This window comes from Telopea speciosissima, chromosome 4 (genome assembly GCF_018873765.1).
Source record: "Telopea speciosissima isolate NSW1024214 ecotype Mountain lineage chromosome 4, Tspe_v1, whole genome shotgun sequence".
Lineage (NCBI taxonomy): Eukaryota > Viridiplantae > Streptophyta > Magnoliopsida > Proteales > Proteaceae > Telopea > Telopea speciosissima.
This window is the reverse complement of record NC_057919.1, coordinates 63032364-63283918: the sequence shown is the minus strand read 5'-3', so window position 1 is coordinate 63283918 and position 251555 is coordinate 63032364. Positions and strand designations below refer to the sequence as shown.

Below are 251555 nucleotides of genomic sequence, written 5' to 3'. Positions count from 1 at the left end.
TTTATTTGAGGAAGAGAGGAAAGATTCTAAGGATTTTTATCAACGATCATGTATACAAGAGAATATGCTTGAAGATAAGACAATGTGATAATTTTCTATGAGATTTTATGACATGTAAAAGGATTAGATTTGAACTTGAAGAGTTTCTTCAAAATATTGTGAATTGAGGACTTTACCACAACCAAAACCTGGGCATAATCCAAGTAAAATTCAACTAGACATGACAGCATAGTGATAATCTCTAAAATGCTTGCAAAGACTTGAAAGTTTATAAAAGAGGCAATAATCAAACAAGGATCCAACAACTTAGTGCCATCGATCAAATAGGACTTGATTTACACCCAAAAACCCTAGTTCCAATCGGTTTGGCATGGATTTGGTGTACATGGTCATGGTATTACAAGCAAAGTCAAGACATGATCACAACTTGAAATGATTCATCCCAAATCCAAGAAAAGAGAAAGTAGGAATGGGAAGAAAGCCATATCTTGAACAAGTGAGAGTTAAACCTTGAGGCTTAAGATTACAAGAAAACCACCCAGGAAAGCTTGAACGGAAGTCCTGTAGAGCTTTTTCTCCTGCGGTTATGTTCCTTTCTTTGGAGCCAAAAGTGAGTTTTAAAACTCGCGACTGTTATGTTAAATTTCTGCAAATGAACGAGCGGCGAATCCACTTATCGTGAATCCACTCCGCATAAAACTTGAAATTTTCATTATAAATCATGCGGATCAACGAACGGATCCACACTCATGCATCCGTCCCAGTAAATCCGTTTGACTTAAACCCTCTTGGCCATTGAGACTTTTGAGTTTGGACAAGCGAACGGATTCGCATTCCACATCCGCCCGTTAGTCCACTCTCCCTATTTTCGCGGAGGGGCCATGAATGCACCGGAGTGCGGACGTCGCTCGTGAGTCCACCCGATTTCTTTTAGGATTTTTAGCTTGTTTTGGAGACCTTTGACCACACTTATATGTGATGATTATGTGCCTATACCTAGATCGGACACCCGGTTGTGTGACCCATTTGTGGGAACCACCTAAGTCTAGTCAATACCTTGAATTGAAAGAGGTTAGGACTTGTACCCGATTGGGCCAGCTAATAAAAAGTAGCGAGGCATTGGTAACCGCGTGACTCCTCTCTTACATAAAGGAAGAAGAGTTACCTTTGAGGATAAAGACCTTCGATCCTATGAATTTAAAGACCCGAACCTTATGGATAGAGAAACCTAAACCTATACGGGTAGAGACCCTCAATGGGGTGCATAGGAAAGGAAAGTAATAGACTGGTTTATTTGAGTAAGCCATGAAGGTCACGTGTATTTGGAAGTCATTCATAACACCTCAAGCTAGTGACGACTCTATTTGAACTTCACTTGGTCCACCCAAACCTTGTTTAGACTCATAGAGAAAGTCCTACACCGTGATTTGACTTTCCAAAGAAAAAAAAAGACTTAGTGAACCAGTACTGAGAACTTCTTGTTCTTGTGGATTGACCTAGATGACAGGATATGTTCATAGGGATTTGAATGTAATTATTGAATCTATGCCTACATATTAGTGTGATAAATATATATAGATATACCTTAGAACCTTGGACTTGTGTGACTAGAGTGATTCTCTGGTACTACAAGTATGACTTACCTCGACCTTCTTTGTGAAACTAGTTGGAGCCACGACCTTGGTTGACCAAACCTTAGGGTAATGAAGAATGAATTTAATGACCGGATAGGTTAAATTATGGAGACTGCAAAGAGTTGACTTGGACAAAAGCTAGTAATGGTTATTGGTTCTCGAAAGAGGGTGATGTGGACTCTTCCTGTGGGATAAGCGTGTAGTAGGTTAAAGGTTGTGAAAGTTGAAATCGAAGGATGTAACAAGACCTTCTCCAACGACGAGATATGAATGGGGTAATGGATCACCAAATGCGTCCCCTCCGTGCGGGAGTGAACAATAGGAGATTCCATCAATATTCCAAATCATTCTAAAGTTGGGTTAGGTAATGAGACAACCGATGTGAAAGCCTTTAGAATGTGAACCCTATGTTGGGACATGGATAGGTTAAATCCTGTAGCCCAAGACCCACTGAGTAGTGAAGGCTAGAATGGTATCACCTGATCTGGAAGATTTAGGGAACTCGTTCCTTGAGACTTAACTTAGTAGTTGGAACCCGTTTTTCTAGGGTTATTGTGAACCACACCCCGTGGTAATGTGACCTGTAAGGAAAAGAGAATTGTGGAACTGACTTGCTGTGCCACGTAGCACGCCTCATCTTGACCCGACCTTTGACTTAGTTCAAGATGTGGGTGACTTGGGATGTTGTTATCCAACAGCCCTTCTCACTTAAGACCCTAGTTGCCTCAAATTTGGGGACGAAATTTCTTGTAAGGTGGGGAGGATGTTACACCCGCACCCGGATCATAATTAATTATTATTTCTTCCCGTGATGTGTGGTTATCACCGCCACGTATCTTGGTGAGCTGTTCTCACCGGTGGTCAAACCCACTACAAAATTATTGACCACGCGATGCGGGTTTACCGTGGAGGAAACTATTCGGGTCACGGGGACAAACCATGACAAGGAAATAGTAAGTTCTAGCCCTTAAGGTTATTTATTTACCCTTTCTCTTGATGCCCTCAAGTACGGGTCAAGATTTGGACAGCCCGGGCTATTTTAGTTGAGTTGGAAATATTCCATTTGTGGGTCCCACTTATTTAAGGGAGCGTGTGATGGGCTTATAATCCCATGGTGGATGGACCCATCCCCAAGTGGGTTCTTTTCTATTTGAAACCTGGGCAGGCCCATTTAGTTAAGAGGCCCATTTGACTCTATTTGACCCATCTAACTTAGAGTACCCATTTAACTTGGGTGACCCATTTAACTTAAACTACCCATTTAGCCTAATGACCCATTTATCTTGGATCCATCCATTTAGCTATTTGACCCATTTAACTTAGAGGATCCAAGGTCCATTTTCTTTAAATAAGACAAAGGGGGGGGAGAAGCATTCATTTCAATTCTTCTCCCATCTAACCTAAATCGTGGAGGAGAGAAAGAGGAGAGAAAGGAGAAAGAAGAAAGAAGAAAGAAGGAAGAAGGAAGGAGAGAAGGAGGAAGAAGGGTGGAGAAACTTGGTTGGAGGTTGGAAGAGCACTTCTTGGAGCCTCAACATGGAGCCTTCTATATTGGGGGTAGGTAAGTCATTCAAACCCACATCTCTTCATCTATTTTGATTTTTGAGGTTTGGGAAATGGGAGAAATTCAACCTAGGGTTCTCTTGGAACCCAAGGAATCGATGGAACCTCTAAACCTAGACTATGGTGGAGTTATTTCACTCCATTACAAGCCCTAAGCCTAAGTAATCTCTTTCCATTTAAGAAATTTAAGGTTTCTACCATATTATGTCCTAATTTAGGTTCTCTTTGTTTTCTCTTAAATCCATGGGATTACATGGACCTAATGAGGTCTTAGAACCCTAATGGACCTAGGAGGAAGTTTTTGAAGCCTCCCTACCTTTAAACCCCTTGAAAAATGAATCCCTAGGGAGAAACCCTTCAATTTTCGGTTCTGCGGTATGTGGTTTTACACTCGGATTCAGTTTTCAAAACCACATCTCGCATCCGACCTTGACTAAAACTATCCTAAGCCCCTGGTTAGCTAGGATTTACATGTGGTTTCGACTGCAAGAAACCACCCGAAATTACCTTCCCGAGAAGGATTCGTGAAGGTCGGATTTACACTCGGTTTCGCTTTTACGAAACCACATCCGCATCCGACCTTGACCAAAATTGTCCTGAGCCCTGTGAAGGTCGGATTTACACTCGGTTTCGTTTTACGAAACCACATCTGCATCCGACCTTGACTAAAAGCCCGAACCCCGGTTTCCTAGGATTTACATGTGGTTGCAGATTTGGGCATGAAACCACTCCTGCAACCACTTCGTCTCGAAACCTTATACTTAAGTGTTTATGGGAGACCTTTTGGGGATCCGTTCCTTTCGCTCGTGTAACCTTATTCCACTCTTTGTATAGGTTAATATATTCACTTTTGTGGCTTATTGCTTGATCGAGGCGACAACGATAATCGTGGTGCTTGACGTATCGTTGTGAGTGGGTTTGGTTGTTTGGGCTTGTTATTATTATTGCATTATATATTATGTAATCATTATAATTAATAAGCATGTTTGTGCATATTGCATACTCTTATATACAATTGTTATAATGTTGATTGGTAATGTGATACCTTGATGGGTCTCTAAGGTTGGTGGGTCGTGTCGAACCCGAACACTATATACATTTATGAAGAAATTTTGTTGAATGTCATGTTGAATCGTATGCGCGTGTCGTCGGTAACCGGGCACTAAACCGGATGAAAAGTTGATGCGCCCGGATTACCTCTCGGGACGATAGGACCTGCATGTAGTATATTGTGGCTAGGATTTCACACCCTTATGCTACGACCCTTACCAACAGGGTTTAGGTGTTGGGTAATCAGCACACCGGATTCTCGTGGAGGTGGGAGAGGCCAGGTCATGGTAGTATTGGTTATCGTGGTCCGCACTTCGAGTGGTCTTGGAGGCTTCGATCGGCGTAGGTCCCACGTGACAATTGAGGTTTCATTGTGGCGATAAGTTAAGTGACCCACAGTGTCTCCCGAGTTGTCACAAGAGCATATGCCATTGACTTAGTTGTTTGTTAGGTGGAAAAATGGACTTAACATGTGCATGCATCATTGGACTATGTGAATTGCGTGTTTGTGCATCCCCATCCCCTCACCGGCTCGGTGGAGCTAACCCCTCGTGTACACAATTTTTAGATCATGATGCGGTACGGAGGAGCCGGAAGCTATGTTGGAGGAACATGGCAACGGTGTCCTTGTGACGATTGTGCCTATGGGCCGTGAGAATTCTAGGGACTTGTTCCCCCTTTTGTTTATTTTAGGCGTAGGCCCATGTATAAACATTTCTTGTTATATCCTTGTTGATCATTATTAGATGGTAATGAAAAATGGATTAACTACGTATTTATCATCTAGACTTTGATCATTTTGTAACTATTGATTTTATACGCTTCCGCAAAACTATTGATCATTTGGAATGTAATATTTTCCTTTCCGCACTCTGATATTATATTGTTTTAATATTAGTTATGACTGTGCGTTGGGACACTGTGTCAGTGATCCTGGCAGCTTAGTAGGATGACAAGCGTCGTCCTAGTCACCCCTTATAATGTATTGTATCCCTTGTTGGGATGGGGGCGTGACAGTAGGCCTCTTCCCTGTAGAGCTCGTCGAGATCTTCGAATCGATATGTATTTCGAAATATATTGGGTTCTGGTCCCAATCAAATCAGGTGGGTCTTTTGGGTCTATAGGGGTAGTTCTATAATTCTCTGGGTTATAATTCTCTTATAAAGTGTCCTTATCTCTTTGAGAGGATGTGAGATCTGAGAGTTTGTAATTTTGCTTCAGAGAAGTAGTGAAACAGTTTTATTGCTTGCTATGGATGTAGCCTACCTACTTGGGGTTGAACCATGTAAAATTCTTGTCTTGTGTGATTGTGTGATTGTTCTTCTCTTTATCTTCGTTTTCTTTTGCAAAATCATCATTTTTGGGCATTGTTTTCCTAACACTTTGATGGGTGATAGGATCTAATAAAAGGCATTTCAAATTTTCTACATGGGAGAAGGAAAACTTTTTTCCTTTAATTAGTTTCTATTTGGGAGGGGTTTAATTTCATATGCTCTTTATACCCCTATCTTGGGAGCATCTGGTGAGGTGGAAGATAGTAATAGAGGGGTTGGGTTTATCCAATGGGTAAGAATAATAAGATTCGAATTCAATTGAAGAAAGGGAAAGCCAAAGGAAGAAAAAGAAGTGAGAAGTGGCAGCTTGGAGAGATAGAACAGCTTATGAAAAACATTATGTCATGTTTTGGTACCACATTTTCGAGAGAGATTGCTTAATCATCACGTGGTCTAATGACGGTGAACCCTCTCAAAGGCGCCATCTGTCCTCGATTGGACCAATCCAAACCTATCATCAGTTTCATTTTTGGATAAGCATGCATGTATAAAGTTTGGGCAGGGGATCTATTCTACACACAGGTTGCCGGTGAGAGAGGGAATCTCTCATGTCACATCAATAAGAGTACGGGAAGGGGTGACACACGGTTTGTATACCTCGAAACTCACATGATAAGGAAAATATTTTTCCATTCACAATCGATGTGAGATTAACACAAAATAATGAGTACTGGTACATAGGTATAGATATACATGAAATGCATGTCAATAATAGAGGAGAAGGGATATTTGATCAAATTAATTAGACTATATATGAAATTTGACACATGGTTAATCTAGACCAGATACTCTGTATCCAACGGTCAGAATAGATACATATTTATGTAAATAACAAAAAATAGATGTTTTATAACATTTGGAAACTAAGAGACCCTTGTGATAATAATATTGTGAAGAGATCGAAAACTGGAAAACACAGTCCAATTAGGTCGAATCTGCAATATATGGCTCAAACCATTTCCTACGGCCCTATGCCACTTTGCGGACCTTTATCCCTTCAAGTATAGTACACCCTCAAGTGCACCAAAAAGGTACATCTGACGGTGCACATGCACTTGGGGAAGTGTTTTAAACAAAATCACTTTAAGGTGCACCCTCAGATGTACCTTTTTGGTGCTCTTGAGGTGATAAAAATTCTCACTTTCTAATCTGTGGATCCAAAATATTCTATGTTTGAGACACGTGTTGAAATTTGGCACAGGGACCCTTTCGCTTCTAAAACAGTTCTTTAGTTAAGATCCGACAAGAAATTTCTGATTTCTATTCTCTTAGAGAGATCTCATGAGTTTGTATGTGAACCCCCCCCCTCTCTCTCTCTCTCTCTCTTTCTTTTTTGGGGCATTTTGTCACTGTTGGAATCTATTGGTAATGCATGGTTGCATCTCCTTTTTCATTCCTGAGAAAAGGAAGAAAGAAAAAGCTGATAACATTCTCCCCCCCCACCCCCAAGAAATATATGGCATCTCATGTAATGTTATGGAGCACTGGAAAATGACGGATTAGAATCGTTTTCAGGGAGGCGTGCGCTCAGGGTGCTGCCAGGGGGCATCCAGCGGCTGAGCTATGCCGCACACATCTCGGTGCATGCCTAGGGATGTGTGCTGCACAGCTCAATGGCTAGCAGCACCCTGGGAGTGCTGGGCTCCCTAGAGACGAGCCAAATTCGAAAATGACACATAGCTGGGAAAGACTCATTCAAAAGGAGGCTTACAAGTTGCACCAGTTTGTTCACTTGATCTACACCCGGCCCAAAATGAGGCCAAAGGCCAGTTTTTCATGAAGAGTCCATTTGACAGTTAAAACACATTTTTTTTCTCTACCTCCAATTATATATTTGAGTGCTAGGGTTTCTATTAAGGGTGCAAGTTTGGCCCTATCAGCCCGAGCCAGCCTTGAGTCCGAACAGGGCTTAGGTTGAGATACCCTGGCCTACAGGTCGGGTCGAGCCAAGGTTGAGACCTTGGGTTGAGTCCGGCCCAACCCTATCTTCTTCTTCTTCTTCCTGTTCTTTATTCTTCGTCTTCTCCCCGACCTAGCCTAGCCCTTGCATTTCCTTTCTCTCCCACCCTATGGTCAGGGCCAATCAGGGTTTGCCCAGCTAACCTAACCCAACCTTGTTACAGTCTTGATTCCTGCACATACTTTTTTACTAAAAGGTCGAATATATTAAAAAAAAAAAAGGATGTGCAAATTGGAAAAAACTAGGAAACTCAGAATATATCCCTCATGGAAACAATCACCCACCTACGACAAAGCCATCAGTGAGAGATAGACCAAGGGACAAAGAAGAACACCAAAAAAAAAAAAAAAAACCCTTAAAATAAACGAAATCTTGGTCTCCTTTTCACATAGGTTTTTGCCTGTATCATTTACTTTTTTATCTGATAATTAAGCTTTTGGGTTAGACACTTCAATAATAGAAACCATACATTATTTTTGTTGCTATTGCATCATAATGTTTATATGACTTGATCATCGTATAAGAATCCGAAGTAGACATGCACTTATAGTGGAAGATGATGAGAACGCAGTGTGTGTGGTTTGCAAGTGGTGGTGGAAGAATCCCCATTAATATTTATGGTACATAGATATTAAGACATTTGGTGGGCATGAGAGAGAGAGAGAGAGAGAGAGAGAGAGAGAGAGAGAGAGAGAGAAAGGGGAAATGCGTGGTCGGATCGTGGCATCACATAGATATTAAGACATTTGGCAATTAAAGTACATGATCTATATAGTACAAATTATTAACTCTCTTTCTTATTCTTTCCTCCCACAGTTTCACAATCTCTGTCACTTTCACCAGCACACACAGAGACAGAGATGGGAGGAAAAAAAGAGGGGGGGGGGGGGAGAGAGAGAGATTTTTATATTCTACTTTGTAGCTTTAATAGATTCGGAGATAGAAAATGATAATATATGCAAAAGGACATGCAACAAAGAAGAAAGGGAAAGAGAATTTCTTTGACATTGGTTGGTTGCTTCACAAATTAAACATAAAAGACCGATAGGTCCGTGTTAATGGCCATGCCGAAGGTGGGGGTTTCTCGCCTGTTAGTATGTTTCTTGAGTGTGGTTGTTCTATAATTTCTTCTTTTTATTTCTTTAATTCAAGGATCTTTAGCAAAAGAAGAAAAAAAAAAAGGGTCTCTAATGCAATTAGAAGTATCAAATCAAACAAAATAACTAGCTAGAGCTAACTTAATTAAAATGGTTGGCTGTTGGCTAATTAGTTTGTCATCAAGATTGCCAAATTTCTACCACCATGTGGTACATATCGGATGGGGTCTAAATTTTGTGGATACATAGATCTTAAAGTCTCCAATTTACGTGTCTAGTTTTAGCATAACCAAAGTTCACTATGGTCCAGTTCTCTGTGTTCCTATCAGCTTCGGTTGTGTTTGAAATACATTCTTGGAAGGCATTCGAGGTCGATTTCACATTCTCAGACGATAAAAACAACTATTTTTATCATCGGAGAATGCAAAATCGACCTAGAATGCATTCCAAGAATGCATACCAAACATAGACTTAGTCATCTATCAGTTTTGAGGTGCAACAAAAAGCTCTTTCAATTATCACTCTGTGTCCATGCAAAGATTGTGGGAGAAACAGGAACAGTTCGGCCTGGGATATTTCTCTTCAGTTCATACTCCTGGTTCTTAGGCAGTTGCAGTCTTCGGCCCCCTCCATGTATCTTAAAATTTTTTGTTAGGGTCGATTTGTTTAGAATCGCCTTCTTTTTTTTTTTTTTTTTTGGTAACAGTTTAGAGTCGCCTTCTTGTTTTGCGCTTTAAGTGCTTGTTTGATTTTGTTGGCGTTTTCTCAGCTTGGTCATAATTCTTTCCCCCAAATTGGGTTTAATACATTTTTGGGAAAAAGAACATTGATTGGTCATGTGGTTCCTGCGCCCACAGCAAAAGCCAGGGTGGTCTTGGCATGGTTATTTGTTATCATCGACGTTGATTACATTTTGTTAAATCGGAGCCAGCTTCTTTCAACTCCTTACTTCTAGGCGAAGCACCGGCTATTCAAAGTGGATAATTGGAGGTGATTTCAGATTTGCATTGATCATCTTCTAGTGGAAACAGATTCCAAGGAGCTTTTTACTTACCTCTCAGTAGGGGTTTCAACTGGTCGGGCCTAATTGGACTTAACCAAGATTGAAGCATGCACTGTGAACACTCGATTAGCTAATCAGGCCGGACCTGGATAGGCTCGGTTGGACTATAATTGGGTACTAGAATCGGGCCTTAACCGTGCTATGGGCTTGTTTAGCTCTAAATGGGATCTAAATAGTGCAACCCTAAAATTGTTCATATATCACCCCGAGCCACCTATCCCCATATAGGATTATATACCTATGTCATTTTGTTTAAAAATTAAAATAAAGGGACTAAAATTGATCATATACCATCCCCACCCACACTTACCTAGAAGCAAGTTTAAAAATTAGTTTGGATTCTCTAAGGAAATAGCTAAAGAGACTATGTATGCATGAAATAAAACCCTCTTGAAGATCACTTCTGAAATCTTGAAAGGAGAAGAAAAAGAGTAATCTGACACATTTAATTGAAAAACCATTGAGTACTAATTCATTGAGTTAAACAGGCTCGTAGCCATTTACCCAAAAAAAAAAAAGGCACATAACTCTAAAAATGGAAATTTCAAGGGATACTAAAGGGTCGGGTTATAACAGGGCGGGCTAGCCGGGCTTATAAACGATCCATTTGTCGGGTACCCGACGGGCTAGGACCTCACACCGGGACCGCCCGATTGTTAAATGTGTCAGACCGATCCGAGCCAAGCTTTAACATGCTTAGGAACTTACATTCTGCTACCAATTTTCCTTAGAAATGATTTACTATCCATAACATGCTTGGGAACTTACATTCTGCTACCATGTTCAATTCGAACACCAAAGCTCTCAAACCTCAACATTAGATATACTTGTTTTTTTAACCCGAATATTATCTGGGACCCGGGCTGGCCCCTAGGATTTTATTAGATAAAACCAAAACGTAGTACACAGGGGGGATGTAGCTCGCCTTACCCCAAACCCAAAGGTACAAAATCACAACACTCACTAGACCTCTCCAGCATGAATAGCCTCACCCTTACAACAGAAACGGGAAACAAACTCAAGCACCCTAAAAGCGAAACACGGGAAGTTCTGCCTTGTCCTCTCTAACAATGCGAGAGAGGTTAGGCGGGAGCTCCCCCTGCGACATAAAAACACTATTTCCTTGAGTGCCATAGGCCCAATTCGCCAAGAAATCCGCCGCACGATTACTTTCCCTAAAAGAGAAAACCACATTAGCATCTAAGGCCTCTACTAGATGTAAGACCTCCTCAAACCAGTACCAACACTTCCATACCTCACACCTTTTCGCACATATGTACTGCACAATAGTCTTCGAATCCGAGCTCACATGGCAGCCCACAAGACCCAGTCTTTCACAAAGGCGCAACTGTAGGTGCAGCGGACGGAGGGTTGCTGAGCGTGCACCTGGGGGAAAGAAGGAAAATGGAAAAATGGGAGTCGCCACCTAGATTTAGGGTCTAGGACCCATGAATGGTGCCCCTTCTTCGCAGAAGGGGCGCTAAATTAACTCCAATGACTCAATGGATGGTCTGCCCCAGATCTCTGGGTAAGTGTCAAGTTACGGGCTGGGAAGGTGTTAGGCACCCAGCAACCGCCCGGTCGACGGCCGGTCTTCCTAGACCAAACTCTGTTGTGTACTGTTGTTTTATACATATTATGTACCTAATTAAACTAATTTTTTTTTGAAGATTTTTTATTATCTTAATTGAAATTTATGAACCTAGTTAGGCTAATTAAGATTAATGTTTTAATCCTGATTACTATCACTAGGCTAGATGGTTTTGTACATTATGCATCCTAGTTAAGCTAATTAATGGATTTTACCTAAATTAGAAAGCCTAACTCTATGATCTAAAACATGGTTGACTGTAAAAAAGAAAATCAAGTCTAATTATATCATGGAGAAGGACAATTATATTGATAAGCAAAATAGCTTATAGGCCAAAATAGCCAAAATTACGAAAATGCCACTAAAGGGCCAAAATATGTACAAAGGCATGAAATCATATTTAAATGCTGTAAATAAGCAAAACATGATTAAATAACATTAACATCATGCATTTGGATCATCAAGAGCACATGAAATGGCAAGGAAATGTGGGGTGGTAAAAATTACCAAAATGCCCCTATTATGGCAAATATGTAGAAAATGCATGATAATTCATGAAAATGCTGACTTATGCTTAAAACATGTTTATTAAATGTTAAAACATGCAGCAAAAGTAACAAGAGCCTTTCCGGGGTCCTCAGCAAGGTTTGGTCACAAAATGACCAAAATGCCCCTAAGGGCAAAATGGCAAAAGTGTCAAAAGACACTTAGAATCATTGTAGGCATCGAAAGTGATGTTAAACATCCTAAAATGACTGAACACACCAAATGATATTTCCAGAATGATAGCCTAGGCCCATGTTTGGTAAATTACCAAAATGCCCCTAGAGGGCACAAATGACTTTGTATGCATATCTATCAAGCATGATGGTCACGTATGCATATGAAAACATCCTAAACCATTCTAAAACAGCATGTCATGCATAAAAACATTTTTTCCTATTTTTTCAGAATTTTTCATTATAATTAGAAAAATGACATTTATACCCCTAAATGAGGTGGGAAATGTATAAAAACTATCAAACATGCATGTCAGTGGATAATGATTCCATAAAATCAAGCATGATGAAATATACATTCTATAATTTTTTGTGAATTTTTATACATTTATATTATTTTTAATATTTTCTGAAATGCTAAAAAAGAAAGGAAAACAAAGAAAAATACAAAATCCCCATCAAAAATCCGAATTGGATCAAACCAGAGCCCATTCCCACTAATCAAAACATGATCTTTAACATGGTCATAACACTTTTGTCCAAATACCCACCCACATGTTCAGATTTTATATAATCCGAAATTCTTTACAGGGGCAAAAATGTCACAAAAAAAATGATTTGGAGCTTTAGAAAATTAATGGATGTCAAACATAGTGACAAGCATCATCCCTGAAAATTTCATATTTTTATCACTCTTGAATTATTTTTAACTGAAAAACAACCTTTGTTGTAAAGAAAATCAAAACAAATACTTAGAAATAAGTAAAAAATATGGAAAAATACCCCTGAAGCGTGGAAGTGTCTGGGCTCAGCTTGAGTAACCTTTTTTTGACCGTAAGTATCGCCGGAAACCTCCAAAAGCCGCTCCAAGTGTGGTTGCTTCGAATGGCAAGAGTGGTGAAGAAGGGGTATTTAGGGAATTTTATATTAGTAATGGAGCATAACCTATGGATAAGAAAACCATGGATGGAAAGAGGGGATCAAGGACTACGTGAAGGTAATGTTTCACTAATTTTCCTCCGTCCCCAACCTCTCTAAAACACCTCCTATTTATAGGAAAAAAGTGTTCGAGGAAAGGTCTCAAAGACCCCTAGTGCATTAATGGCTAGGATAAGGAGTGATGGGCTGGCTTGCGTGTGGCCAGGCTTGCTGCGCAGCCTGGGCTTGCGTGTGCCTAGGCTTGCTGTGCAGCCTGGGCTTGCGTGTGCCTAGGCCTGCTGGGCAGGTGGGCATGGGTGATGGGCCTTGTGTGGCTCAGCCTAAATGGTGGGGCTTTGTCCCCTACCGACAGTTCAGGTGGGTCGGGTCAGGCCGGGTTGATCCGGTCGGGTCAATCCGGTCTGACTCGGGTCGGTCAACTTTTTATTTTATTTTTCTCTCTTTCTTAAAGATTCTATTTTAAAAGCCCACATTCAAAAATTGATATCTTCCAATCCGTGTGGTCGATTTTGACGCGCCACATATTGCCGCGAAGGTCTCAACCCGTACTTTTCATCCGTGTGACAGATATGGTCAGATTTTGCCTAAAAATGGCACAGATATCGAGGAAAGCACATAAATGGTGTTTCACATCGATCAAGGTCCAAATGATACCAAAATTACATGAAATTTTACGTGTAAGCACAATATGACCAAATAAAGTTATCCAAATGATTTTAGGTCACATCGGGTGGCTCGGGTACCAAGAACCATGCCAGGGGCAAAACGGTCATTTTCACAAAAGTTATCCGATTTGGCCGAAACTTTACGTGAAAACTTAATATGACCAAATGAGGTCATCCAAAGTATTTCGGACTAAATCGGGTGATCCAGATACCGAGAACCGTGCTAGGGGCAAAACGATCATTTTCATGAAAGGTGTTGGATTTGGGTGAAACTTCAAATGTGAACTTAAAATGGTTAAATACGGCTATGTTAAGGGTTTAGGCTCTATTTGGGACAGTTTGGTTACAAAAAGTGGGGTAGGGGTAATTTGGTAATTCTTGCCATTCAGTCACCACACGAGTTACGTCCTTAACCATCAATGCCAAGACATACTTCCAAGGTGTCAAAATGTGGTGTCTACAGCAACCCATCTAACATCGCCCTCAATTCAGCTTCGGTGTTGGAGCAATGGCCTTAATAATTGGAAAAAGCCATGATCAGGTTACCCTCTTGGTTGCGTATAATCCCACCCCCACCGCTTAGGCCTGGATTGCCTTTACTGGCACCATCCACATTCACTTTCACGCCATTGAAGGGGGGGCACCTGTAGACTGGGCGTGGCAGCCTAGGCCTGGGAGTGGGGGGATTAATCTTCATTACTTGGATCGCTAACACCTCCCTCAAGCTCGTGACAGCTGTGGGAAATGCAAGTAAGGGAACCTCCTGCACCCACTTAAGTATCCTCGCAATAATCATGTTCGCAAACCGCCCCCCATTTCCATGCCTCCTACTATTCCTTTCCTTCCACAGTTCCCAAATAATAAAAGAAGGGATCACACCAATCACATACCTGAAAACATTACTGAGAGAGCTGTTGGACTGCCAAAAGCGCACTCTAGCCCTAGCATCATGGGTGTGAATGACCTGGACATCGAGTAGCTTTGCAAAAAACAACCACACCTTGGCTGCCACCATCCCACACACGAGAACGTGGGTCACCGTTTCCAGCTTAGGGCGCTGGCAACAAAAGCATTTCGATGCCAATGGAACCCCTACAGGCATCACTGCGTCATCCGTGGCGATACTGCCACAAAGAACCTGCCACGAGAAATACCCGATCTTGATAGGGACAGTCCCATTCCAGATCCAACGAGCGACAGGCACCAACGTGTGCGTCCTCCGAATTGTTTGCCATGCCGACTTAAGAGAGAACTGCCATCATTTGCCGGGGACCACACCAACCGATCTTCCTTTGAAGAGAGGCGGACATTGCTATTGGACACTCTATCTTGGACCACAGCGCTATCAATTCTTTCTATCACCTCAACATCCCATCTTCCCATCTCTTGCATGGTGTCCTTAATGCGCAGGTCAGTGTCGATATGAATCGCGCCATCCACATAATCGATTAAAGGGCCCTCCCCACTCCAATTGTCTAACCAGAACAGCACATTCCCTTGCCCCACTAGCCAAATAGAGTTTTCCATCAAAAGGTCCCTTAAAGCCAAAGCTGCCTTCCAAGTTTTAGTGCCCATTGTTGGTCGGTGAACTAAGGAGATGTGTTCCCCCTTCATGAACTTTGCCTTGAAAAATCTGCTCCACAGAGAAGGTGCTGACATAGCTCGCCAAAGGCCTTTAAGCCTCATGGACACATTCACCTCACTAAGAGGCCTAATTCCCAAACCCCCCCTCCTGTAATGGTCTACACACTTTTTGCCAGCTTACCCAATGCCTCTTGTTCCCAAACTCCGATTCAACCCACAGAAAATTGGCACACAATGAATTAAACCACTGCATAATGGTTTGAGGGATATCCAAACAAGGAAGGATATGGATTGGAATCGATGACAGTACATACTTTAGAAAAGTCACACGCCCACCTGCCGAGAGCACAGTTTACCCTTCCACCCTACAATTTTCTTTTTAACCCTAGCCAAAAAATCTTCAAAATAAGACACCCTGAGCCTCCCTGTATATAGGGGCACCCCCAAATAGGTAAGCGGCAAAGACTTTCTTTCAAAACCAGTAATTTCATTCACCCTCTTGCAGAGCCTAGGGGGAGCCTTGCGGCCAACCACAAAACAGCTCTTGTGGCGGTTCACTAGCTGCCCCGAACACGCTTCATATTTTGAGATACAACTCATGATCTGCTGGATAGATGACCTGTTCCCCTTAGAAAAAATTATAGTGTCATCAGAAAAAAGGCTATGAGTAATACCTGGGCACCCACGAGGGAGGTGGAAGAAACCAACCCTGCCATCTGCAAAAAGATTTGTAAGTCCTCTACTGAGAACCTCTTCAGCCAGAACGAACAAGAGAGGAGAGAGGGGGTCCCCTTGCCTGAGCCCCCTTGGGGACTTGAAATACCTAGTAGGCCCTGTGTCTAGTAGAATAGAGAACCAGCAATTCTGCAAGGTCTTTTCAATAAGGCGAATCCACTCGGTACAAAAGCCGAACCTGCGTAACACCTCCACCAAAAAACCCCACTCCAATCGGTCATAGGCCTTAGCCATATCAAGCTTCAAGATTACATTTCCCCCCCGAGTGTTTCTATTAATCTCCTGGGTCACCTCCTGTACTAAAGCAATGTTTTCATGTATACAACGACCTTTAACAAAAGCTCCTTGCTCCTCAGAGATGACATGCGGGAGCAGAACAGCCAGCCTGGACGCCAAGACCTTGGCAATAATCTTATAGGAGAAGTTGCATAAACTTATCGGTCTAAAATCCGACATAGTTTCGGGTACCCCCTTCTTAGGGATGAGCGTGAGATGAGAAGACGTGAAGCTGCGAGGGACAAAACCTCCCTCAAAGAAATCTCTAACCGCTGCCCAGACATCCGCTCCTACAATATCCCAACATGTTATAAAAAAATGCCCTGTGAACCCATCTGGACCTAGAGCACTATCCTTAGAAAGAGCGAACACAGCCTCCTTAACCTCTTCGAAAAGCGGCGTTGCCGTAAGCAGCACATTCTCCTCCGCCAAGATAATAGCTGGGATGGCACTCATCATTTCCTCATTGTTCATGGTCTGGCCCGAAGAGAAACTATCCCTGAAAAATCTTACTGCTTCCGCCTTCACCCCCTCCTTGTTGTTCCCCACAAACCCTAGCAAATAAAAATGGAACAATTTTGGAGTGAGAACACCTGCATTCATTGATTTACAAGGATGTTTGAATCTTATGGTACTTTTACTTAACTTAATAATTTGATTTGAATGAGAAAGTTTTTCTTCACCCATGATGAAGGAATGAAACAACGACAAACTATGCCATTATTACTCCCCTATTTGTTAACGATCCGAAACGCACTTTAGTATTCCCTGCTAGCACCCATCCAAGTGCATGGATGACCATCATGAAGGAATTCCTAGTTCACCATGACTTGAGAAAAACCCAATCCTTTGAAGAATTTCATGTCCAGTGACCTTCAACCAGTGTGATCACCATTCCATTTTTGTCTAGGTGCGCAGGTACACGCCACAACACACGACTGGATGGCGTTCCTTTTCCCTAACCTTTAATAAAGAAGAGCGACAAGGAGCTTGGTATATAATAACCCTTGATTTGACTTGATAAGGTCAATGTTATTCTTGTCCTTGAGAAGAATCCTTTGAGGCTAAAAGGTGAAATGAAAGACATAACAGAACTAATTAAAATGGATTCCATTCCAAACATAAACAACTTTACTAGTTTCAATCATCACAGTTCAAATATTTAATAAAAATTATGAAAAACTCATCTTTATTATAAGTTACATAAAAAGAGGTTACATGCAAAAGTAGGACTGCTAATTAAAAAAAAGGCTCTATAAGGTATTCTCTCTCTCTCTCTCTCTCCATATATATATATATATATATATTTACTTGAGAAAAAAATCAGTGTATCTAAAAAAATTATTTTTTAACATGATATTAGAGCCACGTAATAGAAGATTAAACCCATATTGCATTAACTTGGATGAGCGTTTCTCTAAGAGTACCATTCATCTGAAGCTTCATCATCTCATTCACTCCACCAATCAATTTTCCACCTATGAATACAACCGGAACGATTGGATTACACCCTAGCCTCGTGAGTGCTCTCTCCAATTCCCGTCCGTTTGGATCCTCGTCAAGCTCATGAACCAAATGGCTGGCTCCAAAGTTGCAGATGAGAGTCTTGACAGTGTGGCACATGCCGCAGGAGCTCCTGCTGAAGATCACAACTGGCTTTTGTTTGGACAACATCGACACTCTCTCCATTGTTACAACAGATCAAGAAAGAACAAAGAAAAGTAAGGAGTTTTGAAAACTAGCTTTGGTTTTTGCTGTGAGGAACCTTAGCTCCAATGAGACCTATTTATACAAGGTGGTGAACTGCTTTTCTTAAACAAGAAACCTCTTTTACTTTATTTTTTAGTGGATTCTCGTATGAGAGAGCCTTATGATCAATTATCATTACTTTGTGAAAGAAGGAATCACAAGTTGCAAATTTAGCAAATCAAGATCCAAATATGGATATGCATGGGATAATCATGGTTTTAGTGCATGGTATCCGAACAGGTATCGGTAACATGTAAGACCGATATGATATCGATACGGTATTGGCCTGGATTGGCTGTATTGGACAAAATTATCTCTGAATTTCTTTAAAAAAATTGATTTTTTTTAATCATTTTATCCCTTGTTCGTACAATGCTACCGATACGATATCGGTACAATATTGATATCGATGATTAGCAAAACCATACGTATCGCCCGATACAAGCGAGATGCGATACCGATACTTAGAACCATAGGGGTAATGTGATTAATATGGCTTAATTATGAGACAACCGTACATATCATGTAAATGACCAAATCATCCTCATCCATTTTATTTTACATTAATTACAAATTGCCCTTCTTTTTTTTTTTTTAATTAGTTTCTGTTTGGGAAGGGTTTTCAGTTGCTCAGCTTATACCTATCTTGGAAGCATCTGATGAGGTGGAGTGGATTGGGTTTATCCAAGATTCGCATCCAATTGAAGAAAGAGAAACCCAAAAGGAAGAAAAAGAAAGGGGAGGCCAGAAATTATATAAAAGGAACAGCTTATGAAAAATATGTTGTGTATTTGTTCATAGGACCCCTGATGGTATTTAGTAAAATTTGTGGATAGGAAAACTCAATGTGGGTATACTTGTAATTATTTAAAACTTAAGACAATGGATTCAGATTCAGAGCCCCTGTCGTATGAAAGGCCAGAAAGAAAACTATCATATATGTGACAAATCAGATGGAACGTAAATTTTGTAGACAAGTAGACCTCTAGGTGTACATTCTGCTTACATGCCAAATTTAATGTGATAAGTTAGAATTCGTTAGATAGAAAAATTAGAAACTTGAAATTTTAGGGGGTATAGAAGAGTGCACAATTGTGGTTTTGGTGTTTCAGTCATGCATAGACCTATATGATCGAGGATGCATGGACCTACATGGGAAGGTATTCGATATAAAATAAACATTAAATTTGGGATCCAGATCCTTTACTGCCAAGCTGTCGGGTAGGACCGTGCTGCCAAGACATGGCAAGGCATGCAATGACCAACTTACCCCTGCCCGAGCCCCTTGCTTGAGTGGAGGTAAGGCAGTCATTGCGCATCTCACTATGTCTTGGCAGCACGGTCCTACCGGGCAGCTTGACAGTAGAGGATCCAAATTGTTGTGGCTAATCCAAATCATGACATCTCTACCCCAACAATCAGAATAGCCTATCCACGTGGCAAAAGAATAGTGGGCATGTGGGAGTGCATTCTTGTAATAGATGTGTAGCTAGGAAGCAAAACCACTTTTACTAAAGTGTATTTTAAATACAAACATATATAATATCAAACAAATAAAAATGATAAATACATGGCCTGGTGAGTACATGATCAGTATCGCGGCTATCGCCATTATGGCACACAATACCATGAACTTTCCCATCTCTTAATTTGAGAATATATGTCATGTCTTCCAAAAATAATACCCTACATATGCAAAGTGTTCAAATATAAATTACAAAAATTAAATTTATGTAAATAAGGGTAGGTGAATAATGAGATTATGCATCTATATATATATATATATATATATATATATATATATTAATATGCTTAATGTAAGGTACAAGTTTCTCCTTAAGATAGCCCATAGCCGTCCAAAAAGTGCAAAATGAAATTATTTGGAAGGTTTTGAGAAACCAAGGAGCCCATTGATTTGATTTATTCTCTTCTTTATTTATTCTCTCTTTCAGTTTTTTTTTTTTTTTTTTTTTTGTTTTTTCTCCATTTGTAAGAAAAGGTGTAAAGATCTTGTGATGATGCCCTTAAGAGTTTCCACCATAACACACACATGGTTTTAATTAAGTAGAGATAGAACCTTATATCATGGAATTATGAGAATCAATGCCTCTCCTCGGATTAGAATTAGATGATTAGTCAAGAAATTATAAATAAATTAATCAAATGAAAACAGCATCGATCAAAAGTGGGGCCCAATCACTAGAAACTTAGCAAAATTGATTTAAAGACAAGTCGGTCTACCTTTTTTTTTTTGTTTTTTTCTGATAAAGAAGACGAGTCGGTCTACCAAGAGTAGGCTTGTCAACCGGTACGGTTTCGGTAAAACGGTACGGTTTCGGTACGGTACCAAAAATAGGTATCCAATACCGATACCGTACCGTACCGTTTAGAAGGTCTATTTTTAATACCGCAACCGTACCGTCACGGTACGGTTTTGATACGGTATGAATACGGTATACAAAACGGTATACTCACGGTACGGTTTCGGTATAATATAGAAACGGTACAAAAACGGTATGGATTCTATTTTTATCAAAAATGATATAAAAACACTATAAATTCTAATGAAATGGTTTTAAAATCGTTTGTTTTTTAACTGCAGGGGTTCTCAATTGTCAAATAGGATATATTTGCTAAAGTTCCCATCACCATCAGGCATCAGGAGAGATATCTTTCCAGTTTCAACTCTTGAGTGCATCTACAGGAGCTCTCAATGCCCAGATAGGCTACATCAGCGCTTCCTTCCAACAGTTCTTCTTTGTTGTTTATAACAAAAACAAATAGTCTCCTCTAATTAATTGGTTCTAATTGAAGGAGTTAATATTGCTATAAATAGCTACACGCAAGAAGGTGTCTCTGAGGGTAGTTCTCAGATTGAATAGTTGTGTGTACAAGTTAAATGTAGGTGTCACAGTGCTCTTCAGTCCCTGTCCTCCTATTTAATGTATGAACTGTAAACACTAATATCCAGTATATAAAGGTAAGCCAAGCTAAGGCAATAAAGCCTAAATTGATGATGCACTCTTCCTTGTGGTTTTCCACAGAAATACAAATCATTTAGAATGAAGCATGCCATCCTTACTTTAGACCAAAGATTTCAAGAAGGCCACCATCTGCATGGGCCTCAACAAAACCTCTCAGTGGCCTAGTATGTCCATCAGTGCTTCCCTTTTCCAAATACTTTGGGAATATGGGATCAATAACACAAACACCTGCCACTATATTCAATCATCAACTCAAACAACTAAACAAATTGACATAAGAAAAATATTCTCTCTTTCTCTAAAGTCTAAACCACATCAACAACGAAGTTGGAAGTAAAAACAAGTTCTTGCTCTAATGTCTCCATAGTACATAGTCCACTTCCACCCATTTTTACAGGTCTTGCACACTCAAACCTAGAGAAGTAAACAAAGAGATCAACAACTAAATTAGAAGAGGGAAACAAAATCAGAAGGCTGAAATTGAACAAAAGCAATTGAAATCGGCAAATAGCTACTCAAAGATCCATTTATTGATAACTAAAGAAAGAGACAATCAATCAAATGAAGAAAAGTTCCAAAATAGCAACTCACATTGCACTTGATAATTAGTTAATAATAGTGGGGTTAGAAGTTGTAGGCACTGTAGTAGAAGCATTATACATTGTAAAAACATCTCCCAATGCATCAGATAATTCTTCAGTATCTTGATCTAGATCCGGTTCAGCTATAACAAAAAAAAAATTAAAGTAAATACTCTGAAGTTATAAAATAAGGATATGCACTAATGCACATAATGATTAAAAGGAAAAAATATTACCTCCATAATTCACATCGAACATCCAATCACGGAGGCATACCAAAGCCTCAACATTCTTAGGGAGCAATTTACTTCGGTATTTATCAATAACCCTACCACCAGCACTGAATGCCGACTCAGATGCAACTGTGGACACAGGAATTGCCAATATATCACGGGCCAGCTGAGCCAAATCAGGGTATTGGCTCTGATTTGACTTCCAATAAGCAAGAACATCATAACCAGCCGCCCAAGTTTTGGTTGGCTCTTCCAAGTATTGCTCCAACTCAGACTTTCCATTAGTGACCGCATCATTATCCTCAACAAGGAAAGAGAGATAATCCTATAAAAATAGATAAAGAAGGCACCATTAAACACAAAAGCTAGTGAAATGTCAATCATACGTTAAAATATTAGACAGTCAAAAAGTAATATACCTGTGCATAACGAGCTGAAACACCATCAACCTGAGCAGTAGAAGAAGACCCTTGATCTTTTGGCATGCTCTTATATTCCCCATAAAGTCTTTCTAAAGCACTTTTCACCCGATCAATCTCCTCATTCATTAAGTTGGTCTTTCCATGATAGATCTTATTAAATGCCCACTTAAGAACCGATAACTTGTAACGGGGATCCAAAACGACAGCAATTGATAAAACCAATGAGTATTTTTCCCAATACTTATTGAACTTGGTTGTCATTGCATGTATCATATCTGTCATGAACTCATCTAAGAATGATCTATCATTTAAAGTCAAATAAATGAGCACCACGTTATGGAAATAGAGGTTTGAAGTTGGATATTTTGAACCCGAGAGAACCTTGGTGACCTCATCAAATGGCTCCAACAACTTTAAAATTTTTTCTATCTTTTCCCATTCATCCTCAGTAGGGCTTAATGTGTAGGACTGTTCTGAAAATTCCAAAGTGTCAAATGCTGGCCGATAATACAAAGCATCACTAAGCATTTGGAATGTTGAATTCCATCTTGTGGTTACATCTCCATGCAAGCCCCTGCTGGTATTCAAAGTCAAGCGCTCACAACATTCTTGAAACTTTAACTTCCTAGCTTGTGAGCTCTTAACAAATTTAATACTATCTCGAACCTTTTGGACAGATGCATCAATTAATTTGATGCCATCTTGAACTATAAGGTTCAAAATATGAGCACAGCATCGAACATGAAAAAATTCCCCCTTACAAACTAGTGCATTCTTTGCATTCAAAGTTGTTTTCAAATAACTAATTCCCAAATCATTGGCACTCGCATTATCAACTGTCACCGAAAATATTCTCTCTTCAATGCCCCACTCAATCAATATCTTGCGAATACCCTCACAAATATTAGCACCTGAATGTGGAGGTGCCAATATAGAAAACTTGATCAACTTCTTGTGCAACACCCATGATTGATCAATATAGTGGGCAGTGAGTGTCATATACCCATCATTAGCTATTGAGGTCCACAAATCAGTAGTGACTGACACTCTCCCAGCAGAATTTTTCACTGCCTCTCTTATAAAATGTTTCTCCCTCTTAAACACCTTATGAATATCATTTAAAAGAGTATTTCTACTTATAGGAGAGTAATCAAGATAGACATATAACATTAATTTCCTAAAGTCTTCATACTCTACAAATCTTAGAGGGAGTTCATTTCTTACCACTAAAGTCAAAATCATGTCTCGCACAATATTGGGGTCAATCTTCAAATTCCTCAAGTTCACATTCCCATCAGATGGTTGCAAAATCATCTGGCCTATGTCCTTGTTATCACGTTTAGGACACCTTTTCATGTGATTATTTAAACCAGTGGTCCCATTTTTTTGGGGGTGAGCCATAAACACCTGCCCACACTTAGTGCATTCTGCTCTAGGCTTTCCATCTAGAAATTTCCGGGGGTCAACCATTTTGAACCAATTACTTGTCCAACAAATTGATGACCTAGCCTTGCCCCTTTTACTTACTTGGGAAATATTGTCAACATTATCATTATTATCATGATTCTCTACTTGTTGACTAATAGAAGGTTCAGAAGATCCCTGTGTCTGTGGTACTGAAGTACTATCAGAGGGATTTGGTACAAAAGTACCCTGATTTGACTCACTCATCTGAGTTGCAACCCGTTTCATTTTAGTGGAGTAAGAAAGAAGTAATATCTAAACGCCTACAAATCCAAATTAATGAATCATGTTAATAGGACTCAATGAAAAACCTCACATCAACAAAATTTGTGGAAAGTGAAATAAATTTACATGCTAAGTATAACAAGAATTGCCAAGTAAATAAAAATAACAACTCAAGAAAGCGTATGTTAATTTCTATCTTTATCAATAAAATAAAGTTTGAAGGGCTAGAAAAACCATAACTCACTATTTCCAATACCTGGCAACTGGCCAAAGAAGGATTTCAATTCACTCGCGGCAAGGCAGCAAATTTAGGAATTGATGCCCAATCCAATGACATGAACTCATGAAGCATTTCTCAAACAGAGTAGTCCCAAGTATATCTTCACGATGACCCACTCACTTTGCTTCGGCCATGTTATGCATCACCTGCAAAAGCCTTCTGTTAGACACTCATTCTAAAAGACAAGTGTTTATGTGGTTTTAAAAGAACATCAACCTCATGTCGTCGAAAATATGAAAAGTAAAACCCAACAAAAATTCAGTCTTTATAATAGTAAAATTTAAATCTTACATGTTATTCTACAAGGACCGTAACAGACAAGCTGCAAAGGATCCATCAAGAGAATGTTTCACAGGGTTCGAGAAATAGAAGCCATTATCTGTTACAAACTCGGGTGGAACATATCCATCAACAGGATCTATGTGAAATTCCTGCAAAAGAATAAAGTAGAGAAATCATTAAGTGGTGCCTCACCAAAACCAAAACACTGCCCCATTTAGCCCAAAATATTTATCGTAAGCCATTAGCCATGACCAAATAATCCTGACCACTCAAGCAACTGCATTCTGTTGGTATTTCAGAAACATTATGAACAGATTTCTGCTGCTTTGGTCATCACATATTGCAATATTCAAGGTTTTATCAATCTAAAAAGTATAGAAAATAGAGAGAGATATAAAGAGAGCAGCAGCAGCTTTGAGAAAATATATTAGAAAATAGAAGAAACCACATCACAGAGAACGAAATCGAACTGAGATTTTTCACAGATTTTCCAGTGATTCACTTATAAAAAAACACAACTACACTCAAAGGTAACCAAGAACGAGAGAGATTCATTGTGTACCTGATAAATCTCCGCCTCCGCTATTAGGGTTTTCGGTGAACTAAAGAAGACGACCCTTGTGAGTTGTGTTTGAACTTTGAAGAGGTTAAGGTTACTCCATTACTCCATTGTGAGACTGAAGTCTGAAACTTTGAGAATCGAAAGCCTGAAATGCTCCATTGTTGTGAGACTCAAGGTCTCAAACTCTGAAAGTCGCAAGCGGGACTGCGGGAGAGGAGTCGAGGACGAGAGGACGGAGAGGCCAAGTCGTTAAGAAATTAGGGATTTAGGTTTAGGGTCTTAGGAGTTAGAAGTTGGTTTTACAAAAATACCCCCAAAAAATGGTACGGTTTCGATATGAATTCGGTATAACGGTATGGTAACGGTACATACCGACGGTATTGTACCCAATACCGATACCGTACCATACCGTGATCAAAACCGTTTTCCTATACCGTACCGTACCATTTTTGAAACGGTGCGGTTTGGTACGATTTTACACGGGCGGTTTCGATTTCGGTACACGGTTTCGGTTCCAAATTGACACCCTTAACCAAGAGGCACCAAATATACAACCAGGATCACACATCCCATCATCTTTACATGTTGATTGGTTATGCGGTACATATGGACATATGGTTGCTTTTCTTAGTCAGATTCTACACAATTCTAAGGGAAAACTTTCCCCCTAGCCTTTAATTAGCTCATGCAACATAGGGTGTAAAGGTTCCATTTGATTGTAAGAGAAATTAAAGGAAAGAGAAGTGAAATTTTCTAACCTAAAAAATATGTAGAAGGAACAGTTTATGAAAAATATGTTGTGCTTTGGTCCATAGGACCTAATGGGAATTAGCAAATTTGTGGACGGGAAAACTCAATGCGGGATATTCGTGGGTATTCTTGTAATTATATAAAAATTAAGACATAAAAAAAAAAACTCTATCTGGGAGTGTGGCCTATGCAGTACTCCCATGAGTCTATGTCTCTCCTCTCTATATGAAAAGTCACCTCTGCCCCCTTGTTTTAACAAGGAGAGAGATAAACACATGGGAGTGCTGACATAGGCCACACTCCCGAATAGAAAACTACTTCCTATATGCCAATAACTACCATGTGATAGATTACACTTGAAAAAAAAAAAAAAAAACCCTATCATATAATAGATCAGATGGAACGTAAATTTTATGAACAGATAGACCTCTAGGTCTGCTGCTTACATTCCAAGTTTCAGTATTATCATAGTTAGTCAGATATTTATTGAGTCTAGAAAATCTAGGGCTATGATAGAGTGCACAATACTGGTTTTCATGTTGTGCATGCATGGACATATATGAATATGCATAGGCATACAAGGGAAGGTATTTAATATGATCAATTTGAATATAAAATTTGACACGTGGCTAATCCAAACCATGACATCCCTACCCAACAGTCAAAATAGCTTGTCCACATGGAAAAAGAATAGTGGGCGTGTGGGAAGCTTATCTACATGGCCAACAGATGGGAGGGCATCCATTCCCATAATGGATGTGTAGGAAGTAGGAACAACTTTTCTTAATGTATTTTAAATACAAACACATCAATATCAAACAAAAAAAATGACAAAACACATGAGTAGTACCATTGTGGCACCCAATACATACATGAAATTTCCCAATCTCTTTGAGAATATATGTAATGTCTTCCAAAAATACTCTACATATGCAAATTGGTTCATAGAAAAATATGAGAAAACTTTGTGTCAATGCCTAGATAATCAAATTGGTAGCTTATATATATATATCATCGCGGATAATAGGTTACTCAAATATATCAGTGAATTGTGTGGGTAGATCAAACTAAAATTTAATTATATCGTGCAAGATCATAGTTTTCGTATTCTTGAGTGTAGGGGTTGAATAAAAGAAGTTGGGAGATGGTGTCCTGCGAAATTATTATTATTATTATTTTTTAGTTTAAGGGAAAAATGTTGATGGAGAAAAATAAAGCAAGAGTTGGAACATGTATAACGCTATGGACAAGAGATCATTGATTGTCAATGATCATGGTAATATGCTAACTTTTTTGTGCATTTTTTACCCAAGATCACAAGTTTGAAGGATGTTTGTAAATAGGGGGATTGATGATTATCGCGAGTTTGAGGGGTAATTTTGGATATTCGTAAATTGGGTATATGATGATTTGTAAGTCACTATCGTGCAAAAAGATTCCATTTTGACCATTGACAAACAAACTTTTCTCTTAAATTTATAAAGGGGAACGTTCTCATTGGGGAAGTGCAAGGGCTACGTGCACGTAGCAGCCAATGAAAGCACACACTGGCTTCTCGAGGGATGGGATTACACCTTTCATCGAAACGGGGCGATCATTTCAACCCCCTCCCATCACCACTGTGTCTGGGCGTGGCCTGCGTCCCCCCTCCCCGCACTGAGAACATTTTCCCATTTATAAAATAAACAAAATATATAGAGCATATAAAATAATACAAAAATATATATAAAAGTAAGGTGAATAATGAAACTATACATCTACTTTTAATATATTCATGTACTGTACCTACAAGGTGGTGGTTGATAGCACCAAACTTTTGAAATCCTAAGTCTGGAAGATTCTCCTTGGAAGCCTTTGCATAATTTCTATTAATAGTAAATTCCCTTCGACCAAAAAATTATAGTGTACCTGAATATTTTCCTTTTTTGGTAAAAGTTTTTAGACTTCTTTATAAAATGCTTTCCTTTCTTTGGTAACACGACAGGCTTCTTAATGCCTAATGTAAGGAACAAATCTCTCCATAAGATAACCCAAAGCCGTCCAAACTAGGCAAGAGAAAGTCATTTGGAGATAGGTTTTAAGAAAACATGGAGCACATCACTTTATCCTCTGCTTTATTTTTTATTCTTTTTGTTTTCTTATTGGTATTTTTTTTTTAAAAAAAGTAAAGATCTTTCATAACACACTCATGGTTTTAATTAAGGTCATCTTTGGTATAGTTTTTATTTTTGATTTTTTTCTTGAAAAACATTTTTAGTTGCGTTTGGTATCGTTTATGGAACTTATTTCTATTTAAAAAAGATTAAAAAAAATCAAAAACCAAAAATAGGTCAAGACCCATTTAATGTGTTTTGGCCAAAAATCACTTTTGATCATTTTTTCGGACACTTTAAAGAGCACGTGTTCCTAAGTCTAAAATTCAAAGGGTAGAAGTGTCATTTCGTGTTTAATTAGAAGATCGACCTTTTTTTTTTTTTTTTTTTTTTTCCTTCTTCTTCTTCCTCTTCTTCCTCCTGTTCCTCCTGTTGCAACACCATCCTCTTCTTCCTCCCTCATCTCCTTCTTCATGCAATCCCACCCGCACTTCTTCGACAAATGTATGCCCTCAAATTTCCCCTAATCTCTCTGTTTCACAGATGGAAACCGCCATCGCCATCTGCAATCCGACCAAAACCCATTTCCCTCATTTCTGATCTTCGTCGCCCAGATTCCATAGCTCTTCCTCTCTATTTCTTCTTCCCATCTCCATCTCCATTGGCCAAAAATTTTATCAGCACTTTGACCTTCCCACTTTCCAAAACCCACTGACCGAACCCTCTCATCTTCTCCATTTTTTTTAATACTCTAAACCTAAGTAGCCGCAACCTATCATCTCCATTTCCTTTTTTCATTTTCATCTTTCTAATCGACTGACCGTATACTCTCTTTAATTCCCACTTTCTTCCCAAAATCAAACCCATCTGTTACACAAAACCCATTTCTCTTTCTGATTTTTAAATCCCTTCCTGCAAGACCGAGCACAACCGACTGAAATCTTTTCTATTTTCCTATTTCCACGCATTATTGAATCATTCATCAGCGATTGCTGCAATTTGAATTTGAATTGGAATTTCGATATTTATTTTTCTTTTCCTTTCCTGGATACTCTGTAAATGTAATTCTACCCACTTCCATGGTTGCACAGCAAGACCTGGGAAGGAAACGGAAAAGTATCGAGTTATAAGGAAGGTGGGTGAAGGGAGCATCTCTTAACCCATTTTTTCAAAAAAACCATTTTGCACATAGGGATACCAAACCATTTCTTCAAAATAACCATTTTATGTCTATTGATTACCAAACCATTTTTATGTTTTGATCAAAAATGATTTTCGTTATTGATTTATGTTAAATAGGCAAAAATCAAAAAGAAAAATGATACCAAAAATAGCCTAAGTAGAAATGAATCTCAAGGTGCCCATTTGTTTATATCATCATTTTGATTCATGAGAATCAATGCCTTACATGGGAAAATAATCCTCTCTAATTCCTTAAGTGTGGCAGTGCGGCAGTGTTAGGTGGAGTTGTCGACACCTAGCAACTGCGGCATCCAATGGATCATATCAATGAGCTCCGACTGTTGGATGCGGCAGCTACCAAGTATCAACATCTCCATCTAGCACTGCCCCATTGTCACACTTTAGAAATTGGATAGGATTTAAATCCCCTTACATGTCGGTTATGAGATTTTGGCTCATGCAACAATATTAGGGTCTGCTAGTAATCTAATTGAATAAAATTTGGGAAGAATCTTATGATTGACTCATAATGGGAAATAAATAAGGGAGATGGTTCTCAGAGTAAGCGGTTTAGAGGAACACACCAATAAAGTGCGACAAAACGGTATAATACATCGGAGAACAATAAGGTCATTTCATGTGAGGAGTAGAAAAATATATAGAGCTTGTTTTCATGTGCTCTGCCAACCGATATCCCTTCCCAGGAACGAAACAAATATGATTGCGTAAAACTACCACTATAGCTCATTTTCGTTGCAAGTAAAAAGGATGGGAAGGGCATGATATTTGAGAAGTCTTGATTGTGTAATATACTTTACCATATTCGGTAAGGAGAAAAGTTCCCTGTATGGGACGCAAGGGCCACACCTAGACACATTGGGGAGTAGAAAGGATTGCCCCCACCCCAATGTGCCAGTGCACGCTCTCATTGGCTGTTGTACGCACGTGGCCTCTGTGCTCCCATACAAAGAACAATTCCCGTATTCGATAATTATATATTTCAAATGTAAAAGGTTTGAAAAGAATCCTATATTTTTCTTATTTTTATTAATTTATATATATTTATTATATTAAAAAATAAGAAAAAAAATTGATCGCCTGACTAAATTTGAATGTGCCGAATCACCAAATATTTCTGAAAGATAAGTCTAGTCATAAAACCTAGTTTTCCAACTATGAAAATAACTAGAAAACCCAACCCAATTTGAGGGGGAGAGGGGGGGGGGGGGGAATCATTAAAGCAGATATGTGGATCAAACAAACCTCTTAAATAGGGCCCATCCCAATTTCCCATCATGGAACCAATATATTCTATTCTTGGACACGTGCTAATATTTGGGACAGTGAAGAAATATCTGATTTCTATTCTATAGAGAGATAGATTTTGATGGGTTTGGAAGTGAACCTCTCTTTCTCTTTTTGGGGCATTTCCTCACTGTAATTGGAATCTTTAAGAATGCAGGCATGGTTGCATCACCTTTTTAAGTTCTGTGGATAACCTCAGAAGAGAAGAAGAAAAAAAGTTGACAACCTTCCAAAATAAATAACTTTATGTTATCTCATGAGGTAATTTTATGGAAAATAATAGATCACATAGTTGCAAGGGAGTCGACCAAAAAAGGGTTGATTCAAATGTTATGGTAAAGTTTGATCTCAGTCCAGAAAGTGCCGTGGTGATTCTTAGACGGACTGTTTCGTCTTTGAAATCCTTCAGAATGGTCAAAAAGTATTTCGTCCTATGTTGGTTCAGGTCCGAATCAGATTGGATGGGTCTCTATGGGCAGTCTTGGACTTTCTGGATTAGTGTTTTCCTATGTATTGTTGTTATCTCTTTGAGAGAGGTGTTAGTGAGGATTTATATTTGCTTCACAGAAATAGTGTATTCGTTCAATCGCTCAGCCGTGGATGTAGCCTTCCTTCTTGAGGGTGAACCATGATTTATTGCCATTTTGTTGTATTGTTTTTCTAACATCAAATTGTAACACTGACACTGAACTATACTGAAGCCGGTATCAGACCATTAATAACCCCAATATAAAGAAATCAAATAAAAACTAAATCGGACTGAAATTAATATCGAACCGATAAAAACCCAATAAGAAGAAATCGATAAAGACTCAAACCGAACTAAATCAAAACCAAACTTCAGCTTAACGATTTGGTTTGTCTTAGTACTAGATCAAAATGGACCGAACTAACTGATTGACACCCTTATTCTGGCGTAGGCCAATACCACCCAATCTACCCTCAAATATTCGTCGATGTCAAGCTAGATTAGCAATGTCCAATCCCAAAAGAGAAATCCAGGTTTAAAAACTTGAAAGTAAGTACTGGATCGATATCCATTGATTTCGATTCAAATCAGTTCAGAGTCGATTGGAGCCGTCCCAATATTGGCCCAATTTGACCAGAACTGGCTGGACTAGATCAAACTCAATGTGCTACAAATTGAGGTTAATCAGAATCAGTGTCGGCCAGTTCTAGTCAGAATAAGCTGATCCGACCGATTCTGATTTTTACAACCATGACAGAAATCTTCCTTGACTGTATCGGTAGGTATTAATTCTCACCAAAAAAAAAAAAACAATGGGTAGGCATTAGTCACAAGTCTTCTTCTATCACATTGTGAATGCTTTCATCAACATATAATCATATGGTAAGTTGAATCGTTATCCCCTCCAATTCGCTGCCTGCTCCAATTCCTCAGATAGGAACGAAAATGACCACCCTATCCCCTGCCCGAACACACTGCCCAAGATGGGGTAGGGTGATCATTTGCACTCCTATATGAGGAATTAGAGGAAATTGGAGCAGGCAGCAAATTGGAGCGGATAATTATTCATTGCAAGTTTTCCCATACAAAGAGATTTTAAAAAAAAAAACAGTTTGAAGAAAGTTTTCCTTCACCACTTGGTTAAGGTTCTCCAGCCCATTATAGGATTCTCAAACCCCAATAAGGTTCTAGTATAATTTCTGAAGTAACCTCTCGCGCTCATCCTTTAGCTCACGGCGAATGGATCCCCTATTCACCGTAGCTAAAGGAAAACACAGTTTGAAAAGTTTCTTTCTGTGTTTTTTTTTTTTTTTTTCTTTGGGAAGAAAGTAGTTGGTTCAGTTGATAACTTAAGCCAAATAATAGCCTTACCTGCAACCCTAGTTTTTCGCATTTCTTCCATTTAGAACCCAACCTTTCATTGATATTTACACCATTCAAAAGAAAAACATGAGGTCCAATAATTTTTACAAATTTAGTTGAAAGAACTAAGCTCTACTATAGCAATGCACCCACTATTGTTAGATTTATTGAAATCCAAGCTCCTTAGTATCTGATGCAACAATACATTGTCACCCCTATATGTTGTAAAGCATAAACTAAGTAGAAGGTTCACTTTACCCCAAGCTTGCATGTTCTAAGATTCATTGCAACTCTGAAGATAAACAAGCATGCTTTTTCTACTCCTGCAGCAACAACAACAACCATCGCAACTAGAAACAAGATAACTACAGACACATGGTCCTTGTGCTTGGCTTGAAGTTCTAAATGATCAAAAAATAATTTAGAAAATTCTAGAATATCAAACCAAAAAGCAATGTCCTTTATAATAGTTTTCTTTGTTTCAATTGTCAGTAAGAGGTTTTCAACATGTCAAAACTTAGAAGAAATATTGCATTGGCTTGGAAAATGGAAGTCTAACCCACCCTGGAATCTGATACAGGTTACTGGCTACTAAGTATATTATGTTCGCTTCCGTTTGAACAACCATAGTTGTCAAGCGCTTATCCCTTTCAAACCTTTATTTTCCTCTCCTACACTTACAAGTATAGTTGTCAAGGCAGCAAGGCGACCCAAGGCAGTAGAAAGGTGCCTAAGCGCTTAGGCAACAAGGCACCCAAGTGTTATTTTTTATTTCCCCTCTTTTCTAACATTATTTAGTATGTTACAATATATACCTTATATCATCAAAAATCAACATTATGCCACATCAAAAATCAACAATAAGCCACACCAAGTCATCAAAAATCAATATTAAGCCACTTCAAGTCATCAAAAATCAACATAGAACTAGAAGATAGCAAAATTGAAGAAGCAAACTATTGGAATTTTGAAACAATCAAAACATACATTAGGTTTATACTGTTCTTGGAATTGGTCATTGTTATGATATACCTAGTCTCACATTTGGTTTATATTGTTCTTAAAAATGTTCTTATTCTCTAAGAAATTTGACTGGTCAAATGATTTTATTTTTACATGAGACTTTTTTTATTAGGTAGACCACAAAACCAGCTTTCCAACAAATCCAAGATTGTTTAAATCTGATTTATATTGAAAGAGTTATGTTCCGGTCAAACCTGATTCGATACCATGTCCAAGAACAATATACATTATCAAACTTGGGTCAAAACCACAAGTATTATTTTTAGTGTTCTCTATGTGAAACTAATGCATGGATTGGGTTCAAAATGACAAAAATAGGCAACACAACAAGAATCAGGGCAAAAGAACAACTTCTAGGCCTCGAAACCAAGGTTTGGAGTTGGCCTGGAGAAAGTACCAAGTTTCAACCGAGAACCTTGTTTCTCGATATCATCAAATTAAGAACGGAGGCTGCAAAAGAGAGTGACAACTAGAAATAAGGAATTTGTGGATAAAATCTAGTTTTACCATGTGGAGGAGTGATGTGTCTAATCCAACTGTACAATTTCTAGGGAATGGCCTAGATTGTCACCAGTCAACTTGCAGGCAAAACTTCAATCATATACCCTCCAATGTATTGGCAAATTCCCTTGTATTTTTCAATCATCCATGTGGCATGCTCCATCCTGTAATCCTGAATTTTACAAGTTTTATTTTACTGCTTGGACAACTCCCTTTGGGCTAGAACTTGACATAAGGTTATACATGACCCAAGATTTACTATTTCCACTAAATCTTTGGTCACTGTCCATAGTAATTATGGGGTTTACTATTCATAGTGTAGCATACGAATCTCAATTTTACTATTTTTAGTATAATATTTATTCTTGTATTCAGTTAGGTTCATTAACCTATTTCAGTGGTTTAGGTTTTAAGTTATTTATATGGATGGTTTGGATGTATTTTAGTAGAATTCCCAAGGCAGTCGGTGTAAGTTTGTAACAGAGAAAGCAAAGAATAGAATTGATGAATGGAATTGATTTTATTTTTCTGATTGACAGTTGACACAACCTTAGTTGTAGCCAACTTGTTTGAGAACATCCTTTGGAGCCATGGAATTAGTTTGCTCCAATTCCTTGATTCTTTTTATACAATGTGCTTGTGTAATTGCTATATCTATATCTAAAAAGATCAATAAAGCTTGAAACCTAGCTTTATCACTTGATTTTAGCACTCAGTTACCTATATGTGAAAATATCTAGGCACCTTTTTCCTAAAACATAATCAGTAACTCACCTCAAAAAACGCCTACTTGTGGCTCCGCTACCTTGACTGTACTGGCTTGAACCCTTGGAAATGGTTATGCTTACAACTTCAAACTCCATATATAAACTTAGAGGGGAAAAGAGGAAAAAAGTCATAATTGTAGTTACTCTATTGATTCTGAATGGACTTTTTCAAGGAGATAAGCAGTCATAAACAAAAGCAAGAACAACATGGAAAAGAATGAAGACCTGGTTAGTAAGTACATATAACAGATGCCGTAACCACAGTAAGGACAAATGCTGATCCTCCAATACCCTCCTGAAAACCTAAAGCTACCGCAAGTGCTGTCACAGTTGCTGAATTAGAAGATGGCATTCCACCTGACCCAAGAATCCTTCTAGTATCCCATCACTTCTCCTTGAACCTGCACATGTAGGAGAAATGTATTGAAAGTTTTAGTCTGGAATTTAAAATGTATGAACATTTTTTTCAAGCATGTTTGTCTTCAAAATTTTAAAGGACAATCTATATGGTCAAGAAAATCATGCAAAACCAAAACAGAACAGGATTGTTCTCTACAGTTGCAATTTTTGTGACTCTAATAACGTACTTAAATGAAGAAAACAAGATAATGTAGTCCTAGAATAGGAGATAATCCTACTAGGAGCCAGGTGAAATCAGATTCTGATCAAGTCTGTTGTTTGGGGCAGATTTGGGGCTGTTTGGGCAAATCTAGGGTCTAGGCTAGGGTTATGGATGAAAGTAATATAGGGTAATGATCAGCAGGCCTAGGGGACTATTATGATATAAAAAAAATAGGATTTGGTTCAGTTTAAAATTCCTGCAGAATTAGGGTTAGGGTTTCAGGTTTTTAGAAATTAGGGAAATCACTAAAGCTAGGGTTTAGATGGATGGATAGGGCTGGGCTTGGGATCGAGTTTAGGGGACTGTGAGAGGGAGGTTCGATCCAAATATGGGAGGGTTTTGATGGTTAGAAGTGTGGAATCTGTAATTTTTAGGGTATAATGGTTAATGGAACTTTTACAGAAATTAGGGTTTTAACTAAGGATGGGGGCGGCAGTCAGGATCGAGTATAGACAATGGTGAGGGGAGGCTGTGGTCAAAGTTTGGATGATTTCTGATGGGTAAACAGATCTGGACAGAACTGAGATCCTCCTAGGGTTTATGAAAATAAAACAGAAAAAGAAAAGGGGATCGAATGGAGAAGGGATGGAAAGATAAAAACAGAAAATCGAAGATCTGGTCTAAACCATCTATATTTGAGATTTGAAGTCCAATGGTGCAACAATCGTGCCAATCAGTGGTCTAAAGGAAAATATTCCATTTTGAGGGCTGCTATCGGCCGAAACAAAATCGTTTGGGTGGTGACACTTGCCTAGGTCTTGCGGTGGTTGCAAGTAAGGCATCTTTGATTGCTATGGCTTCACCTTGAAGGATGGACTGGAAGTGATGAGTGGTAGAGCAAACTTTTATCTGAGCTCCTCGATGGTCTCGCATAATGAAACCAATCCCGCCAATATGCTGACCTGAAGTGAGAGATGCATCATAGTTGATCTTTATCATTCCAGGAGGGGGAGCTGACCAGATATGGGGAAAGTTCGTGGATTGAGGAGTGTGATGAGGCTGGGGCTTGAAAGTTGCTTGTTGAAATTCATAAAAGGCAGCTTTAGCAACTTATGACCTTTGTTGGAAGATTACCTTTGATTATCAAGAAGGTGATAAGCAGATTGCCTTTGGTTATTAAGAAGGTGATAAGCAGTCTTTACTGAAAATTTTCCTTTACGAGAAGGACTCCAAATTAATCGATCTTCAGTAGGGATTAAGCTCAGGCTGATCTTCAGAATAGCATCAATATCTGATTGCTGAAATAGGAGCTGCAGGGTTGGACTGTGCCACGATCTTCAGTAGGGATTAAGACCAGATCAAAATGGACCGAACTAACCGATTGACACTCTTATCCTGGCGTAGGCCAATACCACCCGATCTACCTTCAAATATTCATCGATGTCAGGCTAGATTAGCAATGTCCAATCCAAAAAGAGAAATCAAGGTTAAAAAACTTGAAAGTAGGTATTGGATCGATATCCATTGATTTCGATTCAAATCAGTTCAGAGTCAATCAGAACCGTCCCAATATTGGCCCAATTTGACCAGAACTGGCTGGACTTGATCAAACTCAGTGTGCTACAAATTGAGGTTAATCAGAATCAGTGTCGGCCGGTTCCAGTCAGAATAAGCTGATCCAATCGATTCTGATTTTTAAAACCATGACCAAAAAAAAAAAAAAAAAAAAAAAAACACCAAAGGGTAGTCATTAGTCACAGGTCTTCTATCACATTGTGAATGCTTTCATCAACATATAATCATATGGTAAGTTTTCCCATGCAAAGAGATTTCAAAAAAGAAAGTTTGAAGAAAGTTTTCCTTCAACTCTTGGTTAAGGTTCACTAGCCCATTCTAGGGTTCTCAAACCCCAACAAGGTTCTAGTATAATTTCTGAAGTAACCTCTCGCACCCATCCTTTAGCTCATGGCGAATGGGGATATCCTTTAGCTCACGGCGAATGGATCCCCATTCACCGTAGCTAAAGCAAAACTCAGTTCAAAAAGTTTCTTTCTTTGTGTGTTTTTTTTTTCTTTGGGAGGAAAGTAGTTGGTTCAGTTGATAACTTAAGCCTAATAGCCTTACCTGCAACCCTAGTTTTTCACATTTCTTCCATTTAAAGCCCAACCTTTCATTGATATTTACATCATTCAAAAAGAAAAACATGAGGTCCAATAATTTTTACAAATTTAGTTGAAAGAACTAAGCTCTACTATAGCAATGCACCCACTATTGTCAGATTTACTGAAATCCAAGCCCCTTCTTACTATCTGATGCAACAATACATTGTCTCCTCTAAATGTTGTAAAGCATAAACTAAGTAGAAGGTTCACTTTACCCCAAGCTTGCATGTCTAAGACTCATTGCAACTCTGAAGATAAACAAGTATGTTTTTTCTACTCCTGCAGCAACAACAACCATCACAACTAGAAACAGGATAACTACAGACCCATGGTCCCTGCAGCAACAAAGTTTTCCTATTGCATTGGCTTGGAAAATGGAAGTCTAACCCACCCTGGAATCTGATACAGGTTACTGGCTACTAAGTATATTATGTTCGCTTCTGTTTGAACAACCATAGTTGTCAAGCGCTTATCCCTTTCAAACCTTAATTTTCCTTCCCTACACTTACAAGTATAGTTGTCAAGGCAGCAAGACGACCCAAGGCAGTGGAGGGGTGCCTAAGCGCTTAGGCGACAAGGCACCCAAGTGTTATTTTTTATTTCCCCTATTTTCTAACATTATTTAGTATGTTACAATATATACCTTATGTCATCAAAAATCAACATTATGCCACATAAAAAATCACAATAAGCCACATCAAGTCATCAAAAATCAATATTAAGCCACATCAAGTCATCAAAAATCAACATAGAACTAGAAGATAGCAAAATTGAAGAAGCAAGCTATTGGAAGTTTGAAACAATCAAAACATACATTTGGTTTATAGTGTTCTTGGAATTGCTCATTGTTATGATATACCTAGTCTCACATTTGGTTTATATTGTTCTTAAAAATGCTCTTATTCTCTAAGAAGTTTGATTGGTCAAATGATTTTATTTTTACATGACACTTTTTTTATTAGGTAGACCACAAAACCAGCTTTCCAACAAATCCAAGATTGTTTAAATCTGATTTATATTGAAAGAGTTATGTTCCGGTCAAACCTGATTCAATACCATGTCCAAGAACAATATATATTATCAAACTTGGGTCAAAACCACAAGTATTATTTTTAGTGTTCTCTATGTGAAACTAATGTATGGATTGGGTTCAAAATGACAAAAATAGGCAACACAACAAGATCAGGGCAAAAGAACAACTTCTAGGCCTCGAAACCAAGGTTTGGAGTTGGCCTGGAGAAAGTACCAGGTTTTGACTGAGAACCTTGTTTCTCGCTATCATCAAAGTTAAGAACGGAGGCTGCAAAAGAGAGTGACAACTAGAAATAAGGAATTTGTGGATAAAATCTAGTTTTACCATGTGGAGGAGTGATGTGTCTAATCCAACTGTACAATTTCTAGGGAATGGCCTAGATTGTCACCAGTCAACTTGCAGGCACAAGTTCAATCATATACCCTCCAATGTATTGGCAAATTCCCTTGTATTTTTCAATCATCCATGTGGCATGCACCATCCTGTAATCCTGAATTTTACAAGTTTTATTTTACTGCTTGGACAAATCCCTTTGGGCTAGAACTTGACATAAGGTTATACATGTCCCAAGATTTACTATTCCACTAAATCTTTGGTCACTGTCCATAGTAATTATGGGGTTTACTATTCATAGTGAAGCATACGAATCACAATTTTACTATTTTTAGTATAATCTTTATTCTTGTATTCAGTTAGGTTCATTAACCTATTTCAGTGGTTAAGGTTTTAAGTTATTTATATAGATGGTTTGGATGTATTTTAGTAGAATTCCCAAGGCAGTCGGTGTAAGTTTGTAACAGAGAAAGCAAAGAATAGAATTGAGGAATGGAATTGATTTTATTTTTCTGATTGACAGTTGACACAACCTTAGTTGTAGCCAACTTGTTTGAAAACATCCTTTGGAGCCATGGAATTAGTTTGCTCCAATTCCTTGATTCTTTTTATACAATGTGCTTGTGCAATTGCTATATCTATATCTAAAAAGATCAATAAAGCTTGAAACCTAGCTTTATCACTTGATTTTAGCACTCAGTTACCTATATGTGAAAATGTCTAGGCACCTTTTTCCTGAAACATAATTGGTAACTCACCTCAAAAAATGCCTACTTGTGGCTCCGCTACCTTGACTGTACTGGCTTGAACCCTTGGAAATGGTTATGCTTACAACTTCAAACTCCATACATAAACTTAGAGGGGAAAAGGGAAAAAAAGTCATAATTGTAGTTACTCTATTGATTCTGAATGGACTTTTTCGAGGAGATAAGCAGTCATAAACAAAAGCAAGAACACACATGGAAAAGAATGAAGACCTGGTTAGTAAGTACATATAAGATGCCATAACCATAGTAAGGACAAATGCTGATCCTCCAATACCCTCCTGAAAACCTAAAGCTACCGCAAGTGCTGTCACAGTTGCTGAATTAGATGATGGCATTCCACCTGACCCAAGAATCCTTCTAGTATCCCATCACTTCCCCTTGAACCTGCACATGTAGGAGAAATGTATTGAAAGTTTTAGTCTGGAATTTAAAACGTATGAACATTTTTTCAAGCATGTTTGTCTTCAAAATTTTAAAGGACAGTCTATATGGTCATGAAATCATGCAAAACCAAAAAAGAACAGGATTGTTCTCTACAGTTGCAATTTTTGTGAATCTAATAATGTACTTAAATGAAGAAAACAAGAATTAAAGATCAAAGTAGCATAATATTAAGCCAACAAACCGTGTATAATGATCACCGAACATTATATGCCCAACTGTTCATGAAATTACCAGTTCATGATATTCATGCTCCGATTTCCTCCCTCAATATACTCTTACAAGTTCCATTCCCATGTCTAGAAAGAGTGGTTGCTAATAGAAATGTGACGAAAGCATGAGCATTAATTCCCGCATTACCCTTAACAAAATTCCAAAGCATATGTAGGACATCGTTGGTATCCATGAGCATAAAATTGTAACCTCAAACTAGTACATCATCAAATTGGCCCGGGGAAAAATGAAAGTAGAATGTTCACATCCAATACTTAAATTCCCCTAAAATCCAGATTGTGAAAATTCATCCACCAGACACAAATTATTTAACATTATAAGATGCATTAGGTAAAACAGAGGAATTCCTCTATCACAAGCACATGAGGAAAACAGCCAAGCGAGACAAAACAGTAATGAAATCTAGATAATTTCATTTTTAGAAAAGAAAGGAAGCAATTAGGAAAAGAAGAAGAGGAACATTGGGCTAAGAGTTGTGGGAGAAAGCATGGAACTGGTGGTGAAAAGCTTGAGAAATTGAGCGAGGACGAGGAATGCAGAGAGGAGAGGGAGGTTAGAGGGGAGAAAATTAGGTGACGACGTGTTGTATTATCAACAGATAATAGAAGAGAATAGAGGGGCAGAAACAGATTCTTGTAAAATCAATAAATTAGATATGACAAGTATAAATACCTCTTGACAGTAGATGTAGTAATTCTGATTTGGCTGACGATCCTTGAAGAAGCAGATAACAGCGGGTGAAATCGTATTGGATACTTTCCTTAAAGTTTTTAAGCGCCCCTATTTGTGCATCAGGGTTGACCTACGCTTATACCTCCAAGATAAAATCACCCCAAATCACAGAGGATGCATTTCCTAAGTGTGATTACAATAGGGAACCTGATAGGCTATACTCTGTACTCAAACTGGAAGAGAAACAGAAGCATAACAGACTGAAACAGGAACAGAAGCAGAATACTCCCTCCTGGAACAGAAACAGAACCGGACATAACACTCCTTTCTGGAACAGTCTCACACCCACAGAGCACACAAAAATTGTAATGATTTTCCTCTTGAGGTGTTGGGTATTTATACACCAATATGTATCCGTATAGGTGTGTTTGTATGTCTACAGACACCTACACATATAAGGATACATCCTTTGGTAGAAGGTGAATATTGGTTCAACGTATTAGAACAAAAACTTTTCTATTCAAAAATAAACATTAGCTCACACCCACACCCAAACCCGAACCTGACCTGACCCGACCCGACCCGACCTCGACAACGGCCACGACCCTGGCCCGGGTCGGCTCGGCATGCGCGCAATTCAAAAGCACCACAAGGACCCCCCCCCAACACACACACACACATGAGAGAAGGGTGACTCCCTCTCCAAGGGACTCACACCCTTATGAAACACATCTATACATATACCCCTTGAAACTTTCTCAAGTTTCCAATGTGAGACTAAACCAAAAATCAAAGGTAAGGAGCTCAAGTGAGCTAAAGGAAAAATTCAAAAAGTAACTTGGAGGGAAACGATGTGGAGGGAAAATCTGATTTTTGAAGATTTCAATATCAATAATCTTAAGGTTTTTAATTGTTGTGTTAGATATGGCTGATCCAAATGAGCCTATTGATGTCAAAAATGGTGATGTGACAAATGTCACTCCCACATCTAATGTGGTTGCATCAAGTGTTATCCCTGCTGCAACTAATGTTGTGAATTCCATTCAACTAAGAATGGGAAAACTAAGGATATATAATGAGTTTGATAAGATTGCTATGTTTGATTTAAGAGATGGAAGCAAATGACCTTTTTTTCTTTATCTCAGTTGGGTGTTGTTTTCGCTTTAACAGATCCCAAACCGGCTCAAAGTGCTGATCCCTTAGTTGACATGAAAAGAGTTGCTTGGATTGAGGCCGATTTTCAGTGTAACAATCGGATTCTAAATGCACTTTCTCCATCAATCTATATAGTGTGTGTAGTTCCTATGAACATGCATATATGATATGGAATGCATTATGCAACAAATACATACTTGATGATGCCGGAAAAAAAAAGTATGTAGTTGGCAACTTTCTAAACTTTCAAATGCAAGATGGGATTACGATCAGAATCAGAAAGTATATAGAAAGAACCAAGGGATTAGGATCAGAATTAGTTTGTGGATCTCTCCCAGCCAGTACCAACTTGATCAACTGACAGGATCTGGGATCTGCTGTAGATCGATCCACTCCTAACAGGAGGCGGATTATCCCTCATGTAATGCTTGTTGGATCAGTTCCAAGGAAGTCCAATCCAGTTGTTGAGCTCCAGTGGGACCAGCTTGCCATTTTCAATACCCAACACAACATGTATAATTGCCAGCTCAACATGAAGCAAAGCTAGGTGAGCAATTGCAATTTGCAATGGGGTCTCTATGCTTTATCTTTGCTTATGTAACTGTTCTTTCTGACACTTCTATTCATGTCTTGAGGTTGTTGGTTAGGACAACCATCACAATTTCAACAGAGAACATCCACTGACCCACTTTTCAAAAGAGGAGCCTGCTTAGTGAGATAGACAGAGTGGGCCATGGATGCCAAAGGTGTTGGGCCTTGTCTAAAGGCTCTTCTCCTAGTGAACCCCTTCAGCTACACTATAACTCCCACATTAAGTCTAGAATCAATAGAGGCACCCAATGCTAGTGAGCCCATCTACTCAATCTTTTCCTCAAACTTCAACAAAGCTTGACAGAAATGAAAGTCTGATCCTTCATCCAAAACCTCCTCTAGACTATGACTGAGGATGAACATTTCAAAAGGAAGGATTGAATAGTCTATAAAGAACTTAGAGACTAGGGTTTAAAAATAATTTGGAATAGGGTTCAATTATGCTTAGGGTTTAACTTGAGGGATTGGGAATTTCAATATAAAAATATAAGAATTAAGAAAATATAACTTTAGGATTTTACGGGGCATGGAATAGACGGAATAGGACATACCTAATTAAGAAATATGCTAGAAAAGATAATTTGAGGACTGTTTACTTGATAAAGGAATAAAGGGTATACTAGAAGGTATCAGCATCAAACCAACGAGCAGGTAGCAATAATTTTCATTCATCATCATCGAGAAATTTATTCCAATAGGGTCCATAAAGACTCCACCGAACCATGCTACATTAGACTCTTTGCCTCAAACATCAAAATAGAGAAATTCTATTGGAAATTGATACCCTGCTAGTGTTTTGGAAATGACTTCTGCAATCACCTAGGAGCGGCAGGATCTTAGATAACTAGAATAGATAACTGAAAAGAACTTCTTTCTTCTCAATGGGGCTTTTTTTTTATAAAAAAAAAAAACCACACAACGGTCCCAGTATACATCACCCTTTTCAATTGGAAGAAAAATCTTCGCTTTGGGCTGTCATTCTCCGCAATATAAGAATACCTCGGTTTGACCGTAACCTATGTTCAGCACATTTAAGCTTTGAATTGCAATTCTTCTAGATAGTAGTTGTTTATTTGATGTAAAGAATCGCATAGAGGAGAGTACAAGTTGAACTCAAACAACAGATACACCCATTAAAGAGACAAGTAAATGACTACAATTTTTATGCAATAAATGGTTGAGAAACATCAAATGAAAGTGGCATAGAGGAAATTTGCGCCGAAGGGAATGAATACTTACTAACTAAAGAGCACAAAGGAGGATTGTGGGAGGTGAGTTGAGAGATTTGGGAGCGGTCTTTCGACCTGTGAAGACATCTTTGATGATTTTGTCCAACAAAGAACGAATCGAGAGCTGATGTAATGTGGAGAAGATGTAACGCGTCTGCAATGCAAAGAGAAGACGATCGTGATGAAACCCAGATAAGAACATGTTTCAACTTCTGTTAAAAATTAGTGAGAAAGCATCGATGAGACATTACGTCGTTAATCTACACTGATTCAGAGGGAACGACGGAGCATATTCCTTCGATTTTGGGTTTAATTAGGACTTCAGAGATTCGAATGACATTCGATTTTGGGCTTTTCTTAACTTCCAAGTTCCACGCCAGTCTCACATCCGGCCTAAAATCGTCACTCCCAAATACGGTTTCTATGTGCTACATCGTCGTAATTTCTAGTCACGGTTTTGCCCACGTGGTAATTTATTATTTTATTAATATTAATTGATATCGAAGCTTCATCTAATTGATTGCGAGCATAGGGAAGTGAAATCAAATTTAAAAAGAGAAAGAAAGTTGAGGGAGAGTTCTTGACTGCATGTTGAAGTATCAATAGAGGTGGGATTTTTGTTTTTTATAAGGGGTAAGGTAGTCATTTCATAGGAAACGAGTATAGGTGCCCAAACCACAATTCTAACAGAAGACTCTGTTTTTCCAAGAATTTTTTATAATCTTGATTGTATAATCCATAAACTTTTACTATTTCTAGAAATCTTTTTAGGGTTTTCTTTTCCATCACTATGCCTAATGAACTATAACGAATTTTACTATTTGCCACATGGCCGTACATAGGTTATTTTATATGATAGAGAATCCCACATACATCTCAATGGCCAAATTTAGTCCAAAGTAAACAACCAAAGTTACTCAAACTCTGATTCAAAGTTTTAATAAAATTGTACCCCCAAAAAAAAAATTTCTAATTAAATTACCAAAATACCATTAGGTTGACATGAATATAAAACACATGGATTAAAAGATTGAAATTGTACCAATGAGATGCTTGCCAGGATGCCCATTTGTTTGGTCTTCTATCACATGAATTAATCCATGTACTAACATGTGGCAAATAGTGAAGCGCTATACTTTACTAGACATAGTGAAACCTAAAGGGACTTTACTTGGATGTAAACTTTTTTAATTTTTCAAATCAAAGAGATTTGAATACTAAATAAAGTAAGATTTAACAATTGATTTAAAATTTAGTTATTAGAGATGTAAATGGACATTCAAAAATTCGTATTCGATCCGCGTTCGTATCCGTTTAAGAGAATCCGAATCTGTCCGAAACTAATCGGATGCAAATATGATAATCCCCCTATCCGACCGATTATTATCCGATTCGTTTAACAATCCAACGGTAATAAAATATCTGAAATATATCTCTGTGTTCGTCTATCCTTTTAAGTTACCTTATTGGATTTTGTTATCTTAATTTTATAAATTTATAAGTTAAGATAATGTGAATCTTTTTCTAGATTTGCTATTGGTTTATATATATTGTTTTATGCAATGTGATACATGGAATCACATATCTATTCAAATAAATACAAGATAAAATCAAAAGTAAAAAAATGTAAGAAAATCAAAGACTAAAAAAAGTAGAAGAAAGGGTACTTGTTGAACTCTCAAGTCTCAACCCTAACCCTCATCATAAAAACGATAAAGATGTAAACAGATAGTCGAAAATTCGTATTTGATCCGTGTTCATATCCATTTAGGAGAATCTGTATTAAAAAATCACTATCCAGAAATTATCTGAATCCGTCCGAAAATCGGTAGGATATTTTCAAATCCGTCCGATTATACTCGGATACAAATATGATAATGCCACTATCTGGCCGAATTCATCCCGTTACATCCCTACACCGGAGGAAGAGTGATTGAGAATAATGTGACAAATGGGCAATGGAATTTTTATTTTTAAAAGGTACATTAATTGTGAGGTAGGTTCTAGGCACTCAAAGTATCTTCAGCAAAAAGAATTTTAGCTTTCCATAGCAAAGCAAGAGAAACATATATCCCCCAATATCCTCAAAATCCACAAAAAGAATTTTAGCTTTCACAAAAAGAGAGACATATACACGACTTGCTACTGTTGCTGCTGCGGCTGATGATGAGAAGGAATAACTCCTGCCCTAATTTACCAAGGTCTGAAATAATTTTCCCGTGTATCATAGAGGTTAGCAAAGAGAAAGTTAATCCTCCTAAATATATATCATTATGGAGAAAGTTTCTCAGATCGAGGGTCATAATTAGGGGAATCAATCGGTCAGTTCGGTCAGATTCAGTCTAATATTAGGCCAAATCGCAAAAACGTACCAGTTCGATTTGGGCTTTTGTCGGGTTGATTTAAAATGGTTCTTATTGGTCCATTATAGGTTACCGCCTTACTGGTTTAGTTTCGGTTTTTTATAAATATACATTAAAAATAGGAAAATCTATACAACACCATGCCTAGTGAAGTATAATGCTTCACTATTTACCACATGGTAGCCATGGGTACACCTATGTGTGTAAGGACCAAGCAAGCATCTCACTGGTACAATTTCAGCTTAAAATGATTAGAGGAAATAGCTAAATTTACAAAAGATGCAATTTTACATTTTATATTCATCTTCATCTAATGAAATTTTGGTAATTTTACTAAAACTTCGAATTAGAGTTTGAACAATTTTCCGTGCTTAATTTGGGCTAAAATTTGACTATTGAAGTGTACACGGAGTACTCTATCAAATGGACTAACCTATGTATTTCAAGTGGCAAATAGTAAAGGTTTATAAAGGATCCAAAACGAAGACATGCTTTCTTTATAAATGTTTTGGGAAAAAGTTCTGGACAACACCAACTCAAAAATAATATTGCACATTCCCCCCTCCCCCCACATATCACTGTTCATGTGAGGGGGTGATATGTCTATTGTCAGATTTCAAAGGGGTTTCCCTTATTCACCCAAAACTGCACTCGGGCAATGTAGGGAACCCTCTCCCCAAAAGATAACAATAGCCCAAACTATTAGATATTTCTTTCTTCTTACACCTCTCCCCCCTCCCCCTCCCCACCACCACCACCACCACCACCACCACCACCACCACCACAAAAAAAAAAAACTAGTAGATATTTTTACGAAATCTTCTTAATATTCTCATCTTTTTTTGGTAAAATTCTCTAATGTTCTAATCAGTAGAGAACAAAGGTGGAGCCTATATAGCTATGAAGATGCATTTATCTTGCTTAGGATTCCATTCCTAAGGCATAACTAAGAAACATAAACACATTCTTAATAACTAAATAATTAAACAATAATACTCTAAGCATCAGGGAAGAACTAACCGACCTTCATAGAAATGAAGATTTTATCTAGAATTTCCCAAAATTGATTTGATGTGAACAGCATGATCAACTACCTATCTAATGGTTCATTGGAAAATACTTTGCCGGCCCTAATCTAAACCAGGCTGAGAGGAAAAGTTGAGTTAACCTGGGTTTAATGTGCTGGTTCAGTTTTGCAAATGGTCAGCCCAAAACTATTCCAAATTAAACCACCATCACCCTTTGGCACACTTCTCCTCAAGACCAACCTAATCCATTAGGACTACACAATTTTTGGGCCAAAAATTAAACCAACCGGTCCGGTTCACTTGTTGACCTTGTATGTTCTTGTTTGTTGACTTCCTTTTTATTATATTCTTTACTTTTTCTTCTTCTTGGCTTTTGTTTTCAGTGAATTTAACAGGAATATTTAGATATAGAAGAGAAAAAGTTGATCCCTCCTCTACTGGATAACCCCAATCCACTTTCTCCACATCAGCAAAGATGCTACCATGATCACCAATCACATTCAACCAAGAGACAAGTGAAATATCATGGCTGATCCAACAGAACCTTCTCAATCTATTGCCGTATAATATGTAATTAAGAGAAGGGCATTCAAGAGATATCGTTCCTATTTCCGTATAACTCTTTATGGATTTAGTAGCTACTTGTCATTCCATTTATAGTAAAGATCAGTAAGGACCCAAGTGAGATAGGTCACAGTGGCAGTATCAGAGTCACCAAATGACAAGGGCCTAAGCAGTGATATAACTACGAGGGAATCCACCCATGACCTACCCAATCTTTGTATCTTTATAGGACTTGATCCTTTTTAATTTTTCTTATCAAACAATCCAATCCACCACCACCCCTTCACTGACTTGTATAAATAAGGCCTCTTGACAGATCTTTACTCACAAGCCCAAACTCAAAGCCTCAGTGTATCTTCTTCCAAACAAAACCCCCCTTAATCACTTATATTGCTTTGCCTCTTTAGATCAGCCCAAGTGTTCAGTGTCTTCTTCACAACAAAACCCTTGTCACTCATATTGCTGTGTCTTTAGATTCCAATATTTTCTTTACTCCTGCATTTTCAGAAAAGGATGGATAGGGTGACAAAACTGGCACCACAGAAGGCAGTGGTGATCTTCAGCAAGAGCTCATGCTTCATGTGTCATACCATCAAGAGATTGTTTTATGAACTTGGGGTGAGCCCAGCAATTCATGAGCTTGATGAAGACTCCAGGGGGAGAGAGATGGAGTGGGCACTCATGAGGCTTGGGTTTAGCCCTTCAGTACCTGCTGTCTTCATAGGAGGTAAACTAGTGGGTTCAACCAATGAAGTCATGACTCTCCATCTCAATGGCTCATTGATACCAATGCTCAAAGATGCAGGTGCTATTTGGCTTTAGTAACGCTCCTCTCAGTACAACTCAGTTCTTATAAGGAATCAACTCATGAGCTCTTTTTATTAACAGCTCATCTCCAGTCTCCAGTCTTCACTCCACTTTTTGTTTTTTGTTTTTTTGTTTTTTTTCCTGTCCTAGGTAACTGTACTCTTATGAGGAAAAAAAAACACCATATGAAAACAAACTGATACAGCTTATAATGGCTTACATCTTTTGCTTAATATAGTTGCAGTTTTCCTTTCTTGTACCATTGGCCTCTCTCTCTCTCTCTCCTTCTATTACTTACAGAGAGGGATCAACACTGTACTTACAGAGAGGGATCAACACTGTAAGGTTGAAAACAACCTCTCTGCGAAAACGGGGGTAAGACTGTGTACATATGACCTTCCCCAGACCCCACAGTGGTGGGACGTCATGCACTGGGCACGCCTTTTTTTTCTTCTTTTATTTTACAGAGAGGGATCAACACGCAAGCAGAGTATACTGACATCTAACACGTCAAGCCAGTGGGGAGGAGAGAGAGAGAGAGAGTGAGTGAGTGCATTTCAGTAGGTGCATCAAACAGGTATGGGGCCCACATGGTTATTGATCAGGAGAGATAGCGAAGAGTATGTCTGTGTGTGTCCAAGATAAAAAGATGCCACAGCCACACTTCAGAATATCAGATCTATAAGTAGGAAACAAGCATTACAGAAAAATGACTTAACACTTGCAATTTAAACATAATACCGTAGCATGTCTTCTGATTATCTAATACCACCTGAAATGTATCTATGGTTCAAACAAAGAATGTGGGAGTTTCACAAGTAGTTTTGTCGAGCACTAAGCATGCATCTCCAGGTCCAAGAAAGAGTTGTGATGCCTAATACATTCATATACTTTTATTTTATCATGATCTGAGGCAGAAAAGAAAGATCACAAACAACAACAACAACAATAGTAATAATAATAATAAAATCACAAAAGATTAATGGCTGAATTAACCAGATGATACAGAGGAAAATTTAAGGGCCAAGTTGATCTTTTCGTTAACTAACTCCTCATCAAATTGTTCACATACACATCAAGGGAAAATCTAGTCTTAAGTCAGCTAGATGAGAATTAATGCCTTCAAAAAGAATATCCAGAGAAGAGGCTAGGGGCTGGCTTCTGACCCATCATAAGATGAGTCCCATGAATAAAACCCCAATCAAGATTCTTTATAATTGACAATTCCATCTACCTGCCACATTATTCGATAATGGAAGAAAGCAGTTGGTCCAAAAGAGAGATTTGATTCACAATGATCAAACACATCAATTTTACAAGGGAAAAGGAAGGTACCCTAGTTTCCTAGGCATTGGAGTCATTCCTGCAACTGACCACATACTATAATGTGCCTTTAAAGATGGTACATTCAGCAATTCATTTTGGCAGTAAGCAATCAAGACAAAATGGAAGGTGGTGTGTTACCTCAGCCAATGTCCTTGGCATTGATTTACCTTCCTCCTTAAGCTTTTCATCTCTCTCTGCGCTTCTTTAGCCCACATAAATTTGCCTGGTCATTCTCAACATCAGCAATTCTGCAATTACAATGCTTTGCCGCATCTTGTTTCTGACTTTGGAGATTCTGCAAAATAATGAATCAAGAAACAAAACCATCATCATAGTTGTCACAGCGTCTAGGCGACCCAAGGTGTTGGAGGGGGCCCGGATGAAGGGCGACCAAGGTGTCCAAGGCGCCTGGATGCCTAGGCGTCACCTTGACAACTATGACCATCAACACTGTATAACTGAAACGATGAAAGTTTTTGTATAGTTACATACATCCTTAACCTGATTTGTCATTGTAAATGCTCTTGAGTTCCCTACAAACTGTCCATGTTGAGATATCTAGTCAAGTTGCCAATATTATTAAAGAGGGGAACAAGATCTGTGAGAGAGAGAGCAAGTACAGTGTGATCTGACACTGTTATACCTTGTAGCCCTACCAACTCCACCATCAGCTAGAAATTTCACGACATGCTTAGCTGATCTTTGTACCAGAGAGAATGAAAATATTTAGGGGCATGTGTGCTCATATGTCTCTACATAGAAGAATCTCCTAGTGTCATTCTCCCTAGAAGCCGAACTAATACTATAAGAAGCTGGCCAGAGTACTGTAATTTGGATGATTTGAGGGTTTAACATGAAGAAGTGACTTTATTAGAAGTTCAGAGCTTTCTCTTTTTCTTTTGTAGTCAATTAAGCCTATTTAAGTAAATCTTTCTCACTTGGAATGAGCAAGGTCGCAATAAACCAAAATGAGAAGTAGATGGACAGGCCTGTTCTACCCTATTTCTCAAAATGAATTCCATAAAAATGTCTTAAAATTCCATGGAAATACGCAGCATCAAGAGTTGTACTCTTTTTATGACTTCACTCGGTGACAGGAATACGAAGCATCAAAAGCAGTCTTCTAGAGAAACCTAACCAAGCTTACTAATTAAAAAAAAAATGAAAAACCTCAGAAAATATCAAGAATAATATAGGGAGTGATTCAATATTCCTTAACATCTTGAAATGGAGGAATAAATGGTTGATCAACTCTACATCTCAATTACAAAACATACATTTGTAACCAGAGCAGGGGACATGGTTGCCTACCTCCTCCTCCTCCACTAAGCAGATTGCAAGTATTACTATTTTTGAGTGGCAGCATTCAAACAAAAGGCTTTTCCATGTTAGGAAGTACAAGAACATAACGACAAGAGGTGAACCATGCAAGTAGTAACTGGAGTTGTAAATTACTAAATTCCTTTCCAACCATAATGTTAAACAAACAAGAACAATCAGAAAAAATATTTGAATCTATTAAAAGAACCAAGGGATTAGAATCAGAGTCAGTTTGTGGATCTGTCCCAGCCAGTTCAATCAACCGACAGGATCTGGGATCTGGTGTGGATCAATCCCAATTCTAATTGGGGTGGATCTTCCCTTATGTAATGCTGGTTGGACCAGTTCCAGCTGACAAGTCCAATCCAGCTGTTGAGCTTCAGTTCGATCAGTTTGTCATTATCAATACCCAATACGACGTGCATAATTGCCAGTTCTTCATGAAGTGAAGCCAGATAAACAATTGCAATGGGTCTCTGTGCTTTATCTTTGCTTATGTAACTGTTCTTTCTTACACTTCTATTCATGTCTTGAGCTTCTTGTTGGGACAACCATCATAATTTCAACAAAGAATACCTACTTATCAAAAGAGGCACCAGCTTAGTGAGATAGATAGAGTGGCCATGGATCCCAAAGGTGTTGGGTCATGTCTAAAGGCTCTTCTCCTAGTTAACCCCATAAGCTACCCTATGACCACCACATTACGTCAAGAATCAATTGAGGCACCCAATGCTAGTGAGCCCATCTCCTCAAACTTCAACAAGGCTTCATGGAAATGAAAGCCTGATCCTTCATCCAAAACCTCCTCCAGACTATGACTGAGGATGAACAATTCAAGGGAAGGATCTTATAGGCTTTAAAGAACTTAGGGACTAGAATTCAAGAATATTTGGAATAGGTTCAATTAGGCCATGGGTTTAACTTGAGGATTTAGGAATATCGAAATAACTTAAGAATTAAGAAAATATAACTTAAGGATTTTATGGGACCTGGAATGCACGGATTAGGACAGACCCAAATAAGCAATATACTAAAAAGGATAATTTGAGGACAGTTTGCTTGAAATAGGAACAAAGGGTATACAAGAAGGTATTAGCACCAAACCAACAAGCAAGTAGCAATAATTTTCATTCATCATCATTGAGAAATTTACTCCAATAGGTTCATAAAGACTTCCACCTAATCATGCTATATTAGAGTACTCTTTGCCTCAAACTTCAAAAATAGATAAATCCTAATGGAAATTGATACTCTGCTAGTGTTTTGGAAATGACTTCTGCATTCACCTAGGAGTAGAATGCAAGTTCAACTGAACCAACATATATACCCATTAAAGAGGAAAGAAAATAACTAAAATTTTAAGGTAACAAATGGCTGAGAAACATTAAATGAATGTGCTTAAGGGATGAATGCTTACTAAAGAACGTAAAGGATTGGGATGTGACTTGAGATTTGAGAGTGGTCTTTTGGCCTGTGAAGACCAAGAAATCTTTGGTTTTTGTCCAACTAAGAACCGCCGAAAACTGATGGAGAAGATGAAACGCTTCTGCAATGCAAAGAGAAGACGATTGTGATGAAACCCAGACGAGAACATGTTTCAGTAGTAAGAAAGAAAGCGTCGATGAAACATTTCGTCGTTACTCCACACAGATTCCGAGGGAAAGACAGAGCGGGTTCTTTAATTTAGGGTTTGATTAGACCTTGAGCTTTAATTAGACCTTGAGCGATCTGAATGCTGCCCTCAATTTACTGAACGATGACAATGGGATCTTAACGTCTAACTTCCTCGCCCCTCGTTTAGCACAGTGCGACGGTTTCACTTCCTGCATTAAATCGTTACTCGCACATACGGTTTTCTTGTGCTACTGATACATCATCGTAATTTCTGGTTGCGGTTTTGTGAAATGGTTGTATACAGATAAGGGCATGAAAAACTGCTCCAAGTGTGCTACTTTTTTGTGTTTTTTAGGTACAAAAGCCCCCAAAACCCCCCTCAGAGAGAGGGAAGGGGGGAATATATAAAAGCCGCAAAGGGCAGAAACTACTGAACAATTTTCAAAAGGTCATTCGAAAAGAAGGAAAACCAAAAACCCTGTCTAGGAAAGCTACTAGCCTATTTAGAAATAGAATGGACAATCACATTTTCAGACTTAATTAAATGATGGAAATTGGAATAAGCAAAATCATTATTCAACAAGAGAATATCTTTAACCACGGAAGATATTTCATGGGGAGGCACCATAGAAGCAGACGATAGACATCTAACCAGCACTTGGCTACACGGTCGCATGCAAAATGGGACCCCTACACCCAAACACAAGGTCGCACATCGCATGCAACCAGGTAGCTTTCTTTCTATAATTCGATCATGCTATATATCATTATGGAGAAAAAATCTCTTCACCCATGGAAGAGAATTGAATTGAGGGTCATAATTAGGGGTATCAATCGGTCAATTAGGTTGGTCTAAAGCGATTTTGGTCTCAATCTAGCATTAAGCCAAAACTGAAATCACACCGTTAAGACAAAGATTGGTTTTGGTAAATTATGGTCCGATTTGATTTGATCTTTTATTGGGTTGACTTAAAAGGGTTTCTATCAGTCCATTATTGGGTTGTTAGTGATATGGTTTCAATTTTTCATAAATATAAATTAGAAATAGAGAAAATCTATATATCACTATGCCTAGTGAAGTAAAATGCTTCACTATTGATCAAATGGCATTACATGTGTACACCTTCGTGAGTGAGGACTAGGCACATCTAACCATTATAATTTCAAATTAAAATGAATAAAGGAAAAAACTAAAATTATAGAGGATGCCATTTTGTATTTTATATTCGTCTGATGGTATTTCTGTAATTTTACTAAAACCTTGAATCAAAGTTTGACCAACTTTCCTTGCTTAATTTAGGTTAAAATTTGATCATTGAAATGTATATGGGGTAGGGATGTAAATGAATAGTCAAAATTCGTTTCCGTATCCGTTTAACACTATTCGAATCCGTCTGAAAGCTAAATGGATACGGATACGGATAGGCAATAGCTATCCGAAAAGCTATATTTACATGTAAACGGATAAATTATCTGATCCGTATTCTTGTTCGTAACCGTTTAGCACTATCTGAATCCGTCTAAAAGCTAATTGGATGCAGATGCCGATATAGCACTATCCGAGCCAAATTCGATCCGTTTACATCCCTAATATGGGGTCTTCTATAAAATAGATTAATCCATGTACTGCCAAGTGACAAATAATGATTGATATCAAACCAAAACCAAACCGATAAAAATTTGGTTCGACTTTTCCTATCAATTTCGGTCGGTCCAACCGGTTTAGGCTGAAAATTGACACCCTAGTCATAATCCTCCCCCAATATTCATGAGACATGCCCTCTACATGGAAGATTGTGTATAAGATTTATTTCTGATCATGTCTAACATTAACATGGACATGGACAAACCAACCCTTTTCGGTTTTTTCTTTTTTTTTTTTTTTTTTTTGGCGTTTATACCATATGACTGGTTAGTTATTCGAATCGGCCGACCACTTGACCTTTGTGGCTGAGTATGGGCCAGACAAGTTAACAATAGCCCACATGTGAATTATTAGATATTCCTACAAAATCTTCCCTAAAAGGTTCTCATCGGCAGAAAACAAAGGTACGTGGAGCCTATCTAAAATATCTTTTGGTTCATTAAAACATATCATACCGACCCTAATCTAAACCAGGCTAGAGGAAAAGAGTTAACCTGGAATATAAGTTAAGTTTTGGAAATGGTCAGCCCTCAACTAATCCAAACTAAACCTTCACCTAAGGGTGTCAAACCCTAAATTGAGCCAGTCGAATAACCCTGAACCGATGTTTGGGGTATTATCACACCATTCACAAACCGGATCACATCCGACCGATCGAATCAAATCCAAAAATCACAAAATCCTATATTTTTGTTTTTCATATGTTTTAAATATATACATGGTAAACCAAAATTGAATCGGACTGAACCCAATATTAAACGATAACAATCCAACAAGAGAAAACCGAACATACCCTTATCGGACTGGTTATGGTTTCACCCATTATCAGCCTGAAATCGGACTGAACACCCTTTGGCACACTTCTCCTTGAGGACCTTGACCCTCTTCTGTAAAGTTACAACCCACTTGAGCTAATCAGAATTGATCTGATCAAAGTATATCCAATGTATATATATATAAACCAACACAATCCATCAGGGCTATACAAATTGTGGCCGAAAATTAAACCACCCGGTCCGGTTCACTTGTTGACCTTGTATGTTCTTAGTTGTTGACTTCTTTTTTGTTTTTGTTTTTTTTTTTTTTTATCATACTCTTTACCTCATCTTCTTCTTGGCTTTTATTCTCAGTGAATTTCACAGGAATATATAGCTATGGAAGATAAAAAGTTGGTTCCTACTCTTCTTCTGGATAAACCCCAATCCACTTTCTCCACATCAGCACAGATGCTACCATGATCAGAAATCACATTCAAGTAAGAGAAAAAGGCATCTTTGTCATTCCAGTAAATATAAGTGTACGGACACCCCCCAAGAGATAAGAGTTCCTATTTCCCTATAACCTTTTTTTTATGTATATAGTTGCAACTTGTCATTCCATTTGTAGTACTAAAGATCAATAAGGACCCAAGTGAGATTTGTCACAGTATTGTCACAGTCACCAAATGATAAGAGCCTAAGGGGTACTGTTACTATATGGGAATCCAACCATGACCTACCCAACCACCTTTTGTATCTTTATAGGACATTATCCTTTTTAATTTTTCTGATTAAACAATCCAATCCACCATCCTTCACTGGCTTGTATAAATATGGCTCAAACTCGAAGCCTCAATGTATCTTCTTCCCAACAAAACCCTTAATCGCTTACTTATATTGCTTTGCCTCTTTAGATCAGCCCAAGTGTTCAGTGTCTTCTTTACAACAAAACCCTTTTCACTCATATTGCGCGCTTTGGCTCTCTAGATCTCAATATTTTCTTCACTACCATTATTGACCCCTGCAACTGCATTTTCAAAAAAGGATGGATAGGGTGACAAAATTGGCACCACAGAGGGCAGTGGTGATCTTCAGCAAGAGCTCGTGCAGCATGTGTCATGCTGTCAAGAGATTGTTTTATGAACTTGGGGTGAGTCCAGCAATTCATGAGCTTGATGAAGACTCTAGGGGGAGAGAAATGGAGTGGGCACTCATGAGGCTTGGGTTTAACCCTTCAGTACCTGCTGTGTTCATAGGAGGTAAACTAGTGGGTTCAACCAATGATGTCATGACTCTCCATCTTAATGGTTCATTGATACCAATGCTCAAAGATGCAGGTGCTATTTGGCTTTAGTAATACTCCTCTCATCAGAACAACTCAATTCTTATAAAGGATGAACTCATGAGCTCTTTTTATTAACAGCTCATCTGCGGTCTCCACTCTACATTTCACTTTTTGTTTTTGTTTTTGTTTTGTTTTTGTTTTATTTTTGTTTTGTTTTTTGTTTGCTAAGGTAATTGTACTCTTATGAGATTAAAAAAACATATATGAAAACAAATTGATACAGCCTATAATGGCTTACATCTTTTGCTTAATATAATTGAAGTTTTCCTTTCTTGTACCATTGGTTTCCCTTTTTTTTTTTTTTTTCCTCTTCTTCTTCTATTACTTATAGAGAGGGATTAATATGCCGACAAAATATATTAATATCTTACACATCAAGCCAAGAGGGAGAGAGAGAGAGAGAGAGAGAGTATTTCGATGGTGTCGGCTCATCATATAAGTAGGAGATCCACATGATTATTGATGAAATTTTTTTGGCTCCTACTGCCCCCCAATTGTAGGCACAAACTTGGAATAATCCCTTTTCCCTTTGGGGTTCTCAAATACCCTCTTAGGTTTTAGTTTTTTCCATAATACCCTTTTGGATTTTAAATCGGTGCCTACAATTGGGGCAGTAGGAACATAGCTGCAACGCGGACAGCAGTCAATTTTTGTCCATTATTGATAAAGAGAGATAAAGACTATGTCATTTAATTGTGAGAGAACGTGTGCTGTAGTAATGTGTCCATATCTTCTGTTATGAATTAGATCATTAAAAAAACAAAGAGAAAAACCTCATACATGATTAGCGATACAGTAGATATAGTAGATGTGCAATACATAAAAAATATGATATGTGGCCTATCTAGGTAACTCCACTTCTATCAAATGATCAAAATGATTAAATTATATGATCCCCGAGATGGTCAGAAATAGGAGCCGAAGTAGATACTATTCCTGCACCATGGGTGGTAGAAACAATTTTCCTATTTTTTAACACAAGGCAAGCAATAAGAAAATGAGATCGAATGATTCCAATACTATTTTTGGAATCTTAATGTTCTCTCTACTATGCCTTTTTAAAGCCTTTTGGGATTCTTTTGGATAGTCACGAATTAGTTTGAGACAAAGAAAAGCTTTAACCTTAAAGAAATTTCTTTTCCAAAAGGAAAATAGCAAAGGTGCTCTAGAAGTGTTTATGTTAATTTATTGTACTTCATTTCATAAAACAATAAACTATTAAATGAGAGAGAGAGAGAGAGAGAGAGGCTGGTTTAAAGTTAGTGTTATCTTACGTTAACCAAAGATTCATTTACACTGCACCCTACATAAGCGCATAACCCATTGTTACAAAGAGTGGATTTGAAATGCTTTAGTGAAAGAATTATACTTCATAAGGAATTTACTTTTTGTACATGGAAGGAAAGAAGGGTACAGATTTATAATTATCTTCCCAAAGGCACAATATATAAAGATTGGGAATATAGTTTTTTATTCGGGACGCCACGCTCTCGTTTGTCTCTCTCTTCTTCTCAAACAAGGGACAGAGGTAGGGGTGTCAATCGGTCGATTTGATCTGGGTTTAGGTCCATTTTTTTTATTTCAATGTAGCTTTTAGAGAAATTGAAACCGAACCAATAAAGACTTAGCTTGTTGGTTTTGGCTCGATTTTAGTCTCGATGCAGTTTGGTTTCATGTCAGTTTCGATTTATGATAACGGTTTGGATTCAATTCGTTATCGGGTTTTTTAAAACGGATTGGGTTCGTTTGTGCCTATTTTCTTCTCTTTCTCTTTTCAACTACATTAAATATTTCCTTAGCCCCACACTTAAAAAAGGAGATCAATGAAAGAAGCATTGTTACAAATCAATTTCCATATTTTCATAAGCTTATATTCATTGATTTGTAACAATCCCCCTTACAATCATAAATTTGCTCACTAATATTGAAATCAATTCAAATATTCATAACCTTATACTTAATGATTTTTTTATCAGTTTCATTCGGTTCGGTTTTTGATTTGTTATCAATCGATCCGGTGTGGTTCGATTTTCAACCAGTCCCATCATACCCCAACCCAAAACTAATCCAATAAGGATCGATTCAGGTTTTTTCGGTTGGTTTCGATCAATCTTAACAGTTTGGGCTAGGTTTTGACACCCTTAAGCAGAGAAATCTTTTAATAAAGAAAAGAGAGAGAGAATCATGGGAGTGCTGGTGTAAGCCACACTTCTAGACAAAAAAAAAAATTTCCATAAAGATTTAACTCTTTTCTTACATGCCTAAGAAAGAATTTATGCATGGGTCCATGTGTGCTATAGGGCATGCATGGCAACTGGAGTGGGAGACAAAACGCAGGTCCGTGACTCCCTTGATGCCAATGGTTTCTAATTGAGTCTAAATAAATTAGTAACAGCGAATAACACCAAACCATTTACAGATTTTCATGATTGATTAATTTGTCCTTGCCATCTTGATCTTGTGGAGTTAAATATTGAGAAGGGGTTTCACATGAAAACAATTTACATCGGATGTGAATAGTCCGATCTGAAGGTTTATAAGAACTTATATCTTATCATCTCTTTATAGATTTACTTGAGTCCTAACAAGTGGTAGTAGAGACGCGGTATGTATTGTATCGATCAATATGTATCGGTATTGATCGGTATTGATACGATACATATTGATACAGCTTTTTAAAAACAATGGACGGTCTCAGTTAGTATATTGAAATGTATCGATCGGTACGGACCGATATGATTAAGATACTATCGATATATCCAGTGAAGGGTTCTGTACGTGGATGCTTTAATATGTATTGGTGTGTATCGATATGTATCGTTTACCAAAAAAAAAAAAAAAGTGTATCGATATGTATCGATCAATACGGCTCGATACATATTGATACCATCGATACTGTCAATACAAACCATAAAAAAGTCATTTTAAGTCACCGACTCGATACAACACACATTCTGGAGGAAAAAAGTAGGGAAACTCTCAACCGAGAGTCTGAAATCTTCCATGTAACCAAGTGTTTTCAGACTTTTGGAGTTGAGGCTTATAACCTACTCATAAAGGAATCAAGAAGTGCTACAACGTACATTATCCTTTGCTTCATCCAACAAGTTGAGATCAGAGATTGAAGGAGATTTCACAGAAAAATGTAGGTTTTATTATGAAAAAATTTTAATTTTTGTCTTTAAATCATGGTTTTTAATCCAATTTTTTTTTTTTGATAGATTTAGATAAACTAAGTTAGTTAATTTATGCATCAAACTCTTCATGGCAATAGACTATTACTACATGTAAGAAATCTCATCCTCTATAACAATTTCAATTTAATGCACTTGTTTAGTAATACGTTGTTCTACATTTTAATGTTTATGCATAATACTTATTATATATTACTTATTTATATTGTTTTTAGATCTAAAAGTGTATTTTCATATATATGTTGATCATTTCTGTATATATCTATCGTGTACGATACATATCTCTAATACAATATGATACATGTCCTAAATTCAATACCCGATACTAATACTTTAAACTTTGAGTATTATAAGAACTTCAATGTGCCTTCAAGGATGAAGAAAACCACTAGAAGAAATCTCAGTTGCCTTACAAAAATATGAAATTACTTTTCAGGTGTAGTACAAAGGGTGAGAGTCATAGAATAAAACCACTAGAAGAAATCTCAGTTGCCTTAACAAAATATGAAATTACTTTTCAGGTGTAGTACAAAGGGTGAGAGTCATAGAATATACTGTTCCCCATAAGTCTGATGGAGTGTTGAGTGTTGTTCCCTGTTCTTTTTTTTTGGGTTTGGTGATAAGTTCCCTGTTCTTTTATTCTTCTCTAATTAATACTTTTCTTTAGGTGCAGGGTGGCTTGCAATTATGCCCAAGAATTTTCTTTTCTTTATTAAGAAAAAAGGCTCTTAGTGTTGTAGAACTCGATGAATCTCAAATGGTTGAGCCACGTACAATGGGGTAGATCCAATGTAGAGGGTGAGAAGGGGAAGGTAGAGGGTGGGAGAGAGACAGACTCCGATAGAAAAGGATAACCCTACCCGTCTCATCCCACCTGCCCATTGGTCAAGGTGTTACGTGCCTTTATTTTAGTAATTAGGATATTTTTAATAATTAAGATTTTAGTTATTATTAGTTATTTATGTATAATTAATAGGAGGGAGTTAAAAGATAATGGGGGTTGTGTTGTGCGTGGGTGATTTTGTGGAGGAATTGTAGGATTTATAACTACTTGTTTTTAAGCCTATTTAATAGGTAGCATATGAAGTGAATGGATATGAATTGAATCCCTAAAAGTTCTTTATTGAGATAGAGGAATGACTTCCTCCGTAAAGTCAAGAGAATCGGCTTCCTCCTAATTAAGCCAAACTCATTCTCTATTTTCTCTCTCTCCTTCTTTCTCTTTCTATTTTTTCTCTTCTCTTTCCTTATTTTATTTTAGATTATCCATGCACTTATCATTTGGTCTCAGAGCCTATTGATCCTGCGGCCATGGGTATGAAGATTGAGATCATTGAGATCATGCGTTTATCCATTCTGGACATGATGGCGATCTCCAACGAGATGGTTAATATTTATCAACATGTTTAACAAAGTTTGGTGGAGTTGAGGAAGGAGAAAGTGAAGAAGAAGACGAGGATGATGAAGAAGGAGAAAGTGAAGAAGAAGATGATGATGATCAAGAAGGAGACAGTGAAGAAGCAGAAGAATCTCAAGCAATGCAATTCATACTCCGCTTCCTTCAAGGTGATAACATTCCCTTCAATGAGATCGACGTGTCATGAGATAACCAATCATTAATCATTCATTGGGATTTTTTCTATTACAATATGGGATCCTGGCGGACGCTTCCTCAATTTCATTGTCCTTGAGGACAAGGATGATTCAAAGAGGGATGGAATGTTACGTGACTTTATTTTAGCAATTAGGATATTTTTAATAATTAAGATTTTAGTTATTATTAGTTATTTATGTATAATTAATGGGAGGGAGTTAAAAGATAATGGGGGTTGTGTTGTGTGTGGGTGGTTTTGTGGAGGAATTGTAGGATTTATAACTACTTGTTTTTAAGCCTATTTAATAGGTAGCATATGAAGTGAATGGATATGAATTGAATCCCTAAAAGTTCTCTATTGAGAAAGAGGCATGACTTCCTCCGTAAGTCAAGAGGATCGGCTTCCTCCTAATTAAGCCAAACTCATTCCCTATTTTCTCTCTCTCCTTCTTTCTCTTCTTATTTTTTCTCTTCTCTTTCCTTATTTTATTTTAGATTATCCGTGCACTTATCACAAGGCCACCCGCATATTTGGAACGTGTGGGTGGAAAAAAAAAATTAATCACAAGAAAATTGGACGAACTTGGACTTGGATTGACTTTGGTCATTTATTATACTTAGGCAAGTCTTCACGACTGTTGACCAGATTTCACTATTTTTCAATCAATTTGGACGACTCACCCAAGTCAAAACTTAATTTCCAATTATGCTATTAAGTGGTAAAATTATTGAAAATCATCAATCTACCCTCGCATTGGCAAACATAGGCCACTGAACTTGTAAGGGGAAATCGAGATTCAAGTTTTTGTAAACCAAAGCCCAACCAAAGGTCATTGTTTCTAGTCCTAGTCTGAATCAATCCAACCTTGGGCTGAAAAATCCTAATACAAGCCCAACCCATCTATGCTCAGCTCAGCTTGGCGCCCTAGCCATTACTATATATGGAAAAAGGCTGGGCATACCGCCGGTATATGGCAACCTAGCACCCGTTGTGTCTATTTCTATCTTCTCCGTTTGAAATTACTACCCTACCTCTTCTGTGTGATGTCTTGTCCCGCAACCCCCATTGGTGTCGCCCGTTAGCTTAAAACACACGAGTGGTGCACCTATCCCTCTCCCATTCTATATTTAGGAATTTAGTTCTTCGTTCGGGAGCATAGCGTATGCTAGTGCCCCTTAAATCTATCTCTCTCCTCCCACAATAGGTGCAAATATGTCATTCACAGGAGAGGAAAAAGATAGACACAAGGAGACACTAGCATACGCTACGATCCAACAAAGAACATTATCCCATATATTTATTATAGAGAGATGGATGGGAGGTTTGAGCTCGAACGTGCCAATGGCGGCCCATAGGCTTTTCAGTGAAAACATCCTAAAATCTTTATGCATGGGCATATAGTGTCATTGGGCTGGGCCAAACACCATGCTTCAACCTAGCCCAGCCTTGGGCCAACAATTTTCAACCCTATCGACCCAAGGGTTGAAAATGCCCTGCCCAGTCCCAAGAAAAGTCGGGTAGGCGTAGTTTGGGCTCTGGTTTTAAAAAAAAGCCTAAGGCGTAGTTTGGTTGCAAGGGGAATTAAAGGGAAGTGAAGTGAAATTTTCATACTTAAAAAAGGAACTTTTTAAATCATTACCCCATGTGACAATATATCTAAACTCCAAATCATTCCATATTTGGTTATTGAATTTTACTTTACTTTGCATACATTTTCCTTTGGTTTAAAATATAAAATAAATATTACATGTAAAATGTATCTTTACTAGAGATAGTAAGAAATTTAAGTAGTTTATACAATCACATGGGGTAATGATTACAAAAGTTTCTTTTTTAGGTTTGAAAATTTTTCCTTCCCTTCCCTTTAATTCCCCTTGCAACCAAACGGAGCCTAAGTTCAGCCCAAGGTCATTAGTTCCCCTTCTTTTCATTGTTTGATTATTTGGTTCACTCAAGTATTAGGTTATCTAAAGAGGGGAGTAATTTAGGACTTTTGAAATTAAATGGGAGAAAAAGATATGAAAGTGTATTTTTGCTGAAGCAAGGAAATTTGAGTAAAATATAGCATGAGTAAATTTGTGTAAATATAATGGGAGAAAAAGATGTGAACGTGTGTTTTTCCTGAAACAAGGAAATTTGAGTAAATATAGCATAACGGTCGGTTTGGGTTTTGGTTTCGGTTTCTTATTTGCTTTTCTTAACGGGCTCTTATCAATCGCGCTATTAGTTCGATCTCGGTTTTTTAAATATAAAAAAGGCAGTGGGAGAAGGTTTCTTGCACTGTCGATGTGAGAAGGAATTTGCACGCGACACCAATAGTTGTCTTGAAAAAAGTATCATTCACATGGGCCCATATAGTAGGAGAGAAAAAACAACAAAAATCTATTAAGAGAAGAAACACATATATATAATATAACGAGTAGTAAGAATGAGACTTATCTGATTAGTATGGCACTGAAATATTTTTGTAGTAAGAAGTACACCAATACACATTCTCTTGTGATATCTGAACAGTAAAGCTAGAGTTGAGTCGCATCAAACAATGCTCTCTTTAAGGTTTTTAGATGCGCCAATTCTGCAATCCGGGTTGATCATGCACCTATACCTTCAAGATAAAACAACTCTCAAATCACATCGGTTGCAGTTTCAAATGTGATTATGTAGAGAGTAGTTCATAAGACTATGCTCACTAACTCATTTGCACTGACAGACTACGGTGGAAAAGAAAACAAAAAGTGAAATTGCTTCAAAAGATGATGTTAAGAAAGGCAACACCTCCTCACCTTATATAGTAGAGGAAGAGATACAATTAAGTAGTGTCTCTAAAGAATATGCTCACAAATCATATCTTTTCCTACAAGACTTGTTTGTTGTTCATTCAAACAAGTCTTCCAATACGCACACCCCATTGGTCATTTAGGTGATTATTAGAAAACAATAAATCCTCTAATAAACCTTTTATAAAAATTAATAAATATTTTGAATCAAATTATTTTAAAATCATTTAGAATTCCAACAGTGTATGAATGGACTGTTCTGTTCCAATATCAGACTGACTGTTAGAACGTATAATCAAGTCGATTCATAATGATGTTTATGTCTCTAATTATATGTAGGTTTAGGAATTCATAAACTGATTAGTTTGGCCCTGCCACATCTTGGTCTGTCATAACCTTGGCTCTAATACCACTTATTAGAGACTTGGGTAGAACTCATCCTTAAAAGCTAACCATTATGGAGAGGGTGCCCAAGTACCTATTAACCCATCCACATCCCTATTCGTATTCTTATTGTAATAAAAAGCTATAAAATTGTATATTGTCAGTATATATTCAGATTCATGCTTCTCAACTAATAAATATAGAAAGAGTATATAATATTCTACCTAAAAATTAAAGGGTATTCGTTCTATGTTTCAATTATTTAATACGTAACAAAAAGGCTACCATAAGCTTTAAAATCCCATTTCTTTCCCTTCATTTTGCATGTTTTCCCCTTATTCTATATAATTTGATAAAGGTCAAGGGTTCCACATTGCCAGCGTAGGAGGAAGAATGTCCCACGGGGTCACGATACATCAATCAGTCTCAAAGAATTGATTTCATTAATGGGGGACCACAATGTCAAGGAAGAGAGAAAATGTTAGTAGAAAAAAGAGCGTTAGTTATGTGAGAGGGCATGGGAAAGAATTCCCACACTCTAATCGTGGAGATCTTTTTTCCTTTGATTAAAGAAGTTGAAAAATAAAAATGAAAAGTACATCGCTCTCAATAGTCAAGAAAAGAAAGCATCAAATCGACAAAATCTCTTACAAAAAATGATTTCTTAGGAAAACTTCGTATTTTACATTTGGTTGTAGCCAAAGATGAATTTAGAATTGTAACCTTCTTTTGATTCATTTTATCTATTTTTTAAAAGTTCTTTAAGTCATTGTTAAAAAAGGAGATCAATGGAAGAAGCATTGGTACAAATCAATTTCCATATTTTCATAACCTCATATTCATTGATTTGTAACAATTCCCCTTAAAATCATAAATTTGCTCACTAATATTGAAATCAATTCAATTATTCATAACCTTTACTCAATGATTTTTTATCGGTTTCATTCGATTCGGTTTTCGATTTGTTATTGATCAGTCCGGTGTGTTTTGATTTTCAACTGATCCCGTCATACGTACCCCAACCCAAAACTAATCCAATAAGGATCGGTTTAGTTCGGTCCAGATTTTTTTTTGATCGGTTTCGATCAATCTTAACAGTTCAGGCTAGGTTTTGACACCCTTAGGCAAATGTATCTTTTAATAAAGGAAGGAGAGAGATAGAATCATGGGAATGCTGGTGTATGCCACACTCTCCGACAAAGTTTTTTTTTCTATAAACATTTTACTCTTTTCTAACATGCCTGCGAAAGAATGTATGCATGGGTCCATGTGTGTTATAGGGCATGCATGACAGTTGGAGTGGGAGACAAAAAGCAGGTCCGTGACTCCCTTGATGCCAATGGTTTCTAATTTGAGTCTAAATAAATTAGTGAAAGCGAATAACTCCAAACCATTTACAGATTTTCATGATTGATTAATTTGTCCGTGCCATCTTGATCTTGTGGAGTTAAATATTGAGAAGGGGTTCCACATGAAAACAATTTACATCGAATGTGAATAGCCCGATCTGAAGGTTTACAAGAACGTATATCTTATCATCTCCTTATGGCTAGAGAGTGAATTCTACTTGAGTCCCAATAAGTGGTATTAGAGACAAGATCTGCATCGTATTGGTCGACATCGATACATCTCTTTAAAAAAAATGGATGGTCTCGGATAGTATATTAAAATGTATCGATCGGTACAGACCGATATGATAAGATACTATCGATATGTCTAATAAAAGGTTCTGTACGTGGGTGCTTTAATACGTATTGGTGTGTATCGATATGTATCGGTCAATATGGCTCGATACATACTGATACCATCAATATTGTCGAAACAAATCATAAAAAAAGTTATTTTAAGTCATAGACTTGATACAACACACATTCTGGAGGAAAAAAGTAGGGAAACTCTCAACCGAGAGTCTGAAATCTTTCATGTAACCAAGTTTTTTCACACTTTTGGAGTTGAGGCGTATACTCTAATCATAAACGAATCAAGGAGTGCTACAACATTATCCTTTGTTTCATCCAATAAGTTGAGATCAGAGATTGAAGGAAATTTCACATAAAATGTAGGTCTTATTATGAAAAAAAACTTGATTTTTGTCTTTAAATCATGGTTTGTAATCCATTTTTTTGCCATAAATCCATAGATTGAGATAAACTAAGTTAATTAATTTATGCACCAAACTCTTCATGGCAAGAGACTATTATCACATGTAAGAAACCTCAACCTTTATAGCAATTTCAATTTAATGCACTTGTTTGGTCATATATTGTTCTCCATTTTAGTGTTTACGCATAATACTTATTGGGGGAAGTTTTCATACACAACCGTGTAACCAGGCACGATCGTGTCCCCTCTCACAAAGAGTTGGAAAAGTCATAAACCCCCACCCATTAATTAATGCCTTAAAACTCCCACCCTCTCACATATACGACTTACATAGCCGTGTATGAAAACTTTCCCCTTCTTATTATATATTACTTTTATTTATATTGTTTTCAGATCTAACAGTGTATTTTCATATGTATCTTGAATCATTTCTATGTATATTTGTAATATATGATAGGTATCTCCAATACGATATGATACGTCTTCTAAAATCACCCTTTTAATACGATACCTGATACTAATACTTTAAATTTTGGATATTATAAGAACTTTAGTGTGCTTAAAAGGATGAAGAAAACTACTAGAAAAAAAAAATCTCAGTTGCCTTGCAAAAATATGAAATTACTTTTCAGGTGTAGTACAAAGGGTGAGAGTCATAGAATATACTGTTCCCCATAAGTCTGATGGAGTGATGAATGTTGTTCCCTGTTCTTTTATTCTCTCTAATTAATACTTTTCTTAAGGTGCAGGGTGGCTTGCAATTATGCCCAAAAATTATTTTCTTTTCTTTATTAAGAGAAAAGGCAACATCATAGCAGAGGATCTTAGTGTTGTAGAACTCGGTGAATCTCAAATGGTTGAGCCGCTTAAAATGGGGTGGATCCAATGTAGAGGGTGAGAAGGGGAGGGTAGAGGGTGGGAGAGAGAACAGACTCAGACTGGAAAGGACAACCCTATCCCTCTCATCCCACCCTGTCCATTGGTCAAGGCCAACCGCATACCTAAAGCGTGCGGGCGGCGTGCTCAACCTCTGCCCAAATGTTAATAGGTTTTGGGCCATTGGGGAGTTCTCTTCAGTATTGGCTTGGTAATATAGACCATAAATACAATCCATGAATAAAAAATGTGCAGCCAAAAACGAACGAATTTGGCAAGTTTCACTTGAATTGGAGAAAGAAAAAAAACAAATAATCACAAGAAAATTGGAAGGACTTGGATCGAGTCTGATCATTTATTAAGCTTAAGCAAGTCTTCAAGATTCTTGACCTGGTTTCACTATTTTTTCAATCAATTTGGACGACCCACCCAAGTCAAAATTTAATTTTCCAATTATGCTATTAAGTGGTAAAACTATTGAAAATCATCAGTCTACCCTCTAAATAGCAAACATAGGCCACTGACCTTGTAAGGGGAAATCGAGATTTATAGTTTCCAGCCCTAGTGTGAATCAATGCAACCTTGGGCTGAAAATCCCAATACAAGCCCAACCCATCTATGCTCAGCTCAGCCTGGCGCCCTGGCCATTACTTTATATGTGAAAAGATGGGCACACCACCGGTATATGGCAAGCTAACGTCCGTTGTGTCTATCTTCTCTTCTCCCTTTGAATTTACTAATCTACCCCTCCTATATGATGTCTTGTCCCGCAACCCCCATTGGTGTCGCCCGCTAGCTTACAACACACAAGTGGTGCAACTATCCCTCTTCCATTCTATATTTAAAAATTGAGTTCTTTGTCCGGGAGCATAGCGTACGCTAAAGCTTCTTAAATCTATCTCTCTTCTCCCACAACAGGGGCAAATTTGTCATTCACAGGGGAGGACAAAGATAGACACAGGGAGGCATTAGCATACACTATGATCGAGACAAAGAACATTATCCCATACATTTATTGTAGAGAGATGGATGGGAGGTTTGAGCCCTAACGTGCCAATGGGGGTCCATAGTCTTCTCAATGAAAGTATCCTAACATCTTTATGCATGGGCATAGTGTCATTGGGCTGGGCCTAACCCCATGCCTCAACCTACCTCAGCCTTGGGCCAAAAATTTTCATCCCTATCGACCCAAGGGTTGAAAATTCCCTGCCCAGTCCCAAGAAAAGTCGGGTAGGCTTAGCTTGGGCTCAGATTTTTGAAATCCTAAATTCACCCCAAGGTCATTATTTCCCCTTAACAGATTTTACCAAAAAAAAAAAAAAACTTATCTGCTTTTCTTAACAGGCTCTTACATGGCAAGCTAGCACATGTTGTATCTATCTCTCTCTTCTCCCTTTGAAATTACTACCCTAACCCTTATGTATGATGTCTCGTTCTGCGCCCCCCCCCCCCCCCATTGGTGTCACCTGTTAGCTTACAGCACGTGAGTAGTGCACCTATCCCTCTCCCATAGATTTAGGAATTGAGTTCTTTGTCCGGGAGCATAGCATACGCTAGTGCTCCTTAAGTCTATCTCTTTTCTCCCACGACAAGGGACAAATATGTCATTTCACAGGGGAGAAGAAAGATAGATACAGGGAGGCAATATCATACGCTATGATCCACACAGAGATCTATCCCATATATTTATTATAGAGAGATGGAGGGGGGGTTTGAGCCCTAACATTCCAATGGCGGCCCATAGTCTTCTCAATGAAAGCATCTTAACATCTTTATGCATGGGCATAGTGTCATTGGGCTGGGCCAAACACCATGACTCAACCTAGCCCAGCCTCGGGCCAAAAATTTTCAACCCTATCGACCCAAGGGTTGAAAATTCCCTGCCCAGTCCCAAGAAAAGTCGTGTAGGCGTAGTTTGGGCTCAGGTTTTTGAAAACCTAAGTTCAGCCCAAGGTCATTATTTCCCCTTCTTTTCATTGTTTGATTATTTGGTTCACTCAAGTATTAGGTTATCTAAATAGGGGAGTAATTTAGGCCTTTTGAAATTTAATGGGAGAAAAAGATATGAAAGTGTATTTTTGATGAAGCAAGGAAATTTTAGTAAAATATAGCATGAGTTAATTTGTGTAAATATAATGGGAGAAAAAGATGTGAACGTGTGTTTTTCTTGAAGTAAGGAAATTTAATTTGAGTAAATATAGCATAATGGTCGGTTTGGGTTTTGGTTTCGGTTTCTTATTTGCTTTTCTTAACGGGCTCTTATCAATCGCTATTAGTTCGATCTCGGTTTTTTAAATATAAAAAAGGCAGTGGGAGAAGGTTTCTTACACTGTCAATGTGAGAAGGAATTTGCACGCGACACCAATAGTTGTCTTGAAAAAAGTATCATTCACATGGGCCCATATAGTAGGAGAGAAAAAACAACAAAAATCTATTAAGAGAATGAGACTTATCTGATTAGTATGGCACTGAAATGTTTTTGTAGAAAGAAGTACACCAATACACATTCTCTTGTGATATCTGAACAGTAAAGCTAAAGTTGAGTCACATCAAACAATGCTTTCTTTAAGCTTTTTAGATGCGCCAATTCTGCAATCCGGGTTGACCATGCACCTATACCTTCAAGATAAAACAACTCTCAAATCACATCGGTTGTAGTTTCAAATGTGATTACGTAGAGAGTAGTTCATAAGACTATGCTCACTAACTCATTTGCACTGACAAACTACGGTGGAAAAGAAAACAAAAAGTGAAATTGCTTTAAAAGATGATGTTAAAAAGGCAAGCTAGACCTCCTCACCTTATATAGTAGAGGAAGAGATACAATTAAGTAGTGCCTCCAAAGAGTATGCTCACAAATCATGTCTTTTCTCACAAGACTTGTTTGTTGTCCATTCAAACAAGTCTTCCAATACGCACACCCCATTGGTCATTTAGGTGTCTATTAGAAAACAACAAATTCTCTAATAAACCTTTTATAAAAATTAATAAATATTTTGAATCAAATATTTTAATATCATTTAGAATTCCAATAGTGTATGAATGGAATGTTCTGTTCCAATATCAGACTGACTGTTAGAATATATAATCAAGTCGATTCATAATGATGTTTATGTCTCTAATTATATGTAGGTTTAGGAATTCATAAACTGATTAGTTTGGCCCTGCCGCTTCCTGGTCTGTCACAACCTTAGCTCTAATACCACTTGTTAGAGACTTGGGTAGAATTCATCCTTAAAAGCTAACCGTTATGGAAAAGGTGCCCAAGTACCTATTAACCCATCCACATCCATATTCGTATTCTTATTGTAGTAAAAAGCTATAAAACTGTATATTGTCAGTATATATTCAGATTCGTCCCACGCCGTCACAACACATCAATCAATCTCAAAGAATTGATTTCATTAATGGGGGACCACAATGTCAAGGAAGAGAGAAAATGTTAGTAGAAAAAAGAGTGTTAGTTATGTGAGAGGGCATGGGAAAGAATCCCCACACTCTAAACGTGGGAATCTTTTTCCTTTTGATTAAAGAAGTTGAAAAATAAAGATGAAAAGTACATCGCTCTCAATAGTAAAGGAAAGAAAGCATCAAATCGACAAAATCTCTTACGAAAAATGATCTCTTAGGAAAACTTTGCATTTTACATTTGGTTGTAGCCAAAGATGAATTTAGAATTGTAACTTTCTTTTGATTCATTTTATCTATTTTCCTAAAGTTCTTTAAGTCATACGTGAAATAAGTCTTCAAAATAATTTGATAGTGATTTATCATTCCGTTGTTCTCAAGAGGTGTCATTGTCTTGCACGTTTTTCAAATATGTATGAAATGGAGAGATTGTACCATAGTAGAAAGAAGAATTGTAACGATACAAAAAAGTAAAATTACAACTTCTTAATTTATTGCCAATTTTGATTACAGCTAATCTTTGATACGATTGATATAATGCCTGCTTCTATAATGAAATTTGAACATTCATGATCCTCTTTTATAGAGTAAATATACATGCGAATAACTACAATTACCAAACAATTTTTTGTTCAAATTTCGTTAAACTTAAGAGGCGTAGTTATTCATTTCATAAGGAGAAAGAGAAGAATACATGCATACTAACAGCTAATAAATAGCTAAAGAGGACAACTATTTGGTAGAATAAAGGGTTTCATATGGTATTAGAGTAACAACCATTTAAGACATAAATTGATATGGTCTGATCAATTGAGCAAGAGAACCATTGAGATGGAGGGACATAACTTCATTCGTCGATCCCACCATCTTACCACCAATGAAGACCGCTGGCACAGGCTTGCTGCAACCCATCCTCATGAGTGCCCTCTCCATATCCCTTCCTTCGGGGTCATGGTCAAGCTCGTGAACCATGATGTTCACTCGAAGTTCGTGGAAAAGAATCTTCACCGCGTAACACATACAACATGAGCTCCTACTAAACATCACCACTCCCTTCTCAGAAGCCAATCTCATCACCTTCTCCATCTTAGCTTGAACTTAAGAGTAATATGATTTCTCAAACTCAAGCTTGGAATGTGACTAAGCTTTTAAGATGTCGGAAGCTAAAGAGAGCTCTTGAGAGTAGAAAAATGTTTGGAATTTGTGTTTTGTCTAAGTGTGGAGCTTGAGCTGGGAGATGGTTGGAGAGCTCAATTTATAGGGACAGATAAGGAGTGGGGTTTTTTTTGGTAAAAAGGAGTGGGGTTACTTGGCTACTTTTTTCATTCGAAGACCATTCAAATGGAGAATGAGAATGTACTTTAAATGGGAAATGGAACCGCAACAGCCAAGTTGCAAAATATACCTTTTATGGTTCTTGCAAGGCTGGCAGGCACACGCAGGCCAATAAGCCCTTTACAAGAACCGTTGAATTGGAATAATAGAGGTAGAGAACATTCCTATTTCCTACCTTATGGATGTAACATAATTGGGTCTTATGGGGATTGATGAGAAGGATGATAAGAGTCTTGAGACTCTTAAGGGTATAAACTGGTTAAGTTTTGAGTAATCGGTCCAGTTTTTAATCGGTTCTGATCTTAAGGGGTCAAGATCAAAACCAGCCTGGTTATCTAATGGGCTCCAAATCTAAGATTCAAAACCGTTTATTTATTTTTAAGTTTTTTTGTTTTTATTAATTGATCATGAATACACTTAGATCTTCATTTTCGGATATTTGTTAATCGGTTGATTTTATCTTGTTTCGGTAAAAGCAACTTGTGAGCCACTCACTAAGAATGGATAAATAGATTAGCAAGTTACTAGGTGAAAAGGACAGGCAATTTGGATATTTAAAAACATGAGGGGAGAAGGAGATGTAAAAGCTTAAAGGCAGAGGAGTATCAGAAAAGAAGTTTAGGATAGGGGAGTTTTAGTATATATAGGTTAAGTGTAGGAGAGTGATAGTAATTGTCCCCATATGATTGACGTTGATTCAAACTGTGCTGTGTAATCATCTTCAAATCTTTGATTGCTGAGAGCATGGAAGGGCGGGGAAGACGAGAGAGGGTGGTGGTGGGGTTGCAAGGGAGCGAGAGAAGTAGGGTTGGAGGTGGTGGTGGTGGTGCTGGCAGCGGCGGGGGTGGTGGCGGTGAGGCTATGTGTTGCGTCGGAAAAAAATAGCAGAAGGAGAATGAGAAGAAGGAAAGAAAAATGGAATAAAAAAATAAAAACAAGGACAAAAATGTCTTTACAAAAATACTAACATGATGACATCACTAATTAACCGTTAAAAGGTTTTTTCCGTTAACTTTTGGGTCAAAATTGATATTTCGGTGCTTAGTGGGGTGGCATTAATTTAGCGGGCTATCGGAGGGGGTGTCGCTGATAATTTTCCAAAAAACAAATGAGAAGATGGTATCATTCTCCGCCGATATCGATTCAATACTGATCTGGATCGGTCCGGATTGGCCTAGTAGTATCATTGTTCTAAGAATCGGTATTGTCATGAATTGATTCAGATTGGCCCGTATTGGTCTGGATTGGCCTACAAAGTATTTTTTGATAATTTCTGAATCGGGTCAGATTAGCGTATCCGGATTTGTATCCAATCTAAGGGCCAAAACCGATCCCTGGCCCAGGAATCGGTATCGACCTCTACCATCCATTGGTCGGAAATCAATCAAGCTCCCATGTAAGTATGTAACTCAAACATAATAGATCCGTTTTGTAAGATCTAAATTTAAATTCTTTTGGCCAATGGGTTTTGATTTGAGTTGAAATTAAACAAGATATGGGTTATGTTAGGTCTTGATGCTGGTTCAAACCTAGCAACATTGGTAAAGCTGAAGAAAAGAGAAAGTTCTTTCTTATAAACAAGGAAGGTATTTGGATGATTAATCATGGAAACTAAGAGAAGAAAATGTTCTTGTTTGAGTATGCATGAACTAATACACAAGTAATTGGGTATTAGTCCACTAAACAAGAAACTGAAAAGATTCTTGTAAAACTAATGTTGTGTTTGGTACGTATTCCAAAAAATCAAATCAAACATAGTTTTAATTTCAAAAGCTCTATTGAATGATTAATCCAAACACTGACAAATATAGGTATATTAATTTTCATTCTCTTTAACCACGGTTTAGAATTGAGATTTTCAAGGGGTGGCGCACGTAAAACCCACAAAATGTTGAGGTTGAGAAGATAAGATGATAAATACATATTAAATAAATAGTAGGTCTAGATGTTAATATCATGGGAGGAGGATTAAGGTTGTGTTTGGTATGCATTCTTGAAATGTATTCTAAGTTAATTTCGCATTCTAGTGTGATAAAAACAACTATTTTTTATCATCCGAGAATGCAAAATCTACCCAGAATGCGTACCAAACATTGACCTATATATACCAAGTAATACAACCTTAAAGTTTGAAATTTTAAGAAATTTCACTTAATTGGAATCAAATAGTCAATAGTTCTTTGGAATGTTTGAGAGACCTAAACAGGCAATGTGCAACTACAAAACTTCCAAGTTTCTCGCTGTTTGGATGATAAAGATTTCAAACTAAGTATTTTTATTGGACGAAAGTTTTCCTTTACCCGTGGATAAGGAAGAATTCCTTCACCGTTGGTGTTTGGACTCCTATGTGCCGTCCTAAATTCCTATCACCTATCGTATAAAATAAAAAATCTCACATCGGTTAGGTCAATAATTCTTTTCCCATGATGAAGGAAAACTAGGTCCGATTGCATCCACCTTTAGGTCATGAAAATCTGGTTTCTAGAAGTGTTAGAAACCTATAAACTTACTTAAATGTACTTCCCGCTCCTCCTCCCTCTTAGATCAAAGGATCTGAATCTTCTACTTCTGAGCTGTCCTTATTTTCGTGTGCCCCACACACAGCAAGGTGGAAAAGACTGCCTTACCCTTGCTCGGGCAAGGTGCATGGCAGGGGTAAGACGGTCTTTTCTCCACCTTGCTGTGTCTGGGGCACAGTGTGCAACGGGCAACTCGGCAGTAGAGGGATCCGACCCTAGATCAAAAGCAAACATTTATTTATTCAAGAAAAGAGTCCCATGGAAATTCCAATGAAAAGGGCATAAAATCATAAAAGTCAGGAATAAAAGATGGGGCGTAACCCACCAAATATGAGAAAGAGAAAAGAAAGAAACTTTAGAATTTAGGGTTCTAAAAGCATACCATAAAGAAACAGAAACAAAATGATAACCTAACAAGAGAATATCGGCAATCAACAGTTGGAGAAAATTTGAAAAATAATAATAATTTCAAAGACCACATGTGGGAGGATGTATTGCAGAGGGATTCAGGTCTTCTACGGTGTAGCTGCTTGTCCTGCCTGTGCTGTGCAGATATAGGGTCGCGCGTAAAGATCATTTTACCTTCACTCGGGCAGGGATAAGGCGGTCTTTGCACGTGGTCCTGTGTCTGCGCAGCACAGGCAAGATGGGCAGCTGCGCCATAGAGGATCCAAATCCGTTGCAGAGTTGGTAATTCACCCATATATGGTGCTAGGCTGCTAGCTAGTATTCTTTTTTTATGATTTACTTGTATGAGAAAATAATGTGCACACAATCGATAATGGACCGATAAGAGCCAGCTAAGCCAACCCTATAAAAGACACAACCTGAATTGAATCGAAACCGAAACTAAACTTTGTCTAAACGATTTGTCCTAATGCTAGATCAAAACCGATTCAACCCAATCGATTGACACTCCTAAATTTTCCTATAAATTTTGAGAGGAAAAAAGAAGACTGTCTGGTTGAGTGGCTGTGTGGTGTCCGTGCTGAAACACAGGAAGAGTGGAACGCCCCTGTAAATGAAATTTCCCACCCCTGTTGGATGCCCCTGTAATTGCTCTCATTGGCCCTACACTGGTGCAGGGGCCACACAGCCCGACTACCATCCCCCTCTCATTTTGAAATTAAAGAAACTTCTAAATTTAGATTCAATTGATGAGTGTTGCATTTTACCATATATAATATTGGGCGTTGTTTTCTGGGTGGGACGCAGGGGTCACGTCGCGCAAGCCAACCAATGAGAATGCACGCGGTGGCACAAAAGGGGACAGAATTTCCACCATACTTATATGAGGGCGTAGCGATCATTCTTCCCTATTATGCGTGGGCGTAACCCTTACGTCCCACGTAGAAAACATTCTCCCATATAATATATAAAAATGAAAATGTATGTATACCAACCCACCAACCCTTATCATATGAATGCATATATTATATGCTCTTATTCTTAAACTCACGTGATTTACCCAAAAAAAGAAAATTTCTTAAACTTACGTGCAAAAGAAGCAAGGAAGCCGGCGGCCTCCCGGCGCCGCCCACGGCCCACAGAGGTGTTAGGGGGGCACGAGATAGAGAATCGCAGACCTCTAAATACTATTCCTCCCTTTGTAGATATTGCAATCTTTGTTGACAAAGAAGAGTTGAAAGACTGAGAGAAGCAGAAAGAATTGAGGCAACCGTTGTTAGAGAATCTTGTAGCTTTCCTCCCTTCTTATATTCTTCTTCTTCTTCGTACTTGGTTCTTTTACATATTGGGGAGTTGAGTACTGGGGAGAGAGATACCATACCATATTCGGTCTTCGTCTTCGTCTTTGTCTTTGTCTTTGTCTTCTGCGGTATCTATCTTTCTATCCTTCAAAAGTATTAACAATGAAGATAGGCAAACAAATGGTTACAATACTAAACACGTCTTACCTTTTACCTTTCCAGTATTATTCTCTGCCGAATCTCATAGATTGTTCATTAGACGGTCAAGGAGAACCCTCAAGATCTGAGACCATAGAATCAGGAATCTTCTCATCCTCCTCTATTATCATTCTACTAGGACAACACAGATTCCATAAAAGTTATATTTTGCAAGTTGGGCTCCTCTTGGGACGAAATTTGCTGTTACAAGGTTAGCAGCCAAGAAAATTGGATCTTAAAGGGTATTTTATAAAATACTAAAACCTGGGAGGGTATTTAAGAATCCAAAAAGGAAGTAAATTATTCCATTTCGGTTTTGCTAGTCACCGATAGCGATACCGTGCTGATACCATATCGGGAGCACGATATAGACAAGGGGTAAAATGATCAAAAAACTCATTTTTAAAGAAATTTCAGAAGTAATTTTGTCCAATACAACCGATTTAGGCCGCTACCATATCGATATCGTATCGGTTTTGCGTGTTGTCGATACCTATTCCGATACCATGCACTAAAACAATGTGTAGTAACAAAAAAAATTTCCCATTTCCATGGGACAACTGAAAAAAAAAAAAAAAAAAAAAAAACTTTTTCTTAGGTAAGAACCATTCTTTTGGGTATATATCTTTAAAATACATTCTCATTCTCCTTTTTGAACGATCTTCCAATGAAATAAGTAATAGTGAAGTAGTAATCCACCCTTCTCTAGCCCTATAAATAGAGCTCTCTAGCCTATTCCCAACTCAAGCTCCAAATTAACTTAGGTCAAATACAAATCTAAGCAATTTCTCTACTCTTAAGAGCTCTCTAGCTTCCAACATTTTCTAAAGCTTAGTCACATTCCAAGCTTGAGTTTGAGAAATCAAAACTACTTCTAAAGTTCAAAGGAAGATGGAGAAGGTGATGAGATTGGCCTCAGAGAAGGGAGTGGTGATGTTTAGTAAGAGCTCATGTTGCATGTGTTACTCGGTCAACATTCTTTTCCATGAACTTTGTGTGAACCTCATGGTTCATGAGCTCGACCATGACCCTGAAGGAAGGGAAATGGAGAGGGCACTTATGAGGATGGGTTGCAGCACAAGTGTGCCAACGGTCTTCATTGGTGGTAAGTTGATGGGATCGACGAATGAAGTTATGTCCCTCCACCTTAGTGGCACACTTGTTCCATTAATCAGACCATATCAAGTTATGTCCTAAATGGTCTCGCTGCTCTGATACCACATTAAAAGTATATGTTCTCTCCTTAGGCACTATTTTACCTATGAAATCCTCTATTGTACCAAGTAGTTGTTCTCCTCAGCTATTTATTAGCTTGCTATATCAATTTATCCTTCTCTTTCTCCTTATGAAATGGATTATTACGTTTCATGAGTTTAACATAATTTGATCGACTAATTAATAGCCTAATATAAATGTGGTTCTTTATATGGATGGTCAAATTCCATTATATAAACAGGCGGATCTTTATCCCCGGCCTGCAGTTCCCTGCCTGGTACAGTTCCTGCAATTCCTCTCATAGGGAGTGGAAATGACCACCCTACCCCCTGCCTGAAGACACTACACGGGTGAGGTCCACCCCCCCCTCTTATTAGAGACACTAGGGAACTGTTCCGGGTAGGGAACCGCAGGAGATATTTATCCATAAACAGGTATTATATCAATCACACGGAACATAGCCAAATATTGCTAAAAATGACAAAATAGATTTCAAAACCATTCTCTTTGTTGTTATGTAATGTGAGATGAAGTCTTGGGATCGTTCTCCTCTCAGGTTCCCTGCCCGGTCAGGTTCGCAGTCCTCTAATAGGGGGGCGAAAATGACAACCTCACCCCCTGCCCGAACACACTGCCCGGGTGGGGTGAGGTTGTCCTTTCCACCCCCCTATGAGAGGAACCTACGAACCTGACCGGTCAGGAACCTGAGAGGAGAAAAATTCCAAGTCTTGACCCACCCATTACCCAAATATGATGCTTTGTAAGAAAGTAAAAAAGGTAAAGGAAAGGAACACTTTTAGTCCCACATTGCCCACGTACAATATAAACTTTTAAAGAGAGGTATCTCTCATGTCCGGATTGGGTTGGGGTGTTTTTCACACACGCATGCCAAGCCGGGCCAGGTCATGGTCGAGGGTCGAGGCTGTGGGTCCACTTATCTTTTTGGAAATGGGCTTAGGCTTATTATTTTGTGATGGGCTTAAATGAAGCCCATGATTTTTTTGGCTTAAGAATTCAAACTGGGGCTGCAACAGAGTCGGGTTAGGCCGGGCTTTTTAAAACCCTAGCTCAACCCTGAGTACCCTTAGTTGGGCCCAGGTCCGCCCTAACCCTGACGGGCCAATCCCGCCCTAATTGGCCCTGATCGGGTGGGGCTTGGCCTATTGGTTCTGACCCTATTGCAATAAGCAAATCAAAATAGCTGAATGTTTATATAGCAACACAATAAAGGGACAGATCCACATTATTCTGGTTATTTTATTATGTTTCTTTTACCTTGGTAAACTGGTTAGGCCCCATTTTAAATAATTATATTCCTTCATCACATGTATCATAACTTCTATTTTTTGATAAATAAAGAATTTTCATCACGGAGTACAACCCAAAAATGATGCTTCAGTGAACCATAGAGCACATACTAGAATATTAACACAATAAACAAATAAAGTACAAAATCAAGGGCAAAATCAAGGTCAGGCTGAGCCCGAGATCTCAAGCCTAACCCGGCCCCAGCCTGACTCAAGACCAGGAATTTCTAGCCCTAACCCACCCTCAGGGCCAGAAATCTTTAGCCCAGGCCCTGTTAGGGCTCAGGGCAGGCTAAGGCGGGTTTGGGCCAAACTTGCAGCCCTAATTCAAACAGTAACGTGTATATCTGTACGTATGGTTGTGTCTCTTGACATACCCTTCCATATAGGTACAATTATATATGTATGCTAAACACATACATGTACAAGTAGACCTACGTTAGATACCCACACACCCATATGTAAATAGTACAGGTAACCTATACATAGAGAGACTGTGGAAGGTTATGGTTTCAGAATTGAGGCCGTTTAGTTAAACGGTTTGAACCGAACCGAACTATTTAACACTGTGAAATGTACATAAATGTGCCAAAATCAATCAGAAACCATTTAAAACCGAAACCGTAAAACCGTTTAATAAATGGTTTGATTATGATTTCACAATCGAGACCATTTAATTAAATGGTTTGAATCAAACCAAACCATTTAACCGAAAATGGACTGTTTAACCCCCTTAGGTGTACTATTACAGGGCTGTTTACAATTTTAAGGACAATGTCTCTCTGAAATAACTCAACCCGCATTGCACTTCAATTCGATCTACTATATCATTTCACTTGCACTTCAGTTCTACTGCAACATTTCATTGATACAACTCAACTCAGATCAGTTCTACTTCAAAAAGATTTAAAGGAACACACAAATCTTCATTTGGTTACTGAGATAAGTCTTATAAAAAATAAGAACAGTGTAAAATAGAGGGAAAAGAAAGAATGGCATCTAGAAACTTTATGATAACCTTTTTGTGTTGTATATTGAAACATATATGCATGGAACGATTCGATCTAACATTCTACCCACCACACTAATCTCCACGCATGTGCATACGCTTTGCCATGTGAAACGAAATATGGATTTGGGACTTGGGACCGCAGGCGCTGCTCTTCTACTTTTCTTGCGCGCAGCTGTTACCCCACTCTATCTAACTGTTTTGACTTTCCAGGCCAAGGGCTGGGGCACTTGGTCAAGTGTCTCGTGAGAATTATAAAACTATCAAAACTCACTGTTAGGTGGTGTTAGAAACACAACGTAGCAGAATGACAATTTTGCAGAAGAAAACGAAAAAGGAAGAGAAATCACTCACACACACATACAAGATAAGATTTATGTGATTTATATACCCCTAAGAAGGAAGGCTACATCCATGACCGAACGATAGAACGAATCTACTATTTTTGTGAAGCAAATGCAAACCCTCACTCATATCTCTCAAAGAGATAACAACATTAATTTATAAGAAAACCCTAATCCAAAAAATATAAAACTGCCCCTAGAGACCCACCTGGTCAGGTTCGGATCTAACCCACTTTTTGGCCATTCTGGTATGTTTCGAAGGCAAAATGGCCCGCCGAAGAATCACCACAACACTTTCTGGATTGATCAGGCTTCACCAATAACAGGTGGATCCCATCTAACAGATTGATTATTTCTGGTTTTTTTCTTTAACATTAAGAATGTGTTTGGTATATTTTCGAAATAGATTCTGGGTATAGACTTCATGAAGAAAGCTAGAAAATAGAGAAGAATTGGGTTTCAAAATGCATACTAGACCCAAAATTTATTCTGAGAATGCATACCAAACACCCTAACAAATCATCTTTTTTCTTTTTTTTATGAAAATGAAAATTCAATTAACAAAGAAGAAAGGAAACATTGTTCAAATAACCAGAAAAAAGAAAAACCCTTCCCCATGCTACTTACTTTTTTGTTTTGCAAGCCTATTAAACAAATTACAGATCCCATCATCCCCATCATTACAATAAATAAAAAAATTCTTTCAAAATATACATTCAATGAGAGAATATATGAATAGAATGTCATGGTTGAGAAGGTCCAAACGACTGTTTGATCAAGGCCTGTAGATCTTGTGACACATTCCACACCTGGATGTTAGTTTTTCCTATATTATCAAAAAATTGAAAACCTTTAAGAAATCCATGAGCTTTAGCTTTAACAACTTTGTTTGTCAAAATATTGTTAAGTTCAAATGGAAGGACAGGGGGATGGGGTTTCCATCAAACTTTGCACTTAGAATCTTCATGTGCAAGTCTATTATTTTTTAATCATATGGACTAATGATTAGGCAAGTTGTTGATTGTGTATTGAATCCCCTTTATATGACAATTATCAAATTTAATAGTTTATTTCAATTGCATATAGACAATCATATACGGGTCTTCCCCCTTGATTAATCAACAATTCTTGTTGAGTGCAATTGATAGACTTGTCCAATCTTCATTGATATTAAAATTTTGTTTAGATAAAATACCATTGGTTTAAGAAGTCCCAGCCCAATTCAGTTCTCCCACACAACAAAGATATGAAGCTTGCACATAAGTTGAATATTCAACTTTGGGTAACTTTGGTTCCAATTGAAAATATAAGGTAGGGGTATCAATTCTAGGCCCGGCCCAGCAGGCCCTACTGAACCCGCCCAATTATGGCCCGACCGATTATGAACTTTTAAGAATGTTTGGTTTTTCCACTGCATCTGCATCCTTAGTCTGATTTTCAAAGTTGGATTGTTCAATGTTACAGATGAACTTTTAGTCAGAAGATGACTAAGTTGGTAAAAAAATGAGGGTGCAGTTGGTTCTTTAGGTACGTGTTAAGGGTGTTAGCAGTCAACTTTTGTTAGAAATTCCTTGGGTTTTGTGAAACTCTAATCCATCTCCATACAGTGAACTAGAACACGATTGAGTAAAAAAAAGGGGAAAACAATGTGTACATTGCACCCACGTATGTTGGAGAAGAACAATATAAAATAATCCATAATCCTTTGTGTTGCCATTCTTCGTGAATGAAGCCTTGATCAGGATCTTCTCCAGTCTTCTTGTCTCACATACACCTCTCACATTCTTGGTGGGAAGAATAGAAAATGAGATCAAGTGACTGCTGGGACTCTAAGCATGTATTTATAATAAAGACAAACTCTAATTGAATCCACCCTCACAATGCATGAAAAAGACTAGTATACCTCCATTAACCTTAAAATAGTCCCAAGCCAGGTTTTATGCCTATGACCCCACACCAATAGATTAGGGTATAATTAGTTAAGGCCGAATATAATATTAAAAATATCTTACAACTTTGGGTTGGAAAAATGATAAATTATGGATCAAATTGAGCCTAAATGGCTTCTTTGATTGATGTGGACATTATGGGAATTTACAACTCACATGCCTATGTTGTGTGTGTGAGATTAATAAATGAAGATTTTTTTTGATAGTTAGAATAGCAGACAATAATTTGAGGACCATAAGCTTAAACATTTTATAATCCTAATTCCTAAACCCCATGAGTGCTACGAATTGCGAAATGGGAATTTATGGGCAACCATTTTTTATTTTTCCCTCCAGCCCATTTTAAAGACCAATATTAGGGTTGCACCGTTTAGAGCCCGTTTAAAGATTAAATAGACCCATAACCTGGTTAAAGCCCAATTTCAGTATTCGATTATACCCTGAGACCGACCAAGCCCGTCCAGGCCCGGCCCAAATACTTAAACGGTCAAATACGGTGCAGCCTTCAAAATTGGTGAGGCCCGACTAGGCTAGACCAATCCCGACCGGTTGATACCCCTAATACAAGGGTAAAAGTCTCAACACAGTTAGTTGAGCAGATGGAACCTAACACTTAACACGTGTCTGGTCGAGGGAGGCTTTCCATCAAACTATGAACTTAATTAAAAGTGTCATCCACATGCCTTGAAAACGTAGAAAATTATCCTCTCAGGGTCCTTGCCTGGTACAGTTCCCTAGTGCCTCTAATAAGAGGGGGGTGGAACCCACCCGGGCGGTGTGTTCGAGTAGGGGATAAGATAGTCATTTCCGCCCCCTATGAGTGGAACCGTACGAACTGTACCAGATAGGGAACCTGAGAGGATAAAGATCTTGAAAAACGTTAGATACTACAACTAAATCTGATTTTTTTTGCAATGGAAATTCTGTCGCAAAAGCCTCAAAATTGTTCTAAAAGCTCTGGTCCATGTAATTTTTTACCGTACCAAACTATGGGGATGAAGTCCATGGCAAAGCTTTTGTTGCAATTTGGGCCAATCATGGGTGAAAATTACAGTAGCTACACATCATAACCTATGGTAAATTTTTACCCAAAAAGACAGTAATTTTTGTCTCTAATGGAAGTATACATTTCATCTTCAATGGCTTTTGCGGGAATATCCATCGCTATTGACATTTTTAGGTTTGAGAAATGTCCCAAAAATAGGTATCATTCTTCTACGATAACCCTCCCAAAATACCTTTTTTTCCCACCATAATTTATTCTGTAGCAAAGATTTTCCATCAGATCCTCTTAAAAACCATTTGTACGGGTCTCCCCACATGTGTGTTGATTCGATAAGCTTGTATTGGACGGGGTGAGAGTGACTCTCTTCTTTCATACCCGAAATGAAATAAGTGAGAGTTTAGTATTGAAATTTTTTTCTTTTCTCCGAATCTTTCCTTTGGCTCATGTAATTTCCATTTTAGCTTTTTCTTTTTCTAATAGTACTTTCCATGGCCTATGATACCTTTGATAAGATAACTGAAGCAAAAACATTCATGGAGATCAATGAGCATACAGACATAGTAATGGAGGTGTGATTGACGTATCTGATTCTATGGTTGTGGAAGCTAAATCCTTTCTTAATGATATCCGCAACACACGAACTTTGTCGGTTTGATTTACCCTCTTCCACATCAGGTTAGGTTTTCTCAGATTGTTCACTTAATGGGCCAGTGACAACTATTTATAGTGCTGATGGTAAGAACCAACCCTGTAAAGAAATTAAGATTTTTTTCCCATTAAGGAAACAATACTTTAGGTTCACACATAGAAACTGGACTCATATCATCTAATCTGATTTTATTAAAACAAAATTGAGGCTATGTAAACCCACCTTATGAAAATCTTACAACCTTTAGATACAGTTTTTAATTTTTCAAATGCTTCTTTACCCCAAAATAAGGTTTTCTATAGCTAAAGACTTGATAGATACACTACCTTTAGTAGTTATGGTAAATTTCCCCAATTTTAACTTAGTGATTCTATATAGTAGTAGTTTGAGTATCGCATTCTAGCCTTGCCACATGTCAATTTGGCATAAGTTGGTTGATTTTTGGTATATCAAGTTGTTCATCAGATGGTCAAGTAGGGGACCCTGAAGATCTGAGACCATAGGACCCTTAATTATTATATGGTATGGTCAAGTAGGGGACCCTGAAGATCGGAGACCATTGGACCCTTATTATATGGTTACATGCATAGGGTAGGAATCTTCTCATCCGTCTATTATCATTCTACTAGGACAACACAGATTCCAAATCAGTGGTTCCTGTGGAGACGTGTGCCTGTCTTGCAAGAACCATAAAAAGGTATGTTTTGCAACTTGGGTTGTTGGAGTTCCACTTCCATGGGAACTGAGAAAACTTTCTTTGATATTCTTCTGGGAATATATCCTTACGTCCCATTCTCATTCTCCTTTGAACGGTCTTCGAATGGAATTAGTCAAGTAGTAGTCCACCCCTTCCTTAATTAACCCTATAAATAGAGCTCTCCAGCCTTCTTCCAAACTCAAAAGCTCCAAACTTTACTCTCAAATACAAATCCATAAGCATTTCTCTACTCTCAACAGGTCTCTAGCTTCCAACATTTTCAAAGCTTAATTAGCCACATTCCAAGCTTGAGTTTGAGAAATCAAACTACTCCTAAAGTTCAAAGGAAGATGGAGAAGGTAATTAGATTGGCCTCAGAGAAGGGAGTTGTGATGTTTAGTAAGAGCTCATGTTGCATGTGTTATACGGTCGAGACTCTTTTCCATGAACTTTGTGTGAACCCCATGATTCACGAGCTCGACCATGACCCTGAAGGAAGGGAAATGGAGAGGGCACTCATGAGGATGGGTTGCAGCGCACCTGTGCCCACGGTCTTCATCGGTGGTAAGTTGATGGGGTCGACGAACGAAATTATGTCCCTTCACCTTAATGGCACTCTTGCTCGGTTGATCGGACCATATCAAGTTATGTCCTAAATGGTTGTTGCGGCTCTAATACCATATTATTAAAAGCATATGTTCTCTTCTTAGGCACTAGTTTACCTTTGAAACCCTCTATTGTATCAAGTAGTTGTTCTTCTTTGACATTTATTAGCTTGCTATATACATGTAACATTCTCTTTCTCCTAATGAAATGGATTATTATTACGTCTCTTCTTGAGTTTAAGAGAATCTGAACGACTAAATATATAGTCTGGTACATGTGGTTCTTTGCATGGATGTTTACTCAAATTATTAGTTGGATTAGTGGAAGAATCTCTCCATCCACAGACTAATTAGTGAAGAAGCAGTATTTAAAAGGGAAGTAAAATAATTAAAAATTTAATCTTTAATGGGCCATTAATAAATATTTGCATAAAGTCCATTTAAGATTAAATTAATTAATTATTAATTAGTAAATCCCAGAAATACCCCTGCATAACAATTATGCACCAACCCTCCACTAATCAACATCATCATTATGGAATCTAGGACATGTACATAAGTACTGCCAAACCCCATTCCATAGTACATGTCCATATCATAGCGTACGTGTACGTGATCGGAATCCGCAAAACATGATTACAAACTTTACCAAAAACATACTATAATATATCATTTTAAGTGAAAAAAATGTATTGCAAAACCATTTACAAAACGATACGTACATGATCTTGATTCTGATCCGACCATCCACAAACTAACTCCCTGTGATATTCCTCAATTGAATAGTGAAAACCATGTTGAGTGACTCTTTCACTCACATAATATTTACGCATTCTCAGAACACCGGCTTTAATTCTCTTAAACCTCAGTCATTGGTGAATTAGAGAATACATTCACATTATGCAGTGACAAGGCCCTTTGATACTGGGTCTCGATGACACGTGTATCTCAAACCTATATCTGATAGTAATACATGAGGAAATCGACAAAATAAGATTCTTCGTCATGTGTGCACTTGCATTCGTACCCTGACATCAACATGTCTAGGCATATCCAATGCGACGACCATGTAATAAGGGTGTCTAGCCCAAACCCTAGTCCTGATTACCAATTTAAAGTGTAACTTATGGACATACATTGCTCAAAAAATTTATATCGTATATGATTATATTAAACCAAAATATATGAAATGTTTAATACATAGTAAACCGGGTTGAACCGGGTTTGATGGACACATATATCCAACACAACTCAACTCAGATCAATTCTACTTCAAAAAGACTTAAAGGAACACTCTCTTCAATTCTGAAAATCTTCATTTGGTTACTAAGATAAGTCTTATATGCTCCACTTCTCAGTGTTATTTATTCTGTTGTTACAACATCTCATCCAAGTATCAGAACCCATGAGTAATTGGGTGAAGAAAAACTCGGTCCTCACATAACATGAAAAGTTTTCAAGAAGAATCCTATTGGTTTGATGCTTTTCCTCCTTAATATCAAGGGTGATATGATTTTCTTCTTCATTTTTTTATCTACTTTTTAGAGAGAGAGAGAGAGACGTGTAACATGGAAGGGAAGGAATGGCGTCTAGAAACTTTATGATAACCTTTTTGTGTTGTATATTGAAATATGCATGGAACGATGCGATCTAACATTCTACCCACCACACTAAGCCCCACGCATATGCATACGCTTTGCCATGTGAAACCAAAGTTGGATTTGGGACTTGGGAGTTGGGACAGCAGGTGCTGCCTTCTACCTATCTTGCGCGCGGCTGTTACCCTAATTCAGATCCTCTATGGCGCGTTGCCCGTAGTGGCCTAAGGGGTGCAGACACATGAGTATGCACAATGATCGCCTTACCTCCACTCGGGTAAGGAGCTCAGGCAGGGGTAAGGCGGTCAATGGGCACGTTCATGTGTCTGTGCCGCTCAGACCGCTATAGGCAGTGTGCCGTAGAAAATCTGAATCCCTGTTACCCCATTCCACTAAACTATTTTGTCTTGGGAGATTGACTATTTATTTTTTTATTTTTTTGGTAACATTAAGTTTGTGTTTGATATGTATTTTCATAATAGATTCTGGGTCTAGAATTTTTGTCTCTAATGGAAGTATACATTTCATCTTCAATGACTTTTGGGATGGGAATATCCATCGCTAATGACATTTTTTAGGTATGAGAAATGTCCCAAAAAAGCATCATTTTGCTACGATAAATTACCATCTCAAAATACCTCTTTTTTCCCATCATAATTTATTCTGTAGCATAAGATTTTTTTACCAGATCGTCTTGATTAAAACCATTCGTACAGGTCGTCCCATGTGTGTTGATTCGATAAACTTGTATCGGGTGGGTGAGAGTGACTCTCTTCTTTAATTCAATACCCAATTTGGAATAAGTGAGAGTATTGTATTGAATTTTTTTTCTCTTTTCTCCGAGGCTTTCCTTTGGCTCATATAGGTTTCCATTCCAGTCTCCTCTTTTTCTGACAGCAATTTCTTTTTTGTTTTTTTTGGTTAAATCTGACTGTAATTTCCATGGCCTATGATGAGTTGAGCTCAGCTCCTCCAACGAGGTCGTTCCTTGGGAGCCGAACTCCACTCAGATGGAATCCACTGCCATCAAATGGGTCCAGTGGATTCCATTTGAGTGGAGGCCAGCTCCCTAGAAGCAACCTCGTACGAGGAGATGAGCCAGACTCGCCCATAATACCTTTAGATATAGTTTTTAATGTCCCAAATGCTTCTTTTTCCCCCAAAATAAGGTTTTCAATCTATAGCAAAAGCCTAGATATAATACATTTAGTTTTGGTAAATTTCCCCAGTTTTAAATTAGTGAATTTATATAGTAGTAGTTCGAGTATCGCGTTCTAGCCTTGCCATAAGTAGGTCGACTTTAGGTATATATCAAAATTTTCATCAGATGGTCAAGTAGAACCCTCAAGATCTGTGACCATAGGACTTCTATTATAAGGTTAAATACAAAGGATAGTATTGAGGTAATAATCCCACATCGATTGTGAATGCTCCAACTATCAAGTATAAGAGCCATAAAAAACCACCTCACTTTCAACCAATTGATTTTAAGATGGAAGCATAATAGATAGGAATCTTCTCATCCCTCTAGTATCATTCTACTAGGACAACACAGATTCCAATACATGAATGGTTCCTGTAAAAGGTCTTTATGGCCTGTGTGTGCCTGTCTTGCAATAACCATGTAAAGTATATTTTGCAACTTGGGCAGTTGGGTTCCATATCACTGGGAGAACTGAGAAAAGTTTTTCTTTGATATTCTTCTGGGCATATATCCTTTAAAATACGTCCCATTCTCATTCTCCTTTGAACGGTCTTCCAATGCAATTAGTGAAGTAGTAGTCCACCCCTTCCTTAACAAACCCTATAAATAGAGCTCTCCAGCCTTCTTCCAAACTCAAAAGCTCCAAACTTTACTCTCAAATACAAATCCATAAGCATTTCTCTACTCTCAACAGGTCTCTAGCTTCCAACATTTTCAAAGCTTAATTAGCCACATTCCAAGCTTGAGTTTGAGAAATCAAACTACTCCTAAAGTTCAAAGGAAGATGGAGAAGGTAATTAGATTGGCCTCAGAGAAGGGAGTTGTGATGTTTAGTAAGAGCTCATGTTGCATGTGTTATACGGTCGAGACTCTTTTCCATGAACTTTGTGTGAACCCCATGATTCACGAGCTCGACCATGACCCTGAAGGAAGGGAAATGGAGAGGGCACTCATGAGGATGGGTTGCAGTGCACCTGTGCCCGTGGTCTTCATCGATGGTAAGTTGATGGGATCGACGAATGAAATTATGTCCCTTCACCTTAATGGCACTCTTGCTCGGTTGATCAAACCATATCAAGTTATGTCCTAATTGGTTGTTGCGGCTCTAATACCATATTAAAAGGTCGTACTCAGTGCACAAGGCTACCGCATTTAACAGGGTCTGGGGAGAGTCAAATGTACACAGCCTTATCCCTATTTCCAGAGAAGCTGTTTCCAGCTCTAATACCATATTATTAAAAGCATATGTTCTCTCCTTAGGCACTAGTTTACCTAAGATCCCTCTATTGTATCAGGTAGTTGTTCTCCTTGGCTTTTTATTACCTTGCTATATACATGTAACATTCTCTTTCTCCTTATGAAATGGATTATTATATGTTTACTCATATAAAGTGGAACATGAATGTTTAAGTTCCATTATATAAGTGGGAATTATATGAATCACACCAAACATAGTCAAATTCTACTAAAAATGACTATTTAACATTGAGGAAAGCTTGATCTCATCACTATTCACTTTATTTATAAAAGTCTGAAATGTCTTTTTCATTATTCCAGAAGTCTTATCCAAGTGTCAGAACCCATGGCCCTTTTGCTTGACGGAGATTTAGGTAGGGTGGGAAAATGCTGACGTGGCACTTCAAGATTCTACCCTAATCTTGTTTGTTTGTTTCATCACAAAAAAAAAACAAAAAAAAAAAAAACTTACAAAAATATATGAAATAGCATTAAATACTTTGTCTTGACGTGGCACTTGAAAATCTCACACCTATGCTATCCAAAACCTCACAAAAAACAAAGGACTTTGATTATTGTTCATGGGAAAATTAAATCTCACCTCTATTCTTCCAACCCATTACACTGTGGAACTGGTCCAGTCCCACATCATTCCCCCAGACCCTCACGAATGCCTAAATTACACTTTTTGTTTCTAAAAATTACTAATGGTAGGAACACGGGGGAAAGTATAATTTAGATATTCATCAAGGCAGGTCTATGTAATTTACCTTAATCTTTTTGTGTTATATATTGAAACAAATATGGAACGATATTATCTACCCACCCACCACACATACCAAGTTCCACGTATACATATACGTTTTGCCATTGAAACGAAAACTGGATTTGGGACTTGGGACCGCAGGTGCTATTCTACCTATCTTGGCCCAGCTGTAATCCCCTCTACCCAACTGTTTTGACTTTCTAGAATTTAGCTCATCTCCAGGGAGGCGCGTGCCCAGGGTGCTGCCAGGGGGCATCCAACGGTTAAGTTGTGCCGCACACATCTCGGCGCACGCCTAGGAATGTGTGCGGCACAGCCCAACGGCTGGCAGCGCCCTGGGCATTCCCTACTCCCTGGAGAAGATCTTGATCCGACTTTCCAGGCCATGGGCTGGTGCACCTTTTTACTACATGCAAGAAGAAATATATTGCATTAATATTTAAGACAAATTACATCATTCTTTTTTAACCAAAAAAAAAAGGATTTCCCGATCAAAGTACAAAAGGCTAACAAATTATTATTATTATTTTTATACATTAAGATTGTATTTGGTATCTCTTTTCAGAATAAATTATAGGTTTATTCTGAAGAAAGATAATAGAGAAGAATCAAGTTCCAAATACGTTCTAACCCATAATCTATTTTGAGAATGGATACTAAACACAGCCTAACAAATCATCTTTTAGAACAATAATAAACTTACTCATATGATTCAACCACGTTTTTTAAATCTATTTAATACCCAAGAAGTATCAACCATTCAATAGAGCTCTAGGAAATAATGCATGAATCATATAAAGATATATAAGTGGATGAATGTTAAAGAAATAATCTAGACTAAAAGTTTAGTCATGCCCCATGGAAGGCTCTTGTGGCAATTCCAACTGTTGCATATCTAGAAAATAGGGGATTAGGCACATGTCAAATTTTATACTTTAATTTAATCATATACTGTTCTATGCGTTGGCATCTATTTATTCTTTTAAATCATTCTTTAGGAGTTTTATTTTCTCAATAAAATTTCAAAGCTCTAGTTCGACTCTCCCCTTACCCACCCAATCGGATGTTAGACATCTTTATTTCCTCATTCCACCACCTCCCCACTCCTGCCGCCCTCTCCTTTTGGAGTTTGGATGCCAACCTAGCCACCCTTTTGGGCTGATGGGTCCTCAGTAGGATTTTTTATTTATTTTTTTTTAAATGAAGAAAGGCAAACAAATGGTTACAATACTTCACACGTATTTCCATTTGACTTTCATGTATTATTCACTGACGAATTTCTCTTCCAATCAATTATATTCTTTCGGATGATTGAAACCCATCCCACAATCCCACTTTCCCTCCAAAAGAAGATGATGGATTGTTCTTCACATGGTCAAGTGGGACCAACAAGATCTTAGACCCTTGGACCCCTACCATTATGGGTAGGGTAGGAATCTTTGTCATCATTCTTGTAGGACTACACATATTACAATTTAGTGGTTCCTGTGGAGGTGTGCTCTGTCTTGTAAGAACCATAAAAGGTATATTTTCTCTAGCTTCCAACATTTTCAAAAGCTTAGTCACATTTCAAGCTTGAATTTGAGAAATCAAACTACTCATCCTAAAGTACAAAGGAAGATGGAGAAGGTGATGAGATTGGCCTCAGAAAAAGGAGTTGTGATGTTTAGTAAGAGCTCATGTTGCATGTGCTATTCGGTCAAGATTCTTTTCCATGAACTTTGTGTGAATCTCATGGTTCATGAGCTCGACCAGGACCCTGAAGGAAAGGAAATGGAGGGGGCACTTATGAGGATGGGTTGCAGCACAGGTGTGCCAGCAGTCTTCATCGGTGCTACATTGGTGGGATCAACAAATGAAGTTATGTCGCTCCACCTTGGTGGCACACTTGTTCCATTGATCAGACCATATCAAGTCATGTCCTAAATGGTTGTTGCTCTGATACCATATTAAAAGCATGTGTCCTCTCCTTAGGCACTATTTTACCTAGCTATGAAGCCCTTTATTGTACCAAGTAGTTGTTCTCCTTGGCTATTTATTAACTTGTTACATCCTTCTCTTTCTCTTTATGAAATGGATTATTGTGTCTCTTCTTGAATATTTACTCATATAAAGAGGAACATGAATGTTCAATTATTTTTTTGGTAAAGCTCAACAAAAGTATATTTGTAAAAGATAAACACCGTTGATCTACTATTCCAACTTCGGCATGACCATCAACAAAGAAGCGAATCAAGCAAAGGAGAAGTAAAACTCAACAAAATCTGTATATGGGTCTCATTTGAACATCCCAGTTAACATCATGATTGAAGAATACAAAGCATAGCCAAATTTTGATAAAAATGACTATTTAACATAGGCTAAAGTTTTATTCACCCACCATTGTGATTTCATCATTACTTACTTCCCCCCCTATTGATGAAGGTTTGAAATGTCTTTTTCATTATTTTAAAATTAAAAGTCTTAACTAAGTGTCAAAACCCATGAATGATTGGGTGAAGAAACAGTCGGTCCTTACATTACATGTAAACTTTTGTAGGAGATCGATCCCTCTTGGTTTGATACCATACCTAAGGATTTAAACGGATCGAATTTGGTCGGATAGTGACATTATCATATTCATATCCGATTATATTCAGACAGTTTCGAATAGTTTTCGGATTGTAATTTTTTTTTTTAATATGGGTTCTCCTAAATGGATATAAACGCGCATCGAATACGAATTTTTGACTATCCGTTGACATCTTACTGTTTTGTTGATGAGGGCTAGGGTTGAGAGTTGAGAGTTCAACAACTTACCCTTTCTTCTACTCTTCTTAGTCTTTGATTTTCTTACGTTTTTTTACTTTTGATTTTATCTTGTATTTATTTTAAGGGTAAAATACACATACCCCCTTATAATGCACCCAATATTCCTCGTACCCCCTAAGGTTCTGACAAGTCCATGTACTACCCCTGCAAATTCCACGTACCACCCCTACTTTACCCCCCTAATTCCAGACAAGTCCAAACCGTTAAGTTTAAGTGTTAAGTGCTAAAAACTCGACCATTTTATCCTTTCTTCTATGTTTATATATTTGAAAAGACCTAATTGCCCTAACCTATTTGTTCATAATATGAAAAGACCTTTTTATCCTAACCTAATTTGATAAGAACCTTTTACCCCCACTATTTGTTCTTAAGAACCTAACCCAACCTAATAACAAAAATGCCCTTATTAGGGCATAATTACCAAAATACCCTCATCTTCCCCAAAATCCATCTTCCATTTCTAAAACTTCTCTCAAAATCCAACACAGACTGGTTTTTGTTCTCTAATTTCGTCTTTCTCTTCTTTATTCACTCTTTTTTTTTTGGCTACTGGCGAAACACGAGGGCGAGGGTGGGGGTTGAAGAAATTGCGGAGAAAAAAAAAAAAGGAAAAAGGAGGTGGGTTTGAGGTTGCAGTCGAAGGTGTGGAATGAGGTAGCAATAATAGAATGAAGGATATAGATTTCAAGAGAGAGAGAAATTAATTCTGAGAAAAATGCGGCAGAATCCATTGAGGATTACAAGCCAGCCGAAAGAGGAACCAACACATCTGCTGTGACGAATCTCTTTTGGGAGCTTGATCTGGTAAATCTTCTTGTTTAGGGTTTGAAAAAACCTGCAAGCCATGATTACTTGTTCGTTACTTGTGCCGGAAAGCCGCGGGCCATGATTTCTCTTTGCAACTTGTAGGCGAAGGAGTAACAATAACAAAAGGAAAAGACAATAGAAAAAGAGTGGAAGAATAGATTGTCTTCTACCTCTGGATTTCGAACTAGGATGGAAAAACAAAACTCTATGACGGTTGAATCTCTCTCAACAATATTTCAATGGAACCGAGATTTTGGGATAACGTCTTCGAACCCCAGTCCAATGAAGCTCAAGTAATAGTACAGAGAAACAGCGTGTGAACCATCAAATAAAACCACCTAAAGTTGTTGTTGGCGGTAGGATAGAGATCAGTATTTGTCTTAGTTTGATATTCCACGATATAGAAGGATTTAGAGTCTGAGATTCAAAGGCTAAGGTTGCCAAGGGCAGGTAGTCCTTCGCCTAGAAGATGGGGGAAGAAGAAGAAGGGGTGAGGGAGATATAGTTCAGAATCAAAGGTACTGTAGTGTGCATAGAAATGGAAAATTAATGTTGAATCTTTTGAGAGAAGTTTCAGAAATGGAAGATGGATTTTGGGGAAGATGAGGGTATTTTGGTAATTATGCCCTAGTAAGGGCATTTTGGTAATTAGGTTGGGTTGGCTTCTTAAGAACAAATAATGGGGGTAAAAGGTTCTTATCGAATTAGGTTAGGACAAAAAGGTCTTTTCATATTATAAACAAATAGGTCAGGACAATTAGATCTTTTCAAATTTATAAACATAGAAGAAAGGGTAAAATGGTCAAGTTTTTAGCACTTAACACCTAAACTTAACGGTTTGGACTTGTCTGGAATTAGGGGGGCAAAGTAGGGGTGGTACGTGGATTTGTCAGAACCTTAGGGGATACGAGGAATATTGGGTGCATTATAGGGGGTACTTGTATTTTACCCTTATTTGAATAGATATGTGATTCCATGTATCACAGTGCATAAAATAATATATATAAATCAATAGAAAATATGAAAAAAAATCACATTATCTTAATTTATAAAATTATAAAAAATAAAAAAAATAAAAAAACAAAATCCAATAATGTTAACTTAATCGGATAGATGAACACAAAGATATATTTCAGACATTTTATTACTGTTAGATTGCTAAATAAATTGGATAAAGAGATTATCATATTTGTATCCGATTAGTTTCGAATGGATTTGATTTCAACTAAACAGTTACAAATATAGATCGAATACATATTTTCAAATATCCGTTGACTTCAATCCATATCTTCCTGACAAGTTCTACAATATTTCAAGCGAGGGTTTGTTATGGAATTTTTTTCGTGTATGGTTCCCTGATCGGTGCGGTTCCCTAGTTCCTCTCACAATAAGAGGGTGGACCCCACCTGGGCAGACTGTTTGGGTAGGTGCTCCGGGTGGGTCCCACCCCCCTCTTGTGAGAGGAACTAGGGAATCGCACCGGATGGGGAACTGTAGAGGATAACGATTCGTTCGTTATGACGCCCACATGCAAACAAGGAAGAAGCGAGAGGTAACTAATCCGTTAAAAAAACAGGTTTTTACCAAAAGAGAATTATGTGGGACCCACCATTTCGTGTCTCTGTGTGCGAATTCGTTCGCCGTCATCATGCAAATCTTTTGCCCTAATATTCTTCTTTATTTTTCTTTTTAATCCAAAAAAAATTTTGAGAGAGAGAGAGAGAGAAAAGAACGTGTAAAATGGAGGGAAAGAAAAGGAAAAGAATGGGATCTTGAAACTTTAAGATAACGTTGTGTTGTATTGAAACATGCATGGAATCCCCCAAAATAGTTTTTTTATGGATCGGGTCATGTATCGACTAGAGTTGATAGGTGTTGTGATCTCCGGATCGGATCGGTCAAAATTGATTGGTATCAATCAATATCGGTCAGTATCGGTCAAGATAATATAAGAAACTAAAAAAAAAAACTTTAAAACTTTAAAAAATAAAAAAAAAAAATATTTAATTGGATCGGTCAAGGATCAGATCTGATTGACCGATCCAACTGAGTTGGGCGATCTAATCAAACCTTATTGTATCGGTCAAATCTCAGGATCGGCCTCGACTGATACCAATCCAATCCGGTGAATCGATCAATCTGATCCGATACCTCAAACCATGGCTCCGACTATCAAGTATAAGAGCCACAAGATACCACCCCACTATCAACCAATTGATTTTAAGATGGAAGCATAATAGATAGGAATCTTGTCATCCCTCTATTATCATTCTACTAGGACAACACAGATTCCAATTCATGAGTGGTTCCTGTAAAAGGTCTTTATGGCCGGATCTTTATCACCTCCAGTTTGCTGACCGGCCCAGTTCCCCAGTTCCTCTAACAAAGGGGGGCTGAAATGACCTCTCTACCCATGCCCAAACACCCTGCCCAAATGGGGTCCACCATCCCCCTATTAGAGGAACTGGGGAACTGGACCGATCAACAAACTGGAGGTGATAATTTTCCCTTTATGGCCTGCGTGTGCCTGTCTTGCAATAACCATGTAAAGTATATTTTGCAACTTGGGTAGTTGGGTTCCATATCACTGGGAGAACTGAGAAAAGTTTTTCTTTGATACTCTACTGGGCCATATATCCTTTAAAGTACATTGTCATTCTCCTTTGAACAGTCTTCCAATGCAATTAGTCAAGTAGTGGTCCATCGCTTCCTTAACAAACCCTATAAATAGAGCTCTCCAGCCTTCTTCCAAACTCAAAAGCTCCAAACTTTACTCTCAAATACAAATCCATAAGCATTTCTCTACTCTCAACAGTTCTCTAGCTTCCAACATTTTCAAAGCTTAATTAGCCACATTCCAAGCTTGAGTTTGAGAAATCAAACTACTCCTAAAGTTCAAACGAAGATGGAGAAGGTAATGAGATTGGCCTCAGAAAAGGGAGTTGTGATGTTTAGTAAGAGCTCATCTTGCATGTGCTATACGGTCGAGACTCTTTTCCATGAACTTTGTGTGAATCCCATTGTTCACGAGCTCGACCATGACCCTGAAGGAAGGGAAATGGAGAGGGCACTCATGAGGATGGGTTGCAGTGCACCTGTGCCCGCGGTCTTCATCGATGGTAAGTTGATGGGATCGACGAATGAAATTATGTCCCTTCACCTTAATGGCACTCTTGCTCGGTTGATCAGACCATATCAAGTTATGTCCTAAATGGTTGTTGCGGCTCTAATACCATATTAAAAGGCTGTACTCAATGCACAAGGCTACCGCATTTAGCAGGGTCTGGGAAGAGTCAAATGTATGCAGCTTTATCCCTGTTTCTAGAGAAGCTGTTTCCAGCTCTAATACCATATTATTAAAAGCATATGTTCTCTCCTTAGGCACTAGTTTACCTAAGAAACCCTCTATTGTATCAGGTAGTTGTTCTCCTTGGCTATTTATTAGCTTGCTATATACATGTAACATTCTCTTTCTCCTTATGAAATGGATTATTATATGTTTACTCATATAAAGTGGAACATGAATGTTTAAATTCCATTATATAAGTGGGTATTATATGAATCACACCAAACATAGTCAAATTCTACTAAAAATGACTATATAACATTGAGGAAAGCTTGATCTCATCACTATTCACTTTATTTATAAAAGTCTGAAATGTCTTTTTCATTATTCCAGAAGTCTTACCCAAGTGTCAGAACCCATGGCCCTTTTGTTTGACGGAGATTTAGGTAGGATGGGGAAATGCTGATGTGGCACTTCAAGATCCTACCCTAATCTTGTTTGTTTGTTTCATCACAAAAAAAAAAAAAAAAAAAAAAAACCTTATAAAAACTCATGAAATAGCATTAAATGTTTTATCTGCTGACGTGGCACTTGAAAATCTCACATCTATGCTATCCAAAGCCTCACAAAAAACAAAGGACTTTGATTATTGTTTATGAGAAAATTAAATCTCACCTCTATTCCTCCAACCCATTACACTGTGGAACTGGCTCAGTCCCACATCATTCCCCCAGACCCTCACGAATGCCTAAATTACACTTTCTGTTTCTAAAAATTACTAATGGTAGGAACACGGGGAAAGTGTAATTTAGATATTCATCAAGGTAGGTCTATGTAATTTATCCTAATCTTTTTGTGTTATATATTGAAACAAATATGGAACGATACTATCTACCCACGGAAAATTATCACATCAATTTGCTTGCTCGTCAATTTCCTCAATTCCCTCTAATAGAGGGAGGTGGATCCCATCCGGGTAGTGTGTTCGGGCAGGGGGTAGGGTGGTCATCTCCGCGGGAATTGAGGAAATTGAGGGCCAGGCAAATTGAGGGGATAAAGATCCATCTACCCACCCACCACACGTACTAAGCTCCATGTATACATATACGTTTTGCCATTTAAACGAAAGATGGATTTGGGACTTGGGACCGCAGGTGCTACTCTACCTATCTTGGCCCCATCTATAATCCCCTCTACCCAACTGTTTTGACTTTCCAGAATTTAGCTCGTCTCTAGGGAGGCATGCGCCCAAGGTGCTTCCAAGGGGCATTCAACGGTTAAGTTGTGCCGCACACATCTCGATGCACGTCTAGGGATGTGTGCGGCACAGCCCAACAGCTGGCAGCGCCCTGGGCGTTCCCTGCTCCCTGGAGAAGATCCTGGCCGACTTTCCAGGCCATGGGCTGGTGCACCTTTTTATTGGGTGCAAGAAGAAATATATTGCATTAATTAAGACAAATTACATCATTGGTTTTTTTATCAAAAAAGAGGATTTCCATATCAAAGGACAAAAAGCTAACAAATTATGATTATTTTTAATACATTAAGATTGTATTTGGTATCTTTTTTCAGAATAAATTATAGGTCGAGACCTATATTCTGAAAAAAGATAATAGAGAAGAATCAGGTTCCAAAATACGTTCTAACCCAGAATCTATTTTGAGAATGGATACCAAACACAACCTAACAAATCATCTTTTTGAACAATAATAAACTTACTCATATGATTCAACCACGTTTTTTAAATCTATTTAATACCCAAGAAGTATCAACCATTCAATAGAGCTCTGGGAAATAATGCATGAATCATATAAAGATATATAATCGGATGGATGTTAAAGAAATAATCTAGACTAAAAGTTTAGTCATGCCACATGGAAGGCACTTGTGGCAATTCCAACTGTTAGATATCTAGAAAATAGGGGATTAATCACATGTCAAATTTTATACTTTAATTTAATCATATATTGTTCTATGCATTGGAATCTATTTATTCTTTTAAATCATTCTTTAGGAGTTTTATTTTTTCATTAAAATTTCAAAGCTCTAGTTCGACTCTCCCCTTACCCAATTGGATGTTAGACATCTTTATTTCCTCATTCCACCACCTTCTCATTCCTGCCGCCCTCTTCTTTTGGAGCTTGGATGCCAACCGAGCAACCCTTTCGGGCTGATGGGTCCTCAGTAGGATATTTTTTTTGTTATTTAAAAAAAAAAAAGAAGAAAGGCAAACAAATGGTTACAATACTTCACACGTATTACCATTTGACTTTCATGTATTATTCACTGACAAATTCTCTTCCAATCAATTATATTCTTTCGGATGATTGAAACCCATCCCACAATCCCACTTTCCCTCTAAAAGAAGATGACGGATTGTTCTTGAGATGGTCAAGTGGGACCCACAAGATCTTAGACCCTTGGACCCTACCATTATGGGTAGGGTAGGAATCTTTGTCATCATTCTTGTAGGACTACACAGATTACAATTTAGTGGTTCCTGTGGAGGTGTGCTCTGTCTTGTAGGAACCATAAAAGGTATATTTCGTAAGTTGGGCTGGTGCAGTTCCATTTCCGAAGGAGAATTGAGAAAGAATTTTTCTTTGGTAATGTTATGGGAATATCCTTATAAAGTACTTTCTCATTCTCCTTAATCCTTTTGAATGATCTTCCAATGAAATAAGTACTAGTCAAGTAGTAATCCACCCTTTCCCCATCCCAATATCTATAAATAGAGCTCTCTAGCCTCTTCCAAACTCAAGTTCCAAACTCAGCCTTTTAAAGCTCTCTAGCTTCCAACATTTTCAAAAGCTTAGTCACAATTCAAGCTTGAGTTTGAAAAATCAAACTACTCATCCTAAAGTTCAAAGGAAGATGGAGAAGGTGATGAGATTGGCCTCAGAGAAAGGAGTTGTGATGTTTAGTAAGAGCTCATGTTGCATGTGCTACTCGGTCAAGATTCTTTTCCATGAACTTTGTGTGAATCTCATGGTTCATGAGCTCGACCAGGACCCCGAAGGAATGGAAATGGAGAGGGCACTTATGAGGATGGGTTGCAGCACAGGTGTGCCAGCAGTCTTCATCGGTGGTACATTGGTGGGATCAACAAATGAAGTTATGTCCCTACACCTTGGTGGCACACTTGTTCCATTGATCAGACCATATCAAGTCATATCCTAAATGGTTGTTGCTCTGATACCATATTAAAAGCATGTGTCCTCTCCTTAGGCACTATTTTACCTATGAAGCCCTTTATTGTACCAAGTAGTTGTTCTCCTTGGCTATTTATTAGCTTGTTACATCCATGTATTCTTCTCTTTCTCTTTATGAAATGGATTATTACGTCTCTTCTTGGATATTTACTCATATAAAGAGGAACAAGAATGTTCAATTTTTTTTTTGGTAAAGCTCAACAAAAGTATATTTGTAAAAGATAAACACCGTTGATCTACTATTCCACCTTCGGCATGACCCTAAACAAATAAGCGAATCAAGTAAAGGAGAAATAAAACTCAACAAAATCTGTATATGGGTCTCATTTGAACATCCCAGTTAACATCATGATTGAAGAATACAAAGCATAGCTAAATTTTGATAAAAATGACTATTTAACATAGGCGAAAGTTTTATTCACCCACCATTGTGATTTCATCATTACGTACTCCCCCTATTGATGAAGGTCCGAAATGTCTTTTTGATTATTTTAAAATTAAAAGTCTTATCTAAGTGTCAAAACCCATGAATGATTGGGTGAAAAACTCAGTCCTTACATAACATGTAAACTTTTGTCAGAGATCGATACCATACCTAAGGATTTAAATGGATCGAATTCGATCAAATAGTGGAATTATCATATTCGTATCCGATTATATTCGGACGGATTCGGATAATTTTCAGATAGTATTATTTTTTTAAATATGGGTTCTCCTAAATGGATATAAACGCGCGGATTGGATACAAATTTTTGACTATCCGTTGACATCTTTACCATTTTGTTGGTGAGAGCTAGGGTTGAGACTTGAGAATTCAACAACTTACCCTTTCTTCTACTCTTTTTAGTCTTTGATTTTCTTATGTTTTTATACTTTCGATTTTATCTTGTATTCATTTTGTTAGATATGTGATTCCATGTATCATAGTGCATAAAACAATATATAAAAACCAATAGAAAAATCTAGAAAAAGAATCACATTATCTTAACTGATAAAATTATAAAAATAAGAAAACAAAATCCAATAATGTAACTTAATCAGGTAGGCGAACGCAAAGATATATTTCAGACATTTTATTACTGTCAGATTGCTAAATGAATCGGATAAGGGAATTATCATATTCGTATCCGATTAATTTTGAACAGATTCGACTTCACTTAAATGGATACAAATACAGATCGAATATGAATTTTTGAATATCCATTGACATCAGACCATACTAGTCCATACTTTCTGATAAGTTCTATAATATTTCAAGCAAGGGATCCTTATGACGCCCGCACATGCAAACATGGAAGAAGCGAAAGGTAACTAATCCGTAAAAAAATAGGTTTTTAGAAAAGAGAATTATGTGGGACCCACCGTTTATGTTTCTTGGTGTCCAAATTCGTTCGCCGTCATCAACTCATCATGCAAATCTTTTGCCCTAATATTCTTCTTCATTTTTTTTAATTCAAAAAATTATTTTTTTTTGAGAGAGACAGAGAAGAAGAAGGTGTAAAATGGAGGGAAAGGAATGGGATCTTGAAACTTTAAGATAACGTTTGTGTGTTGTATTGACACATGCATGGAACCCTTTCTGTGTTTATATTAATTAGTTGAAGTTAGCTAGCATGGAACGATTCCATCTATCTATACCACACTAAGCTCCACGCATACGTGACATGGATTTGGGGAGTTTGGGATATGGGCAACTTCAAAGTATTAATTAGTGGAAGCCAAATCAGGTTTTCAAGGTTAGAGAAGATTCTCTCTCATCCTTTATGGGAGTTTCTTGGCCCTCACGGATCAGGATCGTCTCTAGGGAGCAGGGAACGCCCAGGGTGCTGCTAGCTATTGGGTTGTATCGCACATATCCCTAGATGTATATCGAGAAGTGTGTGACACAATTTAACCGGTGGATGCCCTTTGGTAGCACCCTGGGCGCACGCCTCCCTGGAGACAAGCTAAATTCCTGTAACACCCCCTACTTAAAAGTTAAAACTGTTTAACTCTCCAAGCCAGGGGCTGGGGCCATGGTTCGTGATTTCGGTATCGGCTCGATTGGATTGGATCGCCCAAACTCGAACAAATATGACATTTTTGTTCCTATTTTCTTATTAAAAAAACAGCTTTTTTTTATATATTTTTACCCCTATCTGTACAGCTGGATCGGATCGGTATCGAGATCGGTCTCAGCTGATACCAATCCAATCCGGCCAAAATCGGCCGATCCGATCCGATCCGATACCTCAAACCATGACTGGGGCACAAATGCACAATTGGTCATGTGTCTTGTGAGAATTATAGAATTATATATCATAAGTTACTGTTAGGTGGATTCCATCTAACAGATTGATTAGAACACAAAGGCTATGTTTGGTATGTATTCTTGGGATTGATTCTGGCCGGATCTAGAATTTATCATCAAGAGAGAAAATTAATATAAAAGAATCGGGTTTCAAAGTGTGTTCTAGATACTGAATCTATTCCAAAAATGCATTCCAAACATTGCCTAACAAATCATCTTTTTGAATGATAATAAATGTACTCAAGGCTATGTTTGGTAGCCAAGAAAAGAAAAAACAAAAAAGACAAAAAAAAAATCATGATGATAAAATGATTGATTTATGTGTCTATCTCTCTCTCCTCAAATTCAAATTTAAATTTTTTTGAATTTTTTCTTTTCTTTTCTCGGCTTCCAAACATAGCCCAAATGATTCAACTACAGTTTTTTTTTCTATGTATAATAATACCTAAGAACTTACAACCATTCAATAGAGCTCTAGAGTATAAAGCATGAATCATATGGTTACTATATCTAAAGATATATAATCGAATGGTGGATTAGTAACCTATGAAATTTCAGACTAAAATTCAATCATAGATTGTTCCAAGTGGTGGCATTTTATTATCGTAATTTCATCTATCTGTGCTTTTAAATCATTCTTTAAGATTTTTATTTTCCTGTTGAAATTTCGAACCTTTGCAAATTTAATAGGAGTGACAATAATTTTTTTCAGAGTTCGATGTTTTTTTCACAGGAATCCAACATGCAATATCTCTGAATGTGAGAAAGCTCTGGGTTGAATGTGATTCTCAATCAGTGATGATTTGCATTAAAATTCAGCATATCCCGTGGATTTATCAACGGAGATGGTGGCATTATAAATCGTACCTGGATAGCATCTCTTGGTTTGTTACTCACTGTTTCTGGGAGGTTAACTGCGTCGTGGACAGGCTTGTGAAACATGCAGCAGTTACTTCGACTTCTAGAGATTGGGATAATCCCCCTTCTGTCATAATTGATGATATTAACTAGAATGCTCTTCTAAGACTCGGATATAGGTTCTCGTAACTTTGGTTTTTTTTATTGGACTACACTTCTCTGTTGATGGCTAAGCCAAAGGTAGATTAGTAGTTCAATGGTGTATTTCTTTTTTTGATTTTATTATAGTAATAAAATTCATTTTCTGATCTTTAGCAAAAAATAAAATTTAAAATTTTATTTTGTCACATGGCCAATTACTATCTAACCTAACTAAACATACAAACAAAGGACGTTGGGCCCACTAATCCACAAAATTTCAGCCATCGCCAACTTACCATGTGACAGATATTTTGGGTTACAAGATTGCCTCCTTCAGGGTGATTGTCTAGGAAAACCTCCCTCTCCTTCTCCCCCATGAATTTATGTTTTTGTTAATACTTATAGAATTTTTATATTCTAATAAAGGGTAATTATCCATGTAACAATGAAAGGTGGTGTTTTCAAAAAGAGAGAATTTTCTCTGTGCTGTAGCGCAGGTTGCGCCTAGGCACATGGGCAACCTGTGCAGGGGGCAGGGTGGTCATTGTGCCCACCCCCATGTGCCTGGGCGCAGGCTGGGCTGTGGCACAGAGAATAGCACCCCTTTCAAAAATCACAAGATAAATTTGATCCATCTATTTTTATGATTCGAAAGAATCATTTCGGTCTTCGTCTTTGTCTTCCACGGTATCTATCTATCTATCTATCCGTTAAAAGTATTAACAATGACGAAAGGCAAACAAATGGTTACAATACTAAACACGTACGTATTACCTTTTGGCTTTCTAGTATTATTCTCTGTCGAATTTCTGACCTTCCCTCAAAAGAAGATTAAAATTGTTCATTAGACTTTTGGCTTTCTAGTATTATTCTCTGTCGAATTTCTGACCTTCCCTCAAAAGAAGATTAAAATTGTTCATTAGAGGGTCAAGTAGGGAACCCTGAAGATCTGAGACCATAGGACCCCTAGTATATGGTTCCATGCATAGGGTAGGAATCTTCTCATGCCTCTATTATAATTCTACTAGGACAACACAGATTCCAAATCAGTAGTTCCTGTGGAGGGCTTATTGGCCTGTGTGTGCCTGTCTAAGCAAGAACCATAAAAAGGTATGTTTTGCAACTTGGGTTGTTGGGGTTCCACTTCCAACATTCTATGGGAGAATTGAGAAAACTTTATTTGAGATTCTTTTAGGCAAATATCCTTTAAAGTACATTCTCATTCTCCTTTGAGTGAAATAAGTAGTCTAAGTAGTCTAAGTAGTAGTAGTAGTCCAACCCTTCCCTATCCCTATAAATAGAGCTCTCTAGCCACCTCCCAACTCAAGCTAGAGCTCAAATACAAATCCAAGAAATTTCTCTAGCTACCCTCAAGAGCTCTCTCTATCTTCCACCATTTTCAAAAGCTTAGTTACATTCCAAAATTGAGTTTGAGATATCAAACTACTCCAAAAGTTCAAAAGAAGATGGAGAAGGTAATGAGGTTGGCCTCAGAGAAGGGAGTTGTGATATTCAGTAAGAGTTCATGTTGCATGTGCTACACCGTCAAGACTCTTTTCCATGAACTTTGTGTGAACCCCATGGTTCACGAGCTCGACCATGACCCTGAAGGAAAAGAAATGGAGAGGGCACTCGTGAGGATGGGTTGCAGCACACCTGTGCCCGCGATCTTCATCGGTGGCAAGTTGATGGGATCGACGAACGAAATTATGTCCCTCCACCTTAACGGTACTCTTGCTCGGTTGATCAGACCTTATCAAGTTATGTCTTAAATGGTTGCTGCGGTTCTGATACCATATTAAAAGCATATGCTCTCTTTTAAGGCACTTAGTTTACGTATGAAGCTTTGTGGTATTGTATCAAGTTGTTGTCCTCCTTAACTATTTATTAGCTTGCTATATCCATGTATCCTTCTCTTTTACCTTATGAAATGGATTATTATGCTTCTTCTAAATAGTCTAGTAAAAATGAATGTTCAAATTTCATCATACAAGCAAGCATTATATCAATCACATCAAAGCATAGTCAAATTTTGATAAAAAAAATGACTATTTAACATAGAGGAAAGTTTTATTCACTCATAGAATTTCTTCACCACCATTGTGATTTCATCATTACTCCCCCTATTGAAAATTAAGTCCCATGTTTGGGTGAAGGAAAACTCGATCTTTAAATAACATGCAAGTTTTTGTAAGAGATTCCTACTGGTTTGATGCTTTCTCTTCATGGCGTTTGAGAGTGATAAGAAAAAGAATCACTAGACAAGTAGGTTTACAAGACAAAATAGTGTAAAACAAAATCAAACGTACTTATTTTATAATATAATGGGTTAATTACACGTCATCCCCTAGTTTTCAAATGAAACTCAGATCATCCCTTGGTTTTTGAAAAAACTCAAATCATCCCCTCTACAGTAACAGTGTTAGTCTGCTGTTCCTTATTGGTGTGAAAGGACTATTTTACCCTTGCACTAAAACATTAGAATTAAATTTACAATTCTACCCTTCCTTCATCTTCAACATTGGTCAATGGTAGTTTAGGAATTTAAATTTATTTAACTGGCTGACATCATCACTTAACAACATAAAACTATCGGTAGGGACTAATTTGTCATATTAGGGTTTAAACCAAAAGGTGATTTAAGTTTTTTCAAAAATCACGGGGTGATCTGAATTTCGTTTGAAAACCAGGGGTGACGTGTAATTTACTTATTTTATGGATCTAAGAAATTATCCCTATAATTTTCTTCGAATTAATAAAAAACAGAACAACCGTGTAAAATAAAGGGAAAGGAATGGGATCTAGAAAGTTTATGATAACTTTTATGTGTTGTATATTGAAACATGCATGCATATATGCATGCAAGGATTCCATCTACCCAACTCACCACCATAAGCTCCACGCATAAGTATTCTCTTTGCCATGTGAAACGAAAGATGGATTTGGGACTTGGGACCACAATTGCTGCTCCTCGATCTACCTGTCATGAATGGCTTAGGCTCAAGCAACTTAAAAGTATTGGTGGCAGCCATTTCAATTTCCTAGTGGATGATTCTCTTTTCAACTTTATAGTATCTTTCTTTATAGTATCTTTATAGTATCTTACCAACAAAAAAAAACCCATTATAGTATCTTTGCATGTTATGCTGTAACCCTCTCTACCTAACTGTTTTAACTTTCCAGGCCACTCACCCCCGGATCTTTATCGCCCCCAGTACCAGGGGCGGTCAAGTGCCATCGTGCGGTTGGGCACCACCCATGTGTGCATGGTGGGGCCCACTGTGCACACATGGGCGGTGCCCCAACAGCATGATGAGCACTTGACCTCCCCCAGTACTGGGGGCGATAATTTTCCGCTCACCACCCCCCCCCCCCAACCCACCCACCCACCCCAAACTTTCTTTTCTTGAACAGTGAGGTTAAGGTTTAGGTATGTATTCTTGGAATAGATTCTAGGTTTAAAATGCATTCTAAAAAAGAGAAGAATCGGGTTTCAAAATGCATTATTAAGAATGGTGGTAGGATTCTAGATCAGTTTTGGCAATTCTTGTCTCAATTGTTATTTCAGAGTCTACTTTTAGCATTGACAGTAGGATTCTATATCAGTTTTGTAGCTCTTTGACACCTAAGATAGTAGATACATTGGTATGTACACAAGATTGGCTATGACAGACACCTGTTTCTGTTGATGTTGAATTAATTGACCTTGAGAAGATCGAATCAAGTAACAACCTTTCAAAATATCCTTAGCCATCTTACTTAGAATCACAAATCTTAAATTATGATCTTCCACCAATTCAAGATGTCAAAAATAAGGGTGTCATCCTTCTGAATACCTTCCAACAAATATTTGTCCAACTCAAATCCAACATGGGAACACTCCTCTTCTACTGCATGAAAAAAATTCCACATCTGAAAATTCATTATCATCTATTGATGCATCATCAGAAGTGGTTGTTGAATCAACTCTTGTTGTACTATGTGTCACACCCTGATTCCTGTACCACCAGAATCCATGATCGGAGCGTACAAATACAGTCCACACACCCACCAGGATCACTAATGCAGTATTTAAGCTAACTCATCCACACCACAAGTGATAAATCAAAAGACAAGAGGAAATATATATAATCATATTCAGAGTAGCGGAAACTATGTGATAACATAAATACATTAATTGTGGCAGTTTATTCAAGGTTATCATTCCATCACAACAAGACATAACAATTATCGATCCTTTCCCATCTGGACTTATGTATTACATATTATTTAGATAATACATCTCTCATGACGGGAATTAAAATAATAAGTAGTAAGATATCATTGTAGCAAAATATAAAACATCAAAATGCGGCCATCGACCCAGTATCCAACAATGCTACTCTCCTTAGTAGCACATCTCGCAGTAGTAGTCTGGTCCATGCCCCCTTCCTTAGGGGTCCACCAGTCCTCACCATTGTCGCCCTTAGGGGCCACATACTCTGAGCCACCTGGCTCCACTACATCTGCATCAACATCTAAAAAGAGGTTTCCACGAGGACTGAGCTCCACTGAGCCCAATGAGTAAATCGAATCATGCAAATGGTTACAATATGCATGGATGGCAGATATCATGACGCATGAATGCATTAAATAATGTTCATCTAACATCTAATTCTAGGTCAGGTATAGTGCTATTGCAACACCTTAGGTAGCATCCCCGGCCCTCCATCACTCACACCTGGATGGCCTATCCGGCGATGTTAAACCCGAGTTGCGCAGGAAACTTACCGGTACCGGTTCTCGATCGGACTCACTGATCCCAATACCTCAACCGGAATCGCTGGTTTACCCAGTAAACCCCTCAAAGTTAATCCCACTGCCACGGTTCTGGTCCTACATCGGAACCCAGTCCTCAACCGGAATCGCTGGTTTTCCCATGGGGGATTATCCAATACGTAAACCCCTGTTGGCAAGGGTTGTAGCACTGGGTAGGGTATCAACCTAACCAACAACATCTAATGCCTAAGAGGGTATGAACACGTGTAGGCCAGAGGTCGAGTCCATAGTCCCTCCACCCTGGCTTACTATCCTTTCGCCCCCTCTAGCTTACACGTACACATTCAATCACAATTTAGTTATCGATCGCAAGTCCGGCGCACACTACGGCACTTAGATCCCATCATTCTCACACATTTCATAACCATTAACCATTCCCGTTCAACATAAAACCACATCCATTCTCACATACATAGTCATATTCATTCTCAACACATATAACCATGTTTATTCTTATCACACATGCCAATCTCACCATTCAATCACATTCGCATTCTCATTCTCATTACACAACCATTTTCTCATTCAATCTCATCAACATGCAAGCATTTCTATCAAACTATCTCAACCATTAAACAAAGAAGCACTTATACGACAATCACACAACAAGGCATAACAATCCAAGATAGGTCGGGGTATCCAATATCCTCACCTTGAGTTTCGGTTTGATTTTACGATAAGTAATTTGGCGTTCTAAAATGTGGTACGACCCCCGTGCTTGGGGTGCCCTAGATACACACCAAAACAAGTAAATAATTGATACATAGGTCCCCAGAAAGGGAGGAAACCATCAATCGTACATAAGTACAAAACAGGACACAGGCACATGTCACAATTACAAACCGGTAGATGCACATCTGACTGTGTACATGTGCCTGTGTCATTATGGGATACATTGATGCCATTAATGTAAGGTTAAGTGAACCCATGAAACCTTCATCCCCCTTTTGAATCACAAGCAAACTCATTTATGGTGAAACCCTAGGTTTAGAACAAGAGATTAAAGGTCTTCTTTGAAGATTCACAAATGGTTCTCTTTTGGTGAGGTACTAAGCCTCATTTGTGGACTTGAATGAGTCCTTATGCCTCTATGTTCATCTCCACATACTCATCTTCCCTTGATGTGTTAAAGAATCCATCAAAACCCTAGAGTTCATAGAATCAAGTGATTAAGACCCATTAAACCCTAAATAGAGGTGTTCCTCATGACTAGGAGACCATATGAAGCCATTAGGTATGATTCCTTTGAGCTAAGAACTAAGGGATTCAAAACCAAAATGGGATTTGGAACTCAGCATCAGACAGGCTGACAGGCTGATACAACCCAGAAGTGCATCTGCCTGTCTAGCAGGCTTCCATGTGCCTATGTCCTCGGGAAGACACAGGTACATATACACAGGCAGGTGTGCATCCTCCAGTCAGGGTGGAATGCATGTGCCTGTGTCCTCGGGAAGGCACTGGCACATCTGCACAGGTACATGTACACAAGCACATCTGCACATGCACATAAGTTAGTAAGCTCCATTAAAGGTCAAGCATTCTAAGTCCAAAACATAAATAAGCAAGGAGGGAGAAAGAGAGGCAAGAGAATGGAAGTGCTCACCAAGGTAGGATGAGTTGGGATAAGTGCTTTCTCCTCCTTCCCCTTCTCTTCTTCTTCTTCTTCTTCTCCTTCTTCTTTCCTCTTCTCAAATCGATTTAGGGTTTTTGGAATGAGAAGTGAATAGTGATTTGCTTTATTCCCTATTTACCTCACCTTGGAGCTAGGGCATGTTTGGTTGTGTTTAGGTCTTTAGGTCTAAATGGCTAGGGGTTGTTTGGTTAGACACTAACCTAAGGTCCTAGTTTAAGTCATTGGGCTTTTTAACTCATTCAGGCCCATAGTCCAATTCTATTTCTAAATTGAAGGTTTCTATAGTCCCAAGCCCAATTTGATGATTATAGATTACTAATCATGCCCAAGCATGAAATATATGAATAGTGACTTACCCCCAGTCATTGTAGAGTAGCGGAGGGAACCGATACGGGCCTTGTAGGTCCACTTGCGGAGGGTGTTAGGAATACTCCTTTGTCGACAAACTTCCCCCTATCTCTGTCGATGAATCTATCCTCGACGACTTCCCCTGACCTACAGTCGATGACCTTGTGAGATGGCTTGAGTATCATTGCCCACAAGTCTCTGGCGTATTCCGTCGTCGATTCTACACAAGTTCAAATCAGACCAGTCAGGACCGAGCTTTAAACCAGGTTTTGGGCATGAGTTTAACACTATGAGTCGACCCATGCATCTAGTAATATTTCAAGAGAAAATCTATGACATTTCTGACCCTCTCAATTTTCACTTCTACATCCGATTGAGGATATCTTTTCGAATAAAAATATTTCACATATTTAATCTCAAAACGTGGGTGGAAGGAAACTCCGTAAAAAAAAAAAAAAACGAATGAGAAAAACAATAAAAAATAACTAAAAAAAAAAAAAACAGGTAAAGAAAATTGTGCGCCCCTTCCTTCTATTTTCTCATTGTTGTTTAAAACATATTTTTGGGGTAATTTTAGAAATTTTTTTTTATTTTATTCTTCTGTGGCATGAGTACTAACCAAGTTTGGGGATCGAGTAAATATTTTCAAAATGGATAAGTAGTGGTTGTAAAACAAATTTGAAACCTACTTATCTTGTAATTTCCGTTTTTATCTTATAGATCTAAGAAATTGTCCAAAAAAACAAAAAAGAGAAAGGGATTGATCTACAAAATAGATGAAGGTATTAGATGGAGGAAGATGTTCGCTCTTAAAATCATGATCTTTGGTAGATTATTACCTATGAATAAAAAAGAAAACATGTGAGATCCACAAAAAAAAAATTTGCATTACCCAATCCATGCATCAATAGATGATAATGAAACCGAGTTCGTCTCGGTTTCGACCATATCTTGGTTGAAACCTGGGACTTTCCCCAAGCTAATTCGAACCTTGGTTTTGGGGCCCACAAGTTATTTTTTGAATTGATTCTTTTTGTGCTGCCTATTTTTGACATTTTAAACCCAATCCATGCATTAGTTTCACATAGAGAACACTAAAAATAATACTTGTGATTTTGATCCAAGTTTGATATTGTATATTGTTCTTGGACATGGTATCAAATAAGGTTTGAGTGGAACATAACTCCTTCAATAAAAATCAGATTTTGGTCAAACTTAATTTGGTATGCACGAATGCTGTTTAAAATCGCTCTGAATGAAAATATTTTTTTAGACATCAAAACAAATGAATATTTTACCACACTTTTGATTTTTAACTTTATTATATTAAAATTTATGAAGTTTTTAGATTTGAGAAAAACCACAACATTAAAAAGTTGAAAATTTCACCTACCGCCGAAAATCCAGTTTTTGTTCTTGAACTGGGGGGTTGCCTTTTTATCCTTTTGGAATTTGATTTTTTAACTATTTTTATTAGATTCAAATAGGGAGTAATTGCTTGTTTATGAATAATATATTAAATAAATAAAATATTAAACGATATTAGGCATAAATAAGTGTCTGGGCTAGTTTCTAGAATATATAAATGTTTGTCCTAGTTTCCAGTTAGGTTTTTACAAGTTCGGGGGATAAGTGATACTTATATACGTATTCAGGTCGAAACTACCAAAATTTGGTCGAAACATGTCGAAACCATTGCATTTTGATCGAAACCCTGGATTTTTTAAAATCATCCTTCAAATCATCTCGAAAAATTGCAAAAGCAAGTTAACTCGGTGGTTTCGACAGGTTTCGATCGAGTTCTTATTCCATTATCCATTGTGCATAAGCAATTGTAACACTCTTTTTAAATGGAAAATAATCTGACAACCATGTTGGCTATTCTAATAATCCATAGAGAATGACATTGTCAAAGGAGTTTATGTCATCCCCTAATTCACTCAGATGTTAAGAATCCTATCTGCAAGCCATGGAAATAGGCTCTCCGGATCTAGATCCTCTACTTTCGAGCTGCCCCTACTTCCGTCCAACCCATCCACACACAACAAGGTGGAAAAGACCGTCTTAACCCACTCGGGAAAGGCACTCGGGCAGGGGTAAGGCAGTCTTTTCACCACCTTGTTGTATCTAGGGCACACAAAGCAGTTCAGGCAGCTCGGCAATAGAGGACCACGACGCGGTTCTCTCCCCTTGGTTTTTTGCCAAGGGTGGTAACTCAATTGCACCAAACTTAAGGAGATTGATCAATCTGCTTTGAAAAAGTTGTGAAGTCATTAATTTTGAAAACAGTAGGACCATTAACAATACGAGGGACAACCTTCAAAGGCCACATGGTTGGGATAGAACACAAAATTAAAACCTGGCAAACCAAACAATAGCCCACCTACCCACTAGTAAAAAACAGAAAATTCAGAAATCCATGAGACAAAAGATAACCATGGCCCATGGAGAAAGGCTATTGTTAACAGGGAGGAAAACCATTCTTTTCTTTCAGATAAAATAACCCGCTTTAAATATGGACCTTCTTTTTACGTTCATACCAATGTTTAGTTGAAGGAGTAATGGTGAAAACTCTCCTGAAGATTAGACAAATATAATCACATAATTTGATGACAGATACAGACAAACCAAGAGGTCTCAACCTATTTTAACTTCCCCCAACCCCCACCCCCCCTCCCAAAGAAAAGAAAAAATATATTTATATCTTTGATATCAGAACAAAAAATGAAAATTAAAGCCGATTAAGTTTTGCAAAAGTTGAAATGTAGATTAAATTTCATCACATTACCCAGGAATCTTAGGACCACCAATGTTTAGTTCAAGTAATGCACATCAAGGGAGCAAACATCAAGCACAGGCTACTGTCCAATTAAACAGGAGCAAAACAAGAATTATGTCTCACTAGCTGGATTTAAATATAAATTCATTGAATTAATAAATGAAGGTTACATAAGAAATGAAAACAGATAATACAGTACTGATCTGAGCCAAAGGACTCACAACAGATGCTAAAAGCATTGGGTTATAATTATTTGACTTGTTCACTTTCTTATAGCAGATGATAGATAGCATTCACAATTTCTATGAACTCTTTTTCTTCAGATGACATTTGTAAGGACAAAGGCTCAGTAACAGGAGCTGACCACCAAGTCCAACTTTAACTGGCTCCTACAGACTGGAAGATGGTTTGTATTTTGCTGCCACCAAATTTTGACAGAAAGTTTGGTAGGACTGAGCCAATGTCCCACAGCTCCACCACTGGGTCATATGATAGGTGAGATACACATGGACTTTCTAAAGCCAATGCGGGAACATACTTAAAATGATGAAAAATATTATGTTGGCATATATATAAACCATATGCATTAACCCAACCCTGAAATTATCAGCTTTTGCCATTTAATTTCTCTGAAAGGGTCTTGTTTAGAAGCTGTGGGTTGGCTTTACCTTTTGATTCCTTCATCACCTGAAAGTAATTTGTTTGAACCAAAACTGTTCAAAACAAATATGAAATAATTACGAGAATAACTGAACCAAAAGTCATACTCTGGATTTCTCCATATTTAATATCTGACTCTACAGCCAGGGAGGGGGGATTTGTACCTGACCAGCAAAATATCCTTGTAACTTAGTTTTGCCTCCACGATATTGTTGAAGCTGCTTTGGATTTTCTGCAAGCACTTTATCCACCATTTTCTCAATCTCAGCAGGATCCACTATCTGTTATTTCCATATCCCCATAGAAACATCGAATCATTCAATGGAAGAAAATACTCTTTACATACTTCTTTGACCATCACAATCTCACATTCGAAGGGTTGTCATAATTTGTTTCATGAGCATGATCTATACAACAGAATATTATTTTAAAAAATACAGAAACCACAATCCGAGCAGTAACTAATGAAACCCAACTATGCAAAAAAAGGTGAATAAGATCACATAGAAGTAAATCCTACAGAACAACCAAATGCATGGCCCAGCGAACCATTTACCTAATAATCAAACATGGAAGCACAACTGCAAACACAGATGGCACCATGATCCATTCTAACATACCATGGAAAAGCTCAATTGACACCATGGAGCACTGAAAGGTTTGCTGATAACCAAAAAAAAAAAAAAAAGTGGAAAATGAAATTTTGAATGGCTTGTAACTTCTAAGGAACTTCAGGTCTGGAAAGAAAAAACTTAGACGTCTAAGGTATCATCCAAACAGTTCATAGCAGTCATAAAGAAGTGTTGAGATTTGGGGAAAACTGACTTGTGTCACTTTGACATTAGCCACCTTTATTTATAGGGTAATCTTCCATAGCACTATGAAGAGTGAAATAGATTGGTTCACTTTTGACTCTTTTTTGGCCTATATTTTTTGTTCATATTGTTCAATATTTTGAGGTTAGTTATAGAAATTTCACTAAAAAAGAAAAAACCGTACCAAATCCCTACATGAGCTCCCCTTCTCCCTCCAGCCTCCCCTTGCCTTGCCCTCTGCATGTCTCCCCCCTTCCACCGCCCTCTCTCTCCCTCAACTCCCTGCTATGAATCCTGTAGCCCCACCCTCACTCTGTCTCCTCCCATCCCCCCCCCCCAACCTGTTGTGCAGTGAGAAGTATCCACATCTGCAGCATTTATGGGTCTATTGAAGAAGGTGGTGCCGTAGGGTAGGTTCAATACATGTTGGATTCTTCCCCTGCAATGCTAATTTATGGCATTCAGAGCTAAAAAGCATTCTGGACTGGAAGCCTTTTCCATTGCAAATAATTGTAGGAGGTTTGGTGTAGATAATACTAAAAACCAGTAAAAGAAAATTAGAATCCATAAATAGTCTAATATCTATTTCTCGTTAAAATAATCACTCCAGATCAAGGTTTAAAATCTCGTTTCGTTTCGGTGTTTCGGTCTGACCGAAAATTTCGACAAAATTTGTTGAAATATGGTATTTTTTCTATGAGTTTTGCTTGGCCATTTGTGGGTGTAAATGACGAAATAACAGAAATTTTCAAAAAGAGATGACCGAAATTACCGAGATTTCCGAAACGAGTTACTGAAATTTATGAAATAGTGCATTTTTTCAATTTGAACTTGCGTTTCATTTCGACTCAACCGAAATACTCGAAATATTCGAGACTTCGACAGAGACGAAACGGGTTTTTGAACTATGCTCCAGATTGAACGAAACCCACTGCAGCCCATCCCCTATATTGCAATGAACGAAACCTTTTGCAGCCTACCCCCGCTCTGCATTGAACGAAACCCGCTGCATTCCAAAGTTTGTTCAAACGATTCCTATATTTTAGTGACCCCAGCCCCCACCACTGAAACCCCCTTCTACCCCACCCCTGCCACTTACTCGACCCCTTTGGTCAATGGGTGTTCAGCAAGTGAAATCCACTTTCTCCATGCCGGAATCTGATGGGTTTATGTTAAATGTACTAGAAAAAGGAACTCAATTCCTCCAATTTGAGTGTCTCTTATATTACATGGATTCGTCAATGTTTCTCGTGAACCCTAACTCAGCAGCAACACGTGTCGTATCTGAATGTCTTGTATCCCGAGAAACCACAACAGGACAGTAGATCCCAAGGCAACGTCTCACCATGATTCTAGAGTGGATAGTCACTCGCGGGTGCAACGACAGGTACCTTTTATAACTCATTAATGCCTGGAACGTATTGTTTCTCTTGTGTTGCAAATATGGCATTAGTACAAATCTTACTGTGTTAGGTATCATACGCACCGACCTTTGACCTGCGCTTGCATTGTCAATCTTGGGGTTTAGCACTCAATTTAGTAGTAATTTCTTGTACTTAGCTTGACTGTCGATAAGGGACTCATTGAAGGGCTTGTTACTTAGTCTAGTAGTTGGGGAGGAGGTTTTACTTTCTCTTCCATGCTACGTAGTCACATTGTTGAGTTTCGGTAAGGTTTTACAACCATAAACTGATAGATAGAACAATTCAGATCCGGAAGCGTAAACTGGTGTGAAGTATTACATCGGTCTTAGTTTGTTGTTTTGCGTGGTAAGAGTTATGAAAATTGGCACTGAAGGATTTGACAAAACTTTACTCAATAATAGGTATGAGTGGAGTAATGGGTCACCGAATGTCCCCTCCATTATTGGGAGCGAACATCAGGGATTCCATCAATATTCCAATTCATTCTAAAGTTAAGTTAAAGTTAAGTTAAGTATTGGAGAATCAAAAGTGAAAGTCCTCATAGCAAAGGCCTTGTAAGCAAAAATAGTACAGACCTATACCTTGCAACTCAAGTTATGGAAGTATAATACTGGGCGTGATACGCAAAGATAGTTAGACCTGTTGATTCTTGAGGAATATGCTCGAAGTTTGACCCTCCCAAAGCCCTTAGATACGTTGAACTTTAAATCAATCAAACTCGGAGTTGTCTCAGGCCACTTATGTAGGGATAGATATTGCTAAAGAGTGGAGTTTGAACGACTGATAGAATGTATCACTAGGTCACCTGCAACCTTAGGGGTACAACCGTCACCGGTGGAGAGGATCTGAGAAGCCTAATTCTACTGATGCAGCGTTACTGAAGTCGATAGATGGTATTCGAGAGAAGAAAAGGCAAGAGTGGAGCTGTAGTGTACGGGTTGGTACTGCCACCATCATTGGCAGGTATTTATGGAGTATTCCGTGTATCGGCGTGGAGAGAGTATACTCCCGCCCCGATACTTGTCTTAACTCACGAGCCACATTAGCTTGTTGTTGACTTGACAATGAAGAGGAATCTGGAGAGGTTTTGGGGTGCAAAGGGCGCGATCTTCGCAACTATACTATCACAATTAGGGAGGCAAGGCAGATTAATCACTCTGATAAAGGGACGCCTAGTAACGAGAGGGAGAAATGTAGTCGAGATATCCCCAATTGCTCGAATCCCCAGACACGTCAAATTTCGAGAACAAAATTTCTTATAAGGTTAAGGGAATGTTATACCTGCGTACAAACTACACCCTAATTTTACGGACTAAATTGAATTTTCATTGGTAGGTGTGGCGACGCTGCCAACGGTCAACACCTGTGACCTTGGGTCATAGCAGTCAAGGGGAAAGCTTGATCAAAGGATGGAATTTCGCCTTGATGGTCAATGACACCACCCAAGGGTGAGCTTTTAACCCTAGATGTAATGTATACATACCCCCCTTAAAGTCCTTGAAATGCGGGCCAAAGCCCAGAGCCAAGCATGAAGTGCAAAGCCATTTCTCTAGGGACAAATGGAAGTATGAATGCAAGACTGCTTTTGCATCTGCCAGTGCTGTTAAACCTCTTTTTGAGAAGGGAATCTTATGGGACCCACTTGTCCTGTGTCCCGGGCATCATTGGTGTATCCTCGAACATGGTAGACCCCACCCCCATCTGTCCCCCACCATGTTGGGTCATATAGGTGGGCCCCACATGGCTTAACTAAGCTTTAATGAGTTTTGGAACCTAGAGTTGCCACCCAAATAGACCCTAAGGCCCATTTCATGTTATAAAAAGGGGACTTGAGTTTAAAACTCATTTCATTTCTCATCCAAGCAAAATCGTGGAAGGAGGGAAAGAAGAGAAATAAGAAGATGAGGTGAGCTCTTTAGCTCTTCCTCATTTCTCCAGGGACCAAATCATGGAGAAGGGAAAGAAGAGGAAAGAAGAAAAGAAAAGGAAGGAGAAGGAGAAGGAAGGAGGTCAAGGGGGCTCACCTAACCTTCGTTCTTGCTCCCTCCATTGGTGGTGAGTGATCTTCCCAACTCTCCCTCTCCATTTCTCTAATTGTTAATTTAAGGTTTTGGATTTTGGGGTTGGGAATAGCCTTGGGTTCCACTTAGGACCCAATGCTCTTGTTTGGGGACATTATTGTAGTCCCTTAGGATGCCTTTGCACCTCCCATTGTAGTGCCTCCTGACCAAGCCATGAAAACCTAGGGTTTTACACCCAAAACCCAAGTTTGGGTTGGGTAATCGGGTATGGACCATAGATGCCTTGATTCACTGTGCCATTAGGGTTAATAGGATCTAATGAACCTTAGAAACCATCCCTACAAGGCCTTGGAGCCATTAAGGGCCTTAGGGATCGACTTGGTTAAGTTTTGGGGAAGAAAATTGTGTTCTGGGTGCGATCGGATGCAAGGCCAAATGCAAATCCTGCATGAAACCGCCCTTGCATCCGCACCTACCCGGAATTGTTAAGCACTTGACCCCTGCTCACCATTTTGGCCATAACTTTGTCTATACATATCGTATTGACGCGATTCAAGTTGTGTTGTAAACTAGACTTAAAGGGCTACATTTCTTATGAATGAACCTTGGACCTAATCAGAGAAGAAGACCCTCGAAAGTGGGCCCAAACCCTGAGAATGTGTTTTGACAGCAATGTTAGAAACCAGTTTACTCCGGTGACCTCGCTACTTCAAGGAGGTTTAGGTAGGCCCTTGAAGGGTTATAATGGAAGGTTACCTACGACTTTTAATGACTTCTAAACTTGTTAACTAGGTTAATAATGCCCTAGGATGCTTCCTCCTCTTGGCTAGGGAAGTACATGAAAACTCCCTCCCCCATTTATTTAAGGTGTTGGGAACTTATGGTTTTGGGATTAACTTAGGGTTCAACTTGGAACTCAAAGTGTGATCTTGGTTTAATGTTGGACCTCATTAGTAAGACTTTACCATCTAAATACAAACCTAAGACCTTTCCTTGCAACCCTTGTTGCTGACCTAGGGTTTCATTACCCAAAACCCTAGAATTTGACCTTTGGGGATTCAATCTCTTGAGTCCCCTAAAACCAATGAATTGAATATGGTAATCAGGCCCTAGTGGACCCTAGACACCCTTCCCTAGTCCTTGGGGCTTGAAAACCCAAGTGGTATGAATTGGGGAGGACAAACCCTTTAATACTCGATCTTACCTCGATCGGATGCAAGGTTCTGGTTAAAACCGCCCTTGAATCCGATGTTACCCGGGCAGGCCTAATGGAACAAATGTAAGGGCGGATGCAAGTCTTGCTTGAAACCGTACTTGCATCTGGTCTTGCTCTTAAGGCCTACAGCCTTATGTAACCTAAGGGGCTTCCCTTGGGACCTTCTCTACTACTTCTAACACTCTTGCACAGCTCCCTAGGCATCAGTACGCGTACGGAAAGGCGACCTAAACGGGAATCGAACCGTGAATACAAATCTCAATACACAAACATTCGGTGAGTGGGTAAGGGTTTGTTTGTTGTTTGGGATTGCCTTGCATTTAGCATAGATGTATATCTTCAATCATACATGTTGCATCCTTGCAGTATATAACTATATTAGTGATTATGCGGATGTTGGTTGATGCTTATGCATTGCGAATGTGGCTTATTAATGCTTTCATTATGTTTATAATTGGCAATGTCGTGCTGGTACCAGGGTACTAGATGGTATGGGACATTGACGTACTCGGAATACCTCTCGACACGATAGTTTCATATAGTATTTCGGTTAAGATTATGTTCCCCTTGCTACGACCCTTACCAACAGGGGTTTAGGTGTTGGGTAACCAAGGCCCCTTGTGTGCTTGAGGAGCGAACGAGGCCAGGTCAGGGATGTTCATTGATTATCGGGGTCTGCCACTGGGTAGTATCGTGCATGTCCGGCGAGGGCTCCAAGGCAGCAATTGAGGATACATCACAATGATGACCGTAAGTGACCCGACGATGTATCCCGAGTTGCTGTAGTAGCAAGTACCTAGTGACCTAGATTGTGTGATAAATGGAAATATATTAATAACATTCATGCATCATGGACTATGTGTATTTGTTGTGTGTGCATCCCCATCCCCTTACTGGGCTCAGTGGAGCTTACCCCTCGTTGCGCAAACTTTTTAGATGTATACAGGTGATGTTTTGATGGTACTCCTTGATGTGAACCGTTCGGAGCTGGCGGCCTAGAACTTTGATGTTGGTGTACACTCAAGGACTATGCCATTGGGCCACAAATTTCATCTTTTGTTCTTTTGGTTTATCTTTTGCATTATATACCTCTGTAATATTACTGCTATTTCTATTTTGTAGTTAAGGTAAAATGTCATATACAATATTATCTATCACTTAAGACTTTTGAACCCTTTTTTCGTTGGTAAACGCTTCCGCACTCTTGATTTTACATTTGCTTATACTGTAAATGTGTCTTCTTCTGCACTCTGATGTACATAAGAGTTGTATTTTAGTTGATTGTGATACAGGTCACTGCATCGAGATTCTGGTGGTAGTTTGGGATGCTAGGAAGCATCCTAATCATACCAAAACCCTGGGGTGCGGGTTGGGGTGTGACAGTAAATAACCACTTGCAATCCACAGGTTCTTATGTGGTGGAAGAGAAACCAAATCCCACGTGTCATTCTTTCCAAGTACCCTCATTTCTTCATTCATGACATCTTTCCATCGAGGACTTGTATAGGTAATGTAGTTCTAGATTGGTAGGAGACCAACTAGAAGCCAATAACCAGGATCTGCCATGAACAAGGTGGTTCGAATAGATCAAAATAGGTGTTTTTAGTTAAATTAGGGTTAGGATTTAATGGGATCTAGGGTTTGATGGTAGGGTTAGGTCAAGTTGATGTAGGGGTGTCTATCAGTGAAGGGTACGTTAAGTTTTGATGGATAGAAGTAGGTTATAATGAATCGGCAGCAAGCTACTGGTTAGGGTTTTGGGTTTTTGAAACGAGGAAAAGAGAGGTATTTAGGGTTTAGGATGGTCAGCTTGGGATGGGACTTGGGTCGAGTGTTCCTTAGTATGAGAGGAGAACTCGATCAGGTTGTGGTGTGATTTGGATGGCTGATTTGGTCTGGGCAGAATTTAGGTCCTAAGAAAATTGGAAAAAAAAAGGGGGGGGGGGGGGGAATTTAGGGTTTGGGTGTCTGAAAGGTTAGAAGAAGAATGGTAAGGCTTGGGGATGATTCAAACTTACTTCATTTGCAGATTTTCCTTAGCAGCAGCTTGCTTGATTGTAAAACTAGAATAAAACTTGAATCTTGAACTAGAACTTGAAGGAGAGCTTCAAAAGAACTACCTGGGTTTCACATAGCAAGTTGTCGATTGGATCAAACACCAATCCCACCAACGAACCACCCACATGGTTTGAGAACTCGGTTTTTGTACTGGTTTCGCCTAGCCAAAAAACCGAGGCGAGTTGGTGAACTTTTTTTTTTTTTTTTTTGGAACTCGTTTGATGGTTTCGGTGGGTTTTTTACTTAGTTTGATCATGAAATTTGGTGTACAGCCTATTTTGGGTCATTTAAACACAATGGCACTATCAAGTTTTCCAAAATCAAAATCCAAATAGGAGTTTGACTTCGGACCCTAGGTTGGTAGGCTACGACGTACTAAACTACTAATAGGCCATATTCTACACATAAGTTAGTAATACAAAGCAATCAAAGCATACAATTAATGTACAACAACTTTATTACTTAAATAACCATTAGAAATGTAGAAGTGTAAAATACATCAATCTTCACATATACCTCTATGATTCCAAGCCATAATTTCGAAGCAAGTTAGCCTTTGTATGTGACACATAGGCTTCCCATGTCATAGTGTTGTTGATGCATTACACGTACACATAGGCTTCCCATATCATAGTTTCAAAGCAAGTTAGCCTCTGTCGTAGAGCATCCAATAGTGTCCAACATACATAAAAATTACTTCCAAACAATCACTATTGATCCTATTTTTTTCAAATTTTTTTACAAGAAATTCATTTTTTTTCTAGAAAATTTAAAAAAATATATCAACAAAAAAATAATTCGGACTCCATCAAGTCATAGATTGGCCAAAGTTGTGTAACATATATTAAATTGACACCCAACCACCAAGATTTGAACATATTTTTTTGGAAAAAAAAAAAACAAGAAATTTAAGGAAAAATGGTTTACCTTGGAATGTTCAAATCTTCTTCAAACTTCTTTGGATTTGTTGTAGATATTGCAAATTCGATGAATGTTGACGTATGAACGTATCTCCATGCAATCTGGCAAAATGGGATCAAAACCAATTTTTTCAAGTTTCTTAGAGCTTCACTGTCAAGACAACCAAGAGCACTGAGACCAGTCGAGATCTTGACTGGTCTCAGTCGAGTTAAAGCATAATTTATAGGGGGGTTTGGTTCAGTCTCGGTCGAACCGAGATGTCGATCTCGACCGAAACATTGTAGCTTTCCATTTTGCCGTCCATCTCGTCTCACCTTTGGCAAGTTCTCATTCCATGACCACCAGGCTTCGCACCGCAAGGTGTCAATCAGATCAAACACCAATCCCACCAGCCTTGACCAAACACAAGACAAAAATCTTCAATGGAGAAGAAGAGCAGCAAAAGCTTTTCATTAATATCAAAATTCGTGTACAATGCTTGCTCGCCTTAAAACCTTACATAAAAGACTCAAAAATAGACTCCTACACTAAAAAGGAAAGGCCTAACCCAACCCTTAACCTATTAGGTAACCTAAACTGAATAGGAAACTAAAATACTGAAGGAAATAGACTCAAAATATGGCAATGATCACATGACCACTAATTACATAAAAATAAAACTAAGGAATTAAAACAGTTAATCTCGTATGCAACTCTATTACCCCGTACTTTAAGTCCATAAAAGTAACCTATTACATTGGAAACCCATGGGATCAAAGGCCCAACATGTATATAACCCAACCCTAGATTTATTCCCATTAAAATAAGTCTCTTTTGGTGATGCATCTGGATCAAAAGGCCTCCTACCAATTCTAAGGAATGAAAAAAGAGCACAAGGAAGACACAAAAGCTCTATAGGAAGGGGGATAAGGAATTATATGACACGACATGGGAAATAGGATGTTGTGTACAAGTTCTAGTTCACTTACGAATAGCAATAGGTAAATCAAGAGAAGGATCACTATTACTAGGAGGTGAGGAATTACCTAACAGAGTGTGGGATCCTGGATCAGGGGTAGACGATTGGACAGATATATTGGTGGTAGTCGTGTCAACTTGCCTAGGTGCAGTGGTAGTAATAGGACCAACTTCAGCTTGCTAGCGTCGAGAATAAATTCTGGTTAATTCCGGCTCCCCCTGAACTGTAGCATCAGTGCTAATAGGTACCACATTGTCTGTCATCCCCTTCTCAACCAAACTTTCCTCCCTTTGAATTATCGGACTGCCGTTAAGAGGAACCACCAAAGGCACATCTTCCTCATTTCCTCTTAGTGCAGGAGACTCCCTGCCAACACAGGATAATAGGCTTGGGTCTCATGAATAACAACATCCATTGTGACCAACACATGACAAGAAGGTGGATGGTAACACTAGTAGCCATTCTGTGTAGCAGAATACCCAAGAAAAACACATCGAAGGCCAAGGGGATCAAGTTTCCCATGAAGCTGATGATTACGAACAAAACACACACAGCCAAGAAAGCAAGGACCTCAATGGGGCTACGAGACTGCAAAATTCTAGATGGCATCCGGTTGATGTGATATACGGCGGTTAGTATAGGTTCACTCCAATAAAAAGAAAGGACATTCATCTGAAACATAAGAGACTGGGCCACTTCTAGCAAGTGTCGATTCTTTCGTTCAACTACCCCATTTTATGCCGAAGTATCAACACAGCTGGTTTGGTGAATGATGCCATGATCATCAAGGTAAGATTAAAAAACACTATCCACATACTCCCTTCCATTATCAGTGCGAAATACCTTGACCTTTGCATCATACTGAGTCTGAACCAAACATTGAAAAACTTCATTCTAATGGCGCATCATATAGACCCAAGTTAGCCAAGTATGACAATCAATAAATGTGACAAACTAGTGATATCTATCTAGTCACAGAAACACAACGGGCAGGGCCTCACACATCAGAATGAATTAATGAAAAAGGACTAAACTTCTATTATCTGAACTGGAATAGACACTTCTTGTTTGCTTGGCAAAGACACAAAAATCACACAAAAAAAGTTGTTGGGATTATCTTTTGTAAACAAAGCAAGAAAAACTCTAGCTAAACTGCCTAGTAGAGTATGACCTAAACATCGATGCTACTTGGATAATTTGGACAATGCAGAAGAAGAATCAGTGTAATGAGCCTAAGTAGAAACAGCGGAAACTGAATCACTGTCAAGCAAATAGAGACCATCACGCACTTACCACTGCTAATCGTTGCCCCGGTCATCAAGTCCTGGAAGACACAATGTGGCGGGAAGAAAGTTACTTTGCAATTCAAGTCCCTAGGAATACTACTAATGGTAACAAGGAAGAACATTGAATAGTACCATTTCATGAAATAGAGGAGGGAACCATCAGCGACACAAATTTTATCTTTACCTGAAGACAAAGAATACTGGAAAAAAAGACTTGAAGAACCAGTCATATGGTAAGTTGCACTTGAGTCAATTATCCAGGGATGGACACAACTGAGGCACAACAACCACCGAAAAAGGCACCTGAAGTGGTAGAATGAGAATCAGATGCAACCGGCATGGAGACAGTAGTGGCAGCCAGGGTTTTAGTAATTGGTATCGGTCTATATCGGTGTGGATCGGTCATGTTTTCTTCAAAAAACTTGATTTTTTACATTTTTACCCTTGTCTGTACCGATCCACCGATACGAGATCAGTCAAGAATCAGTATCGGATATGAATCGGCCAATCTGATACCAATCCCTCAAACCACGGCGACAACAGACAATAAGGGCTCTAACTTGGTCATCAGACGACACAGAAGTAATACTTCATCATGGGATAAAGAGGCACCAATGGGAGCAGTATCATCAAAAGTCTCACTATGATGTGCATGGAACTGATTTTATCGATCACGACCATGTCCACAAGTACTATTAGGTCGCCCATGAAGTTTCCAGCAAAATTCTTTGGTATGATGCTCCTTTCCACAATACTCACACTTCACAGGTTCCTTCTCTGAAATAGAACGATCACCTAACCGTGTAGAACCACCACGAGATGGAGTACCAGTATATAAGGCTGAACGTTCATTCGTTCCTGTGTTACAAGCTGAAGCATGGCAGTTCAACAACTATCTTCAAATTGAACCATGGAGTAGGTCTATTCTTGTAACTCAGAATAATACTGAGAAAGGGTCATCTCCTTCTGCTTCATCTCATGAATCTTCTTCCTCAGTTCATAAACTTGTGCTTCATTCCCTACCTAGGAGTAGGTGTCCTTGGCTGCCTTCTAAATCTTGGTAGCAATGTCCATCAAAAGATAACCTCTTGCAATGTTAGGGTTCATCGAATTCAGCAGGAAAGATATCACAAGGGAGTTATCAGAACTCCATTTCTTCAGAGAGGGACCAGCAGTTGTAGGCTTCTCAGAATCTCCCGTGAGATACCCGGAAAAACCACGGGAATCTATTGATAGAAAGCAGGATCTGGACCATATCAAATAGTTGCTCCCATCCAATTTGATGGACCTAACAGGGAATGAAGGGAAGTCACCATGAGTTCCACGACTTCCTCCATCTGAAACAGTTGATCCAGTAGAAACTTCTGTATTTGCCATGACTGATGATCTCAAGGATTTCACGAGCTAATCTTCAGAAAGAATCACAAACACATGCTACCTTAACTGTAGCAAACAGCAACTAACACACGAACATCAATCACCTGATCTGGTTTAGATCATGGAAAAACAACCAGGGACAAACCCTTGGCGGGAGAAAGCACCACCAAGGGTGGAAAAAAGAATCGCATACCTAAAAGGGCCGCGAGAAAGAGAGAGAGTGGCAATAGAGGGAATGAGCGAGGATATCGAGAGAAAGGGAGGCGAGAGTTGAGAGAGAGAGAGAGAAAGACAGAGAGGGGCGAAGGATGGAGGCGCTAGGGCATTAGGGCTTTGATCCCATGATGGATCTCAGCTCTGATACCATGTTGAGATTTGGGGAAAACTGACTTGAGTCACTTTGACACTAGCCACCTTTATTTATAAAAAAGTGATAGAGTACAAGTACAGTAATGCCTCTAGGGCAACAATAAAGAAACCTTAATGACAAATCTACCCTTATACCCCATATTACAACAAGAAGAGATCAGATCATCAAAACCTTTTCATAGCCTCAATAGACTAGAAAAAATGCCATGCACCACAAATCCACATCCCCAAATCTCATAATGAACCTCATGCCAGGAAAGAAAGACTCAAAATATCTGAGGCATGGGTCCAAACAGTTCATAGTCATAAAGCAGATATCTCACATTGCATCAGAAAATGTGTCATGTTCACTTCTTTTTTTGCAGAAGAGGAATTTATATTTATGGAGAAGGGGTTAGGCTAGGCATTAACATAGGGACAAAATTTAAGATAAGGGGCAGGGTATTTTGGGAAAGAGGGGGTTATGGTGACAAATAACATAATTTCACCAAGTCTTCTTCAACATTTGATCGAAGAAACAACCAGCGAAGAGTTCCTTGGCTTCCGGCTGAGAGAACTCATTCAATATAAACCCAATCAACTTCAAATTTCAGGCATAGGTTACTAACCCACAGCCCTGCTAACCTCAATAAACATTCGTTGGATTCAACATCTTAAGAACCCATAGGAACCAGCCGAAACAGAATAGCAGACGGGTTCAGGACCAACCTGGTTGCAGGTTTGGTTTTCGCGATTGGGGTGGTTTTTGGAAGCAAAACCCTAGGAGTAGGGCTGCATATGAGAGACAAGATTATGTCCAAAATTTCAGAGCAAACCAATTGGGAATCAAGGAGATCAACATCAAAGCATAGGGCTGTAAGGATCACCCAAAACAGAGGTGAGTACGGAAACCCAAGTAACGAGAAAAGTAAGAAGAAAGCGAAGCAAGGAAGGAAGAGAAAAGGAGCCAGAAGACTTACTGAATGGGAAAGGAGCAAAACCAGGGCGATTGGGAGAGAAGAGAGAGCAGGTCACTTGACCAATAACCACACCACAGCAGAATCAAATTTCAATATTTATATTCTGTATCCTCTCTATTGTATTACAAGCACACATAAAGAAAAATAGGGACTCCTCTAAAACTGAAATAGGACTCTTAACTAAGAAATTATTATATCAAATCCTCCTACGAATCATCCCAAACAAAATATAATAAAATAAAATGAAATAAAGTAGAAATTACAAGATTAACCTCAAAACACACAAATAAACCCCTACCAACCCTTATTGCACCAAAAGCATAATCTAAGCTGGTTTCGCCTCAATCTGGGTTTCTAGATCGGGTTATGCCGGTCCAACCATGATAACACTACTGCATCACTTCCCTTATATAATTAAAAAGGAGGAGGTTCTGTTGACTGCTTCAAGAGCTAAACATAGCTTACACAGATTCCATCGTAAGAAATATCTACATCATGGAAATAAGACTACCACTAGCATAGCCTACAGTCCAGTTCAGCATTATAGGACCAAGCATATGGAATTGACGGCTACTTCATCAAGGAGAAGTTGAGTCCAGGTTTGCTATGACGATATCTATTCCACATATGCAGGTAGATGATCAACAGAAGTCATGCTCATTCCACTGTATGTATAGAAAGTTGGGCGTGTCACATAATAATTGAATCCATGCCACAGCTCAAACAGGAACAGTGTGATGCATAGCTACATGTGAGAGCTCTGTAATCTTTTGGAAGATCATACAAGGATAGTAGTATACATTCATGAGAGATTCTGGTCCTTCTATCATAATTATATATAAATGAAATCAAATGGTGAGCATAAATATGCTCTCTAGACCAAATCTAAATATAATAATCCTTAAATGACATTCTTACCATTCAATGTACTGAAAATCTGAAATGCACAATTTATCACTCATTAGCTACAAGAATATGCAATTTGGCCATTATTTTCATAAGTAATGTGGTCGCTCATTCTATCTTGTGATTGTAAATCCTTTGGACACCAACAGATAAGATATTAGCACATTTCATGCATCATTAATCAGAGCATTGGTCTTTATACACCCATCTATCTGAAATAATTAGCATATCATAGGACCTTATCACCATTCAACAAAGTGGAGAGACTTACCTGAACTAGATCTTTTTCTTCTATCAGTGCCTTGACAGTGCCTCCTTTGGATATTAACTCAAAAAGTATCTGCATGTATAAAGAATAAAGCATTTAACATAAGTACAAAATTCAATTTTACATATGATATAGCCAAGCTATCTAGAGTAGTAGTAATAGCAGTAGAGTGGCTGTGAAACCAAAACAAGAACTTTGATATTAATAAACCAAAGTCGAATCATGGCACCAGTGAACTTTGTATTTAGTGCCATGTTTTGTTGAGACAACCGGTATGCTAGCCATCAGATTCATGATATGAGACTGCAATTTGTGAATTAGAAGTCTTGCATACCCCCTTCTCTAATCTACTCCCCCCCCCCCCCCTTATTAGCTATTTAATTCTATTATTTATTTATTTATGGGTAAATTACATGACACCCCCTGTAAGTTTCCCCATACTCAACTCACCCCCTCTTATTTGAAAATTCACTTCTGTCTCCCCTAATTAGAGGACTATATTACAAGTTAGTCCACACCATTAGTTTTATGAGGTTAAGTGATGAAGTAAGCAAGTTAACTTTTTTTAAATCCCTAAACTACCCTCAGACAAGGGTAAACTTGCTGTTTTACCCTCGTATCAAAAAGCTCCAAAATTGACCTAACTCTCAATCTACGCATGACCTGCAACTCAAGAATCCGATCGACCTGCTGCTTTAGTCATTGGCAAAGATCGAGATCAGATCAACTACTAGGAGATTAAAATCTCACCAGATGCCAATCGAGAAACATTGGAATTCACTAGGAGATTAAAATATCACCGGAAGACCTCGTCGAGTATGGCACTGATCTGCTCGTCGGTGAACTTAACGCTAGAGGTGGGTTTATAATTTTGTAGAGGATGGGTAGGTTGCAGGGGTGGAGGTGGGGCGGTGGATTGGGATGAAGAACAGAGGAATGTCGCTAATCCCAAAAATCCAGCACTATTTCGGTTTGAGCTTTATGTGTTTTGGACTTTTAGGGTTTGAGAATTTTGAAGGTCCCAATTCCGTGGACCAGCCGGCGTCGGAGTAGACATCGAAGTTATCCCCCTTCATCTTCCCATCCTTGGCCTACTTCGCTTTGAGCCTCTTCACCAGAATCTCCAAATCATGGATGATCTTCCACGGCACCGTCATCGTAGGTACGGAGAAGGCCCTCGTAGCTGAGACCCTTTTCAAATCAATGTCTTCCCAGTAAAACCTCTGCTTTTGCTAGATCACACAATAGTTGTGGTTTTCCTAACATTTGAATCTCTTGGGTTTTATGTCCTTTGAATTAAAAAGTTGGGTTCTTGATCTGGTTTCGATGATCCAGTTGAGGCATTGTGTTCTTGGGCAATTTCTTTGATCTGCTTGTGCAATAGAAAGTTAGGATTTTTGTCAACTAGGGGAAATTGTAATCATCTAGCTCTGTTTCTTAAGATTTTCTTTTGAGGAAAATGGGTACCGTGTGTTCTCCTGTCTTGATCTTTTCTTCTCCACATCAGCCACTTCAAAGAAAATCTGAGAGAACCCTCTATTTTCTTCCACTGAGATTCATGTTTTGCACCGAGCAAGTCTCAATGAAACCCACTTCGATCAGTGCAAACCGTAGGGGATTCGCTTCCTGGGACCAGGGAGGTGGAAGAATAGGAGAAGATGAGGGTTACCTATGGCTATGGTTAGGTAAGATCGATGGAGGCCGTGGGTGAGATCAAGGTTGGGGTAAAATGGAGTGTGGTTAGAGAGATTAGGAGCCTTGGATAGGATATTGCTCGCTTCAGTCTCGAGCACCAACAGAGACCGGCAGAGAGGACTGTATGGGATTGTTGCTGGAGGACTCTCATCGAACCCCTCTAGTAACCACTGGTCATCCACTATAGCCACGGTTGATTTGTTTTGTAAAGCTGCGGAGGCATGCTAGGCAACCGATGGCTGGCCATTTCCTTCAAAGTAGGAATGGAAGATGAATTCTCATCACAACTTTGTATGCTCATTTGGTTCGAATTAAACAAAAACTGCAGTTGATCCTCCATGTTCTGACCAAAGAGAACTAAAAGAGGAGACTTAGAAGGACATCACAGCTTTCTTCTCAAAAGCTCATTCAATCTTTCTTCCATGAGCTTCATATGCTTTTTCATAACTCAGATACCATGAGCTTCATAAGCAGAATTTGCAAAGACAAATTTATTACAGCAGTAGATGCAGAAGCTGCTTCACTACCTTATTCATCGACTCCAATGAAGGACTTATGGAAGATGCCAGAGTCACAGAGGGTGGGCTAGGAGCATAGTTATCAAGGCGGCAAAGTAACCAAGGCGTTTGAGGGCCTTCCGAAGCGCCTTGGCGATATGGCGGCCGCAAGGCGTCGCCACGGCGAACAAAGCGTTCTAGTGTTCTTTTTTTATATAACCATTTTATTTAGCACAAATAGCATAATAAAAATAATATAATTCTACTTATATGCTAAATAAATATTAAAGAAGCATTAAAAGCAGTCATTAGACTCATTACAATGAAGTCAAGAATCCACCCATAAAATAGTAAAATCAACAATCAAGGAATTACATAATCATATAATCACAACATTACATGTGAAACCCACTATAAATTTGAACTTTTGGAACCTGTGTGATTTCAGGTTTTGGTTCAATGCCCATGCTAGCCTCTATGTTGTGGGTTGTCTCGGTTGAAAATTCAGACCAATCTGGTGACTCGCCTATAAAAGGCATTCCGAACAGCCAACTAACTTAGTCTCTAATGAGTCTAAGGTGTCTAGTGGAAGACAACACATAAGCTTGTCAGCTGGATTGATAGCCTGCGAACCTCATTCTATTCTAGGCTGAATTATGGGTGAGAATCCCTTCTTGTATGCATATTTATAGTATTTTTACTTAAATAGTATAATAGGGGCAGAATGATAATTTCTTCTTGTGGGACCCACATCCCCAGTGTGGAATCCAACTTCCCGTAGATAACCCCAACTGGATTCCCGCTTGTGTCACATGACATCACCCCTAATCCCTTATGACTTGAATATAGTTAATTAGGTAGTTATTATTATATAAAATTAGTTTAAAGAAATAAATTTCATAAACTGTTTTTAGTCCAAGCTATACCAAACAAGCCTTAGTTGGCCTTAGCTATATAAGAAAACACTTAGCTTTAGACTTCATTTCCTACCAAACAAAACCAAGGAAAACCGATTCTGCTCTAGAGAAGAGGAAGAAGAAGAGAAAGAAAAGAAGAAGGGAGCAGGAGACCTAGAGTTTTGGAATTGCTTGAACTTGGAGCTGAAGCTTTGGGAAAGCTTGGATTGGGACTGCTAGCCTCTTCTCCATCTCAAACCTTGGTAGGCCTTCCAACCAGATTCTGATTCTGCCCAAAATCTCTTCCTCTTTGATGTTCTTGCTGAGTTCTTAGTTCATCTCAGCCCATGCTTAAAAATTTAAGCAAATTGTTGTAATGATCTTGAACCAACCATGCAAATGGGTTGGAATAACCCAATTAGTGTGCCCTTCCTTTCCCCTTAACCAATTTTGAATTTTATGGCCATGCATGTCAAGATCCTTGAAGAACAGCCAAAACCCCCAATGCTGTTTTGGGCAGCCGGATGGAGTTGCAAGAACCAGGCGGACATCTAGCCCCTGTGCCAGACTCCATCCGGCTCCTCCCTGCTGTGTTTGATTGGTTTGGTTGTTTAGGGGTTTGACCTAGAGTTTGACTCTTACTTATCTATGTTGTTGTATGTCTAATTAGGGCTATTAGTAAGCTGTTGGTGAGGTTGTTTGTGTCATTTGGGGATCTACTTTGGGCTACTATATTCTACAAGATAAGGTAAGGGAATTTTGATTTTAATTTCGGCATGTTTGTGATATTTAATTTCTGTTTGTTATGATTGCCGTGTCATTCATCATACTGATAACACTGATCATGTACTTTTATAGCTTTAACTTCTTTGCATTAGTTGTGCATGATTTTAGGTTGCATATCCATGTTGCATTTGCATTGATTACTTGTTCTTGGAATTTATGATTTATGTTGATGTTGTTGGCATAGTTCAAAATCTCGCGATATTTCGACCTCCTCGAAACGAAATGCCACCTCGAATCAAAAAAATACAAAAATTCAATCGAAATTTCGAGATATCTTGAGATTTTTTCAAAATTTCGCGTGATTTCGAGTTTCTCGAGAAATTGCTTTATATAAATGAACATGTTTCGTCAGTCTCGGTCGAAATTAAGACTGAGAAACAGCTCTGGTTTTGCACTTTTGCTTGGTTTTTTAAGGTGATTGACATATTGTGATTTGGAATGTTTGATATCATCTTCTTAAATCTTAACTCTTAAGTTGCTATTTGTTAACTTGTTATTGACTTGATGTCTTATATACTTAATATTATGATTTATGACTTAACTTATGAGTCATTATGTTTCCAACTTAGTTCCAAGTCAATTTACTTGTTTAATGTACAATGTGTATGTGTAAATGTGTAATTAACTAAGTTATACATTAGGGTTCGACCGTACATTGCCAATCAATGGTGCACATCCAAAACACCATTTTGGGTGACTATTTTTGCAATTTGAACATTTAAATGTGTTTATATAGCCTAAAATAGGATTTCCATGAAGTTTCAGGCCTTAACTTGGCCTAAAACCCACCGAAATGACCTATCGAAACTTACCAGAAAAATACAATATTTCGACCGAAATATCCAAAATTTCGAATATTTCGGATATTTCGGTCAGCCCAAAATACCGAAACGAAACGAGTTCTCGAACTATGGTTGTTGGACACAATTGCTTAATTATCTATTATGATTCATTTGCCATCATGTTAGTTGCATTTGATTAGGATTGGCATGAACCCAGTGCTATGACCCTTACCAACAGGGGTTGAGGGGTTGGATAACCCATGGTAGGTCCGATGTGTTCATCCCAGAATGTCATTCACTGTCCCAGGTCCGATGTGTTCATACCGGAATGGGAACAAACAATAGGGTTATCATTGGGGGTTCGCTGGGGTCCGATGTGTTCATTCCGGAACTGGCGGGTCCCCACCGTAGTAGAGTGGTATTCTTGGGAAGACTGATGAGTTCATTCTGTGACTGAGAATATCATACCTACTACAGTAGCACTTATACCCCCATGAGACTTAGTATCTGATGCTAGAAGCATACTTAGATTTAAGTCATTCATCATGGACTATATGCATCTCCTTGTGTGTTTCCCTTGCTGGGCTCAGTGGAGCTCACTCCTGTGGTTAACCTTATTTTTTAGATGACTTGGTTGCTTCCGCTGACGTTCCTCTTGGTGCTGCTCCCGCCTTGGATCTCCCTTCTGAGGGTGGTTTTGTGGCTCAGGAGTATGTGGTGCACAATGCTGCGTGCACATGTGATGACTGTGCTTTCTCCTGATCTGGGCCTGGCAGTCTAGGCTTCTCCCCCACTCTTTTGTATTTATAAATTGTTTTTATATAGATATAGTATAGTTTCTTGTTTAGTTATACCTTGTGGTACTTTTGTAAACTGTATAGCTGTAACAAGTTTTATCATTAATACAAAGGCTTTATTTAGACTTCCCTTATTATCGATGTTATCTCTATTATTTAATTGTTTCCGCTGCGTTTGATTCTGTTTTTGAGATATTTGACTGTGTATGGAGTACTGCACTTGCGATCCTTGGGATTGGTTGGATGTCAAAGACATCCAGTCACACTTGGCCCTTATTAACCGGGCCAGGGTGTGACATTACAAAATAAATGAAACACAGAATCAAATATTCTTAGATTACATAATCATATAATCAGAAAATGATAAAATTACATGACTCATACTAAGAGTTGCACAATTTGATTTGAATAACAAAATCACATACCACAAAATTACAGCCACCAGCCACACCACCAGCAGCCACCACTACTGCCACCAACATAGAAGAAGAAGGAAGATGAGAAGAAAAAGGAGGAGGAAAAAACGCAACAGATCAAGAACATTGAAGGTTTCAGAAATTTTAAAAGGGCATATGCCTTTGTTTCTGAAAAATCTAGAGATCATGATTGTCTTCAGAGAAGTGTAGCAGGGAAAGCGGAACCAACACAATCAATTTTGCAACAGACAGTTGACAATTGAAAGAGGAACAAAGAATACTTCAGAAAAGTGTCGCAGGGAAAGGGGAAGAAGAGGACGATCCAGTTCCTTCGATTATTCATTTGATTCTGTTACCTGATTCCTTCCTTCTTCAGAGAAGTGTCGCAAGGAAGGGAAAAAAGAAGAAGAATATTTCTTCATCACCGTCTGTCACCGGAGTAGGGTTCGAGGTCACGATTCATCATCATCGAAGGAAATGGCGCTGGAGTCGCTGAGCAAGAGCTGGCATCACTGGAGCCGGAGGACAAGGGTTTTATTTCCTCCTTTAAAGAAGAAGAAGAAGAAGAAAATGGAACATAGAAGAAAAGAAACTTATCGGGAGAAGATTCGAGGTCACAATCTCTCACCGGAGCAGAGTTCGTGGTCGTGATTCCTCATCATCGAAGACACTGGAGTAGCTGAGCAGGAGCAGGAGTCTCTGGAGCAGGAAGTCAAGGGTTTCATTCGATTTTGTTTGCTTTAGATGATTCTATGTAACACAATGTACAAAACTAATGTATACAATCCAATGAAAATCTAAGAAATGAAATAAAACTTTACATATTTATATTTTGTTTTGTTATTTAATAATTCAATGTATGAAAATCATATACACAAAACCAATAAAAATATAAGAAATAGAATAAAATGAAAAAAAATAATAATAAAATAATAAATAACGCCTTAGCAGTAAAGCAACTAATCGCCTTGACCCTTGAAAACCGCCAGGACACCAAGGCGTCGCCAAGATTCAGTGTATCACAGTGTATGAAAATCATATACACAAAACCAATAAAAATATAAGAAATAGAATAAAATGGAAAAAAAATAATAAAATAATAAATAACGCCTTAGCAGTAAAGCGACTAATTGCCTTGACCCTTGAAAACCGCCAGGACGCCAAGGCGTCGCCAAGGCGTCATTGATAACTATGGTTAGGAGGGTTGCAGAGGGTGGGTTCTTCATCTCAACTCAGGTCGAATGGAGATAAGATGGAGAGAATAGAGAGAAGAGGTTAAAATTATCTTTTCATTTTTTTGATTTGTGTAAAGTGATTGGTTTATACAAAGGAATGGGTTGAGGTTAAACTTGTCATATCACTTTTTGGTTTGTTTTAAGTTAACACTGTTACTGTAGAGGAAGGCGGAAGTGAATTTTCAAATAAGAGGAGGTGAGTTGAGTATAGGGAAACTTACAGGGGGTGACATGTAATTTACCCTTTATTTATTTATTATTTTTACTATTATTTTTGCATATGCCATTCTTTTGTTCCTCAGGTCAACCACTAAACCAACTCATTTATGGACTTCTCAGAGTCCGTAGGCTATAACATAGTTATCAAGGTAGGAAGGCGACCATGGCGTTTTAGAGGGTAAAAAAACAAGGCGACACCGCCATGGCGCCCAAGGCGTCCAAGGCGACCAAGGAGTCTGGACGCCATGGCGACGCCTAGATAACTATGGCCTATAATGATGCCTGTTGATGATACTTGATGATGCATCCCTTCCAACTTAATTAAAAAGGGAAAAGAAAAAGACTGCCCATCATAGTAGAAGGGTAAAGAGACACACATGCATGCATACATGCACAAAATACCTGAACATAGTTTATAGGTTGGTTTTTAGCTTATACATGCAAAATAAAAACCAAAGGCAGAGATTCACCTCTTTCCCAATCTTTCCACTTATAGTCCCGCCTTTAATAGAAGATATTAGTTCAGCCAGCTCCTGGGGTGTAAGTTTTATCTCATTTATAGACAACTTTTCATTGTTCAGATAGGCAGCAATATCACCCATTATCCAATTGGCAGCCAGCTTCACATCAGCACTCTTTCCAACAGCTGCATCAAAAAAATCAGCCACCTGAACCATTTCCTAATAGAAGTTAGAGTTGAGCCCACATGATCATTAGGTAATTTACAAACTTGGTATTAAATAGAAACAGATAAAGCTGACTGATAGTATCATAGTTTTCTTTTCTTCTTTTTTTTTTTTTTTTTTTTTTTTGTGGGATGGGGTGCAGTGTGATAAATACTTATGACAAAAGAAGTTTACGTACTGATAAACATCTAACAGGAAAATACATCAGAAATGAACATCATGTCATCCATTTGCAATACATGTTCTGAGTCTGATACTTGACTCCATATTTATAAACAGGGCTTACATTTTTGTCATTAGCAAGAAAAAGTACATCCTGCATGCTGAGACCCATTTTTTCATATCGTCTGCGCTTCATTTCTGGAAGTTCAGGTAAAGAAGCAGAAATAGTGTCGATGTATTCTTCACTGACAATAACTTCTGGAAGATCTGGTTCGGGAAAATATCGATAATCAGAAAGCCCTTCCTTTTTCCTCATTGAAACTGTTCTCTAAATAAAACAGAGGTTAATGAAGAAAATTAGTCATGAAGTTGGAAAGATTTATTTGTCCTTGAATGAACAAATAAGTAATCAAACCTGAGTCCCCTCTTCCCAAAGTCGAGTTTCCTGTATAATCTGATCACCCTGTCCTTGACTATGGAGATCTACCTGCCTGGAGATCTCAAAATCAATTGCCCGATTTATTGCTGAAAATGAGTTCATGTTCTTTATCTCAACCTGCCAGAACCAAACAAATACAGAACAGATCAACTAACTAATGAGAATGCTACAAATTCACATGAAGGTGAGAGGCTATGCAGAAACTATATTGATATTCTCAATTATAATAAGACATTCATAGACAATCACAAGAACTTATCCTGCTTTTATCTTGCCCATTCACCAACCAAGTTTTAATTCTTGTCAATGATAAATTAAGGCTTACCAGCAGTAAAAAGCAAGGTGGCTAAACTGACTGGTGTGCCCATTGATTTGGATCTGCTCCACTGAGATTATAATATTCTATATACAGTTTTTATAAGAGTGGACATGTCATAGAATTTTATTGACAAGGTTATGGGGCATGATTGCTTTAGTTGTGTTACTTATTATCTTTGTAATTAATATGCAAGTTTCCACTCCATTCTGGTTTCTCAGAGGCAGGATAAAACAAAAGAGGTAAGAAGCAGTGAGAATCAATAAGTCAAATGGTCCCTTACTTTGATCTAGCTCTCTCAAAACTTTTATGGTCCCACTAAAGCCATCAAAGAATTTCGGTCATACATATATCATCTTGCCTAATCAAATGATACAAAAAGCACTCAAGAAAAACAATAATCAGTTCTACTTTGAAATCCTAAAACAAAAATCAACACAACCCACAGCACAGAATTTGTTCCCTATTCAATAAATTGACCATGAGAAAAGGAAGAAGCTAGGAATGAATTCGGAACCCAATTCCACAAGAATATAATTCCAGCTTCACCAATCTTTGAATTTATCTGTATTCCTTGAGTTTATATGTTTGCTTAGAAAAGCAAAATTAAAAAATTTTATTAAAACAAGAAAGATGCGTTACCTTAGTTCCAAACTCTGACTGTCCAATTGGCCGGACAGAGACATTTACATCACAGCGCAGTGAACCTTCCTGCATATTGCCATTGCTCACTCCCAAATACCGAACCAACCTCTGTATCTCTGCTGCATACTCTGCAGCCTCAAGACCGCTTCTAATATCAGGCTCAGATACAATCTCAAGCAAAGGCACCCCTGCTCTATTCAGGTCAACCTATAGAAACGATCAACAAGACCACAAGTCAAACACTATCCAACTGAACAGAAACAGTACTGATTAATCAGGTTTTTCATCTTTCTAATATGTAAAAGACCAAGTTATAAGTTAAAATCTATTCATTTCTGAAATAAGCAACGTTAAAAAATCAATTGCCTATTCTGGGGATATAAGTAAATCAAACAAACCATAAATCTCATTAATAAAACATAAGAGGGGGAAAAGATATACAAAACAATAAAAACAAAAAAAGCAAATCACCTCATACTCTCACAGTAAATAATATTGATGAACACCAAGGAAGGGGGTAAAACAGCATTACCTGGGAGTAGCTTTCAGTTCCTGAATGAAGCAACTTCCCTGCATCTTCTTCCATATGAACCCTGGTAATCCCAAACCTCCTATGCCCTCCACCATACTCGGTGGGAAGATCCAACTCAATGAAACCACCCGTAGCAATTGGGACATCAAACTGAGATATCTGGTAGCCCTTTGGAAGATCAGGGTAGAAGTACTGTTTCCTATCAAATTTTGAGTTCATAGAAAGTTTACAGTTGAGGGCGAGACCCACTTTCACACCAAACTCAATGACTTTTGAGTTCAAAACTGGCAAAGCACCAGGCAGGCCCATGCAAATAGGGCACACATGGTTGTTTGGTTGGGACCCATAGAAATAAGGACACCTACAAAAGGCCTTAGTAAGAGTGGAGAGCTGTACATGGGTCTCTATACCAATGATTGTTTCGTAGTCCTTTGAGATTTTCTCAACAGTTCTAGTTTGGGTATGGCGAGAAGATGTCATCTCAAGTTGCTGGTTTTTATGTGTAGTTGTTGGGGCTTGCACACTTTCCATGGTGCAAAAGAAGGCACCATTTTTTCTAACAAAAAGTGCAGAAGGGTAAAGGAAGAAAGGGTGTGTTCTGATCCCTCTAAAACATGTGGAAGCCATCTAATTCGTTAGTGAATATAAAACCAGCTAATAGATGCGACCACGAAGCTGCATATATTAATGAAAAATAAAAGAATATATCAAAATTTAAACATAGGTACTGATACAACCACAAGAACAAAATAAAACGCAGGGGGGGGGGGAACCACAATAAATTATTTAGAACCAAGCTTAATCATTAAAAACTCACATTTTTAAAGATTAAGATTATGTGAGGATGCAATTTCACTTGTTTTTTTCTTTTTGCCATACAACAGCCAAAATTTTGGGTGCTATTTTATTGAAGCAGGGAAACACAGTGTGTAATATGGATCATTTTTATTTTTCCACAACTGAAAAGACAAGCAATATCTGGTAACCTGGTATTAGAAATAATGTATTCTTTTCTTTTTTTTGTGGGGTACAAAAAATGTGACTTAAGGTCTGTATTCTTAAGTACAATTATAAGCATAACTAGATGTCCTACACAACCAAATAAAGGTGCTATTTAGGTTCATATTCCCCACTAGTAAGCATGGTGCATGTCAATATATCTGCCCTCCATCAGATCAATTGGTAGATCTCCTTGTTGAATTTAATTTCTTTAATTCACTATTCATTGTATTGGTTCAAAAGATACAGGGTTATGCAATTCACGAGGATTTCTCCTTTCAATCCCTAACTTTTTCTCATTTTGTAGACATTAGCTTAAGAAATGTCTGTTTAGATTCATTCGAAGAGCATGAATGGGATGAGTTCAGTTATTTTTGTCTGTTTTGTCTTATATGAGATGAAACTAAGGGTTCTGTGCTTAATCTCTATTACAATACTTATAATTCCACAGAAATCAAGATGGGCTCCCAATCTTCCTTAGCTTCTGCTTTGGTGGTGGTTACTTTGTTTCTAGATTGCTTCTTAGTAATTAGTGACAGTACCTATCATGTCAATCTAATACTCTTAATGCCGTTCCCCCCACCCCCCACCTTCTAAATGAGTCAAGCTCTGAAAATGCATCCAAGTTAAAGAAGAAGAAATGTTGATGGTCTATCACCTTAATTGTAAGATGTCTGTTTTCTGTAACATATGGAAAACTTAATGGTTGTTATTCATTCTTGTTTTTGGCTTCTAATAATCAAGATGCTTTCCACTCTTCTTTAGCTGCCTTAAGTTCTGGGATCATCTAAGAGTGAATCCTAGCTTGGGTTAACATTGAGTTCAATAGGGTCACTTGGACAGTTATTGCTCTACGCAATGGAACAAGTCATGGTGTTGAAATTGTTCCATCATACGCTTTTTGTTGAAGTACTGTTCACGCAACACTGTTCACGTAAACAGTGACGTGAACAGTGATTTGGTTTTTGTGTTTTATAATTAGGATTATAAACTCCTAGTTCTAATTTGAGTTATGAGTCCTAGTTGTTAGTCCTAGTTTTATTTCATTGCTCTCTCCTATTTTAACTTGGAATCCTATCATGATTAGGAATTCCTAATCAGATTAGGAGTTCCCCCATTCTATTGTAATTTCAGGTTATAAATACAAGTGTTGTGAGGGAGACTGTCATATTAGACAGTTCTCCTCTTCTCTAGGGGTGTAAATGAATAGCGGAAATCCATTTCCGTATCCATGTGCGTATTTGTTTAGCACTATCCGAATCCGTCTGAAAGTTAAACGGATGCGGATACGGATAGGCTATAGCTATCCGAAAAGCTATATTTACATGTAAACGGATAAAATATCCGATCCGTATCCATATCCGTGTCCGTATCTGTTTAGCACGATCCGAATCCGTCCGATAGCTAATCGGATGCGGATGTGGAAATAGCACTATCCAAGCCGAATCCGATCCGTTTACAGCCCCACTTCTCCCTATTAAATTCTTCTTTTCATCTTCTTCTCTCCCATCTCTCGGTTCTGATTTCCTAGCGCTAATCTCGCTACAGCGTGAACAGTGTTACGTGAACAGTACTTCAACACTTCTTATACAGCAAACTTCAGAACGCCAGGTTTCTTTATTCAATGAAGAAGAAAATTTGTGTTTCGTATACTAGATGAGCTTCTTTAAGATACTGGAAGTGATGAACAGTCTACAAAGAAATTGATTATATAGTAAGATAGAAATGCACTGACTAATCACTAATTTGACAAAATAAAATGCAACTTTTTAGCTACAATTGACACGCCATAACAAGTCACTAATCCAAAATAGGGGGGATTTCCTGCAACCATTCGTGACACCGAATCCGGGAGACAATGCAGCTCGTCGCAAGCAGGGGATGCCCGAGAATAAGGTTGATAAGCCATAAACAAAAGTACAAAGAAATAAAGAAAAAAAATCCATGCAAAAGAGGATTGGCTGAAAATAAATAATATGATGGTGTGGGCTGCCTACCTGATGCACCAGGGGAATAGTTACAAAAATAGAGTGGTAAATAAAAATAGGGGAAAGGACACTTAAAGCATTAAGTAGATAAACTCAAAAAGACTAGTCAGGTATTCAGAACGAGATAAAATACAGCTCATGTTAACAAATAGAGACAAGTAGTACCTCCTACACGGACCAGCATATGCATTTGAGATCAATGTTACAACTTGTTCAAACCGACAAAACAAGTAGTGGTTAAAATAGCCAAGCATCTACTAGTAAATCCATAAGCACTAATAAACCAGGCACTAACCAGATAAAATACAACTCAAGGCTAACAAATAGTTCCTCCTGCTCGGTCTAGCTTGTGCACTTGAGATCAATGAAACAACTAGCTCAAACTAACACAACTAGTAGAGGTAAAGCACAAACAAAGCACCTACCAGTACATCAATAAGCAGTAATAGAGCAGGCAATGATAAAGCAATAGAAAGTGTGCAACAGTGAATTAAAACAATGTACAGCTAAACACAAAATTGGCAGAGTAATTAAAGGGAACAGTGTAAACTAGTAACCACAAGCCAGGGTGGTGGTTTACCGGAGAGGCAAGTTGAAGCCGACCAGATTGCCTGTATAGTCTTACCTTTAAGATGTACCAGGCCGACGGAACTCACCGTGGTATACTGATAGGTCTTGAGGTTGCTGATTGAGGTGGTTGCTGACTTTGAGGGAGTGATAGCTTGGGGCTGGGGGTGGAAGGTAGGGGGTAGATTATAGTGCACTGGAGGGGAGTGCTGGAAAGTCGGTGGGGGAGAGTTTGGGGCTGGGGCAAGAGGATTTGAGGGTAGTGAGAATTTCGTGGGATGGGCTGCACGGCACTAGGCAGGGGGAATAAGAGTTAAGGGTAAGGTTAGGAGAGACAGGGCTTGAGAAGGGAATGTCTGGGGGCTTGGGAGTATGGGGCATAGCTAGAGACGAGGGTATGAAGATAGGGCCTGAGAGGAGGAGGTCGGGAGTTTGAGTGAGCGTATGAGAAGCTTTAAGTACTTGATTATTATGAAACTCACTCACTGCCAAACAAACTCAAAGCCCAATCTCTGTGTCACCATCAAGATGGTGATATATGGCTTTTAATAATGAGGCTACAAAGCAAATATGTTGTAATCAATTCCCCATACTTCCAGTCAATCTCTAGATGGTTGACAAGATGATATAGATATACCAAAAAAACTCAAACCTAGAAGATGAAATTATAACCTGTAAGTCAAAATGGAAGAGGAGATGGCATACTATACTTAGTGGATTTGTCTCACCAATCCCAAACCCGGAAAATGAGAGAGAGAGGAAAGAACAATATCAGAGCAGAAAAAGATTAGCAGAGAGGACGAAATCCTGAAGAAAACTGGGTACGAGGGAGTTTGATTGTAGATGATGAATCAGGGAGAGACAAAACTGTAGATTGAGAGTGTGAGTAGAGCGTCGCACGCTTGCAGCCAACCCAATTGAGCACCTCCCATTTGGATTTTGGAAGGAATAGACGCAGAAGCTCAAAACGGCTCTTCAGCACTTAATCTGAAAAAGATATGCCAATTCTCTCTCCCAAAAAAAAAAAGTCGCATTCAAGTTGTAAGTCGCAACCCATATTTGCAACTTCAGTTCAAAGCGAAACGGTACAAAACTGCTAAAGTGGCGCCCTTACATGAAAAAGTGTGCTGCTATCTTTTCCTTTGACCATGGGAAATATTTGAGTCTGCCAACCAGGTTTGGTCTGGGCATATTTTTAAGACCCTCGACCAAATAATCAGACATTTTTTGTGGAAAGATCATCTAGGAAAAGGGGTATATTGGGTGAAGTGGGAGCAGCTTTGTAAGAATAAAGGGAAGGCGGTCTGGGTTTGCATGAGTTAGAAAGTTTCAATTCTGCTTTATTTGCTAGGCAGGGATGGGCCTTCTTAATAATGAAAATGCCCTTTGGGTGCAAATGTTTAAAGGGAAATATTTTCACAGGTCTTCCTTTTTAGATACTCCTTTTCCGGAAAACTGCTCTTGGGTTTGGAGGAGTCTACAAAAAGATAGAGAGGTCCTTCTGCATGAACTTCAGAGTCTAATAATTTACTCTATTTTTAATGGTATTAAGTCTAATAATTTACTCTATTTTTTATGGTATTAAGTGTTAGTAAAGCATGCATGTTTAAGGTTCCTATTTTTAAGTATAAGGGATTGATATGATGAGGATATGGCATGCTTGCATGCATGATCCAATCATCTTGAACCTAATTTTCCTAAGCTTGTTATCCCACAAAAGCTCTAATTACTATGTTGAATTATGATTGGTTAGGGAAATTCCCAGGATTGTGTTGTACTATTTTCATTCACTTTCATGATTATTAAACATTTAACATCTATTTTCTTCAAATTAATGCTTCAAATATCTTACACATGTCTTGATTTTTTTGAATTTGTACAGTTCTCAATGGAGGAAAATCCAAATCAGCCAAACTCAAATCCAACTTAGCAAAACTCAAATCCTACTCAATCAAGCTCTAAGAAAGCACAACAAAGCTCTATTGCTTCTGAGGTATCTTCTAATACCCTCAATATAGGGTCATCGAGTGTTTGGAATCATTTCACTAAAATTACACCTCCCGATGGTTCAAGAGCTATTAAATGTACATGCAATTATTGTCATAAGGAATTTAGGTGTGCAAATAAACATGGTACTAGTTCACTGAAAAGACATTTGGATAGATGTTGACAGTATTCCTATAGTGAAAAAGATAAGAAACAAAAGATTTTGAATTTTACGGTTGAGAAGAGTGATGGTAAGGCCATCACTAGTATCTTAGCTTGGAAGTTTGACCATGAATTTTGTCGAAAAGAGTTTTCTCGTATGATTATTAAGGATGAATTACCTTTCAAATTTATAGAGTGGGATGGGTTTAGAGGTTTCTATAAGGCTTTATAGCCTAAATTTACTACTTTAACTAGTAACACTGTGGCAAAAAATTGCCTTCAATTGTATTTGGAGGAGAAAAAAGTTGAAAGATGTGTTCAAGAGAACTGCTCAGCGAGTATCCCTCACCACAGATATGTGGACTTCTATCCAAAACCTTGGTTATTTGTGCCTCACGCCACATTACATTAACCAAGATTGAAAATTGCAAAAGACGATCATTAACTTTTGCGTAGCCCCATCACTATATACTGGTAAAGCTATTGGTAATGCTCTTTAATTATGTTTGATTGATTGGGGTTTGGATAATTTGTGTACTAAACTGTGGAAAATGCATGCAATAACAATGTTGTAATTTCAAAATTTAAAGAAGAGATTTAATAAGAAAAATGGTTTGTTGTTAGGTGGTGAGTTCTTTCATATGAGATGTGCTATCCATGTTTTTAATTTGATTTTCAAGAAAAGTATTGTGGAGATACTATAACTAGAGTTCATTCTGTAGTGATATATGTAAGGAGCTCAGCATCAAGTTCACAACAGTTTAGGTTGTGTTATGAGCAAAAAAAGATTAAGTGTAAGAAAGTTTTGTGTTTAGATGTTTCTACTCATTGGAACTCTACGTATCTCATGTTGCAAACTGCTCTAAAGTTTTAAAAGGCTTTTGAGTGTCTAGAAGATAGAGACCCAAACTTTAGAATGGATTGCAAGGATGGGGTCCCAACTACTCAAGAATGGGAGAAAGCTAAAATTTTCAGCAAGATATAGGAGTATTTTTACAATGCAACTACAAGATTATCTAGGTCTGTTTTTACTACTGCAAATCTTTACTTTACAACGGTTAATGTGATTGAATTACAGTTAAACAAATGGTCAAGAAATGAAGATGACATGGTTCAAAGTATATCTTGGCAATTAAGGAAAAATTTGACAAATATTGGGGTTACACAGATAAAATGAATATTAGGTTGGCTATTGTTCGTGTTTTTTATCCACATTTTAAGTTGAGATATGTAAGATATTGTTATTCAAAAATATATCCTCAATATGAGGTTAAAATGAAATTTGAGAGTGTTACAAATGTGATGGATCGTCTCCTCAGATATGACCGGATGCATGGATCGACTTATAGTATAACAAAAATTGATTCAACAACAACATGCATCAATAGATGATGACAATGAATTTTCAAAAAGGGGATTTCATAATGCATTAGAAGAGGAGAAGTATTTCCATGTTACATCTGATTCGGACAAATATTTATTAGAAGGTATTGAGAAAGATGACACCCTTACTTTTGACAATTTGAATTGATGGAAGATCAATAATTCAAGATTTGTGATTCTAAATAAGATGACTCGGGGTGTTTTGGCAATTCTTATCTCAATTGTTTCTTCAGAGTCTGCTTTTAGAACTGGTGGTAGGATTCTAGATCAGTTTCGTAGCTCTTTGACACCTAAGATGGTAGAGACAATGGTATGGGCACAAAATTGGCTACGATAGGCACCGGTTTCTGTTGATGTTGAAGAGAACTTAATTGACCTACAGAAGATCGAATCAGGTAACAACCTTTCAAAACATCCCTACCCATTTTACTTAGAATCACAAATCTTGAATTATTGATCTTCCACCAATTCAAGATGTCAAAAGTAAGGGTGTCATCCTTCTGAATACCTTCCAACAATATTTGTCCAACTCAAATCCAACATGGGAACACTCTTCTACAGTATGAAAAAATTCCCCATCTGAAAATTCATTATCATCTATTGATGCCTCATCAGAAGTGTTTGTTGAATCAACTCTTGTTGTAATATAAGTGGACCCATGCATCTAGTAATATTTCAAGAGACGATCTATGACATTTCTAACCCTCTCAATTTTCACTTCAACCTCTGACTGAGGATATCTTTTTGAATAAAAATATTTCACATATTTCATCTCAAAACGTGTATCAAGAACACGAGCAATAGCCAATATAATATTCACTTTATGTGTACTACCCCAATATTTGTCAAACTTTTCCTTCAGTGCCAATGATATACCATCAACCATATCATCAGCACTTTTTTACCAATTGTTCAAGAGTGATTCATCCATATAAACCTCTTTACAATAAAGATTTGCAGTAGCAAAAAGAGACCCAAACAATCTTGTAGTTGCATTGTGAAAATACTTCAAGATCTTATCTAAAACTTCAGCTTTCTCCTAATCATAGTTGTCTTGGCGTCTAGGCAATCCAAAGCGTTGGAGAGGGTCCAAAATCAAGGCGTCACCAAAAAGGCGTCTGGACAACTAGGCGACACCTTGACAATTATGCTCCCAATCTTGAATAGTTGGGACCCCATCTTTGCAAGTTATACTAAAGTTTAAGTCTCAATCTTCTAGACACCCAAAAACTTTTTAAAACGCTAAAGCATTTTGCAACATAAGCGTAAAGTTCTAACGAGTAGAAACATTTTAACACAAAGCTTTCTGACACTCAATCTTTCTTGCTCACAACACAACCTAAACTGTTGTGAACTTGATGGTGAACTCCTTACATATTTCACTACAGAACAAACTCTAGTTATAACATCTCCACAATACTTTTCTTGACAATCAAATTAAAAACATGGGTAACACATCTCATATGAAAGAACGCACTACCTAACAACAAACCATTTTTCTTATTAAATCTCCTTTTTAAAGTTTGAAATTGCAATATTATTATTGCATGCATTATCCACAATAATAATACACAAATTATCCAAACCCCAATCAATCAAACACAACTCAAGAGCATTACCAATAACTTCACCAGTATGTGGTGATGATACTATGCAAAAGTTAATAATCCTCTTTTGCAATTTCCAATCTTGGTCAATGTAATATGTTGTGAGGCACAAATAACTAAGGTTTTGGATAGAAGTCCACATATTTGTGGTGAGGGATACTCATTGAGCAGTTCTCTTGAACATCTCTTTAAATTTTTTTCTCCTCCAGATATAATTGAAGGCGATCTTTTGTCACAGTGTTACTTGTCAAAGTATTAAATTTAGGTTGTAAAGCCTTATAAAAACCTCTAAACCCATCCCGCTTTACAAATTTGAAAGGTAATTCATCCTTAATAATCATGCGAGAAAGCTCTTTTCAATAAAATTCAGGGTCAAACTTCAAAACTAAGTTACTAATAATGGCCATCACTCTCCTCAACTGCAAAATTCAAAAGCTTTTATTTCTTATATTTTTTACTATAGGGATACTACCAACATCTATCCAAAAGCTTTTCAATGAACTAGCACCATGTTTATTTGCACACCCAAATTCCTTATGGCAATAATTGCATGTACACCTAACAGCTATTGAATCATCGAGGGTGTAATTTTAGTAAAATGATTCTAAATACTCGATGACCCAATATTGAGGGGATTAGAAGATACCTCATAAGCAATAGAGCTTTGGTGTGCTTTCCTAGAGCTTGGCTCAAGATTCTTAGAGCTTGACTGAGCTAGATTTTAGTTTAGCTGATTTGAATTTTGTGCAATTGAGATCTATACAAATTTAAAAATCCAGACATGTGTAAGATCTTTGAAGCATTAATTTGAAGAAATAGATGTTAATTGTTCAAATAATCATGAACATAACTAGATTTACATGGGTAAAACTACAAGGAATGATAAATGCAAATGAAGGAAAAACAGTACAGTACAAACCTGGGAATAATTCGGCATATTAATTAGCATGAGGGATAAGTTGCCAATTTTGAAATCTAAGTGAAAGGTAAGATGTTGTTAGACAACATAGCACACATCAAAGAAATCCAGGAAAGTGAATGGCTTTTCTTTTTTGTTTTGTTTTTTTCCTCTGTTCTCTAAAACAAAGGAACAATTCCATTTGTTATGTAGAAGAAAGGAGATTTCTCCTTAGAGGTTATCTTCACACTTACAACCTTGCTTCACAAAGCAAGCTCCCTGTTTGCTTCCATTAGGATAAACTTGTCTTGGTGGGTCCAAATATCTGCCAAATGGCAAATTAATTTTTTCCCAAAATTTGTGAGCACATAATGTACACATCATTGCTGACAGATCTGATAAGTTTCCCATTTTCCATGTATAGTTATGCGGATTTGGAGCTTTTGTGGGAAAATAAGCTTAGGAAAATTGTTAAAATGTCAACTTTTGTGGGCTTTATAATTAACATCACCCAAAATTTGTCACATGATCAATCTAAAGGAATGTCCTACTTATCCATTAGTTGCATTGGAGAGATCAACCTTCCCAGTGCCCAATAGCCTAAAGCTCTCTTTGGTATAGTTTAAATTTATGTTTATCGGACACAAACATAAATAGATGTCTTTGGTATGATTTATGATCCCTATTTCTCATTAAAATAAATCAATATAAGCATAAATTCATAAACAGCTCGAGAGTTGTTTATGATTTATCACCATAAATTGTTATGTTTGTTATGCGGGGGTACCATTAATGAACATGTGCAGAATTGCTATTATGATCTCTCTCTCTAACCCCCACAGATCGGGTATCAATCACCTACAAAAGCGATACGATACCGATACAGTATCCACATGGATCAGCCGTATCGGATAAATTTGCCCTTGATTTCCCCTAAAAATATATTATTTTAACCCTTGTGCGTACTGTGTCACCGATACGATATCAGGATCGGAAACTAGTAAAACCGTTACGTATCACCCAATACAGGTGATACGATACCAATACCTCAAACCATGCCGCCTACCCCCATGGGTTTAGTGCACGGTATCGGATCATGTATCAGTTACCTACAAAACAGTATGATACCGATACGGTATCAACATAGATCGGCCGTCTTGGACAAATTTGTCCTTGATTTCCCTTAAAAATAGGATTTTTTACTGTTTTACCCCTTCTCCGTACCGTGTCACCGATACAGTATCGGGATCGAAAACTAGTAAAATTGTTATGTATCACCCAATACGGGTGATACGATACCGATACCTCAAACACTGCCACACCACCCCCACCCTCTCTCTTAACATATATCATATTATATCTTCACTTAAGCATACCAAATATATTTTTCATTATATAATCTATTATGTCTAGTAGTAGCCAAACAATTATTGTTTATAGGTCATAACCTATTATCATGATTGCTTATTCATAAATAAGTCATAAATATAAATATAAACTATGCCAAAGAGAGCCTAAATTATTGATTGTTGCACTTGCAGGGCCATGTACATAAGTCTTTCCTATTTAAAGGGCGTACCCAATGCACGAGGCTCCCGCCACTGCGGAATCTGGGGAGGGTCATAATGTCTGCAGCCTTACCCATGCTTTCACATAGAGGATGTTTCCAGACTCGAACCTATGACCGCTTGGTCACAATGGAACAACCTTATCATTGCACCAAGGCCCATCCTAAATAACTCTTTCCAATTTAACAAGTACAATCACAAGGTAAATATGTCACAATGTTTTGTCATCATCAAATCAGTATCACAAACTGTTTTACATACATACATACATAACCCCCTCCCCCCCCCCCCCCAAAAAAAAAAGAGAGAATTAAATGTGAATACTAGTAAATTCAAATTATAAGAGCAAAACAAATTCTTAGTTGAATTAGAGCAGGCTAATAGTTTTACAAACCTGAGCAGTAAACTCAGTTGAGGACTTTTGTTGGTAAGCAACTATTTTAAGTAAAATTAAATCATTATATTTGATTTTGACTTTGATTTCTTGGAGTTATTCGTCCTATAAAATAAAAGAGACCTAGTAGAATTATGCAGTCTCCAAATAAAAGCAATTATAGTTTCTTTTAAAGGATTATACTATGGAATTGGGGTGGCCAGCTTAGGGATAGTCCATATGATTGCTTTGAACTATTTTCTCCTAGGCATTTTTTTCTTCTTCTTCCTTCTATTTTTCTGCAACTTTGCAGTTGTTTAATCAAGGATCCATTGGTCATCCAACATCAAGGATATTGACCAGTCTTTGCAAAGAAAGAAGTGAGCAAATACAGGCTACACCTTCAGCAAAATATTCAAGGGTTGAATCTCCAGACTTCCACTGATATCTCTCATTTGCTAATATTAAATTAAGCAACTCCTTCTAGGAAGAGCTTCAACCTTCAAAAGACCCTTCAAATTCAGCACAAACACAAATTTCAAAGGAAAGAAACAAATTTTAATTTTTAACAACTCTAACACCTGAAATGAATCAAAAGATACCAAGGTACATCACGAGTTGCCCATTGCCAACCTCCCCCACCACTTGTAGTAGCCATGACAAGGGGACAAGGGGTGTCAACCAGTTCGTCTTGGTTGGTTTCGGTCGGGCCTAAACGGTCCCCACCAATTTAATACTCCGCACTGTAACCAACATGTTTAACTAATCGGTCCTCACGGGCAAGGCATGGACATGTTTATATTCAGTCGGTCGGTTACCGGTCCATACTCGGGGTGATGCTAATCGGGCTTTAAACAGCCTCTAGACAGGCTCACACCAAAGTGCTCATAAATGGGCTCATTCCGAAGAGGAATTTGTGCAACCCATTCCACCAGTTTAGACTACCAAAAAGAAGTTCAGACTCTTTTAGTTTTTTTTTTCATAAAACTCTATATTCCTCCAAAACTGACATTGGCATGTAGGCGAGGGCCAAATGTTACCCAAATTGGCAGTCAGTATTCACAGTTCACACATCTAGAGGGAAGCTACTAGTTATCTTTTGATTAGCAAGTACATTTGATTATAACAACTAATAAATTTAACAATCAAACTACTAGTTACCATTTGATTATCAAACATAAAGGACAGCACAGCAAAAGAGCACTTGGGAATCAAGAAAGAGCCATTAACAGAAATTGTTTAGCGAAACATAAATTTTCAGACCTCAAAAACTGGGAATCGGGTTTCATATATTTCACGAATTCAGCCATTAATACAATTCCTTTAGCTAAACATAAATTTCAGACCTCTAGATGCTATGCATATCTGTTAAGCAATGTTAAATGTAGTCGTAACTAGTATATTGAAATATATACAATTCAAACAATGAAAATGAATAGATAAGAACCTGAAAGAGAAGAGATCTTTGTTTTGTCTCAGGATCAAATTACTTTGTCACCCTATATCCAGACCTTCCAATCTTGACTACTCATCCATGAAGAAAAAAAATGACATACATTCATGCAATGCATCAATATATGGCTGATCTCTCACCTGTCCAGATGGAAATTAATGTAAATATTGTATCTACTGTCAATTAGACTACACTACTACTCCACCTTTAAGCTCTTGGATTTCAAACATCTCAACTTTAAATAAGGATGTAAACAGATCGAATTCAGTCGGATAGTGGCATTATCATATTTGTATCCGATTATATTCGGATGGATTGAGATAATATCTTATTAGTTTTCGGACGGATTCGGATAATATCCTATTCGTTGACATCTTTACTGTTTTGTTGATGAGGGTTCGGGTTGAGACTTGAGAATTCAACAACTACCCTTTCTTCTGCTCTTCTTAGTCTTTGATTTTCTTACGTTTTTTACTTTTGATTCTATCTTGTATTTATTTTAATAGATATGTGATTGCATGTATCACAATGCATAAAACAATATATATAAACCAATAGAAAATCTAGAAAAAGAATCATATTATCTTAATTTATAAAATTATAAAAATTTAAAAAAAAAAAAAAAACTTAATCGAATAGATGGACACAAAGATATAGTTTAGACATTTTATTAGAGACAGATTGCTTAACGAATCGGATAATAATCAGTCGGATAGGGGGATTATCATATTCGTATCCGATTAGTTTTCGGACAGATTAGAGTTCTCCTAAATGGATACGAACACGGATTGAATACGGATTTTCGAATATCCATTGACATCCTTAGCTCTAAATAAAATATGTATCCCTAACAAACCATGTGAAGACACATAACTAACTTTTCCCACTTGGGAAACATGCCTGGAACTTTCTCTTTACACTCTCAAAGGCAATATTGTGTTCACGTAATGGTCATTGATAACGTTGAAGTTTTTCATACTATTTGATGTGTAGGGATGGCAACTGGCTGGGTTGCTTCTATATAAGTTGGTGCTACTCTGACCACTTACCTAAAACAATAAAACCTAACCTCTAAACCCACAAAAGGGGGTGGGATAACAGAAAGGCCAATACTATATTAGGGAAAAGGGAGGGGGGAGAAAACCCTGCACGAGGCTCATAAAAACGAAGAGTCTCGAAGATAATGTAAAGTTCTACAGATGAAATAAAGGAAGCAGATGAAGAAGTAGAACTACATACTCTAGCAAAGAGGGAGATAGGAAAGTACCTGAATCGGCAGAGCTCGACGGCATTGTAGAAATGTGTAGCGTGTCCAAGCCGAACAGCGGATTCTCCTCCGTGTTAGAGAAAGAGTGAACTAGGTTTCTAGTCTACACTTCACAGGCTAAGGAAGAAGCAGTGAGGCGTGAAGAATCAGCAGCCAACGAAAGGAGGGAAACGATATGAAGGTGGGGAGAGGGGAAGAGGTCGATTTAAAGTCAGGTATTTTGACAATGTTTGGATACCGTGAAAAACAATGAAAGAGAGAGAGATTTTTTTTCCTTTCCTTTCTTTGCTTTGCATCCAAACATAGCCATTGGAAACGTTGGTAAGGGTGGGTCGGGTGGGTCGGGTTCGAGAGGACTGGTTTTGGGCACAATTTAAGGTCAGTCCTGGTCGGGCATGCACCGAGAACAAACGATTACAATAGCTGACGCGCACGCGCTGGGTCACTTTCAGTGCTGGATTAAAATCTTCTGCAGTGCGGACATCTGATGGTGGATTGCAGTGCGGCCTTGAGAGATCGATTTGTGGAATAAGCTTCATCCACCGGTGCGAGATCGATGTAAGACAGTTTTTTTTTTTATTTTCGACCTCAACATCGTTGGATATCGCATCTTCCACGTGTCTAGCATTCATGCTTACACGCAATGTACCGTCAGACTAGGACACTGATTTTTTTAACAGAGAACTAGGGCTGATCTCTCTCTTCTTGTGGAGACGACGGCATTCTCTCCCTCTCCCTCTCCCTCTCCCTCTCCTTGTGAAGACGACGGCAAGTGCCTGATGATGGGATATCGGAGTCCTAGAGATTCATCTTCTAGTTTTAGGGTTAAGTCAACTGCAAACCGTGAAAAACTGATTTTGAAGCGACTTGTATCTGCAATCCAAAAGAAATCGTGTCCAATTTGTCTCAGTAGCATCAGATATCGGGAAGCAGCAGTTCTTAAAGTATGTATGCACGCTTATTGCATTAAATGCATTCGGAAGTGGAGTGAGTTTAAGCGAAATTGTCCTCTCTGCAACAAAGAGTTCGATTCATGGTTTTTCAACGTTAGGTTTTCCACTGGAAGCTTTGAAGTAGAACGATTGTCAAATTGCAGCGGTGAAAAGAAAATTGACGAACGAGCTGGATTCGGACTTGACAGAAGGGAAAGATTTCGTTCAGTAATTCAAAGGTGAGAGTTTTTTTTTTTTTAATATGATTCTTTGTAATGGTGATCCGTGCTTCAATTTATAGTTCTGATGTTGAATTTTTCTCCCAAAGGTCAAGGAATGAACTTCTAAGTGCAAACCAGAGATCTAGACCGGTTCCCTGGCGTCGGTCATTTGGACAGTTTAGGTCTGTTCCTTCTGATATTGTCGCAGAAAGAGTTGTTCAGTGGCGTGCCAGGTATTGTGTGACTTTTCTTTAATTTCCCTGATTATATCAGACTCCGAGCATAGTTATTTACTCCAAAGAGTGGATTGCCAATTGCTGATAATTGAGTTGTTCATTGGCTTATGATTCATCTCTTGATTGCAGCATATACAGCCGACGTTTGCAAGCTGTCCCTTTTCCTACAAAGAATAGCCTAGTGCAGGTATGCCGATTTGACCCCTTGATGGTATTCAAATCCACATGACTCTCGTCTCATGGCCTTGTCTCTCATGGGTTTGTTCAGCTTTCTTGAGAATGAAGTTAATGAGAATAACATCTAAGAACTATGAATTTATTATTTCTACAGCCCATTGGCCTTTGTATGCAGCAAAACTGGAAAAAAGGTCGTTACATTCACCAAACTACCATAGCATATCAGTTCTTCCTAACTTTTTGTTTATACTTCAACTTCCGTCAGCTGGTGAAACCATTATTGTACATATGGTTCTGTACATTGAGGTGTAATGTTTCTCACTTTTGATATGCATATGTTTTTCCTACATTCTCAAAATTCAGGGGATTGTAAAAATAAATTTGTGAACATGTACAGTGAGTCAAAAAATATTCCACCTAAATTTACTAATCTCCTCACTCAAAAATGATGCCATGCATTCTAGTGGACTAATGGTATATAGAGGATACTCCCTTGTGTTGTCATTATTATTAATTTACTAAATGTAACCTCAGTGTTATCACTATTGTTTCTTGAAAGCACTAGGGAAAATTATGATTGTAACAGCTTGAAATAAGGAAACCAGAGAACCGAGAGATATGGGAGAGGGAGAGAAGATGAAGAAGGGAAAAAAGGACTGTCTAGTTATGTTGGATCGAACTAGCAGTCCTCCCCCATAATGTCTTCATTTATAACAATTCAGATTACATAGAATAGAAAGAATTCCTAATCCTACTGGGAATCATAAATCTACTAGGAGTCATAAAGAAAAACCTAGTTACAATAGGAAATTAAACTCGGACTCAACTATCATAGACTAACAATAATTACAATATAAATAGGACTGCAATGTATCTTCATTAGAATAAGGAATATTCTAATCGAGATGATTAACCCTAGACTGCTGCCGAGATGCATTCTTCTTAACACTCCCCCTCAAGCTAGAGCGTACAAATCACCTAGACCCAGCTTGGAACATCTTCGAAAAGCAGGCCCAAACAAAGGTTTGGTAAACATAACACCAAGTTGGTTAGTAGTCAAAACAAATGGGAGTAGATACCAAATTTTTCATAATAGCATCTCTCACAAAGTGACAATCAACTTCAATGTACTTGGTCCTCTCATGAAACACGTGATTGCTTGCAATATAAATAGCAGCTTGATTATCACAAACATCTTCATAGGTTGAGTGATAGGAAATCCCAACTCCTGATGCAACGACTTTACCCATATTAATTAGGCTGTAGTATGTGCCATCGCCCAATACTCAGCCTCAACGCTAGATCTAGCAACAATAGTTTGTTTCTTGCTCTTCTAGGTGACTAAATTACCATCCACAAAGGTACAATAACCAGTAGTAGAACGTCTTATCACCGTCAGCACCAGCCCAATCAACATTAGAAAACCCTATCAGATTAACACCCTGATTAGGTCAATAAATAAGTACCTTACCAGGTGCACCTCTTATATAACGTAACATACGGCAAGCAGCATCCCAGTGAATTTTCTTTGGTGTCTGCATAAATTGACTAATAACCCCAACAGCAAAGGATATATCTAGTCGAGTGACCGTAAGATAAATAAGTTTCCCAACTAATCTTCTATACTGATATACATCATTAAAATCTTCACTCTCATTGGAACCAAACCTTTGATGAGGATCCATGGGAGTATTTGCTGGTCTAGAAGCAAACATTCCAGTTTTAGACAGTAGATCGAGTACATATTTCCTTTGGGATAAACTAATTCCTTTCTTGCTTCGTAAAACATCAATACCAAGAAAATATTTGAGGGGACCCAATTCTTTCATTTGAAAATGCTGGTGAAGATAGGATTTAACTTGAGTAATACTAGAAGCATCGTTGTCAAATATAATAATATCATCCACATAAACAACCATCAAAACAAGTTTCGAATTATGGCGGCGAACAACGACTAAATGATCAAAATAACACTGTGAGAATCCAAACCGAGTTACAATGGAGCTAAACTTATTAAACCATGCACTTGGAGATTGTTTCAACCCATAGATTGCCTTATAAAGCTTACATACTATGGTGGAATTCTCCCCTTGAGCAACATACCTTGGAGGTTGCTCCATATAAACCTCCTCTTAAAGGTCACCGTAGAGAAATGCATTTTTAATATCCATCTAATACAATGGCAAATCTAAGTTGACAGCCAGAGAGATAAGAACACGAACAGAATTTAAGCAAGAAGTGATGTAGTCCTAGGTAGGAATAGTCCCACTAGGAGCCAGGGTAATAGGATCGATTAACAAGGCTACTGGTTTGGGACAGCTTAGGCTAAATAGGGCAAAATTAGGGTTAGGGTTAACTAATGGTAATAGGGTTTATAGGGTTTTAATATGCAGGTTTTAAGGGTCTTAATAAACTAGGTTTGATTAGGTTTGAATAAGTTTTTGAAATTCCAGAAATTTAGGTTTAGGGTTTCGGGTTTTAGGTTTTAGTTTCTAGGCTGAAACTAGGGTTTTAAGATGGAAGTTTGGGCTCAGGTTCTGGTCGAATTCTCCAATGAGGGGGAAGAACATTCGATCAGAATATGGAGGGGAATTGATGGACAGAAGTGGCTGATCTGGGAATCCTAGGGTTTTGGTGTTTTAGGGGGATGAGGGGATTGGGGTTTAGAGTTGTAAGTTGGGGCTGAGATGGCAGTCGAGTGGAGGGTCTGCTGTGATGGATCTGTGGTTAGATTTTGAGTGTAAATGGATGAGGGAATAGGGCTGTAATGATTATAGATGAAGCTAGGGTTTATGGGATCGATTAGGGTTAGGTTGGAAGGTTAGGAGGAGGGGAAATAATAAAACAGTAAATTAACTTACTGAATTGCAGGTTCTTCAATGGCAACTTGGAGAAACTTGATTGAAGAAGAAGAAGGACCTCCCAATCTACAAGATGCAAGGAGTTGCCGGAGTCCACCAGTCCTCATCTTGATATTACTCACAAGGCAGCCTTGATATTACACACAAGGCAGTTCTCTGAGAAGAACAGCAGCAGCAGCAAAAGCTAACAGAAGGAAACGAAATTTTTTTAAACATAAACTTGGTGGAGGAGCCTCTCCCACAATTCTTATTAAATAAGGGGCCAAAAGGCCTATTCCTAAATCTATTACAACTTAAATCTCCCACTTAAATCGTGGAGAGGTGGACTAATTTTAAAACAAATTAAAAACTTAAAAGAAAAGACTCATCTACCCCTAATGACTTAAAAACAACTTAAACTACTTAAAATAAAGAAAATTCCCTACTAGCCAATAGGATATAAGAACCTCTTAGCCAATAGGATCACTTCACTTAAATTAGACGAATTGAATCAATTGGATGCAACCAATTTCACCCGGTTAAATTAAAAACACAAAATAAAAACTAAGTATGGAAATAAACTAAACTAAACTAAACTAAGGCCTCTACTAAAACCCTAGGTTTAGGGTGGCTTCTCCAATTCGAGGAGGCTAGGATCTGCATCAAGAAGGTTTCAAAATAATCAACACCATAAGTTTGAGTATAGCCTTTAGCAACCAATATTGCCTTAAGTCGCTCAACAGAACCATCTGGATTGTATTTGATAGTATAAATCCTTCAGCATTTGACAAGATCTTTCCCAGTAGGTAATGTGACCAAAGTCCATGTCTTTTGAGATAATAAAGCATCCATTTCGTTGTCTATTGTTGCCTTCCACCCAGGGTGAGAAAAAGCCTCATGGTGGGTTTTGGGAACAAAGTTAGTAGATAAAACGGAAGCAAGTGTGTGAAGTGCGGAAGGAAAATGAGAAATAGATACATACTGCTCAATAGGATAAACAGTCAAGGATTTGTGGGATTTCTGAGTACAAGAGCAAGTACCTTTACGGATAGCGACTGGTAAGTTGGTGGAGACTTCAGGATCAGAATCAGATTGAGTGGGTGGAGGAGCAGTACCTGTAGTAGTGGATGCATCTCCGGAACACTGGGAGCAGTCGACAATGCATCAAAAACATGTGGGTCTGGGATAGTAGTAGTGGAGAAAGGTAGGTAAGCGGTTTGTCGACGCAAGCGATAGGCCTGAACTGGTTGAGGAGGTGGTAACAGTATAGTAACTGGCAAGGGTAGACCTAGAAGGTCTTCATTGTTCACAAAAGGACAGAAAAGGACTAGTAGAAAAAATAAGTTGTACTTTTAAAAAATGTGACATCAGCACTAATAAACTGTTTATTAGAAACTGGATCAAAACATTTATACTCTTTCTGTGTCTTAGAGTAACCAAGAAAAATACACTTAATAGAACGAGGAGATATTTTATCGTGGGTAGGGTGATGAATATGAACAAATCAAACACAGCCAAAGACGCGTGGTAATGAACCATACAAGGAAATATTAGGATATAAAATAGAAAAAGAATTTGTTATTTAAAAAAGATGATGACATACAATTAATAAGGTAACAAGTAGTGAGGACTACATTACACCAAAAACGTTTGGGGACATTCATGTGAAGCATAATAGATCGGGCTACCTCTAGTAAGTGCCTATTCTTGCATTCAGCAACCCTATTTTGTTATGGAGTGTACGAACAACTAGTTTGATGAATTCTTCCGTAAGTGAGGGGAAAAAATTAGATATCTCAGTTTGAGTATATTCAAGTGCATTATCAGAATGAAATATTTTAATGGACACATCAAACTGAGTTTTTATTTCTTGATATAAAAAAAAAAAACTTGAACACATTAAGGAATTGAGATCTATCTTTCAACACATAAACCCAAGTGGAACGGGAGTAATCATCCACAAAACTAACAAGACAAGTAAAGCCTAATCTATTACGAACTCGACAAGGACCCCAATTGTCAAAATGTACTAAAGAAAACAATGAAGAACTTCTAAGTGTACTACGGACAAGGAAGGAGGCACGATGACGTTTTCTCAATTCGCAAGGTTCGCATTCAAGACGAGAAACTGATCTGCAATGACCAAGATGTAAATGTCATTGCATTGGAGAAGGTACAGTAGTAGATGTAGCAGAAATAGAAGGTCTGGTGCCATCCAGGTAATACAATCCATCTCGCACAAGCCCTCCACCAATCATCTTCCTTGTCTGAAGGTCCTAAAAGACGCAGTAAGAAGGATAGAAGGTAACAGAACAATTAAGAGATTTAGTAAGTTGGCTGATAGATAAAAGGCTTAAGGGTAATTTAGGAGAAGAACATGAGAAAAAGTCATGGAGGATGTTGGAGAAACAATTCCATGACCAGTTACTTAAGCAGAGGATCCATCAACAAGTATAACGTTGGAAGAGGTTTGAACTTGATTCATTGAAGAAAACAAACTTGACTTACCAGTCATATGACATGAAGCACCAAAATCAATAAGCCACCAGGTAAAGGAAGTATGAAAAGTAGAGCTACCTGTGTAAGCTAGGGTAGTTGTAGAGGTGGAAGCAGAGGCACTTCATGTTGTTGAAGATGTTTGAGTAGCTGGTTATAATCATCTCAAGAGACAGTCGATGAAGTACCAGATGTAAAACTGTGATTCACATCACCAGTAGGTTTCTCAGTAGAAGTGTTAGTCATGAATCATGACTGTATAGGCCAGCTCATTTGCCCACTCAGGCTTTCCATGTTTAACCCAACACGTATCCACAGTATAATTTGGTTTACCATAATACCAGTTCCATGGCCATGGCCTTTGAATTGGCCACAGCCACGTCCTCGATCTCAATTGACAACAAAGGCTGAATTGTCCTTCGGAGTAGTATCAGTTTTGGATGGATTAGTTAGACGATTGATATGAGAGAATACTTCATTGAGAGAAGGAACCTTCTCCCCAATGAGCAGTTGACTCTTCACAGATTGATAGTCAGGATGTAGTCCAGCTAGAAATTTTGCAACATGGAATTCAGCTCTTTGTTGTTTCAACTGATCCAGATTGATAGTTAGGGGCTGATGTATCTGGAGTTCAACTATGCCTTTATAACTGGCAAATATTCACTCAATGATTTATCTCCCTGCTTGAAATTGAAGAGTTTCTCATAGAGATCATACATTCAGGCGATATTCTTTTCTTGAGAAAAACTTTCACACAGATTGTTCCAAACATCCTTTGCAAGGTTGTGAAACATCACATTGGAAGGAATAGCAGGTTCAACACTGTTCCATAACCATATTTTGATAATAGAGTTCTCACGCATCCACTCATCGTAGACTGTGATGGTGGAAGGGTCTTTAGGATCAATAGTAGGAGGATCATCAGTGATATATTTTAACTTTCCTTTGGCATGAATGTATGCCTGTACAGCCTGAGCCCATAAAAGATAACTGGAAACTCCGGAGAGTTTAATAGTATAAATCTGAACTTGGACACTGTCCATAGGTGGTTTAGGATCAGCTATTGAGACAACTGATCAACAAAAAACCAATAAAATCAAAGCCAGCGGATGTAGAATAGTAAAGAATAAACCCTAGTTGTAGGGTAACTCCAGTCTTCAAAGTAAAACAGGTCTAATAGACCTAATCAGGTAGATAAGGCAGCAACAATCAGCAGCAAAAGAAGGGATAAAACCCTAAAATTGATCGAACAAGATACTGGTATAAAGCAGCAACAATCAACCACAGAAGAAGGGATAAAACCCTAAGGTATAAAACCCTAAAACCTTGTACCGATCGAGTAGGTAATCCAGAAGCAGTAATCAGCCACAAATAGGCTTAAACAAAATATCCACCAACAATAGAAGAAGAGAATAACCAAGCGGTAAAAAGATCCAAGCTACGGATCGAGAGTACCTTTCACATGGAGCAATTGATCTTCAAATAAGCAACCATATTGAATGGCTAAGCAGAGAGTAGGTATTATCTTCAGAAATTTCCAGAAACTTGAACCACAGGAGTTGTAGTATCAAACTAGAATGATTTGCTCCATATAGATGCAATACAATTACCAATATGCCCTAGTTTATTGTTATTAGATCATCAACTAGGGCAGAATCAATCAAACATTGGCAGCATGAAGGCTGTGATCAGAAAAGCTTGAAACCCTTGGAAGACTCAAACCAGCGGTGAAGACTTCAGCTAATTTTAGATATCAGTGCTCTGATACCATGTAACAGCATGAAATAAAGAAACCAGAGAACCGAGAGAGATGGGAGAAAGAGAGAAGATGAAGAAGGGAAAAGAGGACTGTCTAGTTATGTTGGACCGAACTAGAAGTCCTCCTCCATAATTTCTTTATTTATAACAACTCAGATTACATAGAATAGAAAGGATTCCTAATCCTACTAGGAATCATAAATAGAAACCTAGTTACAATAGGAAATTAAACTAGGACTCAACTATCATAGACTAAGTCTAATTGACTAACACTAATTACAATATAAATAGGCAGTGTATCTCGATTAGAATAAGGAATGTTCTAATCGAGATACTTAACCCTACACTGCTGCCGAGATACATCTTAACAACGATGATACTATTTTAATGAGCCAATTGGCTGTTATGAATTTGAGAGATTGCATCAAGATCTTACAGTGGGGATGTGTTCTTTTCATCTCTCTATTTCCAAATCACATAACACGTGGGTTCATAATTTCTTCTTGTAAAAGAGCGATATCATGGAGTTCTCCCCCATTCCTTCATGATTTTTTTTTTTGTTTTTGATAAATTCATGAGATTATTATTAGATGCCTTTCTGCCCATTTCTTTTGGGTTTTTACGTAGTTTTTATCCATAATGATAGACGTATTTCTTTTTCTTTTTTTTCTCAATTTTCCAGAATATATTGGGAAACGATAGTGTTAAAGAAGGATTGACGCACCGTGTAGAACCATGGATTCAGAGGGAGCTGCAGGCTATCCTTGGGGACCCATATCCATCGATTATCGTTCAGCTGGCCTCATCTCTTTTGATCTCAAGCCTTGAGGAAAAACTTGAGGCATTATCAAAGGGACTTGTATTTTGTGATACATTTGTTGAAGCATTGCGGCCTTTTCTATGCGACCAAACTAATATGTTTTGGCATGAACTCAGGTATAGTACACTTTTTCACTCATTCTGTGAAATATTTTGTGAAGGTAGCTCTATTTATAGCCCTTATGTTTGATTTTTCTTGTGCATCTGAAACATACAACTGTATAATCACTTCCTGTCATCCTGCACTTCAGCAGTCTGCCCTAGTTTCTCTAGGTGCTGCTCACTCCAACTTTTATTCTTTGGAATTCAACTTTATCTCACCTGAAATGTGAGCATTTGTAGATATCATACAATTTTTGTAAATAAACTCTTAACTCTTTAGTTTAGGATGTGAAGTGACCTTTATTTTGGGAAATTGTGTTTTCCTTGTGGAGACTTGAACTTGTTCCATTTTTTTTACTTGTTAGTACCAGCCTTTGAGTGAGAAAAATTATGTTTGTTTTCAGATGCTTTGCTAACAGTGAGTTCACCATGAAAACGTATGACTCTGTGGTTGAATATAGAAGATTAAATTAAGGGCAGAAGGAAGGACCTCATCCGAAAGTTTTGGACTTTGTTCTTTCGTGTGTGCCATTGTCTTTTTGGTGGTCAGCTTTGCTCCATTGAACTGCTTGATCCTTAAGGCCTTAAGGGATATAATGCTTGTAAAAGAGGAGATTGTTTCATGGGAAACAATTTTGTATAAGGGAAATACTGGGAGTACGCTTGCTAGCTGACCTCAGCATTTGGTTGGTCCACATGCATTTGAAGAAGCCTGCAACTGGAAATGATAGTTCCCTGATAAAAAGAAGGATTAGAGACAGATGAAGAGGATGGAAAGAAATGAGCTCAAGTTAGAATTTGGCTGCAGCTTAACCTGACAACCGTATGGAGATATCCATTTCTAAGATCCAGGTTTTTGCAACTAGACTAGAGATTTTTAGTTAAATCCATTTACTGTCTTTGGATGCAGCACAGAATCTTAATTGGTTTTGAGATCTACAATTGGGTATGGATTCATGTCCAGCAGCTTATATCATCAGTTTGAGTAGAGGAATATCTCGAGCAGGCCTGTTCTCACAGAGAGTATTAGTTATTAGCATCAGTTGCAGGTACAGAAGGAAACAGAAAGCACAGGTTTAACGCTTTGGCAGCCAAATGGTTTTAACTATAGTGGCAGTGAGTAGTAGGCGCTGATGGGCATCACCAGAGAACTAATGCATTGTGCAGGATTTCCCTCCCCCCCCCCCCCCTTTTTTTTTTGGAGGGAGGGGGGAGGGGGGGGAAACCATTTAATTTATAAAGATATGATATTATTCTTTTTTGTTATTTCATTTTTCCCCTTGGTTTTGTATTTATAAGAAAGAGAAGGAAGCTTTGGCATTGTCATTGACCAATGATTGATTTGGGCATATTAAGCAGAAAACCTGGGGCAGTTTGGTAAAACTGTAGACAACTAAAAAAAATATGAGCATTGCTAAGAAGATCCTCCTATCTGCCCCTCCCCCTCCCCAACAAAAAAATAAATGGTTTGTTTATTTTGTGTTAAATTCCTTATTAGTCTGTACCAAGGAATATTTCCCATCCGGAGGTTTAATGTCCCGATTCAATCCATCGAAAGTAGAGAAAAGCAGTTCGAGCTGAGGTGATCGAATGGAGTGAGAGTAAGAGTTGAGGATGTTGAGCCTCTTTAAACTCAATAAGCGTGCTCATATCCGGAATATAGGAAATGCACAAGAAGCAGAAGAGGCCTCCTTTCAGGTATGAATTGTATCAAAGGCTTAACAAATAAGAACCTGGCGATATGGACAGATTGCGAAGACTGGGTTCGTTGGCTTACAGTAGATATTTTGAAATGGCCATGGGAGATCTTCACTTTATTATGGGATATACATTCAGCTCTCAAACCTTTTGGTTCTATGTATATTCCTAAAAACAAATAAATCCTTTATCTCTTTAGCTCAAAACCTAGCTTTAAGTGCCACACATAGTCAGCAGCGCATCCTTGTATCAGACAATGTTTGCTCTTTTCTTTTTAATTAAAGTCTTTTATTTAGCCAGCAAAAAAAGTAGAGAAAATCCTTAAATTCTTCCCCTTGTATTTGCAACAGTTCAGAATTGACCAATGTAATTCATAGTTTCAACAAAATCTTCAACTTTATGTTGATGGATAAGGAACCTCATCTGGTATTAAATTTCACATCTCAGTACAGGAGAGTGGAACCTACTTGTGGGTAAAATTTAAGCGTGGAATCTCTGAATCCTCTTTTTATTTTAATTTTAAAGATCCTCCAGAAATCCAACCAATCTTTAGCAGCATTCAGCATTTACAACTTTACAACTCTACATGTTCTACATAACACAGACCGTTCTCTTTGAAATTGCAACAAATTGAACGTCAAGTTAATAAAAATTACAAGTTCATACATTGCCAAGAGGAGCAGCAGCTCGTTTAGAAACAACAGGTTCATCTTTCTTCAGGCCCTTCTTCTTCTTGGAGAAGATTCTCTCTGTTGTCATGGGCCCAGAATCCACGAACATCTATAAGCATGCTGGCAACAGTCCCACCCTGTTTGCAAGCAAGGAGATCAGCCAGTGTAACCCTAAGTGGGTCAGCTGGTTTCACCATATCCCAGATCTCATCCCTTACATCCTCGATACAGAGCTCGTAGTTTCCTCCCTCGATCCATTTTTGGTGTACATCTCTATTACAAAGCAAGAGAAGTATATTGTTTCAGCTAACTAAAAACAGCTTTTCTGAAGGAAAAGGCAGGCAGCAGGGGTTGGGGGAAGAAAGACAAAGCCTGTGCTCAACAAACAGCCAGTGATAAGCCCTCAGTGTCCTAATTTTGCATTTCTTATATCCAGTAATTTGAGACCTGTAGATCTTGCTCCAGAACTACAGGCAGGAAATTACAAGGATTTACTTTAGGAAGACTGTATCAGGTAGCATCTCTGCTTTTGGATGTGCCCCTTCTTTTCTTCCAAAGCACTTCAAAAGTGCTGTAAAACTTAAAAATGAAATGAATAAAACGAAAACCTCCAAAACACTTCAAAAGTCAAATTGAGATCCAATAAACAGCAAATTATGAAAACATAACCATTGTCGAACTATATTGAGGGGTTGTTAATTCTTAAGTATCCACTCATTCATTGGACAGGCTTACCTAAAAAGCGTGTGGATATCAACTGTTGTAAGGTATCCTCTTCCGTGAAGATCAAGACACCGAAACAAGTATGTCAATCCTTCGGGTGTATCTTTGTTTTCCAGGGCCAGAACGAAGTCGAGAAAACTCCCAAAATCCATTTCCCTGGAATTACCCCCTACACTTCTCCCACGTCGGACATGTACATCAAATGCTGTAAAGAGGAAATGAAACACAAACAATACAGTGAGACTATAACCATAGAACCAAATGAGAAAACATTGTAAAACAGGTCCCAACCAGCACAGAAATGTCGGTGGAATTCATGACTCGAATCATAAGAAAAACAACACAACTGAAAAATAGAGAGCGACAATCTAGTTAGCTAAGGAGGAACTCTGAAAGACGCCCTGAATATCTGTAGCAGGAAATTACATCCTGAAAGTGGAATAAAAATTCTTATTTCGTACCCCGCTCAACAAAAATATATGTCAGTGTCCCATCCGCATATTCTCGAAGCTCCTGCTTGCTCAAAGTGCCATTCATATCCTTATCTAGAGCAAGAAACATATCTGCAGGAAGATCAAGAAAAAAATTGAGATGGCTTTCTGTCTCCCGCCCTCTCTCTCTCAGACACATACACAGAAAGTTCTACAGCAATATCAAATAAACATGTTATTCCATCAAAAAGTAGAAACCCCAAACTACATATACCACATATCCGTTGTGCAGATGTCAAAGAAAACCAATTTTCAGCTTGTTCAGTATCAATGACTTCTTCCTCACTTTCCTAAAAGATACAGAAGATACACCATATAGGATCAGCTCCAATAAGAAAGGCAAGATGGCAGAAAAAAATTGGATAGTGCGCACAGCGCACCTCATCTAACATTAAATAGACATAAGCAGTTCATTCATTGGTTTAATCCGAATCTTCCTTTCCTCTATTTCTTTCTATTAATGAGATTGACAATAATGCCAAACAATCAAACAAAAACTTATGCAATCTATCCATCTTAACAGAATATAAAATCAGTTGGTAGTTACCTTCTCTTTGAAGGTCATCAGTGATATTTGACCAGCATGTTTTAGATAAATGCTAATCCTATTTGTGTCAGTAAGAAGCTCAAACTGCATGCCCTTCATGCCTTGACACTTCAAGGTAAGGGTCCAAAATTTTTAAATACGTGTATAATCAGCAGAACACCCCAGGCTGTCTCCATGTAGATTACCGCTACAGCCAAAATCTCCCTATTTATACAAATGTAGTTAGAACTCTGATAGCCGACCCCATTTAATTGCATAAGGTTTAGTTGAGTTGAGGTGAGTTCAGTTAGAATTCCTATAAAAAGTAATTAAGAGAAGGCACAGATCATACAGGCATTTGATAAATTGCAAAAAAGGCTAAACTGGACAGACTTGGCTTAATAGCTGAGGCACACAATGAACAGAGACTGAATATGTAAAACACAGAATATTTTCTGAGAAACTAAGACAGAAACAAAGAAATTTAATTGGGACTAGAATTAGGGCAGGTCCAAGGTAGAAATGGAAATTTCTGATATCTCAGAAACCACTGATTAGAATGGCCATAAATTTGGACCCTCGTAACCTGTTCTAAAGGTGGCTTAAATATGGCTGATTACTCCTGGTTTAGCTGCTGACAGAACAGGGGGGGGGGTGCAAAAGGGTGATAACAGAAGGTATTCAAAACAGGATTTGAAGGCTGCAAACAAGAGGTAATAATCCATGTAGCAGACCCTATTTTGAGATTTTGGAGGGCAAGGATCCATGTAGCAGACCCTATCTTGAGATTCTCCTGTCTTGCTGGGCCGTGCCTCTTTCCTCTTACTTTATCTGTCACTTCTATCTTTCACTTTTCTTTTCTTTTCCATCGTTCATCTGTCATTTTCCATTTTTCACTTCTCATCTCATTTTCCAACCCTCTTTTTCCATCTCTTTATTCCTTTTTTTTTTTTTCCCTAGTCCTCAGTTTTACCTACTTTCTTTGTTTGGATCCATGTACTCAACCCAATTGAGTTGGGATAAGGCTGAGTTTGTTGCTGCTGTTGTTGTAAACAAGAGGTAATAATGGAAGGGTACGAGATATAGAAGACAGCATATAGAATGTTATTTTTGAGAGATACGAATTAAACAAGGTGACTGAAACAGGAGCTCAGGACAGGGTATCCACCAGTAACTTAAAAGATGAATAAACTGACCTGTTTGCAAGCTGAATTGAGATAGCAGAAGAGGGACAAGAAGTTGCAGAAATAAACAACAGAAATTCAGTGAATCCATCCACTAAACTGAGTCCAACCCAAACACTAGAGGAATTCACCACTAATCAGTCAGTGTGACTACACAAAGTCAGAGAACACTTTCATCACTCAAAATTGTGTATGTACAAGCAAGGGCCGACCCCCATATATAGGGTAACATCAGTCTTAGCTTCCATCACAAGTAACAGAACTTCTAAACTCAGAAAATTATAAACTTCCTAATTCCTACTAAATTGAATAGAAAATATAAACTTTCTAATTCAGCCGGTCGGACAGAAGCAAATGTTATATCAGCCGGTAGGATAGAAAATGAAGACTTAAGGAAACAGAAAATGAAAACTCTTAAAACAGCGTAGAGCTTCTAGAACCAGTCACAAAATAGAAACAATTGAATAGTAGAAACTGGAACTCAAAATAGAAACTATGAAGTTAATAGCTGCTGCTGCTGAAAACTGGAAGAAAAAAAAGGCTTTAGAATGCCCACGGTTTAGGCTGCTGCTAAGGCCTTCTTCCCTTTCTTCCTAGAGGTTGTGGCACCAAGTAGACATGTTTATTAACTTGTCATAGAAACTAAGCCACAATCATAATCATGAAGATTCTTCAATTTAAAGTTGCGCACCAACTCAAGGAAAACTCACAAATAGACAAAGGCAGGGGTACTGTGACTACAGTCAACTTATTACAAGAGATAATAGAGTACTGGAATATCAGTGAGTTTAACTTCATTTCCCAATCAACAGGATTAAGAAATCTAAATTGAGAACAGAAGCCCAATTGCATAAATACACAGAAATACGCTAGTAAATGATGCTAACAGGACAAATCCTACAAAAAAAACTGTGATAGACTTCAAGAATGTACAATGTCAAAACATCTCGAATGTAGATGCAACTAGTTAACTAACCCACAAACAACCTGATGCAATTCCATGAGTTCCTGAAGGCAGTTACTAAGCAGCACCTTCTTTATGCATGCTTTACCTGCCAGATAGGAAAGAAGTTTTTCTAGTTTTTAAATATTTTAACAATCAGAAAGCACAGAAGTAATGAATATTTTTTATACAAGGATCTCCTTAAGGCTTTGTTTGGTTGCAAAGGGAACTAAAGGAAAGGGAAGTGAAATTTTCATACTTAAAAAAGAAACTTTTGTAATCTTTACCCCATGTGATTGTATAAACTACTTAAATTTCTTGCCATATTTAGTAATGATACATTTTACATGTAATTTTTATTTTACAATTTAAATCAAAGGGAATTGGATGCAAAGTAAAGTGGAATTTAATAACCAAATATAGAATGATTTGGAGTTAGTGATAATGTCACATGGGGTAATGATTACAAACGTTTCTTTTTTAAGTATGAAAATTTCACTTCCCTTCCCTTTAATTCCCCTTGCAACCAAACGGAGCCTAAGTAACATGAGTTTAGATGGTCCACAAAATGGCCAGAAAAACATTTTGAAACATTTGATAGAAGACGCTATGCCACCCAATATTGTTTCTTAAAATAAAAAAACTGAATCTTAAATGTCTTTGTAAGTATATGCTTATGCCTAAGATTTTCAAAAATAAAATGTGCATTTCAGAAAAGTTGAGCACAAGAACCAAGTGTGCTTCCAATAAGGAGAGCACCACTATTTAACACTTAGACTATGGAATTTAAAATTTGGTTATTGCAAATTAGCATATGAAATTTTAGAATCCATCACAATCAGAATTAAGAGATAATAACAAACCTCGTCTGTTAGGATCACAGAAAAAGAAGAATTTATGGGCAGCTATGCGGCAGTACATTTGAACAAAGCCTGTGGGCATATCACATAACTGTGCCAGATTAGGGATCAGGCCTCTTATGTAGGCTTCCATTTCCTGAATACAAGTGAAATGAGTGTTGTTACAGAATGTAAATTTCAGTGACCATGAACAAGCACCCTTTGTACTTCAAGAAAGTAAAACTTCCAGAGGCCAGCTTCGATGGAGGTATTTCAGATCCTTTGAAATATCAAAAGCAACTAAACTGAAAGGAGCATACATGAGGTAGAAGGAAACCATCGGAATCCTCATCAAGCTCACTCAAATCAATTCTTGCCTGAGTAAGTGAAACCTGATAAGAGCAATGAACGATAAGTAGCAGTACATGGCATACAGAAACATATGAGGGAATTATATAAAATATGAAGCAGCCCAATGCAAGTCAAGAATAAGTATTTGAACAGCATACGCAGCAGTAAGGATTTGAAAAAATAGCCAGCTTACATTTTGAAAGACAGACACTACTGACCACATTGTCAAGGTCCTATCGGGCAGACAAAAAAAAAGGGTCAACAAGTCCAAGAAGAGGCCGTGAAACTACTAGAGCATGTCTTGAAGCAAATGGCTTCTGGCATAACCATTTTTTGTTAGCCTTCCCAGATTTTGTTTTTCGACCGAACTCATCATCATTTCACTAGGGTCTTGGCCATCAAAACACAAGGGCATAAAAAAAATCTGAATTCAAAACAAAAACATGAGCCCCATCTTATCTTTTGACAGGTAAAAAAAATCACTCTTTAAGTAAAAGAAAACATAACGTAAGACCTAATAGGGGACATGTGTTTGACAAAGTAACATTCTTCCCTTGGCAAGTGCCAAGTTTAGCCAAATAATTGTTGAAGATAAGGTTTATTATGTAACCCGTATAGGTTCGTTATATCTGTATGACTAGATAAGTCCTATAAGTCAGTCTTAGCTAGCAAACCTTATTTGTATTCCTCTTTTTCACTATACATAAATGAAGGCCTCTATCACTTTGACAAGCCAATTCATTCTCTCAAATCCTTTTTTCTTCCTCTCTAATTCTTTTTGGTATCAAAGCCCAATCCTTTTTTGGGAATTATTTTTTAAAGTTCTTTTCTCGCAAAGGTCAGCCCTCCACACCCGAGGCTTCAGCCTCCCAAGGCTGAGCATGGTCACTTAGGTCGTGCCGCCTCCACGTACCCACTGACCACTAACACTGCAATGGCCATCAGGCCCGTCACCACCACCGCCGCTAGGGCTTTCACCCCTTGACCGACCAAGGCCACTCACCCTGTCCCGTTGTCACTCACCTGAACCTCCCACCCCTGCGCCATCGCTTCCAGGGCCTCCAGCCCCTACACGCCGTTGCTCCCAGGGCCACTCGCCCCTCTGCCCTGCCTCTTCAGGGCCTCCCACCCTTGCACCATTGACTCCCAGGGCTTCCCGCCCTCTGCCCTTCGTCTCAGTCGATCATCAAGGCCAGTTAGGCCTTTTTTGATCACACACAGGCCTCAACGAGGCCTCCCTTCCCGTCTGTGGCCTTGGCCTCTCATTCGACCATCACGCCTCCCCGAGGCCTCTTTGACGCGCCCCCTGGCCCTCATCTCTCTCTCGGTTGCTGCCAAGCCCTTCCAATGGCCTCTAACATCTCACTTATGCCTTTATGCCTTGCTGCCTAGTCTCCACTGCTTGTATATGCTGCTGCCACACTCATTGCTTGTTGGGTTTCTCATCCTCTATATCTCCAGTGAGTGATCTTAGTCTTTCTTTACTTTTATTTCATCTCTGCACATGGCGGAAAGTTCTGCTACCTCTTCAAGGGGAGTTGAGGGTGGTGTGGTGGGTCGTCTTAGAACCCATGGTCATAACCCTACTCTCCAAATAGGACCTACTAAGTTGAATGGGACCAACCATCTCGCTTGGTCCTGGGCTGGCATGCTCACTATTCATGGCAATAATCTTTTGGGATACTTGAATGGTGATACTCCCAAAACATCTGAGACTGTGGCTGCTAATACTTGGTTGGCGAATAATGCTCTAGTTATGCCATTTTTATTAAATTCTATTTAACCCACTATTAGTCCCAGTTTTGTTCTCTTTTTTTTTTTTGTTTTTTGGTTAGGTCAATTTTGTTCTCTTGAACTCGGCAGAGAATTGTGGGACTCTGTCAAGCACACATATGCCCAATCCAATAACTATGCTCAGATATATGAACTGCGTCGACAAGTTCGTGAGACCACTCAGAAGGAGTTATCACTTCCTGCCTACTATTCCGCCCTTATCAATCTATGGCAGCAATCGGAATTTTACCACCCTATTTCCATGTCTTGTACTGCTGATTCCAGTACCTTTCAGAAGGAGCACGAAATGGAGAGGGTGTATGATTTTCTCACTGGGTTGAGCCCGGAGAATGCAGATCCAAGTTCAGGCTCTCAACCTAGACAAGTTCCCCACACTACTTGAAGCTTACAATCTTGTTCAACATGAGGACCGTCGCCACTCAGTTATGATGCCTACTATTGCTCCTGCTAGATCTGCCCCTGTTTCTACTCCCCAACCAGATCTGACTAAACAGGCTGTTCCTGGTAAAGAGCAGGTTAAGTGTGACCATTGTGGCTACCCACATCATAGTAAGGAAACTGGCTGGAAGCTTCATGGTCGTCCTAAGGGGGGAGGATGTGTTGGGAAACAAAGTTCCACATGCTCCCAAGCTGATGCAGGTTCATCATAGAAATTGGCTTATTTCTTTAGAAATAGGCCTAGGGTTGGATTATAACATGTTGGGCCTTTGTTCCCAAGGGTTTTCTATGTATTAGGCCACTTTAATGAGCCTAAACTAGGGGTACATAGGTTGCATACGGGATTAGCCCAATACTTAGTTTATTTTTATGTTTTTTTAATTGAACCGGTTCAAATTGGTTGCATCCAATTGGTTCAATTTAAGTGATCATGTGACTTGGTTAAGTGGTCATGTGATGTAAGTTGGGCTGGATTAGGATTCTATAAGTCCAGCCATGTTTTGAGTCTATTTCTCTTAGTATTTTAGTTTCCTAGTTAGTTTAAGTTACCTAATAGGTCAAGGATTGGGTTAGGCCTTTCCTTTTTAGAGTAGAAGTTTATTTTTGAGTCTTTTATATAAGGTTGTAAGGGGGTAAAACCTGGAACACAAATTTTGATTAATAAAAACTCAGCTTTATGCTTGCTGCCTTTGTTGCTGCTGTTGCTCCTTGAGAGTGTTGCATCCTTGTGGGTTATCAAGGTGGAAATGGTGGGTGGACTCCTACAACTCCTTGCATCTGCTTATGATCGGGAGGTCCTCTTCAATCAATTCTCAAGCTCCTACTGCTGTTGATCTTCAAAACCAGTAAGTTATTTAATTTTCTGCATCTATCTTCTTCTACTAATTCCTTACAGTCTACCCTAATCATTCTCCAATCGACCTCCATTAATCCTATCTCTATTAAACCCTAATTTCCCAATTCAGATCAATTTCACCATTAGTTTATCATCAAATTTCAACCACAGTATCCTCACTGCCCTACCTATACTCGATCCAAAACCCTGCCCTAAATTCCCATTAGAAACCCTAAATTCAGCCTATTTCCTAATTCCTAAAACCCGAAACCCTAACCCTAATTCTACAGATTTTTCAAACTTAACCAAATCCAATTATTTTTATCCCATAATAACCCCCTAGACCTGCATACTAAAGCCATATAAAACCGATTCCCAAATTCCCATCCTAAACCCTAGAATTAACCTAAATCCTAGTGCTGTCATTCGAACCAGCAACCCCTTTTGCAATTGATTCTGTTATCTGGCTCCTAGTAGGTCTCCTACCTATCTAGGACTACATTACAAGCTCATGTGGCTGATGCTACTGATGGTTCCTCTACAATGGCTCCTTCTCCTTCATCGTTCTCTTCGGATCAGCTATTGGCTCTCCAACGTTTGATGGCACAGATGGGTACGGCTACTCCTCCCACGACATCTTCCACCTCATCAACTTCTCATCTAGCCCAGTCAGGTATATTTATTGCCTCGTCCCATTCAAGTCCTTCTTGGCTCTTGTATTCAGGAGCCTCTGACCACATGGCTAGTTCTTTGGACATATTTCATACCTATCTTCCCTCTTTGGGCATGGACAAGGTCTGAGTTGCCGATGGTTCTGCTATTTTTGGTAAAGGCACTATCTCCTACTCCCAAACCATCTCATTATCATTTGTTCTCCATGTCCCTAACCTGTGTACCAATTTACTTTCTATTTATCGGTTTACTGTTGATCTTAACTGTTGTGTTCACTTCTATTCCACTCATTATGTTTTTCAGGATCTGGTGACAGGGGCAACAATTGGATATGGTAGGGTCAGAGATGGACTCTATTACCTAGACCCAAAACTTCCAGCTACATCTCCTCCAGTCTCCGCTCACACTCTTCGGGCTGACAGTCACCTTCATCAGTTACATCAATGGCACCGCCATCTTGGGCGTCCATCTTTTCCTATTTTGAATTGTTTGTTTCCTTCTTTAATAAAGCACTGTCCTCACGGGCATTTTCCTTGTGATGTGTGTGAACTTGCTAACACACACGTTATTCTTATTCACCTAGTGATAATAAAAGTAGTATTATCATCCATTTTGACTTGTGGGGCCCCTCTCGCACTGTTGCTCGGGGTGGATACCGATGGTTTATTACTTTTATTGACAACTGCACTCGCTCAACTTGGGTCTATCTCCTTCAAAAAAAATCTGAATCCCTTTCTTGCTTCCAATCCTTCCATAATATGCTACACACACATTTTAATGCCCAGGTTCGAGCATTGCAAAGTGATAATGGGACCGAGTACATTGATGGCCCCTTCCACAAGTATCTTGATGAACATGGCATTCTTTCTCAAACCTCTTGTGTTCGTAATCCTGAACGAAAGAATCAACAACTCTTTGAGGTTGCCCGGTCTATCATGTTTACCACATACGTTCCGAAATTTTATTGGGGAGATACAGTTCTTCCCGCTGCCTTTCCCATCAACCGGGTTCCTTCTGCTGTTCTTGACTTCAAAACACCGGTAAGTCAACTTCCTGACCCTTCCCTAACCTCTAACCTTCCTCCCCGTGTCTTTGGTTGTGTTTGCTTTGCCCATAATTCCTCTCCAACTCATTCTAAGTTGGACCCTCAGGGCTTTTGGTTTATTTTTCTTGGGTCCTCTACTTCCCAAAAGGGGTACCGGTGCTATCACCCTCCTTCTCGTAAGCTCTTTGTCACCATGGAATCATGGATGTTACCTTTCATGAGGATGAACCTTTCTATCAGTCGTCTATTCAGGGGGAGAATCTAGAGAAAGAGATTCCCCCAAGTGAAAGTTCTCCAAACCCTTTTGTCATTGATACTGTTTATCTTCAGGGGGAGAACATACAGGAAAACACTGTGTCTGGTGGAAAGGATCTAATTACTCATTCTCAACGACAAGAGAAAGTTGTCCTTACCTTACCATGTCCTCCTGTGCCTCCTAAACTATCTCCTGAGCATACAACAGGTAACGATCCTCCCTTTCCATCTAATGATGATCTTCCTATTGCTGTTAGAAAGGGAGTTAGATCTTGTACCCAACATCCTATTTCTAACTTCATTTCCTTTGAATCACTGTCTCCTTCCTTTTGAGCTTTTGTCTCTTCGTTATCCTCTGTGTCTATCACACAGGGCTGGAAAGAAGCTATCTCAGACCCAAAATGGAAGAATGTCATGATAGAGGAAATGCAAGCCTTGAAGAAAACTGATACTTGGGAGCTTGTTCCATGTCCTGAAGGAAAAAGACCAGTACGGTGCAAGTGGGTGTTCACTGTGAAACAAAATGCAAATGGGACCATTGCACGATATAAGGCAAGACTGGTTGCTAAGTGGATTCACTTAGAATTATGGCATCGATTACCAGGATGCTTTTGCCCTTGTTGCAAAGATGAATTCTATTCGAGCTCTATTATCATGTGCTGCAAATCTTGGATGGAATCATCAGCAACTATATGTAAAGAATGCCTTTCTTAATGGTGATAGTGAAGAAGAAGTTTACATGGACATCCCTCTTGATTTTGACTCATCAACTACAGCTGGCAAAGTATGCAGAAGTTTGGATACAAGGTCACAGCCCTTATTGTCTATGTGGATGATATAGTGATCACCGGTGATGATGAAGCAAAAATCTCTCTTTTAAAGACTCAGTTGGTAGCTGAATTTGAGACTAGACTTGGGACAACTTAAATACTTTCTAGGGATTGAAGTAGCCCGATCCAACAAAGGGATCTTCATTTCCCAAAGAAAGTACATCCTAGATCTTCAGAGATGCTTGGTTGTAAGCCTGCTGAATCCCCTAGTAAAGTTAATCACCAACTTAGCAGCACAGGAGGTGATTCTGTAAATAAAGAGAGATGTCGGCGTCTTATAGGGAGACTAATCTATCTTTCTCATACCAGGCCGGATATTGCCTATGTAGTAGGCGTTGTTAGCCGTTTTCTACATAACCCAAAGACTGTTCACCTTAAAGCAGTACACAGGATTCTACGATGTTTAAAGTCGGCTCCAAGAAAAGGTATCTTGTTTTCAAACAATGGAAGTCTAAAGTTGGAATCCTTTACTGATGTTGATTGGGCAAGCTACATTGATGATCGACCCTCCACTTCAAATTATTGTACCTTTCTTGGAGGAAATCTGGTTAAATGGAGAAGCAAGAAATAATCCGTAGTTTCCAGATCTAGTGAAGAGGCTGAAATGGCACCTAAGGGACCTATAAGGCTCTACGCCTCTACTGTGAACTCATTTGGTTAAAGATGCTTTACAGTGATCTAAGAATGGCGCCTGAGGGCAATGACACAAGGAGTATGTGAACTCATTTGGATAAAGATGCTTCACAGTGATCTAAGAATGGCACCCGAGAGACCTATGAGGCTCTACTGTGACAACAAAGCTGTAATCAATATAGTTCATAATCCAATTCAGCATGATAGGACCAAACATGTTGAGATTGATTGGCACTTCATTAAAGAGATACTTGAAGAGGGTCTGATCTGCATCCCATTTATTACTATTGGAAATCAATTGGCAGATGTATTCACTAAAGGCTTAACAGTTAAGTCATTCCATCCTATTGTTTCAAAGTTGGGCATGAGAGACATCTATGTACCAACTTGAGGGGGAGTGTTGAAGATAAGGTCTATTATGTAACCCATCTAGGTTCATTGTATTTGTATGACTAGATAAGGCCTATGAGTCAACCTTAGCTAGAATACCTTATTTGTACTCCTCTTTTTCACTATAAATGAATGAAGGCCTTTGTCACTCTGACTAGCCAATACATTCTCTCAAATCCTTCTTTCTTCCTCTCTAATTCGTCTTAAACATCTAACACCAGAGGGGGGGGAGGGAAGTATATTTTTACTGCCTTGTACTATTTCTAAAAATTGACCCATTCCTCTTCATGTGCATCCATATGCCACAGCAAAGAGTTAGAGGGTAGGAACTTGCCAAAGGGAAATATACTCGGCAAAGTGAGGTGCCAAAACACACAGACCATTCAGAAGGTTTGCATTAAACTCGTAGATAAGGAAATGTATACTGAAGCAGTAAATATAGTGTCCATTCTATTTTTTGCAGACAGCGCTTATCTTCATCCAAGTTTTCTTTATGCAGAAGAATACGTTTTTCATTTTTTAAAGCATAAATCCATATTGCAGGTATTTCAGTAGTATGAGAAAGTAAATGACTCATCTTCCATATTCTGTTCCAAAGAATTTACACTCATGGTCAAAGACAGTTAGATTCCTCGGTTATACATAAACCAAGAATTAGCTTAAGAAATATATGGGAGAGCATAAATATATCCCATGACAATGGAGTTATTTAAAGCTGAACAGCAAGACCTACCGTTCGCATCACGTAAAGGTAAAATGGGAGGATGGCAATTCTTCCAGATTCATCTTTCTCAAACTTCATAAAATTTGAAGGGCTGAAAAACCGTCGACATTTTGGGCCAATCTGCTCTGTACACACAGATGAAATATGGCAGAAATCTTCATAGTTCATCTGCAACAAGGCAGTCATAAAATTGCATTAGTTGACTGTTTGGACTCAACAAGAAGTTAAGGTGTATTAAAACCAGAAGCCTTAAGAAAATATCTAATGAGTTATAGGCCTGGGGGACAAAAACAATAACATATTTTCGAAAATTTGGTTTCCAAGACTTGCCAAAAGAAACTGCAGACACTCATCAAAAAAAAAGTAGTATGACAAGACGAGTTCAAATGTAGCATAGACCAAAAACAGAAGTAGATCAAAGTGAAGGGGCATACAAACCTTCTCAGCACCAGTGGCATCATCGATGACACAATTTTCTCTCAAGCAAACCCACATGGCATCTAGATCATCAGCATTGAGCAAAAGATCCGATTGCTTCTGCAAAAATGTGGAGGTAAACTTCAATATAAGTATCTTACGAAACAATCAAACATGCTACAGAAATAAAATGAATCATAACCACATTGACATAGTCAAGCAAACACCTGTGCGGGCAAGTAAATGAACTAACACCTCATAAAGTGGGAGAGAAAGAAAAATGAAGTTTAAGTTGAAATATGAAGTCGCGGAGAATAGAGACACAATGAAACAGCCCACAACAGCTGAGTGTAAAAATCCTAAGGAAAAATAAAGTCAATAGAATCAAGCAGTGCAGGCAGCAAATATCAATGACAAAAATAAACCTTCAGAAAACGATACTTTGCCAGCCCTTGAACCCTATGACTGATAGATCCTTCTTCAGGTTTCTGCAACAAAGGAAAATATCAAAAAATAAATAAAAATGAAAGCAAAAAAAAAAATTAAATAAGTACTTGTAACATGTTCATGTTATTAGAATTACTTATATGTAGTCAAGCAAAAAGATGAAAACAAAAATTCCACAGTTTCTATATTCGGTGCAAGTCTTTCTTGCTCTTGAATTGAAACAAGCACGACATATTGAATTTCCTGCTTGGAGCTAGAAAAAGCTCAGGTCTTCTTCTTGCCATATGGTTCAATGCCCCACTCGGAATGGGTGAACCAGCAAAACGCAAAACTGAATGCCACCTAACAAGTGTTAGCCAGCAGCATCCCGTAGAACATCAATTTTTACCAATGAATAATCACACCAGAAGCAAACAGGAAAATCCAGTACTAGTTACCATTTTTTCTCCAATAATCGTAACTATGGCAATTTATTAATTCATGTGAGCAAATTTACTAAAGATAATAGAGCCAACCACCCAGGCAAACAATTGTGACGCATGCCTTTCTGTAGAAGCTCGGAATTGTGCCAGCTTCAGCATTCTTTTGTTGCTTCTCTTTAAAAATCTCAAGCAAGATTCTCTTGGTTTCAAGCTCTGCCAATCAAAGTGGTAATGTGTAAGAGTAATTATTTCCTCAGATTCGGCATAAATAAACAACTGAATAACAAATGATCCTTCTTGAAAAGATATTAGTTTTTAACATGAATCCATCAAAATGTTAGTAACATGTTTCATGGTGTATATTTGTCTCCCCCTCCCCCACCCCGACAAAAGGGGGGAAATATTTGAGTATTTAGTGGAAGAAAAAAAATTGAGGAAAAACTTAAATCATCTCTCATTTATGGAATATGCTTAATCCTTATATTATCCAATAAAGAAGATTGGTATCTGATGCCTAGGTATGGCAAAATTACAAGTCAACAAATAGCTACTACAACTGTACGGAGCCAGATGGCCAAGATACTCCATGCACATTGGAATGAACATTAGATGAGTAATCAATGACATATGCAACATTTTCCCCTTTATCTTGAGGATTACACAGGGAAACAGCCTGTCCGCGAAGCGGGGGTGAGGCTGCGTACATTATGACCCTCCCTAGACCCCGCAGTGGCAGGAGCCTCGTGCACTGGCTACGCTATTTTTTATCTTGAGGATGACACAAAGCTTAAGACTCCTGGTTAGAGAGGGGGGGGGAAAGGATAGATCAACCCAAGAATTCTTCAAGATCTTATTATCCAATAAAATCCCAACTAAGCCATTATCAATACTCTATAACGTTAATAAGATAATGTCTGCAGGTATTTTATGGAAGATAAATACTTAATTTCAACAACTTTTTTTATAGATTTAATTTCAACAACATTTTGTCGGACATCTACACTTTCTGCCCTAACACCCTACAATATCTATGTAATTGTCTACTCATAGTAGAAGCCGTTTTCCCAAAACCAGGAAACTCTAATAACAAGCTACCTAAGAATTGGGTCTTCACAGATTTCCAAAACAAGCAATCTGCATTAACCACAATCCTTCATTGATTTCAAGCAGGAGAAAATGAAGAGATTAATCAACCAAACTTAACTACGTTAAAGTTCCATTCTGAAATACCCATTCCCTTCACTACCATCAACAGTTCATAGAATTTAAACTAGCTCTACTCACTTTCCAATATAAACTCAACCATTGTCCAAAGAGTAAACACTTATATTCACAATTAACAACCAAAAAAAGGACCATGTGCAAGGAAACTGAAATTTAATGGAGATTTACATACCTCCATTTGGCCCCATCATGCCACCTCCTGCCATCTCCAGTCTACTCAAGGATCTAAGCATTACGCAGAATTTTTGGCATCTATGGCTGTCCTCCAGTAGTGAGCACACACACACACACACACTAATATTGGGATTACCTTCTGGCTTTGTGTCTCTCACCCAAAAATCACAGAGTAGATGATGTTGCCGTAACACCAAAAGCAAAGCAAAAACCCCATCTTTGTTATCCCCTTCGTAACTTCCCTACCAACAAGGGAAGTTACATGATGGGTTAGGAAACTACCATTTGCAATAATTGACTACTGATGTGGCAAAGTTAGCCACATCAGCCAACATTCTCCCACTTGGCCTACATTGCTACATGCCAAGAAATGTTTTGAACTGCACCTGATGTATGGTCATACTTTAAACATCAATTTCCTCAACATTCAAAAATGAAAACTCTAACCCATGAATCATGGCAGTACATGTCCAACATGTAGACATAGTTGTCACGGCGGATAGGCGATCCAAGGCGTCGGAGAAGGTAAAAAATCAAGGCGACACCAAATAGGCGACCAAGGCGCCGGCCTAGGCGACCAAGGCGCCGCCTAGGCGACGCCTTGACAACTATGCATGTAGACCATTCCCATCCATGTATTACAATGAGTTGTCATTTCCACAATGAACGCTTATGTGGTTAGTTTCAACTTTAGAGAATCAACCCCATGGTTAATCTGATTTCTGAATACACAACTACTCAGCCTTATCCCAACTAAATGGGGTCTGCTAGATGGATCCTTGCCCTCCAATCAGCTCTATTCGAGGTCATACTTGATACAAGGCCTAAGCTATGCATGTCTTTCCTCACTTCTCCTAAGGTCATTTTAGGTCTGCCCCTGGCTCTTTTAGTTCCTTCAATCTGAATCAAAGCACTACTCGTACTAGGGCATCCAAAGACCTCCGTTGAACATGACCATGCCACCTTAAATGACTTTCTTGTAGCTTATCATGTATCGCAGCTACTCCCAAATCAGCTCTAATATGATCATTCCTTACTTTATCCTTCCTAGTTTTCTCAACATTCTCATCTCCGCTACACTAAGTTTATCTATATGATGTTTCTTAACTGCCCAACATTCTGCACCATATATCATAGCCAGTCGTATGACTGTCCTATAAAATTTTCCTTTCAAGTTTTAAAGGAATACGCCGATCACACAACACTGCAGATGCACCTCTCAACTTCATCCATCCTATTTTAATTCACTGTGAAACATCATCCTCTATATCACCTTCTTTATATGTATCACTTTGCAGAATCTCCCTCTCATCAATTTTCACACCTCATTATCCGTCTTAGTGTAACCAAAGTTACACACCATATACTCCGTCTTCGTTCTACTTGTCTTAAAACCTTTTGATTCCAAGGTTGATCTCCATAACTCCATGGTTAATTCTGAATCAACCACATGGTTAATTTGAGGGTTCACTTTTATTTCCTTTTATTCTTAATGGACATCTGTAATTTCAAAATTTAATTTGCGTAAACATAATAAAGGAGTAAAGGACAGAAACTTAAGTTTCAGAAATCAACTTAATATTGCAATATCATTGATAAAACAAATAGGGAGTATCTAGTGCACAAGGCTCCCGCCACTGCGGAGCCTGGGGAGGGCCATAATTTACACAGCTTTACCCCTACTTTCGCATAGAGGCTATTTCCAGACTCGAACCCGTGACCACTTGGTCACAATGGAGCAACCTTTACCGTTGCACCAAGGCCCGCCCTCCAATATCATTGATAAAACATTAGTTACATAATGATTTACATAAGCCCATGTGACCCACATATCCCACAAATGCATAAGGTGGAAACCCTTTAGGGAAAGGGTTGATTATCATTTCCTCAGTACCAACGTGTTCTATCGCCACACGATGATCCCAGACATCCTCTTTTACAACGAAGTACTTAATCTTTATGTCTCTACACTGATTCACAAAGTATGTGTTGTTAGAGAATCTTATTGCTGCAATGTGTCACAGAAGATCTGTATTGCCCTTCCTATAGACAAATTGACCTCTGGGACAAAATACTGTAACCACGACACATGAGAGATTGCCTTATAGCATGCCACCATCTTTGCATCCATAGTAGAGGACACAATCTTTGGCTACTTTACACTTTTCCAAGATACTGCTCCTCCAGTGAGCATAAAAATAAATCCTGAAGTGGATCTTCTCACATCTCTAGCATAATCTGAGTCCGAATAGCCATTCAACTCCAAATCACCAACACATCGATAATGTCAACATGTGATCCTTGGTGCCTTGAAGGTATCTCACTACTTTCTTCACTGCCTTCCAATGTGGCATACCAGGATTCTTCTGGATTTTTCCCAAAACTCTGCTGCGAAGGCGATGTTTGGCCTTGTTCATACATCAGACTGCCTATTGTAGATGCATATGGGTTACTATGCATTTCCTGCTCCTCTAAGGCCGTCATCGGACATTGTTCCATACTGAGTTTGTCACCCTTAACAATAGGTGCTATACTCGATGAACAATTCTTCATCCTGAAACAGTCTAATATCTTTTCGATATAACCTTTTTGGGAGATATTAGACTTGTCCGGTGAATTTCTATGCTTAAGCTATAGAAGGCTTCACCCATATCCTTCATATCGAAATTACACGTCAGGAACTATTTTGCCTCATGTAACAACCCTAGATCATTATTAACCAAGGTATGTCATCCACATGTAGTACCAAAATAATAAAACGGCTTCCCTTGATCTTAATGTAAATATAATGATCAACATGATTCTCCACAAACTAAAGGAAGTAATCACGGTGTCAAACTTAAGGTACCACTATTGGGAAGCCTGTTTTAACCTATATATGGATCTCTTAAGCTTACCTGCTAGATGATTTTCATTATTCGATGAGAACCCTTCTGATTGTTCCATATATACCTCCTCCAAACGGTTACCACTCAGGAATATGTTGTCTTGACATCCATATGATGTAGAGCCATGAGGATTCTAAAAGAATCTTTCCTTCATACTGGTGAAAAGGTTTTTTTATAACCAATATCTTCCTTTTGATTAAACCCTTTCACCACAAGTCGAGCCTTCTATCTCTCTATGTTATCAATGGGATCCCTTTTGGTTTTATAAATCCATTTACACCTGTTACCTGTGAAAATCAGAGAAGAGAAGAGGAAGAGAAGGAGAAAAGGAGAGAGGAGAGTTGCAGCCGTAAGAATTCTATATATTGCTTAGGAGAGCCAAAAAGATATAATACATAGGTATAGGGAAGAAGTAAAAAGACAAAAAAGGACCTCATAATGGGGCTTAAAGGAATCTCGTGATTAGCGCCCGCTACTCACGAGATCCTGTTTGGACCCCACGACAAGCATTCTAACACTCCCCCTCAAGCTGGAGCATATATATCAATCATGCCCAGCTTGTTACAAATATATTCTATCCTCCCATTCCCCAATGACTTAGTAAATACATCTGCAAGCTGCTCTCCAGTTCTGATATGGCTTGGAAGAATCAATCTACTCTGCATCTTTTCCCAAACAAAATGGCAATCAATTTCAATGTGCTTCATCCCCTCATGGAACACAGGATTGGAAGCAATATGAATTGATGCCTGATTATCACACCATAATTGCATGGGAGTTGGAATCTTGAACCCCAACTCAGACAATAGCTGTTGTATCCACATTAATTCACATGTTATTTGTCTCATAGCTTTGTATTCTGACTCAGCACTGGAACGAGCCACAACACTTTGCTTCTTGCTCTTCCATGAAACCAGATTTCCTCCAACAAATGTGCAATACCCAGTAGTCAACCTCCTGTCAGTTGGAGATCCTGCCCAATCAGCATCTGGAAACCCTTCAACTCTACTATGACCATGATCTTGATACACAATTCCTCTACCTGGAGCCTTTTTGAGATACCTTAAAATACATACAACTGCATCCCAATGAGATGTCCGAGGAGAGGAAAGGAATTGGCTCACCACGCTCACTAGAAAAGCAATGTCAGGTCAAGTAACCGTTAAGTAATTCAGTTTACCCAACAATCTTCTATATTTCTCAAGATCATCAAGAGCATCTCCCCCTTCAGCAACAAGTTTCACATTCTGGTCCATGGGTGAGTCAATAGGATTAGACCCGAGCATACCTGTCTCAGTAAGTAAGTCCAACACATACTTTCGTTGTGATAGAAAAACTCCTTTCTGAGACTGTGCCACTTCAATTCCCAAAAAATATTTTAACTTCCCCAAGTAGTCCCATAAATCTTTCACAATATCAATATGAGTAACCCAATCCACAACATGATTCTCCATCGAGTTCAACATCTGTCCAAGAATTCTGGCATCAACAGTTTCCCAAGTTGAATCATCCGCTGGTTTGGGTCCTGTCAAGTGTAGCTACTGATTTCGCCCAGTCAAAACAAGCTTCACAATTTTCCTCCATTGCTGAAAATTTGTAATACCTTCAAGTTTCTTCTCTGTGATTTGATTGGAAGAAAAGGACACCACCTCAATAACCAGTGCCCTACTTTTATCTTCATCACCCATGTTGTCTTTTCATAATAAAATTTCAGGAATTAACCAACACTAAACACAACTTCAATAGATGTTGCCACCAATCGAATCAATCAAACACCAAACACAACTTCAATAAGTGTTCCCCCCAATCAAATCAACAAACATCACCCACGGCTTCAAGAACTACTGCTCCAATAGGTACTGCCATCAACCAAATCCACAAGCATCACCCACGGCTTCAAGAACTGCTGCTCAAACATCAATCAAGCCTCCCAAAAACATCATTCCAGCAATATGGCACTCAATTGCCACTCAACCAACTACAAACATCACCACGAATAAATCAAAATCTGCTTTTAATTATGAAATAGCAGATTTACATCCTAGACACCCAAACCACAATCAACAAACACCCAAAAATAATCGCAGGGGTGAAAAATCACCCCCCTTCTAAGATCGTGAGCCTCTGGTGGTGTTAACCAGATATCGTAGAGGAGAAAAGGAAAGAAAACAAAAGAAAAAGAGGAGAAAGACTTGCGCAGATTTGTACCAGGCCTAGGAATGATGCTCTGATACCATGTTACCAGTGAAAATCAGAGAAGAGAAGAGGAAGAGAAGGAGAAAAGGAGAGAGGAGAGTTGCAGCCGTAAGAATTCTACATATTGCTTAGGAGAGCCAAAAAAGATATAATACATAGGTATAGGGAAGAAGTAAAAAGAGAAAAAGTACCTCATAATGGGGCTTAAAGGAATCTCGTGATTAGCACCTGGCGCTAATCACGAGATCCTGTTTGGACCCCACGACAAGCATTCTAACAACACCCATAGTGGAGGTCCTTCTGGCATTGTCAACTCAACAAATTCTCAAACTTGGCTCTTTGCCATAGAATACATTTCTTCCTTCATGGCATTTGGGTCTCAAAATGGAATCCCTACAGGCCATGGTTTATGAGAATGATGTTGGATCTGCCTCAATCCCATTATCAACCTCACAGTCTGGGTGGTAAACATAGTAATCACAAGAAATTTCTAGTCTTCTGACTCTAAAGGATCTTCTTAATCTTATTTGTTCATTCTCAATACCTTCATGCTGAACAAAAGATTCAGCAACAACTTCATTATCATGAGGTACTGGTTCATGCGACGATGAACCCCATAAATAATAGGCAAAGGACTGAATCCTTCAATTCCATGTGCGGGAGACGGAACATGAATTTTTTTTTTTTTGGATGAATAAAAATTTAATTACGAAGAAAAAGAGGGAATATACAAGCCCAAGGGCAGCAAGCCGAAACTAGGGGCTAGTTAGGGCGCAAAATGGACGTAGTGAGGCCCCAGGAGACAACAATGAGCCTGTTCCTTGAGGAATCCTTCACATCACGGAGGGGGAGGGATCTAGTTTTAGATGAAACATCAAAAAAGATGGTCTTCCAAATCATGTCGAAAGAGCGGGAGTTGGATGTCCATCTTCTAAGGTTGCGCTCCATCCAAATGTGAGAGATAGTGGCACAAAAGGCAATCTTGCCAACCGAGTCGCAGATTGACTTCCCTCCGAATGTCATGTCAATCCAAATCCATTCCCTACTGAGAGGAAGAGGAGTGCGACGACTGGGCCAACAATAGCGGAGAACCCGGGTCCAAATGGAGGCAGCAAAGAGGCAAGAAAAGAAAAGGTGATCGACATTTTTAGTCCCATTCCAACAGAGACAGCAGTTGGGAGGGACCTGAATATGTCGATAAATAAGGAAGGCTTGTGTAGGAAGGTAGCTAGCAAGGGCGCGCCAAGCGATGAAGCTATGACGAGGTATGTGACCACGGAACCAAACAACTCTATACCAAGGACAAGGGGTCCCTCTGTGTCTAACCAAATCCCAAGCGGAGTGAGAGCTGAATCTGCCCGATTGAGAGGGGAGCCATAAGATGGTGTCACCTCTACCTCGATGCCCTGGGGGGATGGGGGGAAGGGATCTCCAAAGGTCAGCGAGAGGGGGAGGGGAGGTGGGGGGGGACCAAGAGCCTCTGGAGATGATAGCAGCAACATGGGCAAATCTGTCCAATCCAGAGGAGTAGATATCTCTGGGGCTCACAATAGAAGAGAGTACACCAGAAGGGTGCCACTTGTCCAGCCAAAGAAAGGTGTACGTACCATCATCTATTGAGCACGAAATGAGGGAACATGAATTGGTTGTTCATCAAACTGAATGTTCCGTAAATGTAGACTCCTAATATGCTGCCATCCTCTAGAAACTTGGCATCTTAGATTCCACAATTGTAGGAGAGTAAGAAGGACAAATGAACCTATGACCCTTAGACCTCTCTAGATAGCCAATGAAAAATCCACTGACTGTTTGAGATATAACTTCCTCTCTTGTGGATTGTAAACCTAAACTTTGACTGGACAGCCCCACACTCGTGTATCTTAAGCTAGGCTTCTATTCTCTCCAAAGCTCAAAAGGAATCTTTGGAACTGTTTTTAATAATACCCAATTTAGTCTATACACTGCAGTCTTTAAGGATTTACTCCACAAGTTCAACAAAAGACTAAAGTTACTGAGCATACTCCCAACAATTTCCATTAGTGTTCACTTACTTCTTTCAGCAACACCATTTTGGCCTGGAGACACAAGCATAGTATATTGGGGTATAATACCTTGCTCTTTATGATAGCGGCCTAGTGGGTAAATTGACCTGGTCTTTGTCCAAATTAAGTGTACCTTTCATAATATTCAACACCTCTGCCTGAAACAATCTTACCGGTTTGTTTCTCTACTTCTACTTTATAATTCTTACGAACTATAAGGTAAAGATACAAATATCTAGCATGATCAAACAATGAATGAAATAAATGTCTTTGTTCAGACAGGATGTGATAAATGATCCACATCAGCCAACACCATGTTCATTTGTTAGTCCCTCAAGTTTACAAGATCTAGAAATCCAGTAAAGCATTTCACTAATCTTAATAAATATTTAACCAAGTGAGGGGAATAAACAAGTAGAACCGACTGAATCAACTAATTGTATAATTTAAAATAATCAATGTGCTTACCAATAATAAAAATAAATAAAATTAGCAACGTGAGAAAACATACCCATCAAAGCTTCGCAACCGAGACCAGCGCCAGATCCAATGAAACTACGAAGATTTCGAACCCACAACATCGAGGACGCCAGCGGGATCTTCCTCGGAGCTGCTTCTATGCCTTCGCCATCGCTGGAGCCGCTATACATGCTTTCTTGTTTGTCTTCCCAAATCGCACTTACACAACCCTCAATCCACAAGGGACCGTGGAATTCAGGAAAAGGCCCTGGAATTAGACACATTACCGATATAGAAGTAAAGAACCCTTGTTCTCGTGGTCTGGTTTACAGAGTTTGGTCACTTCGAATACCGGAACCGAATACCAAACCAAAAACCGAGTTGATTTAACCGAACCAAATGAATTTGATTTGGTTTCGGTTCTGGTATATGAACATTGAATTTGGTTAAGTTCGATTTTTTCGATTGAATCAAAATCGAATCAAATACCACACTTAAATCCAAAATCCTATATTATTTTTTTGGGAAAATTATTTGTACACCCAAGTATTATTGCACGCTTGCTTAATACACCAACCTTTTCAAACAATTACTTAACACCCCCTGAAATCTGACGGTGTTAGTCTATTGTTAGTGGTTGAATGGAAAAGTACCTTTTTTTTTCAGTTTTTTTTTCAATTGGTGGAACTCTAGAGGGAGGGGTGGGTCGAATGAAGTTTTAGGAAAAAATAAAATAAAAATAAAAAAACACAAGGGAGGGTGATAATGTTGGAATCAAAGGAATGGGATGGATCAGGGTTTTATGATGTTGGGATTCAATGGAAATCGAAAAGAATGTGGAAGTTGATAACACAGGGGGGTTGGATTTTGATTCAACTTCTATTTTTAACATAATCGGTTTTTTTTGGATCGCTGTCATAGCAGGGAATAAGGAAGATGAAAGGTGGGGTGTTTGGAGATGGAAAGAAAGGGGTTTGGAAGGGTTTGTTGTTGTTACTATAAGACAGTAATGAGAAAAGGAGTTTGTGAAAAAAGAAGAAATAGTTAAAAGGGAGTAGAGGGGAAAAATCAACAATCTAAGAAAGGGAAAATAATCATAAACCTCTCTTAAAATTTAGTGCTACAGACAAAAATCTGAAAAAGAAAAACTCATTGGTTTCTCATAAGCGGGAATGGTTGGGAGAAGCAATGGTTTCAAGCTGTCAGATAATGACTCTTGTCGTCGGTGGGAGCGGGGAGTGGATCACTTCACACGGAGCGCACAGAAGCCCCAAATGGGGGCGCACTCCACTGAAACGGTCTAACTCAACCTATGCACAAAACCCATGATATAGAACCATGCCAACATAGATTGCAGCTCCCTCACCATTGCCAAACACCCACGCCTTTTAGATCCCGACTCATTCTACCTCTCTCTGTCCTTCGAATTCTGGAATGCTGGAAGCTTATTGGATTGGGTTGAATAGGACAGAGTTTTTTTTTTTTTTTTGGGTTAAAATTTAACAGAACAGAGTTTCATGTCATCGAAGTAAGACCCAAAACTGTTGAAGTTAGTGAAACCTAGAACGACCAGAGCAGAGGGGAGAGACACTGCACCTTCTTCCCGTCGGAGGACGAAGAGACGACCATTTCTCATGCCGCAAAGTAACAGATTGGAGTTCTTATTCCAATCCTCCACGTGAAATGACGAAAACAAATCGTGTTTAAAAAGTAGACAAATGATGTAGGGATGAGTAAACCTGATTGGTTACAAAGAGCTTTACCCTATAATTATAACCTTACAAGTACTATATAAGAAAATAGATAACGGTAATAATAATTCAATGTTAAGTTTACATCTATTTCAATAAAAAATAAAAATAAAAAGTATAATTGAAAAAAATCGTTTGAATAAAAAAAATGTTTAAAACCATTTAAACCGTTCAAAACCAAAACCATTCAAACCGTTTAAAATCGAAACCATTTAAATCTTTTACATCGAAACCAGACCATTTCACAGTGCAGAGACATTAACAAAAGTGTGATTTTTTATTTTATGGCACAAGGTGGTACTTTTGCGCGCCACGTGAGTCATGTGACCAGGTCGAGTTTTTTTTCCCATATATATAATAAATTGTCGTACCCCTCTCTTTCGTATCCTGATTTGCTTGCTGTAAGAACCCTATTTTTGTACATTGTGTTTGGTTGGATTGAAAAGAAGAAAAAAAATCAAGAAAAAAATAAAATAATAATAATAAAATTCATGATGTTTGGTTAGGACAGGAAAAAAAATGAGGAGGATTGAATGAGAGAGATACGTGTCCGAACTCTGGATCCTGTGGACGTAGGTCTAGAGTAGTTACCTTGGACATACTCCGCTTACCAACATGTGGCAACCAAAAAGCCGGCTATCATTTCCTTCGAAACTTAATTTTTTTAATCACAGTGGGACCCACATATTCTTCTTCTTCTCATTCTTCCGCAAAAGGTAGCGAACCACACCTTGTTGTTGCAACCCCCTCAACTTGTTCCACAACTCCACCCCTCCCTCTCCCCCCTCTCACTCTCCCCTCCCCGGCAAACCTACCTCACACTCTCCAGTCTCCCCCATCCCCACCCTCTCTAGTATGGGTTGTTGGATTTATAATCTTGCCTTGCAAGAACATTAAGCCTAGAAAGAAAATGTCATTTACACATTGTTCACTTTTAATTAAATACGGAAACTAGCTCAATAAGTTGTATGTCATTTTGTCAATAATTGATTGAGTCTTTGAGTGAGTGTGGAAGCCTCTAGTTTACAAACTCATCGATCGACCCAAGTACTTGATATTAACAAATGAGTTGTCACTTGGGTTGTATGTGGTCCTCAGTTGTAAGTAATGAGGGTTGTCTTGGGGTGTGTTTGAGATTATTTCACCGATGAAGTCATTGTTCTTCTTCCAGTTTTTATCATCTGCTTAAATTGAGAAACATGTGTTGGGGTTGGGTATATTTTGTATTATGCAGATCCAAATAATTATAATTGGATCCGTATTTGAATTTGGGTCGGGTTTGAGTCCATTACATGTACGGAGTAATATTGAAATTAGTTGATCTTTCTTATAGTGTTAAGACTTTATACGTTTAATGGTTATTTAGGTTGAAATTAAAACTTGATGGGTCAATTGGTAAATTCAAAGTCAGACTAATAGTCAAAGGGTTCAAGAAAAAATGAAAATTATATTTATCAACTTGAAGGTTATATTGTTCCTGTATAAAGATCACAAGGTGTGTAAACTTATGAAGTTATTGTGTGGTATAAAGTTAGCACCTATTGAATGACATAAAACTTGATAAAGTTTTATGGTTTCCATGTGAATGATACTGCTGGTGTGTTTATAGCGAGTATCATAATAAGAAAATGTGTTTTCATATGTTTATAATGGTCACTAGACAATATGTTGTGAAAACAACGTTGACCATGATATATCTGATCCATACATAATATCATGAAAAATAAATAATATTTTGTGAATACTACTTATTATTGGCAATAGGTCTGAAAAAGTATCTAAAAGGGTGAAATTTAGATATTTGCACCATGTCAAAGTAAGGAACCATGATATAAACCCCTTTTTTCGAGGGAACTAATTGATCTATTTGATATTTATGACTATACGTTTGTGATGACACCTTTTTGTTGTGGGTGATCCTTTGTAAAGTAAATGAGGTTTAACCATTATTAAAAAAAAAAAACTATTCTCAAATTATTGGTTTTATTTCTTACTTGGTAAATTGCAATATAATAGACATGCTATTACATTTGCTATTGGATAACTAAGCCCACATATAAAAAATCGAGGAATAGAACATTGGTATATTTTAACCAGGTTGTTAAGGTATTTAAAACGTACTATGGATTATATTTTACATTATTGTGGTAACCTAAATGATATTGAAAGATTTTGTAATACAACCGGATACTTGATTCACAGAGAACTTGGCTACTAATGGATCTATAATCGCTTTAGATGGTGAGACGATTTTTTGGAAGTCAGTTTACAAATTGTGGTAAGGAATCTAGTAGTTTTGGGATAAATATTGCCATACGTCGCATATATCTACATTGCTTCAGTTCTACAGTCATTGCAAAAGCTTAAACCAAGATTTATAAGGGTAAGCGTATATATCTTAGACATAACTTGGTAAGAGAATACATAAATAACTTTTACCATTGATATATATACTTTTTAAAGTAAGAGAGAAATGTAGCAGGGGTGCTTATAAAGCCTTGATTCACAAATGTTATTCTTGATACATTTAAAGGAATAGGCTTAAGGCCTGTGTCATAAGTCAAGGCGATGGACACCCAACCTAAATGACAGAATATCCCTGAATTTAGCTTCAAACGATAAAAACGAAGTCACTGGATGACTTGAAAAGTATTATTATAATGGTCTATTCCGGATTAGATGTGGAAGATAATACTCACCATAGTGAACATGGGATGAGTTATGAGACTCTTAATCACCAAGGCTGATGTCATATGGGGTATGTTAACGGTAATGCATACTATAGGTTGATCTAAGTGAATGTAAGGGTGAGGCCACCACTGATGAGAATTTTACGAGTAGATTCTCCAAACACTCATGAGTCCAAGATGGGGACAAGGACAAAATATCCATAATATATAAAAGGATTATTACGCCGTTGGAATCAGACCTAGTGTAGATTTAAATCCGAAAGGCATTTGCAATGACGTGTTATACCATTCTAATGTGCTCATATTTTTTTTAACCAATATTTTGAATCTCATGGGGGATTGTTAGTTTTAAATAAAAATATAAAGCAAATGAAAGATTCAAAAAACTTGTTTCTTCAGTTTTTTAAGATCTTCAATGTGTCTCCCCCCTTGAATACTCTTAATCTCTCCAGTTGCTAAAAAGTTATGTAGTCTCACCGTTTTCTTTAGTTTTTATAAAGTGTCCCCTTAATTTATCCTTTTAAAGTCTCATCGTAACTCCTCCTCTCAAAGTGTCTTGCTACCTATATAAATAAAGGTTTAGCTTTAGGAGAATCAATTATTTAATCAAGTCTTTCTTGAGGATGCATATGATGTTATTCTTGTTTCTTTTAGTTTTGTTGAGTTTTACAAGTCCATACTTGTAAGTGTTTACTTTTAGTTTGAGCACAACCTTGTAGTACTTGAAGGGGTCTAGTCATCGACTGAACAAATACTAGAGAAACTATGGATTGTTTTATCTTGGAGGTCGCAATACTCCAGTTATACCATAGGGGGGCGTTTATGGTCTTGAGGACAATGTCAAGTGACATGACAACTAGTTAGTTCTTATAACATAATTTTTGTTACATGATTCGAAAAGACACAATGCAATGCAAAATGATTGTTTGAAAAATTTTATGTCGTAAATTCATCAGTTTGGTTTAATTCGATATCTCAATATTCTGATATATAATTCCTACAGACCCTCTAACAAATTATCATTAATCATTCTCAACATGCTTCTTACAAAAAAAAAAAACAAATCTTTACATGCTTGACAACGCCTCAACTATTCATTTTCCATAGAGAAAGGAGAAAGGAAGGACCTTTTACCACTGCCTTGGTAAGTTATTGCCTCACCAACTAACTAATTAGACGCGAGGCCACATTGGGTAGATTCCTCCTTATTAGTAGCTGTTTTTAGCTGTTGTTCCCCTCCCAAGGGAGCAGGTTCTTCCACGTTATTCATGCAAACATTCAAATATTTGCCTTCCATTCATTGTGAAGGAACTCCTAATGGGTTGAAAACCATATCATCTGGTCTTCTATCTTACAAATAAGGCATATCTTGTTATTTTATGTTTAAAAACTATGGAAGTAAAATATGGGTGAAAAACTGATATTTCCCCACCCCTACCCAAAACTAGTAAAACTAGTTTGTGAGGTAGGAGTGTAAAAAACGCAACACAAACCGGTTCGACCGACAAATCCAACCAAACAAAAACCATACCAAATATTTAGCAAGCTGTTTCAGATTAGTTTTTCACCGGTAAGAATGAACTAAATGGGCTGATTGTATGGGCCATTTGAAATTGGAACCGAACCAAGCCTGGAACCAAACAGAAAAAAAATCGTTAGGAAACATTTAAGGAAATAAAAAAATGTGTTGTTTATTGTTCTTAAATACTAATATGTAACACCAAAATAAATCTGGATCGGAAACTGGTAGAACCGATAAGAGGAAACAGATAAAAAGGGGACCGAACCAGACCGAAATTCAATTTTGACTTAACGGTCTGGGAATATTGATCCAATTCCAGCTCAAAACCAGTTCAACCCTATTGAAACCGGACCAAACCGATCAATTGACACACTTACGACTTTTACAATTGCACGTGTCGTGTGTCGTGAGTCGTGATTTGTGACTCCGACTTTAGCCCAGGCGTACAAGAGACGCTTGTGTGATTTTTGTATAGCGGTTGAACTCATTTAACCCCCCGACTCCTTATATATATAGACACAATGGCGACAAAAACTGAATAAAGCCTCGCCCGCTTTCAAGTTCTAACTGAACCCTCGTTCTCTACCATTCGCCAGTTGAAATTTTCTGCATCCATGATTCTCACCTAGATTTATCCATAATTGTTGTTACTTTATTTTTTTGTGCTTTTGGAAATGGAGAAATCACAATCGGGAGAGAACGTCTTCAGCCTTCGAATCGTGTCTATCGATTATTACATGGCGCCTCCCATTCCCGACCTCGACATTTGTTACAGTAGTTTCCAAGGTACACTTTGCAAATACATTTTCAGTAGAGATCGCCACAATTATTATGCGTTACTGTTCTTGATGCAATTTTAATGAGCTGTTGTTGTTTCATCTAATCTCAGTTGACTGCTCTCTGTCCCTCTTTTTATTTTGAATTGTTGCAGGTGGTAAGGTGAACGAAGTGCCGGTAATAAGGATTTATGGATCCACTCCGGCTGGCCAGAAGACTTGCTTACACGTTCACCGGGTTGGTGATGGTCTAGGTTTTGTTGCATTTCAGCATCTGTTAATAATTTCGAAGTTGTGTTTTCCTAAATTAACCTGGAACCGGAAATGAACTATGCAACTGCTGGTTTTGGTGAAAACTGTCTTTCATCTTCAGTGGGTAATTTGGAGTTGTTTTTAATACATTGATAATATTTTTCAAATTCAAAGATGAAATGATAGCTGGGCAGGCACTTCTGTACTCTGTGGTCTAACGTATTCCGTATTTTTTTTGTGTCATGTAGGCTTTACCATATTTCTATGTGCCATGTTCAGAGGCATCGCTTCGAACACAGGAGGAAGGTAAACTATGTGCTTAGATCGCTTTTATGCCTTGCTAATGCTATTTGTTTACAGCCTACCTGAGGGTGTGCCTTCATGGCAGTGTGTCTTTACTGTCTTGGTTCTTTGCAAGTGCTTCATTAGTACAGTCTTTACTTTGCAATGCTTTAGTACAAGCGACATGTGTTACTTTGCTGAAATGGTTGAACACTAACTTTAATTATCTCAAATTTGTCTTTTTCTTCCATTGAAGCCATAGAAGACCTACTTCTTGCATCCAGATGTTATGATATATTGCCTATGAATGGTTCATGATTGGAAAATGAATTCTAAGCATTTATGAGCATAACAGTTCTTCAATACCATTACTGCTCGTCTGCTATAATCAGTCTAGTTAATTGTGTTTGCATGGTCTTCCCATCCCACTTCTGTCAGACAAGCAACTTGTTCTCTAGATGTCTTGAGCAATGTTTGTAGTTGATATAAGCTGGTTATTGTGGTTGTAAGCAGGGAACAATCTGATTCGAGTTTGTAATTTTATTGTTGTCGGTTTGCCTTTGTTTTACGCATTATAGCTCTATTTTTTTATTCAGGTAATGTATATGTACATACTGTGGCTCTTGCTATTGAGAAGGCCCTAAAGGTATGCTTCTCTCAATCATATTGTGTGTTATATTGGGAGTCTGTTCTTTTGTCCCATACATGGTTACTTTTAGCTGATATGATGAAACTCATAATTTTCTTTGAATTCTTACAGCTTAAAGGTAGTTTTGGGTCAAAAAGACAGCATGTGCATGGTTGCAGCCTTGTGCGGGCAAGAAAATTATATGGCTACCATTCACAGGAGGAACTGTTTGTGAAGATATACCTGTATCCAAATTCTTATGTTGGGTTTTCAGTAGTTTTTTATTTTTTTGCTTTTTGTTTTTTGGGTGTGTGTGTGTGTGTATCTGCCTTCAGCACCTTATATGGCCTGCAATTTGTGTAATGCCTTCAATCCTCTAAGAGATGTTTTTGATCTGATCCTTTAGGCTTTCGTCTGGATGACTCTTTATTCTGTGCTATGCTGGTTGCAGTTAAGAATTTAGCTGAGACTGGATATAGAACAATTCATGTGTTTTATTATTTTTCAGAATGCATAGTTTATAGCTACTTTCTGTTGCGGGTTTTACCTATTGAATGTTATTCATACGAGGCTCATATTTCAGCCATCTTTACTTCTTTATAGATAGGTTGATAATATGTATCCTAATTTAACCTATTGAACTATTTATCCGATCCATGTTTTAATAGACATTAAATTAGTTGACAGTCAATGGGACAGTACACACAGCATGTACTTCAGCTATATTCTGTCATCAGATACTAGCCTTTTTTTTGGGGGGGGGGGGGTTCAGAAAATGCAGCTATTTTTAATATTTTATAAATATAAATATATACCTATTTACTAAAAACTAATGTTCCAAAAATTTCTTTTCTTAACCTTCCTCAGTTTTCCTTTAGATAGGTTGTTTCTAAAGATTGTCTTTCTTCTTCTCCTTATTGTTTGCTATCTGCTCAACACTTTCTTCTGGTAGCTATGAAGACATTATCTTGATGCCCATTTATTATGTTAATCAAGAAAATTATCATGGGAAGCCTTTACAGAAATCAAAGATATTATCCACATGAAGCTGGCCGTGTTGCTAATCTCCTCCTGGTATGGTTTTAAGCCCATTTACTGAATGCTATTAACATGTTGTCTTTTGTCACTTCTATTTGAACCAAAATATCACCTTCGGTGCTGCTATGTAGGTAGGTCAATTGCTGTTTTACTGATTCTTCTGCATAACAAAACTTTTCTATGAATGCTGATCTTGGCATTCTTGTCAAATATATATTGCTGTCGTGGTTTTCTGATTTGTTCCTGTGCTGGATTTTATTTTGGAACAAAGTGGCTAGTTTTATTTGAAACTAACAGAGGTACTTGTTGGATGTTTTTCAGCTGTAAAAATGAGGGTGACTTGTCGTTTCTGGTGAACTTTTTTTATTTATTGAACTCTCAACTTGTACTTCCATTAGGACTACTCTGGTTATTGATTGTGAATATGGGATTTGTAGGTTTAGGCTATGGTAAGTTTTTGGGACCAATGCATATTAATGTTAACAATACATCTAGTGTTATGCTTGATATTTACTTTTCGGACCGATGTTTTTTCTGCAATTCTTGGATTTGTGATGAAATATTTGTTTTGCAGGGAGGTGCTGTTTTAGATAAAAGTTTCCAGCCCCACGAATCACATATTCCTTATCTTCTACAGTTTTTGGTAAGGAATATTTTTTTTCATGTAGTTGAGATTATATGTGCGAGGAAGAAAGTTATGCTTTTGAAAATGCAAGAGAACCCTTCACTGTTTCTCGCAGTCAGTTATTGCTCCATTTTTTTTTTTTGAGTACATCATACATCCAACTAATTGACATGGTCTTCCTAGAGCCAGCCCCTCTAGCAATTTGTCAGCCTATTTTCCTTGATTCTCAAAAATCTGAATTGAATTTTCTGACATTTTTTCATGGACCCTTATGACCTGGCTAGCTATGACACTCAAATAAAGGCTTAGAGTACTTGCACCAACACTATATGACACCGATGCAGATACTGGATTCTGCGTGGATGTGTTTGGAGTACACATATCTGATTGTCAAGCACCTTATGGGTTTTTTTCTCAATTGAGTAAAAGCACACCCTTTTTACCTCCCACTATCTGTTCTTGTATTATCCGACCTCTTTGCTTTGCTTCTTTTACCAATTTCTCCTTTCTTTTTTCTCGGGCTTTTCTTAACATTGTATAAGCATTTTGTGAATTCTAGATTGATGTCTATGTTTTTATCTCAGAGCCGATCATCAAAAGAAAAAGGAATTATAGAAGGAAAAAATTAATGATTTTTTATTATTTTTTATAAATGAATTAGTTATGAATCTCACAATAAACGTTATGTTATGTTTAACATATCCACTAATTGCCTTATGTTTGGTATTTACAGTACCTGATTAAGATGTTCATTGTCGCTCTACAGTTTTGTTTTTGGCATATTCCTAATGTCTCATCCCTTTAACCTGAATGCGACTGTGTATTCTGGAAAGCAGGTTGACTATAACCTCTATGGCATGGGTCTATTACATTTATCAATGGTGAAGTTTCGCCATCCATTGCCTGATGAGTTCATTCCAAGGGCAGCTCATTTCAATGTTCAACATCGACAGGAATCACAAAAGCTCAGTGCTTCTATGCATCTTCAGGTTATCCTTCTTTAAAAATTTAATAAATCGTCCTGAGGCAAAAGATAGTGCACTTAGCCATGAAAAGTGCCTTTTATGGCTGTAATGGAATGAGAATTTGATTTGATGCTGTGTAGGCAGATTCAAGTGGTGATGCATGTCTCAGTTCATGCGTTTGGATAGCTTCCACTATTCCAAGTGGTTGGACATGGCCGTGTTCCATTGAGGTCGATGCTTGGGAAGACATGAGCTGCATTAAACGCCAAAGTTCCTGTGAGCTTGAGGGAGATGCTACTGTCGATGGTGTGTCTTGCCTTGTGAACTGATGAACTGTGTAGCACATCTCTGTTTCATTTATCTTTTGGGTCGAGTTCACAAGAATTTTTATTGATCTTGCAGATATTCTAAACCAACAAGTTAAAGTGTATTCATCTCTTTCGCAGACTCATTCAGAAGTGAAAATGGTTCAGTCACTTATACCTATCTGGGAGGTGTGGTACCAGCTTATGTGATGCTCAGCTATTGATGCTCTCTGTGGGATTGTTATTCTTTTGCCTTCTCTTTGATTAATCGAATCTTAATTGATTCAGGAGGAGTTTGAAAGAACAGGGATTTGTCAAACGTCAATGTCTCCTGATCCAAGCAAACCACTTCCTGAAAATGTTTTGCGAAGTCTTTCACATGGGCTTGAATTTGAAAGCACCCTCCTGGATCTTTGTGAGAAAGCAAAAAATTTATGCCAAAATATCCTCTTGGAGGAGAGTGAAAAGTTTGTGCAGTCTATTAAATCCTTGTCAGAGGCTGGAAACGCAGTTGAATCTGTGGAGCAGATATGTACCAATAATTCTCAGGAAGAATCTTCAAAGTTTGATGGGATGCCTTCCTTAGAGGGGGATGCAGGACCTGACCTATGTCCAGTCAATCAGAAAGCATTGGCATCTGAAACGACTGAAATTTCAGATACAAAGGTAATATTTTTGCTTTTTATTTTTTGACTTCCTGCTTGACACTGCTTTATTTCTTTGAGCATGTTTTCATCATTGTTTGACTTTGTTTAGTAGTTATTCAAACCATATTTAGCCTGAAATAAATAGATCTTACAAGGCTCAAGATTAACGGTGCTTGAGTCTCTATCAACTTCTTTTCAGATCATTTCCTTTGGTTAGTAATTTTCTTTTTGGACGAGTGCACTGGTGGGCTTTTACTCTTTTCTGATAAAAAGCAATTAATAACTTAAATAGAGTTAATGTCTGAAATACAAATACTAGAGCCATTACATCTTGCTTGATTAAGCAAGTTCATGAGCAGGGAAAATAAAAGACCTGTCTTTTTTACAGACTTCAAAATGATCAAAGTTTCCGAATAAGCATTTTATGTCCCACAAAATAGAAAACAACTCCCATGGCCATTGCTTAGAAGGTTGAGTTAGCCATTGACATAGTTGTTGGCAGTCAGTCCAAATGGTAAGATCCACGCCTCGCCAGTCTGTTAGTTGATGTAGTCCGAGCAATAACCCTTGAGCTTCTGCCTCTTGTGCCGATCCTGTAGATCCAAAATTTGAACACACACATAAGAGTTGATTGTTATGAAAAATGATAGCTGACCATCCTGCTACTCTTGTTTCTTCTAGAAAGCTACTGTCACACACAATAGTTAGGCAGTTAATCAGTAAAAGAGGTAGTATATCAGTGATGGTAATATTGTTTGTGGCTGGATTAAATGTGGGGTTGTACATTGGTTGAGACAAATTTAATAGTTGCAAATCCTTTATCCAGTGGTTCACATTATGGATAATGCTAAGAGGATTAGGGGAAGAATGGTTAGTCCAACATCTATTCCGTTATAACCATATGAAGTAGGTAGTTATGGCAAATATGGAGAGAAACAGCTTGATATCGAATGAGGGCCATGGGGGGTGAGAGTTGTAACCCGGGTTGACGGGTTCCACATCACTTTGGGTTCATGACATGCCCCTACCTTTTATTTTGTAATATTTTCATCCAGAAAAAGATCTTTAAAATCTCCTGGTAATTGGAAGCTTTTGGTGTTGAGCTTATGTTTTGCCTTTCGGATTGCCTGTATGAATTAACCACATGCTATTAGTGATGAGTTAGGCAGTGGTAAGGCTCATGAGATGATGAGACTGTCATTTGTAACAAACCAAGATCTGTAACCAGTAACTGGAATAGAGGAGAGAGGAGAGAGGAGAGAGGAGAAAGGAGAGAGAAGAGAGAAAGAGATTATGAGAGAAAAAGAGGAGAAGAATTTTCAGACCATGATAGACTGAGATTGTATATCTATCGTGGGCTGCAGTCCTTTATTTATAGAAGGTAAACTGAGTTGTACTACAACTCTACATATAGTTAGAATAGATGATGCAGAACTATCACCAAACTGGGCTTCATTTATTAGGAATAAGTCTAGGGTTGGGATATATATATGTTGGGCCTTTGATCCCAAGGGTTTTCTATGTATTAGGCCACTTTAATAGGCCTGGAATAGGGGTATATAGGTTGCATACAGGATTAGCCCTATACTTAGTCTTATTTTTATGTTTTTAATTGAGCCGGTTTAAAATTGGATGCATCCAATTGGTTCAATTGGGTCAATTTAAGTTATTTAGTTAGATGTCTTTTAACTTAAGTTAGTAGGGTTAAATAGGTCTTTTTACTGTTTTAAGTTGTACTAGGTTTTGGCTGTTAGCCTATTTTATAAATAGTAAATCGTGGAGGCCCCCCCACAATTGAAAATTTGAAAAAAAAAGACTGTTTGCTGGCTGCCGATTGCTGCTGCTGCTGCTGCTCCTTGGAGTGTTGCCTTGTGGATCTATCAAGGAAGAAGGACAGGTGGATCTCCTGTGACTCCTTATGCCGTGACGGCTGGGAGGTTCTCTTTTTAAAGGTGGCTCTATCCTTCATCCCTTATTCAGACTTGCTACCAGTGGAGTTCTGCTGTAAGTTTGGATCTTAATTTTTGTTTTCCATTCATCCTCCCTCCCCAATCGATTCCGCCTTTATTTTTATTTGATTTTCCCCATAAACCCTAATCTGACATTGTCTCTGTGAAACCCTAGAACCTGTCCAGCCTTCATCCTACATCTGTTTTTCACCAAAATCAGATCGCAGCCTCCCCATACCAATCCCTCCACTCGACCAGACCTGCAGCCCATTCTGATCAGTCCAAACCCTAGTTTCCCCTACCACCATTAACACCCCAAAACCCTAAAATAATCTAAAATCTGTACATCCTATTCTAGCCATCAGAATTGGCCTAAACTTTGATCGAACCTTGTTCTCCCCGCCAGTAAAACTCGACCAGAAGCTCAGCCCTAAAATCCCATCCTAAACCCTAGTTTTCAGCCTAGATTCTAAACCCTAAAACCCAAACCCTAACCCTAAAAATTCTGAAATTTGAATTTTGATTCAAAACTTATTAAAATCTGTTTTAATAGCTTCCCCTAAGCCTGCCTATTAAAATCAGATATACATTACCCCATTCCCCCATACCTAACCCTAGAATTTAACCTAAACACCCTAATTCTGCCCAATCAAACCAGCAGCCCTTTTTTGATCCTATTGCTTGGCCTCTAGTGGGATTTTTCTCCTATCTAGAGCTACATTAATAGGAGAGAGATTAAGAGAGAGGAGAGAGGAGAGAAGAGAGAAAGAGATTGAGAGAGAAGAAGAGGGGAAGAATTCCCTGACCATGATAGACTGAGATTGTATATCTATCGTGGGCTGCAGTCCTTTATTTATAGAAGGTAAGCTGAGTTGTACTACAACTCTACATATAGTTAGAATAGGAAAACTTACTTAAACTAGGAACAACAACTAACTACTAACTCCTACTAACAATTAAAGAAACCATGATAGGGACACTCCCCCTATCGTGGTACATATCTTAACATCAATAATTTTAGGCATTACTCTCTTGATTAGTTTCCTTTTGTGATAGTTCATACATGCACTATTTCTGATCTGTCTTGGATTTATTTGGAAATTGTAAGCTTTGCTCTGTTTCCTTGCATTTTGTAAACTGTAAAGTTCTGTGGTCTGTCTTGGGCTGTTGGTACTTGGTAGTACTTCCTAGAGATCTATTGGTTGAACCTTTTTATACTTGCAACTCCTTACATTATTTCGTGGTTTTAGGTTGTAGACGAGGAGGCACTGGGGCTTCTTAGGTGGTTTTCCTCCTCCCAAGCTGCAGAAGAATTGAACACTGATGATGTACTTGTTCATGAGTCCATTCTGAGTCCCTTGTTGCCTAAAAAATCCATTGACAAGTTTCTGGAAAATGCTAATTTTCTTTACGAGAATGAATCCCAACAAGAGTGTCAGGACATTCTTGATTCAGTTGAGGATCTAGTTGACCTTGAAGACCTAACCAACAGTGCTGCCCATTCTACACATCATAGCCGTTTACCACAAACATCATCAACGGACATCATTCCTCAGGTGGATGGCTTGTATGACGATCAATCCACAACTCCTGCTAGTGATACATCCGAAGAGCACCACTGCAAATTGGAGAGGTCTTCTTCTGACCAGGTTGTGCAAGATACTTTAATTTGTCCTGGTGATGAAAGCATGAAAAAACCATTGCGAGGCTCTTTAACCTTTACTACACCACATAAGGTGAATACTGATATGCAGTCTTCCGGTTTTAATTTGACTGATCTATGTAGCAAGAAGACGAAAGATGGCAAACCTACCAGTTCTTTGGCCAGAAACACAGCAGGATGTTCTGATGCTTTGGTGTCGAATACAGACAAAGATATTTTTAGTTTCAGGGAAGCAAATAAGTTAACTGAATGTTCTGTGAGGGAATTGATGAGAAAAAAGCGATGCTACCGGATTGGACCATCCGAAAACCGAAGTTGTACATTTAAAAAGGCCCTTTTGGAGGAGCAGAAAGAGGAAAAGCGGAAAGAAGAGACATCTCTCTATCCAAAGCGGCTGGAGTTTCATGCCATAGAGGAAGATGAACAGGTTATGATGCCCACTGAAACTCCCAATAAGAATCCTTTTTTTACTGACCAGAAAGGAGAAGTTTGTGTGAGGAGCTCTTCTATGAAAACTCATGCAGCAGAGGTAAATTCTTAGACCCTTGAAGTTACCCTTGCCTTTTTCAATTCCATTATGGATTGGATGGTTCCATACTAAAATGAGCACAGTAGACTGATGTTTGAGGGAACATCAGAACTTTTGCTCGATCTGTAAGCCACAAATGCAGGTCTCGAACTTCTAACATTGAAATAGGGGGGGTTTGATCTAGAATGTTTAAACTCTGAACCAAGACATTAGATTATCTATTGCACTTTTTTTAGATGTTTTCAATTTATAAAGGAATGTTATTTTTTGAAAATTTGTACGCCTATAGTTGCGAAATTTATTTGTTAATTAATTACTGATCAATTGTTGAACTTTGACGCGGATGATATCATACATATCAACAAGGGGCTGGAGCAAACAGAGGGTGTCAGTTCAGTCTGTTTGGCAAGTTCTTCTGTAGAACATGCAAGGTTTTGTGATGGTGGTCACATTGTCAGAAACAATCTGGATGGTGCTGCCATGGAATTTGCACCTTATACGTGTTCTGAGAATCTTCTGAACATAAATATTTCAGCCGATGCCATTGTCCGGCAGAGTGAGAATGGTGGTTCTGGAGAAGAAGATGCTCCGACTTGTTTACCTTTGCCTGAAAAGTCATTGCCGACAGTCATCGATAGTGAAAGAAGAGATATAGAATATATTGAGATGGCCTTCAAAAATAAACCCCCTACTATAGAATGGACAGACGGGATATCTGAGGATCCTCCACCAGCTTCTAGTTTACATGATTGTGATCTTCCTGGGGTCATGGAAAATTATGAGGGTACATTGCATTGCAGTTCCAATTTACTGGATAGTATACACTATCAGTTTTGTATTTCTGTATGTAATCTGCTCTATTTCTGTTTCTTGATATATTTTTGGTACTGTTATTTGTAGTCAACTAGTCATCTCTTTCCGTTTGTGATAGAAAGATCAATGTCCTGGTGATATTTTTAATTACTGATGGAGGTACCTAATGTGACATTTCCATGCATATAAAAATGGGTATCTGATTGCTTTCTTAGGCTTGTAAGTTAATAGGTGATGTTTCATTTTGGGGGAAACCTATTATGAAATTCATAGATATCAGTTATCTTGATCTGCAAGCAGAATATGAAAACCATACATGTTTTTTATAGGCAAAGAAGATTGACAAAGAGAAAGGAGGGGATGTAAAATTAAAGGAGAAAAGTTCTCTGTGGGGATGTGCACCGCCCACGCTCAGACACAGTTGGGGGTGAAATGACTGCCTCACCCCCTATGAAAGGCAGAAAACCCACCCCCCATGATGCTTCTGTGTGCGCTCTATTTGGCCCCCGCACGTGCGCAGGGGCCACGCTCCCCCAAAAATTAAACTAGCACACCAGTATTAGTAGTGCCTTAGGGGCAGTATTTACTGATACAGTTGCCTTAGCCTTGCTGGACAGACATAACCCACTTTGGAGGCGCAAACCAAGAATTGGTCCTAAACCAGTTTTCTGGTCTGGCAAGGGCTGGTAGATGTTTGGTAGTTGGCATAAGATGTAATCTTTAGTTTATTTCATCATATTTGGGTGGGTAAATTACATAAAGTTCTTTGGTAGTTTCTATTATTTTTTGATATATTGCGTAGATTATTTAGTTTCCATTTTTAGTTGGATTTCTATTATTATGTATGGGAGTTTTTCTTTATATTGTCTATGTAATAGGTTGAAGAGCAGAATTGAATATTGAATGAGATTGAATGAATTGAGAAGTTGTTTGTCATGGTCTGCTAAGGTGAGGGCCTGCTGGCCGATCGTTCCCTTTTTCTCTCATCTTCCTCCTTCCTTCTCTTCCCTCCCCATTGATCCCTCCTTCCTTATTTTCTTTATTCTTCCTATTCTCCTTACATTCTATTCTGTTTGTCTTTTTCTTTTCTCTTCTCCTTCTTCCATGTTCTTCCTAGGTGGTATTTACAGCCCACTTGATTTGAGTCAAGTTCCCTCTTCCCTTGCTCTGGTATTTGGTAGGTTATTTACAAACCTTAGGGCTACTCAACCTGTGAAATCTGATGACCAATACCTGTGTGGGCTGTGAGAAGCATAGCCAGTTTCACACCAGATCTTGTGACTTCCGCCAGGGTGTGTTTCAGATATTTTTATTCTGTTATATAATCCATTATATGATCTGGGATTGGTTGGATTTCAGAAGGTCATGGATTGCGATCCTTTACCTGAAATCTCGGCTAGAATGGAGTAATGGACTTTGTTGGAGACAGATCTCTCATTCGCCAGCACAATCTATCTCTGCTGGTCTATTGTTTTGTCGTGGGTTGAAGAAGACGATACTGATTTTTAAAATAAAATCATGGATAAGCCCTTGTCTTCTCAAATTGATTTTGTTTATTCCTATCCTTATTTTTAGTTTCCAGTTAACTCCATAATTCTGTTGTCTCTTCACTTGTTGGTCCCAAACCTCAGCTTATTTACAGTTTGCCACTAACTTGCTTGATTAAGTTGACAATAGTTTGGATGGGGGCCCATAAGCAATTCGAATATGGTTTTCGGATCCCCGGATTGCACCATTTGCACTCAGCCATGGTATGAAGTTTCGCCGAAATTTCGTGAAACTTTGTGAATTATTTTTGTCCGCCAGTCGTCTAAATGAAATAGCTTGCAAAGCATAAAAATGTCAAGGTTTCGACTGAAATTTTGGTGTTTTTCTGAAATTTCAGTCTTATATTTTGTTTCGCTGAGCAAAGTAATAGCAGTGGAGTGGGCGTAGTAGTGGATAAAGTTCTAAAGAATGATGTAGTGGATGTTAAAAGACTTGGGAGGTAGTATTATATCCATCATATTTGTGTCAGAGAAAGAGGTAATCAATATTCAGTGCTTATGCTCCTCAAGTAGGAATGGACGGAAGTAGTAAGTTACAATTCTGGGAACATTTGGATGGATTAGTGAACAATATTAGTCAAGGAGAAAAGATTATTAGAGGGGGTGATCTGAATAGTCACATAGGGAGAGATCGTAGAGGCTATGAAAGTGTGCATGGAGGTTATGGGTTTGGTGAGAGGAATGAGGAAGGTATCTCAGTCTTAGATTTTGCGGTTGCTTATGATATGTCCGTTGTAAACACCTACTTTGAAGTGGACATCATAATAGTTAAATAGATTTCTTCCTAACTAGAAGGTTTGACAGATTGTGTTGTAAGGACTGTAAAGTTATCCTAGGGGAGAGCTTAACCACTCAACATAGATTGGTGGTCATGGATATGTGTCTCCTCACACAGGATCGTAAGATAGGGGAGCCTATCTGCCCTAAGGTAAGGTGGTGGAACTTGAAAGGAGATTCCTTGAAGTCATTTACTAACAAAGTGGTCAAACAAGGAAATTGGGACTTGAAGGGAGACACTAATTTGATGTGGAACGAGATGTTTACGTGTATTAAGAAGGTGGCTAAAGAGGTCCTAGGGGAATCAAAAGAAAAACGTCATTCTCCAAGTGAGACGTGGTGGTGGGATGATGAGGTCCAAGCAGCCATCAAGACTAAGAAAGCTAGTTTCAAGGCATGGCAAAGGACTACTGATGTAGAAGATCTAAAAAGGTATAAGACTGCTAAAAATGAAGCTAAGAAGATTGTGGGGGAATGCAAGGGCGAAGAAATAAAAAGATCTCTATAACAACCTGAACACCAAGGAAGGATAAAAAGCTATTTATAAGATGACTAGAAAGAGGGAAAGGGTGAGTAGAGACTTCGATCATGTTAGATGCATTAGAACTGATGATGGTAGAGTTCTAGTAAGGGATGAAGGCATCGACAAGAGATGGAATGGTTATTTCTACAACCTACTTAACTAAACCAATCCGAGTTATAGTGGATCGGAAGTAGGCACTACACATTAAGTCATATGTAGGACGTATATACGTAAAATTAGGGTTTCTGAAGTAAAAGAAGCACCAAGAAAGATGAAAATTGCCAAGGCTCCAGGCCCAGATGGAGTCCCAATAAAAGTGTGGAAGAGCTTAGGAATTTTTGGCTTATCTTGGTTAACTAAGCTGTTTAACAAGATTATGTACACTGAGAGACTGCCAGATGAATAGAGGAGAAGCATTGTGGTCTTGATTTACAAAAATAAAGGCGATGTCCAAACTTGCAACAACTATAGAGGCATAAAACTAATGAGTCATATTATGAAATTATGGGAGAGGGTTATTGAAACACACCTGAGAAAAGATACCACTATTTTGGAGATCCAATTTGGTTTAATGCCAGGGAGATCCACAATTGAAGCTATCTACCTGCTTAGGAGACCCTTGGAAAGATTTAGAGAGAGCAAGAAGGATCTCCAATCTCCATATGGTCTTTATTGACCTAGAAAAAGCTTATGACAGAGTTTCTAGAGATTTAATTTGGCATGTGCTACGGAGGAGAAATGTTTCAAGTAAATATGTGGACATAATTAAAGATATGTATGATGGTGTGGTGACTATTGTAAGAACCGTGAGGGGTCAAGGTAGTGAATTCCCAATTTCTATTGGGCTACATCAAGGACCAGCATTAAACCCTTATTTGTTTGCGCTTATCATGGATGAGGTAACTATAGGCATCCAAGATGAGGTTCCTTGGTGCATGCTTGATGCATTTATGATTGTTCAATTGGGTTAGTTGGGCCTCAAAAGACTTTATTTGGCCATGGTTGGGTTCTATGGACCTTGGGCTTCTTATTTTTGGGTTTATTGATGTGATGGGCCTAATTTATAAGCCTATAAAGTGGGGATAATGTTAGTACACGAGATTAGTAGTTAAATTGAGTGTTTGAGTTCGATTAGGATACTTAATAGCTAGATAGAATTTTGTTTTAAGTTTATTTACTTTATTGAATGTATTAGAGTGATTAGGAGTCCCTTTATGAGTCAAATTAGGAATTTTAGGTCTATATATATGTAATACCTCCTCCATCAATTAGAGAATATTTGAGTAAAGCATATGAGTTTTTTTCTTAGAGTTTTGATACTGTTGAGCAGTTCATACAGGATTGGTATCCCAAACCTGAATTCTTCTTCTCTTCTTCCTCCCAAGAAGATCTCTCATCTCTCTTCCCTTCCATCAATCTGATTTCTTCCCTTAACAACGCAGTTGCTTCCATTATCTCAGATCGGATCACAAATTTGATTATTGGGTCTGCTTGCATGTGAGATCCTTAGTCTGGATTTTCAGATTGCATCAATGCTTTTTGCTGATGACATTGTTTTGGTGGATGAGACAAGAGCCGGAATTAGTGCCAAATTGGAATTATGGAGATCAACCTTGGAATCAAAAGGTTTTAAGATAAGTAGAATGAAGACGGACTATTTGGTATGTAACTTTAGCAACTCCAGGACGGATAATGAGGGGGTGAAAGTTGATGAGATGGAGATTCCGCAAGGTGGACTTTTTAGGTGTCTAGGATCAATCATCACTAAGGAAGGTGATATAGAAGATGATGTCTCATAGAGGATTAGTGTTATACAACGGATTCCTTTAAATCTTAAAGGAAAATTTTACAGGATAGTCATAAGACCAGCTATGGTGTATGGCGCAGAGTGTTGGGCACTTAAAAAGCGTTATATAAACATGGTTCAAAAACTCGTTTTATCTCGGTCAAAATCTCGAATATTTCGGTAGAGTCGAAACGAAACGCAAGTTCGAATTGAAAAAATGCAATATTTAAAAATTTTCGGTCATCTCGTTTCGGAAATTTCGGCCATATCGTTTCGGAAATTTCGGTCATATCGTTTCGAAAATTTCGGTTATTTCGGTATTTTACACCCACAAATGGCCAAGCAAAACTCATAGAAAAAATACCATATTTCGACAAAAGTTTGTCAAAATTTCGGTATCTTGGAAATTTCGGTCAGACCTAAACACCGAAATGAAAAGAGATTTTAAACCTTTCATATAAATAAGTTAAGTGTAGTATGGCGCAAAGTGTTGAGCAGTTAAAAAGCGTCATATAGATAAGTTAAGTGTAGCGGAGATGAGGATGTTAGATGGATGAGTGGTAAAACCAGGAAAGATAAAAAAAGGAATGACCATATTAGAGCTGGTTTGGGAGTAGCCCCGATTCAAGATAAGCTACGAGAAAGTCACTTGAGGTGGTATGGCCTTGTTCAACCAAGGCCACTAGATGCCCTAGTTCGGAGGAGTGACTTGATTCAGATTGAAGGTACTAAAAGTTCTAGGGGCAGGCCTAAAATGACCCTAGGAGAAGTGGTGAGGAAAGAAATGCATAGTTTAGGTGTTGTTTCTATTATGGCGTCGAATAGAGCTGATTGGAGGATACGGATCTGTGTAGCCGGCCCTAGTTAGTTTTTTTCAGACTGATTCGTAGTTGTGGTTGTTGTGTTCCCTTTCCTTTATTCTTATTATTAATTTTTTTTTTGGGTCCTAGTAAGGATCCATGTAGCCGACCCCATTTAGTTGGGATAAAGCTGAGTTGTTGTACATTTCGTTTTGCTGAGATTTTGGCCGAAATGATACAAAGCCTTTGTTATAAATGCAAGGTTTCGACTTTCGAAATTCGAGAGATTTCGCCATAGATGGGGAAACAATTAAACAAACTTGGTTTTTGAGATTTTTTGGCCAAATCACTGCTGTACAAAGTTGGAACAAGTACTTGGGTAGTAGAGGAATACAGTGGAAGCGAAGATTAGCTGCGTTGTTGGAAGATTTGTGCAAGATTCAAAGTTGGAGCTTGGAGGTATATCAATTTTTCCCAAAACAATGTTTTACAAAAAAATAGGATAAATACTTAGTGGTTGGCGTTCACTTTTTTATATGTTACACATGTAGTCTGATCTATGACTTCACGGAGCCAGAATTCATTTTCTATTTTTAAGATATTTTTTTAAAGTTTCTGGAAAAAAATGATCTTCTTGCAACAAATTTTTGAAAAAAATTGGAGTTAATACTTTTGGAGCTCAATTTTACATATGTTGGACAACGTTGGCCGATCTTCATCCTCACAGAGTCTCTTTTTTTTTATCTGTCCGAAAATTTTGGGTGTGACTTTTTAACATCTAAGGGTTCCATCATCAGCAGTATGCAGACATGAAATGAGGGGGAATTCTTTATTGGTTTTGAACTCCAGAATCCTTCTACAATTTTCTCCCGAAACCATAAGATTGTCAGGCATAGCTGCTGGCAACTTCTATGTATTATTCTCAGCCTGGTCCTTGGTGTTTTGTGATTTTTTTTCCTAGACCCTTTTTTTTTAAAATAATTATTACGTTATACTTACAAGGTCTCCAAAACATTTAATCCCACATCGGGTGTGCGTGCGGTGTGTGTTGTGTATATCTGCCATTCCACGGTCCTAAAAGTCGGTTAACCTTTTGGGATTGGTGTGTGGTTTGTGTGATTACACTTTCATCCCAAAAAAAAAACAGGTCTCCAAAACATAAAAAAGATATAGAGCCCACTAGACCTACATATACACGTCTTTCCTAATTTCAGTAATAGTGGGGCTTTAAATGGATTGGCTCTTGACCTGGATCTGAATTGAAGCCAGCTTATTTGCAGGGATTTGATTTGTTTTCATTTGATATGATCAAGAACTAACTGATTGTGTTCTGATTAGTAATCAGACCAAATCAGTAATGGCTTGATTGAGCTGATTATGATCACATATACCTATATAATTTGAATATGAACATTACAGGCATAATATTTTAATGTGTTAAAGTTTTAAAATGTATTTTCTTGTTGTGTGAAGTGGAGATTTCTTTTCAATCTTCCTTTTGTTTTTGTCAAAAGCATAGTTGTCACGGTGTCTAGGAGGCCCAAGGCGCTGGAGGGGGGCTTGGACGCAAGGGGACATGGTCAGAAACCTTTACAAGGCCCCAAGGATACAAGAACCATAATAAGGTCATGTTTAAAAAAAATTGGACAGGTTGTTTTAGGACTTGGGGTGCATTGCAACTCACAAATTCTTGATTTTTGAGTTAGTGCATGTTCATTGTTCCCTCTTTGGTCTTCCACAAATATGGGCTTTCATAGCTTGGTTATATTGATTAACTTTTTTTTTTTTGGGGGGGGGGGTGAGATGATTAGACTGCATGAAGTCTTTGGCTTTGCAAATGGTCCAGAGAATTGTTATGGGTGCTTTTGAGAGGGCAAGGTTTAGACACCCAGAGAGGTTTTCCTATATTTGTTTGTCCTGCCTCATTAGGCTTGCTTTTTCATTATAGCATAGAAGAGGCCAAGAAGGTTATATTTCGGAACATAATTGTTTGGAGTTGCTCCAACTCTGATTGACAGCAAATTTATATGAACCTTTGTTTATCGGTTTGTTGTTCTCAATTCATATTGCTATTGAGATTAACTCATGTCATTCAAATTCAAGTACTAAAGTGCAAAAAACATTTGTAATCAATGCCCAAGCCAGCATGCTGTTTCTAATTCACATGGAGAAGCAACTTAGTGATGGTTGTACTGTTTTCCAAAGATGTGCTGCATTGGATATCTCTACCTGCTAATTGTTTTTCAAACTGTTTTTGTTCCTTAATATTGCTTGTTGATGTAGTAATCCTTCCCCCTCATCTCTTCAATTCTCTCACAGAATGTGACTTTACTGAGATCTCTTGTGATGAGCTTAATATGCTGTGAAAGCTTCTTTTGTTAGTAAATACCATGATGAGATGGGGTTCTTTTAAAGTTTTAAGAGTTCCAATCTTCATGCTTCTACATTTAACTGCAGGTTGTATAATCTGTTGCCTTGATATGTGGGCATAGTTTTTGTTTCTTTTAAATTCATTTCTTCCTTTATATACATTTAGTTGGGAAAAGGCTTAATTGAGTTGAAAAGAGAATTTCTTCTTTTACATATGGTTCTAGGTAAATAAGTTGAGGATTCCATTCGTTCTATGTCCTCCATTTCTATTGCTCGTTGTTTTCTGCTTCTGTATCCATACAAGATCTTTCATTCTTTACCCATATCTCTTTAAGGTTATACCCTCAAATTTAATGTTCATCTAACTTTTCAGTTAAAAGGGTAGATGATGGTGAACTCCTCCCATTTTTTGTGGGCAACTACCAAGAAGAGAAAGAAGCCCATCACAAGTCTTACGGAAATACTGAACTCAATATTCATCAAGAAACTGTTCTGGGTGTCCCTACTCACTATCAAAATGATGGTTCTTTTCTATACTTGTTGACGCCTATATTTTCACCACCGCCTGTGGACTCTGTTCATAAATGGTTATCGAATAGTGTGACAGGTATCAAGTGGGAGTGGCTAAGAGAATATTCCACCATTATTAGTCATTGACATTTTAATCTGATTTTTTGGTTGTGGAATGCTAGGTACCTTGGGAGAGAAATCCCAGGAGCAGCCTTTTCCAAGACCTGACATTCATCTAGGTCTTGAAAATGTGAAGAATAATTCTTCCGGTATTGGGGAAATATCGTCTGAGCTCCATGACCTTCCTGTGGCTTCGCCTAGTCATCAGTTGATCTCACAAAGTTCTTCAGCTGGTGCTTTTTTTGAGACTTCGCCTGTATCTGATGTGAAGCATAGTTTGGATCAGTTCAGTCAAGATAGCCATGGAAACCTGAATACAGAAATTGATCTTCGTCATACTGTGAATACACCAACTGTACCCGAGCTAGAAAGGACAAATATGAAAGGAAAAGCATGTGGTGAAAACTGGCAAGATATCTCTCAGATTTCTGCCCCAGATAAAAAACCAAAGCTTACCCCTCTCAGTCAAACTGGATTCCGTGATCCTGCAAGTATTGGTGCTGGCCAACAACTAACGTTGCTGAGTATAGAGGTATGTCTTAGTATTATCAGTTCTGATGGTTTTGCCGTGCACTCCTTCTGTTCCTAAAATAGTCCACTTTGAAAAACGCACATTTGTAAGGGATGATAATTAATACTCTGACCTCCCACTTTTTAAGCTTATTTTCCTAGATAACCCTTCATCTACATCATGGATTCCTAGAGGACCTTCATTTACAACAGGTGAAGTAAAACTACTGGATTAGTGTCTGAAAGGGTAAAATGGAAAAAGAACCAAAAGTGATGCCTTTAATGCCCAAGGTGGACAGTAATTAAAGAACAAAGGGAGTATTTTTCTCTGAAAACAGATGGTTACAAAGACCTGGTGAAAAAAAGTATCCACAATTACCAACTATGGTAGTGCAGTTGATTACTTGATTTTGCCAGTTTCAGGGCCAACCCAACCTAAGAATCCTGTGATGGAATGAACCATGTTACATGATCCAACTTGAGAATGAATCCAAGATGCTAAAATCTGACCTTGGCCCGTCTGATCTACCTACTCCTAACAAAAAATTGAATTGATTTAGGTTTGGTTGGTTGGTCTTTTGTGGCACTTAATATAAGTTAAGGGTCTTTGATGGCACTTTATATAAGCTAAAGGAACTGAAGAAGGGCCTTTCTAGCCTTGAACAAGAGTTATGCGTAAAAGGTGGTGTGCAAATTACCAAGCACAACATATGTTCCTCAGCATAGAGGAATTGGGACTCGTTAGGTCGAACCCAGTCTAACCTAACGTATGAACTTGGGTTTCTTCTTTCCTGACTCAAGTCCAGCATGTGGTCTGAAAATAGAAGCTGAACCCCACCTTCTGATTGGTTTGTTCAGTCTTGTTTTATTTGAGCCCCAGCAAGTTGCACCTGTGCACAATATACATTTGCACAAGCAATAACCTCTCAGTTCTCCAGTTTAATTTCAAAAGTTCAGGAAAAAAATGAAAAGGAACTATTGAGTCCTTACGATGGTGAAAGTTGTGATAATCTTGCTAAAATGGTTCACGTCTTTATCATTGGGGACCTGTGAACTTTTCCCCTCTGTAAGAGCCCTGATACAAAAATTTAGTCAGATGGGAAGGCTCTCACCATTCAATCAACTGAATTCATTGGGTGACCAAAAAGAAGGTTCGAAACGTATACAAGTTGCTTTTTGATTGATTACAATCACCAAAGCATTCTAGTTTTTATAAAAGAGGTTGCCTCAAGAGGAACTGATGATAAAGTAATTACCTGGGAAGTAAGTTCATCGCTTTTATGATCAATGCTGATAGTTTTGACAAGAAATAAACTGTGTTAAACATATAAAAATAGTCCCTATTTTACAAACTATGAATTTATCATCAATGTATGGGTGGCCAATAAATTCTAAAACATTGTCAATGAGGTATAGTGTAACTTTGAACCAACACACACCAAGATTAAAATTCATTAGAATCAGATATATCTTTGGTGAAGTATCAACTGAGTAGTATGGATAATTTGGGCATATCCTTGGTCTCTCAATCTATTAAAATATCCTACTTCTTGTTATTAATTTTAATTTCTGGATATGAATATGTGCTACATAAAATATGTGATCTAAGGATTCTTGAACTAATCGTTTTTTAGAATAATATGTTATTTTTTCTATTTTTTTTTGGGTGGGTGGATTATTCTCGTGCCCAGTCCCTGGTGAAAATTTTCACTGAATATTACCTTCTATATCATGTATTTTGTTCAAATTCTAATTAAATTTCTAATATATATATATTTATTTATTTATCATTTGTGAGTTTTATGATTGTGAGAACTTGTTCCTTTCTAAATATAGATACTAAATTAATTGTGGAAAAGCGAAAAATGTAAAATAAACATTCCAACTTGAGTTTTGATAAACTTTGTAACAAATTCCTCTTGTGTTCTATGAAAGATGTGTAATTACAACCATGGTTCAAAATTTCGCTAAAATCTCAACACTACCGAGACGAGATGGGCCTACGAAATGAAAAAAGTTAAAATTTCGTCGAAATTTCGTGACATTTCGGTATGTCACCGAAATATGGCTGAAATGTTACAAACCCATCACGCTACTTTTTAACCTTTGACTATAAAAGCAGAATCTCGCATATCTCGGTCGAAATTTCGACCGAGACCTTGCAGAGATTCTCTTTTATTCATTTTTTTTTGTCTTCCAAGCCTCTTCCAACTTGTTCTTCATCATTTTCGATGGATCGTCGTTGGAAACACGTTGGAAACACCTCCTAGCACATTTGTCAAGGCTTTTTCACTGTTTAAGGTAATTTTTTTTCTTCTTTAAAACTATTTTTTTTGAAAATACTATGTTCAATACTTGTTGGATGGTGGTGATATTATTATATGTTAGACACCGTAGGCTGATCTACAACCTCACGGTGTCAAATTTTTTTTTTCATATGTATCTTATTTTTTTAATTTTCTGATTTACAAAATTGATTTTCCTACAACAAAAATAGGAAAAATTAGGGGTAATATAAATTGGATGGGGATCAATTAAATGTATGTTACGACACCAATGGCTGATCTACTGTCAATCAAGGGTGCAAACCCAAAATACCACTTTGAGTTCATTTTTTTGCAATATGAAGGTTTAAATGTGTTTATTTAGCTTACATAAGGATGTACATGAAGTATCAGGCCTTAATATGGCCAAAAACCCACCGATATGGAGTGTCGAAATATGGCCCAAAAAATACCATATTTCGCCGAAATTTCAGAATGTTTCGGAAATTTCAGAAATTTCGACCAGCCTGAAATGGCGAAACGAGACGAACTTTCGAACTATGATTACAACTATATTGTTATGAAAGATCTCTTAACAACAACAATATCAGCAACATCATAGTCTTATCCCAACTAAATGGGATCTCATAATCCTTTTATAATTGATATGCTATTAACGCTGATACTAATACTATGCGATATAATTGTTGTTTGCTGTGAATTAACATCCAGACATTCAATTGGTACCAGATAGCAATTTATACTCTTAACTTGCTGCTTCAGTTACTGACTGTTATTACTGTTTAAATTTCTTTCTTTTTATCATTCTTTTGTTCTATTTGGGGGAGGGGTATGCTTCTGTAGGTGTGCATGCCTGAGAGAGGAAATTTCAAATCTACATCACTTTCAAATCAGTATTCTCCATACCTCATGTTTTCATTAATTATTCCATTGCTCTAATTCAAATGCAGCTTTGTGTAACAGGTTCTTGCAGAATCAAGAGGAAATCTTCGACCTGATCCTCGAATAGATGCTGTCAATGTTATAGTTCTTGCAGTTCAGGAGGATAATTGTGTAGACATTAATGTTCTTGTGCTGTTGCATAGTAATGATGGGGAATCATGTCAAAGGTGATGGTTTTAATCATATTGAATCTTGACGAGTCTTTATGTCTTTATGTTATTCGCTAGTAGTTCTATACTGACTTCTTTGTTTTGTTAGGTATACTAACATTAGAGAAGCATTCATTGTTCCATCTATTTATTTGAGTAATTTGATGGCAATGCATTTGTCTTTTCAAGGGTGCAATGATGTAATCTAAGATTTTTCTAAAGCATCAATTCCACATTCTATTTCATATTCACAAATGACTCCTGTCCACATGCTTTGCAATGCGAATTCAACTAGAACACATCAATCATAGTGCTGATGTAGGTATCACAGACTGCAGTGCTTTTTCCTTTTACAAGAAATGGTATACTGTAGCTACCTGTCTATTGTCTTGCACAACTGGAAAATGGAGTATTTTTTTTAAACATAGGCAATAGAAGAAGATCTGTCTATTAGAGAAGGAATGGTTTTCTTGTTTTCTCTAAATGTTTCATTGTATCATTTGCAGAAATCCTGATGGAATAACTGGTTGCAAGGTGCTAGTTACCTCCGAGGAGAAACAGTTATTTTACCATTTTGTGCAGATTATTGTCTCATTAGATCCAGATATTTTGATGGGTTGGGAAATACAAGGTGGTTCACTTGGCTTTTTAGCTGAAAGGGCTGCACATCTTGGTGTGCGTTTGCTGAATAAAATATCTCGGACACCCCTACCGGAAACCAAAATCGCAGCCAAAGATTCATCAGATGGTGAAAAATCTGTGCCAGATAATCTGCTTCCTGAATCCTTGTTTGGTGATTCTATTTTAGAAAATACGATAATTGAGGATGAATGGGGACGCACTCATGCTAGTGGTGTCCATGTTGGTGGAAGAATTGTCCTCAATATTTGGCGATTGATGCGTGATGAAATTAAACTTAACATGTACACTCTTGAATCTGTGGCTGAAGCAGTTCTGCGACGAAAAATTCCATCAATCCCTTGCAGAACATTGACACAATGGTTTTCTAGTGGTCCTAGTCGAGCAAGATTTCGATGTATAGAATATGTCATAGAGAGGTCAAAGCTGAACCTTGAGATTATGAATCAACTTGATATGGTATGTTTGGCAGGATCTTCCTCTGTTGTTAGTGATGTTTATATTCCAGCAAGCTTCCTTTAAAATTCTTTCATTTCTAGATGTTATATTAAATTCATAAAAAGGCAAAGCTTAGGGGATTGTGAACTGGAAAGATGGAAACAATGAATAAAAGTTCCCAGAAAATTGCCTGTTGTGTAATGCTGATACAGTTGAAATGGCAACTATGCTATCCTTTTGCCACTTCAAAGGTGTCCCAAGGCCTAGTAATTATGTGAATCCACCCTTATTAACTTCCTTATTTATGTGGAAGATTTTATGGGTGCTGCAGAATGGTTTGTCACCCTCATCATCTCTTAACTATGTGGATTCGCAAAAAAAGAAGAAACATAATTGCATTGTCAGTGATTCGTCCTCTGTCTGTCCATTTATCTTCAAATACTTTCTCATTACCTCCATTCATCTCTCTTTTGGCCTTGTCTTTTTCCTTAAAAAGGTCATCAATGTGTGCGACCGTACTCCTTGCTGGTTGCTGCTGCTTTAGTGGGTCTTTCAGGTGACCAAACCTTATAAGAATAATTATTGGTCAAATTGTAAATCCTGCTTCTGTTGGGGAAAGATAAAGCTTGATTCGTGTAAATCCTAATCCTCTAGAGGACCTTCCTAATAGATTCTTAAAATTTTCAATTATTTTCATCTTAATTTCGTGATTTTCTTTTTGTAGCTCAGTGTTGTTTGTTATTTCTCTTGGGATTTCTTTTTGCTGTTGTATCTTTTGGCTTGTGTTCTCCTTTAATTCCCTCTCCCTTAATAAACTTCTCCTTCATAAGAAAAAAGTACTTTGTAGTTGTAACCTTTTAATTTATTGTTTAGTGGTAAAAAGGCCTATTTTTGGGTTTGCCTTTGAAATTAAATGTTGACATTTTTTTTGGTGGGTGTGTGTGTGTGTGGGGGGGGGGGGGGATGGTTTACAGATAAATCGCACATCAGAGCTTGCCCGTGTCTTTGGCATTGACTTCTTTTCAGTTCTTTCTCGGGGTTCACAATATCGTGTTGAATCTATGCTTCTGAGATTGGCGCATACACAAAACTACCTTGCCATTTCTCCCGGCAATCAACAGGTTTTCTGCTTCTGTTTTTCCTGTTTTCCATCTATTGCTGCATGATTCAGTTTGTATGCTGGTTGACTACTCTTTGTGGACATTCTGATAGTGGTTTTTTTTTGGTGGTGTGTGTGTGTATTTGCTGTGCTGAGTTGCTTAGATGGCCTTGTATCTAGTTTTAAGTGGCTTCCAAATCTTCTTTTGGCCCTTCTGTTTCATGGTCTTTTTGCTCAATCATTGAGGTTCCACTCTATATTTTAGGGAAAATGGTAGTAGCAAGGACCTGTAGTCTACAATCTTGTGGTTTATAATCACTGTTATTTGATTGGGGGGGGGGGTTGTTGCTGAAGGTTAGGACCAACTCCAGTCCACCCTCTTGAGACCTTGTAGAAGCTGAACTTGCACCAGGTTATGGTCCTCTTTTTGTTGCCAATGACATTAACCAAGAGGCAAGAGAAATGCTCTGACAAGTTAACTAGTATAGACTGCAAATTGTCTCGTTAACAAAATCCTGTCAAATTAATGCAGACCCGGGTTGGAATAACCCTTATCGGGTTGCTTAAGGGCCCACCCAAGGAATGAAGCACTCAAATCCAAAGTTGATGGCAAAACAGTAAATATATGAAGTCTCGCAAGAGCAATGGCAGAATGGTAATTAATGGAAGGTTTTAATGGATGAGTGGTAGATCCATAACTAATTGAATATCTATAAAGGGGATGGCAATTCTGTAAATAAATTGGGTTCATAAGGGAGTGGCAGGATTGTAATTTAATAATCAACTATATAAAGAGAAAGCAAGTTAATAGGGGTATACGTGGAATGGGACATAAATTAGGGATAAGAAGTAATAGTGAAACAAAGGAAAGGTATTAATGGAAAAACCAGATTAAGGTTTTATTTTAAAACAAAAGCAATTGGTCATCTCCTACCTTTGAACGACAGTGGTAGTAGTCAGCGGAAGGGGAGAGATTTGCGATGAGAAAAAAGCACACATGCCAAGTCCAAACAAGCCAATATTCTGGAAACTGAGTTGCAATTCACAACTCTACAAGATCCAAGTGTTTATCCAGCAAGACAGCTTTCGATTCATTAAGCAAAGGTCCCTGAAATTATTTCTGGCGGAGGTTTTGAAGCAACCTGGTTTGCAGGTTTCGATTCATACAGATAATATACTGTTCTGCTACCAAAGATCAACTGCAGAATCACTCCAGGGGTAAGTTTCAGGGAACCAAAGTTCAGGTGGTAGAAGACAACACACGAAGGGGTTCAACCCAACAATATGGGACTGATTCTACCGCCAGAAACAGAGTAGCACTATAGGTCTTTAAAGAACAGAAATAAAAGAAAAGGAGAGAAACTAGAAAGAAGAAGAAGAAGAAAGAAATAGATAGAGGAAGAGGTCACACGACCATTGCTATGTACCAACCGGCACCATGAACAACTCAATAAAATTCATTCTTCAAAATCTGATTATTGTTTGATTACAGTGATAGTTAACTAAAAACAATTAAAGACTCCTAATTAAACTCTAAAACTGAAATTAACCTTAACTCTGATGGACTCATAACTTAAAAAAAATCCTAGATAGACTCTACCACTATATAACCTATTAAAACTAAAACAGAAAATTTCATGATAAACTCACTAATTAAAACCCTATTAAATAAATAAATTAAATACCCTACTGAACCCAAAGACCCAGTTGGACCTGGTTCATCTTCACATGGATACCCAAATGGGTTTGGGTCGGTCCAAGACAGTGCACCTGCATCACAAATTGTTAAGGCTATATGTACCAAATGAAGAGGTTCTTGATTTCAATGTTGTCATGCAATTCAAACATGATTTGAGCGAGTTATATTTAGGTTGTGGGATGTATATTTGTTTAGTGAGTCAAAAAAAGCCGAAGAAATTATGCCAGAAGTCTCAATATTTGAAAATGCATGGAAATCTTGCCGATGAGTTTCTTATTCAATGGTTTAAATTGTTATACATAGGGGAGAAGGTACCAATCGGTTTGTCTATATTGTAGCACACTTTCTTTTTTCGGATATGGACATGATAAGGGAAAAGTTCACACCTCCTGGGCCATCGTCCCATCATCGTACCGTTATCCACCTGGTACCTGATGAAATGTAAAAATTTAGGAGGGGGTCGCAATTGATGCTTATCTGTATGCAGGACAATATGAATGGTTGCGAAGTTTGAGTCTGCCAATTAGGCTAGATTCTGTTCTTTGCCCGCACGGTCGAGAGCCAAAGGCGGTGAGGCTCTCAAGGGAGCCTTCAAGCCACCAGTCAAACAGGGACACACTTTCTTCTTTAAGGCATCGAATAGCCAATTCTCAAATCTCTTTTCATCTACCTTTTTTTCCCAGTTCATAAGTTCCTCTTAAGGCTCTCATAGTTCCTGTTGAGAGCCCCCATTAAATTCCCAAGCCTTTAACAACCCTATGGTTCCTTGAATATAGAAAGGTAATAAACTGGCAGGTCAGATGAAATGGACTTGATAAAGTGCTACTACCTCTTAAACACGTAATTGGTAAGAATCGTTTTAATGGAGAGTAACCTCTGTTAACTTTTGTTATATGTCATAGTTACCTTATCAGACTGAACATGTCATTAAAAATATCAATAACCTTTTTGAAGATAAGAATTAAGTTGTATTTTGTCTAAAAGTAACAAGTTTGAGATGTATCCAGAATGGTAATAGACTGGTAGATCACATAAGTTGCTCTTGATAAGGGTGACCCTACCTCTGCAAGAATTGTAATTTCTCTTCTAAAAGCAAAGATGGTTAGTAAACCTTTCCATCAGTGGTCCTAAGAACTCATAAATTTAATTTTGGTGTACTTAGAATCCAGTTCAAGGTTCTATATTTGTCCAACAATAAGTTTTTTCAAATGACCTACAGGCTACTGCTTAATGACATTCTAGTCAGTTTCTGTTTGCTAGCTGCTGGTATTTTTTTATCATAGATCAAATATTATGCTTTCTCATTTGCTTTTGATGCATGTAGTAGATACACTCTCTTCTTTTCACCTCTTCTCATCTCTGTTCCTTTTATCATAAGCTTACCACCTACTGTAACTGCTCTTGAGAGTAACTGAATGTTGAATCAACTGTTGTCCTAGCAGGTAGCTTCACAGCCTGCAATGGAGTGCCTACCTCTTGTAATGGAGCCAGAATCTGGATTTTATGCAGACCCAGTTGTTGTTTTGGATTTTCAGTCTCTTTATCCGTCAATGATAATCGGATACAATCTCTGCTATTGTACATGCCTTGGGAAAGTTGTGCCTTCAAAAGTGAATACGCTTGGTGTGAGCTCATTCTCTCCAGATCCTCAACTTCTTACAAATCTAAAACATCAGATACTGTTAACTCCAAATGGTGTTATGTATGTCCCTCCAAAGGTATATCTCTTTGATATTAAATTCTTTGGGTATATATATATATATATAGATATAGATATATACACACACACACACACACACACACACACACAACTCAGCCTTGTCCCAACTAAATGGGGTCGGCTACATGGATCCTTTCAAGACAAAGTATGGAAAACTGAGCTCCTCACAAAGGGAAAGGAAAGCAAGAGAAATAAAAGAATAAAAATGAAGATTTGAGATAAGAAAAGTGAGACATAGAAAATGAAAAATGAAAGTAAGAGGAAAGAGGTTAGCCCAGAAAAATAGGAAAATTTCAGCTACATGGTATTGACAACGTGGATCCTTGCCCTCCAATAGGCTCTATTCCAAGGTCATATGTGACACAAGCCCCAGGCTATGCATGTCATTCTTCACAATCTCACCTATTGTCATTTTAGGCCGGCCCCTAGCTCTTTTAGCTCCTTCAATCTGGATCAGATCACTCCTCCTTACTGGGGCATCCCCAGGCCTCCGTTGCACATGGCCAAACCACCTCAGACGAAATACTCAGAGCTTGTCATTGATTGGAGCAACTCCCACATCAGTTTTAATGCGTTCGTTATTCACTTTATCCTTCCTAGTTTTGCCACACATCCATCTTAGCATCCTCATCTCTGCCAAGGTTTAATATTTCGCGATATCTCGGTATCTAGGGCCTACCAAGATATCCGAGATACCCGAAATATCGCGAAATATGAACGAAATATTGCATTTTTTCTGCAATATTTCGGGGGTCCATCTCGGGGGGTATTTGGCCATATCTAGGCCTGAAACTTCATGGACAGCCTTATTTAAGCTTAATAAACACATTTAAACCATAAAATTGTAAAAATGTGAATTCAAATTGGTGTTTTGGGCTTGCACCCTTGATTGACATACGGTCGCCGACCCTAATGTATAAATAGTTAAATACACATAAATTAGGCAGTTAATATGTAATAATAGTATTTAACTTCATCACGTATCAAGTTAAAGCCAATACACATTGATGAGTACCATGATTCTCATAAACTCCATAATATTCAATAACTCGCTTAAAGCCTTAATGACAATACACTAAGTGTCAAAGTTAGTAAGTCACAAGACTCGCAACTCGCAAGTCACAACTCACAATTTCATAGATCAATGAAATCACAACTTAAGTTACAAATTACAAGTGCTAAACTGCTAATAGTAGTTGCTGTGCCTCCCTGGATCAATCCCACTCATGCCTCGCTGGAGTCGACATCCATTGCTCTCTGTTTGAAGGACATATGTGGACCACGGTATAGAATCGGAGAAGAAACGAGTGTAGTCATCCACAAGTGTCACGTAAATGGAATCATCAACATACTGTAGGTAACCTATCCTAGGATATAAACTAGGGTTACCAATCGATCCAGTTCGTGAAGAAGATGATCCACTGTGATATGATGTTGGCGCCGCGCAAGAGGCGATGGCATTGGCTGCATGTATAGCGTGAGGTTGGTAGTTAGATCCGCTAGGGTATGCAAAGATGTTATCTACAAAAGATGATCCAAGATGTCCCTGGGACTGGGGACGTAGTCATAGTCCCCTACCCCACTAAATCGCCCATATGATGATGATCCATATCCATATCCACCGTAAGGTTGTGATGCACCATAATCCGATGCCAATGGAGTGGTATGTGCGTCAAAAGATGGGGCACGCCAATGTCCAGTCGGTCCTCCCTCCCTATCACCCATACTCAAACCACCAACAGAGCTAGATAGGTTATCAATGTCCATGTGATCGGAGTTGCAATCTGTGTTTGTCGACCCCTACGCTTCTGTTGTATGTATGTAGGGGCCTCTTGAGGTGGGAGTGCGGGGCACGTGCTCAGTGGTCCGTATCTTGTGTGGCGTGATCAAACTGTGTCTCTCCAGGTGAATCGGAGTGGCTCTACAGTGTCGTATCCTGGGCCTCCTGGCCTACCACATAACGCTCTCGCGTGCGTCAAATTCTTCACCAGATCACCACCACAGCATCACCACCACCAGCATTACCACCACCAGCATCACCATCACCATCACCATCACCATCACCATCACCATCACCATCACCATCACCATCACCATCACCACCACCAGCATCACCATCATCACCATCATCATCATTTGAGGACTTAGACCAGTCTTCATCATCAGCAACATGCATTGCACCAGTGGGGTGGAATCGTATGGGTGAGGCTTCCTCGATGTATCCGACCCTCGTCGCCCATATACTCGTCCACATCGCACCAATCTCGGAAGCTATCATGGGGTCGGGCCTACCTCCCCTCCTCATCCAACACTGGCTCACCTCTATCCTCACCCAATCCACATAGGGTCCTCATCGTCCGAGTCAACTTGAAAGATGTCGGCTAGATCAATGGTGCCCCTCTGTCCCTCATGTCCCATGCGTATGTGTTGCGGTTTCAGCCTCGAGTTGTAGTGCATATACACCATGTCGGATAAACGTTGAGACCCCAATTTGTTGCGTCTCTTGGAGTGGATGAGTGCAAAGGTACTCCAGTTCCTCTCACTGACCGGATGCGAGAACATGTTTGAGCGAGGACTTTAATTGCTATTCTTCTTAAGTTTTCAGCCGATTCCCCATACAACACCCACTATTCAGCTGCATTACAAGTTTACAACAAAAAAGACATGTGTCAAATGTTGTTTCAACTTTCAACTTTCAAATTTCAATACATATGTAATTTAAAACTTAAAAGAATTACCAAGATCACCACGTGCTCGCTCAGACGCAGCCTCGCTTCTAAAACTTCCCAATGCATCCCTAAATACCTTGATCTACACCCATGTGGAAAATTAGTAAGTACTTCTTCACTACTTATTTGAAAGCATCAATAAGTTGAGTTTCTAAATGAACTCACCTCATTGTTGCAAATTGCTTGTAGTCACCATCCGCTCCAACTTCTTCACTACTTGTTTTACAAAGATCAATAAGTTGAGTTTCCAACCCAAGCCTATTGTTATATTGATACTTAGGGTTCAAGTAGTATGCTGAAATATGACATATAGAATAGAGGTGTTGTCAAATGCATAGGTAATTAGTAAATAATAATACTATGAATTAGTAAACATAAAACAAATTTACTCACCAGCCTTATGCAGTGGATGCATAAGTTGATTCTCCTAGCGAGCATTTATGATATCTAAGAAGTTTTTGCTACTGCGAGGAGCCACACTATAGACACTATCTTTCATCAAGTCTATTGCAGCATATAGGACTGGCATGGTTGGGCCCTTCAGAGCGGAGTCAGCAACATGTAGAACTTTTAACTACTGGCTCCAAAACTTTCACCACTTTGCTTAGTTTGGTCCAGAAGTCCTCAGATGACATCGTTGCTTGTGCTTTCCTCCCATTTGCAGTCTTGGAACCCTTCCATTCAAACCACTCCTCAGAAGCAAACATGCTTCTCAGCCCGGCCTTCTTTGTCTCAATGCTTTTGAGGGCAATGTAGTTGGTGGCAAATCTTGTGATGCCAGGCCTAACCAAGTCACCCCCACATTTTTCCCTCAATAGATTGAGTGCATAGGAGTGGTTGTATACAAAGTTGGTGACTTGTCTTGCACTTTCAACCACAATCTTCACCAACTTTAACTTTCCTATCTTTTAGCATTAAGTCAATGCAATGAGCTGCACAAGGAGTCCAGAAGAGCCGGTACTTACTATTGTTCATCATCTTCTCACCGGCGACTAAGTTACTTCCATTGTCCGTTACAATCTGGACAACATTCTCAATACCTACCTCTGTTTCCACTACTTCCTTTAACAATCTGTAAATATATTTTGCATTCTTTATCTCTTTGGATGCATCCACAGATTTGAGGAATACTGTCCTCCCATCACAATAAACCATGAAATTGATGATGGACTTTCTTGTAGGCCCAGTCCATCCATCTGCCATTATAGTCACCCCATATGTCTCCCACATATTCCTCATCTCACTAATGTACTCATCAATCTCACTCTTTTGTTGAGGTAGATAAACATTCATTACCTCATATGGGGTGGGGCCCTTGAATCCTGGGCCAGCCTCTGCAATGGTATCTATCATGGTATCATAATGGGGGCCTTGTGCAGTGTTTGGTGGGATAGTATGGTATAGCATCCACTTAGCTATTGATTCTTTAACCAATCCCTTCATCCCTTTCTATGCTCCTTTGATTCTGGGTTGATCGCTTCCTTTCTTCTTATGCAATTTAGGATCGATGTTGATGGTGGTACTGCATCGTAGAGGTGTTGGGGCTGCCTCACACTTTGTGATCTTTTAAAAGGATTCAAAGTTCTAGGACCTCCAGAATCGCCACTCCTCCACTACCCCTACTCTTTGTCTCTGCTGATCATCTTGAAAACTTACTCTACTTCTTGAAACAATCGCCTAAAATCCCTAGCCTCCTCTGCTGTTTGTATGTCATCAGTGCACGCAATGTCATCATCATCATCATCATCATCATCATTGTATCGTCTTCCTCCTCCCATCGAACTCCTCACTGTATCCTCAAGTTGTTCTCTTATCCTTTGCTTGTCAGCCTTCCTCTTCTTTCTTCCCCTCAAACTATCACCAATCTCCCTGGCTACTTCAGTAGGGCCCATATGACAACCTACAACATCTTTAGATCCTCCAGTCAGATGTTGTTTAAGTCTACTGGACCTACCTCCCATAAATTGCATGTGACAATAGTTACATATAGATTTTCTCTTATCCCCATCAATGGGAGTACCATGTAACCATGCAATGTCACCCCTATGCTGGCTGGCTGGTCTCTCTTGTTTCCTCTGTTCTCTTTGTTCCCTCTGCCCCCTTTGTTAACTACTTTCCCCCACCTTTTGCTTGCCCTTCGTACGTTGTCTATCATGATCCGCCATAATGATACTTGTTTACTGCAATGTAAGTAACACAAATAATTAAAAAACTTAATGTAGATGCACTTCAATTGACACTTTTAGATTACTAATACACTTGTATAGTTATTTAATATTTTTCCCCTAACCCTTATATTTTTCACATAATTAAAACCAATTTTTTATATATAATGTTAATATAAGTATTGACCTAACACAACAAAACCAAAAATTAGTAAACATAATATACATGTAATGCATCTCAAAACATATAGAAATAACTTTCATATTTTTTCATTATTTTTTAAACTTAAAACTCATATTTTTCCTTATTTATTTCTGTTTTTTTAATTTTTTATATATTTTTCTTAATTTCTGAAAATTAAAAGAATTATTTAAGAGCAAAAAAATAAATCCGACACTGTGAAGCCGTAGATCGGCCATTGGTGTCTAACATATATTTGATTCATTACCATCTAAGTCATATTACCCCTAATTATTTCCTATTTTAGTTGTAGGAAAATGAATTTTTAAAACCAGAAAAAAAATAAAAAAAATACATATGGGAAAAAAATTTCGACACCGTGAGGTCAGATCGGCCTCCGGTGTCTAACATATATTAATATCATCAACATCCAACAACATTTGTACAAAGTATTTTAAAAAAAAATAGTTTTAGAGAAATAGAATTTACCTTAAATAATGAAAATAGGCTTGGATGATGAGCTTAGATGACCCTTCGACGTCTTCCCGGCGACAAGGAGCTTCAACAATGCTTGGATGAGGCTTGGAAGGGAGGAAGAAGAGCAAAAAATGAGGAAGAAGAGAGAAAAATAGAGTTTCAGCAGCTCTCGGTCGATATTTCGACCAAGAGCTGCGAAATATGGTATAAAATGGCCCCCTAGTGTCACACTATTTGTCACTTTTTCAATATCTCGCGATATATCGTGAGATCCACGATATTTCGTCGATATCTCACGATATATCGACGAGATATTGTATTTTTTGGTTTCGGATGTGTTTCGTATCTCGGACATGTCGAGATATACGAAATGTGGCGATATATCGTCGAAATATCGCAAGATTTTATACCATGATCTCTGCCAAGGTTCGAAAACTTGGGTCTCGGTGTCAATTCGAACCCTTGAAAAACCGAGTCGAGTCGAGTCGAGATCTGGCCGAGTTGGTGCACTTTTTTTTTTTTTTCCCGACTCGAAACCTTATCTCGGTGGGTTTTAGACCTAGGTTGGGTCTGAAACTTAGTATTTAGTCTATTTTAGGCCATTTAAACACAATGACACTATCAGATTTTGCAAAAACAAAGTCCAATTAGGAGTTTCACTTAGTGGGAGAGCAGGACAGACACTTATGCTAGAAACCAGGACAGACACAAGACAAACACATTTATTTATGCAAAGGAAAAAAAGTCAACCCCCCAGTTCAAGAACAAAAATTGGATTTTCGGCGGTAGGAGCAATTTCCAACTTTCTAATGCTGGGGTTTTTCTCAAATCTAAAAATTCCATAAATCTTAATATGGTAAAACATTGCTAAAAACCAAAAGTGCGGTAAAATATTCATTTGTTTTGATGTCCAAAAAAATATTTTCATTCAAAGCGATTTTGACAGCATTCGCACTCCAGCAAGATCTCGAGATCTGGCACTCATATAAAGGACCTAAATGGGCATTTTTCTAGGTCAAACCGAGATCTCGATCGAGATCCGAGATCGGTTGAGATCTCGGCGAGTTATTGACATTTTGAGACTTATAGGCAGTGTCGTCTTGGGATTTCGAAAAACGTAGAAACTCGGCGAGATCTCGCGAGTTCTCGAACCACGATCTCTGCCATACATAGCTTCGCTATATGACACTTTTTAACTGCCAAACATTCCGCCCCATACATCATAGATGGTTGGACAATAGTCTTGTAGAAATTTCCTTTAAGTTTTAAAGGAATGTGGCGGTCATACAGTACTCTGGTCGCCCCTCTCCACTTCACCCATCCCACTTTAATTCTTTGTGAAACATCATCATCTATGCCACCTTCTTTGTTTATTGTAGACCCCAGATATCTAAAATAGTCACTTGGCAGTATCTCTCTCTCCCCTCAATTTTCACCGTGTCATTATCCATCATAGTGTGACTAAAGTTATACATCATATACTCCGTCTTTGATCTATTAATCTTAAAGCTTCTTGTTTCCAAGGTTGATCTCCACATCTCTAACTTAGCATTAATCCTTACTTTTGTCTCATCCACCAAGAGCATACACCACGATACCTCGTCTTGGATGTTTTTGGTTAATTAATCCATGATAATCGCAAACGAATAAGGGCTTAGGGTTTATCATTGATGTAACCTTTTTGCCCTGGCCTCCCACAGATCGCACATTAGTCACCACACCCTTATATATATCTTTAATTACATCTAAATATTTACTCGACACCCGTCTCTTCGCAAGAACATGCTGGATTAAATCTCTAAGGACTCTGTCATAGGCTTTCTTTAGGTTAATAAAGACCATATGGAGATCCTTCTTGCTAGCTCTACACCTTTCCATGAGCCTCCTTAGTGAGTAGATAGCTTATGTTGTGGATCTACCTAGCATAAAACCAAATTTATTCTTCGAGATGAGTCTTTCTTCTCAGATGGGCTTCAATAACCTTCTCTTAAAGTTTCATCGTATTACTCGTGTTTTATGCTTCTATAATTATTGCAGATCTGGACATCACCCTTATTTTTGTAGACCGGAACTACAATGCTTCTTCTCCATTCATCTGGCATTTTCCTTGTGATCATAATCTTGTTAAATAACTTGGTCAACCAAAATACCCCACAAACTCCAAGGGCCTTCCACACTTTTATTGGGATCTTTTCTGGGCCTGGTGTCTTGCCTACTTTCATTTTTCTTAAGGCTTCTTTAACTTCCGCCACACCAACCCTTCACATATCTACGACGTGTGCTGTCTTGATGAATAATGCCATTAACCGGTTCAATCAAACTTACACTATCTTCAATTAATAATTCACAAATATACTCATCCCATCTCCTCACAATGTCCTCATCCCTTACCAACACTCTTCCATCCTCCCCTTCTATATATATATATGTCATATGTGTATCTTATATATGTTATTACTTATTAAAATTGGTGGTTAAGGTCAATAAACTGATATCTGTTGCTTGTTATGCTGGTTGTAAGTACCACATCAAGGGGATTTTAAAGGATGGTCAGTACTACTTTGGACTTGCATTTTTAAATTTATCCATATTTGCTGTACCCTTTATTTTTTCCTTTTTGATGGGACAACAGATTTGAACCATTGTTATTTATCATCATGGAACGAGTTCTCGCCGAGACCTTCGAGATATCTTGTTTGTTTGAAGGTCCGAGACTAGATAGAGGACAAGTTAAGGAAACAACTATGTTTTCTACTGCTAAATTATGTGTAGAATAGGGCCTATTAGTATGTCGTAGCCTACCAAGCTAGGGTCCGAAGCCAAACTCCTATTTGGACACTGATATTTCAAAATCTGATAGTGCCATAGTGTTTAACCCAAAATAGACTGAATACCAAGTTTCATGACCTAACTTGGTCAAGTACCCACTGAATCCTGGCTTCGAGTTCCCAAAAAAAAAAGAAGCACCAACTCGCCGAGATCTCGGCCCGACTCGGTTTTCTGCCTGGCCAAAACCAGGTCCGAAGCCGAGACCTTGAACCATGTTTATCATCCAATTATACCACAAGTGTAGCACTCAGGGTGCATTGTGAATTAGGAATCTATTTATTGCTTTTAGGCATTTGAAAGTTAACTTCAGAGTAGAAATAGCATTTGGATTGCCTTTTCTTTTAATTGATAATATTTGACTTGTGAATAAGTTTTGGGGGGGGGGGGGTTGAAGGGTTTCTAGTACTTGTCTCATGAAATTTATAGCTCGTATGCTTTAATCTCATGAAATTTACGGTTCATATGCTTGACCTTTCTTTCTATTGAAGATGCTTTCATAGTTTCATTATTGTTCACTGTTTCTAATTTATTAGGATCAACCCTATCTTGCATGTCATGACATTGTAAAACAGGTTCGGAAAGGCATACTACCCCGTTTATTGGAGGAAATTCTATCAACCAGGATCATGGTGAAACAGGCAATGAAGAAGTTGACGCCTCCACAAAGAGTTCTATTTAGGGTAAATCATAATCTCTTATTTAAGTCAATCAGATTCTGCGAGATATTATCAGTTGAGCTTCATGAGGAATATACTGCTAATACTTTATTTGATCCATTTCCCTTATTAAAACTCTAACAAACATGTGGATTGTAAGAGTGGATATTCTGACAAAGCTTTCCCAGTTTGGCAATCACTAGAATTTGGGTCTTGAAAGGTTTTTATGATTTTAGCTTTATCTTATAATTATATCTAAAGTAAATAGATGGATTAATTTTGAATTCTATGCAGTTTAAATTCTTTTGGCCTCATTTCAAAGATTGCCCAAATTTTGAATATGGTTTTCTGAATATTATGGTACAATCTAGTTCTCTTCCAGACTACCTTCCCCAATTAACATAAACCTTACCATTCTTGGTTTGGGTCAAATCCTGTTGCACTATTTCACTATATAGGGACATCTTTTCTCTAGTGGTATGTACTAAGGTATTTCTTACTACCTCGATCCTTGTTCTTTTTTGACTTCCCATCATCTTCTCAGAGCCTTCAACTTGCTCCAGACATTGCCCAACAGTACAGTTTTGGTTGTTTGGTTTTTAGTATTTTTCAATTTACTAAGGTTTAAAATATTATCCCTACAAGTGTCTGCTTGGCAACTTGAGACTCTGAACTAATGAAATCCAGAAATACAAACATATATGTGGAAGGTGAATTATTTTCCATTACTTTTCCCAGATATTCAATGCAAGACAGTTGGCTTTGAAGCTGATAGCAAATGTCACTTACGGTTATACAGCTGCGGGCTTCAGCGGTCGCATGCCATGTGCAGAACTTGCAGACAGTATTGTCCAGTGTGGCCGCAGAACCCTGGAGACTGCTATCTCGTTTGTAAATATGCATGACAAGTGGAATGCAAGAGTGATTTATGGGGATACTGACAGGTATATGAACTATCCTTTCTTTTTGGAGAGTTAATGGTTGAAAAGCTGAACCCGTTCCTCCCTTTGTATTCAAAGATCATGACTATGGTCTATAAATTGCATTTTTTTTTCCACAGCATGTTTGTCCTCCTCAAAGGACGCACTGTCAAAGAATCCTTCAAAATTGGACAGGAGATTGCGGCTGCAATAACTGCAATGAATCCACATCCAATCACATTGAAAATGGAGAAGGTGTATCACCCATGCTTCCTCCTTACGAAGAAACGCTATGTTGGATACAGTTTTGAGAGCCCTGAGCAGGCTGAACCAACTTTTGATGCTAAAGGTATTGAGACAATTCGCAGAGATACTTGCGGGGCTGTTGCAAAGACACTGGAGCAATCATTAAGGATCTTTTTCACGCATCAAGACATCTCTAAGGTCAGAATGTTTGCATTTCTATAGTTTGAAGAAAAACAAGATTCCTCTCAGAAACCTATGTGCTGAATTTTTGACTTCACTAGGCAAAGTAGCAAAAATTCGTCATTTTGACCAGAAATCAGCTGAATAGGTCAGCACATTTGGCTGGTTCGTAAGAAAAGAACAGGTCAGACTTTAAAATTGGAAGACCTTGGGGGCATAAAACTAGGTCGAGTGGGCTGATTTCTCAGTCAATTAATGAATTCTACATAGAGACGTAAAGTTTCCTTCATCTGCTTCCTGCATTTTTACCTTGCTAGATGCATGTGAGAAAAATCTAAAGGCTGTGTTAATGTTGATTTAAATATACCAAATGTTTAGACATCTGTCAGAGTTTCCCAGAACATGATCGGAACCTTAGCTTTAAGAGCAGTGACAAAATTCTCCTTTCTCCACCCTTCCACCTTTCTTTTTCTTTCACTTTCTTTAATGAACATGTGCAATATCTCTCTCTCTCTCTCTCTCATGTGGATCTGATTCTTCCTATATGCAATTGCTACCATCTAATTACATTATGTTGCTTTTATGGTTTGCAGAATTAAGTATAGATCCCACATAGCATTTGAAATCATCCTACAAGAATTTTCACTATTTACTATGCCAGGTTAAATCATATTTGCAGCGCCAGTGGACAAAAATTTTACGTGGAAGGGTGTCCCTCCAGGATTTTGTATTTGCAAAGGAGGTACGCTTGGGTACTTACAGTTCTAGGGCCTCCTCACTTCCACCAGCCGCAATTGTTGCCACTAAAGCAATGAGGATTGATCCTAGGTCTGAACCCCGCTATGCAGAGCGGATACCATATGTTGTAGTCCATGGTGAACCTGGGTCCCGCCTTGTTGATATGGTTGTAGATCCACTGGATGTTTTGAGAATTGATTCTCCTTATAGGCTGAATGATCTATATTACATCCAGAAGCAAATAATCCCGGCACTTCAGCGAGTGTTTGGACTTATTGGTGCTGACTTGAACCAATGGTTTTTGGAGATGCCCCGCCCAGTTATGCCAGTTAGGCCAAATTTATCTAAACGACAAGCAAATCAACAGCGAACAAGAATAGATTATTATTACCTCTCAAAATCCTGTATTGTGTGTGGGGAGTTGGTCCAAGCATCAAGCCATCTGTGTGATAATTGCTCCAAGAAGCAATTGGTGGTCGCAACTGCTGCGATTGGTAGAACATCAAAATTGGAGCGGGACATTCAACACCTTGCTGCTGTAAGTCTTCTGGTTGTTCTCAATGTATGCTCCATATTTTGATGTCTTAGTAGCATTTGTAGTTTAAGCAGGTGATTGTATGTCAAATAATCCATTGCAAGGTGTTACTAAACTCCGTAGAAGTCCTATCCTGTCGTGCTTCCATCAGATAATACTTTATAGTGACCTAGGGTGAAATTTGTGCTCTCTCAATATTAAGAATGCAAATATTGGTATCCTAGTTGTATAGTGGTGATGGGTGTTTCCGTGCCGCAGATATGTCAGCACTGTGGAGGCGGTGACTGGGTTGTTGAAAGTGGGGTGAAGTGCATGTCACTTTCATGTGCAGTGTTCTATGAGAGGCGGAAAGTTCAGAAAGAATTGCAAGCCCTTTCTTCTGTTGCTATGGAAGCTGGATTCTACCCTAAGTGCATGGTGGAGTGGTTTTGAAATGTTTTTCTACTCATTGTTGTGCCATCTTCCATGGAATTGCTCTAATTAATGTTCTGTCCTGCATATGTAAAGTCACACAAACACACACAAACACGCATGTACATACACGCACACACAACAAAATAAAATAAAATTGTTGTGCCTCTATATATTCATGTATATATATCAAGGTTGCATTTCTTTAATTACTTGTATTGTTGATTTGGCTCTTTGGTGTTCTAGGTTTTTCATCCTGCTTTCATGTTAAATACTTGAGCTTTCCTTTCTGGTTTTGATTGGATGACAGAGGGAACCATATCATGAGTTAACATTATAGTTTGTGGTTCTATTATTGCTTCCCATGATCAATATGTTTGTTGGAATGGTGTGGGAGGTTAAAGAGTTTCTGGTGGGGAATAAACAGCATGGAGCATTGGAGTAAAAAGCAATGTAAAGACTCGATATTTTGCGATATGGATTTTAATCTCTTTATCTTAATAGACATGCTTCCTGAGTTCGACTACCCTTACCCCGTTGGGCCAGCATCACGGCTTCTATGATTTTCATAGGATCTGGTCCTGATCTGATGCATGTGTGTAGGGGCATATTCACATGCCTGTGGGACTGGTCAGGTCAAAGGTGCGGACTGTGGGGTGGGTCTTAACCGGACTGGATGTACAGAGATGTATAGATTCAAAAGCTTTGAGAGCATATTATTTTCATAAGATTCTCATTTTGTTACCCGTGGATGCACCTTTACATTGCCAACATAGATTTCCTGAAAAGCTATTCCTTTGTACCCTTCGCTGGCTTAGAAGTGGATTCGAACCAGACACAGATTTCCAGTCCTCTCTTAACCAGCTAAGCTACCTGTGTGTAGGGTCTTACCTTGCCAAGTAGTGGAGGAGCTTTCTCAAGAATCGAGAGCCATCCAGTCCCTGACTGACCCGTGTTCGCTCTTGTGCTCTTTGCTTGGTGGGATATAAAAAGAAGAATGCTGTATTCACGTTAGGTGAAGAGGCGCCTAGTCCAGTGAATCTTCACTTACGTGAAATGAGAGTCTGTATCACTTGAACAGTTGCACCCATTATGCTGACATGTGGATTTTATTCATTCTCTCATTTGCATTAACAGATTATCTCTTTCTTCTCTCCTTCTTATGAGTTATAATTTTTTTTTATTCAACAGTCATTGTTTTTAATATTTTACTTAGGCACAACATTTCACTCTCGGTTGGTGCTAGGGATGTAAACGGATCGGATTCGGCTCGGATAGTGCTGTATCCGCATCCGCATCTGATTAGCTTTCGGACGGATTTGAATAGTATTAAACGGATACGGACACGGATACGGATTGAATATTTTATCCGTTTACATGTAAATATAGTTTTTCGGATAGTTATAGTCTATCCGTATCCGTATCCGTATCCGTTTAGCTTTCGGACGGATTCGGATAGTGTTAAACAGATACGAACACGGATACGGAAATGGATTTCGGCTATTCATTTACATCCCTAGTTGGTACCCATTTGATGCCAATACAAATAAAAAAAAAGAACTAAAATATTGATAAAATTTGAATCTGTATAGTCATGGTGTCACAGCATTATGTCCATGATTAGTATCAATTTGTATTGACGTGTAGAAAAAATCGTTGTGATGTCATATGACTCATATCATTAAATTGCCACCATGTCGTCATATTGCTAAATCTTCAAATTGATAAATTGTCATATGGTTGTCATGGTCAATTTGCCAAAATATCATAGTTATGGCAACAATTTGGTAATATGGTGTCTTGGCTACAAGTTGGTGATATAGTTCGACATGTGCAATTTTTTTTTTGTCGATACGTCCTACAATTTGTATTTGAATTCTTTTTATATTTGTTTGTTCAGTTTATTCAATAGCTTTTTTCATTGCCTTTCGATATGAAACTCTAATTTTTAATTGTCCAGTTATATATTCTACAAGAATATTAGGTTGTCCATAAAGTCTTGCAATTCTTGTGATAAAAATGTTGAATTTTTGGTTTACAGAATTAAACTCTTTTTGTACATTGGTCTGTAATTCTTCGATTCCTCGTTGTTTGCAGTAATTCATGAAAAAAGGATATTCTATAGTTATAGTCGATTAATACACGATCTACCAAAAACAGTTACTATGGTGGTGATCTAGCACCATGATGTCAATTTGGCGATAGGTGGCAATTTTTTACGATTTGCCAATATAAATTGATGAATAACAAAAATAGAGAGCGTGAGAGAGTTAGTTAATGTAATGGAAGAAAGAATGAGTAGAACCCACGTGTCGACCTAAGGGATATAAGTGAATCTGATTAGCATTTCACTCACACTTGCGGTGGAGTACCTACTTGTCCAAGTTCTAAGGGATGTAAGTGAATCTGATTAGCACGTCACTGACACAGTCACACTTGCGGAGGAGTACCTACTTGTCTAAGTGAGGACACTTCAGGGCTATTGGCTACCCTTCTTCAACCCATGGCCCATCCCCATTGCCTCCCCTTTTGTAGCCCTTTCCCTCGACTTGACGAGGAAAAGGTGTAGATGTCTTATGCCTTAAGTTGTTGTCATGGTGGGCATGGAAGGATTTGATCATTTGATGCCCCAATGATTGTCTCGGTTGGCACAAGTTTACCATCTTGACTGTTGTATATGGTTGCCTTAAATTCTTGTTTTTTGTTTTAGGGGGGGTGGGGCCGTGGGGGCATGGTTTTAAGCTTCTAAGTATCGGTATTGTATCGCCCGATATGTATCAGTTTTATTAGTTGACGATACTGATACTGTGTCGATACTGTATCGGTAACATGGTACGGACAAAGGGTAAAATGGTCAGAAAATTCATTTTTTTAAAAAAAATTTAAGGGTAATTTTGTCCGATCCAGGCCAATATCATAGCGGTATCGTATCGGTTTTGCATGTTGCCGATACCCGTTCCAATACCGTGCACTAAAACCATGCGTGAGGGTGGTAAAGCCATGAATTTAGATATTGGTCTCGGTTATTTCACTTATTTTTGTTGGTCATTGATATGGAACAGACCATTTTGCCCCTCAAAACACCGATAGCTAGGTTTTTCTTACTGTTTTACCCTCCCTTAGTCCCTTGTTCCGATACAACCAATATGATATATCAAACAACCGATATGATACGAATATGTACAATCTGATATCGATACCCAAAACCATGAGTAAAGCATAAGATAATAGATAAATTCCCTGGAGTCCGTCGGATGTCCCGATTGTATAATGGGCCATTGGAGGTGGGAGTAAGACCAAGGTTTTAGTTTTATTCTCACAGATACAAATATCGATACCGATACTGGGTCAATTTCAGTACAAAACCATTTTTTTAAATGCTCTGTAAGTAACCAGTGAGCGATCTACGGAAGCGATATAGGATCAAGAATATTGTTGGGAGATGTCATTCAAACACTAGAACAACGAAGGGTTTTGATTGTTACCTTGAGTTTTAAAGATGCACAACTTCCAATCGAATATAGCCCTTTCGCAATTGTTCCACACTCCACACACTACTTTGCATTCCCACTGGATCAAGCCAACTCCTCTACACTTTACGGTTCTCAAAAACCCCAAACTATCCCCAAGATCAAGCACTAGGAGAAAGAGAGGAAGAGAGGACGGTTTCTAGGGGACGGCGGCAGTGTTCCACGTTTTTCCAAGGATGTGAGATTGTTCTTAGGTTTTGGCAATCTCATGAATAAATATAATATGCCGTCTCATTTCCAAATATAATATTCTTTGTGTTTACATGTTGAAAGGATTAAGGAATCCTTAGGTAAACACATCAAGGATCAGCATATTTGAATGATATATCAGACGTGAATGCATTGTTTTAAAACTCGGATCAGATTGAATTGGTCAAGTTAGTTTGCTATAAAGTATGTAATGTTTATACAATATTGACATGGAAGGACCCACGAATTCACAATATTGAGAGTTTTAGAGTTTTTTGTTCTGTTAACCCATCATACACTTATGTAAGTGGGATAAAAATCCTCTCCAATTCTCTAAACTCGAAGTGTAGTGCAATACGGGTCTTGTGACACGACACATGGCATTTCTAAATCTAACGGTTTTTAATCAATTGACCCAGTTCTTTTTTCTTTTGATCTAACCAATGCAATAACTCATCATATATTGTTGTAACCAAATTTAAAAGTTGTAACCTTCTTTTGATTGCCTCTTGTTTTATTCTAAAAAATTTTTGATGGGAAAAGATCTCTACTTGGTAGTGTTTCCTACGCTCTCTCATAAGGCACCATGAAATGACACCTCCAACCCCTTGGTGGATATCCAGGCATGCTCTCCCATTGGCCTAGACGCTTGTGTGGAGACCATGCGACCAAGTAGAGATCTCTTGGTCGCATGGTCTCTACACAAACGTCCATGCAAAAAAGTTCTTTGAACAGGAAGGAAGGATATGTTAGCATCCCCTTCTCTCTCTCTCTCTCCATATTAAATTATCTCAATGCCCTTCTATGTATGAAACTGTTCCATATAAATATATAATGATTTTCAAAGTGTTCCTATCCCTTGGGAGAAGGAATAGTCAATCCATCTATTTTCATAAATCCTCTGCCCCGTATATTATGAAGGCGGTAATAGTAAAATATCCATCATTGTTCCACGATACCCTCTCCACATCATCCAAACCCCTCGATTAAGGGATTCTCCCTTGACCCTAGCTGAAAAGAGAACAATCTCCTTACTTAAATTTGTAACTTTATATTTAGTATACTATTTTTTTTGGGGGGGTAAATTACACGTCACCCCCTGGTTTTCAAACGAAACTCAAATCATCCCCTGGTTTATGAAAATACTCATCCGTCCCTCTCTACAATAACGGTGTTAGTCTGCTGTTAGTTATTGGTGTGAGAGGACTATTTTACCCTTATACTAAAACATTAGAATTAAATTTACAATACTATCCTTCAAAATCTATGTTTGAATGTCAAGGGTAGTTTAAGGATTTAAATTTATTTGACTGGTTGACATCATCACTTAATAGCATAAAACTAACGATAGGGACTAATTTGTCATATTGAGATCTAATACAAGGGGTGATTTGAGTATTTTCAAAAAGCCGGGGGGTGATTTAAGTTTCGTTTGAAAACTAGGGGGTGACGTGTAATTTACCCTTTCTTTTTTTTTTTTTTTCCAATGAAGATAAATCCATTGATTTCATCATGTGTACTGAGACCTGTCTAGTGCATCATGTGATTCATGTGTACTGAAACCTGAAACCTGTATAGCCGTGTCTTGAACATGTTTCGATTGCAGAGATTCCCATTTAAAATTTTTACCGCTTCCCTTGGGCCTTGGCTTCAACTATGTTCGAGCTGCTGCAGATGCTATTGCTATGATCTTCGATCTGGGTTTTTTTTTTTTTTTTGGTGCCCGTCTTTCTTTCACAATTCGATCCATGGTGGAATACAAAAGTACTGTGTAATTGGGAAAAAGAAAAAAATCCTTTCTTCTACAGCTTCACAGTCTGATCTTCAGACAACACATCCAAATAAATTCTTGCTGCCTCTCTGCTCCAAAGAATATACAGTTGTTTTTTATTAATCTTTTCGCAGCCCACCATGGATATGGTCTTTTCCTTCCGGCACCTGCAACTTTACGACCTCTATTCCACCAATCCCCTTCTTCTGCTACAGGTTTGAGAGATAGAAGAAAAACAAAACAGTACAGCTCACTCTCTTTCTCTCTCCACCCATTTCGTCATCACATCCCCATCCAATTCTCTGCACTGATTCCACGTATCAAATCTGCAGAAGAACAGATAAATCTTACTTCTTTGTTCAAGAAAAACCAAATACATCTGGAAATGATAGCTGGGTTCTTTGGAGTTAGCTGAGGTGATATGTCTTTGTTTTGCTGTCATGACCCCATATGGGGAAGTGAAGCAGGAATTCAGTCTTTCCACATCACAAAACCAAGATAAAGGCAAAAAAGGGAAGATCATGTGAATAGAAGAATAGGACTTAAAAATTTCAAAGCCAAGATTGATTACACTCCCTTTTTTATTTTTGGATCTTTTTTTGGGTGTTTGCCATCACCTCCAATAATGATGTCTTACAGTTGCAGTATCATGGTCACTTTCTTCCCTGTCCACATCTTTCTAGTAAAACCATCGCACCATTTACGGTTGGTAACAACTAACAACTACCCTTGTCAAGTTACTGTGTACTTGGATCTCAATAATAAAATAATTTGCAAAGCCTGGTTGTAGTAATTTTGATCTAATTTGCATGTCAATGGATCTCTATAAACTTTGATTTTGTAACTCTGACCTGTTTTTTTTCTCCCTGGCATGGCCAGCAGATTTTGCAAGTATACAGGTCTTCTAGCCTTTATGGCTGGCTGACTCACAGCACATGATGATGTGCATACACAAGGCAAGAAAGGGTGGTAACTGCTGTCAAGAACCCCATAAGTGAGTTGTCAATTCTTAGTTGCTTCATGGAAAGGATGGTCTGTGTTCTTTTCTGATATTTTTCAGTGTAAGAGGTTTCAGCTTTCAAAAGGACAGCAAAGGTGGGGGAAGTATTGTTGTCTTCTGATACTCTTGTTTAGACTTTAGTGGTATTTGAACCGTACAACAATATCTGGTCTTCAGTTGATGTTTTAGATCAGCCAGTTTGGTTTTCTGGATAGTTGTTGTAAAGCCCACTTGAGCTGGTAGGAGTACTTCTTATGACATTGTACACAAGTGGGACTTCAATTGAGAGTGACAATTCATTCATGTTTAATAGGAAATCTTAACTCTCTCTTTCTCTCTCCTTAATGAATCTGATCTTCAATTTCTTTAGTTCTGCTAATGGGTATCTACAGTGGCCTTGGATTATAGATTCCATGTTTAGGTTTGTGGAAGGAGGTAGAGAGCTCCTACCAGATGTCGAAGTCATATGCACCCATAGTTTTAGGTGCTGCAGGAGGACTTGCATTGGTGTTGCTTGTTATTGTGCTTGTGTGGTTTTACATGTTGCAGTGTAAGAATTCAAACAAGAATTCTGAGACAGGTTCTTCAGACCCATCTACACTAGGTAGGACCTCATTTGGAAATGCCATGTAGAATTCCTCAGAGCTATGCATGTTTGGTAATAATTCTTTCTCTCCTGCTGAGGTTACAGTGGAATGGAATAGGCAAGCTGGATCGAGTTCAGTGGGAGGTCCCCCTATATCAGGACCACAGGAAGGGAAGCAATTCATGCTGGATGAGTTGGAGGATGCAACAAAGCAATTCAGTGAAAACAATGTGATTGGACATGGTAGTTTTGGTTTAGTCTACAAAGGTTTGCTACGTGATGGAACTGTTGTAGCAGTTAAAAGGCGTCCAGGTCCATCCAGGCAAGAATTTGTAGAAGAGGTATTACATTACTATTTACATCCCTAACTGTTAACTTTGTTATATTGTCTGCTTTATCAGTTGGAAGTTGGAAGGTCTTACTTTTTCTGTTGATCCATCTGAAGCCTTTGTTAGTGAAGGAGTTCTTAGGGCTTTCATGATTGCCTTACTGAAGGAAAAGGTCAATACCATGGTTCAAGTAAGCAGAATCGGCAACGGTGTTGGCCTCCCCGGTTGCCAATTCCGATTCAGCTAGAAACCTAGATTCCAGTATGAATTAGCCGATTTGAATTGGTGGATTCCACATATTCCGATCCGCTTCCTCAAACCATGGTCAATACTGAATGCCATTAGAATGGATTATTTGGAGTTGATTCATCTTAAAAAACTTTAGGGCTTTATGTTAATTGCCTAATTAAATAAAGGATCTTTTGGACTCTATTCATCTTAAACGATTTTGATGCTGCTTACATTTTAGTTGCCTAATTAAATACAGCATGTCAGTAACTTAAATAAAGATGAACCATATTTTCTGGAAAGAACAATAGAACTCAAATGATTTTGTATAAAATATGATATTGTCATATGGTAAAAAACAGGCATGCTACCTGTCGGAGATTCGGCACCGAAACCTTGCTAGTCTTCTTGGTTACTGCCAGGAAGATGGCTCTCAAATGTTAGTTTATGAATATCTGCCCAATGGTAATGTATGTGGTCATCTATATGGTAAGTCTCGATTTGTTGAAAATGGTTCTCACTGTTATCATGCATGGAATACCTGTCTAATTACTCCTTTTTAACAGATACTGGACAAGGATCAAATACAAAATTGGAGTTCAAACAAAGGCTTTCCATAGCCTTAGGAGCAGCTAAAGGTAGATATACCGACAAAATCGATGAGGATTCTTTCAACCTTGCCAAGAAAGAGATTAACTGAAGATATGATGAGTTCCTACCAAATGTAAATTTGCAGGTCTGTGTCATTTGCATAGTCTGAGACCTCCTCTAGTACACAAGAACTTCAAAACGGCTAATGTCTTGGTTGATGAAAACTTCATTGCAAAAGTTGCTGATGCAGGGGTTTTTGAGCTACTTGAAAGAATTGAAGATGCAGGTCCTTCGTCCCGGCCAATGATTGGCAATGTTTTCCAAGATCCAGAGTATCTTCATTTCTGTCACTCATGGTTTTTTTTTTTATATGAAGTATTATTACATTGGATCTTCTTCAATCTTTTTCTGATCAATTATGGCTGTACTTGTTTAGGAAAGGAGAATTGAGATTGTTCTCTGAAATGAGTGATGTCTACAGCTTTGGGATATTTCTTTTGGAGCTCATAACTGGACAGGAGGCTTTACGAATTAACCTGAGATCTAGCGAAAGCTTGAACCAGTGGGTAAATAAGCTTGCTTTTTATAGATTTTATTTTGCAAAATGTAGCTACTGTTTTAGCACTTTTTTGTCTAAATTGGGTTATAGACACTGAAGTAGAAAAACTTACAGTACCCAACAAATAGCAAGTACTTACTCAGTGCAACATATCCCCAAACAATCAGTTGCTTTGAGTAGGATTCATTGGGTTGAATCCTGTGGTACTAGCTTGAGCTTTTTAACTCTTTTTTCTGTAATTAAATACACCAAGAATGCATACTCTGTCTATGTTTTAATATCAAGCTTCAAATGCTCTTTCTGCTTTTCATTTCACCACTTACTTGTATGAGGGGAATCTAATTTGATGTCCACTATTATTTTTAACTCCAATATGGAGAAGGTTGAATCACTTGCGAGTTCAAACAATCTTGTTGATTGCCGGCTGGCCGGAAACTTCACTTTGGAGGGCATGAAGGATTTGATCAATTTGGCATCATGGTGCATGAACTTAGCAGGAAAAGTGAGACCAAAAATGGAAATGGTTGTGACAGAGCTTGATCGAATACTAGAAAACGAGAGAACAATGACCACAGTAATGGGTGAGGGTACTGCCACAGTCACTCTAGGGAGCCAATTATTTGCTTAAAAGGTGAAGATCTGAAAACCAAACGGTTCTCTGTGTTTCTGGTTCTACTTAGCTGTGGTTTCATTTTGCTTTTGGGTTGTCTACAAGCAGCTCTCTTTTACCTTTATTTGAAGTGGATGTACATTCGAATTTCTTCTTTTGTTCCCCCCCCCCCCCCCTCTCCCCAGAATGTGAAACAACAGTTCTGTATTCCATGAAAATTAGTTTTTATAGTTCAAGCCAAGAAGACCCAAGTTTGATTCACATTGACATTCTTTTGTTATTCAAACTTTGAGGCATATGATCCTCTCCTTGTTCTTGCCAATATCTCAATCTTCTATCAATGAAATCATATTTTCTCCTTAACAATTTTTATTTATTCTTTTAAAATAAGGGAAAATATAGTCAACTAAAGCATTTGATGCTGTACAAACTACAAACTTCAAACTGAAGCAGCTTGTTTTGCCACGTGGACTAATTTGACCATTGGATAGATGGATTATGGTAACTTTTGAGCCATATGGACCACCATTTTTAGAGCTTTCCACCCTATTTCTTGCATTTCACCTAGTCATTCAATCAGGAATGTTGGAAATATCTTATGCTAATTGCTCCATAGAAATTGCAATAAACTTGAACTTCATTTTTCTAACAGCTTTTGGTTAATTGCTCTGAAGTCTCCCACCTACACAAAACAATGAATACATTGGACAAGATTTTGTTCCACTGATACTTGGACACCCTGTTGCAAATTGACAACTGATAGGAATAAAAGCAAAAATCTTTAGTAAAAACCACTTAATGGGAATCTGGAGAGCAAATATTGTAATGGAGACAAGGATATGCCTATGTGGATGATATGCTGACTGGGGCCCACAAGTGCTCATGGATCCTGCAGCAGCTTAAAGAAATAAAAAAGTAGAAGGCTTCATTTTTAGATTGTGTATCAGGTTGGTTTTTCTTTTTGGACCAGGAGAACAGATGATGACGGTTTAAAAGGTCTGGTTCTTTAATGGATTTGCTTTAAATAGGAATTATCTTCATTCAGAATCAAAAGGATTTGGCCTACACTTTTCATTTGGCCAGGCAGGAAAAAGGAACATTGTTTCTCATTTATCAGAAAGATACAATTTCTCATCATCATATTCAGAACAGGAAAAATACAGAATTTATTTATCAGAAAAAAAGGGAGTAAAACTTCTCAGCATCAAAGAACAGTAAAAGAAAACTAATTCATGTACAACCTCCCATGAAATCTATTACTCTTCAGATTAAACTCCATTAAGAACGATGCAAAAATATTTTATTTCAGTTGGTAATAAAGAAGAGTTACATGTAATATTCATAAAATGTCATTCTGATCCAATAACTAAATAAAGGAAATCACAAGCAATCCATCATATTACAAATGTGACAATCCAAGATGTAAGCTCTCTTCTCTGTAGTTGCATTCCTCTTCCAATTCTCCACTGCTCTTTCAACTATGGCCTTTGCCTTGTGTACCCCTTCAGCAGAAAAACTTGCTTTGTATGCCCAAAAGGCCCTGGCTTCAGTACCTTAATTGGATCCTTATCCGCTGCTGTAACTGCAGCGCTGCAGGTGCCAAGTGTGCACAGCGGGCCCCACATGGCACACATGGCACCGGCAGCGCCGCACGATGAGTACAGCAGCAGATAAAAATCCACCTTGATTATAGTCTCCATCTCTTGCTCCAGCTGCCTGTGAGACAAGCAACAGCAGGTAAGCCAAGAGATCCTACAAGACTTTACAGGGATATAGACAACCCAACTCCATAAGAAGCAACTGGAGGAAAATAACCAACAATTTGAACTGAGTTACAGATCTGTTTCTAGGCATGCACATGGCCAATGGGAGCACGCACAGTGGCATCAACAGGGTGATCATTATTGCCTTTCATGGGGGGAGGGGCAGGATAGTCATTTTGCCCCCTCTGTGTCTGGGTGCAGGACGCACACTCCCCCACAGAGAACCCAATTAATAAATAGAGGGAAGCATTCATGTATTTTAAGATAAACTAAAGCAATATTAACAGTTTGAGCAAATTATTAGTAACCCATGATCATTGCAGAATTATAGTTCCAATAGTTCCTCCCACCAAGTAAGAGCATCATTATTTAACATCCCAGGTTTAGTATTAATAATTCTGCCGACTACCACCACCAACATGATTAGTTATCAGTGAAAAGAGTTGAGATTTGATAGCACTTGACCTCCCTGACCCTGCTCCTTCTCTTAGATACTAAGATTCATAATGATAGGAGGAGGAGGACCCATAAAGATTTAAAGCTTCTTAAAAAAAGGTAGAGACCCTACTTACTTTTGGTTATGTCAGTGAGTCACTCTTTTAAGAGATGTTACAATAATGGAAAGAAATCCCTTTTTTTTTTTAATCATGGTCACTCTTCCTCACTATCATGGTAGTCCTCCATTTTTTTGGTGCTTTGTTTTTGCCATTTGGCAAAACTTAACATGGTTGTCCACAAAATTTGGGTCACCCAGGCAGCTACATTTTTTTGGTGCTTTGTTTTTGTTTTTGTTATTATTATTATTATTATTATTATTATTATTATTATTATTAGGGAGAAGATTTTTCTTGTGTGACAAGAGTAGAAAGTTTTTTTTTAAGTTTAATGCTAATATTTACAATGTCACAAGTTGGATAAAACAGAAATTTTGTGGGTTCTAAATCCCAAAAGGCCCTTGTTCACATGTCAAATTTTGATCAAAATGAGGTTCGCCAAATGGTAAAATAAAGCACTCCAAAAAATCCTATGAAAAATGAAGTTTTCTTAAAGAAGTTTTTTAGGAAAAATGAAGCCACAATATACATACTATGCTCAATCTAGTGTAATCTTTTGTTGAGATTTCTAATAATACGGATACATTCTTGAATGGTAAAGCAGTCCCTTAAAACAGTTTTAGTATCCGAATAAAAACATTTTGTGACTGTGAGTGTAAGGGAGGGATAGAGAATAGAGAAAGGTAGGGTTGGGTGCTCAAGTTGAAACTTGAAACACCTGCCTAGTTCTTTGTGTCTAACAAGGATTTCATTACCCTATCTTGCATAATGCATGCATATAGTTTATTCTTTTTATTATTGTTTAAGATATTAAGAAGGGCATACCCAATGCACGAGGCTCCCGCTACTGCGGGCCGGGTTTGGAGAGGGTCATAATGTACGCAGCCTTACCCCTGCTTTTGCAAAGAGACTGTTTCTAGACTCGAACTTACCACTTGGTCACAATGGAGCAATCTTAACCGTTGCACCAAGGCTCGCCCTCTTGTTTAAGATATTCACGAATTTAAATATACTAGTTTTGGTTAATTTCTACCACCCTTTGAAAAACTCTACTGGGAATCAAACCATTGAGAGCCTAGTTTCGCTTGTAGACTGCACATATACCTTATACCGATATTTTACCGAATACCAATCGATACAGGTATCTCATATCGATATCATACCTAATCTATTTGGAATTTATCAGTATAGGTATTCGGTACAGTATCAGTATGGTATGATGCATTTTCGTTGTTTTGTCCATAACACCGACTTGGTACATGTACCTTATATCGATACCATACCAAATTTATTCGGTATAAATAAACCAGTACACATTGACACCCGTAACTTAACCATTTAATTTTTTATTTTTTTTAGCCAAAGCCTGGTTCATTTTGTGTTTATTAGCCAAAGCTTTGGCGCAAAAGTTGAGTTGCATTATTGCAACCATTAGGTTGTGGATTCGAAATATGAAAACAGTCTCTCTATGATGAAGGAAAATTATCCTCTCCAATTCCCTAAAGCTCGACAGTGCTAGGTGGAGATCCCGACACATGACAACTTGGATATCCAACAGTTCAAGTTCATTGACTATGTTGAGCTCGGACCGTTGGATGTCCGAGCTGCCACATGTCGACATTTTCACCCCGCACTGTCACACTGTTGAGCTTTAGGAATTGGAGAGGATAATAATCCCTCTATGAAACGGGGGGGTAAGATAAATTTTAATCCTCTCCAATTCCTAAAAGTGTGCAGTGCGGCAGTGCTAAATGGAGATGTCGACACCTGGCAGCTCAGACATTCAACGGTCCAAGCACAATAGAACTCAATGAGCTCAAACTATTGGATGTCCGAGCTATCAGGTGTCGACATCTCCACTTACCATTGCTGCACTGCACACTTTTAAGGAATTGAAAAAGATTATTTTCCAGGGTGAGACTACATACATTTGCCCCTCTCAGAACCTGCAGTAGCCGGAGTCTTTAGCCAAAGCCTGGTTCATTAAGACTTTTAATAGTCTTAAAATAAAAAAAACTAAGAATAGGTTCTTTAATTGACCCAATTAGGAAGGAATCCATTCCTGTTTGCCAGGTAGAATCCAATATATGGCCACTAACATGTCAAATTCAAGCCCAAACAAAGTTTTCAAAAATAAAACACTAAAATTTTCTGGACCCCAAGAGGGTGCACAGCTTACGAGGGGAATGTATGGACATATATTGACGGATATGCCTTGGGCCCTGAAAACCGTCAAGTTGTCAATCCAAACCAATAGAACATGGTTATTAATAGGGAAAATTACATGATTAGCTACTTTTAGATTTTCATTTAGTTAACAAAAATAGACAAAAACAAATTTAGTTTTACAAAACTAGACAAAACAGTGACTGTCTTTCTTTCCTCGGCAGTTCCCCTCTGAAAAAATCTCTTTTTTTTTCCCCCTTCTGTTACTTGGGGAAGCAGAGAATGGCGGTGGCTGGGACAAGGGTAGGGTTGCAGGGAACGGAGGATGCCTAGGCAATAAGGCAATGACAGGGATAAAAATGTCTAAAAAAATAAATGTGGGAGGGAGAGACACTATTTTGTCCAATTTTGTAAACCTTAACTTGTTTTTATCTATTTTTGTTAACTCAAACATAGGGTGGACAGTTTTGTAAATGAAAACTCAAAAGTAGCTAATCATGTAATTTTCCCTTATTAATATCAGTGATGGGATTTGTATTGGTGTCAGCCGATTTCAATACTGATAAATTCTGATACGATATCTAATTCCATGATTTAGACTAGGCTGTCAATTGGGACGGTTCTCGGTACTTGAGACGGGTTTAAACCGGTATCGATATTGGTACAAAAATGTGTCAATTCCAGTATCGTTCCATTTAGCAAATAGGACCGAACTTAGGCCACAATCCCAATTATTAATGGAATGGGACGGTACCGGTTCCTAAACGGTCTAGGCCCAATAAAAAAGGAAGAAGAAGTTTAATGGTTTCAAGATAGCCATTATTTGAAAGCAACTTAGAATACAAAACTAAGATAAATTTCATGGATTTACTTCTTCAATGTCCTCCTTAAGATCATATGTAATCTTTTCAAAACAACGTTTAAGAATGAATGACGACGAAATAAACAAACTCATATATGGTTTTAGTGTCATCACAAAATAAGTCTATAGATCTAAAGGTCCATTACCCAAAACCTCTATAAGAGAAAATACCACTAAAATACATCAAACCACATCCATAAAACTTCACACAATAACATGAAATATACACTTTGAAATGGTACTCATAGTTCCGGTACCTAACTGGTATTTCGGTTCTAGTATCATTGGGAATCCCGTCCCAGAAACGTCCCATCCCATTTATTATTCGGTACCAAAATCAGATCCCAATACCGTCTCATTTATTAATGAAATGGTTTGATACCGGGTTTTAGTGGGATGGTTCTGGGACGGTTCCCAGTTCTGATCCCAAATTGACACAATGGCCCTAAGACATCCAATGGTATTGTTTGTACCCGATTTACGGTCAAAGAAATAGGGCCAACAAAGTCCAGACCCAAGACGACACAAAGATAAGTGAGCTGGTTCCGTTCAGAACTGGCAAAGACTAACAGGTACATTTATCTGAGACGATTATGATCAACCCATCAGGATTTTAGTTTTAATCGGTCAAGAAGGAAATTATAACTGTTGTTAGCAGGAGGTGGAGATAATAAATTTTCAGAACCGTCAAGCATAAAAAGAACAATTGAAGGAGCGAAAAAAGACCTTTCGTCACATTTTCTTAGGAGTAGGAGTAATTTAGATTAGGGAGAATGTTCTCTGTGCCGCAGTGCAACCTGCGCCCAGGCACATAGGCAGCCTGTGCAGGGGGGCAGGGTGGTCATTGCACCCATCCCCATGTGCCAGGGCACAGGCTGCGTTGCGGCATAGAGAACAGCCGCCCTTTAGATTAATTTAGTTTCTTCAGTGTAAGCATTCCCCCATTGGGATCTTTTTTATGTAAAATCATCATTCGAAAGGATGATCAGAAATCAATTTCAGCTACTTGCTTCGTGTTCATTCAAATCTCCTTATCATCATCTGAATATTAAAAATCCTTAGAGCAACCGAGGCAAGAGAGTAATCAATCCATTTTTCGTTTGGGAGAAGTCAGATCGACACCCACTCCACTTGAGTCTCAATGACTCTGGCATTCTTGCACATTCAAGAAAAGCTTGAAAGAGTAGCTAGCTTGATGCAGTTTTTAAAGCCCAAATATTTTCAGGGTAATTTCAAAGTGGATACGTAAGGTTCAGATGAATCTGGTTCAGTCCCTCATATTTTGGAGGTGGGGAGAGGACTATGATGATATTACAAGAATCAGTATTAGGAAAACCTGACAAACATGGCTAGGTAGAGCTGAATTTGGTTTTGCAAACGTATTGCAGTGGGTAAAAATGGTTCAAGGGGAAGTTGGAGTATGAGAATTGGTTATAGATCCTTACAGCAATGGTTTCTGCAACTCTGAATTGGATGAATAGAGATGGTTGCAAGGTTCTGCAAATCCTTGTTGGGATCTGTTGCAGTGGCAGCAGAGGATGCGTTGGGCTCCTCTGTAGCACGACATGGTGTGTAGCGCACATCCAACAGCCCACAGTGTTTGGGCATGCAGTCCAACATCCCGCTTGTGTGTTGGACTACGTGCCCAATCATTGCGGGCCGTCAGATGGTGCGCTACACACCATGTCGTGCTACAGAGGACCCAACAGATTCCCCCCCCCCCCTCTTGCTGTATTCAGTATTTATCATGTAAAGAAAAGCCTTGCTTTCAGTGGCATGGTCTTCTTCCTTCCAACTATAATAAAGGTAGTGGGTGAAGAGATTCTTAATTCACTATGGGAACGGAAAACTGGAACAATCATCATTTCATGAATGTTTCAATGTTCTTGGCTTCATTTTACTTTTCATTTTTTTTTTGCCAGTAATCCTAAGGCTATGTTTGGTTGCCAAGAAAAGAAAAGAAAATTTTGAATTTGAGGAGAAAGATAAACCCATTATGTCATCATGAAATTTGTTTTATTATGTTTTTTGTTTTCTTTTCTTGGCTTCCAAACATAGCCTAAAAGTTTATGTATGTGTCACAGATTCTTATGTGAAGAATCTGGGAATGTTGGATCTATCATTGGGTAAGTTGATCAAAACCAAGTTGGATAACTGAGTTGATCTGGTTTCAGTCAGTCAGCAGAACCCATAAATAATAACATCTAGGCCACCTCAGTGGTTTGAGTTCTCACAGTTCAGGATTTGCCATTTCATCCAAATGTAACCCTAAGCCTACGGCCATGACCAATTCCGATTTTGGATAGTTCAGAGTGGTTGATTCTAGGGTTTTTGGGATCAGATTGTTGAATTTTCAGATCTGAGAGGCCAATTCTAAGGTTTTTGGGACTGATTCCACCAGATCAGCCGATTTTAAAATCCTTGGTGTTCATGCCATAACTATGCTTTCTTATGAACATTGTAGCTTGTCTTGGCAGACCTACCATTCTGCTTTGGAAAATGATAATGTCCACCCATGGGCGCATGAAAACTCCCAATGCAATAAATCTTATGAGCATCAAAGGACTGCAACACAATACAATTGTGTTTTGCTTGTTCTATTTTTGATTGTGAGGTTTATGAAGATTTCATGCTACACTGAGTTCGATCACGCTAATAGAATCATTCGGCTAATACTTGGTATTAGGTTAGATTTTTAAATACCCAGTGTTATAAAAATCGGATCAGATTGGTCAGATTGACTGATTCTACATCGGGATCGGTCAGGATCAATGAAGAATCGGTCACCATAAGCCCTAACCTTAGTTTCCATACAGGTCTAAGTCGAACTGGATCAGTCAGAATCGATGCAATTTAAA

General features: G+C 38.3%; 15 protein-coding genes and 1 non-coding gene across 28 annotated transcripts; 12 read left to right on the top strand and 4 right to left on the bottom strand.

Moving 5' to 3' along the window:
- Positions 1 to 47976: 47976 nt before the first annotated feature.
- Positions 47977 to 48644, top strand: LOC122659849 (monothiol glutaredoxin-S10-like). Its single transcript, XM_043854993.1, has one exon. It carries the CDS (start codon positions 48092 to 48094, stop codon positions 48398 to 48400), a length of 309 nt encoding a protein of 102 aa, XP_043710928.1. The 5' UTR covers positions 47977 to 48091; the 3' UTR covers positions 48401 to 48644.
- Positions 48645 to 55897: 7253 nt separating this feature from the next.
- On the top strand, positions 55898 to 56404 carry LOC122659983 (monothiol glutaredoxin-S10-like). Its single transcript, XM_043855147.1, has one exon. It carries the CDS (start codon positions 56094 to 56096, stop codon positions 56400 to 56402), a length of 309 nt encoding a protein of 102 aa, XP_043711082.1. The 5' UTR covers positions 55898 to 56093; the 3' UTR covers positions 56403 to 56404.
- Positions 56405 to 70402: 13998 nt separating this feature from the next.
- LOC122657574 (glutaredoxin-C13-like) lies at positions 70403 to 92071 on the top strand. Its single transcript, XM_043852317.1, has 3 exons — positions 70403 to 70414; positions 71481 to 71491; positions 91697 to 92071. The coding sequence occupies exons 2-3, from the start codon at positions 71489 to 71491 to the stop codon at positions 92000 to 92002; spliced, it is 309 nt and encodes a 102-aa protein (XP_043708252.1). The 5' UTR covers positions 70403 to 70414; positions 71481 to 71488; the 3' UTR covers positions 92003 to 92071.
- Positions 71489 to 71923, bottom strand: LOC122657576 (monothiol glutaredoxin-S11-like). Its single transcript, XM_043852319.1, has one exon. It carries the CDS (start codon positions 71814 to 71816, stop codon positions 71511 to 71513), a length of 306 nt encoding a protein of 101 aa, XP_043708254.1. The 5' UTR covers positions 71817 to 71923; the 3' UTR covers positions 71489 to 71510.
- LOC122657575 (glutaredoxin-C13-like) lies at positions 73098 to 77837 on the top strand. Its single transcript, XM_043852318.1, has 2 exons — positions 73098 to 73102; positions 77372 to 77837. The coding sequence occupies exon 2, from the start codon at positions 77383 to 77385 to the stop codon at positions 77686 to 77688; it is 306 nt and encodes a 101-aa protein (XP_043708253.1). The 5' UTR covers positions 73098 to 73102; positions 77372 to 77382; the 3' UTR covers positions 77689 to 77837.
- On the top strand, positions 84997 to 85323 carry LOC122657578 (monothiol glutaredoxin-S11-like). Its single transcript, XM_043852321.1, has one exon. The coding sequence runs from the start codon at positions 85018 to 85020 to the stop codon at positions 85321 to 85323; it is 306 nt and encodes a 101-aa protein (XP_043708256.1). The 5' UTR covers positions 84997 to 85017.
- LOC122657577 (monothiol glutaredoxin-S11-like) lies at positions 88838 to 89164 on the top strand. Its single transcript, XM_043852320.1, has one exon. The coding sequence runs from the start codon at positions 88859 to 88861 to the stop codon at positions 89162 to 89164; it is 306 nt and encodes a 101-aa protein (XP_043708255.1). The 5' UTR covers positions 88838 to 88858.
- A 4404-nt stretch (positions 92072 to 96475) lies between the features above and the next one.
- LOC122660248 (monothiol glutaredoxin-S11-like) lies at positions 96476 to 96929 on the top strand. Its single transcript, XM_043855467.1, has one exon. The coding sequence runs from the start codon at positions 96600 to 96602 to the stop codon at positions 96903 to 96905; it is 306 nt and encodes a 101-aa protein (XP_043711402.1). The 5' UTR covers positions 96476 to 96599; the 3' UTR covers positions 96906 to 96929.
- Positions 96930 to 99829: 2900 nt separating this feature from the next.
- LOC122659671 (glutaredoxin-C13-like) lies at positions 99830 to 100309 on the top strand. Its single transcript, XM_043854771.1, has one exon. It carries the CDS (start codon positions 99855 to 99857, stop codon positions 100158 to 100160), a length of 306 nt encoding a protein of 101 aa, XP_043710706.1. The 5' UTR covers positions 99830 to 99854; the 3' UTR covers positions 100161 to 100309.
- A 4582-nt stretch (positions 100310 to 104891) lies between these two features.
- LOC122659672 (glutaredoxin-C13-like) lies at positions 104892 to 105253 on the top strand. The gene has a single exon (XM_043854772.1). The coding sequence runs from the start codon at positions 104948 to 104950 to the stop codon at positions 105251 to 105253; it is 306 nt and encodes a 101-aa protein (XP_043710707.1). The 5' UTR covers positions 104892 to 104947.
- Positions 105254 to 113387: 8134 nt separating this feature from the next.
- LOC122659670 (glutamyl-tRNA(Gln) amidotransferase subunit B, chloroplastic/mitochondrial-like) lies at positions 113388 to 139074 on the bottom strand. The gene is made up of 8 exons (XM_043854769.1): positions 138401 to 139074; positions 137866 to 138075; positions 136884 to 137024; positions 136593 to 136796; positions 136091 to 136288; positions 128301 to 128369; positions 113884 to 114000; positions 113388 to 113746 (listed from the first exon to the last, which is right to left on the bottom strand). The coding sequence occupies exons 1-8, from the start codon at positions 139025 to 139027 to the stop codon at positions 113666 to 113668; spliced, it is 1647 nt and encodes a 548-aa protein (XP_043710704.1). The 5' UTR covers positions 139028 to 139074; the 3' UTR covers positions 113388 to 113665.
- Positions 139075 to 153339: 14265 nt separating this feature from the next.
- On the top strand, positions 153340 to 162908 carry LOC122657341 (E3 ubiquitin-protein ligase Topors). Of its 2 annotated transcripts, XM_043852013.1 has the most exons (6): positions 153340 to 153370; positions 153419 to 153822; positions 153912 to 154037; positions 154170 to 154227; positions 161994 to 162247; positions 162637 to 162908. In XM_043852013.1, exons 2-6 carry the CDS (start codon positions 153431 to 153433, stop codon positions 162704 to 162706), a joined length of 900 nt encoding a protein of 299 aa, XP_043707948.1. In that variant the 5' UTR covers positions 153340 to 153370; positions 153419 to 153430; the 3' UTR covers positions 162707 to 162908. The 2 variants fall into 2 exon arrangements, with proteins under 2 accessions (XP_043707948.1, XP_043707947.1); XM_043852012.1 differs by lacking the exon at positions 153340 to 153370 and having other exon boundaries at positions 153389 to 153822.
- A 1512-nt stretch (positions 162909 to 164420) lies between these two features.
- On the bottom strand, positions 164421 to 197555 carry LOC122657678 (probable serine/threonine-protein phosphatase 2A regulatory subunit B'' subunit TON2). Of its 2 annotated transcripts, XM_043852458.1 has the most exons (13): positions 197551 to 197555; positions 187596 to 187762; positions 178682 to 178773; positions 178117 to 178179; positions 177713 to 177811; positions 177284 to 177442; positions 169628 to 169699; positions 169332 to 169464; positions 168513 to 168577; positions 166030 to 166105; positions 165786 to 165887; positions 165337 to 165529; positions 164421 to 164874 (listed from the first exon to the last, which is right to left on the bottom strand). In XM_043852458.1, the coding sequence occupies exons 2-13, from the start codon at positions 187732 to 187734 to the stop codon at positions 164637 to 164639; spliced, it is 1431 nt and encodes a 476-aa protein (XP_043708393.1). In that variant the 5' UTR covers positions 187735 to 187762; positions 197551 to 197555; the 3' UTR covers positions 164421 to 164636. The 2 variants fall into 2 exon arrangements, with proteins under 2 accessions (XP_043708393.1, XP_043708392.1); XM_043852457.1 differs by lacking the exon at positions 197551 to 197555 and having other exon boundaries at positions 187596 to 187829.
- LOC122660613 lies at positions 165026 to 165143 on the bottom strand. The gene has a single exon (XR_006332724.1). It is a non-coding gene; the product is annotated as a small nucleolar RNA snoR104 (small nucleolar RNA).
- LOC122657673 (DNA polymerase zeta catalytic subunit) lies at positions 194053 to 234056 on the top strand. 7 transcript variants are annotated; one of them, XM_043852448.1, is made up of 25 exons: positions 194053 to 194292; positions 194438 to 194520; positions 194783 to 194840; positions 195413 to 195462; positions 195577 to 195689; positions 196476 to 196518; positions 197057 to 197125; positions 197941 to 198096; positions 198213 to 198378; positions 198475 to 198566; positions 198666 to 199043; positions 202224 to 203165; positions 203532 to 203633; positions 203721 to 203982; positions 212155 to 212388; positions 212474 to 212943; positions 216170 to 216315; positions 216804 to 217395; positions 218349 to 218495; positions 221615 to 221890; positions 230846 to 230953; positions 231668 to 231873; positions 231990 to 232293; positions 232937 to 233551; positions 233807 to 234056. In XM_043852448.1, exons 1-25 carry the CDS (start codon positions 194181 to 194183, stop codon positions 233978 to 233980), a joined length of 5898 nt encoding a protein of 1965 aa, XP_043708383.1. In that variant the 5' UTR covers positions 194053 to 194180; the 3' UTR covers positions 233981 to 234056. The 7 variants fall into 7 exon arrangements, with proteins under 7 accessions (XP_043708383.1, XP_043708382.1, XP_043708379.1 ...); XM_043852447.1 differs by having other exon boundaries at positions 197944 to 198096; positions 203532 to 203982; XM_043852444.1 differs by having other exon boundaries at positions 203532 to 203982.
- Positions 234057 to 240375: 6319 nt separating this feature from the next.
- LOC122657680 (leucine-rich repeat receptor protein kinase HPCA1-like) lies at positions 240376 to 243420 on the top strand. 5 transcript variants are annotated; one of them, XM_043852465.1, is made up of 7 exons: positions 240376 to 241053; positions 241135 to 241376; positions 241955 to 242081; positions 242159 to 242230; positions 242329 to 242515; positions 242620 to 242745; positions 243122 to 243420. In XM_043852465.1, the coding sequence occupies exons 1-7, from the start codon at positions 240903 to 240905 to the stop codon at positions 243195 to 243197; spliced, it is 981 nt and encodes a 326-aa protein (XP_043708400.1). In that variant the 5' UTR covers positions 240376 to 240902; the 3' UTR covers positions 243198 to 243420. The 5 variants fall into 5 exon arrangements, with proteins under 5 accessions (XP_043708400.1, XP_043708399.1, XP_043708401.1 ...); XM_043852464.1 differs by having other exon boundaries at positions 240377 to 241053; positions 241141 to 241376; positions 242620 to 242749; XM_043852466.1 differs by having other exon boundaries at positions 240378 to 241053; positions 243125 to 243420.
- Positions 243421 to 251555: the final 8135 nt, after the last annotated feature.

Bases quoted from the DNA above. Each gene is read 5' to 3' on its own strand.
- LOC122659849 (XM_043854993.1), top strand. From the start codon at position 48,092: ATGGATAGGGTGACAAAACTGGCACCACAGAAGGCAGTGGTGATCTTC.
- LOC122659983 (XM_043855147.1), top strand. From the start codon at position 56,094: ATGGATAGGGTGACAAAATTGGCACCACAGAGGGCAGTGGTGATCTTC.
- LOC122657576 (XM_043852319.1), bottom strand. From the start codon at position 71,816: ATGGAGAAGGTGATGAGATTGGCTTCTGAGAAGGGAGTGGTGATGTTT.
- LOC122657575 (XM_043852318.1), top strand. From the start codon at position 77,383: ATGGAGAAGGTGATGAGATTGGCCTCAGAGAAGGGAGTGGTGATGTTT.
- LOC122657578 (XM_043852321.1), top strand. From the start codon at position 85,018: ATGGAGAAGGTAATTAGATTGGCCTCAGAGAAGGGAGTTGTGATGTTT.
- LOC122657577 (XM_043852320.1), top strand. From the start codon at position 88,859: ATGGAGAAGGTAATTAGATTGGCCTCAGAGAAGGGAGTTGTGATGTTT.
- LOC122660248 (XM_043855467.1), top strand. From the start codon at position 96,600: ATGGAGAAGGTAATGAGATTGGCCTCAGAAAAGGGAGTTGTGATGTTT.
- LOC122659671 (XM_043854771.1), top strand. From the start codon at position 99,855: ATGGAGAAGGTGATGAGATTGGCCTCAGAGAAAGGAGTTGTGATGTTT.
- LOC122659672 (XM_043854772.1), top strand. From the start codon at position 104,948: ATGGAGAAGGTAATGAGGTTGGCCTCAGAGAAGGGAGTTGTGATATTC.
- LOC122659670 (XM_043854769.1), bottom strand. From the start codon at position 139,027: ATGGCTTCCACATGTTTTAGAGGGATCAGAACACACCCTTTCTTCCTT. The intron at 138,076-138,400 runs GTAATGCTGTTT...TCGTTTCTATAG, and splicing joins GAACTGAAAGCTACTCCCAG to GTTGACCTGAATAGAGCAGG. The intron at 114,001-128,300 runs GTAAGTCTCTCC...TGGAAATAACAG, and splicing joins AAGAAAAAGATCTAGTTCAG to ATAGTGGATCCTGCTGAGAT.
- LOC122657341 (XM_043852013.1), top strand. From the start codon at position 153,431: ATGATGGGATATCGGAGTCCTAGAGATTCATCTTCTAGTTTTAGGGTT. The intron at 153,823-153,911 runs GTGAGAGTTTTT...TTTCTCCCAAAG, and splicing joins TTTCGTTCAGTAATTCAAAG to GTCAAGGAATGAACTTCTAA. The intron at 154,228-161,993 runs GTATGCCGATTT...TCAATTTTCCAG, and splicing joins CAAAGAATAGCCTAGTGCAG to AATATATTGGGAAACGATAG.
- LOC122657678 (XM_043852457.1), bottom strand. From the start codon at position 187,827: ATGTGTCTAATTCCAGGGCCTTTTCCTGAATTCCACGGTCCCTTGTGG. The intron at 169,700-177,283 runs GTAGGTCTTGCT...TGCTCTTATCAG, and splicing joins ACCTTTACGTGATGCGAACG to GTTTCACTTACTCAGGCAAG. The intron at 165,530-165,785 runs GTACGAAATAAG...TCCTCTTTACAG, and splicing joins ATATATTTTTGTTGAGCGGG to CATTTGATGTACATGTCCGA.
- LOC122657673 (XM_043852444.1), top strand. From the start codon at position 194,181: ATGGAGAAATCACAATCGGGAGAGAACGTCTTCAGCCTTCGAATCGTG. The intron at 198,097-198,212 runs GTTATCCTTCTT...GATGCTGTGTAG, and splicing joins GTGCTTCTATGCATCTTCAG to GCAGATTCAAGTGGTGATGC. The intron at 203,983-212,154 runs GTATACACTATC...CTAACTTTTCAG, and splicing joins CAGTTCCAATTTACTGGATA to TTAAAAGGGTAGATGATGGT.
- LOC122657680 (XM_043852462.1), top strand. From the start codon at position 240,903: ATGTCGAAGTCATATGCACCCATAGTTTTAGGTGCTGCAGGAGGACTT. The intron at 242,082-242,158 runs GTAAGTCTCGAT...CCTTTTTAACAG, and splicing joins TGTATGTGGTCATCTATATG to ATACTGGACAAGGATCAAAT. The intron at 242,750-243,121 runs GTAAATAAGCTT...TCCAATATGGAG, and splicing joins GCGAAAGCTTGAACCAGTGG to AAGGTTGAATCACTTGCGAG.